Raw genomic sequence first — 244,599 nt, 5'->3', positions numbered from 1 at the left:
TGGTGTAGGGCCATAGAATATACAGTTTCTACAGTATAAAAACCATTATGCGTATGGGATGTCCCCACTTTTCACTAAAACAAACGTGTGTGTGTGTGTGTGAGTGTGTGTACATCCGCACGTGCATACAAGTGCTCTGTATAGCCATTGACTCACGCAGGTCTGTGTGTATGTGATAAGCCACAGTGGCCCTGGGTTTAAGGTTTGGGGCCCCTGTAGCAGAGCAGTGTGGCTCTGGGTTCTTCTCCTAGGCTGACTCAGAGCTCTAATAGAGTGGCTCTGTCTCCTTACCATCTCTGCTTGTAATCTCATTAGACCAGCCCAGCAGCACATAAATTAATAAGACACACTTCCTACCTCTCTCCCGCCTCGACAATCTTCAGACTGTTCGGCTTTTTTATCAGAAATAGATTTCAAAATGGGTTATAGTTATTTTTGTCCAATGTGAGGTAATAGAACTTTTGTAATGAAACGTATTTGATTATTTTTAGCATTTAGTTGATGACTAAAAACAAACAAAGAAAAAAAAAGTGTTTATCGTCTAGTGTGCAACAGGTTATGGAAAGTTTGAAGATGAAATTATTGGAGCTATATGTATATATTTCATAATAATAAAAATCCCCCTGTAAGTTTCTCTCTCAGCCTGTCTTTTTGTCTCCCTCTCTCTGTCCCTGAGGAGACTGTATGAGGTGATCGGTTCTGACAGGCTCACAGTCTGAAGTGGGGGAGGAGAGCAGAGTGGGGGTCCGATGGTGATTTACCGATCCAAGTGACACGTTCCCCCTAAGGGAAATGCTCCCTTCACTTGGCACACACACACACACGGAGTCATTTCTATCTCTCTTTCCAATAATGACTGTCTCCAACATGCAGTCAGCCCACCCAGCTTCATTGTATAACCTCCTGAGACCTTCAAGAAAGAACATATGCAGTGATGATGAGTGAATGAAAATATCACACTGCGTTGTGTTTACGCATTTGTAATTGTGTTTAAACAAACACCTGATTTAGAGATAGGCGTTCCGTTTTACTTTTCCATTTGTTTATTTTTCCTTTTAGTCCAGGCTGCTTTGCATTCATAATTGTGGAAAAATGGTCCCAAAGAGAAGAATGGAATAAGATGGGCTGGTCATCCTACCCTGACTTAAATTTTTTACTAAACTTTTTTGTCTCATAAAATGATTTTTAAATGTATTTATTTATTTTGCAATTTTATTGCACAAGTTATTATTGCAAAAATTAATTGAAACTGTATTTTTCGTTTTATTTGATATATTTATAATTAATTGAGTTCTAGCTAACTTGTGTAATCAAGTTCCAGTGAACTAAAGAAAGAAAATGTTTTAATATATGAAACATCTTTGGTCAGGTGTCCGTAAGAATTGCAATAATACAACCAAATTTATAGCTATTATCAGCTCTTTTCATTAGATATCATGTTTTAAACCTAACCCTAACCCTAACAAGGAGTACAAAAGTTATGTGGTCGCATTGTGGTAATAAAGTTTTAGATTCAAGAGAACATTAGTGCTTTAAAGAGCAAAAATACTTTTGCTTTTCTTTTAAAAAGATCATACACAAATCTACAGCACCTGTTATGGACATCAAAAGGATCTCAAGATCATCAAGAAGAGCTCAAAAACTGTTCAGAAAAATCGGTTCTTGGTAGGAAGTTCTACTGAGGAACTACTGAGGAATCCTTGTTTTTTTTTTTAAATGTGAGTTTACCTTTGGCACGCTCACATACAACACAAACCTTACTCAAGGTTAACAGCCCTGAGTCAACAGAATTAGTCAGATATTAAAAGATGAGTAAAACTCATTTAAATATTCAGCACTTCATCTGGATTAATCCAACATAGCCATATGCCCTTGCCAGCACTCTCATTATAACACTGCTGGGAGCCAGAGAATTTGCACTTTTGTGTATATGTGTGTGTTTTTGTTTAAATGTGTGTGCATGTTGTTTTGATTATTGTATGTGTGTTTGAAATATGTTTATTTAAATAAGGTTTATTTGTGTTTCCACAACTGTGCCAGTATATGTTATAAGGTATAAGAGGTATAAGTATAAGAGTGTGCACTACTGCTCAAAGTTTTTGTGTGTGTGTGTGTGTGTGTGTGTGTGTGTGTGTGTGTGTGTGTGTGTGTGTGTGTGCGTGTGTGCATGCAGTGATGTAGCTGTAATGAGAGGAAGAGTGCAGTGCCACTGGGTCAAACAAGATGATCCGACAGACAACTTCTGGGAGTGTTTAAGGGCCAATTACACACATAAACACTCATAAACAAACATAAAGAGAAGCACGGTTTATTTTGTCAGTAGCTGTTCAACAGTCAGCAACTTGAAATGTAAAAGAATATATTTTTATATTATCCTTTGGTCATTTTAGAATTTTATTAAAGACATTATAAACTGTAACATTTAACAATTTCAATCAGTTTCATATCAATAAAAGTGGTAAGAAAAAGACTGTAGATTTTATTATATTTATTGACAGGTTTGACCGTTCAGACAGCATTTTACAGGAGCACACTGAATACTGTCTGTAGGAACTAACAAGAAGTCAAGTCAAGCTATTTTTCCATTCTTGTGATAACTTTAAATAATGTCCGAAACCATAGTAACAGTGATGGAAGTTCTATGAAAGTGATCAAAGATGGGAACATTAAAAACACCGAAAAGTAATGTCAAAATTGATACAATGTTAAAGGGGCTTCACTGGGGTTTTTCTAGGCTTGATTGTGTTTATGGGGTGCAGTCTAACATGTTAATGCTGCGCTTTTTTAAAAATCATTATTCACATAATTTACCTTTATTCTGTCCTTTCTCTGAGAAAAGCAATGATCATTTCCTGCTTTCATGAAGCCCCTCCCTCAGAAATAGGCGATGGGCTCTGATTGGTTAGCTAGCCCAGTGTGTTGTGACAGACTAAACCACCTCTAGCATGTGTCTAAATGTCCCGCCCGTCACCTCAGCGGCAGGTGCTCTGATTGTATTGTAAATAATGACGTCATTAATCTCGCTATTATTGAGGATATTATTGAAGAGGATCGAAGAATCTTGCGCCTCTAGTTTTCTCTTCCTCTTCTCTAAAGCAGAGCAACATGTCCTCGCCCCCTTTGCTGTCTTTCCTGAGGGCGGGGTTTATCTGGGTTTGTTACATCACAAACCTGGAAAGTAACTTGTTGTAGTTCTTACAAGCAGCTTTGTAAGAATTAAACTAACAGAATTTTAAAAGACGATATCTCAGTTGCACTGAACTTACAGCTTCGTAACTTTGCAGATATTAGCCGGGTTTCCATCCAAAGTTGCGAAATTTACTTATGCGCAAAATTGGAATATTGCACAAAACATTTGCAAACAAGCACCCTTTCCATCCAACGATTCAAAGAGAACAAAATCGTCACTTCCTGATAAACTGGCAATATACATCACTAAGAAAAGTAGGAGAAGCTACTGAATATAATAATTTTCATATATAATAAATTACTTGCACCTCAGAATGAGCAGACGAAACACAACGAATGCAGTTATTGCTTTCGGAGGTGGATGCTGCTGTTTGGGAACACAGTCATTTAACAGTTCTGGGAGGCAATTATACAGAAATCCTTTGATATTTGGATACTCGGGCATTTCTGAATAACCATATCACGACATTTCAACACGATCGGACAGCTGGTTAGATCAGGATTTGCCATCCCATAGTGCAAAGTCACATTACTTTTTTTAAGTGTGCTTGAATGAATTTATTCACAAAATGCATTTCCATTCCATTTCCAAAATGCAAGTCAAGAACCACCTCAAGCGAGTAGATTTTTTTTTTTTTTTACAAATTAAGGCATTTTTATTCCCCATTCAGTGTTTCCATCACTCGATTCTGATGCGATTCTACAAAATGCGTATAAAAGCATGGTGATGGAAACCCAGCTATTGTTTATGCGCAAACAGCAACATTACACACTAACCAACGTTAAAAAAGTGAAATTGCAATGAAAAGTCTTTCAATGCAAGTTTTAACCTTTGGATGTCACGCGCTTAATTTCTCTGCCTTTGTGAGTTACTAAAACCCCACATAAAACAATGCAACACACACACATACACTCACAGGAGAAACTAGTGCAACGCGATTCGATTTACACAGCATGGGTTAACTGAACTCACTCTCATTTGAACTAATTTAACTTTACAAATAAAATGCAACCAGTATAACTTCTGCAAGTGCCTGTTAGCAGCGTATAAACAGTAATCTTTCAGATTGTTCGTTAGAAGCAACACCCATATCAATTACAAAACCAGTTCCTTGGTTCTTTCATTGTTTGAGCATTTGAGGATTATACCTTCAAATTTAGCCATGCATAGAGAAACAGAGAGAGAGTCAAAGCACAACCTGATGACTGGAATGCGCTGGCTTTTGACAGCTGCACGACTGTCTACCTGCCTTGTGTTACATGTGTGCGTGTGTCCCTGCAGCAGTTCTGTGTTACAGATCGCTCCCTGATGTCTTTGTTTATCTCTGTAAAGCCTAGGGCTTTTCTCCTGCCTTCTCTCATGCCTATGCACACACACACACACACACACACTCCTGTGTTCAGTGGGCCATCAATAGTAGTTACTGCTTTGACTGACAGTATGATAAAATTCATAAGCTATTTTGTATTCAGCCTTTCTAAGCAAATATGGCTCTTAATAAACCAAAACACTCCAGAGACACTAGACCTAAAGCTCAATATCACTGCTGTACTCATATTGGAACTTATATTCAAGTTTTTAATATGCTTCATAGATCTTATCTATACTTTATATGGGATACAGTTTCAAGTCGTGTGTTTGATGTGTTTTGGTTTTATTGTATTTTTAGAAAGCCATGCAATGAGTTTTTTCTCACTATTCCTATGCATACAGTCATTCTGCACTGAAACATAAAATATGTTCTGTCTTATGTCTCTTGTGTTGGCGTGTGGTTTCCTTCCGTTAGTGTGCATTCTGATTAAAATGTGAAATATATGAACAATCTGAGACAGAATTCAGCTGGGAGGTTGACTGAACCCAGTGGGCCTACCACCTTCTGTTTGTACTAGATCGGTAAAGTGTCATGATACATTAATGCTGGCTTGACAAAGCCTTGTCAGAAAGTTTAGACTAGATTTAACTCATAACAGTTATAGTTATATAAGACAATCACATTGCTAGCTAGATACTTAGGAAGATCATCAAAAAAAACTGTCAGCTCTGTTCGAGGCACTCTTTTGATCTCATGTTGCTGTAGCTGAATTTCCATGTCTAATGATACAATACATACAATACAAAACACAGTGTTTAGGCTGACGGAAGCAAACCACTAATGCCCATATGAGGGAGAGCAGCAGGAGCTTCCATCGGCCTGAGTAATATCAATGAGAGAGTTCCTAATCTTGATGATATGAGAATGCTGTGGTCATTTTATTGTGTTGTGTAACAGGTTTTATCTGGTGTGACTCTCACTCCTCAGGCATGTTCAGACGCCTCGCTACAGCGAACTTCAGAAGGAACGGCTTTAACCTTGTACACATCAAGGCTGGGATCTTTATCATTTTGGATTTTATTTGCAGTGTGCATTCCCTCCTCATACCATACTAGGTCTGGTTGACTAGGAGAGGCAACCAGAGCTGCAGTCTCTGTCTGTGTGGGAGTCGTCTCAATTGTGAGAGCAGAGGGAATTCCTGCTGTAGTCCTTTTCAGATTCTCAGCTGAGACTTCCTGATTCTTCAGTGCTTCACGTGACGCTGATGCGGTAACCATGCCTGCTGATGCTTTCTGAAATGGGAAGCGTTCGACATTGTTTGAGGAATTTAGAATATGTAACATTCCACGTGAGGAACGGAGTGATTGAGGTGATGTATTAGGGATGTAGGAGTTCTTTTTGATAAGGAGCAGCTAATAGAGTAGTCTGAATTCCACTGGAAGATTTACCCTGCCAGGAAGAGACCTTTTTTTCTGGCCTTTCAGCACCGAATCCACAGATCCTTGCATTGCTGCTACTCTGAGTGAACTTTGCTGGCTGAGCCATAGCATATTTGTAGCTAGTTCAAAAAGTTTGTGCACATGCATACGCAAGAACTCACCAACCCCAAACCCCACCCCCCACTCCAGAAGAATCTACTTTGATCTTCAGCCTTCAACTAGTCTGTCTGTCTATCTGTCTGTCTGTCATTCTGTCTTTCATTCTATCTGTCATTATATCTGTCTGTCTGTATGTCTATCTATCTATCTCTGTCTGTCTGTTTGTTTCTCTGTCTGTTGGTCATTTGTTCTTTCTGTATGCTGTTCTATCCATCCATCCGTCTGTTGTTATACGTTATATCTGTCTGGTGTTCTATCTGTCTGTCTGTCTTTCATTCTGTCTCTCCATGACTGTCCCAGAATAGGCTAAAGAGCCTTCTTTCTTTTTATTGGTATAAAAGCAACAGGCCAAACTTTGCACTAGCAAGAGTGTATTTGTGTTCACATGAGGGAAAGAGAGAAAAATTGGCAGAAATTTATGGGGGAAGGATGCAAAGCAATGAATTTGTTGTGTATGCATTGGTTGTTTACTTCAGTTTCTTTTGTGTGTCCCGCTTGCAGGTGTGTGGCATTAGTCTGTATGTAGTGAAAGAGAAACATAGAATATGTTTATGCTGAGATGACACCTCACAGACCCATGCAACCATAATGACGGCATGTTTAGGGCATAAACTCAAGGCCAAACCACATACAAAAACATTTTCATTTAGTGCAGGTAAGGTTTCATGTGTCATAAATTTACTATATGAAGCATATATCAATCTACCGAGCAGATAAGATAGCAATTGCACATCACATTAGTGAAAAAAAGACCATCCTATCTAAATTATAAATGTATTAGCACAAAACAAATGTCGGTTTGGCATTACCATTTCTAATTTTTCTGCTAATATTCATCTAATATTTATATTTAGTTTCAGATTTATTTCAGTTAACAAAAACTAAATTCATTCATGAAATACATAAAAAGTAAAACAACAACAATACTGTTTAGCATTTATTCTAAAGGTACAGAGGTACAGAAATATTATATTCGGGTCATTTGGGCTAATGACTTAAGCTTTCACATACAAAGAATGTGAAAAGGGGAAAAACACTTTCCATTGACAGCCTCTCAGTTGTTGTACTAGTCTAAGAGTCTAAGAGCATCATCTCCATATAATGCACTGTAACCATATCCCTGTGTTGCGTGTGTGTGTCTGTGAGACATTAATAGCTCGCCTGCTGATATATCTGGCTCTCTTTCCATCACACTCTGGGTCGTCGCACCACCTGATTCCTCTTTGGGTTGGGTGGGAGGGACGGGGTGTAGTTTAAGATCCCCTACCCCACCCAGCTCTTCCAGCCAGCTGACAAATTCTTCTATGGCATCCTAGGGTGTGTGAGGGTGTGTGTATTCTTTGGCGAGAGGGATCCCTTGTGACTGTTCCTTGAGTCCAGTACTCACAGAATGTGCCAAGGGTTTGCCCTGCCTCGGGGGTATGAGGTGACCCCGTAACATCTTTCACTGACACACACACACACACACACACACACACACACACATAAAGGCAGCAGGTTTAAATTACCAAGCGCTCTCTCATCCTCGTTAAACTTACTGTTACTTACTGTTACTGTTAAACTCTTTTAAAGTCAAGGAATATTTCATTTTAAATATTAGAGAATATTTTATATTTAAAGATGTACATTTTTACAATTTGAGTTAAATGTAATACTTTTAATGTAAAAACAAAATGTATTTACTTTACTAAATTTTTTTTTTTTTAAATCAACTACTAAATTTATTGCCATTGGCCATTTTTTAATGCATTTGTACAGATAAAGAAAAATAAATACTTAATTTTAAAATGTTTTATTAATATCTGTATTGATACTGTACTGATTTCCCTTCACCCTCAAAAAGTTAAGACAAGTTCTAAAAAAAATTTTTTTCAAACAGCTATGCGATAGTACATTCTTATCTGAGAAATCCTACATTTTATTTAACTTTTATGGCTTTTGTTTTTATATAATATGTGGCATATAACATATTTGTGAAAAGAAAGGGCTCAAAGTGGTGTGTTCAGAATCACTGCACACTTGAGAGAACAAGGTAGTGTTGGGTGAAAAGTTATCTGTGAGTTTTACATTTCATAATCTTTCCTAAAATCTCTATTATAAAATGCCCTATTTTTTCTTTCTTACTAATTTGAAGGAAAAGGCTAATCATATTTACCATTGCGGCTGTATGAGAGCTGCATGTTTACATGAACGTATATTGAATTTGCATGTGTGTTTGAGTGGCGCAATATGATATAAGTGTTCCGTCATGAGGTGGCGGTTTTGTGGACGGTCCCATCCGGGCCAGAAAACACTGCAGGCCATTGCTTTGGGATGTGTTTCACATCCAAGTTCATGGTGAGTTCAGCCCCCAAGAGAGGTGTGTGAGTGTGTCCGTATGCGTCTGAGTGTGTAAGAGGGGTCTCTATTCCCCAGACGTCTGTGAAACGTATCACTAACACTGGTATAATGCTGGCCAAACTCTTTCCCGGGTTTTATTTTTAACTCCACCGCTGAGACAAAGAGTCCAGTCAGTACTACCTCTGAGAACCAGGCCACAGGAGCCCGAGCAAGTCTGGCTGCGTCACACGCTCCTGGTTTGTGTGTGTGTCCTGTGCAAACGGGCCAGAGCGGAGGAGTGGAAAGAGGCCTGGCGTGGAGTCATCGCTGTGGTGAGAGCATCAGGGGCAGTGGGCCATCGTGATGGTGTCATAAGAAGAGGAAGTGGTTTGAGTTATGTGATATGAGACGTTGCACAAATGTACAATTATTATTATTTTTTTACATGGCCACCTGTCTCAATACATAAAAGTTTATGTGATAAGTTACACCCTGTATCTTATATGTTTTCAAGAGAAACTTGCATACATCTCATTACATGTCCCAAGATCTAAAACACGCATTCATACAGACCTCTTGTTTCCCGAACCCCATAATCCCCTCTGGTAACCGTTTTCCTCTGCCAACTACGGCCTCACTCTTTCTTTCCTTTCCTTTCTTTAATTTTTTCCCTCTTTTTTCATTCTTTTTCCACCTCATAGTGACGCACTCCTCACATAATGAAACTGTTAAGCATGGGACAGGCTCTCTCTCTCTTTCAGGCCGAGTAAAACGATAGTCCAGCTCTGTATTTGTGGCTGGCTGCATTCAGAGGGAGGCTATTTTTAGGCTTGGTGGAGCTATTTGGAGGCGCTACTTGTGTCATCAGCACCATGCCACGCGCTTGCCATCATATGGGCAGTATTTTTACACTGGGAGAGAACACTTGCAAACTCTCAAACTCACGCTTGGGCTTAAAAATGAACATGCATGTGCAAACCAACAAGAACATCAGCACCTGAGCCAAGGGAGGGGAGTACGGGTGGTGGAGGGAGAGTTGGACCCGTGTCCACCCCACATATGTGGAAGTGAACTATTTTCTGTGACTATCGAGACTTTTGATTCATTAGCTGCTATAAATAAATAATAACTATAGAAGAATAACAAAGTGCAGTAAATAGAACTGTTTGCGCTACAAACCAGTCTGTTTATGATTAAATTAAAATAATATAACAAATCCCAGTTTGCAATATTAAGCAGCATAAGGGATTGTTTTTGTACAGCTAAAATAACTAGAAGTGTATGACACCAGAAGCCTTGCACATTAAATGTGTTAATGGATTGGATGATATAATATGAGCTTTTTTTTTCACAACCACACTCTAATCTATGTTTGTTATATTGCCCATTCTTTGTTGATTCTTCCACTCAATATATATTCATTCCTTTGCCTTTAACACCTGAACTTGAAGGTCAATAATTTGGAGAGGTTTTATTTTTTAATTGCTTTATTGTATTTTATATTATAAGTATATAAAAATATATAAAAAATGTAATATATGCTATCTGTTATAATCTTAATTGTTAAAATTAATTTGAATATTTTTTTGTAATTAATATCTGTAACACAGAACAAAACCAGGCAATTAAGCAGATTAGTCAAGTAAATATAAATATATAATTAATATATATATATATATATATAGAGAGAGAGAGAGAGAGAGACAGAGAGACAGAGAGAGAAAGAGATATTATATATTGTATATTTATATATGACAAATTATATGTGTGTGTCTATAAACAATATATTTAAATTATCAAGCACTATCTCATCCTCATCTTACTGTTAAACTCATACACTCTTTAAATTAAAGTGAGGGAATAAATTATAAATTGAAATTATTAAATTAAATATATAATGTGTGTGTGTGTGTGTGTGTGTGTGTGTGTGTGTGTGTGTGTGTGTGTGTGTGTGTGTGTGTGTGTGTGTGTGTATAAACACTGTATTTATTTATTATGTATGATATATATTTATGAAATACTGTTTATTTGTTATAAACAGTACATTTACATTTGTTCATTTTGTAGATACTTTTATCCAAAGAAACTAAAAGTGAGGAATACAACAAAGTAATTCATAAACAATTTTCTTTTATTAAAATCTGTAACCTTAAACAAACCTTGCCCTGAAGCAAAGTAATCATGTAGTGTATGTTATTATGGTGATAAAAAACAGGTAAAACCACTATTTGTGATACATAAGAAACTAGGGCTTGCAAACTACAATTAAATGTCTTGAGTGAGTACTGTATGTTTGGGTCTGTGTGTATCATGTAACAGGATATGTCTGTATTGCAGGGGTCACGTGTTACAGGAGACAGCCGGACATGAAAAGCACATTTGAGAGGATCTGTTAAGACAAAGAATCTCAGATTCTGATCTATTATATATGAGAACATTACCAGAGCAATATCCAAAACCACACATTATCCAAGACAATCACCGTTTCTCACCTCTTTTTTCTCTGTCTCACTCAATCTGGATATAAATGAATATTAATTGTCTTTACCTACAGTACAGAGTCATTCACAAGCTTACTTGATTGCTGAAATGTTATCAGAAAAATATTCTCAGTTCAGTATATGGTAATCTTCATTGACATATAAGGATATATCAACAATATTTTACTGCATGTTTTACTGGGGGCTCTTATCCCAATTAAAAGGGTCTAGCGATGCACTGGTCCAGATTGTCTTGGGAGACACATTTTGTCTCAAATGATGTACTATACACTATGTACTCTACCGCCTAGCGAATTTTAAAAAGTTATTGTGTCATCTGGCATCGGAGTCTGATAGTCTCTCCCCTTCGCTACATAAGGAAAGCTGTGACAGTCAAGTGCATGAAGTGTCCATCATTCCATTTGGTTAAGTTAAGTACATCATCCAGGTATCAGAAGTGCACTTTTCCATTTGGGAATTTTCAGTATGAAGTGTTATTTATACTAGAAAATAGCATGAAAATTGAGATATCATATGCAAATTGAGACATCTATTGTCAACAAGCACCAGCATGACAGAGGCCTTTTACCTTTCCTCAGAAAACTCCTCCTCACTGTAACAGACAGCAGACTGTCACAGATTTAACAGTACCAATACACACTCACACTGTTGAACCATGTACCATAATCAGGATTCAAGATTCACAATAGTTCACTGTAGTACTCTTTCATATGTGACCAGATTTAGCACTGTTTTCTGCCTTTCAGATGACAGGAGTCCAGTGACCCAATCCCTGTGTAGCATATGAAAAAAATCTTCTCTTGCACTCAAAAGTCATGCTTGATCATGTTTCAGGCTTTCTTTTTTTTTGGCTATGTTTTGAGGATACAGAAAAGTTTGTTTGAGCATGTGCTTATATGGTCTTTATTTGTGTTGTGTATGTGTAAACCTAATTTATGTATTCTACATACAAATGTGTGCTTTTAGACACTTGAATCTGTGCAAATAAAGTATATATTTATTTTTATTCTAACAAAATATGCGGAGGCAAAAAGTGTTTTTAATTACTTTTTATTATTTCTGTTATCTCTGTAAATAAAGCATATAATTGTAATTTTTTTCTATCCTAGCAAAATATGCAGGTACAAAATGGTGTATTTTATTATATTTACAAGCATAGTTTTAGGTTGAAAAGTGTAAAAACTTTGGATGTGTTGCTGGGTTTTTGCTTTTATTTCAGAATTTTCTATCCTGGCTAAATATTTAAAGACCTTTTTATTGCTTTAATTGCTTTACTTTAATACTGCAATTAATTATTCTATCCCAACTACATGTGCAGAGATAACCTTAAATAAGCATTTCTAAGTTGATTTCCCCTAGAAGTGTAAAACAGTGCCTCTGTAGCTGTAGTGATGCCGTGTCTTTTAGCATCCTGACCAGATGGTGATACTAGTGGTGCACAAATCACACACTTTAGTTTTGAAGTTTGTATTCAGGCATACAGAATCACATACATGCTTGCAATTGTGTTTCCTAAATTGTTATTTTTTTTTGTTTTCGGCAAAATAGAAGCCAATCACATGTGGATTTGAATCTTTCATGCAGGCTGAGGTCATTTGTAATGGCTGTCAAGAAAAGACCAAAAGACAAAAACTCTCGGCCAAGGAGACTTCCTGTTGTCAGATGGACAGCTGCCCAGACTGTGGTCTACAGGGCGTCACCGCAGTGGCCTAGTGAACGTGTGCTGTATGTGAGCATGTTGCTGTGATGCTGTGATGACGTTCTCCCTTTTGGTCTGAAGGAGGGTGTTGACGGGTTAAAATCACATCCGAGGAGAGAGTTGAAGGCATATGCACATCAGAAAACTTTATTATTCAGCTGCCTTCTCAGTGCAGTCTACGTGCTGCGGTAATCATGTGTGTATGTTGTGTTTACATGTCTGTTTATTTGTGAGGTACAATCAGATTTTTCCCATTTGTCTCACGGGACTTGAGACAGCTGCTGTAGGCAGAGCTTGCTGACCAGCACTACTGTGATCTCACAGCGACAGCTCACAAAGATGCAAACAGACACACACATACACAAACTACTGAGTTTCTGGCAGCGAGTGAGTGCATTCCATCTGTCCCTGATGTGCAGTGGTCAAGATTCATCTGGGTTAAGGGTCATGTGTCTATGGGGGTGTGGTCAGCCTCAAACGCTGTTCTGATGTCATTCAGGCCGGACAGTGTTGCAAGGATGACATAACGACGTGTGTAACCAGCGTGGCAGTACAAAGTAACTCTTAGGAGTTAATAAGACGATTATGTAACGCACATCATATTTCATATAGTTTGTCTCTCCCACAGCTAGAAAGACAAACAGTTATTTTCTGAACAGTTCTAGTTTTTTTCTAGAACTGTATGATGAAAAACTTTCTTTATGTCATAAACATGCATGTTCTTAGGATATATTTTATTATGAATATGCTTCCCCCTTCTATTTTTTCTACTTTTTTGATAGTCTGTAACACTTAGATGTAGATCACAAAATTAAAGAAAATATCTGTTGCTGCTCCCATTTCATCTTGACTTTATGACTTTATTAATAACTATGAACAATAGTACACTTATATATGAACATTAATCTAGATGAATAAATGCTTGTTGATTTTTAGTTTGTGATACCCAATGCAGTAACTAAAGAATTGAATCTATTTTTAAATTGAATTGAATTGAATTTTTAGCCTTTTTCTTTTAAAGCAGCAATTAAACTTAACTTTTCAATATTAGTGGGTTGAAACTTTAATATAGTAGGTTACGGAGGAATTTTTAAAAACCTTATGCATTGTCTGTTGTCGGTAGTAGCGAGTAGGAATGTATGAAGCACTTCTTACACAGAAATCACTTTCAAACCAAACAGCTTGACCAACTCGAAATTCTGCAAGGGAAATCTTTCGCCCCAACACAAAATTCCAGCTTGCGTGGATTCCTATTGATATGACTGGATTTCACCTCTAAAAGTTAACAGAAAAATAAGAAAGATAAATGTGACTGCACCTTCTTTGCCACATACATATTTGTGGAACTCTGTGGAAACCCGATGAGAACAAAGGTTTGCTTAATCCTTCATATCAAATAAACACACACACATTACACATTCATCACCAAATTAAAGTGCTGTTGTGTCTTATGTTACTGCCACTGTATGATCCCACATATTTGTTTTCTAAAATGTAATAGATACCGCAAATCAAGAGAGCCAGGATATACCTTCTCACCATCCCTTTAGATAATCTCACCACTGTGCTTGTGTGTATGTGTGGTTGCAAGGGCTCATGCTCAATGGTGCAAAGCCCAATTGTTGTCCCAGTCTGAGTGTGTGGTGTGCTGCCTCGCTCTTTCCATGTTATCCTGTATGTGATGCATATTTTATAGGCGGGGAGACCCCAGCGTGAGGTGACACGTTCCGGGCGCATGCACTGATAAACCCAGGACAACCGCCAGCTTTCCACACACCCATAAAAACCCAGAATCACACACTCTACACAGACTGACTCAGTAAGTTTGTAGTTTTTCTTTTTCCATAATAGGCTAGTCGATGAAAATATGCACTATTATCGCATATCCGTAGTAGCATGTGCGTGTTGTTTGTGAGTTCTATGCAAAGTGGAAATGTGAGAGAATGTGTAGCAGCAGTCAAACAGGTCTAGCATGTCATCTCTGTCTCTTAATGTTCCCAGCCAAGTCCCTTCAAGCCCAAAAGCTTATATATGAGCAGAAGGGGGTCTTTGTGATATTCAGGGCTGTGTACTCTTGATATAGTCCCTTTGCAGCCCTGAACATGATTCAGTTAGTTTAGAATGTATTCAGTGAATCCTTCCAAAGCAATTATAAAGATGACTTCTGTCATGGAACAAAAGTTTGGAGAGTGCATCTTGAGGTGAGTGTATCTACAGATGTCTGACATTTTGTGTTGACATGTTAAAGGGATAATTCACTCGTAAATTGAAAGTCTGTCATCATTTAGTTACCCTCATGTCATTCCAAACCTGTTTAACTGTATGGAACACAAAGGAATCTATTCTGAAGAATGTTTTAACTGCTGACGGTATACTACAAAATAAAACGACAATTTAAAACAACCTGACACATGACACTTATATAAAACAATTTATTTCAATAGAGCAGAGGAACTGGCTGCACAAGTTTATTATCGGCTGACTAAGTCATTGAAGATTTTAATGGCAGCGTGGGAACAAATGGACACAAAAAAGACAGGCAAAACATGGAATTAAAGATGAGATTTTGGGCCTATTCACACTTGTCATTTCATGCATCTTCCCAGATCAGATAGCTATACGATTCATCAATATCTGTTTTGTTAACACTTGGTCACATAAATCTGTCTCTGCAAAATTAAAAAACAAAACAGATCTTTAGTTCCTATGCGAAATACAAATTTAACCAGGTTCACGTCACCAAAATCAACAGATTACATTTATCATCAGCTGATTTCAAGATCAAAGTCCACAACAGTTGAGAGAGTGTCATCAGCACTGGTGAAAGAATTTAGCATTCACCATTTGTAATGTGTGTTGAACATGCATAGTCGCTGCAGATTGTAGATTTGATGCCTAAAGGCTGCGTTTCATTTGCATCAGTTTGCTGAAGAGAGATGCTCATCTCCAATGGGGCCAGATCTGTGATGTGTATTACAGTAGCACTGTGGTATCTGATTACTGGAAGCTGGTTGACATGCTCACACACCTATATTTTTTTCATTTACATTTGTCCAGTTGCATCTCAAGCCATATATATATATATATATATATATATACGCTGATTAGTCTGTTTAACTGAGGCCACTTTTTTGTCCACAGAGAAACAAATCATGAAGCGTCTCTAACCTAAAATATATTAATATATAATAATCTCAACTACAACCTGTTCTCTGAAAACCTCAATTATGCATGAAGGGTCAACACACACACACTGGCACACAACTCTTTAGCCAGGTAAATGCACACTGGCACATTCAAAAAACAATATTATCAGCTGCCTCTCTAAAGTGCACATTCAGAAGAAACAAAAACATACATTAGTTATTCACCCCATTCTTTGTCTGCTCAAAGCCATCAATCTTTTAAAAGAACGTTTGCATTTTTCTCCCATGCATGAATCATTCAGGAGTGCTGTGTGCAGCCATGGCTGGATGGGTGCTCTGTGTACCCCTCCCTTTCCTCACCCCAGAACCTCTACCGCTGCCTATAGCCAAGACATCAAAGTAATCAACCTCACCTGACCGGCCACACCTCTCAGCTGAACGAGACCAGCACCGTTTTATTTTAGCCCTGAAAACAAAATTCTGTGCTTGAATTATAACAGCCCTAATTTAGAGATCAAGATTAATTGAAGCAGAATTACATGTACTTTGATTAGCAAGGCTCTGCCTATTCTAGAGGTTAAAACTGAACAAAGTTAGTATTCGAAAAGTTAATATCAAAGGTTATACCATAAAACAAGAACGCTTCTAATCTAAAAATAAACGTATCAGTGGATATCACATGACTGTGATGTGACTTGCATGTGACGATGATGAATGACTATTGAATCATTTGTTCAATAAAACAAGCTTGATCTACTGATAAGATATGCTGTATGACATTTAGTGTGCCAATCAATTCAACTTTATTCTAGATAAGGTGTATATAAAGCTTTAGATATCTCATTTGCACATATTGTAACTGTTGTTGAATGCATTTGATTTAAAATGTAAAATTTAGGTCTTGCCTTAGGCTACAGAAATGATATGCTAATTCTATTTGTTTACTGAATGGGAAATTCTATTCACATTTACTTCTGTGATTTAAAGTTTAACATTTTATATAACCTAGATGTATATATTACAGTTCTACGTTAAATGAATAATTTTAATTCTGTTACATTTGTAATTAAATGTCTAAAATTATTTAATATGACATTTAATGTGGCATTGACAGGGTGTCATTTTCCACACAACACAATGTTTGACGAACTTCCCCTTAAAATTTTATGAAAACTGGGTTAAAGGAGAAAAAGTACTGTTGTGGAAACTAGTCCAATGTGAATTTCTGTAACATCATAAACTAGTCACTTTGGTAGCTTAGTTTCAACAAATGCTGTTTTTGCAGTGAGGAGGAATTTTTGGGCCTATCAGTACCTGTGACAAAAACACCTAGGTAAAATACTTAGAAGGTGTCATGTTTTCTGAATGAAACCCCCACAATGGAATATCAATCATTAAAACAGAATTAAATACATTTTATTTAAAGGAAAAAACTTCTTTATCTGTCATATCTTGTTTGATGTGACACTCCTTATTTGTTCCTCAAAGCATTTCAAATGAAAAAGTGAAGTCTGATGTTGGGATGTCCTAGACTGTTGTTTAATTTGCCTGGAAGTGGAAGCTGCATCAAATAACCTGGACACTGCCTAGAATAGGACAGTCTTCAGCTCTCTGTGTTTTTTTTTAGAAAAGCTATTAAGAGACCAACATTCACTTTGAAGGTGCAGAGTTCAGCAGCTGAGATACTAGTCAACCATGTCAAGAGCTCTGGAGTGGCTTGTACAGGAGTGTTGAATGAAAGAACCAAATACTCCACAAGAACCATTGAAAGCTTGTCTGGAGTTTGTCAGAAGCTGTAAAAGGGACCCCAGTTGTAATGGGTGAGACGAGATTCTTGTGGTGAGACGCGACCAATTGCATTCTAGACAAAATGCATAGCAATGTTTGTGGTGCAAATCTTTGCAAATTGCAGGAAATATGGCAAGACTCTGAAAAACCTGAGGCTTGGGAGAAAGCCTTTAAACACTTGAAAGCCCTGCGATGCCAGTCAAAGCTCTGATCTCAATCCAACATTGTGGATCACAAGCACAGTTTAACTAGTCTGAACAACCTGGAGAAGGTCTGCCCACAATAGTGGGCCAGAAGAAAAGCTGGTTTAAACTCATTCATGCCAAACTATTTCTACAAAACATTAAAATGTGTAGATTGAATAATTACATGTGAGGGAGGGGTGGATAGATGTCCCAGCACCTCACACACATCCTTGTCCTTCCATTATGAAAGACTGAGGCTTGTATCCAGGTTGTTCAGTCAGATCCCGACTACTGACATCTTTGGAGTAGCGGTTAACTCTACTGACAAAGGGTTTTAAGAATAGTGATTTTCGGTTCATGTTGAAGACAGTTTCACGTTTGTACTACAGCACAAATTAGTTAGTAAATGTTAGATATTTATCTATATAAAAAAATTAAAAAAATACGGTAGCTTCTAATTTCTTCTTTAATGTATGATTCAGTGTCTCGTGATTTAAAAACAAAGTGTGAAAGTCTGTTCAAATTTTGAAAAAAAAAATAAATAGACTTCAAGCCTCAGAAAAAAACTGCAAGATATACAGTAAGGTAAATGTGCCGTTATTTTTATAAATGTTCAAAACAGTTGTGCTGCTTTATATTATATGTATTATATAAACAAAATAAGATGATTCAAAAGAACAGTATTAAATATAAATATTTTTTGATATTATAAATGTCTTTACCGCCAATTTTGATTAATTGTATGCATCCTTGCTGATTTAAAATATTAAAAACCTACTTAGTCAAGTCAGATCTTTTTGGACTAATTAAATTAAAAGAAGGCAAAAAATCCCCCAAAATGTCTAAAATCACCAAATAAGCTTTGATTCTGCTGACTGTAGATTAATCAGAATGATTTTCCATAACACATAAAATCAAGAGTGTCCTTTACTGATCTTGTAGTGACTGAAGACCCCCCCCCACCCCACCCCATATGTGGTAAGCCTTCCATGTACAAAGAAAACAGAGGAGGGATAAATGAGAAGAGATGTACTGTACTGCAGTGGACAAGGGGAGAGGAAGGACAGAGTGTGTGAGACGTGACAGTGACACCCTGGTCCTGCGCCCATTCCCTGTCCCGTGGCATCACAGGCTGATGCTGGCTGGGACAGCAAGAAAACACATATGCACACTCATGCTTTCATAACCCTGCTATCTCGCTACTGTCCCTAAAGCATTACAACAGTCACGTCTGTTTAGACGTGAAAATTTAGAGAGAAAGAGAGAGAGAGAGAACAATTTGGTCTGTTAGGAACTTGGGAGTCATATTTAATACAGTTCACTTAAATTTTAAGCAATAGTTAACCCCGAAAATGTAAAGTCATGCAAAAACAGTCCATATGTTATGAGTTATTAAAAGAAAATATGAGTGTTATGTTATTATATTATATGGTAATATTTTGAATGAGCCATTAATTTTACATGTTCATTTTTCATTTTGATTCGAATAATTTTGTTATGTGCTTTCATCGTTAATTTAGTTTTTTATATTTCTATATAGCTTTATTATTATTTCAGTTGTATGTTTAATTTTAGTAATTGTAGTACTTAGACGTGGCAACATTTCTCATTTTCATTTGTTAAAACTTTCAGGTTAGTTAAAAATATATTTGTAGTTTTTTTCACTTTTTCAAGTAGATTTTGTTTTGATTAAGAATTACTAAACTGCAGATAAACAGCGGGGAAAAAACTTTACATTCATAAAACATGTAATTCAATAATAACAAAGACTAAAATAATAAAATTGTGCTATCAGTTAATGTGTGACACGTGGCTGTGACAGATATAAAACGATGCATGCAAACACAAACACACACACACACACAAATTTATTTATTTATTGACTTTTTACTTTGATTACTTTTTTTAAGCATTTTGAAGCATGACAGCCTACCCTCAATGAACAGAAAAGTAACAGGAACATTCTGCAAAATATCTCAATTTGTGTCCCACTAAAGACAGTTTCTATCAGTTTGAATGTGCATGAGGGTGAGTAGATGACAAAGCACTCCTTTGAACGTGTGTTGTCTTGTAAGGGGCTAATCCAGAACCTACAAAATCATGTGTTACAATTGCTGAGGTCTTTAGTGATCTATAGCATGTGTATTTGTGTAAACGTGCTGAGTGTTTGTTACATAGTCCTGTCTTTGTCTCTCTCTCTCATTAGGCAAGCCCCCTCACGTCTCACCACCTGACTGGCCTCCTTAAGAGTACTGATGCAGTAGTGGAAAAAGCAGGCCCTAAAAATAACACTCACACACTCATCCACCTCAAGGATGGGACAGAACATTTGTGCGGGTTAGAGGGGGGTTAATATTAGAAAGCACATACAGTAATATGAAGAGGCGAGACCGACCTCTTAGCATGCACCATTTTAATCTGTGACTTGGGATCTCCTCGTGCCCCCCAACGTCACACAAACGTAGCGCATTCCTCGGCAGGTCACACGTTCATACATACAAGCATTCACACACTCACACCGCATTCAGGCGGCAGTCACACGCACTGTATTATCACTGCTGGCTCTACTGCCTCCTCAGCACTCTGTTCCCTGCTATTCCTGTCTGTCTGGACCTAAAAAAAAAGACAGTGGTGGAGAAATCAAGAAAAAAGAGAGAAAGAAAGTTGGGGGATATTCGCTCCTTGCTGCCAACAGGATCACATTAGGCCAACTTACTGTCTGTCAGGCCTCCAGAGTTACAACAGTTCCAGATGATCGGCTGGGTTTGGTTTAAACCAGCACCGTGCCAGCTGACGTCTGGCCATGTGCCACTGTTCAAAATGAAGACGTGATGACACCGTTATCACTTTACATCAGATGATTAGATTGAGCTCATTGGCTCTTCTATCAGTTCGTCTGCTCTCTTGCTCACAAGGTTCTTCCTCATTAATGATATTGACTGATCAAAACTGACATTCATTAAACTGCTCTTTTTATTTTATTTAATTTTTTAATAGGATATGGAGCAGGCCTCTGCAACGCATGTACTTTATATGTTGTCACCTTCTCTGATTGATGTTGCAGTGAATGCAGTGAATTCATGTGTAGGCTGTTAGTTGTGCTTTAGTTAGTTTGCGTTGCATATTTAAGATAATATTTTTACATAATGCAGTGTTTCCTGCACTGATTTATAATAGTGGTGTTCTCTAGCTGTTGAATCTTCGGTGTAGTATTAAATGTAATGCAATGAAAATACAGTGTTGTGTGAAACATCTTTATAATATCCTTGTGGGCTGCAAAATTATTATCATACAACTCATGAGACAAAAAAAAAACTAGCGTGACCAGTGTCAAACAAATGAAAAATGTCAAAAATGAAAAAAGATTTCTGTCATTATATATAAGCAATGTCAGCAGTGATACATACTCAGTGTTCTTCGTGTGTGTGTGTGTGTGTGTGTGTGTGTGTGTGTGTGTGTGTGTGTGTGTGTGTGTGTGTGTGTGTGTGTGTGTGTGTGTGTGTGTGTGTGCGTTTCAAAGGACCTCAAGAGCATTGGACTTCGTGTAGGATCGATAGCGGCTGTCTCTCCATTGCACGCTTTATCAACCATATGATCCATTAAAACCAGGCAAACTCCTAGCATGCTTCCCTACACACACACACACACCCATGCACACTCCCATCATGAAGTTGCTGCTCTTCTCCCACCATTCCACACCAGTTGTCCGCTTTGGCTCCCTGAGGAGAGCAGGCAATTCCAATACGGCTCAAACTCATTGAGCCATACACCCTAGCTACACTGCCAGACAAACACACACCGTGCACATGAGGCACGAATGGACAGAGACTGAGACCGAAACAGCAATACACCCAAACATCAGAGACTCACAGATCAAAGTGAGAGATTAATGAAGGAGAAGAGTAATCAGCTTTCTTTCTGACTTTAAACACTTCATTCTTAACCATAAATAGGTGAAGGTGTCATAACCACAAAGGGTGTGAGCTATGGGAGATTTTTCAATTAGAGACATTTTTTATTTTGGATTTGTCCCTGACCCAGACTTCTTAACTTTCCCTCTGCAGTACATTTATATAAAAAATAACTTTTCCCAAAGAACATAAACATTATATGTTTATGCAGTGATTTTGTCTACATTTTTTGTAATTAATAAATTAATACATAAAGAAATACACTGTGCCCAATTTTGACGTCATTATGCCAAACATTCTACAGAGCAATTTTACAGAAAACCTTTTTATATTTAGTCATATTACAGTTGTTTAGTTAATAATAGAAGTGAGATATTGTGACAGTTTGAAGATCAGAAATGACATCTTGCAGAAATATTTTAGAAATATTTGTAGCCCTTTATCAGGTTCTTATTTAAAATGGTTTGAAGGAGTCAAGAAAAAAAATCACCCATATCTATATGAATCTATGATAAAGAATTCACATAGATGTCTAATGTGAGCAGACGCATGAACATTTAGGGTAACAATTCTGTGCTTCTTATCTATTTCCTAAGAACAGTGTATCTCCTTGGCACAATACAGTTTGTTATGTAAGTCCAAAAATGTAAGAATGCAGGAGGCTGACTTCCCACAGACAAGGAGTGGCTTTTTACCACTGTGTCTCTTGCTCTACTTATGAGAATGTCACCATATCATCACCTCCTGGATTACAAACTCGTCCTCACACTATATTTCCCTTTCAAGAAGGCAAACTGCACTTGTGTTTTTATTTCACTTTTTGTATTGTAGTTAGACAGTCGCATGTCAAAGATTCTGCTGTAATGTGTGACACACCTGGGTTACTGTGCATGTAAATGCATTTCTACAGTGTTTCAAATAACAGTTGAAATAATCAATGGTATGAAGCATGTTTTGTTTTGACAGAATGGTTTAAAGTGGGCAGATCAAAGCTGAGCATGACCAGGCCTGTTTGCACCTGATATCATCATCCATCTCTGGTGTTCCATTACGGGAAAATGTTTTTATATTGGCCATGTGTTACCGAATGTTTAATAGCACAATGGATGTCTGACACTTTCATAGTCACAGTTTTAATAAACAGCATATTAGTATTTACAATAAGAATGTAGTGTTGTAACATGCATTTCTGTCTACCTTCAACTGTGGTTTGAATCATCAGATCACAAAGCATTTGGACCCCATTAAGACCTGAATTTAGACCTGACCACTCCCCTCTCTTTCCTGTTCCAATATTACACAGAATTTCCCCAAGTGGAAGGGTCCACCTTACCGACTTTTTGGGGGCGGAGACAAACTGTGCTCTTTCCTGAACCACATCCTCTCAATATGAACTAAACCTGCATTTCCACCTTGACTTGCCACTGCCTACCTGGGATTTCCAAACAGATCCGCTCCACTTATGGTTTCCTCCACATCACTCCCTTTCACTTGAAATAATTGTAATTCTAATTTAAATTCTAACTGAAGGTATATAACTGAATTGATACAGAGAACGTGTTAAAAGTGATATCACTAAAGGACAGTGGTGAACGCTTGACCGCGTGTGTCCTCCGAGGAAACAAGGAAGGAAGTCTGTATATATGTGTGTATGTGAGTGAGACAGAAAGAGAAAGAAAGGTGTCTGCATTGAAGATGAGCCATATGGCCTTTTGAAACTGTGTGGAGACTTCTGCATGCAGCTCTTGTGTGCGATATCTGTGAGTGTGTTTCTCTGGGGCTGTCCCTCTAAACAGGCAGTGGTTAGAGCTCAGGAAATGGTTACAAGAAGAAAAAAAAAGAAAGAAAAATATATGAACAGAAAAAAAACTGAATCTTGAGCTGTGAACATGCTCATCTAAACACATCAGCTTTTCAGTGTGACATAGTCCGTTAATATGCTATTGGGCACACATTTGTGTGGAACAAATATACTAATGGTGCAATATATATATATATATATATATATATAAAATAAAAAGGTAAGAAAACATTTTACAAATATTATTTTTTTAAAAATCTCAAGTTACAGGACACTGTTCTTTAAATGTGCTGTTGACTGTACTGTATATTTGTGTGTTGTATACTGTATGCAATTTTATGTTAATGCATTAATCATAAACACTGAGCCCAGTAGACAATTAAAACACACTCCATGAAATCTCTCATACACATTCAAATGCACCAGTTCCTGCCCACATGGATCCCTTTTTAAGATGATACTGAATAATTCTGACTGCGTTGTTAGCTGTTGGGATTAGAGTGAACCAGAGGGAAACCTTACTCTGTGTTATGAATAATGAAGAACACAGACTCGCGCAGACACGGAGAGGCTGCTTCACTTATAAGAGCGGGTCACAGCGCCTCCTACAGGCTAATCGTGATTGATTTTCGGTTCTATAAATAACAATTAAACAACAGCGTCTTCAAATGTATTTGTAGATATATCAGCAAAAACCATTTCACATAAACCAGAATAGTAATTCTGAAGAATTACATTTTTTTATTTGAGGTAAACTGTCTGCCCTTTAGCTAATTTTTTTTATGACATACACTGAGGTAAATGACAAACCGTAGAACTGCACAAAGCGAGTCCCTCAGTAACTCATATAGCGTTTATATTTCAATTCTGTCAGTCACTACAAATATTTAAATAGCCACTTGCCTGTTCTTTAAACAGTTCTAGTATCAACCACAACTCCTTATTTACGTTGAATGATTTTTGTGCTTATATCAAACTCAATCCCCTCCATTACAGTACCGACCAGTTAAACAGCTCCAATTTCAGCTCAGAACTGAAACTCTATGCCTGGCCTGCAGATACAGATGTTCTAGTTTCTGGAATGCCGAGAAACTTTTAAAAACTGGAAAGAAACCGATCAACCTAGTGCAGATCAGGAATATACAAATATGACATTTACAGGCCTTTTAAAGCAAAACCACCTACTTTGCCATTTTAAAATATTAATATCTCTGATTTAAAGAAATTCTCAGATTTTAAGATTACCATTGTAAAGTCGTGGCCAAAAGTTTTGAGAATTACATAAAATATTGGAAATTGGAAAAGTTGCTGCTTAAGTTTTTATAATAGCAATTTGCATATACTCCAGAATGTTATGAAGAGTGATCAGATGAATTGCATATTCCTTCTTTGCCATGAAAATTAACTTAATCCCAAAAAAACCTTTCCACTGCATTTCATTGCTGTCATTAAAGGACCTGCTGAGATCATTTCAGTAATCGTCTTGTTAACTCAGGTGAGAATGTTGACGAGCACAAGGCTGGAGATCATTATGTCAGGCTGATTGGGTTAGAATGGCAGACTTGACATGTTAAAAGGAGGGTGATGCTTGAAATCATTGTTCTTCCATTGTTAACCATGGTGACCTGCAAAGAAACGCGTGCAGCCATCATTGCGTTGCATAAAAATGGCTTCACAGGCAAGGATATTGTGGCTACTAAGATTGCACCTAAATCAACAATTTATAGGATCATCAAGAACTTCAAGGAAAGAGGTTAAATTCTTGTAAAGAAGGCTTCAGGGTGTCCAAGAAAGTCCAGCAAGCGCCAGGATCGTCTCCTAAAGAGGATTCAGCTGCGGGATCGGAGTGCCACCAGTGCAGAGCTTGCTCAGGAATGGCAGCAGGCAGGTGTGAGCGCATCTGCACGCACAGTGAGGAGAAGACTTTTGGAAGATGGCCTGGTGTCAAGAAGGGCAGCAAAGAAGCCACTTCTCTCCAAAAAAAACATCAGGGACAGATTGATCTTCTGCAGAAAGTATAGTGAATGGACTGCTGAGGACTGGGGCAAAGTCATATTCTCAGATGAAGCCCCTTTCCAATTGTTTGGGGCATATGGAAAAAGGCTTGTCCGGAGAAGAAAAGGTGAGCGCTACCATCAGTCCTGTGTCATGCCAACAGTAAAGCATCCTGACACCATTCATGTGTGGGGTTGCTTCTCATCCAATGGAGTGGGCTCACTCACAATTCTGCCCAAAAACACAGCCATGAATAAAGAATGGTACCAAAACACCCTCCAACAGCAACTTCTTCCAACAATCCAACAACAGTTTGGTGAAGAACAATGCATTTTCCGGCACGATGGAGCACCGTGCCATAAGGCAAAAGTGAGAACTAAGCGGCTTGGGGACCAGAATGTTGAAATTTTGGCCTGGAAACTCCCCAGATCTTAATCCCATTGAGAACTTGTGGTCAATCCTCAAGAGGCGGGTGGACAAACAAAAACCCACTAATTCTGACAAACTCCAAGAAGTGATTATGAAAGCATGAGTTGCTATCAGTCAGGATTTGGCCCAGAAGTTGATTGAGAGCATGCCCAGTCGAATTGTAGAGGTCCTGAAAAAGAAGGGCCAACACTGCAAATACTGACTCTTTGCATAAATGTCATGTAATTGTCGATAAAAGCCTTTGAAACGTATGAAGTGCTTGTAATTATATTTCAGTACATCACAGAAACAACTAAAACAACGATCTAAAAGCAGTTTAGCAGCAAACTTTTTGAATACTAATATTTATGTAATTCTCAAAACTTATGGCCATGACCGTATATATTTGTGTTGCAGAGAAAATCTGGGTTGATGGGAAATAGTTGCAGGTTCAAAGGAATTGGGGAAATAGCAAATATTGCATCACGCTCAGAGACGGGTGTAGCTGGTGTGGTTTGTGCACCAACTCTGCATGTCTGGAATGCACATTTGCATACAACTCTTTATGTCACAAACTGAAGATATGCAAATTACACCCTGTGATGCAAATCACACCCTTTCTTTTTTTCCCCCACTGTAGATGAAAGAACAACAACAGTGTTTTTTATGGCATTTTATTGTACAATTTTACATATTAGTTTGCACAAATGTTTAACAAAAAAAAAAGTCCTGATTTGTTGTGCAAAAAAAAAAAAAAAAAAAAAAACTGATGCTTTTTAAATTACCAAATGGTTGTAGTTGCAGGGTAAACTTCTGTGGGGGTGAAAACCCCTTGAAATGGAGGTTTTATAAAAGAAAAAGGGATTGGGGTGTTGATAGTCAGAGTTTGGTCCAAGTCCAATGGCTTAAGATTCAGTGACAGGTTTCAGGGTCGGAGTCCAGAGGTGCAGGTTTAGGAGCGGGTGTATTTTCCCCAGATGTGCAGCATGAATACAGATGCTATAAAGAGCAGACTCATCACTAAAACTGGTACTGGACCACTGCAACAAAGGAGAAAGAGAAATAGATTGAATTACTGCCTCATTAGGGTCATTAAATAATAATAATAAAAAAAATAGGATCGACCAAACTCAGTAAATATTTCTCAAAATTCAGTTACAATAATAGGGGGATTTAAATAAAGTTCAGCGCAAATTTCCTCCCAGTGGACCAATCAGGGCTGCTCATCTTGATCACGTGATAGAAGACGGGGTAATTAGGATTCTAAATGCTGGCAAGTTGGATACAGCTAACAAGCTAGTCGGAAAATGTGGGGCTTTATTAAAGGAGGAACTGACCATCCCTTGAGTCGCTAGGCAGCCACGTAACTATGCTGACTGAAGGCCCACCCCTCAGGCTTTAATTGATGTGACCTTTTCTGACGGAACTTTAATTAAGCTCAAAACACACAGACACACGAATCCTAAAGAGTGAAAAATACTTCACACATCACTCCACACAGACTCTCCTACTCTAAGAGACTCTTGACTGTAAACACTGCCACTGTAAATCCATTCTGACATGCTCAGCTAATGCGGACATATGGAATGAACAGATGTAACCTTTCCCATGTAAAACAGTGCTTTAAAAAAAAAAAAAAAAAAAAAGGGCAAAAATTGCTCCATAAGAAAACACTATTATAGAAGTTAGCTGCAGAGAGAGAATGGCTCTAAATACAGCACACACACACACACAGCTGTAGAAGGGGGAAATGGCAGGGGAGACATCAAATAAAGACGGAGGTTGAGCCCACGAGGCCAATTTCCTGTCGTTAAAATGTAATGCTTATCCTTATAAATGCTAAACCTCCCAGAACCCTCTGCCCCTCCCTTTCATGTCACTTTCTGTTGAGTTGAGGGAATGAATTAAAAATGAGCACCGGTGTTAGTTCTTTACACATTATTTCTCAAATCGTAACCTTAGTTTGTCCTTAAATTAAGAAATAAAAAAAAATAACATGATTTCATAGCTAGTAGACCCCCCACCCCCCCACCACAGAGCCTTTTGTTAAAAAAACAAATCATAACGACCAGCATTAAAAAAAAAGGAAAAATACAGACTGTATACAATAAAATTACATAGCAAAATGTTTTTATTACAAAAAAAGAGCACTGAATAAAAATATGAAAAAGAAAACTGCTCAGCATCTAAACATGTCTTTGTAATTCAACAATATTTAATCTAAATTGTCTGACTGTACATGAAATTTTTAATTCCTTTATTTTTACAGTTTATTTTAAAATACATGCCAGTTAAATATCAAAATAATTGTTTTCCAAAACTGTACTCACGTCACTGTTTGTAAGAATTTTATTATGAAAACCTCTGCTAAAAATATAAATTACATTTTCAAAAATAATCTTACTTAAGTTTGAGCATGTTTAGGCTCTCAACAATGCGATTCACTTTGGAGAATATAGCTACAAGCAGCGATGACGGGCCCAAGCCACCGGTGCATCAAGAACACCCCAGTGGCATCAGACAAATGTGCACAGCAGGCACATGCATTTACAGTAATCCTCTAGCAGTGTGGTTTTAAGGGTTACAGGAATGAAAGGGTTACACTATAACATCAAGTGTGAAACACACACACAATAATATATAAAAGTGCAGTGCCCTGCGTTTTTTTATGTTGCTAGGCAACCAACGAATCAGCTTGGTTGGGCCACTCTTAGCAGCAACAACTGCAATCGAGTATTTGTGATAACTTGCAATGAGTCTGTTACAGCGCTGGGGAGGAATTTTAGTTCAATCATGTATGCAGAAATTGTTGTAATTGAGCCACATTAGAGGGTGAGCATGAACCGCCTTTAAGGTCATGCCACAGCATCTCAGTAGGATTCAGGTCAGGACTTTGACTAGGCCACTCCAAAGTCTTCATTTTTTATTTCTTCAGCTATTCAGAGGTGGACTTGCTGGTGTGTTTTGAATCATTGTCCTGCAGCAGAACCCAAGTTCACTTCAGCTTGAGGTCGCAAACAGATGGCCAGACATTGTCATTCAGGATTTTTTGGTAAACAGCAGAATTCATGGTTCCATTTATCACAGCAAGTCTTCCAGTTCCTGAAGCAGCAGCCCCAGACCATCACACTACCACCAACACCATATTTTACTGTTTGTATGATGTTCTTTTTCTGAAATGTGGTGTTACTTTTACAGCAGACGTAATGGGACACACACCTTCCAAAAAGTTCAACTTATGCCTTATCAGTCCACAGAGTCTTTTACCTAAAGTCTTGGGGATCATCAAGATGTTTTCTGGCAAAACGGAGATGAGCCTTTATGTTCTTTTTGCTCAGCAGGAGTTTTCATCTTGGAACTGTGCCATGCACACTACTTTAGCCCAGACTCTTACTTATGGTGGAGTCATGAAAACTGACCTTAATGGAGGCAAGTGAGGCCTGCAGTTCTTTGGATGTTGTTGTGGGGTCTTTTGTGACCTCTTGGATGAGTCGCCGCTGTGCTATTGGTGTAATTTTGGTCAGCCAGCCATTCCTGGGAAGGTACTCCACTGTTCCATGTTTTTGCCATTTGTGAATAATGGCTCTCACTGTGGTTCACTGGAGTCCCAAGGCTTTATAACCTTTTCCAGACCGATAGATCTCAATTACGTTCTATCTCATTTGTTTCGGAATTTCTTTGGATCACGGCATGATGTCTAGCTTTTAAGGGATCTTTTGGTCTACTTCACTTTGTCAGGCAGGTTCTATTTAAGAGATTTCTTTATTGTGAACAGGTGTGGCAGTAATCAGGCCTGGGTGTGGCTACAGAAATTGAACTCCGGTGTTAAACCACAGTCTTAACAGGGGGGCGAACATTTCTTCACACAGGGCCATGTAGTTTTGGATTTTGTTTTCCCTTAATAATACAAACCTTCATTTAAAAACTGCATGTTGTGTTTACTTGTGTTATCTCTGACTAATATTTAAATTTGTTTGATGATCTGAAATATTAAAGTGTTACAAAAAAAAAAAAATCAGGAAGGGAGCCAACACTGTAAACTACCTGTTTCTCGCCATAATTTAATTTCCGTGCCACAGCCAAACTGTTCAAGATATGAAGAATCTCTTGGCTATATTGCATCTCCAATGTCTTGAAGACATGTTGACCAATTTTGGTGGCGATCGAATGAAAATCCTAGGAGGAGTATCACAAATTCCACAAGTGTAATATTTTTATTTAATATTCTAATTGTTTTTACTGTGACTTTTTAGAAATGTAATGCATCCTTGCTAAATAAAAGTATTTATTTTTCTAAAAAAAATAAATAAAAAAATTGACACCAAACTTTAAAACGTTGGTCTAACTTGTTTTTTTTTATCTCTGAGTAAAAGTATTAAACATTCTGTATTCTGTGTGAGTACTCACACTTTAAGTCCTGGTGAGTCCTCAGTGTAAAAGCGCCACATCCCTCCAGTGCCAGCTGATGCTGTGGATCTGCCTCCGCTGCGAGCACCACTGCTAGGGGCTTTCCTGAGAAAAAACAACAACAAAAATCTATCTGCTTAAAAATTCATAAATAAAAGTGTCAGATAATATCAAACACTCAAACTGAATAAATATGTCAACCGATTAATTAAAACACCGATGATGTCAAATTCACAGGACAAAACACTGATTAAGACCTCAACAGTCCACTGGGACTTATAGAGTTCTAATTAAACATGATCATTATGGGTCTGCTGATCAAATCGCAGACATACAAAGAAAGCTCTTTGATTCAGCTTGATGGTGTATTAAGACCCAAACAAATCTGATTTTGTGAGGTCCTCACCTCTGTCTGACTGAGGTGCCAGCGGTGCGGGGGGCCACGCTCTTACTGGGGGAACGGCTGGAGGCACCAACATTTGTAGCACTGACTGCGGGTCCAGGCTGAAAAAAAACGATACATTACTACACGTTCAAACCTACATAATAGTGAGATAATGCAACATATAGATGATAGTAAAGTTAATTTTCACGCTAAGAGAATGTGTCAGGTTTAGACTGAAGAGTTGGTGTGGCGTTCGAAAGAGCCACGTCTCCCAAACAAATGCGGAGCGAACGAACCCTACAAACTTTGAATATTTATCCAAAACCCCAATTCCAGTGATTAAAAATCAAATCTAAGTGTCTGCTTAGTAAATAAATAACAGAACTAAGTTAATTATTCCAATAACGGTAACTGTACGTTACTACGGAGCATGACTGGCTACCAGATAGCAATCCAGATACAATGGTAAACACGCGCAAAACACTTATTATAAAGCTATACAACTACCAAAGGCTGTATTAAGAAACTTACCATTTTGTTTAATAGTATATGTTTAGGACACTGTGGGTAAAAAGAATGAATCTAGCTGACTGCCTCCTGTGACTGAACTCCTGCCGACCAAAACCACTAACGTTACAACAAGAAGGGAGCCTATTGATGACGTTTCACTGAGAAGGCCACGACAGCCGTAGAAAGGACCCTCAAAGGAACCCTTAGCGTGCCTGATCGGAACTATGACCCAGCGCATTCCATTTGAACACATTTAGGCTGGTTTCTGAGCATCGATTTGCAATGAAACGTCAAAACAGATCATACTACAAACAAAGAATTTCAGCAATTTTTTTTTTTTTAATACATTTTTTTCAACTTCAAACCATACAACACAAGAAGACATACCACATAACAAACGACTATCGCACATTACACCTTCTTACAAAAAATCTGCGAAGGAAAAATCCTCCCTAACTAAAATGTAGTAAACACCAGTTATTTAAACAAAATAATTTGACCTTATCAGCTATAATGTATGTTAATTAATAAGTACATAAAACAATAACAACTCAACCAAGGAAATATAACTAAAAATAAATAAACTTAAGAACAATTCAAATTCCCTAACATAGGGGTTTATATCAACTGATATTCTGATATAAGTGAGAAGTTAGACAAGTGAAGTCAATTAGAAGCACGCACTTGATTGTACAGCACTCACTATTTATAATATTCCAGTTAAATCCGAGATTACATATTTAGGCATTATGATAACTAAAAACCAAGATAAAAGATGTACACTGAATTTTGATCCGGTTATAATAAAAGCCCAAAGAAGATTCAATGCATGGTTGCAGAGAGACTTGAGCTTGAGAGGCAGAATAGCCTACTGCTTGCTAAGGCGGAGGGCATCTCCAGGCTTACATACTCCGCACTCTCTCTATATGTGGACAACAAAATTTGTAAATCAGTTGATAAAATCCTGTTTAATTTTGTTTGGAAAAATAAAATCCATTATATTAAGAAGTCTGTATTAATGAACACGTATGAGCATGGTGGGTTGAATTTCCTTGATTTCTCTTCTTTGAACAACACTTTCAAAATTAATTGGATTAGACAGTTTTTGTGTAACCCAAACTCAATCTGGAATTTTATCCCCAATTACTTTTTTTCCAAATTAGGTGGTCTCCCTTTCCTATTGATCTGTAATTATAATATTGCTAGAATCCCTTACAATTTATATAAATTTCACAAACAGGCATTACTTGCATGGTCATTAATCTTTAAGCACAATTTCTCCCCTCACCGGTACTTCATTTGGAACAATCAAGACATTTTATATAAGAGAAAATCTTTGTTTTTTAGTAGTTGGTTTGAGAAAAACGTTCTGACTGTTTCCCAGTTATTTAACTCAGAAGGTCTTCTTTTAAGTTATGAAGAATTTTTATGTAAATTTAATTTTCCAGTAACTCCCAAAGAATTTTCCATTGTCATGGATGCTATTCCTAAAGGTGCTGTTATGCTTTTAAGGGACTCTGTTAGATCATCCAGCACTTTATCTATTTCTTTAGACCCATTTGAAATCCCAGTAGGAAAACTATGCTTTCTGTCACCTTCTTCATCACGTAACTTTAAGATTAGATCACTTTTTCAAAAGGAGCTTGTAACAACTCCTTACGTTGTGTTTTATTGGAGGAATGTGGTTGATCATATTGATTGGAAAAAAGTATGGACTCTGTCTTCGAAATACATAATAACAAACAAGGTTAGAGAGATCTCATTCAAATTATTACACATTTTACCCAACTAAAGTGTTTTTGAAAAGATTTAAATCAGACATCGATACAAGCTGTTGTTTTTGTGGTGACCCTAATGAAACAGATGTACATATATTTTGGGATTGTCCTCACACTAAGCAATTTTGGATTGAATTCTGTAGTGTTGTCAATCGCAGTGTGCTCCATGGTTTCTCTCTGCTTTTTAAGGATGTACTGTTTGGCTTCTTTAATATACCAAAAGATAAAATTAAGGAATATTTTATTATTAACCTATTATTACTTCTTGCAAAATTTCACATTCACCGTAGTAAATTCAATCGTCAAAATCCTTTATATATTGTTTTTGAAAAAGAGGCTCAACAGTATATTCAAACTATTTCATCTTCAAAGAATCTCAAAGCTTGTAAAATGATTCATTTATTTAATATTTTTAATTTATTTTGTTAAAGTTTTTGTTTTGTATTATTTATTTACTGTTGCATATGTCTGTTAATGATGCTTTGCACGTAGTGTCACCTCTTTGCACGTGATGTTGATATTATCTGTATTTGTATCTTTGGTACCTTGGCATTAAAAAAAAAAAGAAGCACGCACTACCTGGGGGTCGGGCATACTTTTTTTATTAATTTTTTTTGTATGTATACTGTATATTGTTTTTTTTTTTTTTTATTGCAGAACAACATACATATACAGAGGAACACAATGTATTATAACATTCAAAACAGCATCAAACAATGAAAAAAAAAATAATAATTACACAGGGGAAAATAAAAAAAATTACAAAGAAAAGGATTCAAAAATTCTATACATCCGTTTAGCTTTTTTATTTCTTGCTTCTTTTAGGGCTTCAATATAATGTTTAAGCCCAATTTCAAATAATATGATGTTAGGTTTATTATTTGACCATTTCTGCTTGTGTATATAGTATTTTCCATACATAATTATTAAGTTAACAACAAAATTTTGCTCCACACTCTTATTTTTGTATAACAAAAAATATCTTTATCAGATAGATGAATCTTTACTTTTGTAAATTTACTCAAACTGAGCTTGATGACGTAGATGTCATGTGAGCAACCTGTCTGACAATTGTAAGTCCTCTAATCGCTGTGCCAAGAGAAATCTGAATCACCCACCGAATCTTGCAGAGAAGGCGAACGTGAACGGGAGCAGATTTTTGTAAGAATTTTGATAACTTATCTCCCTTGACTTTATACCTCCACGCCCCCCCCCCCCCCCCCCCGATAGCCTCATAGACAGTAAAAGATTGTCTGCGAGCTTCTCCTCCTGTCCATAAGGTAATTTCTCTACTGTGCGACAGAGAGTCGCAGGTTATGACGCAATCGTTAGCCTGTCTTCTACGGGGACATAACGTAAGATACAAGTAATGGAGCCTTTTATACAATTTCGTGGTTCTTTAGAAATAATTAATGGACAATTGGATTCTTTAAACGCCTTAGATGTAAAGTTATTCGCTGTCAAAGTGACGCAAAAATGAATGGGAGTCAATGGAATGCTAACAGCAGGTGGGGTCCGCTAGCCAATGGCGGCGCCCAGGGCTGCTTCAATAAAATATGAAACCCTGCCCCCTGTGTGCGATGGAGGATGTGACCAGACCAGAGTTGGGCAGACATTTTGGCTCAGTCAGGAAGCCAGTTTCACAAAATCGCGAGCTTTGAGCCATATTTGATCATTCATACAGTTAGTTTCAGTATATGTAAGTTTAGGTGAGTGCTTTCTCGAAACAATATTTTGAAACATTTTGTCTGGTTAACTGACACTGTAAGCACAATTTGATTTTGTGTAAACAAAATTAATACATATGTTGTTACAGTGTTACTGCTTAGTATGTAGCAGGGTAAATAATACTGAGTCTAAACTTATGTTTAACTAAATATATGACATTGAGAAAGAATACTTATGTTTTTCCAGCTCTGAATTCACATGTCCAGCGTGTTCATAGATATCTGCAGACATTAAATATTGCAGGACTGTATAGAATATATAAGAGATTAATATGACAGACTGTGACCAAAGCCCCTTTCACACTGCCATTCCGGCAAATACACGGGTAAAGTGTTCCGGCAATTGTTCCCGGGTCGCTAGATTTTGCACTTTCACACTACCAGTGATTACCCGGGATATGTGCGTGCCTTCACACACAATCCATAAAGATCCCATAACGACACGTGACATCAGGGCGTGACATGTAATGTACGAGTTGAAAACGTTAGGCACATTATACTTTCACTGAAGCAAGCGAACGATATCGGCGTCAGCGCGGAAAGTGAGGAACAAACTGATCTCTGCCTCATTACAGTTTGCATGATTTTTAACGTTGATCTTCCTTCAAAACAGTCGGTAAAAGAGTCGGCGATAACGCGCATCATCACTTCGACACGGCATTAGATCTGGCTTTTGTTCACACAGCGCTCGTCCCGGGTTGAACCCGGCAATGTTACTAGGTCCCCGACCCGGGTTCAATGCCGGAATCAATCCTGGGACGTGGTTGCTTTCACACAGAAGGTGACCCGGCAATGTTCCGGCAATATGCCGGGTTGGACGTGCAGTGTGAAAGGGGCTCAAGTGACATGAACGTGCGCGCATACTGGCCTGTTGTAACACACAGTGACATGAGATACCTGATGTGATCAAGATTAATCTTCTGATAAAAACATTGTTAACTTTATATGCAACGCTTGTGTGTGTGTGTATTCTTAACCATGTTTTCTGTTAGAGATTTGCACCCTCAGTTGATTTTTTTTTTAATCTTGCGTGAAAACACTTGTTTTCTATGGCTTTTAATTGTTGATTTTTGGCAGATGTAAATTGTTTTAATTGTTTTTTATGTTATTGTTGTTTTTGTTTTAATTATTCTCATCTTGTTGTTTTGCTGTACAGTCCTTTGGTCTATTTTGTAGTGGAAAAAGAGCTCTATAAATAAAGTAGACTTGAGACTAGACTTAGGAACTTATGATTGGTAGAATATAAAAACAACAGAAGTCTAAGAAACGTCTTCATTTAGATAGCTAAGTAAACGCAAGTATGTGTGTGATAGACAGCATTGAGCAGTAACTAGTTACATGTAACAGAATTATGTAATTTAATTACAAAATAAATGTAATTGTAATTGGTTCACTGGGAAAAATGTGTAGCCTAATTAAATTACAGTTACTTATGAAAATGTTAATGACTACAAAGGAGTTTACATCTGAATTATTTCACACTCACACACCCACAAACAGATTTAATTGATTTCTATCATAAATTGTGGTGAATGCTCTAAAATATGAAACACCATTGTTTCAGGAGTTTAATACAGAGAATATGACACATACTTATTCGATAATGGTTTTATTTCATATTTGGGTTTATATATATGCATTATAATATAATATAAGTTGGGACATTTTATGAAATGCCATAAAATCAAGAATATAATAGGCCTATTTGTTCATTCAATTTAAACATTGTTTAATTGACTAAAGTACAAAGAAAAAAATCCAATGTTTTCACTGGCATACTTAATTTTATTTTGTAAATATGTACAAAGCGTACATATATGGCTGCAGAACAAAAAAGTTGGCATATTTACCACTGTCACATCAACTTTCCGTTTAATTACAATGATTAATTGTTTGGGAATTGAAGATAGTAATTGTTAAAGTTTTGCAATCCAAATTTTTGTCCAGTCTTGTCGTTATCATCATTGTCTGATTCTCCTTTTCATGACTGGTCATAGATTTTCAATAGGAGACAGATCTGGATTTCAGACAGGTCTATCCCACTCACTCTGTTGTCTACAAAACCATGCTGTTCAGTGATGCGCGGATTGATCCGAAATGAGCAGGTGCCTGCGGTCACCTGCGTTTACGAGTCATCCAAAAATATTTTTAATGATATTCGGGTCGCGGTCAGTCGGGTCGTTTGAAATAAAGATGCCAATTAAACCTTTGTAATTTATATAGAACTAGACACAATTTTGAAATACATTGGCCTACACTTTATTGGCTGAATAACTGGCCCGATTATAGAATGACCATCTGTCCCTCTTTACATTGTACTGTACAGCAATTTTACCCTTAGTCCCACCTCACGCAAATTCAGCATCAGTCCCTCTTTTTCATTCGACCCTGCCTAATAAATACATGGCTACGTCCATAGGCGTACTGTTAACTTATGTCCAATAGTTCAGAGGAGAGCAATAAAAGCGTTAGTCGATATGCTGAGTCGTACGTCAACCAAACTTATGACTGGTGCACGAATGCCTCCTCAACATTCTCAACAATCTCAAATTGAAGAGCACGCGTGCTGTTCGGTCAAGTTAAGCAGAAAAAGAGAAGATGCACTTCCGAGCCAGATAACGAACAAAAGACTGACTCGTTCACGAGTCAAGAACCGGTTGCATCAGTTTTCGGATCACCAGTAGTTCTTTCGGACAGTTCGATTCACCGGTTCTTTTGCGCTCGACGTAATGGCGTCATCTGCGATGATTGCCCTTGATTCAAGCCTTCAGTTTACACCCGGTCACAACACTAGCACAGAATCAGTTCAGAATCAATCACCGAAAGAATCAGTTCGGTTCATGTGCTCTGTGTGTCAGTCTGCTTCACACTGAATCACACATGCGCAGTATCATCAGCTCCTCGATTCTTCTTATCTGGCTCGGCTCGGTGTTCATCTTCAGTTCTCTCTTCACAGCAGTTCAGTCAGTGTACTGTTTGAGTGCATGCATTACTCCGGGATATTGGTTTGTTTGAACTCAGAGGGAGTGTCAGCCACGTTAAAAAAGTTAACAGCTTAAGTCATTTGTGGATTAATGCGTATTAGAGATGCGAACCGTTTAAAACGATTCAGTTCGATTTGGTGAACTGAATGATTCGTTCGCGAACCGGATATCCAGCTGCTTTGTTTTGAACTCTCTCACACAACAGACACGGAAGAGAAGAAAATGCTGAATAAAGTCGTAGTTTTTGCTATTTTTGAACCAAAATGTATTTTCGATGTTTCAAAGAATTTTAACTGACCCTCTGATGATGTCACATGGACTACTTTGATGATGTTTTTCTTACCTTTCTGGACATGGACAGTATACCGTACACACAGCTTCAATGGAGGGACTGAGAGCTCTCGGACTAAATCTAAAATATCTTAAACTGTGTTCCAAAGATAAACGGAGGTCTTACGGGTTTGAAACAACATGAGGGTAAGTTATTAATTACATAATTTTGCTATCTGGGTGAACTAACCCTTTAATGCCTTGCTCTACACAGTTTTCTCTGGATTCCCTTAATCTTTTCCCAATATTATGTATGGTAGTTGCTGAAAGACCTAAATTCTTTGTGATTTTGCATGTGATTTTTGATGTGTTTTACACCTCACAAAATTTTTCATAAAGTGATGAGCCGTAATCCAGCCTTGTTTGCAAAGACTGAGATGTCCCTTTTATATTCAACCATGACACCCTCACCTAATACTTACTGTAAACTGTTTCAAAACAGTTTAATTTGGATATTCTAAAACCGTTTCACTTTTATTTAGTCTCTGTCCCAACTTTTTATGAGTGTGTTGCAGCCATCAAAATCAAAATGTGTTTATATTTACAAAATACATTTAAGTTGGTCATTGAAAGCTTTGCAAATCTTTATCAAATTCAATAAAAGTTAAAGAATATTAACAAATCACAGATTCTTGATTTGATTGCATTTTACAAAACTTTTCAAAACACCAACTTTTCTGGAATTGGGGTTGTGGTGTTGAGCACTACTGTGAGGTTAATCCTGCCTAGTTTACAGGTGCTGGTCATACAATTAGAATATCATCAAAAAGTTAATTTATTTCAATAATTCCAATCAAAAAGTGAAACTTGTATATTATATTCATTTATACACACAGACTGATATATTTCAAATGTTTATTTCTTTTAATTTTGATGATTATAACTGACAACTAAGGAAAATCCCAAATTCATTATCTCAGAAATTAGAATATTGTGAAAAGGTTCAATATTGAAGACACCTGCTGTCACACTCTAATCAGCTAATTAACTCAAAACACCTGCAAAGCCTTTAAATGGTCTCTGTCTAGTTCTGTAGGCTACACAATCATGTGGAAGACTGCCGACGTGACAGTTGTCCAAAAGACGACCATTGACACCTTGCACAAGGAGGGGAAGACACAAAAGGTCATTGCAAAAGAGGCTGGCTGTTCACAGAGCTCTTTGTCCAAGCACATTAATAGAGAGGCGTAGGGAAGGAAAATATGCGGTAGAAAAAAGTGTACAAGCAAAAGGGATAACCGCACCCTGGAGAGGATTGTGAAACAAAAATGTGGTGGAGATTCACAAAGAGTGGACTGCAGCTGGAGTCAGTGCTTCAAGAACCACTACGCACAGACATATGCAAGACATGGGTTTCAGCTGTCGCATTCCTTGTGTCAAGCCACTCTTGAACAACAGACAGCGTCAGAAGCGTCTCGCTTCAAAAAGGACTGGACTGCTGCATTCTCTGATGAAAGTAAATTTAGCATTTCCTTTGGAAATCAGGGCCCCAGAGTCTGGAAGAAGAGAGGAGAGACACACAATCCACGTTGCTTGAGGTCCAGTGTAAAGTTTCCACAGTCAGTGATGGTTCGCGGTGCCATGTCATCTGCTGGTATTGGTCCATTGTGTTTTCTGAGGTCCAAGGTCAACACAGCCGTATACCAGGAAGTTTAAGAGCACTTCATGCTTCCTGTTGCTGACCAACTTTATGGAGATGCACATTTCATTTTTCAACAGGACTTGGCACCTGCACAAAGTGCCAAAGCTTCCAGTACCTAGTTTAAGGACCATGGTATCCCTGTTCTTAATTGGCCAGCAAACTCGCCTGACCTTAACCCCATAGAAAATCTACGGAGTATTGTGAAGAGGAAGCTGCGATATGCCAGACCCAAGAATGCAGAAGAGCTGAAGGCCACTATCAGAGCAACCTGGGCTCTCATAACACCTGAGCAGTGCCACAGACTGATCGACTCCATGCCACGCCGCATTGCTGCAGTAATTCAGGCAAAAGGAGCCCCAACTAAGTATTGAGTGCTGTACATGCTCATATGTTTCATGTTCATACTTTTCAGTTGGCCAAGATTTCTAAAAATCCTTTCTTTGTATTGGTCTTAAGTAATATTCTAATTTTCTGAGATGCTGAATTTGGGATTTTCCTTAGTTGTCAGTTATAATCATCAAATTAAAAGAAATAAACATTTGAAATATATCAGTCTGTGTGTAATGAATGAATATAATATACAAGTTTCACTTTTTGAATGGAATTAGTGAAAAAAATCAACTTGATGATATTCTAATTATATGACCAGCACCTGTAAATGTTTGAACATGACTAATTGTTAAAAACTGAGACAAGTAATCAAATGTAATCAGTTACATAACTTTAATAAAGTAATTGTAACAGTTACACTACTTGTTACATTTTAAATAAAGTAACTTGTAATCTGTAACCTTCCTTCATTTCCAAAGTAGCCTTCCCAACATTATATATAGGTATAGGTGGAGCAGAGTGTCTGGTGGTGGATGCAGCTGTAGCTCTGCGCTCTCGTGGATGCGGCGTTCAGATCTGGACGGCACACTATGACCCCCAGCACTGCTTCTCTGAGACGCTTTCACCTGACCTGCCCATGGTGTGTGTGGGTGACTGGCTGCCCACCAGCATGTTTGGCTATTTCCATGCTCTGTGTGCATACCTGCGCATGATTTATGTAACACTCTATCTTGTGCTGTTTAGTGGGGAGGAGTTTGATGTTGTTTTCTTTGATCAGGTAACTACTAATGCTACTAACACTAACTACTAAGTATCAGTGTCATTTTAGTATTATTTTTATAATATTAAAGTATTTATTAATATTTTGTATCTTTTATTCAGTATTTACATTTTATTCAAGTTTTTTTTTACGTGCTTTTGTCTTTCTACATTTTTTATTTCAGTTTTAGTAATTTTTAGTACTTAAACTTATTTATTTTAGGTAGTTGCAACAGCAACATTTTATCCAATATTTTATTTTATTTTATTTCAGCCTGACAGCACTGCTATTTTTCAGTGGTGGACTTTAGCAAAGTATTAAGAAACATTTTCGAACATAATATCTAACTATTGCTGCGCTAACATTCCTAGTACAAAATAATAATAAATTAATTTTATCATTTTAATAATTAAATAATAATAATTTAAATAATTTTAACTTACAAATTATTTTATTATATGAGAAGGATGAGCTAAGTAATGCATTATACATTGACATACATTTACATTCATGCATTTGGCGCAGATGCTGTTATCCAAAGAAACACTGAATTGCTATTTTTATTTTTTATTTTATGCATTCCCTGGGAATCAAACCCATAACCTTGGTGTAGCTATCGCCATGCTACAGTTTGAGCAACAGAAAAGCCATCAAGACATAATATATGACCACAGTATAAAAGATGCTATAAACATTGGTCAAGTAAAAAGTTTAGTAGACCACACAATGCTGTGATTGACCTGGCAGAATTAAGACAATTGTTATCCTAACAACCACAAGGGTTCATTTTGTTTGCCCATCTACCTCTTTCAGGTTTCAGCATGTATCCCCTTTTTGCATTTGGCACGCCACAGAAAAAAAGTCCTATTCTACTGTCATTTTCCTGACCAACTACTTGCTCAGCGTCGCTCTGCTCTAAAGCGCATATATCGCGCCCCCATCGACTGGTTCGAGGAACTGACCACAGGTATGGTCGACCGCATTTTGGTCAACAGCCAGTTCACTGCAGCAGTCTTCAAACAGACATTCCCCAAACTGGCTGAGATTCAAACCGACATCCTTTATCCCTCTCTAAACTCGTCAGTTTTCGATGTTGAAGTAGAGGGCCTCAGCGAGCTACTCCCTGGGGGACGGAGCCTCATCTTTCTGTCAATCAACCGCTATGAATGCAAAAAGAACTTGCCACTGGCTCTACAAACGTTAGCAGCCCCGAAGGAGCATCTGTCCGCGGGGGAATGGGAGCATGTGCATCTTGTGATGGCAGGGGGTTACGATGAGCGTGTGGTTGAGAATGTAGAGCACTATGAAGAACTGCACTTACTAGCAACCTCTCTTGGCCTGGATGACCACATCACCTTCCTGCGGTCCTTCTCAGATAAACAAAAACTGTCTTTGCTGTACAGCAGCACTTGTGTACTGTACACTCCAAACAATGAACGTTTTGGCATTGTACCCATTGAGGCCATGTACTCCCGTTGCCCAGTTATTGCTGTAAACTCAGGTGGACCGCTAGAGTCTGTGGCCCATGACAAAACAGGCTTCCTTTGTGAACCCACCCCTGAGTGCTTCTCCGAAGCCATGCAAAAGTTTGTTACAGACCCTAAGCTCAAGCAGCATATGGGACAGGCTGGAAGAGAGCGGGTACAGCAGCACTTTTCGCTACAGGCCTTCACCGAGGAGCTTTACAGTCACATCATAAACCTTACCCAATAACCAATTATGACAAAATAAAGGCCATTTCGCTTCGGACCAGCACACAGATGCATTCTACCAGTCTGGTTGCCATGGGGGGACTAATGAAAGCATGTCCTCTATGATGAAAGAAAAGAGCAGTGGGAGTTAACATGGCTTAAAAGTTCAATACAAGCCTTGAAGAATGTGGAGCACTCGTCTGACTGAGAGGTTAATGAATTATCGTACACTAGCCACATTGATCAAGCATATCAGTGCATGGCCTGAGTCCATATATGTATGTGGGGTTTTTTTTTATGCCAAAGCCTATTAGAGAGTTTCTCAGGCAGAAATCAATAGAGAAGTTTTCTGTGCCCTGCTCTGTTCGCCAGTGTCTCTGCTTTTGTTTAGTGATAACAATGGAGGAAGCTTAGAGTCTTAAACTAAAGATGCTCATAACAAGTTTGTATGAATAGAAAAACAACAAGTTTTCCTGGAACACTGAAGGTCATATGCTGTATTGGGTTTGAGGTTGTTACTGATGATGCTTGATGCTATTGATACAAGACCCACGCCCTGATTAAATGAGATGCTGCATCTTGCCATGTTGTTTGTCTTTGTCTCTTGAAGGTTTTATTTTTGAATGTATTGGATATAGGCTGATCAGACAGAGCAGTGGCCTGTTTACTCTTTCAGAATAGGTCACCATTGTGTTAACATTTCCATTTTAATTTCAATCAACCACTTTTTTTTTGTTCTTTTTTTTGTTTTGTTCTTTGTCTTTGAATGAAGTTTCCCAAAGCAGCAGTTATAAACCAATTAAAGGGATAGTTCACTCAAAAATTACATTTTTTTACTTTTACTCACTTTCATGTTGTTTCTAATCCTGCATGACTTATTTTCATAAAAGATATATTTTGTATTTTGAAAAATATTTAAACTGTTTCTTTACATACAAGAAATACAACATGGTTCGGACTTTGATTTACTTTGTTTTTTTTTTTTTTTTAGAAAGAAAAAAAGTCATACAGGTTTAGAATGACATTATGGAATGGGACGATGATGTTGAATGGTAAATTTAACCCCTGGTTCTAAACCTGCACTCCATTGTCTATAACAAGTACTTTTTCTTTAATGCCAAAGATTTGTTTTCAAAACTTCCTGCATTTACAGATACTAGGGGTTAGATAGATTTAAATAATTAACTAAAATAATTTTACTAAAATGAAAGTTATTACATTTCAGGATTCCAGGCATTTCAGGCATCCCACTTTTTAACCAATGCATTTACACAACTCTTAAAGTCTACTGGTAATATAAAGCTTTAAAAAAAACAAAAAAACTAAATTAATACCCAATAAAATATTGTTGAGCTATGAATAACTATAAAAGTTTATTTTTTGTTATAAAATTGGCATGCCATTTTAATTATTTCCGATGCTTTTCCATGTTATAAATCACCTTTTCAGAGGAAACGATTGTTGTGGGGATATATTAAAATAAGAAATATCTTGATTTTGAGTTGTTTTAGCTTATATCAAAACTTGATTTGTCTTATTTTGAATAATTTGTAATTCATCTTGGTGTCCCCTTGGAAGTTTGCTGAGGCCCATAGTTGGGAACCATTGCTTTAAACGACCCGTCCACTCATATGAAACTCTAAATATCATGCGATAACCTCGATGCACTTGGGCTCGCATGCTAAATTAATAATGGGGTGTTTTTTAAATAGGCTTTAATTCTGTGTCGCAGACAGTCAGATGTATTGCCTCGCTAACGTCACATCCGTTTTGTTGGCAGTTTGGGAGCAGTTTTTGTTGCATTTCCTCAATAACACTCGATGCGTTAAAGATGAGGACCTTATTTTTAGCCGTGCACTGATTGGGTTTTAATCACATAAAAAGAGGGGTTATGGGGCCAGCGAACATGTAAATCAAGTGGCCACAATAACAAGGTCAGAATGCACAACCTTCAAACCTTCTCTCTGTGTTAAGAGTTAAAGATATTTGGATATGATTGTTGAATAGGAGAATAGAAAAAAAAAGGTTTTGCAGTGCAGATGTGATGGACATGACCTGTAATTAATGGTATTCATCAAGCCTGCTCTTGAGAATACAATGAGCGAGACATATTTGACTTTATATTGTTTGCTGCAGTGGCACATGAATTAAACTTTCATTTTCTCCAAACTAGCTCTGAAATGGTGCAGAAAGAGATACATTGACTGAGATATTTGCATGAGACACATGACACTAATTTCCAGTTGACTATTTGATAACCAGTGGTAAATCTTGTAGTAACAGCAGATTTTCCATATAAAAGCGGCATTAAATGTTTCAAAAAAAGGAAATAAGAATAATACCCTGATGGATACACACAGACAGGAATATCTCATGACTGTTTTTGAATGACATATTAGTTTACAACTATTTGTATTCATAGCCTGTCTTTTAGTGTTTTCTTATATGAAATGCTTGCAAATTATGATTTTAGATTTTACAGCTTCAATAAAATATTCCAGTGCATTAGCATATATCTGGTGGGGATTATTGGCATGCTATGAGGGGTGGGCTTTGATTTACATTTGTGGTATAAAACAAATAAAAATTTTGCTCCGTTTTTTTAAATATCAATCAATAACATCGCTCCGTGGCAAGTTATGAGCAAAATGATAGCCTCAATAAAAACCAGTTATTTATCACCAAAGACAAAGAAAGTTGCGTGTCAAATAGACAACAGGCCCATGCAGGAAGCTTAGAAAATGTGATTTCTTTTCAATTAAAGACTACTGGTAATTTATAACTAGTGTTATGGAGTATGGCTGTTACATCAAGGAATAATTTTTATTCAGGTAAAAGTGGCTTTGTGGCTTTGTTTTTTTACCTATATGCACTGGCAAAATATATAAAAAAAAAAAAAGAAAAACAACAAAATGTATGTAGATTCATGCTCAAAGGAGAGTTTTGCAAATTGGTTAAGAAATAAACAATAAAACAATCAGCCAGTTAAATTATTTTCAATAAAGCATTTGCAAAATATTTTTTCATTGTTTTAAGCAACAACAAAAAAAAAACTTGACAAAATAAATGTAATTATGATAACAAGTCTCCCTCTCTCTCTCTCTCTCTCTCTCTCTCTCTTTTTCTTCTTCATCTTGTTTGACCCCAGTGATGCAGGAAGCTAAGAAAATGTGATTATTGCTATTTCATATCTAGTGCTATAGAATATGATGGGATTATTTTTATACAGGTAAATATGGCTTTGTGAACCATTGAGGCTTTGGAAATCATCTGAGCTATAAATGTTGACCCAAACAAGAGCACAAGACCTTTAACAAATCCATTCCGTTTTGCTCTGATGTAGGTATGCCGTGGTGTTTATAGAGATGGTGTGTGTATGTGGTTTGAGATTGAGAACATGTGGAGATGCTCATTGCCCCTCGGTGATCCTGGCTGCTTTCCAGCCCTCAGTTGGCCCTTAATCAGGGAGCTGTCACTCAAACAGAAGCGCATATTCACCAGTCACATGGGACACCCGATTAAATGCTCAGCTACCCCCATCTGCCCTCCTCAGGCACAAAAACAACTCCCCTCAGAGTCTACTACACACGCACTTAGCAAACCAGGCACTTTTGATGCCCATCGACTTCAGCTGTCCCATTTCAATCACTCCAGAAAGCGTTAAGCTATATCACGCGTGTTTACAGTAAATGCAATTTTTAATTGTGCATTTAGATCCTGTTGTAATCAGGAGGACCGATCGCGTGACGCTGGCAGCGGTTGGCAGAATGACAGTGATGCCCAGCTGGAGATCAGCGCTCACCTGAGGAGGGGTCGCGTCAATCACCCATCCCGTCCTGCTTCGCGCGCGCACCCTGACGCAGCCTATTTACCCTCAAACAAAAGCGGCGTTCAACTTGAAAGCGTTGCGCGTGTGAGCGGGTGTGTGTCGCGATGGCAGAATAGATTGAGCTGTCAGAGCAGTTGCTCAGAGGGAAGATTAATAACCAGCACAAACAATAACGTTCCCTTCATCACCATAAATATGCTAATGACCGTTATCAATACAGCAGCTCATGGAAGCGCCGGTATTACAGAGACGGCCAAGAGAGAGAGCACGAGGGTCAGCCATTTATTCAAAGACCGCTCTGATAAACCCACAGCTTGGTCTCTCGATAAAAGCACCCACCCTTAAAAGCTATCAGCTCGCGAGTAAGACAACACTTCATTGTGCGAGTGTGTGTGTCAAGAGGTAAAGGAGTAGCCTATGCGTGCCAAGGATTTAATTAAGAGTCAAAAGGGTGAGCTGAGCTGTTGGGAGGGAAGGGGAGGGGATAATGGACCAATGGACCACTGATGTTTATTAGTAATTGGGCATCTGTTTTAGAAGCTGAATAAAACTCCAATGGAGATAACTTATACAAAAAAATATGTTCTGTATTTTTTAGGCTCTCCCATTGGGATTTGGAGAATGTATGTGTTTTTTTTTCAGTACATATGAATTATATATTAAAATAAGTTGAGAAGCATATTTAAGCTTGTTTTCTGGAAATTATATAGTCTACATTTTATTAATTTCAATAATAATAGTTTACCAACAGTAAATGATGTTCAATAAGACAAACTAAAAAAAAAAATAAAAAAAACAAGAACAAAATGCTAAATACAAATAAACTTAATTCAGAAGAAGTGAAAAATAGCTTAAAAAGTGCGTTTTGTTTTACAGATTATATTGTTATATCATATTTTTTTTTAAATCAGAAATCATTCCAAAAATCTGGTTAAGAAAAATATTTTTTGCAGTCGTCAAGCTAGGTATAAAAGCATCTTTGTTGTTTCTTTCTCTAACGTTTTGTAAAGGGTGTCTTGGTGATCCCCAGATTTTTTTTAGGACAATGCTATTAACTGAGGGTGTGTTTAGTGGATGTGTACATAGAAGCAATTCATTGGAACAGAAGCATAATTCAGGATAATAAGGTCATTGGGGACTCTTTAGGAAGTGAAGACTCACAATTTTGTTTATTTTAAACAAAATCAATACTGCAACATTTGGTAGAATCACACCCAGCACATTCTCACATCCACTTTTTTTGTGTAACCCCACGTTTTTTATTTATTTGATTATTATTATTTTTTTATCATACCTCATCAATCAAAGTGAAATTTGACCCATAATAGTATCACATTAGCCCTAGTAGAAGTCGTAACTACCATCTAGGTCCAAAAATCATTTATATCCACTGACAGTCTTTAAAAAGTAGCTGTGTATTCTTCAGAAATAAAAATGTGTATCATTTATATAAATTACAGACATTTCATTATATTACAGAAGAAATTTTACCAGTTCCTGTTTCCTGTGAAAGATTCAAACAGTGTTGTTATTGTTAACTTAAACAATAAAAAACATTATTTTTAACCGAAATAAATCTCAAATAAAATAAAATACAAATATAAGATATTTGTATAAGTATAATATATACTTATTCATTTTTTATATATTATATATAAAATATAAATATTATATAATTTGCATATATAAATATTAGTAGAAAAAACTGAAACGAAAATTTACAAATCAAAAACTGAAGCTTTAAATACTTAAACTAATCAAATACTTAATTTCTAAAACTAAAAATCTAAATAAAGTATAACTATATAGAAATACTAAAATAACAATAAAAATACAAATGACAAAAGCAGATATCAGAATTGTGAGCACAAAGTAAAATTGAAATAAGAGCTAGAAAAAAAAGCTATATTTTTAAAATATGAACAAATGCTATAATAGTGTGTAAATAATACTAAAATAGCAATGGTGTGAAATGAATATTTATATATATATATATATTTAGTAGTCTACTGTCTTTGATGTCAAAGCTTAAAACAACTTGGCTACACAACTTCTGGTGGTCCTGCGCCAGCCAAGCAGCTACCATTAAAAGAATGGAAATGCTAACAGATAGCTTTCATTCATATTTCCAACAATTTCAGTAGAGTTTTTGCAACTCAACATGAAACCAATCACGTCAAAACTGTTCCAATGCAGGAGGTAAGAAGGGGGTGTGAAAGAAAAAAGATAGGAAGAAATCTGAGGGAGGCAAAGGCAAGCAGCCAAAGGAAACAAGAGTGAGTCAGTCCCCCCAGTACATCAGAACCCGAAGCCATTTCTTAATCTTTCCTTCCCGCACTCCCCCTTGTTGCTCGAGCACCTGCTATGTGTATGCGAGTGTTGAGGGCCGATGTTGTCAGCTGTCAGTTACAATATTGACATTGATTGGACTCAGCTCAGGACACTGAGCTCATAAAACCGTTCTCGGGAGGTGTGAGCGTGAATGTGTGTGTACCTGAAGGTGTGAGGGTATCTCCTGGGTGAATTTTCACTAGCTTAACCTGCAGTAGAGCTGTAATTAACTTGGGCTAATTATTGGCAGGCAGGGGTTAGGATGCTTATAAGAGATCCCTGTGCTGCCTGTGCAGATAATCACAGCTTAGGGGCTTGTCATAGGGTAAACTCTATGTGTGTGTGGATCAGGAAATGCTAGGAAAGCAGCATTGATGCATTCAGTTAAGCAAACATCCCCAACTAGCGAGATTCTATAGTACAGACCAAAGGTTTGGACACACCTTCTCATTCAAAGAGTTTTCTTTATTTTCATGACTATGAAAATTGTAGAGTCACACTGAAGGCATCAAGGGCTATTTGACCAAGAAGGAGAGTGATGGGGTGCTGCGCCAGATGACCTGGCCTCCACAGTTACCGGACCTGAATCCAATCAAATGGTTTAGGGGTGAGCTGGACCGCAGACAGAAGGCAAAAGGGCCAACAAGTGCTAAGCATCTCTCGGGGAACTCCTTCAAGACTGTTGGAAGACCATTTCAGGTGACTACCTCTTGAAGCTCATCAAGAGAATGCCAAGAGTGTGCAAAGCAGTAATCAAAGCAAAAGGTGGCTACTTTGAAGAACCTAGAATATGGCATATTTTCAGTTGTTTCACATTTTTTTGTTATGTATATAATTCCATATATAATTCTACATGTGTTAATTCATAGTTTTGATGCCTTCAGTGTGAACCTACAATTTGAAAATAAAGAAAACTCTTTGAATGAGAAGGTGTGTCCAAACTTTTGGTCTGTACTGTACATTTGAATTAGGCTGTTCTACAAGCATCCATTTCACATCCAGGAAACTAAACAGATGTTATGGCTGCATTTTACAATGAAAGCTAAGCGCTAATGTGCTAACAAACATAAGTATCTCAGTCCTTTTTTCCCTAAATGCCTGTAATGAAATTGACAGCAAACAGCAGCTGTTGAGCTGAATTGATTTCATTTTTTAATCATCATTCCCCCATTCCCTGTCATTCGAACAGACGCATAGCATATTCAATTAGCAACTGAACCCCAGCCAGCAATCTTTATCAGATGGAGGAGAGGTGAGAAAGGAAGGTGGAGGGAGGGGAGAACACATGGGAAATCACTGAGTGCTACGACACTGCAAACATCCACAGAGGAGCTGCAGAGATACTGAGGGTCAATAGAGAGGCCTCAAACCGGACAAAGATACTTGGATGTGTCATTTCCTCCCCTAATCCCATTGTTCCATTTTTTTTTTAGACTTTCTCTTTTTAATGCTGGATTTGTTAAAGGAATAGTTTATAGACATCAGGGCAAGAATTTCTGAAGAGCTGTGGCATATTTCAGCCTTAGAGATATACAGTACTGTGCAAAAGTCTTAGGCCACTATAGTATTTTCACCAACAAAAAATGGTTTTAAGTCCGTTATTTCTATCTTTTGCTGTAGTGTCAGTACTAAATATCAGTTTACATTTCCAAACATAATTTTTGCCATTAATTGTAATAATCCAGTGAGATTTTTGTTTGCAAGGAGTCTGACAACAGCCAGTGCTCCACACAGAGATCTGATCTCATCATCATCAGTCTGTCTGGAATAATATGAAGAAACAGAACAAACTGATACAGACTCAATCCAGAAGAACTGTGGCAATGTCTCCAAGACAATTGCACAGTAATGACTTTATGAATTTCTTCACTGATAAAATAGATAACATTAGAAATACAATAGCGAATGTAGATTCTACAGCGTCTAACACTTCAGTTTCATCCATCGCACCCAAAGATAAACTGCAGTGCTTTACAAATATAGGACAGGAAGAGCTAAATAAACTTATCACTGTATCTAAACCAACAACATGTTTATTAGATCCTGTACCCACTAAATTACTAAAAGAGCTGTTACCTGTAGCCGAAGAACCGCTTCTCAATATCATTAACTCGTCGTTATCTTTAGGTCACTTCCCAAAACCATTCAAGCTGGCGGTTATCAAGCCTCTTATTAAGAAACCAAAACTAGATCCTAGTGTACTGGCAAATTATAGGCCTATTTCAAATCTTCCATTTATGTCTAAAATTTTAGAAAAAGTTGTGTCTGCTCAATTGAGCACCTCCCTGCATAAAAATGATCTGTATGAAGAATTTCAGTCAGGTTTTAGGCCCCACCATAGCACAGAAACTGCACTTGTTAAAATTACAAATGACCTGCTTCTTGCGTCAGATCAAGGCTGCATCTCATTTCTAGTCTTACTTGATCTTAGTGCTGCGTTCGACACCATAGATCATGCCATACTCATAGATCGATTACAAAACTATACAGGTATTCAAGGGCAGGCTCTAAGATGGTTTAGATCCTACCTGTCCGATCGCTACCATTTTGTTTACTTAAATGGGGTGTCTTCTCATTTATCATCAGTAAAATATGGAGTGCCACAAGGATCCGTCCTAGGTCCCCTTCTATTTTCAATATACATGTTGCCCCTTGGTAATATTATTAGAAAATACGGAATTAGCTTCCACTGTTATGCTGATGATACTCAGCTATATATCTCAACGAGACCAGATGAAACTTCCCAATTATCTAAGCTAACAGAGTGTGTTAAAAATGTAAAAGATTGGATGACAAATAATTTTCTCCAATTAAATTCGGATAAGACAGAGATATTAATTATTGGACCAAAAAACACTACACAGAATCTTGTAGATTACAATCTGCAACTAGACGGATGTACTGTTACTTCCTCTACAGTCAGAAATCTGGGTGTTATATTGGACAGCAATTTGTCTTTTGAAAATCATATTTCCAATGTTACAAAAACCGCATTCTTCCATCTTAGAAACATTGCCAAGCTACGAAACATGTTATCTGTTTCTGATGCAGAAAAGCTAGTTCATGCTTTCATGACCTCTAGACTGGACTATTGTAATGGACTTCTAGGTGGTTGTCCTGCTTCGTCAATAAACAAGCTACAGGTAGTCCAAAATGCAGCTGCTAGAGTCCTTACCAGGTCAAGAAAATATGATCATATTACCCCAATTTTACAGTCTCTGCACTGGCTACCTATTAAGTTCCGTATCAGTTACAAATTATCATTACTTACCTATAAGGCCCTAAATGGTTTAGCTCCTGCGTACCTAACTAGCCTTCTACCACGCTACAACCCATCACGCACCCTAAGGTCACAAAACGCTGGACTTTTGGTAGTTCCTAGGATAGCAAAGTCCACTAAAGGAGGTAGAGCTTTTTCACATTTGGCTCCCAAACTCTGGAATAGCCTTCCTGATAATGTTCGGGGTTCAGACACACTCTCTCTGTTTAAATCTAGATTAAAAACGCATCTCTTTCGCCAAGCATTCGAATAATGTATCTCTTAAATTGTGAATGTAGTTGCATCTGCATTTTTATTCTTTAGCTTGGGTTAAACTAATTTTACTTTGTTGGATCAGCAGCTATGCTAATGATGTCTCTATTTTGTTTCTATGTTTTGCCACGGGATTTACATCCCGTGGTAACTAGGATTTACACAAGCTCCAGTCTGGATCCAGAACACCTGAGAAGAGATGATGCTGACCCTCAGAGGACCCCAGATGATGCTAACCTTGAATCAACAAACAGAACTAACAATTATTGCTACATGTGTGACTGCATCCTATAATTACTATTAATTAATAATATTGATAGTTCATCATCTAGCTGACTACGTCTTGTATTATTATTATTATTATTTTTATTTTTCTAAAATCCTGTCAAACGTGCACAAACTACTAGCTACTACTAAATATTGTTGAAACATAATTTTCTGTAAAGTTGCTTTGTAACGATTTGTATTGTAAAAAGCGCTATACAAATAAACTTGAATTGAAAAACTTGAAGTACTGTAGTTCACCCAAAAATTTACATTTGCTAAACTTTACTCATCCTCATGCTATCCTAGATGTAAATTATTTTGTTTCTTTAACAGATTTGGAAAAAATGTCACTTGCTCACTATTGGATCCTCTGCAGTGAATGGGTGCCGTGTGATCAAGAGTTTAAACAGCTGATAAAGACATTACGATAATCCACAAGTAATTCACATGACTCCAGTCCATCAATTAATGCCCTGTGAAGTGAAAGCTGTGTGTTTTGTAAGAAACAAATCCAATATTGACAAATCCAAAAATCAGAGCTAGTCTGCAGATATTGGGCACAAAAAAAGTGTAGTGTATAATAGGCACAGACTATTGATTTTTTGTTGTAGTTGTTGTTTTTAGCTTCAGACTGTGAATCCATCACAGTTGGATATTTCAATATTTTGAGTTAATTTTAGTACACACGAGTTGCATTTGAAATATCTAGAAAATCTGGTAGTGTATGATACTCAGTCTTTGTGTTTGATGCAGGTTTTTTTTCTCTGTTACCATTTACAAAGTCAGAAATGGTTTTAAAATTCTATTAATTGTGTAGTGTGTAATGCCATTGTTATTCTAATTTCATATATATATGAACAGGATATTTGTCATTTACAACCATGACTTTTTTCTTTACTGCAATAATGAGATTTAATGTGAGATACAGCAGTATAAATCTATATAAAGAAATGTTTTGTAGTACATGATGCATATGTATCCGCAGTGGAGCTTTGTACAGTGTGCATGTATTAATTAAGAGTTATTATGTAGTGTGTTATGTATTCATCACATTTTATATGTACCAAGTACAGCAGGAACTGCAGGTTATTTTCATATCTACATCAATTACACTAACAAACACTCAGGCAGTAGATTATTTATGCGTGCATGTGCGACTGTTTGTGTGTATGACCATGGACATCATGATAATGGTAACGTCATCAGTGTCTGTGATTACAGTAATGATGTTAGTACACAAATGCACTGGTCTCTCATTAGGACAATCTGTCCACGAGGCAGAGCAGGGGGGGGTGTGAGTCTAAAAGCTAATATATCAAATCTACACAGCCGCACATGCAGTTTATGTGCATGTGCTGATTGTGTACTTGTGTAAAAAAAAAATGAGGTGGACACATGAAAGTGTGAAAACATACTTTTTTACTGTCACAGCAACTGTACAACAAAAAAGTTTTTATGGTAATGAGATGATTTGTAGTACTTACTGGTCAATATGGAAGGGTATGTATCTTTTTATAATTAATTTGTGCCCTTTTTATTTTACCTTTCTCCTTAGAATACTGAAGCCTGATTCGCGAAACGCCATTGCTCTGTACTGTCCAATGGCGTACAAGTGCGTGAAAATTAGGGGGCTTGGCCCCCCTTTATAACGCAGCACTTGGCGCCAATTTCCTCAGAATCTTTCTCCTTCAAGTGATTTATCTGGAAGCCTCTCCTTCGTTGTCGAATCATCACAAAAGTTGATATATTTTCAGTCCTCTTCAGTGTTCCGTCGAAGTTATAGTATGTCTTTCAAACCCCTTTCACGCTGCACGTTGATCCCGGAAAACTGACAGAGTGCCTTCCGTGCAAAGGCAAACACGTCCCGGGACCTAATCTTATAGCTGGGATCAGTCAGAAAACAAGCCCTATGTGAACAAAAGCCATAAAGAACCAATGCTGTAAAGGGTGTGTTGTAGTGATGACACGCGTTATCATGCGACTGTTTTACCGGGTTTTTTGAAGGCAGATCAACATTCACAATGAAAATAATTGTCCAAACTGGTATGAAGCAGAGATCAGGGAGCTCCTCACTATCCGTGCTGAAGCTGAGATTGTTTGCCAGCTTGGTGAAATGGTACGTGTCACATTACACATCACATCATGTCTTAACGGGATGTGTGTGCGTTCACAGACAGACTATATTCCAGAAGTCAACAGATTCTGGAAAATAACTGGTAGTTTGAATGAACCAATACCAAACCATGCCGGGACAAATCACGGAACACATTATCCATGTATTTTCCGGAATCTCTGTGTGAAAGGGGCTTCAGACTTTGTTTTCATGCTCGGGTCGTGATCATCAGGGAGCTCCATTTAGAAGCCCCGCTTCCCTCACTGCGATGGCATGAGTATCAGGACTCTCCGTAAGAGAATAGCCTGTGTGCTCGGTGATGCGTCTACTTTCCTTCCGCCGTCCCTCTCCTATGCTGCTCCATTGGGGTCTCAGAGAAAGCAGTGCATCATCTAAAAGGCAGTGGAAGAACAAAACCCCTCCCACCGAACCCGAACAGAACCAGCTGGATGGGGTGCTTCTTCAGCCTAGTCAACGCCATGAGACAGGCCGTCAAAGAATTACCAAATTCTTCCCCGAAGTGCATGATGAAGTACCCAAGATTTATATTGTTCAATGACATAAGCCACTGTTAAGAGGTTTCCTTTTTAAAATCAGTTTCTTGTGAGATGAGGATAGCCAAAACAAACACACTCACACAGAGAGCTAAAGTTGCTAATTTCTTACTGCTGTTTACATCTGAATTATAGTAACAAAATAATCTATTCTGAAGAACACTTGAACTTTTCTATATGTATGTTCAACATACATCTTTCTGCATTTAAAAAAAACTATTTTCTTCTCTAGACGGGTCTGGAAGGAGGCCTGTGGTTGCACCAGCAAGGAAACATAAGGAATCATGTCATATGTATTTGACATATGATGCATCTTGACACATGGCATGAATGGAGATGTGATTGATCAGTGTGTACAGACTAATCACCCAGACTAAGCATTTTGACACATCGATAAGCTGCAGTCAGCAAACATACCCTGGATATAAAAACATCTCAAGTGTTCTGCAAAAATGTACTATTAGATATGTTAGAGGAGACCATTGAGACTCCTTTATTTTCCCCTTTTTTGGTTATTGGATTATCCCCCAGTAACCAAAACTGTAAGTACAACACCCCCTCCCTATAGATTTATATTATAACTGTGGTATGTGGTGTGCTATTATTTCTAAATGTTAAGTTAGAACAATCTGTCAAACTATAAGTGCCTAAATATAACAAATTATATAGGCCTATCCTACGTAAACAAGTAGGGTTTGTTAATTGTTAACTATGCTATGACTTTATTGCAGTTATGTTATCAACCAACTTTTTATGTGTGGATGATGTAACGAATGCACACATGAAACGATTGATCCAATTGCAGTGTTTTAATAGGGTAATCCAAAAATCAAAATCCAAAAACAGGCTAGAGGTCAATAACAAGAAAAGCAGTTCATAAACCATAAACATGAGGGAACACGAGAAAGATGGGTGACGGAAAACAAGGACTCCATTAAACCGATAGAAACAGACCGGTTTATAAAGACAGGTGAAAACGATGAAAGTGGACACCCAGGGAAACACAGACCAGACATTGTGACATTACCCCCCCCCCCCCCCCCTCTAAGGAGCAGCTAGCAGATGCTACACCGAACAAACCAAGGAACACAGAGACCAGGAGGGAGGTGGACTGGTGGAGGATAAGGGCGAGGGACGAGGGCCAGGTCCATAGAGGGAAACAGAGACAGGAAGTGAAAAAAAGAATTATAAACCACACAACAACAAAACAAAGAGGCCAGGAGGGAACGGAAAGTTCAGGGGCCCAGGGCAGAGCCGACAGGGCAGGAATCCAGGGTGGAGCAGGTGGAACTGTGCAGCGCAGAAGACCACCACAGTGGGATCGATGGCACAGGAGAGCAAGTTTGGTTAGGTAAGCCTGAAATAGAGAACATGAACAGGTTAAGGGTGGCCTCCGTGGCCCTGATGAGATGGTAAATGGTCTCCATGGCCATTACAGGATAGGACAAGCGCTCAGGAAGTTCCGCAGAGACAGGACGAGCACTCAGGAAGTTCCGCAGAGACATGAAGAGGCTCTGGTAGATCCGCGATGATTTGACTGGGGTCAGGAAGATCATTGGGGAACTGACTTGACTCTGGAGGGACCACGGGGACCTGATTCGACTCTGGAGGGACCACGGGGACCTGGTCAGTGGGGACCTGACTCGACTCTGGACGGTCACCTGTGGCTGCCATCTGGTGCAGTGGCGCTGGGCCAGCGGCCATCTTGTGCTGTGGCGCTGGACCGGGGGCCATCTTGTCTGTAGAGATGGGTGTGGTCTGTGTATCCCATTGACTATGATGTTGAAGGTAACCCCCAAAAGTCCAGGACCTCCAGCCCATTCATCTCCCACCCAGGCAAAGGGTCATCCAGGCAGTTGTTGAATAGGTCCCTCAGGGCCTCATCATTATACCCCAGTCCCACTGCCATTGTCCAAAAGACTTGAGCCAAACCAGCCACCTCACTCCCCTTCTGACGGAGGGTGGTTGGGTTCAACAGTCTCCCCATCCGCTCCTCTATGGTGGTTGGGGAACGGATACGAAATCCCACACCGCTGGATCTGGGCATGCTGGAGTCCTTCTGTAACGAATGCACACATGAAACGAGAGATCCAATTGCAGTGATTTAATAGGGTAATCCAAAAATCTAAATCCAAAAACAGGCTAGAGGTCAATAACAAGAAAAGCAGACCAAAAATAAGAAACATGAAGAACATTAGAAAGCCGGGTGACGGAAAACAAGGACTCCATGAAACAGATAGAAACAGACCGGTTTATAAAGACAGGTGAAAATGATGAAAGTGGAGACAGCTGAGTGCAATTAACAGGTGTGCAATTAACAGTGATGAATGGGACAAAGGCTAGTGGGAAATGTAGTGCCTGCAGTGGGGTGACTATGGGGAAGTGAGACCACTAGTGGACACCCAGGGAAACACAGACCAGACACTGTGAAAGATGATAGGACAAAAGACCATTAAAAAAAAATAAACATTTAAGCAAACAAACAAATAAACCTTATGAGGGAGCTAAAACAGTTCACACTTCAACCCCCGCAATATTCCCACCAAAACTATACGCCCTTGCTTGCCATCCATCCTGAGGGCAGCCGGAGTGACTGACAGCTCCTGCTGCGATCCACAAAGATCCACGCGTCAGTGAGCAATAAGGCCTCCCCGGGTAAACGACCGAGATTGGCGCTAAACTGGGTAGTTTATTGAGTTAGCGCTAATTCACATTTAATGACGCTATTGATTGGAACACGCGGGTGTTTGTGTTCTAACAGCCTCTGTCAAACCATTCAGATGAGCTGGGTACACCTTTATAACCGCGGAAACAAATGGCGCAAAGCAAACAGATTGACGGGACGAGCTCGCGAGAGAAAAGCTGCGATCACTCCGGGTCAAATAGCAATCAAGCGGCACTCAGACAAAGCGGAGATATCTGTGACCAGACTCCAAATGAGCGCGACACAGAGAAACTGAAAGCTCACAAGTGCTTGCTCTTGATCTCTATTTGCTCAAACTAAGAATTGGAGATCTTTGCTGTGTGCGCGCACACACATAGAGCTCAATCTATCACCCCAACACAATCCCGTGGGAAAGGGAACATAACACATCCGCCTATCATCAGATTAATGGGTTAACACCCGGCACGTGCCCATAATGTGCTCCCGGGGACACGGACAGACAGTCCCGTCTTCAGTGGGCGACACAGACGTCTATCGATCTTCGGTATGTGTTTGTGTCTGTTCGGTGTACTAGACTCAAAGCGAGGGGAAGAGTGATGAGAATGTCAACAGTGCTTGCTCTGCTGACAGTATGTAAGGACTGTTGACAAGTTAAAATGAAGCCTCACACACGATCTCTCAGGAATAATAGGGCCCTTTTTCTTTCTGTCAATAACCGTGAAGTGTTTCTGGGTGTGTGCTTGCACTCAAATAGTATCTGTAAAATATGCATAATATGGAAATAAAAGCAAGCCCTCAAGTTGAAACTGTGGCCTGGTTTAATATGGTTGACCAGGCCAGGCGTTCACACATGGTGGGATGTGAAGCTGGTTATTGTCCATGTTTCGCTGAGTACACAAACACTGTTAGGAGTTGAAGACACACTCAATGATAATTTGTTGACGTTTTTGTTTGTTTGTTTGCTACTCTGAAGAATGTGCAAATTTGAGGGTCATATAATGCAAGTCGATGTAGCTTTTCAAATGCAATATGATTTTTAAGTTGAACCAACAAGCACAGCAAATGATCTGGGTTGATGGACTGTTTTTATTATTTTATTTTTATTTTACTGTACACAGAAACCTATAGCCTATCTCTTCGATCAATGCACTGCAGCACATGTAATTATGGTTACTTTGTTTTACTCTTCTAGGTTTTTTTAATCTTTATTTTTAACATTTAAAATGTACTTCTGTCTGGTCATATATGCTGTCCAGAGTGCTCATGTTATTTATGGCATTTTTACTTTATTAAAGCATGCATTCAGATTTGTCTCCATCCAGTTAGCAACTGATGAACAGAACCAAGTCTAAACCAAACATGTCAAGTTTTGTCCTTTGTGATAATCTGGTTCAACTGGATGTACATCACAGAACAGAATAAAAAAGATACTATTGTTGCATCTTGACTTTAAGACAGCAATAATTTTTTAATGTATATTTTTAATGTACACATAATATAAAATGTAAAACTGTTTAAATAAAGGTAACATGCAGCATAGAATTATTTTTTATTCCAACTTAAATATTTAATCTTCAATTATGGTTTCAAAATTTAAGTTCACTGCTTGACATTTTAGTTCAATGAAGACATTTACATTGAATAATTACATAAATTAATTCAAATTAAAACCTTACAAAAAAATGTTTTTACGGTTAATATTGTTAATCTGCCTTTTAGTATGTTAATTAACAAGTGAAAATCAAAGACTTCATTTGATATCAGCACTGCATGTTAAAATTTTGTTTGTGTATGTTCAAATGCAAAACATGCCTTAAAAATAAACTTTCTTGAAAATTTCAGGCAGGTTCCATTGTAACATTAGAATACTTGTCTCTCTCTAACCTTGGATTTTCTCTCTTCTTTTCCCTCCATCAGTTCGTCTCCCCTCTGCGTTTATGAATGGGACCTGCAGCCATTGTCTCTGTGTCAATCACACACTCACACACATACCCAGGAGACACACAATTGACATTTGGCAGATTGCTCTGTGTGTGTGAGTGTGAGAGTGTATGTGTGTGTTTTAGGTTATTAAGATAAGGCAGGTATGCCGTAGGTTCTTCATTAACATGTTAGGGGATCTCATCATCCTTTCTCCTCTAGCACTGTGGCCGTAATTGAGTAAGGCTATTAGACACAGAGTGATCATGCCTGTGTGATGGCAGGAGGGGGATGGTGGTGTGCCCAATGGTGGAGGACGGAGTCTTATAACTGCATGACACAGTGTGGGTGTGCATGAGAGCATGTCTATATATATGTGTGTGTGCTGATGGGATAGGGCTAAAGATGATGTCGTTTTAGGCAGACTTTAATAGTCCTGCTAAGCAGCGGGTAATTGGCCATATCCTGAGAAGAGAGGAGAGATTGATTCAGGGTTGCCTGCATTTAAGTGGACCCCTTGGAGGGGTGAATTTTAAGCTGTACATTGTGGCTATAGTGCCACTTGGCATCTGTAACTACACAATATGAATGTGAGAAATGGATATACCAAAAGAACCTTTTCCCACCATAAAGAACCTTTTGTGGAATGGAAAGGTTCCATGGATTTTAGAGTTTCCTCATGGAACCCTAGATACCACTAAAGAACCTAAAAGTGCAGTGATTTGATCTAAGGTCTTTTGGATAGTGAGATCTCTCTCTCTCTCTCTCTCTCTCTCTTTCCAGAATATTTATTTTCAGCCTTTCAAGGATATGCTGATGGTCTCTTCTTCTTGAATCACATTCCAGCATAGTAGATATTGGCTAAAGAAAGTCGTCCCTTAAAACTGTGAATGACGCTGACAGTAGGGCTTGTTAAAACAGGAGGAGGAATGAGTGGTGCCAATGATATGGGAAATACAAGCAAAGGTGTTTCAATGTGACCAAAATTTACTCTTAATCTCAGAATGATAGTGCACTGTAACAAAAATATAAAAATAATATATAATAGTATAACATTTGAAAGCATAATTGAAATGTACACCATAGTGAATGTCAATACTGTATAAACATCATAATTTCCCAAAATGCTACAAACTTAAAAAGCTGTAGATTCATGATACAATATTGCCACATGATATTTCTTCGCAACGTCTTCTTTTTGTTTAGAAATTAAACACTGCCATCTTGTGGTTGATGAGAGGTTTACATTCTCCCTATTGCCATTGTGCAGGGGTGTCCAATTTCGGTCTTTGAGGGCCACTGTCCTGCAGAGTTGAGCTCCAGCCCCAGTTAAACACTCCCGAATCATATAATTAAGGTCTTACTAAGCGTAATAGAAGCTTTCGGGCATGTGTGTCGAGGCAAGCTGGAGCTAAACTCTGCAGGACAGTGGCCCTCCAGGACCAAGTTTGGACACCCTCCCTTGTCATTGTGAAATACGCAAAAGTTTTTGGTTGAAAAAGGAGAACTTCAAAAATCTGCTTTTGCATGTCTAATTAAGAACTTACATTGTACAGAATAAGTTACCAGAATTTTACTGATAAATTAAGTCACAATGAATGTTCCAAGAAGATTAAAGGACTGTATATTTAATATTTATTTTAGCCTACTTTTAGGCCTTTTTGTCATTACATTTTATAGAACCTCTGACCTATTACAATGTTTGTTGCTGTAAAATGTATAATAATACATCTGATGGTACAATGAAAGGCCACATAATGACGTTTAATTCATTTAAATGGGCTCTGCAGTAATTGAGCAATAAAACAAAAACAACCAAAATTGTTAACCACACACACACAGACAAACACACACACACACACACACACACACACACACAACTACAAATCCTATACAAAGTAACTAAACAACATAGCCTACGCTGCAACATAGCCTAACTGAAATCTAAAATGTGATTTTTACTACCGTTTATAACTTTTTGTATTTAACCAATTAGCATGTTTTGCTGCAGCAGTTTTACATTCTTTGCCCTTTAAACATCTACAGTATCTGACTGCGCTTCATTTCCACACGAAGTGCGACGCTGTTGAAACGCAAAACTGGCAATTTCTATCGACTGACGTGCAAGGAGAGAAAACACGGCCGGAGAGGGGAGACATAACGTGTTAAATTACTATACGACGGTCCGATAAATTCTGAAATGTACATTAACACGGTAAACATTTTTTAATGCTATAGCTGAATACTGTATACGGTTGATATTATGACTAAGCGCCGTGTCGTTATCAAACAACATCACTATCGGTTACAAATCTCACCATAAGCGGATTGGTTTAGCCCTATTTATTAACGGCAGCCGAGCCTGGCGCCTCTCAGCACCCCCTCCTCCGCGGACCAACAGAAACGCTTTATCATCAAAGCGATTTAATTAGCTATATTTTATTATTTGTTATCAGTCTAAGGATAAGTACTGGAATGCGAAATGTAAACCAGACCCGAGTCTCTTCGCGTACACGATAAGCAGAGTCTTTAGGTCCAGCATCCAGTCATGTTTCTTGTGCATCAGCTGCTGCAGATCTCTGTGCTGCTGGATGCGACGTGGTGGCTGGTGGTTTCTGCCAGCCCTACCGATGATAATGTACTGCGGACCGGCCATGGAGAGCACGGAGAACCGGGCCATGAAGAACCCCATAAAGATTCTTACAGCACATTCGCCTCCGAGTTTCTCGAATCCAGATACCTTTCAGACGAAGGTATGATGGACCGTAACGCTTCATCTGAAGCCTTGAATGCATGTTTTTGTGTTGTTTCTCAGTAGGCTATGTGAGTGCAATTCATAAAAGCACTATGTAGTGAATGGTCACCCTCTGATGCCATTCCTCGACCACAGGCCTATTACATAGGTTAATAATATTGTCTTTTTTTGATAATTATTAGCAGTATATACAAGGGCGTAACTTTGGGTCTACCATTGGGGGGGTTAAACTCGCGGCATATTTATTTATTTATTAATTTATTGTATTCTTTTCTTGTGTAAAAGGTAACATGCTAATTTGCATAATTTAATTATGCAATCCCCCCCAAAACGGGTGACTGTATTGGAGCAAACAGCAGTTACAATTCAGTGACATTGGTTCTACACAGTCCCTGGCACCCTCTGGCTTTACCTCATAGGACACTGGCAAACGAACATCTAGCTAGCCAACTCCAGTCAACAAAACAAATCATCAGCTAACTCAGTGTTTCTCAAACTTTTCTGCCATTCCCCACTTCAGAGGTAGGAAAGGGTTTCGAGCCCCACCTGTCCCCAATCACCCCAACAAAATGTTAATAAACTAGGCTTTAAGTTTAACTGTTAAAATGTATTTTATTAACATCACATTTTAAAAACTTTTAAAGATTTAAAAGATTTAAGATTTTAAAGACGCTAGGTGGCCTTTGTGGGTCATAAAGTGATCTAATAATTTATTAGTTTTTTTCTCAAACCTTTGTGTGTGTGTGTGTGTGTGTGTGTGTGTATGTGTGTGATAAAAGAATGTTACACAACACGCTACATTACGCAAACTTTACCCAAAGCTAAGGTTAAGAAACTGACATTTAACCACACCATAACCAGCAAGTCATTGTGACTCCCACATTGCAATGTATTAGCATACAAATATATGATACATTAAATGCTAATTTTTGTAGTAGGACTTGCTGAAACCAGTTCATTAATGTTTTGTGTCTAATGTCTCATAAAGGTTACCCCTTCCCAACTGCACCCCCTGTAGACCCGTTTGCCCGCATCAAAGTTAGTGACTGTGGAATAACCAAAGGATGCATCAGGTGAGCAGATGGAATAAAGGTTCAAATTAGTCTATAAACAATAGTGCCAGTGTCAAGCTGTATTGCAATCAAACTGCAGTCTGCTGTGCTATCCAGTACACTCAAGTGTGATTGATTTCAATCTGAGTAGTCAAGCTGCTACTCATTGTTGTTCAGTGAAATGTTCTGGAGTTTGAAATATACATTTGCACATCATGTAGTAGGATATTTGAATGTATGTTTTGATGGTTATTCTTAAAGGGATAGTTCACCCAAAAAATCAAATGTCATAATTTACTCATCCCACTGACTGACTATAATTTTATGTAGAAATAAATATACAATGAAAATAGATTTTTTCAAAATGTTTGTAGAGGAAGTCAGGTTTGGATTGACATGAATGTGAATAAATGAATGAATAAACTGTCCAGATTTTAAGTGTGACTCACTTTGTCTTTCTCTCAACCTTTCTGTTGCTGCAGATATGGCAAACCAGGCTGTGATGCAGAGACCTGTGACTACTTCCTGAGTTTCAGGCGCATTGGCACAGATGTGGAATTTGAGATGAGTGCAGACACCGATGGATGGGTTGCTGTCGGTTTCTCCTCTGACAAAAAAATGGTAGAGAGAGAGAGGGATTGCATATATATGGTGTGAATGCTTTCAGACCTTTTAAGAAATACACAATAATATTGTTGTCGTAGGGAGGTGATGATGTCATGGGCTGCGTTCATGATGATAATGGACGTGTACGGATCCATCATTTCTACAACGTGGGCCAGTGGGCCAAAGAGATCAAGCGCAACCCGGCGCGGGACGAGGAGGGCATCTTTGAAAACAACCGCGTCACATGTCGCTTCAAACGGCCTCTTCACGTGTCGCGGGAGGAGACGCTGGTGGACCTGCACCTGAGCTGGTACTATCTGTTTGCTTGGGGACCTGCCATACAAGGTAAAGAAATTCAACCTCATTTTAAAAGAATAGTTCCAGTGGATCCAGTGATAGGTGTCATCAGGATGAGAATCTAAACAGTTGATAAAATATGCACAGATCAAGCACAGTTTACAGGCAAAATATAAATAAATTATGAAAAACAGTCCAAAACTGTTTATGTTGGTAGGTTTTTGTTGTAAGAGGACAACAGAGGATAGACTTTTTCTAACTAGAGGAAGTGTTATTACTGATTATAGACTGGTATTTTGGACAGAAGTGATGGTTTAAAGTTAAAATGCCTTGATGGATTTGTTACTTACAAACACGCAGCTTTCACTTCACAAGACGTTAATTGATGGACTGGAGTCGTGTGGATTATTGGGATGTTTTTGTCAGCTTTTTGAACTGATGGCACCCATTCACTGCAGAGGATCCACTGGTGAGTAAGTTAATGTAATGCTGTAAGAAATTATGTAATAAAACATTTCTCCAAATCTACATCCAAGGCCATAGCCATGTCTTGAACATTTGGGGGGACCAGGAGCACAGAAATGTGTCAATGCTGCCCCGCGACTTTTCTTAATTAAATAGATTTAATACTGAATCTCTGAATAGCTGTCGGTTATTTAACATTTCTATAGTAAAAAAAAGTTGACTAATATTAATTATTTTCACCTTACGTAATAGTGCAGCAGAGCAGTGCAACAATTTCAAATATTGGGGGGATAGTCTGGCCATTTCTAATTACTGGGGTGTTGGTGGTTATGGCCTTTTCTACATCTCCATCTTGGATGGGCTGAGGTTGAGTGAATATTCAGCAAATTTTCATTTTCAAGTATTACTTTCGGGCTTCATATTCAGCTGAGTTTAATATTGCCCTATTTATAGGGATTTTGTTCTTTTTTTCTTCTCAGGTTCCATCACAAGGCATGACATTGACTCCCCACCGGTGTCAGATCGCATGATAAGCATCTATAAATATGAGGACATTTTCATGCCTGCCACAGCCTATCAGACATTCTCTTCTCCCTTTTGCCTCCTCCTCATCGTTGCTCTTACCTTCTACCTACTGATGGGCACACCATAACCAGCAAAGCCATGTCACTGGAGCCACTATTAGCACGATTGTGTGCCAACTTTACAGTATTAGAAACGGCCATCAATAAATTGCAATTCTATAATATCCTCAGTCTACATACACTAAGGAGGTATTTGAACTGTGAATTAATATTCAGTTATATACCATGATTCTCATTCAGATGAGATAGTCAACCACACACTTACACACTACAATATATTTAATTGTGATAAGAGTTGAGTCCCCCGAATTATATATTACAGTAGGTATAGCCTACAATAGTTGAAACAAACTGAGCCAAATTAATATTAATATTTAGTATACTTAAAGTGTGGTCAAATTAGTAAAAATTTAAGCTAAATTTAGTATGCAAAAAATTCCATTGTGCATCACTGTCAAACCAAGCAGCTTTCTATTAGTCATAGCTGTAAATCCATGAAAAACTTGAACCCGTTGTGAAATATTTCGCCTTTGGATTTCACCCACAAACATTTATTACCATTTATTAAGGCTGTGGATTTCAGAGTGACACAATGAATGCCTGTGATTGACTACGCAGCTTACAGCAGTACATATAGCCCCTACAGCACAAACACACATAGATAGTATTCATAAAACATTACTTATTTACATTACATTTACAAACATTATTTGATGATGCATGCCAGCAAGCTAGCCACATCTGAGCCATTTAGATCAGTTTCCACTGGAAAAGAACCAGTCCAAGAAAGAATCATCTGGTTTTCATTCCAGTGAATTAAAAACTTTCTATACCAAGGACTTCATGCCATCACAAAACTTACAAAGAGTCCAATAACTGATTTGGATCACACCAGTTAGTGTGGCACTTTTTAAAAAAATGTCCTGTAATAACACTTGTATAGCAGACTGAAGAGTAACATGTAAAGGTGTTTAGAAAGGTATTTAGTTTAAAAAATGTTGTTATATTCACCTTAAGGTATATGTGGAAATGTACTTGGAGAAGTGATGCAATTGTTTTTTAATGTGTGCAGGCCAGAAGTAATAATGGTATGTAGCATGAATGAAGATATGCTTGTTATATTTTAATATATAATTGTGAAATTTTGACATTGACAGTATTAGAGATTATGCAATAATGAGTGTGCATAGTGAAGGACTGTGAGCCATTGGGATTTTAAACATGTGACATTCAAGCTCCTACATCATTAGCAACTTACATACCTTCTGACAGGTTTACTGTGAATTCTCTTTGTAATTGGGAAAAAAATATGCCTGTTGGTCCTAAACACAACACATACTGCACTTTTAAAGAAAGATATGAAGCTGAAAATGTGTATTGTTGTCATTATTTGTCTGGATAAAATTAGAACTTTTATCCAGTGTCTGAACTCGAAGTAGGCTACTTGACACAATGTGGCGCCTTGAAGAATAGGATTTGGATCAACCTAAAATATTTGTTCACTATTTCATTCAGTCATCCTTTCTGTAGGTTAGATTGTTATGCCAGTAGATGCCGACAAGTGACTGTCTTTGTTATGCCACCAGTGAGCCAAAAATCGATTCATTCACTCACTCAAACCATTCATTAAAACACTGGATATTATGATATGAGTCTTCAGAACACACACACACACACACATATATAGATAGATAGATCTATATATATATATATTTATATTTATATTTATATTTATATTTATTTATTTATTTATTTATTTTAAAATTTTTTTAGGAGCATTATTAACTAAATAGCTTTGGTTACCAAAGACTTCCACTATATGAACCAAAAATAAGAAATTTCTTGAAATAACTGTTTTATGTTCCATGGAAGAAAGTAAGAAATTTGGAACGGCTTGATGGTGATGACGACTAGACGGATTTTATTTTGGTGTGAATTATGCCTTTAAACCACCCGCCCACATCAAATACGTCATCTTGTGATTCCCCATCCCCATACCGGGGAAACCCGTAAATTTCTTGTATCTTAATAATATAATGTTGTCCTTCGTTTCACTAATACACATTTTCTTATTTTTGTAAAGTATGTCTAGGCTAAAATGGCATAATCTAATATATTTAATATGTCTAATATACGGAGCTGATTTCGTCATCATAACAGCCTGTAAAACGCTTGTATTGATAAGGCTAATTGTAATAAATAAATAAACACTTTAACCCTTTAAACCTTAGCTTATTATTTTATGTAATGCGATAAATTCACATTTATTACGTTCTATTTTGACATACCCAAGGCAAATAAATTTTTATTAATAAAATGTTAAAATTAAATGTAGACTATCTAATATAAAGGGTATTGTATAGTTATCATTTAATTTTCTAAATATTTGTTCCACTCACATGAAGTGTTAACATCTGAATGACAGAAAAGAATTATCGAAAGTAAAACTTTTTAGCAAGGATGCTTTACGTTGATCAGAAAATGATGAAAAGACATAATTTTACAAAAGATTTCTATTTCAGATAAATGTTGTTCTTCTGAACATTCTATATTCATCAAAGAAACCTGAAAAAAAAATCTACTTAGCTGTTTTCAACACACTACTACTACTACTACTACTACTAATAATAATAAATATTATTGAGCAGCAAATCAGAATATTAGAATTATAATTATATTTCATCAACATTTTAAGTCTTGGTAAACGCCAAAGGTTTTTTTTTTTACTTACCAAAACAGCAAAAAAACTTATTTTTTAAAAGCTGGTAAACGATACAAATCTTCTTATTGATGCTTCTTCCTTTTTTATTTGTTTTATTATTATTATTTGTTATTATGATTAGAACTACAACAGTTAACTATACAGTTAAATCAAGACATCCAAAAAAAATACAAATAAATAAAGTTATAAAAATAAACGTGGTTTAGAGTCTACATTACAGATATAAATATACAAATATACATTTTGACAAGAATACAAAGAAAAACTGAAACTAAATGTCAATAATCCAAAAACTGCATTTATGATATTATTGACGCTTCTTCCTGTTTCAAAATGAATGAGAATGTGACGTATTTGGACATGGGCGTGGTTTGTGACGCCACAATTGGATGTGGGCCGGGTTGGACGTCCACGCAGTCCGCAGACATACGCTCATGCAGGCAAACGCTCCTCACGCCAGTGACCATGGCAGACGCAGAGGACCCGGGTCCAGGCGCGGCCACTGACCCGGACACCCCGCGCACAACACGGCCACACTGCGTCTCGTTCAGCGAGACCGTTCAGCCAGCAGTCGGGATGGTGAGCCAACTACTGAGCCAGCAGTCGTCCTTAAAGTTCGACAAAAACATCAAACAGGCCTTCTACAACACGGGAGCGATGATCTTCGTGGCGATCTGTTGCGGAGCAGCCGTGTTGGTCTACTTCATCCTGGAGGCTTTTCTACGGCCGCTGCTTTGGGCAGTGCTGTGCGGCACTTTCCTGCACCCCTTCAAATATTCGCTCGCCCGCCTCGGCCGCTCCTGGCTCAGCAGCCTGCAGGACAGCGGCACGCCGATAGTGGTTGGGACTCTGTTGGTACCGGTGTGGTGCGTGAACTACGGGGTGGAGACTCTGGGCGGACTGGTCGTAGATCGGCTCAATGTACTTCTGGCAGTTGGGGCCGGTGTACCCCTGCTTTATTTCTTATATCTGTTCTGGAGCGTCGTTGGCATGCAGGTGATCCTCAGTCACGTCTGTACTGTCATCTGTCTCATCCTGGATTGTTTCAGTGCGGCGTGGGTGAGTGCTGTCTGTGTACAATGACACGTGAGCGGGACAGAGACACGCCTCCTGTCAGACAATGCTCAGGTGGTATAGGTCTAGTGGTTGTGGGACAGGGACTTAGAACTTCACTCCTACATAGAGAACAGAACAGTTCGAGAATTTATGTGTATTTATTCATATTTAGTAATGAAAGTTTTGTAACATTCAGAACTGTTCAAACTTATATTGTGTAAATGTTTGCTAGTGTAATGTGCTGTATATGTCTTATAGTGTTCAAATTTGTCAAATGTCACTCTCCCCAGTACGACTAAATCATTTTCTGTCAGTGTCGAGCCCTGTCACGGTGTGTCACATTTTGTCTGCGCCTCTCTTGCTTTCATCCATCAGAGAATCGTGTATTTACATTGCAAATCTGTCAACCTCTGTATGACCACGTCTGGCTTTGGAAAAACTTACCACGTGCAAATATGTTTTTATACAAAAGTATTCATGAACACAACTGGCCATGTGATGTGTCAACATATCTAGAACCCATGCTTAATACATGAATGGAGCATGACATCCCAAGATGCTTAAAATGTCTCTTAGGCTACACACACAGGCCAGATGATAAATCATAAGACATATTCTTAAAATTTACAAGAACTCTAAAGGACGAAATTTCACCCTGACATTAAATTTTATTACCTTTTTTTTTTTTTTTTTTTTTTTTACATCCCTTTAGTGGTTTATTTAATTCTTACAGGTCATGTGATGTCTGTTCTTAGTCTAAATTGTCTTCAGCCACAAAAGCCCCATCCAGCAGAATCTTGCGATCATCTCTCAACAAGAAAACACTAAAGTGTCGATTTATTCAAGAAGCTGGCAGTGGAACTGACTGTATTTTAAAGGAATATAATAATTATTATATCTTTTATGACAGAATTTCTTATTTGGCAGAACAATTCCTTTGACCCACTTAATTGAAGTGTCTGTTGATACATGCTCACAGTGCCTATGAGAGCTCTGAACATACTGAGGGTTTTTGTGATTATAAATAGATTGGTGGCAAATGTTTGGTGCAGGCACAGTGGTTACCAGAGATGCACATGTGTTCTCTGTCATTTTCTTTTTCAGGTTGGCACTTTAGTTGTGGGCTATGTGTTGGCTGTGGTGTTTAAGTGGACACCTGGCATGGAAGGTTACTTGCGTGCAATGTCTGTGCCTGTATGGACAGCACTTATTTTCTACCTGGGTAAGACCTCTTTTATATTTAGCTTTGACCTACAATCATATCAATGAAGGAATGCTAAAAATCCTCTCTTTTTCCCAGTTTCTCTGACAGGGTCTTGGCGTGTGCCTGTGTTTGTGGTGGTGGTGTTACTGCTAATAGTGGGATCTCAGGAGAAGCCTGCTGTAGCAGGGAAAGGTGAAGAGGCTGAGGCTCCAGCTCACATGTTTTACCTGTGTTCCTGATGTCCTCTGACCTTTACTCCTCTCTTCTCTCTGTATAGGTGAGCTCTCTGGTCAGGTGCTGTCCTTTGCTGCTAATACAATCTTCATGGCAATCTCCTGCAGTAACTTTAGCCATGCAGAAAAGATACAGGAAGAGAAGAGCACCAAAGAACAATGCAAAGGTGACACAAAAAAGATAAGACCGGTTTTGTCATGTAGCTGTTTGCGGAGCCATTTAACCTTTTTGAGGGAAAATCTGTGGGATTCTGCAGAAATTATTTAAATGTGCAAAATTGTCTGTGGGTCAGGTTATGACTGACTTTTAGCAGTGTGTATATTTTAATTTAATAAGTATATATAGGTTGTTTTGCTGCATGTTTCAGAGTGAAGCGTGGCACTATTTTCTTTTCCACGTGAGAAGCTCATGATCTGGTGTTTTTAGTGTCTCAGAGCTGTTTGGTTCATAGTGAATGCAACAATCTCTGCATTTGCTGTGAGTTAAATATGCATTTTTGTACCGTGGTATTCTCTAGTTAGATTTTATTTTCATAATCATATAATTTCAGACATTTTGTGAACATGTGAATACAGGATTTAACTAGACTTTTACTGTGAAGACTGTAAACCTTTTGTCATAGAAACTTAGACATTGAAAAGTCTTTCTTACAGTTTTCCGCCAGCTCTTTATTGTAATTTTACTACTGCAGTGTAATTAATTATACTTATGATAATATATTTTATAGTGGTTATTAGGGCTGCAGGATTAATCACATGCAATTGTCATGCATGTCTCGTCAGTAAAGCTGGTTCTATGATTAGCAGTAAATGGCCATCTCCTCCTTTCAAATGGAGCGGCACTTACTACACAGAGCCATAGTTCACTGACAAGCTACTCAATATCGCCTTCATAACTGAATGTGATAAGCAGGTGATGGACATTTACTGCTAATCATAGAACCAGCTTTTTACTGACGAGACACGCATGACAATTGCATGTGATTAATCCTGCAGCCCTAGTGGTTATATTATAATAGTAATATATTTCGGTCTCATTATTATTATTTCTATAGAATTCCACTCAGAGTTATCATACCTGAGGAATTTCAGACAGTTTCAGTTGCTAAAAATACTTTATGGTATAAATACTGTAATTGCCGATATTTTGAAAGGTATTGTACTGAGGTTAGAAATTCCAGTATGGTAGCAACAATTCTTCTATCATCATTAGTAAAGAAGATTTCTCCTTTCCCTCACAGACTCGGTGGACTACCCAAAGGGACTCTTTAGTATCCCCTCATCCCGGCGGCGTAGCAGACTAGAGTTCAGGGGTATCCAGCCCAAAGAGAAGGCCAGTGATATTTACTTTGTGCTGCTCGCGTGGGCTATAGTGCTGGTGCAGATCTGGCTCAACCTCTGGATCTTACAGTTACTCCCCATCCCTGTTGGCGGTAAATTTTGTGTTCATGGCCCTAAGGTCAACAAGTTTAGGATAGTATGCATGTTTTCATGAATGGGAGTTATTTTCCAGTTTGGGTCCTGAAGAAGGTGGTTGTCCATTTTGGAATGATGAACTTCATTGGGCGGACTCTAGTGAAATGGTGGACCGCTTCCAAGAAGTTTGTGAAAGACAGACAGGATGCTCTGATGCCTGGACCGATCAAAGGCCTAGCTCAGTTCTTGCTTCGGGTCGACACTAAGGTATTACCTTATATAGATACACACACAAAAGCACTCGCTTTTCTGCTTGGTGGCAGTTGTCGCCACATGTGCAGAGATCTGTGATTACAAAGAGGAACTGAATGTGGTTGTGGCTTGCTAATTCTCTTTTTTTTCTCACTCAACTAAGACAAGAAGTTTTCATAGCTCACAGAATAAAAGCTATGAAGGTCAGATGTGGATGTTTCTGTTTATTTCATTACTTGTAGAGGCATTTGGGAAAAAAATTAAATATTCAACAGAATCTGTTTTCAATGAGAGCGAGTAATTCTACAAGAAAATGTTATTAACCTAATAGTTGGAACATACTTCCTGTCACTCAAATCAGCTCAAGTACTCAGATCAAATCAAGAGTCACTATTTTTAGTCTGTGCTCAGTGATGTTGCATTTTTAGTTTGGTAGTTTTTTTTATTTTTTTATTTTTTATTTATTGTTTGAGGATTATGACATGATGAAGTCAACGTAAGCCCAAAAATGTGCCCACAGTTTCATAATGTCACTTTCATTTGAATGGGTTTGATCTAAAGAGAATGGAAACGCACTGTTGCAGTCAGTCTGGATGAAATCCTACACCTCTAAGAAAGCATGTGCACACTCCTCCCTGATCCCCCCTTATTAATCCAGTAGAGTAACCCAGAGTCTGCCTTTAGTTTTGCCTTCTCTCATTCTTTCACACGTTGAGTCACACATTCCCTTGTGAGCAAATGTGCTGAAAACATGCAGGGTCCAAAATGATCACTCACCAAAAAGCAAATGAGAGTAAAAATAGCTTGAGAACATAATACTGTTTTGCTAGCTGGTACTGAAAAATCTTTACTGAAAAAAAAAGAAACAATCTTTTGTATTTGTTTTTGTGGCAGGTGCACAGCAAAAATCCTTAAATATTACATAAACTAAAACAACATAACAACATTTGTTCTAAGAACTAGTGATGTTCTTTTCTTGTATAAAAAAAACAACAACACATTTCACATTGAAGCACAGTATCGGAGCTTGATTCATTTTGAGAAAAGCATGTGATCTATGATGACCAAAGCTTCATTTGCCTGAATTCAATATATGCCTCAAACGAAGCGAACCTTAACACTGTCTTCTTTACATTTTAATGTGTTAGCATTTAAATTTTTTTTTATATAGTAATTTATATATTGAGCTCAAAAATTTACATTGGCCATGAAATATCAGTCTAAGGACTAAGGCAGAGTAAAAATAAACAAATCATAGATTGAATTTATTAATTTATGTTTTATTTATTTCACTTACTTAAGTGCCAGTACACTGACACAATGAATGACTTTGCCAATAAACATTATTTATATAAAATAAAATTTGTATAATAAAACAAAGAATCTTTTGACCACTAGATGGCCACATCATGAAAAGTTTTAAAAAGCTAAGTAATAAACCTTTTCCCGATACAATTGTGACAAAAGCTTAGTGGTTCAGAACGCTTCACTTCACCTTCACTCTCTAACAACAACTACACACACAGTGGGTATTGAAAATAATCACCCCACTTTAAAATGAGCCCTTTTTTATTTTTTATTTTATTTTTTACTTTGCAGCATGAAATGAAGATGGTCAGACACAGTTTTTGTTTTATCCAGCTGTATTTCGTCAGTGCAACTTTTAACATCTAGGTGAAATATAACACCAACATGTCAGAAAAATAATAACAAATCATACCCTCCTAAATGACTCAATCAGATGTAGCTAATCACCTTCTATATGGCACACAAAGCTATTTGACTTTCAGCTGTGATCATTTTGATTAGCTCAACATGAAAAGAGCTTTCCTGGAGCATTTCAGTCCTTGATAGTGCAGCTGAAGCGAACGATCGACTATGGGTGGCAAGACACTGTCAAAAGATCTCTGGGAGAAAGTTCAGGACTTGCACAAGTCAGAAGATGGATACAAAACAGTAATGGCTTTATCAATGAAGCACAGTGAAGTCTATTATTAATAGTGGAGTGTATTTGGTACAAGACAGACCCTCTCTGGATCAGGACCAAGAGTACAGCAACTCCGAAGCATTTGCAGGAATTTATGACAAGGAGTGGTCAATGTGTGCATGTGACAACAGTATCACAAATTCCCCACAAATGTTGTTTGTATGGGAGCCACTCCTCAAGAAAGGCCATACGCAGTTACTACTAAAATTGAATTATTTGACCTCAACACTAGTTGATCTGTGTAGTGGAAATGCAGCACAGCTCACCATCCAAATAACAGCATTCCTACAGTAACGTATGGAGGTGGTGATCTCCTGTTATGGGGGGCTTCTCTGCAGCAGGGACTGGATGGGGCAAAATACAGCTGCAAAATCTGCTGCACTCAGCCAGAAAGTTGTCAATGGGAATAATGTTTACTTTCCAACATGACAATGACCAAAAGCACACAGCAAAACTGATCACACATGGTTGAAGGAGAACAAGGTGAATGTCCTTGCACGGCCTGATCAGAGCCCAGACTTAAACCCCACTGAAAATGAGTGCAGTCCACACAAATGTTATATGTGATGGTGAGTGTTCACCATCACATTTAACTGAACTTGAGCAGTTCTGCAGAGAAGAGTGGGCAAATATTGCAGAGTTAGTAGAGACACATCCCAACAGACTAAAGACTGTAATTTAAGCAAAAGGTGTTTGAACAAAATACTGACATAAGGGGGTGATCCTTTTTCCTCAATGAATCTGTTTTTTTTTTTTTTTTTTTTTCTGATATGTTGGTGTTATATCTTTCACTTGGATGTTAATGTAAATCCAGCTGGGTAAAAGAAAAATGTGTCCATCTTCATTTCAGTCTGCAAAGCAACAAAACGTGATTATTTTAAAGGGGTCATGAACTGCATTTTTTTTATTTTTTAATGTTCTCCGATGTTCACTTATAATGTTAGTGTGATTTCATACAGTATTAAAAAAAAAAGAAAAGTAATGGCTATTTTCTATCCTGTTTTTGAGCCTCTGCAGAACGGTCTGTTTTTATAGGTGGGCTTTCAAGACTCGAGAGTAACTGCCCACTGCTATGATTGGCTACCAGTCTCGCTTATTAAAATAAAAGCAGATGGGTGCTGCTGTGATGTACTCTGAGAACAACATGGATCATATGTGTCAAAAACATATAAATACTCTGTATACATCAAACGGTCTGGAACAGACAATGCAATAGTGGTAAAAGCACGTTTACTCACACTGTAATGACATTACTGTTGAATCCACTCTTGTCAGACTCAGCACTGCATCATCGTTTACTTTCAGTCTCTCTGAAAAGCCTGCATTATCCTAAAAAATATTTAAAAATGAATCCGAAGCAAAGAAAACAGTGAAGCGATCTGGAGCTATATATATATATATATATAATTGTATTTTTTTTTTTTACAATACCTTTACATCACCATCATATCCATGACTGACTGTTCACAGGAATGAAAGGAAAAAAAGATGACACAAGGACAATCATAGCATCATAGTAGATCCTTTTTTCCTGATAAAGCCCACCACATCACACCGTGTCATGCTCAATATGAATCTCTTCTTGTAACTTTAGTGTCTGGCCTGTTTTTGCCTTCAAACCACGTTGATGTTTGCTGCTTTCCTGCATACAGACTGGTTTTCTAATAACCGTTTGTCTCTCTGTCTCCCTCCTCAAAGCTCTGGCATTGGCTTAACAAGCAGGTAAATCGTTTGTGCTGGCAGCTGTACAAGAGAAAGAAAGAGAAAAGGGGAAGAGAATGAAAGAATGACAGTGTGCGCTCCCATTAAAAGCTTTAGAGTGATGCTTCACCCCTCCATCTTTGAGCTCTGCTTCGCTCACTGGTTTATGGCTGTTCCTGCTGTGTGGTGCTTTGTGCTGTGGAAAGGAGCGTGTGACTCTGGGTGTGATTGAAATACTGACATGCTAACTTTCAGAAGAAATGGAGAACAAAACTCTGAGAGAGTCCACGGTCTCTTCCACGGCCCTAGATGTGTGCTAGGCTGGTTGTCTTCAGAGTGTGTGAGACGCATGCAGGGCGAGAACAGACAGTGTGAATGGAGGTTTGGGTGAAGGGAGGCTTTGGTCTGTTGACACCAAGGCTGGTGGTGCTGGTGGTGTTTTTCAGGTGTGGGTGGGTTTGGTAAAGGGGTTTTCTTCAGTTTGGTTCTGAGTAAGCACACAAGCTTCGCTCAAAGAACTAATGAGCTGCCCACTGTCCTCTAAGGTAGAAGTGATACTCTTAGGAATGATTGATTTGCAGTGCTCTACATAGGAAACTCTCATAATTAAAATGATTAAAATTGACATCGACAGTGCTATTAACTAACTATAATGTTCTTTTGAACTATCTATTCACTGAACTATCCTTAAAATGGTGTCAATAAAAATATTAACTGTTTTTAACAATGATAATAATAAGAATTATTTCTTGAGTACCAAATCAGCATATTAGACTGGTTTCTGAAGGATCAAGTTTGCCATCACAGGAATAAATTACAAAAAAAGCTAGTTATTTTGAACTGTTATTATATTGGACAAAACTGCTACATTTTTGATCCATTAAATGCAGCCTTGATGAGCCAACCACAAACTTTCTCTAGCATCGTCTGCCATCTTTAGTTTATATCGCTGCAATTCTTTTCTGTATCATATGGAACTAATGGCTTAATAGCAGAGTGTTCCCCACAATGTTCAAATTTGAGCCTTTTAAACGCAGATTCCATGTCCTGTTGTGCTTTATTATTTGTATGTTGTTTCAGTTTCAAATGTCTTTGTAATCTTCTGAAACAACTTCCCTTGTATTCACTATTATGTCCCTCAGGAATCTTTAGGAAATTGCAAAATAGGCTGTAAAGGTTTGGAGAAGGAGTGATTCTGTTTTTTTAGTCTTCAGGCTTTTTTCATTTTTATTAACAGCTTAAGCTTTGTACTTATCCATCATCAACATTACCAGGTTTGTGTGTGTTAACATTTAGCACTAACGGAACCAGGGAACAGGATTATACATTCAAAGAAAGAAGCTGGGTGAGCAGAGAAACCGAGTCCACCTGCCAAAAACAAAAATATGCCCACCTCCACCTGTTTACAGCCCCTCGCTGTTTCCTGACAAGATGATCATCAGTGGTGTATTAACTCATTCACCCAGTGGAGAGTCTTGCTTAGACATCCAAGTGTCAGGGTGGTTTAAAAAGGAAAGATTTTCAACAGAATGTTTACTATTAATATTTTCACAGGGTTCTGTCTAAAAATGTAAATAAGGCTGTAGAACTGAACTTCTCTGAAGCTCAGGACTGATCCATGGATCAACTTTTTAAAGGAACACTTCACCCTAAACATTTATTTTAATCTTAATTTCTGTCTCTACCTCACATAAAGCAATCACATGGCTTGAGAAGACTTGAAAAGAATGTGAGAGATTTTTCATTGCTGGGTGAACTTTTTACTTTTCGGTTTCAGAACCAAAGAACACAACTTTGTTCCTCAGGTTTGGCAGAGGGAAGCAGGTTTCTGTGTTGTCACACACTTGCATGAATGATCAAGATTTGTTTTGTTGAAACTGATCTCTCTTTCTCTCTCTCTCTCTTTCATTTCTTTGCAGATGATAGTGTGGCTGGAGCGCTCTTTGGATAAGCTGATCAGTATTTTCATAATCTTCCTGCTGGTAACTGGCACGCTGCTCATGGCCTTGCTGCTCACAGCTATGGTACCGTGTTTCCAAACCGCTGCCCTTGGGCTGATTATTCCACTGTGTGACAGACGTGATCCGTGACTGATCCCACGCACCAATGATATTTCTGTTCACAGATGCACCAAGAGAGTGTTCATATCATTGAGGTCACCAGTAACCTGATCAACGAGACCGTGTCCAACCACCCAGAATGGGCCAAGTAAGTTAAAACACACCCTTATCATACACTGGATTTTAGATCAACTGTTTGTGTGTGTGTGTGTTCTCTAGTTGGCTCCCAGAGGCCCAAGTTATCCAGAAGGCTGTAAACTCTGCTGCCACAAATGTTTACCAACATGGGAGAGAATGGATCACACATAAGGTCAGAATGAACAGTTTACAGTGCTGTTAAAGACTACATGAAACAACATTCATAACAAATGTAAAGAGATGGTTAAATGAATGGCGTAATGACAAAAAAATAAAAGAAAACACCAATTCAAGTACCATAGCAATAACCCGTATGAAATCTTCTAAGACTTATGAATTATTATGATTGCTTTGTGTGAGAAACTGATTGAAAGTTATTAACTGAAAATGTTCCCTTGTGTCACTGCCCACAAATTTGTGTTATTTGAATACGCCATTATGGAAAAGAAGTGCACTTAAGCATACTTTTAAAGGGGGTACTAATTACAGAAATAATATACTTAGAAAAATATACATTCACTAAGTGTGTGCTGAATTGAATGTTTTTGGACACTAAATTGCATATTAATGCAATTAAATAAATATGTATTATAGTTTGGATATATATTAAATGCAATTAATTTTTTGATCCCTTTATCATCTTTATATATAATTTCATAATTACTTAATTTGTCAATTAAATATTGTTAAAATGTACTGCTGAATGTACTGACGAGACATTTTAATTTGATTTTATGTTCATACATTTAACCTTTTATGCTTTATGTCTGTGTAAAGCTGAATACGCATTTATTATGTGGGTGTTATTGTGTATGTGTGCATTGTAGCTTCATAAGATGTTGGGTGATAAAGTGAACAACACGGCTGAGATCGAGAAACAGGTTTTGGAACTGTGGGACCGTCTCTATCAGTCCTGGATTGTCAAGGTAATAACAAAATCTTGCTTTTTACTTATTGTTTTTGTTGTTGTATTCCAGTCCATGTTTTTGTGTTGTAGAACGTGACTCACACTGGACGACACCGTGGACAAAAGTTACATCTGCACAGGCAGAACAGCTGGCTCGGGGACATACTGGACTGGCAGGACATCGCCTCATTTGTGCAGGAGAATATCGAGACGCTGCTTTCGGTAAGGCTCCAGTCTGTGTGTATGTGTGGTGGGGAGTGTTTTTATTTGACAGATTGATAAATATGTTGTCATCTGCGCTAGATATTGGAGTCTCTGTGGGTTGTGATGAGTCGAAATGTGGGCTTGCTGATATCCACAACAACCACGCTGCTCACCGTACTGTTCCACAGTGGCACCGCACTGCTCAACTTTGCCCTGTCTCTGGTAATACACACATACACAATCAGATTGATGGAATTGGATTTTAGAGGTGGTTTTAAATATTTGTTGTTTCTCTGAATGCATAGGTGATTTTCCTAACCACACTGTTTTACCTGCTGAGCTCCAGTGGTGAATATTATAAACCTGTGAAATGGGTTATCAGCCTCACACCCCTCTCCCAACCCGGACCCTCTTCAAACATTATCGGACAGTCTGTGGAAGAGGCCATCAGGTACACATGTCTATGTGGAGGTTTGGTTTGTCTCAAAGACCCCCCAATATCCAAAGGCCCACAATATAATATACAAACCTGATTTCGAAAAAGTTGGGACACTGTACAAATTGTCAAATTTCAATATTTTATTCAGAATACAACATAGATGACATATCAAATGTTTAAACTGAGAAAATGTATCATTTTAAGGGAAAAATAAGTTGAGTTTAAATTTCATGGCATCAACGCATCTCAAAAAAGGCCATGTTTACCACTGTGTGGCATCCCCTCTTCTTTTTATAACAGTCTGCAAACGTCTGGGGAGACAAGTTGCTCAAGTTTAGGAATAGGAATGTTGTCCCATTCTTGTCTAATACAGGCTTCTAGTTGCTCAACTGTCTTAGGTCTTCTTTGTCGCATCTTCCTCTTTATGATGCGCAAATGTTTTCTATGAGGGAAAGATCTGGACTGCAGCCTGGCCACTTCAGTACCCGGATCTTTCTTCTACGCAGCCATGATGTTGTAACTGATGCAGTATGTGGTCTGGCATTGTCATGTTGGAAAATGCAAGGTCTTCCCTGAAAGAGACGACGTCTGGATGGGAGCATATGTTGTTCTAGAACTTGGATATACCTTTCAGCATTGATGGTGGCTTTCCAGATGTGTAAGCTGCCAATGCCACACGCACTCATGTAACACCATACCATCAGAGATGCAGGCTTCTGAACTGAGTGCTGATAACAACTTGGGTTGTCCTTGTCCTCTTTAGTCCGGATGACATGGCGCCACAGTTTTCCAAAAAGAACTTTAAATTTTGATTCGTCTGACCACAGAACAGTTTTCCACTTTGCCACAGTTCATTTTAAATGAGCCTTGGCCCAGAGAAAACGGCTGCGCTTCTGGATCATGTTTAGATATGGCTTCTTTTTTGACTTATAGAGTTTTAGCCAGCAACGGCGAATGGTACGGTGGATTGTGTTCACCGACAATGTTTTCTGGAAGTATTATTGAGCCCATGTTGTGATTTCCATTACAGTAATATTCCTGTATGTGATGCAGTGCCGTCTAAGGGCCCGAAGATCACGGGCATCCAGTATGGTTTTCCAGCCTTGCCCCTTACGCACAGAGATTTTTCCAGATTCTCTGAATCTTTGGATGATATTATGCACTGTAGAGGATGATAACTTCAATCTCTTTGCAATTTTTCTCTGAGAAACTCCTTTCTGATATTGCTCCACTATTTTTTGCCGCAGCATTGGGGGAATTGGTGATCTTCTGCCCAACTTGACTTCTGAGAGCTCTCATGGAATCCAAAATGAGCCAGTATTTGGCATGACATTTCAAAATGTCTCACTTTCAACATTTGATATGTTATTTGTATTCTATTGTGAAAAAAATTTAAGTTTATGAGATTTGTAAATTATTCCATTCTTTTTTACTCACAATTTGTACAGTGTCCCAACTTTTTTGGAATCGGGTTTCTAATATTAACAGAGCTGTAGCTATAAAAATATATGATTTATATATATACACATGGGCAGAATTGTTGGTACAGTACCTTTGGTAAATATGATCAGAGAAGGCTTTGAAAATAAATATGCATTAATCTTTTTGATCTTTTATTTATTTTTTTAATCACAAAAATCTAACCATTTTTAGGAGAATATGAATTTAAAATTTGGGAAAATATCATTATGAAATAAATGTTTTTTTTTCTCAAATACACGTTGGACACAATTACTGGTACCCCTAGAAATTCTTATGAGTAATATATATCTGAAATATATTTCCATTTATATTCACAATTTTGAGCACACCAGGGTGATTATGAACATGAAATTATTCAGCCATGGCTTCCTGTTTCACAGAAATATAAAAAGGCTTCAAGAAAAAAAAATCGAGAAAAGAAAATACTTTAACCAAAAAACTATCTCCAAACAATCTCTGTTCAGTGTACAATAATCCAAAAACAAACCTAAAAAACAACACAAAAAAGGGTGACTGGGCACAAAACCAAACTTCTGCTATAGCCATTCCAGTCCTCTGACCTGAACCCTACGGAACATGAGAGGAGTGAACTGAAGAAACACCAACATGGAGCTGGGAATCTAAAGGGTCTGGAGTGATTCTGGATGAAGGAATGGTCTTGTGTCAGGTGTTCTCTAACCTCATCAGGCATTATAGGAGACACTATTTTGGCAAATGGAGGTTTCAAAAAGTATTGGGGAAAAAAGGGTACTGTTAATTGTGTTGAATGTGTATTAGAGAAAAACATTTATTTCATAATGATATTCCTCCCCATTTTAAATTCTTATCCTCCAGTGAGAGGTTAGTTTTTTGGTGATTTTATTTTTATTATTATTATTATTATTTTTTATTTTTTTTTTTCAGTAATGCACTTACAATGGAAGTCTATATGAAGATTATACAGGAGGGAAGCATAAACGTCATAGTTCACCTAAAAACAAATCTGAAAGAAAGAAAATCCTGTCATCATTTATTCACCATCGTGTCAATCCAGAACTATATAGCTTGCTTTCTTCTGTGGAAAACAAAATAAGATATTTTCACTCTTTTTTTGTTGTTGTTGTCTATCGAGTGCAGGTAAATGAGGTCAATTGTTGTTGTTTATTTGTGTGTGTGTGTTCTGTGGAAAAAAGAAATCTGAACAGGTTTGGAATGACACCAGGGTGAGTAAATGATTTTTGGGTGAACTGTCCCGCTAACACCAGTAAAAGACACTGTACTTTGTACTCACCACAAGAGGGCAAGACTGTGCTGCTTTTTGACCTTTTGCCATTTGAACAGTTCATTTAACTGAAATCATGATTAGAAATGAAATGGGGTGTAATTGACTGGAAATAATCTGCAGGTAAAAAATTTGGAGGCTCATCTGCAGGTTAGGGTGACCCAGAAAATGGAGAATGAATGGGTTCACAAATCTGCTGTAGCACTGTGGTGTTCTTGAGCTTGATGCTTAACTCCAGGTTTCTCCAGTAAAAATTAGCGTAATGTAATTTGCTTGGATAAAAACATGTTATACTCACAGTCACACTTTTCCCTTCATAGACAATGCCAGAAGCTCTGAAAGTGAAATGAGGAATTCACTGTTTCCTTTACCTGAGCTCAGTGTCTGTGTGCTGATGCTGCCGTTACCCAGAATGCAAGATATTCCATTAGACCCGTGTTCATGAGCGCTATCACAGAGAGACTGATTCACTCTGACTCCAGTCAGTATTAGACTAACTGAGGGGAGAAAAGCCCTCTGTTTCTGCTGTCTCATACAGTTTTCTGTACACAGGGGTGTGTTTGATGCTTCTCTGAAGATGGCTGGATTCTATGGCCTTTATACTTGGCTAACACACACAATATTTGGCATCAACATTGTCTTCATCCCCTCAGGTAAGACTAAAGTATATATATATATATATATATACATGTATATATATATATATATATATATATATATATATATATATATGAATACTTATGCAAGGGTGCATTTAATTGATCAACATTTAAAGACATTGTAACAAAAGATTTCTGTTTCAAATAAATGCTGTTATTTTGAACTTTCTATTCATCAAGGTATCCTGAAAAAAAAGCTTTTGTTTATAATAAGTAATGTTTCTTGAATTTATCAGAATGATTGTGATAAGATTCGTATGGCAGAGAAGGAAGGAGACCAGGGTCGGCGTACTGAGGCTCGTGGGAACTTTATTACGCTAAATCAAAATGAACGAAACACACAGTCGCGCCACATGCGCATGAATCACAACATTGATCCTTTCAGGCTCTCGCTTTCCGTCGGTCGTTTCTCCCACGAGTCCTCAGGTCTCTCGCTTTCCTCTGGTTCCCAGCCGGCTTAAATACTGCTTCCCCACGCCAATCACTGCAATGAGAAGCAGGTGTCACTTGTTTCTCACTTAACTCACTTACCACCGCTGATCTCCTCACTCTCTCTCCCGTCGCAGACCTCGCTGAACCACACCTCCCCTGCCACATACCCCCACCGCCCGACTCAGGCCGGGGAGCCATCCGGCCTGCAGCCCCCCCCCCCCCCAATTCCTGGAGAGGAAGTCGGCCACAGCCATCTGCGCCCCCGGCCTGTGAATCACCTTGAACTTAAATGGCTGTAAAGCTAGATACCAACGGGTGATTCGCGCGTTGGTATCCTTCATGCGGTGGAGCCACTGGAGGGGCGCGTGGTCCGAGCAGAGGGTGAACTCCCGGCCCAGGAGGTAGTAACGAAGGGTGAGGACCGCCCACCTGATGGCCAAACACTCCTTTTCTATGGTGCTGTACTTAGCCTCTCTCTTAGAGAGCTTCCGGCTAATGTACAGCACCGGGCGATCCTCCCCCCCCACCTCCTGGGACAGGACCGCGCCTAGCCCCCTGTCCGACGCGTCAGTCTGCAACAAAAAGGGGAGAGAAAAGTTAGGAGAGTGCAGGAGCGGTCCACCACACAGGGCAGCCTTGACTCGGGTAAAGGCCTGTTGGCACCGCTCCGTCCATTGGACCGTATCTGGTACCTCCTTTTTAGTGAGGTCAGTCAGGGGGCTAGTGAGGTCCGAATAACCAGGAATAAATCTCCTATAATATCCCGCCAGCCCCAGGAACTGCCTCACCTCCTTTTTGGTCTTGGGTCTGGGGCAAGTCGCAATTGCTGCCGTCTTGTCAATTTGGGGACGCACTTGCCCGTGACCCAAGTGGAAGCCCAGATACCTTACCTCCACCCGCCCAACCGCGCACTTCTTCGGATTGGCCGTTAGCCCCGCCCGTCTCAGCGCCTCGAGGACAGCCCTCACATGCTCCATATGCCGCCGCCAGTCGCCACTATAAATGATAATATCATCCAGGTAGGCGGCGGCATATGCAGCATGCGGGCGCAGCACCCGATCCATGAGACGCTGGAACGTAGCGGGGGCCCCGAACAAGCCGAACGGAAGCGTCACAAATTGGTGTAAACCAAACGGCGTGGTGAAGGCTGTTTTTTCTCTAGACATGGGAGATAAGGGGATCTGCCAATATCCTTTTGTCAAGTCCAATGTCGAATAAAAGCGAGCCGTACCTAACCGATCGAGCAACTCGTCAATCCGTGGCATTGGATAAGCATCAAATTTTGACACTGCGTTCACCCTGCAATAGTCCACACAAAATCGCACCGAGCCGTCCGTTTTGGGGACCAAAACAATCGGGCTCGCCCAATCACTGTGGGACTCCTCGATTACTCCTAACCCCAGCATCGCCTCTAATTCTGTCTGAACCACCTTTTTCTTGTGTTCAGGTAATCTATATGGCCGGCTGCGAACCACCACGCCCGGCTCCGTCTCAATATGGTGCTGAATCAGATTAGTACGACCAGGTAGAGGCGAAAACACGTCTGCAAATTCGGACTGTAATTGTCCAATGTCAGTGAGCTGCGAGGGCGAGAGGTGATCCCCTCCCGGGGCCAGGGCGAGGGATTTTTCTTTAATGATCGCCTCTGGCCCGAGATCCTCCTCTCCGCTCACTGCCGTCGCTAGCAACACTGACTCCTCTTCGCTCCATTTTTTAAGGAGGTTGAGGTGATAAATTTGCCTGCAGTCGCCTCTATCTGTTCGTACTACTTCATAATTGAGATCGCCTATTCGCTGTGTGACCTCAAAGGGCCCTTGCCACTTTGATAATAATTTGGAGCTGGAGGTTGGCAGTAATACGAGCACTCTATCTCCCGGTGCAAATTCTCGGAGCTTAGCTCCCCTGTTATACAGCTGGCTTTGTCTGCCCTGGGCCTGAAGCAAATTCTCCATTGAGAGCCGCCCCAGTGTATGGAGTTTTGCTCTCAGGTCCATGACATACTGAATTTCATTTTTGCTATCCGAATGTCCGTCCTCCCAAGTTTCTTTTAGGACGTCCAGCACCCCGCGGGGCTGGCGTCCGTAAAGAAGCTCAAAGGGGGAAAACCCCGTGGAGGCTTGGGGGACCTCGCGCACAGCGAATAAGAGGGGCTCTAGCCATCTATCCCAATTTTTCGCGTCTTCTTGTACGAATTTACGAATCATTGTTTTCAAAGTGCGATTAAATCGTTCGACCAGTCCGTCTGTTTGTGGGTGATAGACGCTGGTCCGTACCGCTTTAATGCCCAATAATTCGTATAATTCGCGTAACGTGCGTGACATAAACGCGGTGCCTTGGTCCGTGAGAATCTCTTTTGGGATTCCCACGCGGGAGATTAAACGAAACAGGGCGTCCGCCACACTCTTCGCCGAGATATTGCGGAGCGCCACTGCTTCGGGATATCGTGTTGCATAATCCACTATGACTAACGCAAAACGATGTCCCCGTGCGGATCGTTCTAATGGCCCGATGAGGTCCATACCAATTCGTTCGAAGGGGACCTGCACTAGAGGTAGAGGGCGCAACGGCGCTTTTGGGGTGGCCGGTGGGTTCACCAACTGACATTCCCGACACGACGCGCACCATCTGCGGACGTTCTCGTGAATGCCCGGCCAAAAAAATCGGGTCATTAGACGATTTAGCGTGGCTGTCATACCCAAATGCCCCGCCATTGGATTGCAATGTGCCGCCTGGAAAAGCATTTCCCGACGGCTCTTAGGTACTAATAATTGGGCCGTATCTTCCTTTGTCTGAGCGTCATGGGTCACTCGATACAACCGGTCCTTAATAACGGCAAAATACGGATAAGAGAGCGCGCGGTCAGGAAGGAGGACCTGCCCATCGATGGAACGGACCTGCTCGAACGCATGTTTAAGGGTTTCATCCTGGGACTGCTCCAGGGGAAAGTCATCGCGGCTGGAAAGGTTTAGCCTCACCAACTCGCTCGGTTCCCCTGAAGCTTCCCCACTGGGTCCGGGTACAGACTCTCCCACCTGGGCGCACGCCCCGCTAACCGGGCCTCTCTTTTTCCCAGAGGCATCCACTGTTAAACACCCCAATAATTGTTCAAAAGCTGGCCAATTGGTACCCAAGATTAGTGGATGCCGGAGGCGCGGACTAACGGCCACCTCCACATAATGCTTTTGTCCCCTAAATTTGATGCCTATGGTTTTTATGGGGTATTCCACTATATCCCCGTGCACACACCTCACCTTAACCACGCGGCCCGTATCCAATGCCCCGGATTGTATCAGGCTTTGATGGATGGAGGTCTGGTTACAACCCGAATCCACCAAAGCCTGATAGGTACCCCCCTTAATACTCACGGGTATTTGGTACAACCCGGCTTGATCGGGGGCAGCCTGCGGGTCGTCCGGGATCCGGACCCACGTCCCCACTTCCATAACCGGGCACCGGTCCACAAAATGGCCCGGATCCCCGCAACGCCAGCAGGCCGGCCCAGGCCCCCCCGCCACCCTAGTGGTTGGAAGTGGGTCAGGTGATTGACGTGGGGAAGCAGCTGGTCGCTCAGCCAGACCCTCCCCGTGCGGCGGCCCCATTCCCCTGGCCGGACCCCGTGACATGGCGGCCGGCTCCGTCCCTGCTCTCCAACGGGGGGCGGCCCTCGGTGGCCCCGTGTACCGAGACCTGGGTAAAGGGACAGGCTTTGGAGGAAGAGGAGAGAGAGAGGGGGGGGAAGAGAGAGAGAGAGAGACAGATGGAAGGGGTTCGCCGACCCCGGAACACGCCGCCAGCTGATCCTCCGCCAGTTGGATGGCCAGATCCAGCGACGCCGGCCGGTGGCACTGGACCCACTGAGCAGTCCTCTTCGGGAGTCGTGAGATGAACTGCTCCAGCACCACGGTGTTGATAATGGTCTCGGCGTCGCTTCCTCCGGCCAACAGCCATTTGCGGCAGGAGTCCCGGAGCTGCTGGGCTAAGACAAAGGGCCGGCCCACTTCGGTCAGTTCTAGTGACCGGAAGCGTTGACGGTGCTGCTCGGGGCTGAGGCCGACCCTTTGGAGCACTGCTCTTTTTAAGTCTGCGTATACCAGGAGGTTCTGGACGGGCAGTTGTTGAGCAGCCTTCTGGGCCTCCCCTGACAGCAGCGGAATTATCCGGACCGGCCAGCTGTCCTCCGGCCACCCACACGCCTCGGCCGTCCTCTCAAACAGATCGAGGAACGCTTCCGGATCATCTGTTGGCCCCATCTTCGTAAGAGGCATGTGGGCAGCAGGGCTGGAACTGGGGGAGGCCGACCTCGTCCGAACCTCCCGGTCCAGCATGCTCCGGAACAGCTCGCGGTCCTCCCGCTGGACCTGCATCATTGCCTGAAACCGATGTTCGTGGTCGGCTCGCAGCTCCAGCAGGGCTTGATGTTGTTCCTGATGCAGGCCCGCGAGCGATGTAATGAGCTCCGCAAACGGCGTTCCCGATGTTCCTGACGGGGTTTGCATGGCGGCGTCGTTCTCCTTCCTTCCCGGGTTTCGGCACCAGTGTGATAAGATTCGTATGGCAGAGAAGGAAGGAGACCAGGGTCGGCGTACTGAGGCTCGTGGGAACTTTATTACGCTAAATCAAAATGAACGAAACACACAGTCGCGCCACATGCGCATGAATCACAACATTGATCCTTTCAGGCTCTCGCTTTCCGTCGGTCGTTTCTCCCACGAGTCCTCAGGTCTCTCGCTTTCCTCTGGTTCCCAGCCGGCTTAAATACTGCTTCCCCACGCCAATCACTGCAATGAGAAGCAGGTGTCACTTGTTTCTCACTTAACTCACTTACCACCGCTGATCTCCTCACTCTCTCTCCCGTCGCAGACCTCGCTGAACCACACCTCCCCTGCCACAATGATTTATGAAGGATCATGTGTCACTGAAGACTGGAGGAAAGGCTACAGAAAATTCAGCTTTGCCATCACAGAAATAGAATACATTTTAAAGTATATTAAAATTATAAATAGTTGTTTTAAATTGAAATAAGATTTCACAATATTATTGAGTTTTTGATTTGAGCATAAGAGACTTTAAACTTTCAAAAGTTCAAAACAAATGAAGTAATACTGATCCCAAATGTATATATTCTCATTATTGTCTTGCCTCTCTTATCTTTCTCTCTCTGCAGCAATGGCAGCTATCTTAGGTGCAGTGCCCTTTTTGGGGACGTATTGGGCGGCACTGCCAGCAGTGCTGGATTTGTGGTTGGCACAGGGGGAGGGAGTCAAAGCTCTGCTGCTGCTCTTCTGCCATCTGCTGCCAACATACTTCGTTGACACGGCAATTTACTCTGATATATCAGGGTGTGTTTTTATAAATTACGTTTCTTTTATGTTTCTTCTGTAGTGTCCAAATTTGGTTGACTGTCAGCCAAACATTATTACAGCTTAAAACTTGTTTGTATTTGTATACCACACCCTCCTATAATTTGCATTAATATAATTATTTATATATGCAGAGGTGGACACCCATATTTAACCGGCCTCGCGGTAGCAGGTGGCGCATACTATTTAGGTTTGGAGGGTGCCATAATTGGACCGATCCTGCTGTGCATCCTGGTGGTGGCGTCCAACATCTACAGCGCCATGCTAATGAGCCCTAGCAGTTGTCAGCCAACGCCAGTGCAGAGCCACTTCCCTGTACATCATGACAGGTGATAGTCTATCATCTGGCTCTATTGACTACTTTTTCATTGTAATCACCATTCAAACTCTTTTCTCTTCAATTCTCAGGTCATTAGCAGAAATGCAGCAGAAGAAAAGCGATGAATGAACGAGATGTTTGAGCCGCCTGTTACACTTGTTAATAGCACCTCCTTCTCTGGTGTATCCCACGGACTATAAAAGAGGGCAGTCTTTCAGTATCTTCACCCTAAGAGATCTCACAGCAACAGAATCACTGCATTCTCTGCAAATGTGGCTCTCATAGCACACAGAATAATGATGCCCCTTGATGTCGACCTCTGTGCTAGCAGTTTATTTAGCACTTGTGGATAATGCTGTAATAACAGGTTCAAAAAAGCAATGATGCTTGCACACTCCAGTGCAAAGTTTAGTAGTTAGCATGCCTGTGCACTGTCTAGCACTGTACTGGTGAGTTATGCTAATGCCGCGATGTCCACATTGTGCTTTACTGTAACATTTCACCAGGGTCCCACTAAACAGACCATGTTTTAAGCCTATAGATCACTGATGTTTTTTTTTTTTTGCTTTATCTGGTAGTACTGATTATTTATCCCATATTGTGGATGTGTTTGGCACTGTTGTCATGTAAATGGTTAAGTTTGTGTAATTGAATTTACTCTTCAAACACCTGTTTAAAAGTGTTATATCTTTCTGTTTTCATACATATACATTCTGTGTTTCTGGAGATTTACCTTCCTGCGGAGGTTAGTCCCAACAGGATGATCTGCAGGAGTAGGACTGAGCAACGCTGAGCTAAACAAATGATCTTATTCAGGCAGAGGAGTGTTTATGAACAAATTCTATCTTGACTATAACAATGTGAAACTAACTTAAACTAGTCTAAGCGTCTGCATCACACAGTTATATATTTGTTCATATTCATATTACCTCAAGCTTCTTAATGAAGTACATTGAAACAAAGCACATTGCAATATTTCTGTACTACTGTTTCTTACATTCTCATTTCTTTACCTGTTTGGATTTTATTTCACTTCTATCGCAGAGCTGCCTGCTTAGGAAGGATGTTAAAATACCAGTTTTTTTTTTATTAATGTAAATGGTTATTTCTTTTTGTGCATACCGTACTATTGTTCAGTGCTCAAACATGATAAATAATCATCATTTAACCAGTTAGAAGAGATAAACAGTACTTAAGGTAGAGCTAAAGTACCAGAGAATGCTGCTGGCAGAAATGATATCAGCCTTATGTTTATAGAAGAGCCTTATGTCAAGCTTGAAAACATTACACTGAATTGATAAAGTACTCGCTCTGCTGTTCTTACAATTTTTTCCCTTTTCCCCCTCTTTATTTTGGCTTGGTTATTCACATTGTTCACATGTTCTGTTAAAAACATCACTGAAGAGTGAAAGTGGATGCACTTTTTTCGGTTCATGCCAAATAGGAGAAATATTATTAATAGTTAATTGCTGCAATGGCTATTGTATGTGAAGTGGGATGGGGTGGGGTGGGGGGGTTTATGGTTTTATATTTTCATTTATTTAAATGTGAAATTAAAAAAAAGACTGTTTTGTTCATACACAGCACTATTAAATTGTTTTAATAAAACTGATTGATTTTTATTTTAATTTGTTGGGTACATCTGTATCTGTTGTCTTTCTGGATGTGTAAAATTTAATTGAGGCTCATTTAGGGAATTGGATGTTGATATATTTAAAGCATTAGTGAATGCTTATATTTAACCTCTCAGAGGATTCACGTTCGAACAAATTTCGATCAATAAGTAACTTTACTTCAGGTTTTAGGTATCTGGACTGACTGCTGTAAAATACAACTATTTTACATAAAGAATACCATGGGCTTTTGAGGTTTTTGAGTGTCTACAGAACAGAAGCAGCGTACGTGAAATCAATTTCTGGTCGGTGACGGTCTTTTCACTTCCGGTCTGAGACTGCTGATTTAAAACAGCGGTCACTAATGGCACTGCAGGTCTGTAGCTGGACTTATCTCAATACAAGCAGAGTGATATAAATATAAAAAGTCCAAGAGCTGTTGAATAATGACCGTGAGCTCGAGATTTTCTTTTACCTTTGACCTCAGATGCCCTCTGTTGAGTTCACACGTCCTCTGTCATCCTTCACGCCATCATATCACAAAGCTTTAAATTGCGCCACCTCAGAAAGGATTGAGGTGGGATTGAAATCGATTGCCATTCACTCGCTCAATTACGCTGAACTGGCCTATTGACGATCTCTCTATCTCGGGTGCAGTGTGAGGGAAAGGGAGAAGGCGGCCGAGTCCGACTGTACTGTCTGTCATCTGTTACATGAACAGTAGGAACACGAGGATGTGCAGCTTTGATTTGAGGCTTTGTTTTAAGATTCCAGTGTTCCATTTAAAAATATATATTTTTACCACATCACAAAAAAATGAAATAACTATTTAAATCTGAAACAGCCAAATGCTTTTCTAATTTCTTAACAGATCTAGTCAAGTTAATTTTTTATACTCAATTTTTTTATGAATAACAGAAATTATTACAACATATACTGCGTATGAAACCTTACATATTGTCGAAATACGGTACTATATATTGACCAATTTTAAAGGCACATCACAAGCGCCAGTTTACCAGAAAAAAAACCCTTACACCACTCACTAGTCACTGTCAACCAATCAGATCAATCAAACCAACGTCCAGTGCTTTCTTGAAATATATATATATATATATGTGTGTGTGTGTGTGTGTGTGTGTGTGTCCTAGTAGAAAAAAAATAACTCTAAAAATATTTTATGTTAAGTAAACAAAATATGTAAATAGAATATATTTTAATGAGTTTATCCTATTTAATTTCTCCACGGAAACACTGGCTAATTAGATCATTAAAGTAACTGCAAGTGTTCTTGTGAGTGAAGGGCTGTGAAATCTTAGTTTGAGTATTTAAGAAGGTTTATGCCACCAAGTGATAAACCAAAGCAAGGCAAAACTCTATCCATGAAACTTGAACCTTGCACTTTTGAAGTTTGAATTTTGATAATGTTTAAGCTTGAGGGTATACAATACTGCACAATACCTTAACAACCCCGCATGGTGCCCCACTGTGCAACAACAACCTATAAACCACTGCCCTCGAACTAAACTGTGTGCACTTGAACAAACATCATAAAGGACACAGAGAAGTTGGACTGTAAACTTTCTGTGGTTTATTTCTCCAGCCTGTGGATCATCATCTCAAAACGGGGCTCTCTAAACCCACCAATCAGCAGGCCAGACCCTCATCAATAAAAAAAAGACAAAAACAAGACATCCCTTTGACACATATAAACACACGCACACTTGTTCGCACTCACACATCTCTACAGATGATCTTGAGGCCCTGTCCAAATACTTGCAAGATCTTTACCCATCCTTTGCATTTGCCCTTTTATTAGCAATCTGGAATCGCTTCAGAATCTTTTTTAGAATCTAGAATGTGCATTTACAGTCCCACAATTTAGAATCTCACAATTACCAACCTTTATTTTGAATCTTTTGTTTTATCTAGAATCTTACAATTTAGACTTTTGTTTTTTTGTTTCTTTGTTTTTGGACACATATATCTATCAATACTTTTGGAAAATCCAGTTAAAAACCAGACTAATGTCTAGGACCCAAAGAGTACAGATCATTTATGTATTTGGACAGGGTCATGAAAAAAAAAAGATTCCTGATTCCACAACAAATCTCAAAACCATTCAACCATCTTCAACCATCACAGCTCAAATGAAATCTCAGATCATTTGAAAATAAAATCAGAAGAATGAAATGCATGAATCTGAAATGCAGGACAATCTCTTTAGGCTATCAAACAGTTTAAACACATCTACTGAAATGTGGCGAGCAGCCTACTTTTACTTCAGATGCCAAATGCGCTGATGATTTAAAGAAATTCTACACAAAGTAATTTTGAAGTGAACGTAAACAAAGAAAGATATCAGACGGAATTGTTCTTTCTCGTGCATGTACACAGTGAGACCGAGCCCTTGCACTGCTGGATGATATGACAGAAGATGATCCAACTCTTCCCGATCAACCTATGTGCTTATGTGTAAACCATGTCCGCTTGAAGAGCTGGAACCCAAAGGAAGGCAACAATTCGGGGTTCATCAGTTCAGGACCATCCTGAAATTGCATGTTAAATCACCATCATATCTTTAAGAGAATGACTTTACATAAAATAACAACACCAAACAAGTGAAAAGTGCTTGTACGTGGCACTCAAAATTACAGGAACCAAAAAAAAAGAAAAACAAAATAATCAACCACTGGTTTAAAAAAAGTTACATGAGCACTGATGATATGAAAAACGTCCTAGGCGATCAGTCATCCTTTTCATTGATTACAGATCTATACGGGATTGATTGTTGGTAATCCACTGGCTGAGATGAAGGTTGATGGACAGGTCAGTGTGTGTCTGTGGCCAGCAGGGGGAGCCCCTGCTTTAAACAGATAGCAAACCACTGTAACGTCCACAGACAGGAGATCCAACAGACATGCACACAGACACACATCAGCCTCTCCTTCATGTGCTAGATACCTTTCATTTCTACAAGCCTTGAAAAATACTTAAATTAAGAAAAAGGGTGAAACTCCTGTGGAAAACACTGTGACTCACACATTGGTGTCACACACTGATATTCTAAAAGGGAGGCGTTCTCGTAAACATAACCAAAATGCCCGCAGCTCCTCGAATGAGAAGGATAATGGCATATATCTCAAGTTTCTTTCTCCACGAGTCTTTCTCTCCATCGTTCCTTCTTTTCCTCTGCCAGGTGGAGTGATGGGAAGATTCATATACATATGCGGTTCTGTTCTTTGAGATAATTTGAAGGCAGACCACCAGGATCGAGAGGAAAGCAGTCCTTTCTCTCACATTCTCTGCATCGGTGATGGTGTGAGAGTCTGTTCATCTGTCCGTCCGGGTACGAGCTCAGAATATCTCGGGCAGTGTGACGTTGCGGAGCAGCCACTGCTGCGAGCGGCTCCCGGTGCAGTCCCTGACGCTGGGCACCTGACTGTCATCTTCAGATGCTTTATCCAAACACTGATTACTGTTCACATGCACCAGGCTCAGCTTCTGCAGGAAGAGCGAGATAGACATGCACTATGTGTGAGACGTCAGTGTAAAATCACTTGTTGATTAGAATGGAATTGTTGCTATACAGTATTTTGCCATATAACACATTGATCTCACTATGCTGCATGTTTAATTCCACAAATGGCAGAGCAACAATTTACTGCGTGATGGAGCCTAGAGAATATCCCTAAAATTCAAGATATGGGGCAAAATGCTTTCTCATATGTCTCATATTTACATCGTTAATAAATATCATACGAGCTGTAGGTTAAGTGCAATATCAAATGAGTGCAAATGTGATAAATTACTCATCTTATACAACAGTTCATTAAGAAATTAATATTGTTTTATTTTAGACACAATGTTGTCTGTTTTGCAAACAAAATATAAAGACAAATCAGAACTGTTCATCCCCGAGCAACACACAGCGGCATTTCATTTCTTAATCCACGTTTTGAACTGTTTGGGTGAACCATTTGGCGTGTTGAACATCACATGACATCAAAGTACCACGAGAGCGATTCAAAAGCACAAGTAGCCATGCTCTCTAAAGCTCTTGCGGTTCTTTGATGTCACACAAATCTGTCTGATAGTGATGATCCGTTTCAAGTCGAACAAGCCTAATGATTCAATGAACCATTCATAAAGAACCCTTTACTTCACTCCTGAATAAAGCAGCCATTTGAACGAATCAAACGAATGAATAAATGACTCGACGACTTAATCATTAAGACATTACCACCACCTACTGGCAGTTTTAGTTTGTTATTTAGAGTATCATTTCATTAAATAAATAATTTAAGATCATAGTAATAATTATAAAATTAAGAAAATAAATTATTAAAGTTATAGTTCACCCAAGCAAAAATGACAATTCTGTCATCATATACTCACATTGTCCAAAAGAGTATATGTAATAAATTTTATCAAACAAAATATTTCTTGCTGAACCTACTTCTTGTAATCTCTGTTTGATGCTTTGCACAACAATGACTTTAAATTATCTTTTCAGAGGAAATTTTCAAATCAGATGTGCGATTAATTAGATTAATCATCACGTCATGTAATTAATTAGATAACAATTTTTAATTGCTTACCAGTCCTAATATATATATATATGTATTTATATATATATATATATATATATATATATATATATATATATATATATATATATATATATATATACATACATACAGTATATATATACACACACATATATAATATATATATAATATATATGTCATTTCTCAATTTAATTTTACAAATATAACATTTTATGAAATATGAAAAAAACAAAAATTCTGCCAGAAAGAAGACAAAAAAATTACAAATGTTAAAAATATTTTTGTTTTTGGGCCCAGTGAAAATGTTAGAGCAGGTAAAAATGTGAAACACAAAAAGCAATGAGCCCTGTAAAAGCTTTTACATTTTTAAACCAATTTGCTTTAAATGTTTCAATGGATGGCAGTACAATCAAATACGTTAAGGATGAGTTAAAGGTCATTCCTGATATTATGCTTCATTTGTCACAATAGAAAAGCAAGTTCAAGTTGAGCATACTGCATTGTGCGATCCCATGCTGTGAGCTAGATTTATACTGCACATTCAGCCAAATACAGTAGGTCATCCAGGTATTCCTGTGCTCAGTATTCATAGTGTAATATAATATTACTCATAGTAAGCAGTATACCACTCCACGCTTATACACGCACAACTGGACAACCTGTGCACTCCAGGGCAAAGACAAGTTGTCGATGCACAGGGATTGCTTTACAGTGGAGCATGTGTGTGAGTGTGTGTAACGGGCCTTGGGTGAGCTAAGTGCTCTAGAGTTTGAGTCTAGCAGGAAGCATTAAGCTTCACAGATACAATTAGGATAGCGGTAGAACCTATAAGACACACAGTGTAAGGTGTGAGGCCACACGCACATGTCAATGACCTCGCAAAGGTAATGTATGGTAATGCATGCAGGATAGATGCCCTTGCTGGCAAGAGATTTCCTGATCACCCTTCCATCCACTCTGTCTGTCTCTCTCTCTCCCCACGAGAAAAACAGAACCTTTATCTGAGAGTGGAAAGTCTCAGTGCTTGAGTTCTCTATTCTGTGCAGCCTTCTGTCTCTCCGGGCACAAGGCCAACATGGTGGGGCTTCGAATCTGGGGCGAGAAGGGAGGTGAGGGGAGGAGGAGGAGAAGGAGGAGGAGAAGGAGGCTTTGGAGTAACAGGCATCTCTTTAAGCCAGCAGCACACAATTGCAAAAAGCAATCTTCCTCTTTCCACCCCATGGCTAATTCACTCTCCCTAGGCCTGAAGGTGTGTTTAAGATTTAAAGTAAAATGATGTATTTTCAAGATTGACAGAGAGGTGATTTAATGTAACTAAACTAGCATCCCTTCAACAGTGTTTATAAAGGGAAGCCACGGGGGGTATGTTCATGCACATACATTACAAGAAATGTATGAGTGGGCACCCTGCAGATACACCGCTTTAAAGGGTTAGCTTTGATGTTACATGACATATATGAGGCCATCAAACCCTAGAGGTGAAAATCAAAAGTCAAAAGCACCTCTGCGTACATGCATGCATAAGCGAACAGTCAAGGTACAATTCATGAGCAAAATTATGGTTTGGCACATTGTTTTACACGTTGCAGCACCTTTGTCATCACCAAGAAGTCATTAAGTCATAATTTTCATTCATAATTGTAAGGCTTCACCCTGATACCCCTTTGACTTTGGATCTTCTTGAGGACCACCTTCCTGCTGGGTTTAGCTCTTACTCCAGGGGTGTCCAATCCTGCTCCTAAAGAGCCACGTTCCAAGAGTTTAGCTCTATCCCGAATTAAACACACTTGAACCAGGCAATCAAGGTCTTCAGGATCACTGGAAACTTTCAGGCAGGTGTGTTGGGGCTAAACTCTACAGGGAAGTGACCCTCCCTCCGGGGGCAGGATTGGACACCCCTGGGCTACTCTAATTATAGACAACTTAGTCTTAAACAGCTAATCAAGGTCTTCAGGATTACTGGAAACATCTAAGCAGGTGTGCTGGAGCAGGCTGGAGCTAAACTCTGCAGGAAGGTGACCCTCCAGGAGCAGGATTGGACAGAATTGGATTGGGGGCTTGTCCGGGATAAAACAACATTCAAAACAAATTAAGCTCTATCAATGAAATCTGGGGCATTTTCTTAAGTACCATAAGCAACGATTTTCAATGAACAGCTTGTAAAAACAAACATTTACAATATTTGACTTTCAGTGGAAGTCTAGGGGGAAGGTTTACAGATTAAAATCATAAATGAGTTTTTTCATTAAAGCATAATCATTCTTCTGTACAATCAATACAAAAATGTGTATCTCAACAGTAAAGTTGTCAAAATCAGGTCTTTTTAACAACCCTTTAGGTATTTTTAATGCTCATCAAGCGAGGTTTTCTACCAGGGGTAGCCAAACGCTGCTTCTGGAGGACCACTATCCTGCAGAAATGATCTCAAATCCTGAACCTGCGAATTAAGGTCTTCAGGATTACTTGGCAGAAAGCCCTCCAGGAGCATGTAACTTTACACAGACAATGGTAGTAAGCAATTCTAGTCTCATGTTTAAGGGTATAACGTTTCCTGGCTATTCTTCAAAAATGTGTATTTTAACATTTATCCTGGTGTAAGGCCTTGCCCCATAGAATGGTAAGAACATGAGATTTTATGATCTGTTTCACATTTATACACTTACCACAGGGTCATATTCCCAGAGCTGGTTGCCTTTCAAGTGATGGCACTTGAGCATCATAACTGGACCGCTGAGTTTAGACACATCCAAACAGAGGTCATCAGTTCGGATCTCTTTATTGGCTGTGTACGAGAAAACCTGAACAGGCAGAAAAGGTAACAATACATCAGCGTTATGCATGTCAAGCATCAACACATTACTCTGCTAAGTTTGTGTTTTAAAAGTGAGAAAGATGTGAGGAGCCGACCTGGTTGCCGCCCATGCCGTGGCAGTTGAAAATGCCCACTTTTTCATTTTCTTTCCTGGCCATGTTATCCAGACACTGGTTAGTCTCTACGTTACGGATCTGCAATCGGACAGATCACACGAACAGATTAAACGCACTCAAGCAGCTCTCCTGCATGAATAAACACAGTCATGTCTCTGTCTGAGTGTCAAACATGGTTAATTACGCAAAGCTTATCGCACACCGGGGGTGGGGGGCGAACTGAGAGACAACTGTGCCAATCAAACACACAAACACATACATACACATGGAAATGCATAATTGATGAAAGATAACAGATGAAGGAAAAGACAGCTCACTGCTTTCATCCAAAACACTGAGTTTGACAATCGTCAGATCAGCATGACAAACACATTTAACAGATTCACTGCTTTTACATTTAACCAGTGTTTCATACAAACACTGATTTAATACTTGTCTGTTTTGTTTTACAAAGAAAAACCATTTTCCATTGTAATCACTGTAATGCACGGCCCCTCATAGGGTTTGGTATTTCCACAGATTTTCCAATTATTTCGATTAAAAATGACTGCAATTCAGATTCATTCAACAGCTCTCAACTGGTTTAGATTCAGATTTGATTATGATTCAGTAGGTTATTTTCACTTATAATGTCAATTTGGCTGATAATTCTCTCTCTGCTAATGTTGTTCACACAATTAACACTTTTGGCAAAAATATTTAATAAAAAAAAATAAACAAGAGGGTTCAAGCGATGAATCTGAGTGAGTTAGTGAATTCGATGACAGGAAGCACCGCTCGAATACATTTTCAGTCGGATACAAAAATAGGTATTTAGTGAAAGATCGATCTTGGGATTTTTACCCAGCCTGCTCACTGCTTACTGCTTTATCTTATTGTCCTAGCTCTTCAACCTTTTCATGCACTACTGTTCAAAAGCTTGGGGTCAGTAAGAGTTTTTGTTTAAAGAAATGAATACTTTTATTTAGCAAGGATGCATTACATTGATCAAAAGAGATAGTATTCTTATACACTGTTACAAAAAAAAAAAAATCTATTTTAAATGAATCCTGTTCTTTTGAGCATTCCATTGATCAAAGAACCCTGAAAAGAGTATCACGGTTTCCACAAAAATATTACACAGCACACCAGTTTTCAACATTGATGATAAATAGAAATGTTTCTTGAACACCAAATCAGCATATTAAAATGATTTCTAAAGGATCGTGTGACACTGAAGACTGGAATAATGGAGTAATTTTAAAATACATTACAATAGAATGTATTTAAAAAAAATAATAATATTTTAGAACATTCGTGTTGTACTGTATTACTTACTTTTTGTTATACATGGAACATTATTGTGACATCATATCCTCCATGTATTATTCTGTCTGTACCTTATACCTTACAGTGTCACCATCAGTGGCAAGAACAGACAAAGATGAGCTAAAGTGAATGAACCTTAGACAGCACAAGGAAGATAGATCCTTAAGCAGTCAGGAGAACAGACAGACTCCGTTCTGAGCGAGTTTCAGACATCAGAGACGACATGCATGTTTTATTCATTCATCAGGCAGCGATGGACAGATGGAACGAAAGGGTGAAAGACGGAACAGGAAACAAGGCGATGACAGAGAGAGCAGACTAGGAGAGAATAAATGTCTCTCATTTCCTGAACACAGTGACTGGAACGAAAAAAAAACCCCCAATGAATTCCTGTGACACAGTCAACCCCGAGAAAAACAGCGTCCCTCGCTAATTCACACCTGTGCTTCTTTAACAAACACACACAGAAATGTGTTTATCACACTATGCAGTGATTTCCCTTTTCTTGCTATAAGCATGTGTGTGTGTGTGTGTGTGTGTGTGTGTGTGTGAGAGGGATACAGACCTCTCCCAGCGAGTAGTAGTGGCGTGGTATCTGGGAGTCTGGGTAGACATTTTCTAGGTACCAGGAGAACGGCTTACACTGCAGTCTCTGTCTCAGGGATGATCTGGCTGAGATGTCTCCATAATCCACTTTCGTCACACCTGAAACAAACAAACACACACAAGAACACAAAATGGTTAATAAAAGTTAACATTTAGATTTTCTAGGGTGCTGTGGGTGGTTAAGATGCTAAGGTGGTCTGTGCTATGCAGTGCTCCTGGCTGCTAAGGCTTTGCTAAGTGAGTCGATGGGTGGTTGATAACTGCCACTATTAATATTGTCAACAAAATTAAAGCCAATTATGTATTTTAATGAAGAATTGTTTTATTTTGTCAATGATAATAAATACAATGTGGAAAAAGTATTGTTATGAACTAAAGCAAACTATTAAAATCACTTGTTAAATGAAATATAGATGAAATAAACTAAGAACTTGGAGCAAAGAACTCAAATGAAAATTTTAAATGTTGCCATGGCAGCTAACTATTAAATAAGTTTAATTTGAAATACTAACATTACTAAAATAAAGCTAAATAGAAGTATTAAAAAAAAACAAAAAATGACTAAAGTACATTTCGAAATTGCTAAAACTTTAACATTAATATGGAAACTAAAAGTATATCAAAGCAAAAACTGAATTCAAAATATAAATCAGATGTATAAATACTGTAACAGTATATAAATAACACAATAAAACAGGATGAAAGATGTGTATCATAATATTTATAGACTTATGATTTGGTTTCATTTTGAACTTCATCAGTGTTATTTTTCAATCTCTTAAATACATAGTAAAATTGTGAGATTAAAATGTTCATTATTTTTTAAAGGTTATTTTCTTCAAAAGAGGAAACAACTGTGTACTGTGCTGGATGTGGTTTAGAGCTGTACTTCAGTGTAACTGTTTTGTTGTTCCCCAGACAAAACACTAAGTCTGATCGCTTAGAAATGTAATAAAAATTTTCTCCTCCACAAGCGTCATGAGACATCATTCATGTTTGTAGCACAAATGCTAAAGGACAAGATACAGGCTGAAGTTTGATACTGAAGGTTAGGGTTTTGTTCAAACACTTGCTTTCCAGCCCTAACAATGAGGAGAGAGTGCACAAAGGCATTTGTGTAGAGGAGGGAAAGAATGGCACAATACGCACACAGTCACACAGATAGCTCTGAGCTGCACTGGACACTATTGACAGTGACATTAATATCTATTATCCAACATCTCCTTCTGAGTCAATACGGCTCGAGTTCCCACGAGCACTAAGGATACACACACACCACATTAAAGAGACAGACACAGAGATAGAAAGACACCAAGACAGAGAAAGGCAAAGAGATGTGACTGAGAAAAGATAAGGAAACGAAATGTTATTTCAAAAACTGATAATATTGTGTCCTACTTTATTCTTGAGCTATGTGTTGCATTAAGTATGATTACTCGGGGAAGTAACTCGGAAGTAAAACAGAATAAAATCAAATGTAACAATTTATTATCAGTCAGGTAAATATGTATTCTGCCAATTATATATCCAATTCAAACATATCAAATCATATCAATACAAAACATCAAATTCTCAAAGACGCATCTAAAAGTAAAATATGCATACCTGACCTTAGAAAATACATAGTATGAAGTAAAGAGACACTCAACACACTACGGGCTTTCTGGCTACAGAATCGCCCTGATCCTTTTGCTGCAAACCAAGATAAAACATCCCCCAAATGGAGGCATGAACAAACAGTTGTAATTTGCATTAACCCAGGTCCCAGACCAGGGTAGTTTACACCTCAAAGGGAACAGAATGTAATTTATATGAAGGACCCTGGAAAAGGGCACTCCCATTACAATAAGTATAATATATCTTATCTCTTAGGATCTGTATTATCTTTTAGTCTACATTTTTAAGATTGGGACCATTGTACCAGTCGCCCTGAGACAATTCAAATGATACCAGACATAACTGTTAGTTCACTTGCATTGACATTTTCATGTAATCATTTTGAGCAGATTGAGTAGAAGGAAGCATTTAAAATGAAGGGATTTAAAATGAAACAAATGGCCAGAATGGAAGGAGGTCTCCAGCAGCTCCACTCTGTGGGGTGTCATGAAGAAGCCCGTGTATGTTTGTATTGTCTGTTTCTCAGGAGATCAAAGTATCTCAGGTTCTTTCATCCTTACAGTGTGTACCGTGTGTACTGTGTATCTGTTTATGGTACAGATATGTAGTATGTATATGTGACTGACCAGGTGAAATGATGTAGAAGAAGTTCTTGAACTCATCCATCCAGACCTCTGCCAGCCGTCTGTTGTTTTTGTTGATGATCTGCCCAGTTCCACCGGGGAACGTGTACGGCGTCGCCTTACGGAACACGTGACCGACATGAGAGCATGTGACAATCTCAAGCGTCCCCCCGCATTGCCAAATCTGATAAACAAGGATAAATATTAGTTCTCAGAGCATTAACAAATCATGAGTAACTTTATATGCACTAAATATGCACAAGTGGAACTGTATAGGACTGCAGTTGTGGTTGAATATTATAATATCGGCATTGAGACCTACCCTGAAGGAGATCTCCAGGTTCTCTCCCCCCCAGATGTCCATGCCTGCATCATACGTTCCAATCTCCTGGAAATAATCTCTGTCTATGGAGAAGAGACCACCTGCCATAGTGGGGGTCCTGATGGATGATGAAAAAAACAAAAAACACTGTAAACCGGGCCCTTCAGGGGAACAATCATATCTTATAAAAGCAGCTCTTCCTCTCCTGTTTACTCTGTTACAAACAAGCAAGTTGCGTGTCACTCAGGGTAACGGGATCTTAAATAGAAATCAACAACATATCCTTCTTTAAATATCTTTCACTCGTCCATTTTCCTCAGCAGGCGCTCTCTGTTCTTTCCTGTTTTCCTTCCATCCATCCCCTGCAGCACTTCTCATTCACAGTCATGTTTTCCTCAAGTAAGAGCCTGTTGTTGTTATGCCCTCAAGTTGTTTTCATGCAGAGTACTAGGCTCTGAAGTAAAAAGGAGATGAATAAACGAGGGGTCGTGAGGGGAAAAAATACAAAAATAAAGAGTGGAGTGGCATCAGAGCATTCTGATAAAACAATGTGCTGCTCTAAAAAACACAGGATCTGTGAAGAAACCAAGCACTAGAAGGCTAACAGAGTGTGGATTAAAACTCCCCTTATCTTTGTGTTAACTGCAGTGTTTAGCTGCAGGGTTGGAGAAACACTTTTATATTCCATAGCTTTAAGTTGCTTGTAAAATTGCACTTACATCACAGTACATCAATACATTTATAACAGTAGAAGTACACTGCTGTCACGTCCTGAAAAAAGACATAACATGTAAAAGGGATATTACAGAAGTATCTGACTCGTATCTGATGATCCGGGCATAAACAGGCCAGAGTGGCATTTGGTCACCTGTTCTGTTCTTCAGACCCAATGCAGCGTCTCTCTGGGAGATGAAACACTGCATTCACCTCTCAATCACCTCGTCGTTGGATCTGTGGCACAAACAGTTTCTCCCATGCAAATACACAGCTAAGTGTAGTGAAAGTACTCCTGGGTGCTTTTAACTGTGATCTTTGAGAGCAAGTTTCCTCTTAAAAGAACAATTTCTCTAAAAGAGCTTCACGGATAGATTTGTTTTGTACTTCCCTTCTACTTTCGGGTATGAGGCCACAATGATGTGAACTGAAGGAGACCTAGGAGATGTTGCAGGTGCGGTTCACCCAGATGATTTCTCGTGGACCTTATATTCCTCCAACCGCACATGCTCTCCAGTAGATTTTCTGAGAGAGTCTGAGAGCCAGCCACAGTGCGGGTTCGATCTCTTATTCAGGGCTCGTGAAGAGGATGAGTTGTCTATCACAGCATTGTAGGGCGAGTCTGACTGATCTGAACTGGCACTTCTGGGTGCTGTGCATTGGTCTGAGCCTGGTGCTGAGATGGCAGCCTCACCTCTGATGAGTGCTTATACTGCTTCTGGACAAGCTGTGTCCGCTCTGTATACCATGGCTGTCCTGCAGGTGTTCAGCCCAGTGTCTGCACAAGAATGGTCCCAACCCAGAACATACAGGAACTGTGTTCGGCGACTGACTATGCCCTCTGGTCTATGAAGGTCACGCGGAGGCTGATGTCCACATTAGTGGTCTAGGAGCGCCACCCATGGCTCAACTTGGCAGAGATGCAGTAAGTGCACTTTCTCGACACCCCCATTTTTCAGGTGCAGCAATTCTCCACGGTTATAAAATGGAGGCCTGCCTCAGTGTGGGTCAGGTTCTACCCCAGAACCCCCGAAGAAGCAGTTTTCGTTTGTTTGCCATGGGGGAAGGCCCCCTGCAAGGACTGCTGAGACGGGCGAGCCAGGAATGAGGGACCAGCTGACCAGCCTAGCTCCACTTCTGCGGGAGATGGATCCTGTGGGCTCAGGGCAGTCACCAGATGGTCAATAAAAGAGCTACTTCCTCCTTCCCTGGTCACACTCCCGGTGTTTCTGGCCCTCCAATGTGTGACTGCCAGATTGCGCATCAGAGCCTGTTCAGATGCAGATTCTCTGCCTCATGTTTTGATGCAACAGGTGAGTTATTGAGACAGTATGATGAGGAAACCCTGCCCCAGGCACATCGAATGTAGTTCTACTGAGACTGTTGGCAAGGTGTCTGCATACTTGATTAAGCTCCACAACACTTCCTGATGGCTCCTCAGGACCATTCGGCTCAGATATGTGATTCAGTTAGCCAGGCATCTGTCAAAGTTCAGTGGCATTCTGTCACCTCATCGCGAGGCAAGAGTGCTATTGTTCTTCAAACAGAAGTTTTGAAGTCTTTTCTGGGGAAGAGTGCGATAAAGCCTGTCGCCCAGCTAAAATGAAGAAGGGGTTTTACAGCCCCTACTTCATTGTACCCAAAAGGGTGGGGGGCTCAGACCAATCTTAGATCTAAGGGTGCTGAGCCAGGTACTAAGATTGTTTCGCGGACATAGACCTGCTTTCATGTCTTAATCCTTCCAAGACTCAGGCCATTTCTTCGGTCTGCCTTTGAAGGACAACTGGCTTATTCTAGCCAACTCATGAGAGTTGGTTTGCACATACAGGGACATGATCTTCGACCACCTACCCTGAACTGGAAGATCAGGACCTTTGGGTCAGCCGAGAGAAGAGCAACTATCCCTGTGCAGAGTATCTCTTTTTTGGGTGTGAACTGGTTCTGATTACTATGACAGAATGCCTCTCAGAGGATCATGGTCGTTCTGTACTAAACTGCTTGAGAATGCTCAAGTACAAGATAGTGGTCCCTTTCGAATACTTTCAGAGGCTCCTGGTGCATATGGCATCCTCAGCCGTGTTTACGACGTTGCGACTGATGCATATTATACTGCTTCAGCATGGGCTTCATATTGGGTCCTGAAAAGGGCATGGCACTGGGGTTAATTCCGTCAGGCGCAGATATGCTCCATATGTTATGGCTCCATATGTTATGGCTCCCTTTGGTGGCTCCATATCTGTTTTGGTCTAGCGGTTTGTTCAGAATAGGATTCTGTTTCCACTAGACAGTCGGTCTGTCACTTGTTTTTGTGCTTAGTAGTTCTCCCCTTATGCAGAGTCCACCAGAAAAATCTTCCCTATGTAGTACTCCCTATTATTGAGTCCATAGGATGTATCTCCACATGTTACCTCCCCTTCGGGTAGGATGTGGTCTCCGTAGTGTTCTTGCCAAACTTGGGGAAATAAGTGCGTCCCCAAAGTTACAACTAGAAGTTATCAACCGTAATTTTTCTTGTTTTTCTCAGGATGAGAAAAGGTTCCAGCTGGAGGTGACCTCTGCCTTATATAGCTGCTCTCCCGGATGTCATAAGTCTTGGGCATTAAGGTTACAAGGAGGAGAGGTGCATTTGGCATGCTGGGCTTGTCAACATCTGTGCCCCCATGGACTCGAAATGCAGTTCAACAGCTGTGGCATTTAGTATAGGGACCCCTAGCGTCAGAACACTGACACAACATTGAAGTGACTGACAAAATGGAACATCACAGTTACATATGGCAACCCTCGTTCTCTAATGGAGGGAACAGAAAAGTTGTGTCCCTTATATCACAATTCTGAACTGCTTCTGAGTGGGATGACACTTCTCGACTACTCAGAACAAAATGAGTGAACAAATGCCACGCTGGCCTATTTATAATTGGATGTCCAGGTATATATATGTTTTATCATCATAAACAGATTTTTTCAGGCTTCTGTGATGAACAAAAAGTTCTAATAAACAGCATTTTAATAGTAACAGTTATTTTTTAGTGTAACATTATAAATGTCTTTGCTGTGACTTATGCATCATGACATAACGCATATTTAATGAAAAAAAAAATCCAATTATAAAAAATCATATTCATCCCAAATTTCTGAATGGTAGTATTTATGGCTTTATAAGACTTGGGACATAGCACACACGTTTAATAGACTACAAATACAGTGCTTTTTTGAGTGTTTGTCTTTTTTTTCTTTCTTTTTTTTATAGAAAACATAAAAGCACAAATGTTTGGAATGAAACCAGGGTGAGCAAACAGAATTTTCATTTTTAGGTGAACTAGGCCTATCCCTTTAAGACTAGTATGGTAGTTAATTCCATGGACATTTGATTTAGGATTGGACATGGTAAGGTTTATTATTGCTATTTAATCCTGATTCTCTTGTCTGACTGCATGATAAGCATTTTAGTTTGTTACCTGACAGGCAGTGTTCTGTCTCCTTTCCTGCGATCCATCTCTCTCTGTGGTACCGGATACCAGCGGAAGTTCAGCTTCCAGTTGAATCCACCATATGTCATATCAGAGCCTGCCATGTACTCAAACGTGTCATCGCTGATTACATCAATGATGGGACACACTACAGTCTTCCTGTGTAAACACATACACACCAATGATATTAGCAGTATGCTTTCACTGCTTTCACCTTATCCACCTGAATTAATAAGTTTTGTTTGCTACAGAACATCTCTTTTTTATTTTGAATTCAGCTGGCACCTGCTCAGACACGCCGCTCTTTACTCAAACAGATGCAGACACAAATCAGAGGGGACATCTTGCTAAACTTGTATCATCAATCAGCACCAAGCAGCCCACTGTGATGCTAACCCAGGCGATGAGGATGGATTGCATGCGCACACACTCAGGCACTGCAAGCACACTTTTCTTTCCTAAATTCAGCAGACTGAAGCTTCATCTGCTAATGATGCCCCAACAGGCTACGCTAGGCAAGACAACACAGAGAATCAGAATGTGTATATGGGTATGTGCACATTTAGAAGAGGGGAGAAATACTCTGCACATAAATCTTCAAAGAATCAAAATAAGATGAAAGTGAGTTCATGTTTCTATACCTTACAAGCTCTCCATTACACACACAAATGCAGCCTGTGGTGAAACCAAACTACAAAAATGTAATAAAGGACTGGGAAAAAACAAAACTCTAAAAGCTATTGATTGCTCCGCTCTCTGCAAACCAACATGTCAAAAGGGCAGAAAATAAAGTGTGTGCAAAAAAGACTGGTTTGTTACCACAAATTGCAAAATTGAAATGAAAGGCATGTTCTGGGTGTGACATTTCTTGTGACCGCATATATGTGTGAGCTATCAATCCACTATTGGAATGCCATTTCCAAACTACTAACGCTAAGCCCGAAAAACAAAAAAACAAAAACAAAAAACAATCTCGCAACATCACAAATAAATACCTCACACTCTTCACATTTATAAAGTGAGTGACGTGAGTCAGTGTCTATTGCATCTTCAAACATGCACGTAGGGTTTTGAGGAGACGCCAGACTGATGAACATCACATCTGGTTAGTGTTCCATTGGTGCAGACCAAAACACACACGCGCGCGCGCACACACACACACACACACACACACAGAGATATGATGTTATTTGTTGGGAATGAGTTTGAAGATTTATCCTACTTAAAATGCGAATGCACTGTTTGTGAGCATTTTTCTTTTTATTTATCATTCAATTCATCAATTTTCTTATCCTATTTTTTCTATCTTAATATGTAATTACAGTACTGTATATCGTGTACATTATGTAATTGTTTTTATATAAAGGTAATAATATTTAATATAGACAAGTATTTAGTCTTTAGTAGTAGACTAGTAGTTAGCCCTAACCCTAAACCTCAGATCTAAAAGAAAATATATTCATTATTTATTTATGAGGACATTCCTTGATTAGGCAAATTATATCCAAGCAAATCTACACATTTAAATTATCACTAAAATCAAATTTTCATATTTTTTTTTAAACAAAAATAGATCCCACATACTACTGCATCTCACATCAAGTGTATCCAGCAGCACAATTATAGGAGAGTAAAGTTAGCTTAGGACTTCAGGGTTACAATGCTGAAAATTTCAAGTAAATATCTTAAAGTTTTGCATATTTAAAGTAGTAGCACTTACTTGTCAAGTTTGATGCGAGCAAGCAGAGGCTCTAGCCAGCCAGTGGTGCATTCACAATGGGCATCCAGGAAGGTAATCACCTGACCTGTGGATATGGAGGCCCCCTTCAACCGAGCGCGAATCAGGCCCGAACGCTGCTCCATCCGTATCACCCTGACAGGAACCTCCAACTTCTGCACGTATTGCTCCAACTGCATCTTCAGGAAGTCTACATGCACATAAAGGTAACAAACAATTATACACTTGCTTCACATAAACAAGAATTATATATAGATTATATAGATACAAAACATAATTTCATTCAATATCCATCAGTGGATGTGTAGCGAAGGAAAAACCCTCTATATGCAAACCACAGACACTGAATACATGTATTAGCCATGAACTTAACTAAGGCACCATCTGCAGATTATAAACCTAATCAGCCTGGCTCATGATTATTAATTAGGTGAGAATATGAATTAGGTAACTGTTTTGTTAATTACCTCTCTTCAACTGTGTGATAATTTGTTCAACAGTCTGCCAATGGCTCCTGTCAGCTGATGGTTTATTTTGCCCTTAAAGTTGTATTTTTAATGTGGCTGCCTACAACAAATTTTTTTCCTTCGGACTGTGGCTAAACAAAGTGAAAATTATTGCTTGAAAAAGTGTGACGAAGCATGTTCTTTGTCGTGCCAATGTACAGGAAACCTTTCTTTAATAATTTCTTCCCATCTCAATCATAAAACAAGTATTGCTCTACATCAGCATCTGCTGTGGATGGTTCGGTTCACCCTGCCAATGACAGCGCTTTAACACAGCTCTCAGCTCATGTGGAACAACATCCTCAGCTGCAGCAGCCATCTTTAAACACAGATCTAAAGTTACTGCTGTGCTGTCTGTTTTGATCAAATGAGATAGTTCAAAACCACTGAATGGCCTGACAAAATTGTTCAAACTTAAAGGTCAGACTAAAAAAATAAAGAAGAAGCCTGTGAAACGTCAGAATTAATCTACTGTTCCATTTATGGTTAAGATGGTATATATATTTTGTAAGTTATTGGTTTTTTGACTTAAAGGCCTCCTGTTGTCCAACACAATATTTTTAACAACATGAGGACAAGAAGATAATGGAATTTTCATTTTAGTGTTAAAGATTCCTTTAATGGAAGCAGCAAAAAAATCTCTAAGCTGGTCCAAATCAGCCCAAAAAATCTATATATAGGGCAAACGCACCCACAGATCTATTCTTAAGAGATCTGACGGGAGGACATGTCTGTGCATTACAGTCTCACAGCGGATTTATCTGCTCTCACATGCTTTATTTGAGGTGTGATATGTGGAACAGAACAGAACGCTCAGAGCTACAAAGACAGCCGTAGGAGCAGGGGTTTTTTATGCCCCCCCACCACACTTATTTTCTGTTTTCATTTCATTTTCTTGTGATCTGTCTCTTTAACTTCTTCACACATACAGACAACCTGACAACATGTAGGTTCCATTCTGAAATATTTTCTACTTTAAGGCACAAATATGTCACATTATGTAAATTAAATGCATTGCAAACTCCATTACATTTTTAAAACAAGTCAAATGGATGCTCCACTCTCTGCATACATGTAAGTAAATCTATGCATTAGGGGTAGAACGGTACACAGCACATACCTCGGTTTGGGGGTTATGGTTTGATACAATCTCGTTACCCGTTAACAGGAACAGGAAAAAACACAAATCTACTATGCTCAATTTCTTTTAATTTATTTTGTATAGACAGTAGTACAAATTAATGTCCAGCTATATGTGAAAATACTAAATATTAATAAATTTTGTTAAACACATATAATCTTTAGTACATAGGCCAATATTCATACAAGGAATAAATTATTGAAATATATTTGCTTTAGTTTATAGATAAACACGGGGGGAAAAAACAGTGCAACACGTAATTTAGCCTATATATGCTGAGTTTCAGTCTTAATTTGTTCACAGAAAGGAAAGTGACATCCAATTTATTTTCTTTATTTTACAAAAGCACAATGTTTTGTTTCACTGTGAATGTACACAAATAAAAGCAGACCTTTATACAGTGATGCATCATTAATAAGACAATAAGTGTTCAAAGTAGGGCTGAAACGATTCCTCGAGTAACTCGAGTAACTCGATTACAAAAAAAAGATCGAGGCAAATTCCTCTGCCTCGAAGCCTCTTTTAATTTATTTTAAATCTCACGTCAGGTTCTTTCGCAAGCAGAAGGAGACACAAGCGCTGGTTCCGAAATCGCATACTGCAAGGAGTCAGCAGTGTTTTGATTTGAGGGTGCGGGCAAACGTAAAGAGAACGTCGTGGCGTGTGTCCATTGCAAGATAGATCTGGCATACCACAACTAGGGCCCTATGATTTCCGCGATGCAGAAAATGGGCAGGGAATCCACGGAATCCAGTCATAAAAACGGAATTTACAGTTAAACGTGGAATGGCACGGAATTTGCCAAATTTTGAATGAATTAATCAAAAATAGGTCATTGCACTTACATCAAATCACGATATGGACTAATATCTGTAAATATTAAGCCGGAATAGACTATTTAAATATGAATCCTGCATGTTCTGTGTGTCTGTGTTAATGAATGGAGCAGAAGCGCGTCTTCCTTTATTAACACACATACTGAAGCGCGCGTGACGCTCGTGGTGATTTCAGCATCTGCTGTCTCACTAAATTCGGACGTGGAACACATGAACAACATCTCCAGAACTGCTCTGACAGTCACTTCATGAGCATTTGACCGTTTGATTTGAGTAAAACTAGCTGTATCACATACACAGAACTGTAAAGGTACATCAACCCGTCAAAAAATAAAAGTCCGGTTAAAGACTGTTGTTCAGCAGAATGTACATAGCCTACCACTAAAAACCACATTATTAATTCGTTCACATTAAACAGGAAATAACAGCAACAACTCGGCCACGTTGCCCCTGAAACCCCCACGCTCAATTAATACATGGTAGATTCCCACCCTAAGCGGAACCAATAATTCCTGCCATTGTTTCTTACCAGGACTCTAAAAATCACGGGACAAGCGCTACACGGGAACAATACTATGTGTTACATGTTTACATGTATTTAATTCACTCTCTGATCAATAATTACAATAAACTCTTGTATCACCAAACAGTCTCGGAGTGTGTTTGTGCGTATGTGTGCGTATTAACGTCCGTGTTGAACGTGCGGTCCCTCCGTGACCGTCACAAGACCCAGGAGTCTTATTTTCTCTTGCATAATTAATATTGCACTTTTATTAAGCAAAAACACATTTTATCCGATTACTCGATTAATCGATGGAATTTTTGGTAGAATACTCGATTACTAAAATATTTGATAGCTACAGCCCTAGTTCCAAGTTGATTCTGCTGGTATAAGGAAATAGCTGAAGTGATCGCACCAGCGCACAGGCACACACACACACACTCACATACACACAAAGACAAAACACATCAGTTCCAGCATTGCTAACTTGACAGCACAGCTGGTATTTTATCAAAATGAAAGTGAACCAAACATCAGCGCACCCGCCTCTGTGTCACTTTTGGAACCGAAGTACAAAGCCTATAATTTACATAATAAATAACAGTTAAACATGCAGATACATCACAAATATGGAAATATTATGGAATATTTGGATTTTTGCTGAATGAAAGAGGTAGGATACACGAGCACAAAGCTCCATTTCGCAAACAGTTGAGTACACAAGCCTTTAAAGTGTACTTCTTTGTCAGTCTGTGAGAGACGCATTCAGAGTCAGCACATGGTCACTGTCCAGTGGGCTATGTTTTCAAGTACACAACTCATGCATTCGATGTACTCATGCATTCGATGTACTTCTGCTAGCAGCTCGATATCAAACAGCGTAGCATTGCTGTGGGCGCCAGTGATGCGCGGGTCAATGTATTAATAACCCGCACCCGACCAACGTTTTCAACTAACCCACCCGCAACTCGGACCGCAAAAAAATAAAAATAAAATATTGTACCCGACCCGCTTCCTGACCCGCATTTTTGAAAAGCAGTAGCGTCAATGGGCCATTAGCCTGGGTGCCAGCCCGAACCCCGCCCACAACATTTTTTGGATGGGAAGTTCGTTCTGGACTCGATCCATTGAGGAGTAATTATGCTCGGCTCCCAGAAGGCCGAGCCAATCAAATTGCCAGGGCGGGCTTTAATCGATGATGGACAGGCTATCTGCGGTTACGTAACCACCCACGTCATCAAAGAGCGCTTGGGTTGAATTGGTTTTCACCAACGATGACTGCAGCTGGAGAAGTAAGATGTTTAGATTCCACTATCACGTCTTTGATAAAAGAAATCGACAGCGCATTAATTTTTAAAGACGAACAAAGAACCGCAATCAAGGCATTTGTCGATGGGAAAGATGTGTTTGCCGTCCTTCCAACGGGATTCGGCAAAAGTTTAATTTATCAGCTGGCTCCGATGGTCGCTAAGAAGATAGGACGCAATGAAAACCCTGTGGTCATTGTGGTTTCTCCTTTGGTCGCACTCATGGAGGACCAAGTAAAAGAAGCAACCGAAATGGGCATCACGGCGATGCAACTCGGCGTGCACAGCGAGGTGGACATAACCAGCGGTCGTTGTCAGCTCCTTTTCGGAGGCCCCGAATCCTGGCTGCTGAACAAGAAGTGAAGGGACATGCTAGGCTCCGATGTTTTTCAAGCCAACGTAATGGGTATCTTCGTGGATGAAGTCCATCTCATTTAAAAATGGTAAGATTTAATCTGTCTGAATATGAAAATAACTCATAACATAATGACATGAAGCAAATGTTGTAAAAATATATTGTACCTAACTTAGTCCCGATGTAAGTTACGTCTGTAAAGTCAGTTTTGTGCAATCATAACGAGAGTCTCAGTGTAGTGAAAGAACAAAAAGTTCAAACATTCTAATTTACTATATTATTTATAACAGGGTCAAGCTGCAAAAGGGTTGACGCCATTTCGTGAGAGCTTCGCCAAGTTGGGAGAACTTAGATCCCTAGTTAAAGCCGGTATGTATGTACAAAACTGTACCCTTCCTGTATGTGCATTGTTCGATGTTTTCTACGCTAAGTCTAACTCACCTGTTTATGTTAAACCAGTTGCATACAGCAGGTGTGAATTTCTACATGTATTTTTAATAGTGTGACCAGAAGGTCAAAGCCATCGCTGAGTTAGCTTCAAACAAGGGTGACGCTTTGTTATACTCACACACCATACCCATACTGGAAGTCACTGTACCCCTTATAATTGATGTATTTTTTTTAGTAAATGTCTGTACAGCACCTTTTGTGTTTCTCTCAAAAATGTTATTCGTGCTTGTAAGTACTCCGCGATTTCTTAAATTCTTTTTACAACAGCGGCAAAGATCGTTTACACTCATTACTTTCCTATTTCTTCCAGTTCCAGCGTGCGTGCAGTTGAACTCTGTTGACAACTATGCGTCGCTCAACATACGTCACTTATTGCGTTGCTCTGATTGGATGTAGCTCTATCCAATTGAGTGCAGAGTTTTTTATTTTTTACTGGTTCGGTTAAGACACGCCCCATAATTCAAGTGCAATGGAGCAGTATCAGACTCACATTCTGCCTAGAATATGAGTATGATGAAGTCAGGCTATTGGGCCATAGGAACATAGGCAAAACTAACTAGGCAAAAAAAAAAAAATCTGAATATCCCCATCCGCTCGCTCATTCCGTGGGGTCTCGCTCAACCCAGAATGGCCTGCTGGTTCGAAAATATGCAAGGAGACATTTAATTGTTTAGTAATAAACTGGTGTTTCTGTGTTGCTGCAAAGATGAAGTTGACGATGCAGACTCGCCATGAACGAGAGAAATGCACATTTCATATGGATTACATCATCAGAGAGTAGCCCATTTATTTTGGTTTGAATATTTTAAATTTAAAGAAGACATTTCAAGCTTTCTGTAATATATAGCCTATATTTCTCAAATCTGTGAGGCACACGCTGAGTTTAGTTCACATGCAATGCAAGTGATCGTGCCGGCGCCTTATTACATTGTCTGCTAGGCTATATATTTGCTTCTTATTTATTAAATACAGGCAACTGATTGATAAAACATTGATCAAAATTAAGATACAATTTATACAAAACGAAAATCTTTTAAAAAGAGTTTTCTATAAAACAAAACTTAATGAAGTCGTCAAAATCATGTTTTACCAAAAACAGCGACGGTGCTCCCCATGCAATCTTCTTTGCCGCCTCCATCTCAACCTGCAGACTGAGCTCGTGCGTCATCTTCACCAGTTATTCAGCCAATAAAGTGTACGCCTATGTATTTCAAAAATGTAAATTACAAAGGTTTAATTGGCATTTTTATTTCAAACGACCCGACCGACCGCAACCCAAATATCATTAACAATATTTTTGGATGGTTCGTAACCGCGGGTAACCGCAGGCACCCGCTCATTTTGGATCAACCCGCGCATCACTGGTGGGTGCTCCCTTCTGGATTGGGGGTGAATTTCGTTGTAAGGCCTCATGCACCAAACCGAGATGTCCGTACTGTGATGTATTGTTCCATCCCTACTATGCATACATATATCAATATCCTGCCTTACTCCTATAGTTGTTTAAGTGGAAATAAAGGGGAGGAAGAGAGTGGGTGGAAAGAGAGAGAAGCAGAAGTAGAGAGGAAGAGGACATCATTAGAGGACAAAATTGAGAGGCAGGAAGATGAGAGGAAGAAATTGGGTCTTTATATCACCAGAGGAGAGGCAGATTAGCACAGATGAGTGAAGAGGAGGGCTGGGAGCTATTCTTATGCAGGACGTGACCTGCGCAGTCAATCTATTACTGAATGAACTGGTGCATGTGTATGTGTACGTGACAGAGTGAGAGAAGTAGACATCGTCAAAATGTTGCAATAGTTAGACAGGAGTGTGTGTTTTTGTTTAAGTGTGTGTGTGTGTGTGTGTGTGTGTGTGTGTGTACCACACGAGCTTCAATGAAGCTTCAAGGCACTCTTCCATGAACACTCTGTCAATGTCTCTGCAGTCTCTCACCTACAAACTAAATTCTGATGTGACTACAGTTACTTCAACTGTGCTTTTTCTGTCATGGCGAACAGTTTAATTGACTTATATAGTTTTTATACTGAAGTAATGGTTTCGAGTAAATAATAACAGAATTTTTTGTTTGTTTATTAAGCTGTTTTCCTTGTAAGGACATCTGGATTGTCCCCACAGTTTGGGTGATTTCAGGTTTTAAATTTAAATTTAAATTTCAGGTTTCTCCACTTCAATATTCTATTCTCAGAACATTGTAATTCATCAAGTGTTTATTTACACGTTTTGTCAGTTTTGTCGCATTTCTCTATTAACAGTGAAGCTGTGTTTCCTTTAGAAACAATGATATTACCAGCTCCTTGTTGAGAAAGATAATGTAGCTCTTGAGCGATTAAGCTATTTATAGTTTATAAAAATATGCGGGGCAGTGCTAAAAAGTATGTTCCTGAATGTCTGATTGCACTCAAAGCTTGATCTGTGTGAGTGACTGAGCGTGTGTGTGTGTGTGTGTAAGATACAGAAGACAGCGGATTAGTTTAGAAGAACTCTTCTTTTTATAAAATAGGGAGAGCGCTTAAATTTGTGCAATGATAACCTACCATCAATGTTAAGATGATTTTTTTATATATATTAATATGAATACATTACAATATAAATTTATTAGAATGAGTAAATTATTATTTATGGGCTTAAAAACAAAATGCAAACAATCAGAACGTTGTACCTGGTGGGGAGTGTCCAATGTAAACATTAAACATATGTCATTACCTTTATTGTACTGTGGTACAGTAATGGAGGCCCTTCATATTGCAGAGGTAAACTGCTTATAGTTAGCACTGGCCCTAAAGTATGCAGTGTTTCATAAACAGCTGTTTTACTAAATTATACTGAGGTAAAATTCAGTGCAGTCCTGTATCGTGATACATGCCGTATCATGACTTTGCTGGTGATACACAGCCCTAAGTAGTAGTGTACTAAACTTCCAGTAGTCATCAACACACAGATGCAATATGAACTAACTTGCATACAAAAATAGTACAAGAAATAGTAAAAGACAGACACACACCTATAAAACACTAATGATGAAAACATAGATCATAGCAGATACATTTACTATTTACCTTCCATTAAAAACCATATATCTGATAACAGAAAGAGAGCATAAGAAATAAACCTTGAGAGAAAACCTTGAGAGAAAGAGAGAATCAATACAGTGAAAAAAATACCAAGCATGTCCTTCAGATAAATAGTGTTCTTCTAAAACTGTAAGGTCAGTGTTTCCAATGAATGAAGCTTTGAAGTGAGCAGATATTTACTGACATAAAACAGCTTTATGTCTCTAACTATTGAACATGTTGAATAAGCTATTCATGTTGTAATAGCCTAGAGCAGGGATTCCCAAAGATTTGTGTCAGTTAAACCACTTAGACCTAAATATTTACTTGAAGTCCCCCAGAGATTTTACATTTTATTTCAATAATTTAATAAACTTGCATATTAATGGGTCTTTGATCTCAGTTAAGGATCACAAGACATGCAGGTAAACAACATATCTTTTTTTCTAATAATTATTTTATTTTGATTTTAAAATTATTATTTATTTTAATTCAATAATTCATTAGCTTTTCATCAACTCACAAACTCCTTTTAGCCCCTCACTAAAAACTGCCTTTCAGCATTCCCAATCTCGTTTCATCCTCCTCTATTCATCCCATTCAAAAAGTATTAGCAAGTTTCCTAACAGAATTCAATGTATGTGTTCATATACGTTTTGGTAAGTGTGTTTGTGTCACACATCACAGTGCTCTCAGAGGTTTCACTGAGCAGAGGTTTCACAGAGGTCAGAGCACTACGGAGCAGCTGCCAACAAGACTAATGCCAGCGAGAGGCCTGCCAGACACATTTCTACAGTCAGCTGAAACGCTTCTGACCTCTTGGGTCACTCAGAGTCAGTGGCAAGTACAAAAACACTTGGGAGAATGAACCTATTTTTGGTGTACTTTAGGCTTTTCACAAAATTTATTTTGCCTCTCCAGTAATTTTACAGTTTGTTTACTCCTAAAGACTGTGCTTTCCTAAATACAATAAATCTTAGGATAAACAAATTAACTGTACCATAATCATGTAGACAGATTCATTTATAATTTATTGTCAGTTTCTTTTTTATCTTATCTTATCTCCAAGCTTTTTGTTTGAGGTTAAAAATCAACGGGAAACTACATGATCCTTCACTGTAGCTTCATGTTATTCTACCACAAAATATATGACAAAACGCTGGACATCAGCATTATCACTTACTCTCTTTGTTTCATTATATTATCATAAATGTTCAGTGTTTTTGGTCGTGTCACTGCCTCAACGCTTGGCACTCACATCAATGCAGGGGAAAGGCAGCGGCTGTGCAGTGATGGAGAAAATGATTCAGGGCTATGAAAAAACAAATGTCAGTAGAATCAAGCGCAGGTCTGTCTACACCTAGATTGAATAATTACGCTAATAAGTGCAACACCAGCTAAATCAGATTTCCCAGGATTCACTGCAGAGCAGGAGAAATGCATATGATAATTTGATTTATCGTTTGAAATAAGTCATTTTGACATTTTAATGAGTTTTAGAGTAAGGTGTTAGGCTCAATAGACTAATGTATATATCATTTAGAAGTTAATAAGATTGAAACCACTGCAGATGAGATGCACAGTATGAGAGAGCTAGAAATATGAAGAAGCTCAAAGCCATTGGACGTTTTCTTTATCATCACAATTATTTAATAGCTCACGAGTGGTTCTAATAACTCTAATAATCATTTGCATATTCAAAGATAGAGATGCACTGGCAATAAAATTCTGGTCAATACCAACAAGGTGCTAATTATTTTCATGTTATGGCCAATAACTGATAAATGGCAGATATTAAATTCTATTTTGCATTTTATAAAAAGTAATATATATATATATATATATATTAGGGCTGTCAACGAATATTCTAAATTCGAATATATATTCGAAAAGTTTTTAAAATACGAATTTCGAAGGTGAAAATTAATATTAGAATAAAAAAAATGTGGAAAAAACGCCCGCGGTAGTAGAGGCGTGGCTGTCTGCTTTGCGAGTGGGTGCGCTAGCTCGCCTGAGGGTTCAGGGAAAGGTCACAGGAGTCGCACTGTCTGGCACAGCATCACTGCTGAAAGTTGACGCGTCTTCATGGAAGATGCCAGCAAGTGCAGAGCCCAACTCGACCGCAGCAGAGAAAGCGAGGTAAAATTGTTGACCCGCGAGATAAAGTTGTATGCAAGCTATTCAAGATACAGTAAGCATACCATTCGACCATGAGGTCACATCTCAAAAATGTGCACCCAAATGAGCATGGTATAATGTGTGGAACTCCAGCTAAACAGTCACGTCTTGACACTTAACGTTACTTTGCATCGCCCGCCACAAGCCCTTTGACTGCAACACGACAAGAGGCCATAATGGATAAATTAATTTCGTTCATTTGTAAGGACATGAGACCGATCAGTATCGCGGATGGGGCACGCTTCGGGGAGTTCTGTCAAGCAATGGATCCGAGGTTTAATTATTTATCGTTTCATGTCAAGGAAAAGTTCCATGTTTACCACAGCACAGCTCGCTTGGAGCATTCAATGCCAGTTCTAAATGCTGTAAAACTTCAATGAATATTAATAATATTTGTTTCAATCACTGAATGAAGCCTGCTATATTTGGGACAAAATTCGCGACCTTAAATTGCTTGCACAAAACTCTTGATCAGCACTGAAAAATTTGTTTGTTCATTTAAACCGTTATGCGCAGAGAGCGTGAGGTCTGCAGTCTTGGCCATTAGTTTATTTCCTTGTTTTTGTGTAGGTAATACGTTGTCAAATATGTTTAAACTTAAATAGACTACCTATACAAGTAGTTATGTCTCTTTGTATTATTTTGTCCTGTTATTGACATAATGCGCGTCATTGACAACATGCGCCACCAGATGTTCGAATAGTTCGAATATTCGTGTTTTTTTAGAGGGAATATTCAAACGTCATTTTGAGCAATTTTGACAGCCCTAATATATATATATATATATATATATATATATATATATACAGTACAGACCAAACGTTTGGACACACCTTCTCATTCAAAGAGTTTTCTTTATTTTCATGACTATGAAAATTGTAGAGTCACACTGAGGGCATCAAGGGCTATTTGACCAAGAAGGAGAGTGATGGGGTGCTGTGCCAGATGACCTGGCCTCCACAGTCACCGGACCTGAACCCAATCGAGATGGTTTAGGGGTGAGCTGGACCGCAGACAGAAGGCAAAAGGGCCAACAAGTGCTAAGCATCTCTCGGGGAACTCCTTCAAGACTGTTGGAAGACCATTTCAGGTGACTACCTCTTGAAGCTCATCAAGAGAATGCCAAGAGTGTGCAAAGCAGTAATAAAAGCAAAAGGTGGCTAATTAGAAATAAAACAAAAAAATCTAAATCAACTGTTTTAAATGCTATATTATAAAATACATTGATATTCATCATTTAGAGATTTGTAAAAGATTTAATTAGTTGGACCCCAACTTTTTAACAATAGTGTGTATGTAAGTGTATGTGTGGGCTGATAACAATGTCATTTCAGGTATCTATTTATTACACCTACTAATCCACCAATCCCATAATCTAGCCAATTTACAGGTTAGTGCAGCAGATATGATAAAGAGACTGAAGCCGCAAACCCACACAGCAGCAGACACACAATAGACCTAGTTAGAGACATCAGGGTTAACACACACACACACACACACACTCTCTCTGTGTATAAATCTGTCTTAACAAACACGCTTGCTTTCCAGTGTGTAAATCACATTTCATTATTGACGTTAATATGCAACAAGGGTCACCAGCCATCTTTTTCCTCCAGATGTGTTCTGTTCCCTTTCACCGCACACAAACACACACATACACACAGTGAAAGCAGAGCTGACATAAGATGGGCTTTTTCATAAAGTGGAAACAAAACCATGTCATTATCTCCGGAGCGCTGCAGTACAATGTCCTCATCTTAACTTTTTAGGGATCTGTGTCAGAGCATTTATTTGTGTATGTGAGTGATTTCTGTGCTATCACTCTCTCCTCTCAGCATTTAACAACACACACATCTGTCAGAATGACAGGTATGTTATTGATCTAACGGTGAAAAAGTCATTCAAGATTCATAATCAAAATGTCATAACTTCATCTTCCGGTACTCTGCTTCAACCACAATTTTGCATTCAGATCTGCCTCCATCCAGTCAACAACTGATTAAACAGAACCAAGTCGGTGCCCTTCTTTTTTTCTGTTTCAATCAAATATATGTCACAAAGTAAAAGATCTATTACATTGCAACTTTATTCACGCTAAATAGAAAACTGTCATTATTTCCTCACTCTCAAGGCTTTCACCTCTTTGACTTATCCTGGGATTGCCAATAGAAACATTTATTGCCAATGCCTAAGTTGCTCCTTTCCATACAGTGAAAGTGAATGGTCAATGGCTGTCAAGATTTTCAAGAGAAGCTTTTGCTCAAAAATTGCTTATTTTTTCTGTTCTTACATTAAAAAGCTATAATATGGATAAAATATACTTGGAATATAGCATAAATATCCTATAGTCTACTATCATGGTGCATTTTTTGTCATTTAGAGACTTTTCCGCTATTATTGTATAGAAAAGAGCAGCATGAACGTTCTTCAAAATTTCTAATTTTCTGTTCCAAAAAAAACAAAAACAAAGTCAGTCATACAGGTATTTAACAACACATAGAATGAATAAATGATGATAGAATGTTTGGGTGAATTGTCACTTGAACAAACAAGAAAAAGCTTTAGCAAACACACACACATTTGTTTTCCTGACATGGTGGGATAGGGACCAAATGTTTATGTTTCCAAAGCTGTTGAACTTGTGACCCTCCACTATTATCCTTGTGGAAACATTTGGTCTCCAAAACTAGTGCACACACTCACCTCTCTCACTGGCGTCATCTACCAGCACGATTTCCTCTAGCAGGTGTCTCGGTGACCTGCCGATGACGCTTTGGACCGTTCGGAGCAGAGTGGTCCATGCTTCATTATGGAAAACAATCACCACACTGGTGCGTGGGAGATCGTCTGGGTACACCTTTGTTTTACACCTGCAAAACATAAAACTAGGCGATGAGAATGAACCAAACTTTCAGACAATCACGATAAAGATATTATGAAAAAAGCTATTCTTCTAAACTCTCTTCCCTCCTGAGCACACAAATAAACAGACCACATGGGTTCTGAAGAGCTACAGAGAGCTCTGTCTGAGATAAGAGGAGATTAGCACTTATCAGAAACACACAGGCCGTTGCGAAGAAACGGTGAGTGGAGAGCTGCTGGAGAGACTAAGAATGCATCTCATCTTGCATGAGGAGCTTTAAAAACAGATGACACTGGAATAAATGATGACAGAGAGAGTCTGAATGACTGTTTGTGACTCTGGCAGATTTGCTCACACCTTCCTGTATGGTGTAATATTCAGTGTGAATGAGTTAAGCATTAGTATTCACAAACACAAACAAGAAAGAGATTTAATATAACTGTTATTAGCACTTTTATCTAGTCTTTATTTTTAGCTCATTCTTCTTAAAGGAACAGTTCAAATAAAAATATGTCTAAACACAACAGAACACAACAGAAGCTTAAAAGAATGTTGATGCTTTCATACAATGTAAGTACACTAAATGGGCCATTTGATGTCAATAATGACAATGTAATGTGGTTCTTCTGTCTTATAAACTTTCATGACACACCAAATTTGAATATGAGCATGTTTAAGTAGCACAAATAAAAAAGAAAACTCTGGCAATTTGATAATACCTATAATACCAAGATTAACTGCGGGCGGCAGATCCTTTTCCTATTTAGTGCCCAAACTTTGAAATAACCTACCTAACATTGTTCGGGAGGCAGAAACACTAGAGGTCGACCGATATGTTTTTTGACAGCCGATGCTGATGCCGATATCTTGGAAAGCAGGGGGGCTGATAGCCGATATAAAGCCGATATAATTTTTTTAAATTATTATGATTAATATTTAAGAAATTTTAAATAATTTGACAATGGATTAAAAATAAATGTGTAAAAGAAATATACTTATGCTTTAGATGACAGTATTTTTCACAAATAAATAAATATTTAATAAAACTATAATAAAAAAAATTAATAAAAAAATAAAAAGAGTAAACACTTTAACCAACAGGGCACTGAGTATTCTTGAAGTTTGTGTGCATTGGGAATAATTTTCAAATAAACCAAGGGTAACGCTCATTTTACATACAGCACATAGTGAAAATGACATTGGGCAAATGCATAAAGTGAGCTGTGTGCGCTCAGGCGCTGCCACTCTCAGCGCCATCAAAATAAAAGTCCCACCTCAAACACATCGGCCAAGCAGAAAAACTTATCTGCTGATGCAAATATTTGAAAACTGCCAAATGTTGGTGGCCGATATATCAGTCAACCCCAAAATCACACTCCGTGAGTTTAAATCTATATTAAAGACCCATCTCTTTAACATGTCTTACACATAACACACTAACACATTTCTAATATTCAAATGCGTTAAAGGACTTTTAGGCTGCAATAAATTAGGAAACCCAGAACCGGGAAGACTTCCCATAACACACGATGTACTTGCTACATTGTAAGAAGAATGGCATCTACACCAGATCCAGTCTGTATCCAGGTCAGATGGTCACTGCAGTCACACGGATCCAGTCTGTATCCAGCCCAGACAGTAGAGTGGACCTTTACACCCCTGAATGTCGGCGGAGACCAGGAAAAATAGATGAGCCCCAGAGACAGATCCACAGTCTCCTATACGTCCACCGGGACAAGACCACAGAAACCAGATGATTGTTCTGCACAATCTGACTTTGCTGCAGTCTGGAATTGAACTGCTGGTTTCGTCTGGCCAGAGGAGGACTGGCCCCCCAACTGAGCCTGGTTTCTCCCAAGGTTTTTTCTCTATTCTGTCACAGATGGAGTTTTGGTTCCTTGCCGCTGTCGCCTCTGGCTTGCTTAGTTGGGGACACATCATTTCCAGCGATATCGTCGACTTGATTGCACAGATACTTTTTTAATTGAACTGAGCTGGATGATGACATCACTGAATTTAACGATGAACTGCCCTTTTGCATTATTGACACACTATTTTCCTATTTAATGCTGTTCAGTTGCTTTGTCACAATCTGTATTGTTTAAAGCGCTATATAAATAAAGGTGAGGTGACTTGACAGTCAGTCAGCCAGAGCATGAGCTCTGATTGGTCATTTGAGGGGCTGTGGGCAGGTTCGGAGAATGTGTTGATTGTTTGTCGATTATGTAAGCACAGGTCACTGTGCCAGTCTATGCTGTGGTAGGAACAGGAACAAGCCAGTGTTTGTTATATCTGGAGAGCTAAAGTGGGACACACGCTTCCACTTCCTGCCTCATTTCCTGTTTGCCCAAGCACAGCTGGGGGATTTTGGCCTGCGTTCACCCAAAAATCCAAAACATCAAGTACAAAACCACATTCAGAGCCAAAATATAACTACAATGCTCGAAATTAATAATAATAACTTAAACAAAAAAACAATAACACTAAAAAATTAAAAGAGAGACAAAAGAGGCAAGACACCTTTCAACCTATTTGCCATCTCACACACACGATTAATTAAATAAAGGTGAGGGATTGTAGCCCATCATGTCCCTTCACTACAGTAACACAGACTCTCCCGGCCCCATCTTTCTTAAACTCATCATCCGGAAACACACAGACTGCTCTTTTTAAATTCATTAACCTGATGTCAAATCTCAGGACCCCAGACAATGGTTTAATTTGCAGCCGAGGCGTCTCATTGGCCAGCCCTGCTACCTGCTTGATTAAAAGGAAGCACAGATTTTGCTCTCATTCCTTGGTGTTCGTTCTCCTAGATTTTCTCTCTATAAAAATCAATTTTGTAAAGCAGGGAGATCATGCATCCCTTCCCTCCAACCAGCACAATCACCATCGAAGTGTGAGTGAGCCGAGTGGGTGAGGAAGCATATGTCTGCCCATGCATTTATGTGTGTGTGTGTGTGTGTGTGTGTGTGCGTGCATGTGTCTAAGAGCAAAGGGTAAATCAACCTAAAATAGCTGTGACAATGTGGAAACAAATGGCTGATCAAAAGAAAAAAGGAATCAAAGATGAAACACACACATCCTCGCACAAACATACACACATTATTATACTGGATTTTTTATTTTTTTATCAGACTCCTCAGGCCAATTCTTGCTTAACTTCAGCACGCAGAGAGAGAGAAAGAGAGATGCAGTGTCGGAAGAAAAATGTGAGCTGTAGTAATTCAGTCATTTACAGGACATCCTACTAGATTGAGTTAGTCCAATGAAGCAGCTCACTGCGATTTTATACACATTTTCGGCTGTGTGTGCGTATGTGTTCCGGAGGAATAATTGAGGACAGCCTATCTCTTTTACTTTTCCTCTTCCTCTAAAGCGGAGATAACAGTCAGAGGACACACAGGGTCGGTTAGTCATCAGTTCTCAAAGTCATCGTAATCTGACATACGCTAAATCCAAATTTCTCTGACCAGCGCCTTCATCATATCAAAGAACAGAATCAAAACAGCAAATGAAAATACAAAAACAATCAGCTGCTGTCACAGCTGGCTTCATAATCCAAAACAGACTACAAATGGCAATTGGGGACACATTTTTATGTTTTTATTAAGGCTGGGCAAGTTAATGCATTATTATTGCGTTAACGTATTAATTAATTAACACCGACAATTATTGTATCACGCATTAATGCAGTTTATCATTAATATTATTATTATGAAAGCCTGTTGCTATGGGTTACAGGAGGAGTGGGATGTTGATCAGTACTGGCTTGGGACTGCGTCATCAAGCGTTTCACTCAATGAGAGAATTTGGCGAGGCCCAAAGACTGCAGCAGCATTCACATGAATGCTCCCGATAAAATTATTTAATCTAAGCATCAAACCTGTCTGGCACCCCAGCATAAAAGAAAACAACCCAAACCAAAGAGTGTACGAAAACGTTACAACCTGCACCTCATTTCAGCTTATACACACACACAAACACACACACACATATAAGCAGCACACTCACTCCACCAGTTTGCGAAGTCTTGTTTAGCCTGTGTAACATTTCCAAGCGTTCTCCCTGTGTTTGTCATTCCTGTGTTTGATCTTTGGACTGTGTACTCCGACTCTGATTCTCTGTTGCCTGCCCCGATCTCTGCTTGTTTCTGGTTTCGACTCTGGTTATCCCTGACACACCTGACGCATTCCTGATTTCTGCCTGTTTGACCATTCTTAAATAAAGCTCTGTATTTGGATGCGAACGACTCTGACTCTCCTCCGTAACACTCTGTACTTATCATAACTGGTGTTTAAAACCACGCAGGTGCGCGAGATTGAGCCTATGTAATCACCAATAATAGAAAAAAATTAAATAAAAATACTTTCAAACATAATGATAAGCTAACATGTTAAATATAAAAATATTGTATTTAAAACAGCTAGTTAATATATATTCGGACACTGTCATACCACGCGTCCTGTGACAAATTTCCCTTTTTATTTTCCCAAACTGTGAAAATCAATAGTAGATTTCATTAAAAGACCAACAGTTTAACTCTAAATATTAGACATAAACGAACACGTTAAAAATTAAGTATTTAAAACAGTTAAGTTCATATATTTGGAGTAAAAATCCCTCCCGTACCCGCACTACCATCAAGTGTGGTCCCACGCCGCACTCTGCTGCATTGGGTCCCGCGATAGTGCAGGTCTCTACTCAGAAGATGCCTGTTATAATGTTATCAAGGCTCTGGGACTCTAAGTATAAATTGTTTTTTTATAACAAACTATAAAATATTTTCTATAAAAACACCAATGCCCTGGCAGTGGCAAAAAGCATTTGTTTTATATTTAATTTGATTACATTAATGTTATAAGTTGAGCTTTACAAGAAATATTTTAACTGCTACTATGTGAAAGGAATACTGATGTAAAAATTCATAAACATATAGTGGTTGCAAACCAAATGTTATAGCACTTTTGTTCATATAGAAGTACTTACATAAAAAAGCACAATACATTACTTTTAAAATTATTATTGAACTTTGTGCATATCAATATAATCTGAGCATCAAATCAGCATATTACAGTATCATGATTTCTGAAGGATCATGTGACAGGAATAAATTACGTTTGAAAATATATTAAAATAGAAAACAGGTATTTAAATTGTAGTATTATTTGACAATACTACAGTTTACTGTATTATTGATCAAATAAATACAGCCTTAGTGATCAAAGTCTGTATTTTTAAATAAATACATATAATTCTATATTTAATACATTTTATACATATACATATAAATACACACACACATACATATATATATATATATATACATACACAGTATATAAAAAGGGAAAATTATTTATTCATTATTCTATTTCATATTTCATTGTATTTATTTATTGCTCACTCTGTGCAGTCAATAATTTTCTCATCCAATGTTTATAGAAGGCATGTAGCTCTTGACTTATCAGAAAGTAAAAAAGGCATATAAACTGAAAGACTTTCAAACTGTAAAGGAAATATTATGTTACCGTAACACAGTACAGCTCTCAGCATCACACACACACACACACACGTTTGTTTTTGTGAAATGTAGGGACATCCCATAGGCGTAATGGTTTTTATACTGTACAAACTGTATATTCTATGGCCCTACGCCAACCCTACACCTAACCCCAACCCTCACAGGAAACTTTGTGCATTTTTACTTTCTAATAAAAACTCATTCTGTATGATTTATAAGCGTTTTGAAAAATGGGGACATGGGTTATGTCTTCATAAGTCACCCTCTCCTTGTAATACCTGCGTCATACACATGTCATTATACAAAGTTGTGTCCTAAAACATGCACACACACACACACACAGACACACACACACAGTCACACAGACAAAGAGTTCCATCCCAGACTGCAGGAATGCAGTAAAGGAGAAAAGGTCAGTATTGTTCCCAGCTGTGAGCTGTTCCCTCTATGTGACACACAACTATAAAAGCAGTGTGTGTTGGCGTGGTTGTGTAAATCTATGCTGACTGTGAGTTTACAGTCTTGACCATATGCTTTTAATTGTTTGCACAACTTGCTAATTACAGAAATACAAGCCAAAAACATTTTGCTTGCCACACTGGAAAGGCAAAAAAAAAACTTGCAAACAGAGACAAAAGAAACAAAAAAGGCAAAACGAAAAATCAAGCAGTGCACAATTTAGCTGATGAATCTTACAGTGATTATGTTAATCACATTGTTAAACAGTACACCGAACAGCCAATCAGGCAATCAAGCACACTTTTGAACAGCTAATCACATTATGAAGCTCAATATACAACAACAAATCTGGTTAAGGGGATCATATTCTACAGCAGGGATGTCAAATTAATGATCCAAAGGGTCAAGCCTTTGCATTTCCTTCCCAGTGGAGGTCTTCATACAGAGGACAATAGTTTTTTGAAACAGTTATTCATTTCCTTGTGGACAACAGTAGTACTTTGTAAAAGTAAGTGTAAAAGTACTTGTCAAAACAACCATCAAAGTTACTAGGGTCAAAACTGGTGTCAGAAAATATTCCCATTAAAAAAAAGAATTTATCAGTCGAGCTGATGAATTAGATGATTAGCTGATTACTTAGACTAGTAGTCTATTGTTATTGAAACCCCTTCAGCACTATAAGAGGAGACGGCAGCCAAAGATCATTACCACAAACAACACTGAACAGTTGTGATGTGTACTGCTCTGTTGTTTTGACAAACTGCTAAATGTAACTGTTAAGTTGTCTCTCGCACTATTAAGCCGCAAAAGTTGATTTAAATATGAATCCTGCATGTTCTGCACTGTAAAAAGTTTAACTATTATTTACTCAATTTTATTGGTGAAACATTTTTACACTCAAAAAAATTGAGTAAACTTTAAAGCTGTGAAATCAATGAAATATACTGTATGAATTGAGTAAATGCACGTAAATCTGAGTAACTGCATCTGGTACATTAACAAATAAAATTGAGTAGAAATAATTGAACATTTAAACATTTAAAAACAATATTTATGAGTAATATTAACTGTTTTTATTAATGAGTAATATTAACTTTTTATTTTCTCTAAACCTTTGTAAAATAGTACTCCACACAACCACCAGTATACATGACATTGGCCTTTATTGTCAATGAGTACAGCAATACAGCACATTTTACACTGTATACAATATTGCCTACATTTAAACTCATTTAACAAACATTTTATAAGTAAAAATTAAATATAAAAAAATTCAGGTAGCCTAATTCAAGTGTAATCAAATCAACCCAATATCCACCGGATCAGCGCTGGTCCTCGTGCCGGAGACGGACTCACCTCTGCGGGTGAACTTTGAACTTCATACCGCCGTCCTGCGTTTCACTCACAGCCGATAGATACTGCGAGTGACTGACATAACCTGCCAATAAACAAACAGTGACAGTTCTGAGGACATTTCATCATCCAATAATTATATAATTATTATCATTAGGAATGAAGTCATGTGTTTATGCAAAGCGTTTCAATCATGCAAAAAGACAGGCGCGACTCTAGTTTAGGTGTCGAATTACGCCTCTGTATGTTGTTTTGCATTAAATATGATTTAAAGCACAGTAAAGATTTTATAAATAAAATAAAACATACACAAACCTGAATTTCACAGAGGAAATGCACCAAATCTGCGACGCTGAGAAGAGAGCTGTTGTCTGGAGACTGGAGAGTTCAAACTGCCCGCGCTCACTGACACTGAAACCAACCGTCGAGTTGTCGTCACGTCAGAGGGTGGGGGAGGGGTGCATTGTTTTAATTGAGTAAACTTACTCAAATTTTAAGAATGTGTTAAATATATTAATAATATTGATTTGAATTAAGTAATATTTTTGTTTCTTGAAACAGATCAGTTTAATTCAACATTCTCAAATATTTTGATAGAAATTTCACAAATATATTAAGTATATTATAAAGAAATAATTGGTTAGTCAAATACTAAATAATTTTATTGAAAACAACTTAAATATATCTGTAAATTTTAGATAAAATGAACTGTTGGATTTTTACTCAATTATTTTGATATGTTTAACTCAAACAATCAAGTACAGGATATTCAGAGATTTTATTAAGTTAATAAAGTTAAACATTTCTGTAATATTTACTAAGCCACAGAATTATTTTTTACAGTGTGCATGTCTCTGTTAATGTCCTTTATTAACACACACAGAAGCGTGCGTGGCGCTCTCGGTGATTTCAGCGTCTGCTGTCTCACTAAATAAGGATGTGAACACATGAACAACATCTCCAGAACTGCTCTGACAGTCACTTCATGAACATTTTACCATTTGATTTGAGTAAAACTAGCGTCACATCACATACACAGAACTGTAAATGTATTGACAGCAACCCGTCAAAATAAAAGTCTGGTTTGATTTGAAGTCTTTTTCAGTAGAATGTACATAGCCTACTACTTCTACTACTAAAATGAAACAAACATGAATTTTTTAATGATTAATCACACAACATTTCTTCTTCAGGTTTTAATTTGAACAGTAAATCCCCTTTGTTTGCAAAAAACATTTGTTTGCTTAATTTTCAAAAATTAAAAGATAAATGAAATTGTTTTAAGCTTTCAATTAATAACCAGAAAAATTTCAAATACACAACACAGAATTTCTGAGGGGCTACTTTAAGAAAAAATCGAATAAATTAGGTTGTTTTGTGCATTCAAATACTTATTATTAGCATTCCGTTTACTTATTATTAGTTTTAGTTGTACTTATTAGTACATCAAGGTTAACTAAATGAAAATGAGGAATGTTGACTTGGCAGCTAACTGAAATAAAATAAGGGTTAAGGGGAAGTCGTGGCCTAATGGTTAGAGAGTCGGACTTGCAATTGAAGGGTTGTGAGTTCGAGTCTTGGGCCGGCAGAAATTGTAGGTGGGGGGAGTGCATGTACAGTGCTCTCTCCACCTTCAATATCACGACTTAGGTGCCCTTGAGCAAGGCACTGAACCCCAACTGCTCCGTGTGTGTGTGTGTGTGTTCACTGCTGTGTGTGTGCACTTTGGATGGGTTAAAAGCAGAGCATGAATTCTGAGTATGGGTCACCATACTTGGCTGTATGTCACATCACTTTCATAAAAAAATGTATAATAATAAAAAAAAATCATTTAACATATATTAAGTAATGAATATCTTTTAAGCTTAGTTTTAGTTAATTATAATAAACCTGCTACATTGTTGATTGTTCATTGAACTGTTAATCCAAGGTTTTAATAACATCTACACAGCACATCAGATGTTTTCCAGGTCCGATTAATGAATGCCACAGTTTCACTGACAAAATGTGAAAACACAAATGCAAAACTCATTTATTGGACTCATAAATCAACCAGATTTCAGTGTCCTGTTTTGCCAAGTTTTCAAGGATCATGTCTCACACTGAGACTCATCTAGAAAACACAATATTGGGACAATTTATGTAGCGGAGTGTTTGGGAAGAAACAGCCACAACCAGGCACAAATACATGAAGATGTTTTCTCTCTCACTCTCAAACACACACACACACACTTTCCCCATTGGCAGTTGCATTTTCAGTAGCTTTTATCTCCACTTTCCTTTTTTTTCTCGCCTAGTTATTCCACTTCCTTCCTTCCATAGAGATTGAGATTTCTTACTTCTTTGATATCAGATCTCTCTCTCTCCTGCTCTCGCTCATCTTCCTTTGATATGCAATTTAGAGAAACAGAATAATGTATTCCATTTTACCCCATTCAGAGCAGCAAAACAGTAATTTAGTACACATCACACTCAGCACTTAAGCACTATGTGTGTGTATGTGTGTGTACAACAAAAGAGAGAGCAGAAGGTCAGGGAAAACACAGAGGTAACCGGGAAAAGGTTTATCTGCTGATGCACAGTAAAGCATAATTACATGTTTGAAGAGCGTTGCTAAGATACTGTCAAATCAATCCAATCAGAATCTGATAATCCAATCAGACGAAAAAAGATCCTTAATGCCGGAGTGTTTCAGTTTTCCTTCCTCAGTTTATAAATGCAGAGACAACAAGAAGTAAATGGACTATTGCTTGTGAATTATTTTATCAGTATGCACAGCTAGTAGACTACATGGATGACAAGCTGATCTTTAGTGCATGTGATTTTCTATACACACTCAGTGGACCCCAAAAGCCCAGATCTGGAAAGACATGAATTTAACAAGATGCTGGACACCTTCTTGGTGCATGTCGCATGTTGCGCAGGGGAATGAATGAGGGAGAGAGGGAGTTGAGAAGATCCTTCTTCCTCTTTTACATGTTTTTTGAGCTGTAGAGTCAACAAGACATGTCAGACCACGTGCTCTCGTGCAAACATGAGTTCATATTTGCAGAGAAAATCTGAGGCAAACAAACATGATGACACATCAACATAGATGTGCAAACTTTAAAACAGTTATATGACTCATTTTCAGGGTTAAAAACAAACTGGAATCAAATGCATCAGCTCAAATGATGTTATGATAAAATAAATTTACTTTCACAGCGTAGGACACAACTTAGGACATAGGCGGGCATTATGCAAATGTATTTCCCCTTGACATGTAGCTGCCACAGAACTGGGATTCGAATTACCAATGACTCGCTGATTCATTCGTGTATGTTTGGAGTTACAACTTTGCAGATCGTTTGCGTTCACATACAGCTACATTACATAGTTCCAGAAAGGCAGTATTCGATATGGCACAATAGGGGTACTTTAAAGGTAGAGGTAGAGAAACTGACACCCTCAAACACACACAGAGAGAGTCTCAGTTTGACAATGCATCTGTTAATATCAGATCATTTAAAACAAAAAGAAAGAGGTAGAGGTTTGGCCCTACATAATTAGAAAAAATCATTAAACACCAATTGACCTGGCATTTTTATCAGACCTGCAGTTCCTTCCAGTGACCCAGTGATTTATCACTCTGCGAGGCACTGCCCGGATGCATATGCAAATGATTTAGTACACACTTGACGTAATGCTTGACGTGCAGCTGTATGCGAGTGTGTGAATATTACGTCTGCTCCGAGACCCCGGGTGAGATTACTGTCATGGTGGAATACTTTCCATGGTCACGCCTTGAAAGAGAGAACATCCAGGGACTTATTAAAACCGTAAATACTTAAGGCAAGGCCTTTTGAAAGAATGTGTATCCACTGCAGAGGGACAAACTCCACATTATTTAGTGCAGTGGGAACAGAGGGGGAACTGTTCGGAGCGATATCACACAGAACAAAAGAAGCGTCACAAATCCACACACACACAAACGTCCTTTTCTTCGCTTTCTCAAGGACGAATGTGACATCTTCTCTACACATCTCTCCTTTTCTCTGTCTCACCTAAGTGAACTTAATATTGCAAAGCGTAAAAGAAATAGAAGCTTTATTATGTAGCGTGAAAAATCCACACACTCACTATTCACACAAAATAATTAGCAATTAATATTTGAAGTGGCAAACGTTTAGAGGACAATAGGTGTTTAAAAACACTTAGGGTGGATGACTGCGACACATCAAACAATTCACCTCATAATACACAGTTCTTTAAATCTTGTAGACTTTTTGATCTAAAAGCTTTTTATTGAAAATAGATTTTAGATTAATATACTGATGTTTGAATTTCTCTACAAAACGACAATATTACACTGTGTAGTGTAGGAAAAGCAAGTAAAAAATAAATAATTTGTACATTGTGCCCAAATGCTGCTTAATTTTCACATTTACAAAACCAAAGATGGAAAAGAGCTGAAAAGAGAGCAGACCACATCCTGCTTTAAGAAAAAGAGTTCAGCACTTTCATTCTCACTCAGATTTCAACCAGTTTCCTCTTGACCCTTTGGTGTACTAAGTTTGTGCATTTACAAGTAACATATGTACTCAATCAGAGTCAGATCATTCTTGTGAAGGTGAAAGTTGTGGCAGCGATGCTGTGTGTGTGTGTGTGTGTGTGTGTGTGTGTGTGTGTGTGTGTGTGTGTGTGTGTGTGTGTGTGTGTGTGTGTGTGTGTGTGTGTGTGTGTGTGCGTGTGTGTGTGCGTGTGTGTGTGCGTGTGTGAAGTTAGGTCATGACTGTGACTATGTAATTGACACACTCTTATCTTTTAATTGAAAATGTTTATTCTATTGCTTTGCTTCAGGCAGAAAATAAGCACATTTCACGGATCAATGTTTACATTTCACTCCATGCCACATACATATTTCACTCAGCAAAAAGCACACACACTCCACGATACGTCTATCAGTTTCTCTAAAGTCAAATAGCCAAACACCAGCCCTTACAGCTCAAAACCTAACCCCCCAAACCTAACAAAGCCATTTCAAAATGTTTATTTGGTCAGTTACAATCATAAAATGTATATATTAAACAAAAACAAACTCACTTTAAAGGAAGCAATGATAAATAAGCAGACACTCACCCCTCGAGACGCACGTCCGGTAAAGATCGGTTGAGTGCAATCATCTCACTGGCCATCAGGTTAAACTGGTTTATCTTAAACATTTCCTTCATCCTCTCTTGTTGGTCTTTAGCGATGACCACTGGCTTTCCCATCTCCCCCGGGCCATCATGAGGCCTTTGAACCACAACTGGAACACAAACACACATGGACTCAAGATTGTTCCCTTGGCTTTCGAATCAGTAAGTATGGGCGTTTCTCCAGCTACGGCCAATTTTGGGCCCGGTGGACTTTCAGAAAATAATTCTCACTAGTTTATTTAATCTGTTTAAATGTGGATACACACACATCACAGGAGAATTTTATTATTTTTGGCATTTATTTTATGAAAACCCAGAACACTACAGTAGCATTTCCACCACATCTCAAATGATGTTTTCTGTGATGGGAATGACAGTGCTGCAAATGACATTTTGAACATTTTTATAATAATATATATTATAAAGTCATTTGTCTTTCTACGGATATTTTGCACAGCTCACATTTGATGTAATACACATAATTAAATATTACTGTCACACTTTTTGCAAAATTGGAAATGGCACAATAAAAATATCCTGTTCAAAAGGAAACATATCACGTTTCATATTTCATCCCAGTCATGCTCAGTGACACTTTACTCTCCTTACACAACCTAAAAAACAATCAATGATCATAATATTTGTGCTAAAATTATATACATCCTGCCCACCGAAAATAATTTATGGCCTTGATTGCTGTGCACTAGGGCTGCACGATATTGGGGAAAAAATGACATTGCGATATTTTATTTTTCTGCGATATATATTGCGATATTTTTTCTTACAAACAAAAATGGGGTGAGCACACTTACATTCTCATTTTAAATGATTTAAACATCGACACCATCGCGTCAATTGATTAATATGCGGGAGGGAGAGAGAGCAAGACAGCGCTCCTGTTGTTTGAAGACGGCTCGCTCTCTCTCTGTCTCTCTCGCGCACGCTCTCTGTCTCTCTCGCGCGCTCTCTCTCTGTCTCTCTCGCGCACTCTCTCTCTGTCTCTCTCGCGCGCTCTCTCTCTGTCTCTCTCGCGCGCTCTCTCTTTGTCTCTCTCGCGCGCTCTCTCTGTCTCTCTCGCGCGCGCTCTCTGTCTCTCTCTCTCTCGCGCGCACGCGCTCTCTCTGTCTCTCTCGCACGCGCGCTCTCTCTCCCTCTCTGTCTCTCTCGCGCGCTCTCTCTGTCTCTCTCGCGCGCGCTCTCTGTCTCTCTCTCTCTCGCGCGCGCGCTCTCTCTCCCTCTCTGTCTCTCTCGCGCGCTCTCTCTCTGTCTCTCTCGCGCGCTCTCTCTGTCTCTTTCGCGCGCGCTCTCTGTCTCTCTCTCTCTCGCGCGCACGCGCTCTCTCTGTCTCTCTCGCGCGCGCGCTCTCTCCCTCTCTGTCTCTCTCGCGCGCTCTTTCTCTCTCTGCCCTGTTAAACTTGCATGTGTTTTTCAGTCCTGTCAATGAAAAAACTTTCACTCTATTTTTTTTTTTTTATCAAATTTTTATTTATTTTTTCCTTTAGGGAAAAACATACAGACATGCTTCACAGAAATAGAATATAAATGTATAAATACATCCATTTACATACATGTCTATACATAAGCATATATAATGAAGCATAATTAACATAATAAAAAAAAAAAAAAAAAAAAAGAAAAAAAAAAAAAAAAAAAGAAAAAAAAAATAATAATGATAATAATAATAAAAAGAAACAAAATAAAATAAAAATAAGTAAAATCCCATGTGGAACCCACCCGCCCCTTGGATCCCGATCCCCATATCTCACTCGCAGATTAAATCTAAAGCCCACGGAGAGTGGTCAGCAAAGAGTGCCAAGCCTCTATTGCTGACTCTTTGGCACCGTGGACTCTAGCTATTGACAACTCCAAGTAAACAATATCCAAATACATTAAAAGCCAAGCTCGAAAGCAGAGTGAGTGTGGAGGTTTCCAGCGTGTGGCAAGTAGTTTTTTAGCAGCTGTAAGTCCAGCCAACAATGCTCTTTTCTTGTCCAGTGTCAATCCCAACTTTGACAAATCATTCAAAATAAGTGTAGCAGGCGTACAAGGCAGTCTAATCTTAAACAACTTAGAGAGGTTAAAGGCAATCATCTTCCAAAATTCAGCCACTGGGGAACATTCCCAGAACATGTGAAAGTAACTGCCAGTCACTTTAGCCGAACAGAAAGTACAAGTAGGATCGTCAATAACCTTCATTAAATGAAGCTTCCTAGGGGTGAAATAAACCCTATGTACAAAATTATAATGAATTTGCTGGTGATCAGGGTTTCTGGATGATAAACCTATATTGATCCACACTTTATCCCAATCAAATGCGGGTGACAAATCTGGAACATCTCTCCTCCACACTGTGTCCAACGCCAGAGGTCTATAAGCATATCGCAGCAAGAGCCAATAGAGTCTTGATACAAAACCCCTAGTGCTCCCGACAGAGTAAAACAATTTTCGAATTGGATGTGATGTGAGCGGAGCTTGTAAGGGGGCACCGTTGCTTTTTAGAGTCGATCTCAACTGCAAATAAAAGAAAAAGGAGGTACGTGGTATACCATGCTTGATGCAAATATTTTGAAAAGTAAGTAACCCCGCCTCCCCATAAATATCCCCAAGTGTACAAATGTTTTTTTTTTCCCAATCAGGAAATCGAATATGACAACCGCCAATCAGCAATCTCTCATTGTTAAATATTGGAAAGTGTGGGTCCCAGATAGAAAAACAACCAGCCAATTTCTCCACCCTCCTCCATACCAAAAGTAAATATGAAATCATGGGACCAAATTTCAAACGGCATTGATGGGGTGAGATTTTTGCATACAAAATATTAGTAAAAGAATATGGAGCTATCATCCGTTCCTCTAAAGTTCGCCAAGAGACTTGAGCATCAGGGTGAAACCAGGATAGAAGAGGTCTAAGTGTGAAGGCCCACTCATAGAACTTAAAATTTGGGAGAGACAGGCCACCAGCCTGCCTTTCTCGCTGCATGGTGGTGAGCTTAATACGAGGTCGTTTGCCATGCCACAGAAATTTACTTATTGCTGAGTGCAATTTGCCCCAATATTTAGGGGGTGGGGGAAGGGGGAGCATTGAGCTGACAAAATTGATTCTGGGCAGAACATTCATTTTAATTATGGCTACCCTGCCACGGAGCGAATTTGGAAGGTTAGACCACCTGTCCAGATCCGCCACCACTTTGTTAAGTGTTTTAGAAAAATTGTTTTTAATAATTGTCTGTATGGAGGAATAGATGTCTATCCCCAGATAAGTGAAGTTATTAGTAACTGGAATAGATGCAGGGATGGGAGTATTGCACATTGCCTGATTTAAGGGTAGTAAAGCTGATTTCTGCCAGTTAATTTTGAAGCCAGAGAGCTTGCCATAAAGATCGAAGGTAGACAAAATATGTGGGATACATTGCACTGGGTTATTTATATACAATAAAATATCATCAGCATAAAGTGAAACATGGTGGTGTGTACCTCTAATGGAAATTGGAGAGATTGTGGGAGAACCACGGATAGCTTGTGCCAGTGGCTCAAGAGAAAGGGCGAATAACAGAGGGCTAAGAGGACATCCTTGTCTTGATCCTCTCAAGACAGCAAATGGGGAGGAGCTAATTTTGCCCGTAAGTACTACAGCTGTTGGGTTTTTATACAGGACCTTAATCATATTAATAAACGGCAAACCAACCCCCATAACCTTTAGCACTGCCCACAGAAATGGCCACTCCAGGCGGTCAAAGGCCTTCATTGCATCTAGTGAAAGGACAGCAGCAGGGGAATTTAAATCTTGAGCATCATGTATAATGTGTAATAGTCTTCTAACATTATCTGTAGCAAGTCTAGACTTTATAAACCCAGTTTGATCACTATGTACCAGTTCTGTCATATGGCCTTGAAGCCGACGGGCCAGTAATTTTGCGTAAATCTTTAAATCTGCATTTAAAAGCGAAAGAGGCCTGTAGCTGGCGCAATCAGCTGGATCCTTTCCTTTTTTAAGAAGCAGTGAAATTAATGCAGAATTAACATCCCTAGAAAATGATCCCTCTCTAACAGAATATAAAATCATCTCCAGTAAAAGCGGGCCAATCTGGGGCCAAAAAGTAAGATAAAATTCGGGTGGTATTCCGTCTGGACCTGGTGATCTACCTTTACGCATGTCCCTAGCAGCTGTCTCGCACTCCTGTAATGTGATTGGTTGATCTAATTTTATGGCGTCATCATTACTGAGATGAGATAGTTTAACATCTTTCAGGAAATTATTGCAGACATCTTTATCAAAATTATTTTCCGAATTATATAACTCCTGATAGAAGGAGGCAAAAACAGCATTTACTTTCTTTGGGTCACATTGTATAGTGTTATTTTTGTCTTTAATGCAAAAGATATCAGCAAAGTGCTCATCCGTCCGAAGTTTCATTGCCAGTAAGCGACTGGGTTTTGAGGAGTTAAAATAATAAGTTTGTCTGGTTTTGTGCATGAGGAATTCTGAACGACGCCTCAGAAGAGAGTTAATCTCTTTTTTGATCAATTCCTTTTGTAGGGCTGTGTAATCATTAAAATTATGTTGCAGGGAAGCATCAAGGGACGTATATTTTAATTCTAAAGCTTCCAATTTAGCTGCATGAGCTTTGTTTTGTGTTGAGGCATATAAAGTGGTATTACTCCTTATAAAGCCTTTTATGGCCTCCCAAAGAATCCTTGGATCGAGAACAGAGCCAACATTAAAGTCCAAAAATTCACTAAAACTTGTTTCAAACTGAGCTTTGAAAGACTCATCTCGCAGTAAAGAAGTATTAAGACGCCATCTGGGGGCTTTAGTGGAAAATGGGCGAACCTTGACTGAACAACATATGGGTTTGTGATCAGACCAGGTCACCGGAATGTAATGCGCATTTTGAATATTTTGAAATAAATCTTTTGAGGCAAAGATAAAATCTAGTCTCGAAAAGGATTTATGTCTCCCTGAGTAAAAAGAATAGTCTTTTAAAGAAGGGTTTAACAAACGCCAGATATCGACCATGCCCGTTTCGGATGCCCAGTGGCGCAACGCCTCAGATGCAAGATGTTGGTCTTTAGTCTCGCTGCCGCCTGTTCTGTCCATGCTGCTGTCCCACACCGCATTGAAATCAGCCCCAAGAACTAAGTGAAATCCTGTAAGATCAAGCAAGGATTTAGTTAATAGATGGAAAAAGGTACGATCAAATACATTAGGGGCATAAGCAGAAATAAGTGCAATGTTTTTCCCATCCATACAGATCCTTGCTATAGCTATCCGCCCTGCATCATCTGCCCAAGAGTCAATCATATCAAATTTTAGTTTACGTTTACACAATACCATTACCCCTTTAGATTTTGTTGCTGCAGATGAAGTTGCAATAGAATGATAAAACTTATTGGCTAATCGACCCACATCTTTGCCCAATAAATGTGATTCCTGAATCATAGCAAAGTCTATATTTTTCTTACGAAAAAATTCTAGTACAGTGGTTCTTTTGTGCGGAACGTTCAGACCCCTGGCGTTGACTGAAATAAGGTTAAGAGCTGTCATATGCTAGAAGGCTTTGTGAAAAACAAAGAAAGAGGAAAAAAAAAAAAAAAGAAAGAGTTGTCCCAACAACAGCACGAGAGAGAACCGGATCCATAAAAGAGAAACACCCAAAAAAAAGAAAAAAAAAAAAAAAAAAAAAAAAAAAAAAAAAAAAAAAAAAAAAAAAAACCGAAGAGGAAGGTGAGGAAGCTGAAACTGTCGAACCTTCCTGAAAATCCACAACTGGATAACTAACTCAGAGAACTTTCTGACCACTCAAGTGCGGCAGCAGCGCCACCCATCAGCAAACAACTGAACAGCAGTAGTGTGAACACATTAAAGACATCCGCCATCTAACAGCGGTGCTATATCGTTAACAGACACGAAATCTACAGACCCCCTACCCAACATAACCTGCACACATGACTTATAACTCGGGCAGACAAAGAAGGAGAGAGAGGGGAAAAAAAAAAAAAAAAAAAAAAAAAAAAAAAAAAAAAAAAAAAAAAAAAAAAAAAAAAAAATACTGTTACCAATATGCCCAGTCTACAAATTGTGATAAAAAATACCACTGCAAAAATAATATTAAAGGCAATAAATGAATAAAGTGGGAGACATGCAGTGAAGTATATTATAGATAGTGATGCGAGACAAACATCAAAAATAGTTAATATTGATAATAAAAAATAATAAAATAAAATAAAAACTCCAGCTTTATAAAATTCGGAATGCTAGTTTAAATGGACATCAGAGGAAAAACAGGAAAAACGGACATATATTGTATATAATCTTGCCCGAATCAGTCTTAAAGTTTCAAAAAAAAAAAAAAAAAAAAAAAAAAAAAAAAAAAAAAAAAAAAAAAAAAAAAAAAAAAATATATGTAGGCCTATATGTAACAAATAAAAATAAAATAAAAAATAAAGAACGGGGAGGAATATCACCGCTAACGTTAATGGCCGGGGATAAGAATGATTGTTCTGCTTAACATTTTAGAGGTTTTTGATGCATATCAAGGCCTTCTTATGATCTTCAAAACGATGCTTAACTCCACCCGGCGTTGTAAATGAAAGCACTGCAGGATAGCCGATGCCAAACGGGATTTTGGCTGAGTGAAGCAGGCGTTTACACTCCAGGAAGGAATGTCTTCGCTCCTGCGTGGCCTTCGAGAAATCTTGATAGAAGCTTATCTTGTTGTTCTGCCAACGGACATCCCCGATTTCTCTAGCGAGTTGTCTCACCCGTTCCTTCTGTTGAAACCTCAAGAACCGCACGATAAATGGCCTTGGAGGGGCACCGGGCTTGGCAGGTAGAAACGACCGGTGAGCACGCTCCAGATCTAAGCCCCCTTGAAATTCAGCATGAAGGACTTCGGGGAGAGTGGCCTTCAAAAACGATACAGCATCTTTATCCTCCACACGTTCCGGAAACCCATAAATGCGTAAATTAACTCGCCTGTCCCGATCCTCGTATTCAGTTAGTTTGGCGTTCAATTTTTCAACCTCCAAAGCAGAAGCCGGGGGGGCGACGCTGCGCTGCTTCTCCGCCTCCTCTAACATATCGAGACGCACCTCCGCGCTATTTATCCTGGTTAGCATGTCGGCCAGCTTACCCTCCATCGCCTCAACTGCTCTTCTCGTTTCTGTGACGTCCTTGCGAATATCTGCAAAGTGTTTAGCTTGCTCATCTGATAGTTTTTGAAGAAGCTCGTGAATTTTAGCAGTCGAGATGGACTCATCCGCATCTTCACGTGCTGGGGATACAGGAGAGGCGTAGGCAGCTTTTGAGCTAGCGGTAGCCCTAGCACTTTGCTGATGTTGAGACGCATTTTCGTTTTTCCGGGGATTTGGCATATCGAAAGTGGTTGACGCTTATTAAGGCAACTTGCGGGGGAAAAAAACAATGCAATAAACTGCGGATGCCTATATATTCACACAAAATGTTATCTCGTGGCGCTGCAGCCCTCAACCTAATCAGCCATCTTGCTCGGCGTCATCACGTGACCCTTAAAACTTTCACTCTATGATGGTTAAACTGTGCAATTAATCTGCGAATCACATTCTTCAAGGGCCGGGGAGCAGCTGGCCCGTACAGTTAATGAATAACAGATCAACTACGACAGCCTACATCGCACATCCTGCGATGTGACTATCGTGGATTCGTACATCGCGATATCGATGCTTAAACGACACATCGTGCAGCCCTACTGTGCACAATTGTTTATTACGCTGTGTGTGAGTAAAGTGTATGTAGATAAGCACTGAACTTTGATCATTAGCTCAAAAAACATGCTTTGGTGAGATTAAGGTCAGATTTTCAACAGTGTGAGATTACATCTGCTCTAACAGGCAAACTGCCTGTTTTTAAGCCTTGTGTCACGTGTTTGCGTACACTGTATGTGTATGTACGAGTGAGCCGCATGTGTGTTGAGTGGGCTGGATTTAGCTGTTCGGACTGAGCGCATTACAAGGCAACTTTGTCCTGTTTCCCTGCTCAGCAAAATCCAATGACTTTCCTGAGGGATTCTGAAGAGTAAAACTGTATAATCATCACTAAGGACACAAGCAGAAACAGTAGAAAATGTGCTTTATTAATGTGGTGAGCAGATTATTTTATGGCTATTGTTCTATGAGATGATGGCCAAAGTAAACCAGTCTAGGAGAGACAAGCAGAGAACAAACCGTGACCTGACCAGGGACGGTCATAGTGACAAAATAAAGCTTTATGAGATGATATGCTTTCACACTGCATCGCCATCCACATTTTTCTCTGAGACTGTTCCTTTTGAATTCTAGATCTTCCTTCAGCTTCCTTCAGTCTCTAAAGCAGTGGTTCCCAACTGGTTTTGCTTTCAGATTCATATTTGACCTTTATATTGAGATTAATCACCGTAATATAATTGTTTAACTCATAAAAAGTCAAGTTAACTCATAAACTAAAACGTCCTTAAAATCAATTATGTTCATTTATCATAATTACAATGGAATAATACAGTCCATAGCGTTTGACTGTCATTGACATAAACTACATAAAAAATAGGAAGCTTTTTTCTTCTCCATTTATATGCTAAGATGAATTGGTTTGTTTGCATTTAGCGTTGTTTTTCACCTACTGCTCAATGGGGTGGTGTTGGCTCAGTGGATAAGACACATGCCTTTGGTGTGAGAGACCCGGGTTCGAATCCACTGTGAGACACCAATGTGTCCCTGAGCAAGACACTTAACCCCTAGTTGCTCCAGAGGTGTGCGACCTCTGACATACATATAGGAATTGTAAGTCGCTTTGGATAAAAGTGTTGGCTAAATGAATTAATGTAATGTAAATTCAAATAATCGTTTTTTTTTTTTAAGCCTGGCATCCCCCGCAAAATAGTCTTCATTCGCGCTTGAATATTTACTATCCGAACGGTTTTAAGGACTGGAAGTACAGTAACTTTATTTACGGATACTGTATTTCCACGTGAGCCTGGTATGGAGCGGCATAAATGGTAAATTGAAGTGTTAGTGCGTATTTATTATTAAACAGAAAACTATGTGATAACTTTACGATACACAGCACAATTGTGTGTAGGCATGTACTCACTCTCTCTCCCCGGCAATCCTCTCTCTTTTTTCTCGTCACATTTGTTGCATTCGCTGAAGTAGAGGAGGATGAACATGTCTAGCATCACCCAGACCAGAGAGGTGGCCAGTACCACCTTACAGTACGCAAACTTCCTCATCTTCATACCTGAAACACACAAAACACACACAGGGTGTTACGCACAAACACAGGTAAAAGCAAACACTTGAGAAGCTGCCAGCGATATTTCACACTTACAACCAGACACCGTGGGTTAAACCATACAGAAGTCAGTTACACCTTACTGTACACCAGTTGGTTTTCAACACCACACTCAAGAAATTCATATATCACATCCGTACAAGCCTCAAAATTGTGAGTAAGAGTTTACTGTAGACATGCCCACTATCTAAAAATGTTGCATACACAGACACTTTATAATCTTCACACCAAAATAAAGCAATATAGGTTTTTCCAATGAGACCTTAGAGTGGACATATTCTCACAACCTTTCCCCTGAAGTCCAAGGATAAAGTATTGGTTTCTTGCACCAAAAAATCCTCTCTGCCCCTTGGAAATAAATCTCGTAGAACATCGCAAAAAAAAAAAGTCTGTTTTGCTACCATATATTTATGACATCTTTTGCGATTTCAATTTCTCCTTTCTCTTTGGAGTGTTACAAGCTCTTGGTGCATGAAGAAGATCTGTAAAGTTGCAAAGACTAGCAAAGACAAGTCCTAAATCCAAAGAGATATTCTTTATTAAAGTTAAGAGTCAACCACGCCCGCCAAAAAATGGCTGGTTCAAACAGACCCCCACATGTCTACGTCACGATGTGTGAAGATTTGCATAACACCACCCAAATGTTCACACAAAGAAAGAAGGCGTAACCTTGATTCTCGCTGTTGCCGCCGGCGCCGTGTTGTGGAGACACTGTGTTTCATTGTGAAAGCGAAGCTACTTAGTTTGGCCTTCCAAAAGAGACAACTAGAATCACTAGAAATCATATGACCCCTTTAAATGACCTCTGTTATGACTGGCTGAACTGGCATCACTGCTAAATTACTAAACACTAAATAGCCTTTAAAATGTGGGCACATATAACAAATGACACAGTCATGGCCTAATGGTTAGAGAGTCGGACACAAACACAAAGGCCGCGGGTCTCAGTACATCAGCATTTATAGATGAGGAAGTAAATGAACAGCGCTCTCTTCAATAGCCACAACTGAGGTGCCCTTGAGCAAGCCAGCAAACCCCCAATTGATCCCTGTGCGCTGCGCAGTAATGGCTGCACACTGCTTGGGGTGTGTGTGTGTGTGTTCACAATTACCTGCAGTGCATGTGTGTGGACTTGGATGGGTTAAAGAACACAAATTCCAAGTATGGGACACCACTTTCATGTCACTTTCATTTAAACATATGCTAATGTATTCATGACAACATAATCATGAATTACCTATCTTTACAGCTTTCCAAAAAGGGTCTTGGTGGACTGAATGGGAAGCTTTGCATTGTGGACATGAGTATTTCTCCATAATAAATCAAGATATTTTTATAGCAAAAGAGAAAGAAAATAATTTTTTCCATGATTTCCCATGAACTCTGAGCAAACATCTCAAGAGACATCACAAGACACTTGACTATGGCAGTCACACTATACCACATTAGCAGATGATTTAGTGATTTTCTTTCTCTAAAAACTATTCAAAAAGAATGCCAGATTTGACCTTTGACCTAACAGAGCTTCCAATCTTTAACAGGGTTTTCTTTAATCCAGCCATCTGCCTTCATTAATGAAATGGAAATTAACATTTTATTAGCCAACTAGAAATGCAATGAGAAAATAGGAAAGATGAGGAAGACATGAAAGGGAAGGAAGGATGATGTTCCTATGGGAGGTGAGCAGCATGTGATATGCTTTGATAAAGGAGAGGTCACTGTAACATAATTACACGGCAATACGGATCCCACCCTGAGGCTCCAGTGAATCGTTATGAAATCAGACAAGCACTGAAAATTCAAAACCAATTTGTAGAAAATAATCCTTCACTACAAATACTTCATTCACCCCGAACCCAGAGAGTAAATGTGTTTGTAAAAGTAGGGGATATATATACTACAGATCCAAAAGGAAGCAGTTTTACCCAAAGTTCACCCAAAAAATGAATGTAATTCCAAATCTGTATGACATTCTTCTGTGGAAGACAAGATAAGATACTTTGAAGAAGGTTTCAGATGTTTTTGTCATTGGGGTCTTAAACAACATTGAACATTGGATGGACAGAATAAACCACTGGCCTTTTCAAAATATTGTCTTTTGTCATCTACAGAAGAAAGAACGTCATACAGGTTTGGAACAACATTTATATATTCCAGTCCATTACAGCGTCTTTGAGCAGGAGGCTACCCAGCATGCAGCAGTTGACAAAAAACAAACCTGAAAGCCACTCCTCTGTGACTCCATCTCTCTCTCCAGAGTGCAGTACCAAACTTCTGTCCCTGTCCCCATCCAACTGTACCTACAGAGTTCTTTGAAGTGTGTTTGTGTGTGTGTGCTCTGCATAAGGGAAGAGACAGCCGTTTTAAAGGGAACAGCAAGCCATCAAAAGACAAAAAGCAACATTGGCCACTGTCACTCTTTGTATTTTCTGACCCACACAGGCCTCAGGTATAACACACTTTCATATGACTCACACTATCATGAAAACACTCTTAGGAAACAGTGCCATTTGTGTAGAATGTGTCCCCATGAATTGCTAATGATATAATTAACAGTACAGTGAACTTTTTATAGTGAATGATCTAAGGAAAAATTAACGTAAATACTGTACATTAAAATGTTTTTCTCTTTTTCACTCTAATATCATCATACATCTCCCCTTTAAACCATTACATGGTCATAAACGTAAAAAAAAAAATAATTATACCAACATTTTCTTAATAAGTTACTATTAGCGCTTTGCAAGGCTTTAAAAAACACTGTATATGTGTCTCTTATGTTCACCAGGTCTGCATTTATATGATCAAATATACAGTAAAAACAATAATATCGTGAAATATAAATACAATTTAAAATAAAAGTTTTCTCTTTTAACGTATTTTAAAGTGCAGTTTATTGTTGTGATGGGAAAGATGAATTTTCAATTTTGAAGCTTTACTCCAGGCTTTACTGTCACATGATCCTTCAGAAATCATTTTAATATACTGATCTGGCACTCAAGAAACATCTTTCATTATTGTCAATGAAAACAGTTATGTCGCTGAATATTTTTGTGGAACTGTGACACATTTTTCCCCCCTGCTAATCTATGCAGGTGCGATCATTAAAAAATATTTAAATTACTTAAATTTGAATGTCAAACAGAACGGAGCAGCATGGTGTTAGAGCAGTCAAAAGCTTGCCAAAAACCTCTGGCATCTGATGTCTCTGAGGGGGTCTCACCAGCAGTCAGAGTGTGTGTGTGTGTGTGTGTGTGTGTGTGTGTGTGTGTGTGTGTGTGTGTGGTGTGTGTGTGTGTGTGTGAGCTCAAGGTTATGACTGGCACAGCAGTTACACCACTGTTCTGGTGGCCTTTGTCCATCACAGTGGCAACGCCAAAGGCTCTGGCCCCTGCCAGCAGGGCCAGACATTCATCACTGTGACAACACACACACACCCGAGTGAGCACAGGCCTGAGAGATGAAAACAGACACATATCCCTAGTGCATCGGTTTAAAATGGCAAAGTCTGACATCACAAATACAAACATAGCCTGAATGAGACATTATATATAGCCCTATGAAGTTACAGCATTATTTAAAGAAAATTAAATTGTGTCCTACTCCAGTGTTCTGGGTCCTTTCAAGAATGAAGTACACTGTAAAAGTCGTAAAAGATTAATACATTTGACAAGAAAACTTATTTCAGTCTTTCTGTTTGAAAATGTCATGTTGAATTGTGTTACTTACAGTTCCTTTTTTGTAAATTTGTGAAATTTACTAGCAAATAGTAATTAAACTAGCCAAAATAATGAAAATAATAAAATGAACTGTTCTACTGGGGTTTCTCCACTTTAGAAACATTAACCAGAGTAAAGGGAGCTAATAATAAATATTACAAATGAAGAACAGGGGAGAAAATGCCATTTCCGTCCACAAAAACAAACTGGGGGAAGGACAAACATTGAGAAATTGCTCATTAAACTGTGTGACAAGATCAAAGTACAGCAGTGACTAATGTTTTTCACATTGTGAGAGAAAACTAAAATCCATGAGTCTGTGATACTGTGCTTAGGAAAATTAAGATTTGTTTAGCCTAAATATCACATAAAAAATACCAAGCAGTACATGTCACTGTATGCATAAAAATTACAAACAACATTTGACTACCTAAACAATGTTAAAAACAATTTGAATAAAATCTCTCATCACCATCCTTTTGTCTTATGCACATTCCTGTTGTCCAATTCACCAATATGGGCAAAACACACGTCCTTGGACAAATACCATTGCAATACTTACAAGCACTGGACAGTAATTGTTTCTAAGGATGACTTATGTAAAAGAACATTTGCATGATACCATGATAAAGCTTGTGTGTCAGGACAGCAATTAGGTCATCTGAGGTCATAGTGACACAATTTTATTCATTCAATGCAAATGCACAGCATGCAAATACAGACAATTCGGACACAATTTAAAGTACCACATGACACTGGTCTTTTTATAAACAAAAACAAAGCTAAACTCAGCCAAATAATTTCACACATACATTACCAATTCAGACCGCAATAAAATCTCTAGTAGCACCTGTTAACGCTGACATGACAGTTATGTCCCCATGTAAAACAATTATTTGATTGGGACTGTAGAGTATAACATTAATTGCTCAATGCACGTATTGCACCTGCAAGGTACACACACACCACAATCAGCAAATATCAGAGCGGGACTGTGATTGTTCTTTTATGCTTCTGAGTTTCACTTCCTGTGTTACTTCCTGCAAGGGATTCTTAACATGTTTTCATCTCATGCAATATTCATGCTGTTATCTGATCCTATATGGAATTACATTTGTTTCAATAATAATGAACAAAACTTTTTAAAACTGAACGTAACTTTTTCAGAAACTATCAAAAATATGCCATTTCAAAAGAAGAAAAACACTATGAAAATGAAAAAAAATGAACTCAGTCGCACAAATTTAACAGGCTCTTCAAATTTGCTTCATTCTTTGTTAATGTTTTTCAAAGATTCGTTTTCGCTAATCGTGGATTCTAAATTCATTGCCACAGATTTCGCTTACGTTTCACAGTTTTTCGTTTGGTGTTTTGACACAAACCTCTCATGGGGGCGGGGTTAACAGTGATCTACTCTGATTGGATAGTGAGCTTTTGATGGACAGGTGCTCTCTGACTGGGAAGTACAGACGCCACCCAGTGGCGCAAATATTGGAACGCTCTCGCAATGATTAAATCTGGTCTCTACCGCAAAAAATTCTTTTTCACAGACAAAGTGAAAGACATTTATTTTAAGCTCATACACAGGTTCTACCCTATAAAGAAGTGTATACAAAGATTTAAATCTGACATTGATCTTTCTTACATGCTCTTTTTGTTCGAGTTCTGAACTGTACACTTATTTTGGTCATGTCACTACACTCAGAAACCTTGGGATGATATTGGTGTGTTTGTCAACTGTAAGATTTTGCCAGGCTTCTCAGTTCATATGAAAAACATTATATTTGGGTATTATGACTCTGACCCCACAAACGAAAATATATTTTTTTTGTTATTAATTTAAAAAAATTCCTAAACAAATTTCACATTCACAAATGCAAATTCTCCAACTGTAAACCTGTCTTCTCTGTTTTCATAAAAGAAATGGAAAACTATTTGAATGTAATCTCAGTGTCCATTAAGAAAGCTATAAGGACTGTTAGATTTGCTCTGCCTTTGATCTCCTTGTTTAATTTTGTTTAGATTTTGGCCCTCTTTTTATTCTTTATGTTTTTTGGGTTTTTTTGGTGGATATTATGTGATGTATGTTTATACCTTTGTATGTTTTTGTTCTCTGCATTAATAAAAATAGAAAAAGAAAAAGAAAGCTCTTGCGGTGATTTGTATGCAATACGTCGTGCCTTGTGTTACTAAATATATAAATAATATCTGACCTTCGATCGTCTCAGTAAAGATGAGCTTTCAGGAGACGGAGCGGAGTCATCTTCCTCCTCCGCTTTTCCTTCAAGGCAGCTTGAAGTAAGCTTGTGTTACTGAAGTAACCAATAACATCAATTCAAGTTTTTCATGTTACAGTGTGCTACAGTTTGTTGCGGGTTATTATTGTTATTCAGTAACACAAGCTTACTTCAGGCTGCCTTGAAGGACAAGAGCTCATCTTTACAGACTGAGACGATCGAAGGTCAAATATTATTTACATATTTACTAATACAAATCACAATCACGAGAGCTTTCCTATATGTGCGCCACTGAGTGGCGTCTGTACTTCCCAGTCAGAGAGCACCTGTCCATCAAAAGCTCACTATCCAATCAGAGTAGATCACTGTTAAGCCCGCCCCCACGAGAGGTTTGTGTCAAAACACCAAACGAAAAACTGTGAAACGTAAGCGAAATCTGTGGCAATGAATTCAGAATCCACGATTAGCGAAAACTAATCTTTGAAAAACATTAACAAAGAATGAAGCATATTTGAAGAGCCTGTTAAATTTGTGCGACTGAGTTAATTTTTTTCGTTTTCATTATTTTGTTCTTCTTTTGTAATGGCATATTTTTAATAGTTTCTGAAAAAGTTACATTCAGTTTTATAGAGTTTCGTTCATTATTATTGAAACAAATGTAATTCCATAATCCTGAGACATATGGACAAGCACACAACCTATGTGTCACATACAGAGAAGTGGGGTGGATTCCTGTTCAACACGCCACACACTTAGAGAAATATGAGATAGCCACAAACAAATCCACAACATGAAACATGAGAGAAGCAGACAGACATAGGGGAAAGAAAGGGACACAGGAAGAGAACAAGTGAAAGAGAAAGAGCAGTTGCAAGCTAAAGCAGAGAGCCTCTTTAACAGCCCTGGCTGGCAGGAAAACAGATGGGTGCAGAAACCTGCTCGCACCTCTGGTCGCATCAAGCACACACTTTGAGATGCGAGAAGGGAGGGTAATTAACTTTCTTTGGCTGTTGCCATCTGTTAGAGAAAAGCAAATTAAACCCCTACAGCATCTCCTTCTTCCTATTCACAGTCCCTCCATCTTTCTCTCTACGCCTCCACTTCCGTTATCTCCCATTCAAAGTGTGAAAGTAAAGTTCTTCAATTTCAGACACAAACTAGAAAATGTCAGTCGATATTATGATATCTGTGAAATCTCGTCTCATGGACTTTTTATACCAAATATACATTAAAAAAACTGATATATAATAACAGAAAAACTCAACAGACAGAACAACAGGCAGACGGGGAGAAATAACTATAGATATACTGACAGAAAGACAGAACAAAAGAAAGAAAAAAATGAATAAGAGAATGAAGAATGATAGCTCGAATGACAGACAGACGGAAAGAATTTGACATTGTAAATACGCACATCTTACCCACACAGCAACATTTTTCTTCAATTCATGAAAAATTTAAGATAACATCTATACTTACTACAGTCAAGAGTCCATTTGCACATTTGTAAAGGTTTTGACTTCAGTACGACATTGAATTATGCATATTAGATTAGTCCGTCCCAAACAGCAGCCAGATAAATGAATTACAAGGTTGATTCCATTACAGTATGAATGGGTCCTAAAAATCAAACGAGCTATGCTCCATCAGATTTTAACTCAACATGCATGCTAACCGCAAGAGCGCAAATCCACGCCGCACTGAAGAACAGCGTGCATGCAGCGGCCAAACGCTCTGAGCAGGGAGTACTAAAGAAATCACAAACAGCTCTATTTTTGTCTGACTGAAGTGTGCATATGATCCGTGTATGATGTGATTCATGTCTTTTTCAATTGGTTTGCTTGTCAGTTCAGGTTAAATATGCATCATGCGCACTGAGGGAACATATCACAAGATCTAGTAAGAAGGGCCATAACTAGTGTAGGGATGGAGGATTTTATTATCTTCAAATTTTTAGCTATAATATTTTTTAGTGGCAGTGAATTCAGAGATGCAGAGAGTTAAATTCCATAGCAGTTAAAGTGACTCAGAATTGCCTGCTGTGATCAGTGATTCTGCAATTTTACATAATCTGCAGGTCTATGATAACTGTGCCATAAAAATTATTCATATTTAGCCTGTCTACTGAAGAGCTGTGTATTCTTGGATTTAGTCTTGGCTATTTTATAAATGTTCGTCAATGTGTACACACAGATGTGATGCATTGTTTCATGAGCATTGTGTTTTTGAAATTGTGTATCAAGATTGGTTCAAATGTTAAATGTTCTTCTAACTGGAAAGACACTCATTCAACTTTCTTATTATCTTTTTTATTCATACAGAGCCTTGGCAAGAAACTCCCTCAGTGTCAATACTGTACTAAATACTTCGCCATTTAACACACTATATACAATTAACACTACCACTCAAAAGGGCTTTTCCTGCTGCAAAGTGTGCACTTCACATATCATAGTTTCCATTGTGTGATTTTTCAAATTTAGGGTTTAAAGACTCACAGTTAACACTTCACTGATTGTGGGTGTGCATGTAGCACAGTTGTGCAGTCAGTGTAGGGTACATGACACACACAACTGCTACATTTCACTAACTTCCGTTTCAATATCTTCCAGAGGAACAAAAGGCAGTCATGTAATGGGGAAGGTCAGGGACATCAGAACCTGCTGAGTGTGTCATACGTTTATCTATCTTCAACAGAATTTGAAATAAAAAGAAAAGCTTCTTGTTACTGGTGTGAAAAAGCAATCAATAGAGTTCCCTGCCAGAATCAAATTTCAGCGTTTCTCCAGAAACATCAATCTTGAAAAATGAGGAATTACAATGAATTTGGCATTGTGTCGCAAGAAAGACACTACAGATGAAAATCACATCTTACTTGGTACCAGTAACATTGTCAAGATTATCTAACCAGAATTTCATTAATCAATTATTTTTTATGCAATAGCAATGGTTAAAAATAAATCTATGTGCATAATGATAATGTCAAAATATCTCACATTTGCTAAAACATATCCTTCTCATACATGCTCTTCCTACTAAAGCACTACATAGCAACAAAAACCACTACATCCCAAACACCTGTAGCGCTTCAAACAATCGTTTTGCATAAGTGTGGATGAAAAGATTTATTGGGATAGATGTGTGAAGTGGGCTGACTGCTGACTGCTTCAGTAAAGCCTGTACTAAAATCGTAATAATAAATTGTAACTAATATATTATCTATGCATATATTGCTAATATATCTAACTAATATATTATCTATGTATGAAGCAGACAGAGTATCAACAGTAACAGTAAAGACATTTACAGTGTCACAAAAATTTCAAATAAATGCTTTTTTTTAAAAGGATTTAAAAATATTGGAATTAAAAATGTTTTTAAAAATATAACATTATAACATTACTGTTTTACTGTATATTTTTTAACCAAATAAATGCTGCTTTGGTGAGCATAAGAGTCTTCTTCAACAAACGTCTGAATTGTGGAGTAGTTCATGTAACTCAGCAAAAACACTTCATGAAAGGTGCTGTTTTCTTCCGGCTAGCACAAACCCCAATTATCAACAATTCACAGAGCTGTTTCGAAAAAGATAGAACAATAAGCACAAAGAGGCCTGTAACAGACATTTAAATACACAACTGAATAAAGCTCACAGAAACATCAGAAACACAATCTAAATACTATGACTGATATGGACAGATTCCACGTCTGAGAGAGAAAGACAGATAAAGAGAGATAGAGAGAGAGAGAGATAGGAGAGTGTCACGGAGCAAACCCGTGATCATGAGAGAAATGTTTGTTTCCTGTAATAATAATTCATCACGTATTTAGAAGAGGTGTTAAAAAATGTTCAAGATGTGGAGGTTTATGACTATGTATGGGTGTGTGTAATGATAAAACATCAAAGGAAAAATCCAACTCAGAGCGAGACGGAGCTGCCAGACTTAGTTTGATAATTAACACACAAGCGAGATAAGCTCCTGCATAATGAACACTCGGTGAATGACAGCAAAAGAATCGCGGCTGTTTAACAAACCCAAACCAGTTATTACGGCAAGCTTCAGTCTCCTAATGACTCCTGCAGAGCACGTCCAGCTCCTGCTCTATAGAGACATTCAAGCAGTGTGTGGAAGTCATTTCTGTCTGGGCTATTCATATTTGCTTTTTGTGGTTCAAATATTACATACCATAACAAGGCATAAGTGTGTGACAGTAGCTCGGCTGCTTTAAAAATAGCATCGCTTTTACAATAGGAAGTGACTTTTGCCAACGAGCAGCATTGTAGCACCACAAAACACTACAATGCTGGTTGTATTTTATTGTATTGTCTATAGTGACAGTGAGCTGAGGCAATAAGCAAACACTCTTTATGTGTAAAGAACTGGTGCATTTGGACACTTATAAGTGTACTTACCTGACTACTTGACTTTTTAAAAGAAATCTCTTATGCTCACCAAGGCTTCACTGTAATAAAATTTCCTCCTACTTCAAACTTAAGTTCAGTTGCTGCTTTAAATTTGAAGTATAATCAAATTGGCTGTGAAAGTTAATTCTAGTTGAAAATTAATTTGATGAGTTAATGTAGTGGAAAAACATATGCTGACATGAATTACTGATATATATATATTCATTGTACATTTATTTGATTCAAAATACAGTATAAATGTTTTAAACTGTAACTTTTGTTTCTTATGATGGCAAAGCAAAATTTTTAGCACCATTACTCCAGTCTCCAGTGTCACATGATCCTTCAGAAATCATTATTAAATGCTGATTTGCTGCTCAAGAAACATTCATTTTTATTATAGGTGTTAAAAACAGTTCTGATACATTTTTTACAGTATTCTTTGATGAACAGAAATCTTGCTGAATACAAGTATTCATTACTTTTAATTGAATTTGATTATTTTAATAAATGGTTACTGATTTATTGTGAATCATTAACTATATTAACTACATTGTCACAACGATTTAAGTATCACAAACCTGGTTTTATTTCGAAATGAACATGATGATCATAATTTGCAATTACGTAAGAATAAGAGTTTGTCATACTGATTCAAATCGGCAACTCATGAGATGGTGAGACTTTCTGAATGACTCATTAACTATCTCATAAGAGTCCTTTGTTTGGGGAATACTGGTTGCTATGTATGTTTTGTTTATTTGCGTGCAACTCAATAGAAAAATGTGTTTCCTTGTCGTTATTTTAGTAGGACAGTTTCTTTACACATTCATTTCAGACTGCAAGCTTACAGCTCAGATAACCATTGGTGTGTGTGTGTGTGTTTGTGTGTGTGTGTACCTACTTAAGCATATTTGGGGACAAATTTGTACCCAAAAGTGAACTAAACCTGACAAAATTTACAAAACAACTCCCCTTGGGTGTCTTTATTATTAAAATGGGTAAAAAGTAAAAAAAATACCTTTTTATTGTTAGGATTACGTTAATATAATATATAACTATCTGCATATAAAAAGAACAGTCTATGGTCTATGTAATGTAATGTCCCCATTTAGACAGCTAAGTAAACGCACGCATGCGCGCATGTGTGTGTGGACCCATATATATATTAGTGCTGCAACGACACGTCGACGTCATCGATTACATCGACTACAAAAATACGTCGACATGCGTGAAATGCGTCAACGCGTCACACTATTTACATCTCGCTTAATGGAATACTGGGAATGGAGAAAGTTGCATTCTATCACAAAAACAGAGACCACTGTTATCAAAAGTATGGGAATACTTTAAACAGAGGCCAAATAAAATGGCCCTTTGTACCCTTTTTACAACCGATATGGTGTACAACGGCAGCACAACTGCGATGCACGAGCACCTCAGAGGAAAACATCTTGACGCTCTCCAGTGTTACGGTTGAACTGGTTACCGTGTGATCTGGCGACCAACTTCCTGGTTCAGGTCTCTGCTGCAGATGTGATGGAACAAACTGATGTGATATTATTAAGTGTCTAATAAACGCAGACTTGCTCATTGCATGATTCTGATATTCTTGTAAAGATTACAAGTTATTGGTATGATCACCCGTAGCGGCTGAAGTAGGTATAAAATAAAAAATAAAGTCTGTGTTGGCACGGGTCTCGAACACGCGTTAGGGGCCGTTCACATATCGCGTCTAAAAACGCGTGGAAAACGCTAGTCGCACCACTTTCTCCCTCTTTCCAAAGCGCTTGGGCAGTTGCGCCCCTGGGGCATCTGCCATTGCTAAGCAACCATGACGTGCTCTCTCCATGAAGACGCAGAAATTTCAGCAAAGGATAAATGGATTTGCAGCACTAAAATTCGCTTGCAGTAGCTCTGCTACTAAATTTATTTTTAAAATGGCAATCCATATACAGCTATGATCAGCAGTTCCTTCATCTTAGCTGAGCTTTCAACGTTGTTACGGGATAGGATGAAGCTGAATGGTTAGTTCTTGTCACATGACCCGCGGTGCGCTTGCGGCTCTCTGAAAAGTTTAGATGTTTTTACTCTAACACAATGCGGTGCGGACGCGCCTGTTTTCGCATGTGCTTCGCGACCGCGTCGCTTCCATTATGAGCATGCATACCGCGCGCCTACATTGGAAATAACGAACTTGAGCGCGCAAAAGACGCGATATGTGAACGACCCCTTAAAAGACAGCGCGCCGCGAGACAACAGTCACAAACCACCGAGCTACCCCGAATCAGCTCCAGATCTCTGGAAACCATGCTAAACCATAGCAGAACCCTGACTACATTTTATGGTGCTAAAGAACATTTCACAAGTTTTTTTGTGGCTCTTTTTTTTTTAAGTATCGGTTCAGGCACCGTTTAGGCACCGGTACCGTTTTAAAAGTTTTACAATTTTTAAATTTGCTTATTGTGGTTCCAATATTACATATCATAACAAGGCATAAGTGTGTGACAGTAGCTCGGCTGCTTTAAAAATAGCATCGCTTTTACAATAGGAAGTGACTTTTGCCAACGAGCAGCATTGTAGCACCACAAAACACTATAATGCTGGTTGTATTTTATTGTATTGTCTATAGTGACAGTGAGCTAAGGCTTAGGCACCGGTACTGTTTTAAAAGTATTGATTTGGCACCAGTATTATAAAAAACCCAATCGATACCCAACCCTAGGTACAACTGCACTTCCCCCAGGCCTATGTTTGAAACTTTCTCTTCCTCTCACAGATGATTACATGCCTTGAGCACAGGCTCTTTCAAACCAGCACAGCTACACTCACACTAGGGCTGCACGATATTGGGAAAAAATGACATTGCGATATTTTATTTTTCTGCGATATATATTGCGATATGAAATCTAATTTAATTTTTTCTTACAAACAAAAAAAAGCACACTTACATTCTCATTTTAAATGATTTAAACATCGGAGTATTATTCAAATTGGAGTTAATTATTTGTTAGTAACTTTAGGATATGGTTTGAATTGTTAGCATATTAACTAACATGAACTTAACACGAGCAATACTTTTGTTACTATATTTATTAATCTTTGTTTATCTTAGTTTATAAAAAACACAGCTGTTCATTGTTTGGTAACGTTACTTCACAGTGCATTAACTATGTTAACAAATACTGTACAACTTTTGATTTCAACAACGAAGGCTATAGCCTAAATGTTGAAATTAACAATGTTGTAGAAGTGCAGTTTAGTAATAGTAAATGTTAAATAATGTAGTTAATTAGTTTAATAAATAGAACATTATTGTAAAGTGTTACAGATTTTTTTAATACACCAATTCAGACGTGTCGTGAGTTCAGTGTTGGACAGGTCGGTTGTTTGAACCATTTATTAAATTGAATCGTTTCAAAGGAATCATTAGTTCGCGAATCGGACATCTATGGCACACATTGTGTAATTATCTCTGCAGTTTAGGATATCGCACAAGATTTGACAACACAGAAAACATTTCATCACTGGATAGGTTTTTTTTTGTTTTTGTTTTTTCGACACCATTGTGTCAATTGATTGTGATTAAAATGCCCGAGGCGAGGGAGAGAGAGCAAGACAGCGCTCGTGTTGTTTGAAGACGGTGAAGGTGAGCGTGTACGCGCAGCCGGAGCTCTCTCTCGCTCTCTCTCTCTCTCTATCTCTCTCTCTCTCTCTCTCTCTCTCTCTCTTTCTCTGCTCGTTCTTATATGCACCCTATTAAACTGACAGGACTTAAAAACACATGCAAATGATAAACTTTCACTCTATGATGGTTAAGCTGTGCAATTAATCTGCGAATCACATTCGTCAAGGGCCGGGGAGCAGCTGGCCCATACGTACAGTTAATGAATAACGGATCAACTACGACAGCCTACATCGCACATCCTGCGATGTGACTATCGTGGATTCGTACATCGCGATATCGATGCTTAAACGACACATAGTGCAGCCCTAACTCACACACACACACAAAGACACATAAGAGCGGGAAACAGGGTGACAGAGATGGAGGGAGCTGTGATGCAAAAACTGCACCCAATGCAAAAAACAAACACAAATTGATTATCAATGCAAAGCCTGACAGCAACAGCAAGTACAATTAAATACTTCAATTTGCAATCATTCAGCCATTTTATAGTGTAACCCAGATTAACAAGCATTACTGTCTATTTAAAGTTTACAGAGCTATAGAGACACCCACATTACAACAAACTGCCGAAAATATAACAACAGTTTCCAATCTGGTGTCTCTTCAACTCAGGGAACCTTTTGATTTCATTTTGTTATGCAAAGATCACATTATAAAAAAAGGTTTTCCCCTACCTATTATATTTCGCTACTTTGAATGCTTTATATGAATATATATATATATATATATATATATATATATATATATATATATATATATATTTTTTTTTTTATCTTGACCCACTTTATATCTTAAAACATTATGACTTAAATTATTAAGCTTACTAAATTGCTACTGCTAAAATCACAGTAAAGTAAAATAGTAAAATAAACAATCTATTTCAATAATCATTGTTTGAAAATTATGTTTGAAAATGTCCATTTTTAAATTATGATTGACCCACATCATCATTATTAGCGTGCTGCTCAATATTTTATTAGGACAGTTTCTTTATAAATTCATTTCAGACTGCAAGTTTACAGCTCAGATAACCACTGGTGTGTGTGTGTGTGTGTGTGTATGTGTGTGTGTGTGTGTGTGTGTGTGTGTGTGTGTGTGTGTGTGTGTGTGTGTGTGTGTGTGTGTACCTACTTAACCATATTTTGGGGACAAATATGTAAATGATGATCGATCCACATCATTTCCACAGCACAGAATAAGATGGCCCATCATTTCCAATTAAGCTGTAATTTTGTTAAATTATGAAAAGAAAAAAGAAAAAATGAAACTAAAAATATTATTTAATTGAGTGACATTAAATAAACCTTAACATTAACCCTAGCAAGACAGGAGTCTGAGTTTTTTTTTTTACATAATTCCCCACAGAAAGCTATTAACTTACTATCACTTGCTGTCTAAAAGTCCACAGAGCTACCAAGTGGCCATAGTTCAACACCCATTTTACGTAAATTAAAAAAAATGCTATCACATTACATGCGGAAGGACTGTTATAGAGTTCTTCGCTTTCAGACACTGAAAGTTTATGCAAACTGCTTCGTTGTCACGCTACATAAATCATGCATTGTGAGGAAAACAGAGCTGACATTAATTCACACTATGAATCATAAAGAGACTAACCATAATCACATAATTACATAATTTACTGCTGTATATTCAGTGCATACCTGTTGAATTGAGGTCAGAGTGTATGAAGGAAGACGGCCTCGTATCATACAGCACAGGGGCTCCAGATGAGGGGAGGAGCTGTGGTCCCGCCACAGAAACCTGTTACTCATGCATGCTCCCTGTAACATACAAAACAAGCGTTAGAGAGATTAGACCGTGCAACAGTAACTCTACAATAACAGCATTTAACAGTGTCAGGCCACTAGGCTGTTTAATCACATTAGCTGATAATCTTTGTGAATGATCATAAATCTACATTTTGTCAGCGAATAATGCTAACTTGTAAGTGTTGAGTAAATATGATTAAAATGAGAATTCATCTAAATGAATTCATTATTACTACAAGTACAGTGGGGTTCAAAAGTCTTGTGTGCAATCTTAAACCGACTTGTGCAAATGCATTTTTCGTCATTTAATGCAATTTTTAGTTAAAATATAATAATATAAATTTCAATTAAAATTAAGTTTAAATTACATTTTAAAGACATACATTTCTTGTTTTAAATTCTTCAAAATACTAAAAACTACATAATTTCAGGTTTAAATTCAAGTTCAGTCCCAGTTTCCACCCATAATTTTTATGTGGACTATAAGTATAAGAAAACAAACATATACAACCTATATATCTACATATAGAGAGAGAAAATGAAAGAGAAAATAAAACATTCATTGCCTGTTGTTTATCAAAATGTCTCATAACGTAATTCCCTTTTGCTAGTTTAACGACAGGAAAATGGTTGGCATGCCCGGGCGAATGGTCTAAAAGGGTTGTCCCTATTCTCTCAATGAGTAATGGGTGTTTTATGGGCATAATGGGCACAATGGCCATAACGTGCAATAAACCAATCAGAGTCTCATCTCCTTTAAAAGCCAGTTGCGCTTGCGCCATGGCGGGTTTGCTATATACAAGGCGGAATGTAATGTTTCTTTTTTAATAATGTTCCTGTGTGTGTAATAAGCAAACTGTACGCGCATTGTTCGCCCACCTATAGGAGCATTTTATTATATTATATTTATTATATTATAGGAGCTCTTGAAATAACAAAGAGAAAATATTGCGCCAGACTTTAGACCAGATTTGAGTTGGTCTATGGCACAGTCTATTTTCAGTTCCTCAAAATAGCAACGCGCCAACAATGCGCCTGAACACACCTCTTTTTTAGACCAGCATGCCCATTGGCGCACAAATGGGCGGAAATACATTGGCCAAAAACATTTGCGCCGCGCCTTAGGGCCCTAAGACTTTCTTTAGTAAATGCAAAAACTTATGGTTAGGCTAAATATGTAATCTAAAAAATTATCTCTAAAAATTGTTTAGCAGATTTCCCACATTTTCCTTTTAGAAAGGATTCAAGAGAACTAAAGAAGAATGACCACAGTGCCTGGTGATTAAATTTCAGACTCGTGATAAATTAGAAATCACTATGAAAATGGAGCAGCCGCATGCAAATCTATCAAATGAAGAGCAAAGTCATGGTCGGAAACGACTACAAAATTATTTCAGACACTCTCTCCTCTCTTTCCAGCCTAATATATTCTCTTCCTTTCCCTCATTACCTCAACTGAAGTGTTCGCGCATTGTGCGTGTGTTTGTAGAGATGATGGAGTCAGAAATGGTTATTCCGGGTTATTCTCCTACGTGCTGTTCTGGCGTACCGCATTCTGAGCCAAGATGAAAAAATGATCAGCATGCAGCCCAACATCTCTATCAGACGGAAAGTGACACTCGCACACACAGTAGCAGTGCGGTCTTGAGCAAGGTGCTGGTCACTGAGCCACTCCGCTTCATCAAAAGTTCTTTTCCAATTCCTCACACACTGTACAGACCTTTCTACACACACACACACACACTGCATCTGAACCCAGAGACTGTGGTTGTTAGACAAACTCCCCAATATTCACAAACTTAAATATGCTGATGTGTTTCTAAGGTGTTCGACTCTAGCACTAGAGCCAGGAACCATGGCAACAGCTGCTAGGTGAACAAAAGCCCAATTAAAGTCTCTCATCTACTGTGGGAAGGTCACTAAGACAACAATCTGCCTTTATATCCTTCACGAGATACTGAAACACATGGAATACAGACACATATACTCTAGGGGTGTGCACAAATCTATAAATAATATACACAAAAATAAAAAAACTACTACGTGATGCTTTGCTGGCTGTAAATGCAGGGAATCTGTGACAAATCCTAATCACAAAAACTAAAAGTCTGTAATAGCGAAATGTACTGTATTTGATCACAGAATGACGTTGTCATCAGACTTGCGAAGTTTGGAATTAGTTTGATCAAACTGGCCTTACAAACTGGAATTACTTTTGATTTAGGGATGCACTGAATATTCGCAACCGTCATTATTTGGCTGAAAATAGCAAAAAAAAAAAATCTTTCAGTGTTCGGCCGAATAAGCGAAAAAGGCAGAATATGTAATGAACAATGACTAAAGCAATCAAATAGAGGCACACACTAATGCAGCAAACATGTCGGCAGTGTGAAAGTATTTAAAACTATCAGAGAAAGACACAGAAATCATTACAAGCACAAAGCTCAGTAACATTTTTGTGAATTTTTTAAAGGCATGTGACAATGTGAGGCCTACAAAGCGACAAACATCTTCCCAAATTCGTAATGAGAATCATTTCGAAATCTGCATGCTGTTGTCAACAAAAAGAAGCACTGAGATTTTCCTGTGGGTTTCTGCCGAAATAAAAGCCGAGAAAAAGCAACAGCTCAATCAACATTCATAAATGAGTGTTGTAATTTTACTGTAGTTCTGTAAAATAAAATAAAAAACTAAGACAATAATAATGATAATAATAATTACCCTACAACAGCTCCATTAATACATTCATTATAACATTCACACACAGTGTTCAAATTGGGATCTGAAGTTCTGTTCAGCAAGGCTGCCTTTATTTGTACAGTAAAAGTCTCAAAAATGGTCCAAAAATATTATTTTACCAACTTATTATTAATTTTAAGTTAAATTGTGCTTTGTTGGTAAAATGTCTGCTAGACTGTAAAAAAAAAAAATTGTTGTTTTGAAATTGATTTTATTATTTGAAAAGCAGGACAAAACAGTAAAATTCACATTTTGGCAATTTAATTAATGCAATGATGAAAAAAAAGGAACATTAGGCCTACATAGGGGGGGGGAAATGTGAAAAACCATGTTCAGTATTCTGTATTTGGCCTTCGGCCCAGTGTTTCATTTTGTTCGGCTTTGGCTTAAGCCAAGAATTTTAATTTTGGTGCATCCCTCTTTTGATCAAATTAATCAGTGAAACTGAGTTATCTTAATATATCCACCACAATGAGAAATGGCATGAAATTCAAACACCAGTTGACTGAGGAAAGACAGCTGTCCATCACTGTATTCACGACTGCAGGTCAGCCCGACTGAGCTGAGAAGAGAGCTTATCTGACAGTGGAACGATCTTGAGACATGCGTTTCCTTTAAGTTTCCTCGGTGAGAGTGCTTTAAGAATGGAAAACACACAGTGCTGTAAGAAACTTTGCTTAGTGCACCGTTATCTTTGTGTCTCTGGAACATCTATGTCGGCTTGCATTCTTATTTTTCTCAGACTGAGGAGTCAGCTTTCACCCAAGCATGAGGATATTATTGTTTTTCCTCAACACTAACATATGAAACAATATAAACACAATTAAGGCCGACTCGAGTGTTTGTACATTCTTTACTGTATTGGCATGGTCTGCTTTATTTTTTTCCGTTTGCTCTGCTTGGGCTTGAATGCTTTTGTTCTTTATGTTTTTTATGTTCTTTTTTTTTTGGTTTGTTTACACACGTTTTCAACCAAAAGAAAACATTGAGACATAATGCTGTTGTAGGACACTGTTGTGTATAATGCCTAATCATAAGCTTGTTCAGAAATGGTGGCAAAAACATATTACAACCCGAATTCCGGAAAAGTTGGGACGTTTTTAAAATTTTAATAAAATGAAAACTAAAGGAATTTCAAATCACATGAGCCAATATTTTATTCACAATAGAACATAGATAATGTAGCAAATGTTTAAACTGAGAGATTTTACACTTTTATCCACTTAATTAGCTCATTTAAAATTTTATGCCTGCTACAGGTCTCAAAAAAGTTGGCACGGGGGCAACAAATGGCTAAAAAAGCAAGCAGTTTTGAAAAGATTCAGCTGGGAGAACATCTAGTGATTAATTAAGTTAAATGATATCAAAAGCTTTGTCTTAGAGAAGCAGAGTCTCTCAGAAGTAAAGATGGGCAGAGGCTCTCCAATCTGTGAAAGACTGCGTAAAAAAATTGTGGAAAACTTTAAAAACAATGTTCCTCAACGTCAAATTGCAAAGGCTTTGCAAATCTCATCATCTACAGTGCATAACATCATCAAAAGATTCAGAGAAACTGGAGAAATCTCTGTGCGTAAGGGACAAGGCCGGAGACCTTTATTGGATGCCCGTGGTCTTCGGGCTCTCAGACGACACTGCATCACTCATCGGCATGATTGTGTCAATGACATTACTAAATGGGCCCAGGAATACTTTCAGAAACCACTGTCGGTAAACACAATCCGCCGTGCCATCAGCAGATGCCAACTAAAGCTCTATCTTGCAAAAAGGAAGCCATATGTGAACATGGTCCAGAAGCGCCGTCGTGTCCTGTGGGCCAAGGCTCATTTAAAATGGACTATTTCAAAGTGGAATAGTGTTTTATGGTCAGACGAGTCCAAATTTGACATTCTTGTTGGAAAGAGAAACATATGCTTCCCTCCAAACAACGTCTTTTTCAGGGAAGGCCTTGTTTATTTCAGCAGGACAATGCAAAACCACATACTGCAGCTATAACAACAGCATGGCTTCGTCGTAGAAGAGTCCGGGTGCTAACCTGGCCTGCCTGCAGTCCAGATCTTTCACCTATAGAGAACATTTGGCGCATCATTAAACGAAAAATACGTCAAAGACGACCACGAACTCTTCAGCAGCTGGAAATCTATATAAGGCAAGAATGGGACCAAATTCCAACAGCAAAACTCCAGCAACTCATAGCCTCAATGCCCAGATGTCTTCAAACTGTTTTGAAAAGAAAAGGAGATGCTACACCATGGTAAACATGCCCCGTCCCAACTATTTTGAGACCTGTAGCAGAAATCAAAATTGAAATGAGCTCATTTTGTGCATAAAATTGTAAACTTTCTCAGTTTAAACATTTGCTATGTTATCTATGTTCTATTGTGAATAAAATATTGGCTCATGTGATTTGAAAGTCTTTTAGTTTTCATTTTATTAAAATTTAAAAAACGTCCCAACTTTTCCGGAATTCGGGTTGTATTATAAAAAAAAATAAACGTCATTTAAACAAACAAATACTGGAAAAAATTTTATGAGTCCAAATATTTAAATACATTACTTTTGAAAAAGGCCCATTCCTAATATACACATATTTCATACATTCTTTTGGAATTTTATTATAGTCCACTTGTTAGTCAAATTTTGTTTCATTGTACTTTAGTTTTACATAACCATTTTCTACAATACTGTGTAAACACAAGCTGTCATACTAAGTAATTATTAATTAGCATTACTCAGAACTTAATGTACTGAGCGGGTAAAATGCCCTCGATACAAAGTAAAACAACCCACCACGAACTTAAGTACCCACCACGATTTAAGTACACTTGTTAGTCAAGGTTTATTTTTAACTGTAATTTAGTTTTACAAAATTATTTTCTACCATGCTTATGGACAATTTCAAAATGGTTGTTTATGCTACTGTAACTGAACTGAATCATTTACATGGGCAATTCATCCAGAAATGAAACACTGTTGTGTTGTTCAGAGACGCAAAACAGCTGTGGTTGTGTTTGGAATTATTTTTGTTGAAGAAATAGAGCAAAACCAGGAACTACAGTATCTAAAACATAAGTCTCTTAATATTAACTCCTTGTTTACTGAACTGTTGTATAAAATCAGTATCACATTTGTAATCATGCTGACTTTTGGAGAAAAAAACGGCACTCTTCGTGTGATATTAGCTATATGAAATGATATAAATATATACATTTTCTGTCCCATATCTTGAAGTATATGATAATTCAAATGCATTTTAATAGACTGATTCATGCAGTGGAAGAACACACTAATAATGCGCACGCACGTGCACTAGTCTAACCTGCTAGACTTCACTACTTAACGTATGCACACACTCTGTAGGCATTTTGTTCACTTTTCGTGATATACTGGATAATATAAAATTGCACATACAGTAGTTAAAACAACAATTGCGATATTATTGCAGGATTTGTAGACCACATCGCAAACCCCTATACTTTTTCGATTTTTATAATGCATTGTCTTTTTATTGATCCACCAGTTCACATTTAAAGCTCTGCTTGTTTGCAGGGTAAAAACATGGGTCGACTTTCACATTTGTCTGAACTCTGAACAAAACTAAAGTTTTTTTGAAAATGCTCATTCATTCTGCCAGCAGGTGAAGCGTTTGGTAGAATATAACTGTTTCCCCGGTAACAGCAGAAAACAAAGCAGCACAGAACCGGACTGTGAACGTGCAGTGTTCATGTTTATTTAATGAAATCATAACGTTAGCCTTCTGAAGTTTAATTTTCACATTCAGCTATATCGCAATTCTGTTTTATCTGTCCCCAAATTTAAGACCTCTGGAAATCATAATTAAGACTTTCCTGTACAGTTTAAGACTTTTTAAGGCCTTAAATTTGATGCAACTAAATTTAAGGGTTTTTAAGACTTTTTTAAGACCCGCCGAAATGTCTCGGTTACGTATGGTAACCCTCGTTCCCTGAAGGAGGGAACGGAGATGCCACATCGGTGACCGACGAATATGGGATATCGCTTCGATAGACCAATCTACTTCGAGTGTAAACTAAACGAGCCAATGCACATTGGCATGCAATTATTGCATACAGCTGCCGCTGATCACTGCGTGAGTATAAGAAGGCAGCAGGTGCAATGCATTCCAATTTTTTCGCTGAGGAGCCGAGCCGGGGACCCGGCAACTCAGCGGCGGTACAGCAACCATGGCGACGGGACGTGGCGTCTCCGTTCCCTCCTTCAGGGAATGAGGGTTACCATACGTAACCGAGACGTTCCCTTTCAGTCGGTCACTCTTGACGCCACGTCGGTGACCGACGAATATGGGATCCCTATCAAAGCGCCATGGGTGCTGCCCCTTCCAGTGCCCTGTGAGAGCCGCCTGCGCCCCTATTAGGTGTAGGCCGGGGCTCAGAACAAGTAGCTGTATGCAATAATTGCATGCCAATGTGCATTGGCTCGTTTAGTTTACACTCAAAGTAGATTGGTCTATCGAAGCGATATCCCATATTCGTCGGTCACCGACTATCGAGAGTGACCGACTGAAAGGGAACCCTGATGTCTACATAGTGGAACACACCATTTTATATAAAAAAACAAAACAAGGAAATGCTGCTTTAAACAAATACATTTTCATACACTAAAAATAATTGGTATGGATCATAAGTAAAAAGGCTAACTTCAAAACTAACAAGAACCCACACAAAGGCACTTACATTAACCCTCTTGTAAACACACACACAAAAAAAGAAGATCAATTCATTTTCAGCAGCAAAAAGCTCCTGGACTAAATTGATCACAAAAGCAGTTGTTCTTCCCTCTTAAATGCTTTATGGCCCTCAGAGAGCTGCACCCCTCAGGTCAGCTGACTTGCTACCCTATTAAGACACATATCACATACAGAAAGCAACACCCGTGATAGACACAGTCACCCAGACGTCTGTAGCACTGTTCTTCCCAATTAGACAGCAATAAAAAAGTAAAAGTTGGTGACATTAGAATGCACAATTAAATATCCAATATCAACCAATATAATATGCATACCTTATACTGGTTATCTAAAAAAATAATACACATTTTACAATTATATATATGCACACGCGCACGTGCACATGCACACATGCACACACACACACACACATATATATACATACACACACTTATCTACAAAAGCTTGTTTGAAAATTGACACTGGCCATTCACATTGACATGAGTCATGAGACATGAGTCAATGGTATGTTTGCAATAGTATTTTCACATTGTTTTTCTAGAGCTGATGTCAGTGGAGCAATTCAGTGATTAATCTACTCAATAGCTTTGAAATTAGGAGACGTGGTGTTTTCAAATTAGTCACTGCTTGGATGAACATAAATTACTCTGCTCTGTCAATACACCTTTCATGCATGCCAAAGAAAAAGAAACACAATATTTCTTGCCAACATTTTTTCCATTATCTCACTCTCTGTCGCTCTGACACATCGTCATATGTTCAGATGCATCAAGGCAGCATGACAGGATACAGCCTCTGTTCCTCTCCACAGCAGGACACTGACTTCCCGCTAGTATATCCGATCATCGATGCAATCATCATAAACCCAAACCATAAGGAAATGGAACACTATTCAGTCATTTTTTCTCTCTCTTTCACATGGACACCAGAAAATATGTGCTTTCTCACTCACAGTGACTCTTTCTTCATGAGATCAACAACCACAACACTGCCAAAGTTTCAGAAAGGAAATGAACCCAGACAGATAAACACACAGTACAAGCATCATTCACAATGTAATATGTAATAACTAGGTACTAACCCTGAACTTACCCCTAAACCTAACCCTAACCCATGTAGTTACCTTGTATTACCAGAACTTTCTTAGATAAATACACTGTAAGTACACTATAAGTACATGTAAGTACACGTACTGTAAAATAAAGTGCAACCCAGAAAACTAATCTCTGTTATATAGCTCAACACTGTGTACTCTTATTGTTTGAATCTCGTTTTCTTGATTTACAGCGAGTACCAAGTTTCTACTAGGGGTGCACGATATATATATACATTGATGCAAAGCTACCATGAAAGACTCATAAAAGTGGTCCATCCATATGAGAAGCAGCCATATTTGAATCTTGAAACAAATATTTAAACTAGGGTTGTGCCAATAGACGATAGTATCGTGTATCGAGTCTATCGACGATAGTCAGAGATATCGACATAAACAGATTTCTCTGTCGATAATCAAGATGATATTAGGCTCATTTTCCTATTAACGTATTAGATTATTATAATAATAACTATAATTTTTATTAGGCAGCTTATTATAATTTGGCTATCAAACCACCCACCTATTTCATTTCAGCACCGCATTTCACACACACACACTCACACACACACCGCACGCGCGAGCGCAGGAGCATTAGAGCCTGTATAGTCGCTGAAGTTGTCCACTTTCACTCGGATAACTCGTTAAATCCATGAAATGAAAAAGATAGAAAATGAGGAGTTGGTGTCCCACACATTAAAAGGCTGGTACACGGCAACACACTCTTCTCATACATGAGAAATTAACTCTTTCTTGGCGTTACAAATAAAGTAAAGACAATAACAAGGTGGCACAGCGAACTTATCATCTATAGTGGTTCTCGCGTATTGCTTTTCTTAAAGACTGATCACTTATAACACTCACTATGTGGTGATGACGTAGAAGGACTACGTGAGAACCACTATGGATTATAAATTCGCTCTGCTGCCTTGTTATTATTTTCATGCACTCCACACTATAATGTGATGCATGCAAAATACATAGTTTCGGCCATTACAAAGTCTCCATCCAAAAAAAGACGTACATCGTCTGCAGATATAAGGTATTTCATTGCACTTTAACAAGTAATCTGAACGGCCTATATATGTGCAATATTTTAAACGAGCCCTCACTAACTTTTAATTGTTTAATGCCACAGTTGTGTTAGAATGCATCTCTTTCTTGTTTCTGTGGCGGTGCGTCGGTCTCATCATGAGGTGCGCGGTCCGGAGTGCTGTATGACTGATGCATCAGTTCAATTCAACTTTACTCCAAATATATGAACTCACCTGTTTTTTATTACTTTATATTTAACATGTTCGTTTATGCCCAATATTAGTGTTGAACTGCTGGACTTTAAATGAAATCTAGATTGATTTTCACCGTTGACTGATTTTGCAGAACATTTAGACTGATAACTTCCCTACGCGCGATATGACAGTTGCGCCGACTATATATGAACTAGCTGTTTTAAATACAGTATTTTTTATATTTTACATTAGTTTATCAGTATGTTTGAAAGTATATATTTTTTTATTATTGGTGACTCCATAGGCTCTCTCTTGCGCACATGCGCGGTTTAAAACACCAAATAGTTTTGCTATGACAAGAACAAAGAGTCTCTCTCTTGCTCCACACATGCATGATAATATCGTGTATCGTCGATCTCACGGGCTGACGATATGACGATTTGACAAATGACCATATCACCCAACACTAATTTAGACCTCTTTTGTTAACAGTTTAACCTAGAAAACATCCAGCTCAAAAGTATGAGTTACTCATGAATAGGTTATCAATACTACTCTAATGGACTGAATGATTTTCAATTATCAACTTAAACTTCAGTCTGTTTCTCCCACAAAACTATAATATGGCTTTAGTTGAGCTGTATGAAATTGTTTGATACTTTAATGGTGCTTTTGTGACCTTTTTTAAGCTTGAAAGGTCCCATGCCCATGCACTGTAATTACATGGAAAAGAGCAACCAGCACAATCTTCCAAATGTCTCATTACCTGTAGTGTTGTTCCATGGAAGAAAGTAAGTCATACTGGTTTAGTACGACATAAATGAAAGTAAATGATGGCAACATCCTTTAATCTTCAAACTAGCACATTTCATCTGACTGAACCATCAGAAAGGCCAAGATGACAGGATTTATAAGGAAATCATTGCCCACCTATCAATGTGGCATATGGTGCTAATGCGATCGAGATTGAGGAATTTATGAGTGTTTTATGGAACGTATGGAAGCACATGCCATGTAATACCGATGCTGTGTCATGTGATGGCACTCAGCCGAATGTTATACGAAGCCTGCTTGGTTTGCTTACATAATATACAGAGGTGTTACAGAGACAATAGCGTGCAGTGTTTCACAGCTGAGCATGTGAAACAACACACATACCGGGGCCTTTACTACTATGAAGAGTATGTGTATATAAGAGCACTGGAACATTAGATACACATAATTAAGGCAATGAGGGAGAAAGACTGACTCTGTCCATCTGGCTCAACACCACTCCTAAGAGAGCATAAGAACCGTCTGAGAGCTCGGCCTCAAACGACACATGTGGCACTCAACCCAAGACAGACTGTTAAAACATTTTAAGCATCGATGTCCATGGGTGGAGAAACTCTGTGTATGTGTTTGTGTGTAAAAAACCCAGAGAAAACCAACAAAATGTCCCTCTTCATTAAAATGCAATGCACACAAGTCGCAACCTCAACCGATGTAATAAAACTCGCATATAAAATCCATCATAAACCGAACAACAATGCCATAAAATTGCAGAATTTCAGAAGCATCACAAAACAGCAACAGATAAAACATGTCTTATCATCCATTCATTATTGAATATATTCATAGAGGCTTTATATTCATACTCTATATTAGGGATGCACGATATTGGATATTTGCCGATATCCGATATACCAATATTTTCCAACTCATTTAGTCTGATACCGATATATTTCCTTTAGTTTGGAAACAACACCAAGTCTTTCCTGTGCAGAAATCATACGCAAATTGTTTTAATTTTGGTTAGTTTTTAACAAGAACATATTTGTTAGAATTAAACAATAATGAAGGTTTTTTGACAGTACATTGAAGCTTTGAAATTAACTATAAATAAATTATATATCAATCACTGCATTTTTCCCCAGAAAGATGCAGTGTCAATCCTTACATTTTATTTTAAGATTTAACATTTGTAGATGGTCTAAAGCAAGAGTTGTAAAAATTTTCTGAAAATCTTTAAGAGCTAATGATTTCTTTAAAAAAAAAACATAGCTATTACACATTAAAGAATAAATAAGTATATATAAAATTATTTAATTTACAAGTGTCATGTTTATGATTTTTTTTTTTTCATGTAAGCTATAGCTTCTGAACTTTTAATCAAAACATACTAGTTTTATGCGTTATTTAATCAGAAACACAAGTTAAATGCAGCGATCCAAAAGAGTGAATCATTCAGACAAAACTTTGCTTCAAGAATGTGCCACATTGCTGACGTGATCTAATCACTAGCACACCCTGAGCACTTGCGAGTTAATGTATTCCCCTTTTTGGTAAGACATATCAACATATTTTTTCATATTGGGCCGATGCAGATATTTACATTTAAAGCCATTATCGGCCGATTCCAATATCAGTCAGTTAATATCGTGCATCCCTACTCTATATTCTATATTTTTTTCCAATCAAAACTATACGGGTGACGCGTCTCGGGTACTCTATAGTCTTTGCCCTGAGCAAGTTGAAAATTAATTAAAATATGTGACTATTCAAGTCAGTTGAGATGTTAAACGAATCGCAATACAATTTGGGGTGGGGGGGTTATATGAATATCTATGAGGAGAACTGACTGCAGAAATGTTTAGATGGTGTTTTCTTTACACTTTGTCTCTGTATCAAGCATATTAACGCAGTGTTCATAAGAGCAGCTCTAATTTGTTTACAGTGGTAAGCAAGGAAAAGCGTTATTGCTGCTGTTCCATAAGCGCCACCTGCTGTCAGAGAGTGAATCTGCATTCTCATTCAGCCCGACTGCTGAAGACGTTTTAAAAGTATTGTTTTACAAAGTTATATACCATTCTATTTTTGCTTCATTTTTCAAAATTATTCAATCTAATCTAAATCAAAAACTACTGACCCTGCATGTATAAAAACACAGTGGTTGCCTCTAATTTTAAATTAAAAGGACACAGGTAAATCTTTAGTTTATTTGAATTAAGATATTTATTTTATTTGTATTATATTATTGTATTATCAATTCAAAATATCAATTCAAATTTGACATTTCAATTTTACAAAGAAATATGCTGAATTTTGCCTGAGAAATAATAAAAGGACGCATTTTCATTCACAATTGGTTTTAAATCTCATTTTGTTAAAAGAAATGGTGAGAAAATCGTATCATGAGCTCAGTATCATGAGTTGTATCACACTGTTAAGCGAATCGTTACACCCCTACTGCTTTATATAATTATTACATTAAATATTCATTCTTAAAATGTTCTTTAAAAAAATTCTATCACTATTTTGTTCTTTAAAAAGTTGCCAACTATTCTCTCAACCTCTATACTGGCATATGCAATCAAAGATCTGCTCCTATAAGCATGAAAGAGGTTCATTGGGATTGAGAATATGATTGGGATTATGAGTGACCTGTAGAAGGTCTGGAGGCAGATAATCTTTCAGACTCATCTAGCATATGAATCCCCTTGCAGCTGAATCAATTCAATGTAATTCGATGACTCCAACAAGTCAAGTACAAAATTTTAGTGGTTTTAGTTCTATCACACAGTCCCGACTCTGCTACATGAAGGCTTTCAAAATGCCTGCTGAAGTAATGTTCAGTGGAAAGAGACCACCATGTCCTCACATATGGGTCAAGTTGGACTATTGTGTGACTGCTACACTCTAAAAAAGTTATTTTTTAACCAAAATGTTGGGTTCAGTCTGTTGGGTCATTTTAAAAAAATTTACCCAGGTGCTGGTTAGTTTTTCTGCACTCTAAAAAATGCTGGGTTCAGCTTCTTGGATCATTTTATTGGGGGATTCAATAGACTGACTGACCCAGTGAATGGGTTAATGTATAAAACACAACAAGCTGGGTCAAAATAACCCAGCATGTGTTCTGGGACTGTCCAATATTTACCCAGCACTGGGTTGCCAAATGGACCCAGACCCATTTTTTAGAGCGTATATACCAGGGTCAAAGAAAAGATGTGCAAAGAAAAGATATGCATGAGCTTTGTCTATTTACTAGTGTCACTGAGCTGGTAAAGTCAGTATAGCAAGTGGATTTAAAAAAAATTGCTAATAGAAAATGTTAACTAGCAAAAAAGGCCAAATATCCTAATTAACTGGGTTGAATGCACTCACTGCAGGTTTCTTTGGATAAAACCATCAGTTAAATGTAAAAGTTTAAGGCCCCTTTTTAAAATCTTTAGGAGGTTCTTTGCCCATTTTATCACCCAGAAGGTATACACAGAAAAGCAATAGCATTAAAAGTAGCACGATCTGAGTTACATGCGGTGCAGCATAAGTCACACACTGATGTACTCAGGGCTCTATTCACTAAAATAAAATTTACCTCTAATTGCTGCCTTAAATTTTGAAGTTACAAGCTGCTGTTATAGTCTTTGCACTTTTACAACCACTTTGAATTTAATTACTGAAGAAGAAAATGTAATCTAGAAAATTACTGCTGTCATATTGTTAAGTAAAATAAATGGAAACAAAGATATTATGACATAATATTAAAAAATACTACTTATAGTAATAACTGGTATTTATTTTAAAGACTATATGGCAGAAATACACCACATACAGTCTCCATTCGTGATCCATCACAGTCAACACCCCACCCAAACCCCAATGCACACATACACTCGCACTCTCATCTTCAGCCTTTTTGCTCTCACTCACTCATCCACTTTCTTTCTCTTTTTGGTAGAACATTCCACCCTAAGATTGACAGAATGAAAATTTTGCAAAGAAAAAAATGGGTCAGTGTAAGAGAAAGACTTACATAAATCTGTATAACATGCACAGCTTCTTCGCTTTCAACTTTTTTTCACTCTCTGTCCCCGTTCTCTGTGCTTTTTCCTTGGCAGAACTCCCCTCCTCCATCTTAACACTACTCCAGACATAAATTTAAAGAGAAAGAGGAAAAAGAAAGCTTCCAGACATGTCCAGAGTGGGCGGACAAGCTCATACAAGAGCCACAGGGCATCAGGCAGACACGACAGCCTAAGAGTCCGACAGAATGGCCAGCTCTACGCTGATGAGAACACACTATATGAGGGAAAAGAAGAGTATCATTTCGGTTCATAGAAGGGATTGATTGCTTTCATAACTACAGATCTGTCTTCTTTATGGTCTATCTCTCTGTTTCCTTTTTTAAGGATTTTGCAGCAGAACAAGGAAGACATTTTTCACTTCTAACTCACAGACATAAACCATCAGGAATGTTCTCTGAGAGAACATGTGGTTTAAGAAGGACTGAGAGAGAGAAAAAAAAAGAAAAACGTTTGATCCACAAATTTTCATTATAAGACATTTTAATTAATTATTGAAACATATATATTAATTGTAGGAATTATTAAATTGTGTATTGATCAAGAATTTCATAAATATTATTTTACATTTTATTTCAAATAAAAGTTGTCATTTTGAACTCTTCATCAAAGAACCTTGGGAAAAAATGGGTTTAGCTGAACAATTGTCTTAACATTGATAATAATAAGAGAATATTCTCAAGCACCTTTTTTTTATAAAAATATTAAAAGGATTATATGACACTGGCATAATGACTGCTGAAATTTCAGCTTTTCCATCTCTGGAATAATCAAAAGTTTCTCCAACAACTTAAAGAAAAAAACAAGCAACCAACCAGCCAACCCACATTTATATGTCAATGAATACATATCAAAAAATGACTCTCAAAATCGAATCAATTTTGAACCAAATCCCACATCTTAAGCAAGTAATGAGGCCAAAGGGACATTTGCTCTTGACTGAGAACAAAACTGACCTGATCGTGCTAAGGTGAGCAAGAAATTACTAAAACCAAAACATGTGGAAATAATCTCACTCTCAAACTCACATCAAAACCCAAATGACTGTCATCTATGCACGCTATTTCCTGCCCATATCTGCCTCAGATCCAGAATCACTCACGCACTGCTGAAACACAGCACACTTGTTTAGAAAGTCAGACAAATAAATTAATATGTCAGCGTCCTGCCATCAGAGATTCATGGTCAGGTGACATTTCCGTCTTTTTCCATCTGTCTCACACACATGCATTCACTCACAGGTATGCATTCCCTCCGATAAGTACATGCACCGCTATGCCTGTTTAAACACACACAATTTTCTGTGCATGAATGTGGAAGTATTATCGAGTGATAATCAAATCCAATTCTGTCACTTTGAAAGTTTTTCTTCATTTTAAACCTCACACTATAAACAGAAACATATGCTGGCACAGTCAGTTCCTCTTAGTCCACAGCACCGGGAAAGAAGGGTTGAACGAGCATTCATTTCTCGTCTTCAAATCAAATTGTGGACTCATTTCCTTCAAAAGAAATAACAAGAGAGTTCAGCATTTAGCAGAAAGAGATTTTTCACCCAGTCAAAAAAAAAGACTTTTTTGTGGAGGTTATGTGATGATTATACAAAATTGGTTCCCTTAGAACCTTAGTGGTTCCAGAACACATCCAGCACATAACCCGTCTCATTTGCATACATTTTGAAACATTAATTCTTCTTTACAGTGGGACAAAAAAGTACTGACAATGCTTCTATGTTGCATTCCTTTCTCATTTAATAAAATTTTTAAATAACAAATTGAATTATTATCATGACAATTTTACTATTTATAATTTTTTTTTAATATTATTTTCTTTTTCTTTCTCTTCGGTATTTTGGCATTATGTGCTAAATGCATGCCATGTCGATACAGCATTTTGAGTGGGACTATTTGAAACAGAAGAGAGAGACCATTTTGACCTCAAATAAACTCTTTCACTTGTCTGAAATGCTCCTAAAAAACGTCAAGCACAGAGGCCGAGCCAGAGTACTGATGAACAATGTTCTCCAAAAGCTCTCAGTGCAATGGAAAAAAACTGAAGTAGTATAAAGCCGCTCTAAAACACCAGACTTTCTGCTGCCTTGTAATCCAAAACTGATAAGACCATTAAAATTTAAACTGTAGGGCTGTCAGACAAACATGTTCATTTAAATTTAGTGCACTCAATAATTGAACCAACATTTAATTCATTCAATTCTTTAAAAACCATGTTTCTGTGAGTCCACAGTAAGCAGCACGCACTAGAGTGCAGTCTTGACGATGGGGCGGGGCGACACGTGTCACTCCGCCCACCCCCAATTTCATTGGTTTACAATACAGCACAGCTTATTGGCGTAGACGCTTGAGGAATAAGCATGCACATTCTTTAATGTTTGTTTTTATGAATGATTTACTCTGGCTGCACTACAGAAATATGAAATGCTAACCGCAGCAATTTCAGTTAGAATCAATTGGCTAATGTTTGCTTATAACTTGAGACAAATTTGTTAGATATGAAGTTACTGTTCACATATTAAGTGAAGTTTTTATGTTAACTAGTTTAATCGTCCTGATTTCTTCTGCAGGGTGTATTTGGAGTTTCCATGCGAGAGCGACCTCTGGCCTTCGGATGAAGATTTTCTGCTGATCAGAGAATCATACTTCACTAAAAGATACACATGACAATCGCCGTTTCTGCCTAATCGTGATCTAGCGTCTTTGCGATTTAATTTCGATTAATCGTGCATTCCTAACCGTATGTGTGTCTGGTTTTATTTGAAAGCACAACTGCTGTGACAAATAAAACAATAACACCTAGCGGTGGGAATCTCTAGACACCTCACGATTCTATTTGATTATGATTCAGATGGCTACGATGTGATGATAAAACGTTTATCGGTGCATCTTTTGTTCTATACAGATTTTTTTTTTCTCACTGTGTGACTACTAAAGCAAAGGATTTGTAATGATCAATAATGAATGTACTTCCAAAATCTTTTATTAATAAAAGAAATGGAAGTGATTTGGCATGTCATCTGGAAGGTTACATTTGACAGCATATGTCCCAGCATTGCAAAGAACCAACAGAAAAATAAATGTGTGCATGTAGCAGCATACTTGTAGTAAATTACTATAGACTTCAGCATGTTCTGAATCACAAACAAAAAATAACAGACACAATTTGCATATAGTCTGGCTCTTGTCCGGGTCCTTTTATCCTTCAACTAGTGATTTTGCAAGCCCTGGTTAACCCAGCCCAGCTACCACAAGTATCGTGCCTCAGCATTGGACACAATTTTGTGTTCAAAGACTGGTGGATGGAACTAAATATAATAAAACAGAACAAAGTGGTCAAAGTGGCAGGTTGTCATTGCACAAGACAAAATGCAATTGCCACATCTACTGTAGATCAACCAATTACAAAACACTGGAAGGAATGCTCAAACACATCCTGTGTGAAAAACCTTGAAACCAATCTCAGATAAGCAATCAAATTTGATTGCAAAATTGATTGCTGTGCACTGTGGGCCACTGATGGTATGCTCAATGGCATGGAAAGAAAACAAACAACATACTGACCTGAGTGGTTTTTTTATGTTCATTTGCCTTTTTTTTACCAGTCTACCAGAATGTTTGTCTTCAAATTTGTAAGCTTTCTCAGCAGTACTATAGTACTTCTTATTAATAAAATCATGTGATCCATGATTGCAACCAACAAAGGTTACATTCACTTTAATCTATTAACAGTCATACTACATTTTAATTTAATTCAAACCTAGTTAATAATGCAAGCTAATCAGAGCCATTTTATGCAGTTCAGCAAGTCTTTGTTGGCATTCTGTCATTACAATCCAAACAGCTAATTTCCTCTAAGAGTTTCTCCATCTGTAGTACACAGCCCGGATCCCTATGGTGAGGAATAAGGAGACATGCACACCCTGCTTTATTCATAGCGAGTCACTGCCAACATCAACTTCAGTTATAATTATCATCAGAGTTTATGCGGCGCAATTGTAGCACTTCTACAGACCCCCCCCCACACACACACACACACACTTAAAGGAATTACTCTTGGCCTCTTTCTACTCTTAATGAGAATTACAGGAATGAGGGCCATGTCTCAATTCCACTGCCATTTCACCACATGACTCTGTGGCTTCAAATACCAACAGTCACTCTGCCCAATCAGACTTGTACACATCCATCAAAAATAATTATATATGGGGGTCAACCAAAGGCTGTAATGTCAGATAAAACACTTTAGAGACTTATGGACCACACTGATGCCTCAAAAGCTTTTTGTCTACATCTAGATCTCTCTTGCTCTCTTTAAAGCATAAAGGACATGTGAATGACCTCATCTAGTGCATTCAGTTGCTTCCATCACCTAATGTTTTCAATTTAAGAAGTCCTTTCACTAATAAACAAAACATGCACAGAAAAAAACAGTCCTATAGTACTCTAAGAAGAACTATTAAAAACAGGACTAGAGTAATGTGGGAGTTCAGACCACCTGCATTCAGCCAACAACAACTTTTTCTCATTAATTACCATAATAATGTAAAAAGAAAACAATAAACAAAAAGAGTGAGGCAAAAGAGAGGGACACAACAGAGCCATTCCAGCCCTTTTCACTCAGCCCGGCTCTCAGGGGTCAGACTGAGGAATGCAGTAAAGCCACTGAGACGAGAAGAACAACCAATCGAGCTCAGACAGAGAGAGAGACTGAATGATCAGAATTAACACAAATTACTCTGATTTGTTTCAGTCTCTCACTCTACGCCAACATTAGTTAAGAAAAAAAAAACGTTTTTTTTGTTAAACACAAAGAGAGATGAGTCAGTGACATGGCACTCATTTTTTGTCTAAATCTATTAATTTATTCAAAATACATTAAAAAATACAATGAATACATACAAAGAATTCACCTTGAATACACTAACTTGTATACCCCTCTGCTATCAAGTGCATCTTTTAAATCTCAGAAATGAAAAGTAAAAAAATTTTAAGTCATACTTATCATGGTATTACAACAATCCTGAAATGATAATAAAGGAAAAGCCTCATTAAAAGAAAGAAATTCTTGAAAAGAAAACAAAGTAGTTTGGCACAGTTGTTTAGTAAAATATAAAACATCAGCCAAATCAGATGCAGCCATTGTATGCAGGGAATTGTCATTGAGGGGAGTGAATGACTAGTGCTCTCTACCACATTCAATACCATGGCTGAGGTGAGACCCTTGAGCAAGGCACTGAACCCCCAGCTGCTCCCCAGTCACCACAGCAATATGGCTGCCCACTGCTCCGGGAGTGTGTTCACTAGTGCATAGCAATATGGCTGCCCACTGCTCCGGGAGTGTGTTCACTAGTGCATAGCAATATGGCTGCCCACTGCTCCGGGAGTGTGTTCACTAGTGCATAGCAATATGGCTGCCCACTGCTCCGGGAGTGTGTTCACTAGTGCATAGCAATATGGCTGCCCACTGCTCCGGGAGTGTGTTCACTAGTGCATAGCAATATGGCTGCCCACTGCTCCGGGAGTGTGTTCACTAGTGCATAGCAATATGGCTGCCCACTGCTCCGGGAGTGTGTTCACTAGTGCATAGCAATATGGCTGCCCACTGCTCCGGGAGTGTGTTCACTAGTGCATAGCAATATGGCTGCCCACTGCTCCGGGAGTGTGTTCACTAGTGCATAGCAATATGGCTGCCCACTGCTCGGGGTGTGTATTCACTAGTGCTATGTTCAATACATCGATACGACGATGTATCGTCACCAAGATTTGAGGACAACTGGCCCTGTATAGAGATTGTGGCACGTGTGCAGCAGTGGACTGCTCTTAATTTGAATACAAGAACAACGTTTAAAACAGAGTAGAAAAAAAAACAATGAATAGAGCATAATATATAGGCGACAGCAATGTTTAATCTGGCCACAGAGGAACCCAACCAGGGTTGCCTGATATAAAGAGATGTAATCCCTGAAACAGAGCTTCCCACTTGTGAAATAACGGTGTGTGATGCTGTTTCGTTGAGAAAACAAAATAACTTTCTGTTTGGCCTTCCAAAAGAGGACACGACTAGAAATCATGTATATATCAGATTTATAATGGGTTTTAATGTTTACGTCTCATCGCTCCGGCTGGACAGGGATCACAATATGTTAAGGGGCGTAACATTTCCATCACACGCTTGAGGTATTCGGCCAATCACAATGCACTGGATAGCTGGCCAATCACAGCGCACCTCGCTTTTCAGACCGATGAGCTTTGTAAAAATTGACACGTTCCAAATGCAATGACTCTAACATAGTCATCGCATCTCATGCACCACTGATAAGTGCCTCCTTAACGGACACCTAAAATATGAATGCTGCGTTTTTGCATTCGAAATTAGAATTTTTTTTTTGACAGCCCTAGTACAATTATGGAGGCCCTTCATAATGCAGAGGTCAACAATAATTAGAAATGGCCCTATTGTATGCAGTGTTTCATAAACAGCTGTTTTATTAAATTCTTAGGTGCAGGTGAAATTCAGTGCAGTATCGTATTGTGGCCTCTGTATCATGATACGTATCGTACCATGAATTAGCCCAAAAAATTATGGGTTAAAATGGCATTTTTGGATTTCTGGCTGAAAGAGAAAAATGAGTGAATATATGAGCCAAACATATATGAAGCACAGCTCTGTCCAGCAGTGCTCAACACGCAGGTTTCACTCTCCTTCCAGCCGTTGTCACTGCGTGGTGCGACGCTCCGCTCAGTATTCCACTCTATGAATGTGCGTTCCACTGAATTGCTCACTGCCCATGTGAACACTCCACTGATGTACCGCTCATGCTCACTGAGAAAGCAAATTCTCCTAAAATATAAATAATGTAAATACACGTTCCTGTTTGCAATAGCACTACTGTGCTGTAACATGGTGTAGTACAGCTGTACTGGGCAATGCTGGTAAAATGATGCTACCCGCTCTTGACGCTATGCACTGCTCACATGCTCTGATAATAACTGCCTTGTAGGATGATATATAATTTGGATAATTAAATAAAAATCATATTCTGTTACAGAGAACTGAATAAAAATTATATATTGATATTTTATATTAATTTCTGTCCAATTTTAATTTTTTTATTGTGGTTATTTTATTGGCTTTAAAATAAAAAATAAAATTATTGAGTTAAATTAAAAGTCTTACAAAGTTATTTTATATGATTTAATAAAATAATAAATAATTATTAAAGCATTTTCAGTTTCGATTTTTGGCCCAGGATTTTCACTTGATGGTTATTTTACATCATTTTACAGTTATTAAATGGAATCTTTTTTTGAAAAGCGTTTTCTTTAAAACGTTTTTTAAAAACACATGAAACCAACATCAAAACATGTCTAAGATCTTGGTTAATGTGCTTTAAATTAGATTTTGTAAAAGATTTCTCCTTTTCTTTATTGTGGACACAATTATGTCATTAATTCTCATGCTTGTGGAAAGACAATTATCGCTGAATTATTTATTTTAATATCCGTGATTCACAAAAACATGTTAAAACCCAGCAGCTACACACACTCTCCAAGTTCAGCTGCACAAATCAGATGACCTTAATCGGGAAAGTGGAACAGTCAGGCCGCAAGAATTAAACTAATTATGCTATTGGCTTCAGATTGAATCAGCCAGTTAGCAATCATTCCAGCTCACTCATTATAAAGGACCCTCAATTATGATTTAGAGCTTCATCAATATTCTATTTATTGTGTGGTAATTGATGTGCACACAGTGTCCAGTGGCTGACCTTGTTCTCAGCTTCTGGCAGAATAAGTCTGTGCACGAGCTCAGGCCACTCAAACCCAAGCCAGAGAGCGATTTCTACTGGCTTAATATTGGCACAAGCACACAAAAACATAAATATTTCCCATCTCCTTAAAGCATGAATGACTGCAGCAATAAAACAAGCTGATACAGTGGGATGCTAAATTAAAGGGATAGTTCACTCTCATATTAAATTTTGGTATGTTTTAGCTTACCTCAAGGACATCCAAGATGTAGGTTTCTCTGTTTCCTCAGTATTTCCCATTTTGATATTTTTAGGTCCAACCGTTCTTGTCTGTGACTCACATAATGGTTGTCTATGGTCACCACCTCAAAGAGCATTGCACATTGTGTTTAGTGTGCCACGTATAAACTGGAGGCGACGTCCACTGCCAGAGGGACCCAATGGCACGCTGTCAATAGAGTGAGTAATGTGTTATATTTTTATTATAAACGCAACGATTATAGGGTGCATTATAAACATTAATTTATTACAATTACTGCATTATATTTCAGACAGTGCAGATTGAAAGCATAGCGTGTGGTAAACAATGAGTGATGTACACGCGCGAGACATCACATCCGGGGCTTTCGGCGCTTGCGCAGACTAAGCCTGAGCGCGCGCACGTCACATCGGGAAGCACTCGCGAACTCAGATCAGTTGGACGTGGTTGTGTACAAAAGGTAAAAAAAGATATAAATACTGTTCGTTTTCTTACACAAACCGCTCGTTTCTTGTATTAGGTCATCAATGTGTACTTATGATGGGGAATTGTTTAACTTTGACTCCTCTGTGCATGCTCTTTGAGGTGGTGACCATAGACATCCATTATGTGAGTCACAGACAAGAACGGTTGGACCTAAAAATATCAAAATGGGAAATACTGAGGAAACAGAGAAACCTACATCTTGGATGTCCTTGAGGTAAGCTAAAACATACCAAAATTTAATATGAGAGTGAACTATCCCTTTAAAGAGAATCCATGTCATTAATACAGTACGTTAACTCAATGGGAGCATAGAAGCACATAAACAAGACCTTCATCTGCTCAATGTCTCTCTCAAACACAATGGTAACACTATATGCAGTGTGTGTATTCGGCTGTGAGGAGCTGATACAGGCTATCAAGAGGCTGAAGATAAAGTCATTGAGAGAAAAGACAGACTTTGCACGCACACACAGAATGCTGTTGCATTTCTGACACTGCAGTTATCTCACTAAGCTGCGATTATGTCTGCAGACTGCTGAGGTGAGATCCCCCAACTGTGCATTTGAAGAGCTTTTTTGGAGAGCTTCCTTACTGTCCCAGCACTTCCAGTCTGATATGGAAATCCCCATATGGTCTATTGTCATGCACGCACACACCAAAGCATCCTCCTTTCCAAAAAACCCACGATGAGTTGTTGACAAAATGATGAAATGTCACTGCAGACTAAGACATTTAACACATTTTTGGTTTTATCTTATTCCACTCACTAAATGGTATTATTCACATGCACAAAATGGACGTTTAACTCCTTATGTGTCTTCCTAACTCTCAACAGACGGATACTACTGCTATCAGGAAAGGAGCAGGTGCTCAGGATGTGATGTCATCGTGACCAGTAGTAAACAACTGTCCAGTGTCTTCCTCCAGCATGCTTTTTTTCTGTCCTATGAGTGGAAGTGAGCAAGATAAGCAAGGTTTTTTTTTTATTTATTTTTTTTAAATTAATGGTTAACTAAAATTAACATTCAATAATTAAACTTAAAAAAAATGGCATTAAAGCATTAAAGATTAATTGAAAAATCACAAAATATATATAAAAAAAAAATTATTCAGTTGAACAAAAATAATCAACATTTCTAACAAAATATTTTTAGTCAATAATTAACGGCAAAAATATTGATTTTTTTTTTTAAATTCTGTAACATTTTGTCTAAATATTTTTTTTTTAAATGTATAGAAAATAAAAATGTCTAAATAAAAAAAATGAAAATTGAAGCATCAAGCATGCAGTAAATTTAAGCATTCTAACATTATAATGTACAATATAAAAAATAAAATAAATTGTTTTGAGATTTGCTAAGATTACATTTATTGGATATTAAATTATAAGTGTTTTTGAATATTTAGCGAATATTTAGTGAGTGTTATACAATGGGCAGAGGTGATCTAAATCTAAAAAGAAAAGAAAAAAGAAGAGGAAATGAGCATACATTAATAAATATACAATATCAGGCAATACTGATAACATTTCAAAAATAATAATAATCAGGCGATCACAGATATGTTAATTTCAAGCATCCTTAAATATTTCTGTTATTACAGGCTACTTACTATTTTCTAAAATCTTTAAATCCTTAATTTAATAATTTGATGAAAAAGGAAACTTGTCGTTAGGAGATAAACAGTGCCAGATATGGTGTTAAATGAATGACTAACTGACCCCCGAGCAGATCCACGCTAATATCATTAGCTTTAGAGCTTAAACAGTACAATTAATGGGTGCAGGCCAGCAGAGCCACTACGACAGTACAGAACTGAACAGAGCAGCGCACACAGAGATGAGATATGGCAATGAATCTCTCGCTGTCTACAGTGCACCTGGCCGGTCGGATTGGGAATGGTCTCCTCATACAGTGTGTTCTTAAATCCAACGTAATCCTCTGGGCCTGTGCACAGGATGAGTGAGCCGACGGAGGGAGGATGAAGAGAGAGATGAGCGCGGGATGAGTGGAGTTTGTGTGGAGATGTTCCGGGTCGATCCGCTGGATCCTTAAATCCTTGCTGGATATTCTGTGGCTTTTGTGACCAGGCTGTGACCAATCAGTCAAGCGTGTATCTCGCACACATACACAAACGCATACAATATCTTACAGTGTCTTTTACTAATCGTCTTTGAATGTAACATCACTGCAAGTTCATCTCAACTCATACTCCGGATAAGAGGCTCCTCAAACTTCACAATCTCATGTAGAATGTGTGCACGTGTGAATGTGCATGGCTCATCCAGAAAGAAAGAAATTGCAGATTTGCTCTAGAAAATGAGCGCAGCGGCTTCTTACTGATTATTTATTAGCAGACATGTTCATTTATCTTCAGACCAGAAAATTCCCACACAATACAATCCATTTTTAAAGCATGCTGTTGAGTTTTCATAATGAATGCTCACTGAGATTTGTTTAATATTAATAAACTCAATCAATCTTATTCTGAACAAAAACTCCACACCAGTGCTCCAGACAAAAAAAAAGTAGGGAGCCATTTGGCTGCTACAATAAAACATTCAGAAGCCAAATTACTTTTTTATTTGTCAAATTAAAGATGGTTCAGTAAAGGTTGTTAGAAGTGCTTCAGTTTACTGAGCTCTTGTGTTCACAGCTTCTTACTTTAACTTTTAAGTGGATAGTTCACCTGAAAATAAAAATAGTATCATCAATTACCCAGCCTTCATGTTGTTCCAAACCCATTAGACTTTCATTCATCATCGAAACACAGATTAAGAATTTTTGTTTTTAAACATGAGGTTTATTTCACTCGATTCAAAGTGCATTCCCCCAAAATTTACATTTTGTTCATAAAAGACAATGTAAATGTAATCCATAGTAATTGAGCCATTTAATCCAAGTTGCTTTATATAATGAACAGAGAGTAATTTTTAGGCACAAATCAACACACATACTTAGTTCATGAAATCAGGTAAATCAAAGCTTGCTCAACGCAGAAGTACTAATAGGTTTGTTTTCACTTCTCACGCAAGCACATACAGTCGTGGCCAAAAGTTTTGAGAATTACATAAATATTAGTTTTCAAAAAGTTTGCTGCTAAACTGCTTTTAGATCTTTGTTTCAGTTGTTTCTGTGATGTACTGAAATAGAATTACAAGCACTTAATACGTTTCAAAGGCTTTTATCGACAATTACATGACATTTATGGAAAGAGTCAGTATTTGCAGTGTTGGCCCTTCTTTTTCAGGACCTCTGCAATTCGACTGGGCATGCTCTCAATCAACTTCTGGGCCAAATCCTGACTGATAGCAACCCATTCTTTCATAATCACTTCTTGGAGTTTGTCAGAATTAGTGGGTTTTTGTTTGTCCACCCGCCTCTTGAGGATTGACCACAAGTTCTCAATGGGATTAAGATCTGGGGAGTTTCCTGGCCATGGACCCAAAATTTCAACATTCTGGTCCCCGAGCCACTTAGTTATCACTTTTGCCTTATGGCACGGTGCTCCATCTTGCTGGAAAATGCATTGTTCTTCACCAAACTGTTGTTGGATTGTTGGAAGAAGTTGCTGTTGGAGGGTGTTTTGGTACCATTCTTTATTCATGGCTGTGTTTTTGGGCAGAATTGTGAGTGAGCCCACTCCCTTGGATGAGAAGCAACCCCACACATGAATGGTGTCAGGATGCTTTACTGTTGGCATGACACAGGACTGATGGTAGCGCTCACCTTTTCTTCTCCGGACAAGCCTTTTTCCAGATGCCCCAAATAATCGGAAAGAGGCTTCATCGGAGAATATGACTTTGCCCCAGTCCTCAGCAGTCCATTCACTATACTTTCTGCAGAAGATCAACCTGTCCCTGATGTTTTTTTTTGGAGAGAAGTGGCTTCTTTGCTGCCCTTCTTGACACCAGGCCATCTTCCAAAAGTCTTCTCCTCACTGTGCGTGCAGATGCGCTCACACCTGCCTGCTGCCATTCCTGAGCAAGCTCTGCACTGGTGGCACTCCGATCCCGCAGCTGAATCCTCTTTAGGAGACGATCCTGGTGCTTGCTGGACTTTCTTGGACGCTCTGAAGCCTTCTTTACAAGAATTGAACCTCTTTCCTTGAAGTTCTTGATGATCCTATAAATTGTTGATTTAGGTGCAATCTTAGTAGCCACAATATCCTTGCCTGTGAAGCCATTTTTATGCAACGCAATGATGGCTGCACGCGTTTCTTTGCAGGTCACCATGGTTAACAATGGAAGAACAATGATTTCAAGCATCACCCTCCTTTTAACATGTCAAGTCTGCCATTCTAACCCAATCAGCCTGACATAATGATCTCCAGCCTTGTGCTCGTCAACATTCTCACCTGAGTTAACAAGACGATTACTGAAATGATCTCAGCAGGTCCTTTAATGACAGCAATGAAATGCAGTGGAAAGGTTTTTTTGGGATTAAGTTAATTTTCATGGCAAAGAAGGACTATGCAATTCATCTGATCACTCTTCATAACATTCTGGAGTATATGCAAATTGCTATTATAAAAACTTAAGCAGCAACTTTTCCAATTTCCAATATTTATGTAATTCTCAAAACTTTTGGCCACGACTGTACAAGCTTCCACAAGAACCAATGAAGTTTGTTCCAACATGTTAGGGAAGTATGGTCAAGAGTGACAACTGAACAGTTCACTGACTGATTCAAGCCTCAAGCTTTTATGAGGCTGTTCCGTGAATCTTTCTGACTGAATTATTAAAAAGATCCTGTTCATAAGAGGCACGTTTTCATTAATCAGAAATCATGACTGTGATCGTTGTTGCGTGCAGGAAACACTGGTAGTATGCATATTAAAAAGATCATATCTGACAAAACAACATTTTGATGGACAGTTTAAGGATTGGCTGGATTAGTCTTTGACAGTTTCACTTAGGGAGAAAGGGAGTCTAAAAAAAGACGCTCTTAAAACTAGAAGTCGGGTGCTTCAAACTGTTGACTAACCACAGGCTTATCACCAAGGAGTCAGACAATCAGACAAGTGTACTTGGAGAAGAGGCTGACTCGCTGTCTGTGCAACAGAGAGACTCTCGGGCCCTCCAGGCCAGTGTTTCTGCACTGAGACATGCACAAAATGTTAACAGGAAAACAAAAACAAATCTCGCCTGACATTTGGAATAATTCTCCCGACTCTGTAAGATGAGACTCAGGGGAGAGACATGAACAAGCGTGTGCATAAGGGCATGAGTTGACCTCATCAGGAGGGGAGTTACTATGGAGACAAAGTAGGAAGGAAATTACCTCTGCACAGATCCAAAGGTCAGACCTATCCCTGACATGCACTGCAAAGTGTTTCGCTAAACCCTGACACCATGTGACTCGATGTTACAGAAGTGGGCCCAGGATTGGAGCATAGCATCCATCATTGGGATGAGTCAAAGGAACAAACAGCAACAGCGCTGCCTGCTCAAAGATTGCCTTCGAGCATTATGACTTTATACCTGCGCTTTTTGCTGCAGAGAGACTGACGTGGGCTGTTAATAGGAATCTGTGCAATCATATTGCCATTGCAAAAACGTTTCTTTGAAAATATGATGATAAAGTCGACATGAAATGGCATTCACGGCCTAATTTACTTCCATAATTTGACATTTCTAAAAAAAGAGAATATTTAACTCAAAAAGGGATTTGATTTTGTTTTGCATAAAGGAAATGATTAGATTGTGGAAAGTGGCTTTCATACAAAATAATCAGAAAAGTACAGATGCACAATAGAAATGTATTATCGTTGTAGAAAAGTTATTGTTCATGCTCATTTCTTCTGTTTTACTTGTCTATTACCCTTGTCTTTATTTAACATTTGCTTAAAGTTAATCTTTAACAACACTTATAATTTAATCACATTTAATTTTTAGTTTTTATGTTTAATTTATTTAGTAATACTAAATAATACAATTTTAATATTGGATTATCAGCATCTGAAAATAAATATTAGTGTATTGCTGTTACGAATGGAATGTAAGAGGGATTTGGGACATCAGCCAAATTCATTCCAGAAGAGGAGTTATTACATTTAGGTGAAAATATTTTATTGAATAACATGCACTGATTAATTCTGCACAAGAAATGTACTTTCCTTAAAGTAAATAGTTTTTTTTTCATGTTGAAAAAAAAAAGCCAATCTTTTCTCAGAAAAGAATCTTAAAATATTAAAGATGCTGCATGTCATTTATAGAAACAGAACACAATCTCATCAGATAAATGCATCGTATTGTAAGGATGACCTATATTCACTTTGGTGGGGGGGGGGGTCATTTCAGTTTTCATTCACTGCTCAAGTTCAGCTCTTGAAATTGCCTGCTTGAGAAGATTTCATGTGAACCTGCTCCCTTGTAACCACAAAAGGCTAAAGTGAGAGATGAGAGTGCACTCTGCACTGTGGAGGAGTGTGAAGTTTACTTTAAGAGCATAGTGCAAACATGCAGCACAGTCTGAAACATGATGATAACCTGCAGGAGAGGAGAAGCTGTGCTAATAGACTGAGCAGGGGAGAGTGGGTAAGCTGTGCCATTTCTATAAACGTTGTCCTCTGGGCAAGAAGAAATGAGATAGTAGTAAAACTAATAAGCTTAAATATATTTCAGGAGTGTCTGCTTTCCACTGCAATAAGAAAAAAAGTCTACAAATAAATCTTTGGAGAATATCTGAGTGATTTACATTGCAAAAAAAATAATAATACAAATGAGAAAAAAAATATAAATTTAGCAATGCATAATCTCATTCACATTTGCATAAACTCTCCAGGAATTTTTTTAATAAACAAAATATTTTAATGTAATGCTATAATTAATCCTGGGACGTCTTTGTGTTCACACAGAAGGCACTGTGGCAATGTTATGCCACTTTTCCAGAATCAACGCTCTTTGTGAAAGGGGTTAGAAATTCAAGTTTAACCACCATGCAGAAAAGTAAGCATTGCAATGTTAAAGAACCAAACTTAGTTTGGAGCGCTAGATTTAGAAGGGGACACATCTGTCCATATTCTCCGCTACTTAGACAGTTTGCTCAAACAGACTAGTGCACTAATGTAACAAAAGACACAAAGCAAAGACAACACAGTTTAATGTCTGTAAGGGTTTTAATGTGCTTGATTGAACTGAACTACATTACAGTGCCATAATTAGAGAAAACTTGGCAGCAGAAAATAAGGGAACATAAAAACGATTTATTCAAAGCCATTTCGAGAAAGCCCCCTGCAAAAAAACAGATGATATCACGTGTTTTCTGTCTTTTTGAGACACAGAGGGCGACACTGCATGAGGACAGAGAGAGAGAAAAATCAATCAAGAGCACAGTGTGAGTAAACACTTCAGGGTGGCACAGCCACAGATGCAAGCGCTATGGACAAGTCACGTCTGCCGACCCCAAAACCAGCGAGACACACACACGCAACGAAATGTTGCGAAACGAGAGAATACATTAAGATAGGCACAAGCTGTCTTCGCTACAGCTCCAAGCTAAAAAAGTGCACTAGAGACAGTGTGGGGGAATTTACGAGACACTGCTGTACTAGGACTCCATAATGTGACTATTCTCTTGACATTTTTTAAAACAGGCACTTTTGCATGTCGTTTTGAATCTCTTCTGCCATCATCTTGTCTGTCTCATCTCACTCTTCTTGTCAGCTTCTCCTCATGCGATTGTCAGCAAGCTGCATTGAGCAGCCACATTCAGATTGCATTGTAGTGTCTGTTCTCTAACTGAACTAAATTATTTTTATTACTATAAAAAAAAAATTATTATGGTGGGGGCGGTGACATAACATCGGTAAAACCGTCAACTTCGTCTATCGCAGCAATCCTACACTGATTACATGTTTCTCTGCCACTGACAAGTTATTCCGGCAATCCGTGTTTTCACTGTTGTTGAGTAGGGGGCGCTGTTACAGATCTTCTGGAATGTTACACCATCTCCAGATCCAAAAACAATCAAAGAAGATCTGCGTAACCCAGAATGTGTTGATCATATGATCACTAAACATTCAGTAGCATGTAAATAAAAACATACTAACATTACCAAGAAAAAATTTGACACCCAAAAAGAAGTACACTACTAAGTTTGGAGGTGTTAATGGATTCCCATAATTCATGTTTTGATCATCATTCTGAATCAGGCCGAAGTCTTGGGAAAATTTTTTTAGCTTTTTCTCTGCTTTTTATTGGTTTGTTTGTTTTTTAACTGGCAACTTAAAAAATAATACTCTGGTGGGGAAATATTTGCATAAAGACCTGTCCTGACGGTCCGTGTTTAGTTGAAATCTTACTGAAAGAGCGCCGGCACGGCAGGCACACGCACGTTAAACAGACGAAACACAGAGAGGCAAGGGAGACGATATTCAGCGCAAAACATTCATTGTACTGAAATACCTGTTGTTTAAAATTCATATTTCGGTTTAAAAGTCAACATGCAGTACGAGTAATTTATGAGAGTACTAGGAACTGTGAAGGGACAGCAGCCTGTAATTGTCTGAATATAAATGTCAGAGCATTTACATGATAAAGAAATGACAGTAAGAGGAGACTGACTGTGATCAAAGTGCATGCGACGCGTGTTCCTGCAGAGTATTACTGTGATTTTATTCATCTTTATTATCTTTATTGTTTTTGATCTAGAGATTTTAACTAATTTCAACCAATTTTGTAAGGTTTGTGGTACCACTGCTGCTCTTAACTAACAGTATTGGGAATTACCAAAATAATTATTTAGCTTTCCGTATTGGTTAGACCTCCAATATGCATGGGCTTTTTAGTAAAAGTTGTAAGCTTCTTTTATTGCTATAATATAATTATTGCTGTTATCCGCCAAAGAAAGGCAGAAAAAAATTGTCAAGTGCTTTATAGTGTTTTTTTTAATTCAAATACCCAATTAGTCATCAAGTACATTAACAATGCCAGCAAGCATGTGAGTTGTTATCAAAGGCAAAGGAGGCCATTTTTGTTATTATGTGAATAAATATTATTTGGTTGTTTCAGTTTGTTACTGAAAATTACAATAACATTTTTAGAATTTATAATTTTTTTGTCTTATGACAAGGTGGTCTAATAAATTGTTAAGCACTGTATGTTTTCATAGCATTCAGTTGGCACATTTGTTTTAAGGACATTGGGCAGAGTGTGAAATAGTGTATTTTTGTCAGTAAAATTAAAATAAAGAAAATTGGGGTTTTAATTCGATTTATCGACAAAATAATCGGTATTACGATATTCGATATACGATATTCGATATACATCTTGATATGTTTGCATTTTCATTTAAATAATAAAAAAACCTTCTTTCAACTTTTTTAGTGCATGCAATTCACAATTTACACTGCAACTGGGGGAATAATTAAACTGGGATAAGTATTTTTTCAAGTTTTTAGCTAAGAACACAAGTCTGTTTGTCTACTATCTCTGGTAGCGCTGTGATTTCCGCGAAGCAGAAAACGCGGACGGAATCTCAAAATCCAGTCATGAAAATGAAACTTACATTTTAATATGGACAGTCACGGAATTTGTCAAAGTTAGCATAAATTAATCAAATCAAATCTCCATATGGACCAGTATCTGTAAATGTTAAGCCACAAAAGTTGGTTGAAATATGAATCCTGCATGTTCTGCACGTCTCTGTGTGAATGGATGAATGGCAGAGACGTGCGGGTTTGTTTACTACACAGACTGAAGCGCGTGAAGCTTGCAGTAATTTCAGCATCTGCCATCTCAATGAGGACATTAATACATAAACAACATCACCAGAACTGTTCGGAGTCACTTCACAAGCATTTTACTATTTAATTTGAGTAAAACCAGTGTCAATTTAAAGGTATTCACGGTAACCCATCAAAATAATAGTTCATTTTTACATAAAGGCATTGTGCTAGAAATATTACTATTATTTAGTAGAATGTATGTGATACTGCTACTACTGTTAAAAAAATTAATAAAACTTTTTTTTAAAGAAATAAATCACACAATATTTCTTCCATGTTTTAATTTGAATAGCAAATAACAAAACATAAAATGTGTTTAAATTTCATTAATTAAAAGACTAATTAAATTTGGGTGAAACTTGTTTACTGTTTTTCATAATTATATTACTTGTAGAAAAACTTTAAACACAATTGTAAATAAGTATAAAGAATGCCATTGGTTTTATTTTTAGTGATAAAAAGCTGTTGTTTTTTTTTATAAGCATATTTTTGTGTTTTGCTTTGGTACCAAAATTCGTACAGAGAACCATGGATTTTCACTGGTATCGGTAACGAATACTGAAATTTTGGTACCGTGACAGCCCTAATCTAGATGTAAAACTGTACTAAATAAATTTACAATGAAATATCCAATATACAAAACACCGGCCACAAAATGATATGGTACTGATATATTGTGAATTGGTAACCAAAAATCTTACTGTTTCTGCCCCACACCTTTGATATAGTTTGTCACTTCATAATAGAAGCTGTCTTTAATCAGACTTTTTAATTCACAGGAATCATTTACTTTCTTTTGCCTATGTGTATTGTTGCTGTTACTTTGTTTTTATGTAATTTCTGAATGAATGAATGAATGAAAAGTCTTTGTCATAATGGCAAAATGCTGTAATGGACACTTCACTGTCAATTCAATTTTAACTCGTCAGAAATTAACTGGGCAGCCCTAAGCAGAATTTACACAACAAAATCTTCATATTGCATCATTATTTTCTATCTAAAGTCTTCAGGGATCTTTGTATACCTACATTCTTGTCAAATCGCTGCATTGCTCTGTTAAGCATCATGCTATGTATTTGTAATTTAGGTGCAAACTGTCTGTTTCTTAAGCTCTGGAGACCAGCTACATAAACATGAACACTGTTTGAATTGGTTTTCCCATCGACTGAGAAGCGATACAAGCTCAATATGCTGAAAATGAGGACTTAGCATTGCAGAACGAGGTCTGTGGAGACTGATAGAACAACAGCGGCTGAGCATGAGCAAGCAAGCTGTTCTATCCCCTAAAGCAAACCTAACAACATTTATCAGATAATCTGACTATGGTAGCAGTGTATAAAACTATATGTCTATATAGTTTTATAAATTTTTATTTCAGTTTTATTATTTTAGTACACCAAGCTATAGCTAAATGAAAACAAGAAGTGCTGCCTTGGAAACTAGCTCAAATCAAATAGGTTTAAGGTTTTTTATATTTCCATGTTATTTCAGTTAATGTTTATTTTAAGTAATTAAAATGTTGTTATGGTTTTAGATTTCATAACGATTTAATAACAATAATAACCCTGTTGTGACTGCCCACCTATTATGGCTAATCATGACAGGAAATATGCAACACTAACACTTACAGGAGAGATTCAATTAGCCCTGAAATACTTTTCCCAAATACTAAAGTGGAACATACAAGAGCTGGCCCGTCTGTTAATGGTATTGTTTTGAATTCAGAAGTCTGTCTCTGATCCCTTTTGGCTAAGGATGACCCATTTCCATAAACACTACTCAGAGAAGGCCAGAAGCACTGTCAAACACACGCTAACAGCGGGGCATCCAGCACATGCATACACACTTGAAGTTTTTCCTTCAATGCGAATGTCAGACGGCATTTCATTGATGTCATATATATATTGAGTCTCATGCTTCACTCATGTTATGAGTGTTGCATAGTGTGCCCACCAGAGGGAGCTCTGCAGCTCCAGAGTTAACAACAGCGCCAGAAGTCCACTACAGAAGAAAGCGATCAGCCAAGCCACGGAGATGTAACTTACTGTTTTGACGGTGAGTCTGTCGTTCGTCATGTGAAATGATTGTAGATTTAGTTCATACCCTGTATATAAAAACTGTGTGGTAGTTCTAGCTAACGGTCCTATCATTATCACTTCTAAATATTCTGTAACATCACTTACAGCCGCTAATGCATTGCTATATTAGATTAGCCACAAAGCTAATACCATGTTTATCAGTGGAAGAGCGCGAACGTTAATAGGAGGTCAAACTATAACGTTAGCGTTTAACTTATTCTTATTCTATTGCGGTGTGTTTCCCACATAATGACCGCGTAATTGGTCCTTTCACACAGTACGCGGTATGCACGGCGCTTGCCGCTGGGTTCAGCATTGCCCTTCAGATACAACGCGATTTGCGCTGCGCTATGGCGTAGGCGGTGTTTTAAAAACGTTTAGCGGGAGCTCTTTTATAGTCTGTTCCTCCTCCTTTCGGTCAGCAGCAAACATGTATCTGTCCCGTTGTAAGAAGCGAGCGATAGCGCTAGTCCTGCTGATGAGAATTAAGAGAGAAGCAAGGAAGAAGAGGCTACCCTCAGGTCCAGAGAACAATTTGGTGAATTCAGGCTGGTTACGTTACTCTAACGCTAATAGCTTCCTTTTTAGCAGGCCCCTTAAATGCTTGCTATTAACTTGTTTGAAGGTGGTTCTTCTCAAAATTGACAGCGGTGTGTTCATGACACTAACGTTAACCATTCAACTTCGAATTGATTCCGTAATCTTCCGGTAATAGTAGGCAAGACGATGTTCTGTGAGAGCAAATATAGTGTAGTTACAGTAACTACAGTAGGTGCGTCAGAAATGATTAAACCAGAGGGGAAATGTAAATAAATGTGAGCTGAACAAGCGCTTTTCTTTTTTTTTTTACATATTGTTTCAAAGCAGCTTTACAGACATAACAGGAAAATGTTGAAATAATATTGTTAAATATAAGTAGGTAATACCTATTGCTTGACAAATAAAAAATATATATATATTTCTCATTTTTGCCTATGTAGGAGATCCCAGTTTATTATTATTATAATTCTAATGATGACATGAGTAATGATACATGGTGATATTATTAATACACATGCTTATTCTTTCTCTGTCTCTCTTTCTGCCTACAGATGGCTGAAAAAGGTGAATGCTGTAGCAGCAAAGTGTGGGATTACTTCTGCAAATACTTTAACTTTAGTATTATAATTTATTTACAGTAAACACACAGACTGTTAAAACCAGCTTCAACTGGAAGAAAGTAAAAGTGTTAAATGTTAAAAAACCAGACTGTTTTTTGATCATTAAAAAATATATACTTTTGATGTGCAATTGTTTAGTCATTGAGACTGTAATCTAAGGCTTTTTTTTAACATAGTCCATTCTGGAAAATGGTTTATACAGCCCACATACATAGAACAGGCAGATATTTTGCTATTGAATGTTGTGTAAGTGCAGTTTATAGGAAATGGGTCTAATATCCAGATTATTTTTAAAATCAAAATATCGGCTTATAAATCGGCTCTTTTCGAGTTAATATCGGCATCGGCCCCAAAAATCCATATCGGTCGGGCTCTAGTCATAAAGCACAGAATGAGGTCACCAGTCATCTCACTGTCAAACCCTTCATTGCTACAGTAAGTGCTCAATTAGAAATCCTTAGAAATCAGTGAAATGTTAAAGTTGCGTTAAAGTAAAACAATCCTTTCTTAAAGTGGCCAGGTCATACGCCAAATATGTAAGTGAAATCATGAAATCAAAATTGACACTATTTACTTTGTTAGCGCACATTGCTAGTCTTGAGGTGAACAATTAATCCAAGCAAGTTAATCCACTGAAGGAAAAAAAAACGTTTGTCTTGGTAATCTTTAATCAAAATCTAAACATTTACTTCCACTCTGGAATGGCATTGCTTCTCTGATGATGTCAGTTTGACGGCTTGGGCAGAATATCCTTATCCACCTTAAGAAGTGGAGCAAGAGGTGGAGAGGTGGTGTGCTAAAATAAAACCCCACCCTCTATTTAATATTCCATATCAGTTGGAAATACATCACAATACTGAAGTCGGCCTCATCTTCCAGTTCAGACTATTGAACAACAGTAAAGTATATTCAGTATGGTATGATATCAATATATGAAAAAATAATAATACCAGTATTACACGAAAAGCAATATGGTGCTGATACATTGTACATCTCAAAACTTTTTACTGCATTTTTAGATAAATCTATTTTTTAAATGTCCATTAAGCTAGGTTCGAACTCGCAACCTCTCACACTTTTTCACATCAGCTCAAGCGAGAAGCTGAGCCCCTGTAAGACTGAAATCCTAGAATCACCCATCTCAATGTCACATCCCCTCTACCTCGACTAACATTCACACACAACGCAGCTCTCTCTTCAGCGGTGTAACCCAACCTCCATTCCAGTATCTGTTCTGTTCGCTACACGCGTCTGTAACTCGACCAACAGCCCAGTTTCTATAGTTCTGTTCAACGCATGTCTCTTTATCACAATGTAATCTGCCTGTTTCCTTTGTGCCTCTGTTATCCGATCTAAATCCAGTCATTTTACATCCTGAGCCTTTATACCGTCCGCCACTTAGTATAGCTTAATGTCTCTGACTTCATTAGGAGAAGGAAACAAGTGGACAACTAACTCATTACTCCAATCTAATTCCGAAGTTCTGCCAGATGCTCTATTGAACCATTTCCAGATATGTATTTTGCTTATATTGCAGGAGATTAAAATGAGTTTTACTACCACAGTACTTGCCCATATTGTTTTAGTCATCACAAAACATCAATTTAGATCACTGTCTCGCAACTGACACCGATCAAAAAATTAGGATATTGCATTAAGGTCCTTATGCACGAAGGCAAAATGATTCATTGCTAAATATGACTGAGACCAGAGAAAGAATATTTAAAATGATAGACTAAACGCAACAGAAGGAGGAGAGATAGAGAAAGAGAGAGAGAATGATAGCAAGGGAGATGTGAAGAGCGAAGATGAAAGGAAATCAAAGTAGGATCCCAATGCGTGGAGAAGGGGATCTCCTGTGATTAATCATCCTCCAGCCCACTAGGAGAAGAAATAATCTTGTTAATGTCAACAATGCCAAATATGCTCCAAATGCAGTCTGAAGATGTGGGGATTCAAAATGGCAGCTTGGCGATGATGTCACGCTATCTGTTAGACAGCCTAGTGATAAAAAGCATGTGATGTCGACCAACGGGCCACTGATCAAATCAGTCCTAATGAGCTTTAATTTCATTTGAGATAAGCGTTGAACAGTGCAACATCGGCTCAAAAAACCCCATCAACATTTCCTACAGATATTGCCCCAAATCGAATGAAAAAACTCAGAGATCATCATTATGGTGAATTTGTTAGCCAGTGGACCATAAACTGGAGATCTGCATCTCCACAGCAATAGAGTCAGGAGGAAATCTAATTACAGCCCAGCTGCCTCTGTTAGACAAACACATGGCTGGAACTTTAAGGAATAGTGCAAGCAAAAATACTAATTCTGTTATCATTTATTCACCCTTATGTCGTTCCAAACATGGATGACTTTCTTTCTTTGCCAGAACATTAAACATGATATTTTAAAGAATGTTGGTAACTAAACCATTCGATGACTATTGGTTTCCATTATAGTGAAAAAAAACACAACAAAATATCTTCTTTATGTTCCACAGATCCGTTTCTATCCCTTACATATAAGACACATACAGAACATCCTTCTTACTAATAATAACCAAAGCTTACCAATATTCAAGTGCGATTTCCATATTTTCACTTTTCTTTTTAAAAACGTAACTTTGGTGTTGGAGGAATTTTATACAGGACAGTTCCCTCTCTCTGTCTTGCCAGCTTTTGTTTTTAAATCCCCTGATGTTTCAGTTCCCCACCTCGCTATTTCAAGTGAAACCGTTTTAGTTACTAAATGTGCATTTGCAGGGTTATTACAGTTAACTAAAACTAAGCATAAAGAAATACGTTCATTACGTTAGTTCAAGTTGGCAATTTACTTTCTTCTCAAGCCATTTATAGATAGACTTTAGGGTTGTGCCGATAGACGATAGTATCGTGTATTGACGATCGTCGGGGGTAATCGACATAAGCAGAATTCTCTGTCGATAATCAAGACGATATTAGGCTCATTTTCCTATTAATGTATTAGATTATAATAATAATAACTATTATTTTTATTTTTATTAGGCTGCTTATTATAATTCGGCTTTTAAACTGCTCAGCTATTTCACTTAATTTCACTGCCCGCATTTCACACACACACCTCGCACGCGCAGGATTAGAGCATGTAGTCAGTGTAGTTGTAACGCTTTGACTCGGATAATTCATTAAATCCATGAAATGAAAGAGATAGAAAACGATGAGTTGGTGTCCCACACATTTAATGGCTGGTATACGGCAACGCGCTCTTCTCATACATGAGAGATTAACTAAAGTAAAGACAAAATAATTAACAAGGCGGCAGAGCGAATTTATCATCCATAGTGCATGGTTCTCACGTAGTCCTTTTCTTAAAGACTGATCACTTAACTTATAAAACACACTATGTGGTGATGACTACGTGAGAACCACTATGGATAATAAGTTCAATCTGCCGCCTTGATATTATTTTCATGCACACCGCACTATAATGTGATGCATGCAAAATACATAGTTTTGGCCGTTACAAAGTCTCCATCCACAAACAGACGTACATCGTCTGCAGATATAAGGTATTTCATTGCACTTTAACAAGTAATCTGAACGGCCTATATACTGTATGTGCAATATATTAAACGAGCCCTCACTAACTGAGTTTAATGCCACAGTTATGTTAGAATGCATCTCATTCTTGTTTCTTTGATGGTGCGTCAGACTCGTCATGAGGCGCGCGGTCCGGAGTGCTGTATGACTGATGCATCAGTTCAATTCAACTTTACTACAAATATATCAACTTACCTGTTTTAAATACTTTATATTTAAATGTTTGTTTATGCCCAATATTAGTGTTTAATTGTTGGACTTTAAATGAAATCTGCTATTGATTTTCACCGTTGACTGATTTTGCAGAACATTTAGACTGATAACTACCCTGCGCAGATGCGGACGTGCGATATGACAGTTGCGTCCGACTATGTATGAACTAGCTGTTTTAAATACAGTATTTTTATATTTAACGTTAGTTAAATCAGTCAGTATGTTTGAAAGTAATTTTTTTTTTGATTATTGGTGACTCCATAGGCTCTCTCTCGCGCACCTGCGCGGTTTAAAACACCAAATAGTTTTGCTATGACAAGAACAAAGAGTCTCTCTCTTGCTCCACCCTTGCTCGATAATATTGTGTATCGTCGATCTCACGGGCTGACGATATGACGATTTGAAAAATGACCATATCGCCCAACACTAATAGACTTCCTCAAAAATTGTAAATACTGTGGTTGTGTGGTGCTAAATATTGCTGCAAACAAGGTTTGCTTATTCCGACCAGTTCAACATACCAACACTGCCACAACCAATGGTGTGAGTTCGGGGGCGGGGCTATCTTAAATCCTAAAACTGATCTTGAAATTTTTTTTTTACTAAATCTTCCAAAAAAAATACAAAAGTTCACTATTCTCTATTTATTGTTTTAAAAAAATTCCACTTATTCAAACCTTAGGACACGTTTAAACCATCTACAACACTAAGACTATTTCTATTAACTTAGACCTGCAATCTTGAAGAGATAAGGCTGGGCAAACTTAAAACAGACAGACTGAGGTTAGTTACGAAGCTTGAAAAAAAAAACTTTCTGACTGCAAGAACCTAGCAGGAAAGGTTATAAAACATTATTTGTTTGCGGTCATTTCTATTTAAAGCCTATGTATTCAAATATGTCCTTAAAGGTCCTGCCTCGTCTATCAGCCATAATCAACTGGCCCTCTGCAGATCCCCATTAACCCGAATGTTAGTATCAGAGTGCTTCGCAAGTGCTAACGGGGGGTGTTAATCTAATCCATTACCGATGACCCTGGACAACAGTCTCAAGCTTTCCTTCATAAGGTATCACTCTCCTAAGCTCTCATGTCAGACGTTGCCAATAACATTTAACAGCACTTCAACTGTTATGCATTGCGTCATGTGACTTATAATTCAGTTCCACCCTCGCTTCGACATTGCCTGTCCAGGAAAGCGAGTCAGCCGCTGGGTTACCAAGGAACAATGGCATTCCTGTGCTCTGTGATGCCAGGTGCCGGCAGGAACACGATCCCTTCCATCTGTCTGTCTGTTCTGGCAAGCGCTCGGCCAGGCCCGGGCAGCAGCTATGGGGAGTCACAGAATGAGACTATTGTTCCAAAGCCACACTAAACAACACCCCCCCCCCCCCTTCCACAACACAAACCTCAACGAACACACACCAGCACATAAAGAACCAAGCTAAAGGCAAACGCACAATAGTATGTCAAAAGCAGAGCTGTCACTGTCAGTCCAACAACATGCGCCTCACTCGCACAACCAAGCATGCGCATGCCCACAACTGTACGCTTTAAATTAAATTAAATTAAATTAAATTAATGCATTTAGCAGACGCTTTTATCCAAAGCGACTTACAGTGCATTCAAGCTAACAGCTTTTACCTATCATGTGTTCCCGAGGAATCGAACCCCCAACCTTGCGCTTGATAACGCAATGCTCTACCAATTGAGCTACAGGAACACTATTGTGCTTTAAGGATGCACATCTGCAGTTCTGCTGAAGTCTTGCCAAGAGGGTAAACAGCGTGCAGTGCCGCACAGCCTAGTGCCGTGGAATATGATTCATTTCCTATAAATGTAGGACCCAGCAGCGTATCCTCTCCGAGATTTCTCAGCAGCACTAAGTTACTTCCACATCTGCCTGACTTTATCTTAAACTACTGCCAAGAACATTACGTTATTAATGACTTTTTGGATTTTCACGATGAAACGGAAGCAGCAGCAGATATTTTATTCCATACTGTGATGTAACTCTGAGTGTAACAGATTATCCCAAAAAGTGTGGGGTGGGAATTTGGTTCTATTCAAAGGTTGTTGATTGGATTTTGAGATGTGGGTGATTGCAAAGGTGCGGAGTTTAAGCAGACCAATTGATTGGAGAAGTCTGGTATACATCACTAGAGAGATGTATACCAGATCTATACCATTTTTTTTTTTACATTTTTTTTAAGTTATGGCATTATGATTATGAGGTCAACTTAAACAAAAACAAAAAATGAAATGCCTACATGGATGAATCATTAAAAATATAATCTTTAACATGCATTTATTAAATAATATTCTTTAATTATTTTGCATTCTTTTTCCCACTATATTTAACCATAGTTAATAACATTACTCCAATATTACATCCATTTTAAATGTACATCTTATGTCTTTTTTCTTTAACATTTTTATTCTACTACTTTATTCTACCATTTTTGTGTAATAATATAATATTGTTTTGTAATGTCAGTTGAGTTTTTAAAAAACTAATTCAAAAAAATTATTAACATAAATATCTGTTATACACACAAAATCTTGTGTTGATTCAATGGATTATTCACACAAAAAAAGTATCAAAACAATCCTGCACAGACTAGAAATAAATCACAGTCTTAAAGCGATGCATTGCCTCTCTACCCTTCATGGTTTAACATATTCTCCAAGCACAGCTACCATTTGATGCCCTCAGGCTAAGCTTTACCCCCTCACACACCAGGACTATCAACCCCCCCCCCCCCCCCCCCCCCAACTAAAGAACACATGTAGCCAGGGGTCTGTCCAAAATCCACATAGTCAGTGCGCAGTTTAGAGCAGAGAAGAAGGCCAGTGAAAGTAGCAAATAAATAATGGATAGCTTGTTCTCTCCTCTGTGAAAAAACTTGACAGATTCGTTCCTGCATCCTCTGATTGTACAGCTTCATTTTTGACTCTAGGGGCCCACTGCCCGCCGTCTCCATGCCCTCATCTTCTAATGGTCCTTCAAGTGATTACTGAGACATAAGTGCACCATCTGTCTTGATGATCAATCATCCACTGGATCTATAAAGACGGCCCCAACACAGAGCTCCAAATGTAATCAAATTTAAAGGAGTGGATGCTGCCTGGTCTGCAAGCAGTTTGAGGAGCATCATTGACTGTAAGCATGACTGACAATTAGGGATGGGACGGTATGAAAATTTAATATCACGATTATAGTGACTAAAATTATCACGATTATCAGTATTATCACGGTTTCGTGAAACGAGATGAAAGTGTTCAAAAATAGTTGATGCTCACACTGAAAACATTTCAGCAAGTTTTATATTTAATAATCAACAAACAACTAATAAAACAAGCAACTCTATGCAATTAATTTAAAGAAAGATTAAATTCTGTGGCATTTCCTTCCTTACAATGAAAAGTGTAGAAGCATAGAAAAGCATAGAAAAGTCACTGACTTTCGCCATTCCTTCTCGAAAAAAACATTGTGCGCTGCGCTTGCGTCAGACTGTTGCTGGCTGGACATGATTTAATAGTGAGTTATTAAAACCGCGATAATCAAACACGGTTTTAATGATAAAATTTAATTTTAAACGATATTACAAACCTTCAGCACATTTTATCACGGTTATCAATAAAACCGGTTATCGTCCCATCCCTACTGACAATTTATTTCATAATGCTTCAGCAACAAGCAACACGATACGTGATGATGACAACTTGGGGTGTTTGACAAAAGCATGCTCAATTTTGCCTGTCATGTCATCAATGGGCTCCTGAGGGCCACTGAACCATAAAACAGCTCTTATACCAGACAAGTGCTATTCAGTAATAAGCATAGCAAAATTACATAATTCGAACACACAAACAAGTCTTCTGTGGGTCAAATATTCCCATCACTGAATTCGACAGCAGAAGAATAGAAGCAACTCACTCCAGATCAGCTCCATGATTCTTTTTTTTTTACTACTAATTAGTTAACAGTACTTATTCCTTTGTTACTAGTCACTTTCCCAAAATGACTAATAACTATTCCAATGTTTTCTGTAATATATTCAAACAAAATGTCACCACTGAATTGTATAAGAACTTGTTATTCAGATGTAAGCCATTTAATTCTGACTAGAATCAATTCTAAATTTGAATTTCACTAATGTTAGTACTAATCTCTTAGAATTAGTGACTATTTTATGGGTTACTAATATCTATTCATATCTATTAGTATATATATTAATATCAAGTTTTCCTAATGACATCTGAATATCAGTAGCTCTTTATTAGACAGTAATAAATATTCCAACTGCTGTAACATTTTAATACCTATAAAGCAGCCATTTTGACTAATAATTACATACACAGTTTAAAAAAAAACTATTGCAACTAGTGATATAAGGAAAGTTACTAGTAGAACCTGAGATACTAGTGTCTCATAAACCTGTACTAGGATGCAACAACTACTAACTACTAGAATGAAAACAAGAACCTGAATAAGTACGTTCAGGTAGCCTAATAATAAAAATATACAGGTAAACAAGTGTTTCATTTGTTGACAATAGCTGACTCCATTAGTTAACATGAACTAACAATGAAAACCACTTCTTAAATCTTAAGTCATTTCAACATATACTAATACATGAATACAAAAGTTGAATCTGTCAATATTACTCAATGGATTTGAAAGAACAATAAATTGTTGTATTTTATTAACGTTAACAGAGATTAATAAAAAAACTATAGCAAATGTATTGGTCATTGTTAGTTATTATTTGATAACTTACTGATAAATTACTCAATAAGTAGCCTAGTAATATAATCCAACATAGCGTTAAAGGGGAATTTGTTATGATGGCCTTCACTGCGCACGGGTTCGCTTTCTTACAATAAATTTTATTGAGAATCAATAAAAAAAGGTCGAATTGTCGTATTGAAACAGCGTTGTTCCTCTTTAACCTCCTGTCTTTCTGCTGAACACTGACACACGAACAGACCAGAAAACCAGCCGGCTTTAGAAGAGCCCGAGAAACCCACTCGGTAGCCGAGAATTATTCGGGTTAGATGTTAGATGTAGAAATTAAGTGATTTTACCTTTTCTCGTTTCAACAGCGCACGAAACGATAAGAGAGACCGCCTTTAGTCCTTCGCTTCGTCCCAGTGCAGTTCTGAGGCTCCACGCACTGGAAAAAAAAAGTGATCTTCAGATCGGAGAGCCTCAAGAATTAATCCCAAACATGATCGAGCGGAGAGTTGGCCTCAAATACAGCGCTTTTCTCTAACTCCGCCGTCTCGTTCCGAGAGGAATGTTAACCCGTTAGTTAAGTGGGCGCGGGCGGCCTGTTCGCTGGTAATTATGGTGTTAAACTGGCCGAAGATCGAGGACACTCCGTCCGCGGGACAAGCGCTGCGATCCGGCGCAAAGCACTGAGCGCCGCTACTCGGTCTAACGGAGCATCTGAAGAAACCCGCCCACTCTGTCAACCCGGAAGAGAACTGTCAATGTGATGGCATTAATGGCTTCTGTTGCACAAATGTGGGTGAGGAATAGATGGACAGTGGAAATACTGACATCAACCATATAACTGTCTGACTAAATATATAATACAAGTCATTGTGAAAAAAAAAAAGCTGCAGTGTTTCTCTTCTGGAAGTGAGAGAGTTCTGTATAGCTTTATTCCTTCACTAACCCAACCAGTACACACCTCCCAGGATGCTGTTCTTACAGTTTTTTTTTTTTCAGTTTTAATAGTAAATACATGATGGTTATCTTGCTTTATTCATGATATAATTCTTATTCATGAACTTCCCTGGCCCAACAAATGCAAAATGACACATTTTTGTATTGCATAAATAATGTTGACAACACCAGAAGTGTGACAGAAAACCATTCGAACACTGGTACAAATACTGTATTAGGCATATTATCAAGTGACTATATAATCATGTTTTTTATGACTATTGCTATTTTTATGTTATTGTTATAAATGTAGCATACTTCATAATGGAGCACAACTTCTTATCGAGGACCTTGTCATTTCTAGGCTGGACAACTGGACTTGTATCATGCAAACAAACCTCTTCAAATGAATCAGAAAGCAGCAGCATGACTGATCTTCAACAAGTCCAGAAGGGCCCATGTCACACCTCTATTTATCTCCCTGCACTGGCAACTGGTTGATGTCTTCATCACATTCAAGACCTTGATACTTGGATAAAGAACAGCCACAGGCTCAGCACCCTTCTACTACTACTCACTCTTATGAATCTACATCCCTTCCAGAAAGCCTGTGATCTACAAGTGAGCAACACTTCATGGTATCATTACAGAGAGTACTACACCCTTTTGGGCACCATTTAAGGTCACTGGTAATTATTACAGCTGAGGGCAGTTTCATGTTGTGATGTGGGTCCACTATTGGGAAAGTTTTAAAATAACAGCACTTTGGTTTATGATTTTGATAAAGTGCTACTTACTTTTTTTGCTTATATAATTTTACATAATGTCACCCATCATCCTACCTCTACTACCTTGTTTTGCACTGCTTTGATACAAACTGGTGCATAATGTTGACATCCTGTGGTGAGATTATTTCTGCACTTTGGAAAAAAAAAACACTTACTACCTGTGTCATATATATATATATATATATATATGGATAGATAGATAGATGCTCTCTGTACATTTGTTCCTTAGACTAACATTAGCTTGCACACACGCACACACACACACACACACACACACACACACACACAGCAGACATCTCTCAGTATTCAGTTGTGTATTTGAGGTTTGTTGGAACTGAGTTACTTTCTCAACAATGACCCAGGAAAAAGCCCACTCTTTTATTTATTGCAGTTTAAGTTTGAATCTTAAATATTCATGATTGTTTGCAATTGAACCTCAACACAGAATCCCCATCTATAATTTATTTATGTATTTCATGCACTAGCCACTTGTAGCAGCATTGTCTTGATTAAATATAAATGAGATGTCAAATGTGTTCAGTGCGTTCTTTGCCCCATTCTTCTCCCAAAATTGTATAAAAACAGTAACTCAGCCATAGTACCGTCGAAACACTACAGCAGGACTAACTTGAGGTGAACCAAACAGATCTATTCAGGTCAACTTCCAAGAGAGGATGCAGACCCAACACTACAAGAGGAAAGAGGAGCTCCGTCCCTTCTTATCAGCGGCTGCCTGCAATATCTCAGTGGTTTTCTCCAAGGAAGAGGGATGTGTGTGTGTGTATGTGTGTGTGTGCTCTTGTTTTTGTGACATATTAGGACACAACTCTGTATAATGACATGGGTATGACACAGGTATTACAAGGAGAGGGTGACTTATGAGGACATAACCCATGTCCCCATTTTTTTGAGAAAGTAAAAATGCACAAAGTTTCCTGTGAGGGTTAGGGTTAGGGGTAGGGTTGGTGTAGGGCCATAGAATATACAGTTTCTACAGTATAAAAACCATTATGCCTATGGGATGTCCCCACTTTTCACAAAAACAAACGTGTGTGTGTGTGTGTGTGTGTGTGTGTGTGTGTGTGTGTGTGTGTGTGTGTGTGTGTGTGTGTGTGTGTGTGTGTGTGTGTGTGTGTGTGTGTGTGTGTGTGTGTGCATGATAACAGTGATAATTATCAAGCAATGTCAACAGGATACCAGGATAATCTGTTGGAAAATTTTATTCACTATAAGACTTTACAAGTGCCAAAGGAAATATCTTAGTTTTACATGAAGGCATCTCTGAATACTGGTTGAAAAAAGTTAAAAAGTTAAAGAAAGAGTTAATGTGTGTATCATTTGTATTTAAATACTATGTTAGTTTTATGCAAATGTTTCATGATTCACAAAGAATTTCAAATATCACAAGAATTATTAGCCTTTTGACCGACCTGAAAAGTCATGAAATGCTACAACTTCAATGTTTGGAGAAGTAGGATCACTTTTTGTCATTACATTTTTCAGAAATCCAGGTGCAATAAAGAAATGATATAGCCTGCTTTTTGAATAGATGTTTGAATGATAAAAGTACTGGCAGCAATGAATAAACTTGAAGACTACATGTGATTACTCACATTTTTTCTCTTTATGTCTCCAACAATATTTCACTTCAAAACATTCAGAGGGGTCCATATGAAAGAGAACGTAGTGAACTCTGAAGTTGACATTTGAGACGGCAAAAAAGGTGAAATGACAAGCAATGGCATTCAAAGAAAGGACAAGAACAGAGAGAATGAAATGAAGAAAGGTGACACTCACCTCTTTGAAGTTTCCTCTCCATGGATGTGATGTAAAATAGGCAAAACATTATATAACTCTATATACCTGATTGCTATAAAAATAAACTCAAGTTAGACATCCTTAAGGAGAAGAAATATAAATGTTTTCATATTAAGGCTGTTGTGTTTTGATCTGTACATCAGTTAAAATCACAAATTTACAACTACACTCTGAATGGTTCAAATGGAAATAACTGTTTTTGATGCTGTGTCCATTTTCATTACTTTTCTCTCTCGCTCAGTGATAGAAAGACGAGAAGGGAAATGTTGAAGGACAATGCCACTGTGGTGGATGTAGTATCAAACTCTTCTGAGAGATGAAAAATAATTACCTGAGATCTGTTTTTAACAAAGTTATTTAGTCATTTATTTCCCCCAACATGTGATTGAAATATGAATGGCGTTACCTTCTTGTAATCTGAAATGAGTCTGTCATAGCGCATAATCAAACTTAACTTCAGCTAACTGTTGTGAAAGGGGATAGGCAATGTGTTGGCCCTATTTCAAATTAAACTGTAAATATATTACAGAGATGTTAGGATCAATGTATGCAAGAACATCCATTTTATTGTTTTCAATTCAGATTTGAACAAGTGTTGGCCATCTAACTAAACCTCAGAACCATGGGCGTAGGTTTAGGGGGGGACGCTAGGTACTAGTCCCTATCAATATTTTGAGATTACAAATTTGTCCCCACCAGTATTTAGCAAGCTCATTTGTACTGCTATTTGGATCTTTGCACTGCTATTTGAATCGATTCTAACTGCCAGGACGACGACAGTACAAGAAACGCCGTAATTTGATTCGCGGCGGGGTATCTGACAGGCTACACGCGCGGGCCGGGACTACTTTTGTGCTTGCACTAGCAGCGAGCGGGTGGTGGTGTGTGTGTGTGTGCGTGCGGACGTGTTGACGACGCCGACGGTAAATTACCAGTGCTGTCTCTCTGCTACATACAAAGGCCAGATTAAAAACATTTTAATAGTCCGGTTTTTTGCCCCTTTTTGTAATTTGGAGATGCCACCCAAGAAGAAAAAAGGGGACATAAGAAGCTTTTTCATAAAGCAGAGTCAGAGTGTAAGTAGGCAAAATAACTAGCTGGCCACATAAATAAACTAGCAGTATTGACTGACTAGGCTTTCAAATGAAGATTCTACTGTGGAAAATAGTATTAACTGGTGATAGTATGTGTTACCCAGGATGATAGAATGCTACGTTAGCAAGTAACTGAATGTCAATAAGCCTGTAACGTTACCTTAACTTAGAATCTTGCAGTCAACATAAACGTGAGTGTTCTGGAGGGTAAATAGTGTTTATAACAGAAAAAGGTTATTATATTTATTTAGATTTGTTTCCTTGTTGCAGAGTATTTTTTGTTAGTGTAAATACTAATGTACATAATTATTTTTGTTAATAAAACGTTTGGTTGTTCAGCATTACAGTCTCAGGTGTTTTTCTTTTTTATTTCTTTTGAGAGTGCATTTTTGGTATGGGGGTGTCCCCACCAAAGCTGAGACCAAACCTACGCCCATACTCAGAACACATATAAAACAAGCTGAAAGATGATAATTTCTGTATAAATAACAATGATCTTTGATTTTGTGTTATATTTGTTCTGCAATAATTTATCTTGCGAAATCGAGTGTAGCAACGTAATACGTAATACTGGCACGTTTTCATTACTTCCGGGTGAACGGGATGTTGTGAAACTGCAGGCTAATGTGTGTATTAAATTCCAGGTTATGTTTGTAAAAAGTCAGTGAAGGCAAATGTCTGCCCCTTCCGATCCGGGAGTATCAAAGGCAAAGGATTTAAATCCAGCGACGCTCTCGACGGGTAAATCTGTGATAGCGGCGGCGTTAGTCGCTCAGGCCCGGGGTAAGAAACGAGCCGTCAGTCCCGCGACTCCCGCAACCGCGCAGCCACATAACAACAGCGGTAAAAAGAAAAAAACACAACCTGCATCCTCAGCTACTCAAGCTCAGGTAAAGAATCAATTCTATCCTCTCTACATCACAGGTCTACGTTTTACATTCCTTGGTTTATTACATAACGAAATGTTTCTCATGGATGGTGCTGCATTTGTCACAGGTTGCCCCAGTGGAGTCGACTTCTGAGGGAAAACCTGTGGGAGCTGTTGATCTGGAAACTTCTGCCAAATGTCTTCCTTTTAAGAACCCCAACTTTGTGGTAAGATTGTTCCAGATTGAAGACAGAAAAAAAAATCTCTGTTGCAGTTAAACAGATTCAGAAGATCTTGCTGCTTCACTAGCACTCAGGTATCGGTGGAGCAGCAGCAGGGAAGAAGAATCGGACGTGGAAGAATCTGAAGCAGATTTTAGCAGCGGAGAAAGCACTGCCCTGGAAAATCTCTGATCCTAACTGTGAGTCTGACTTACAAAAGTCATAAAACATGTATTAATCAGACTAATATTGTCAAAGAAGTGATATAAGGCATATAATTATTCCCCAACCTTTCAATTACATGGATGTGTTTATATCTTAAAAGTCATGTCAGAGTGTCATTGTTGATTTATGTTGACAATATTTAAATCCCCAATTGTCATTTTCTCTGTCAGACTGCAGCATAGATGCACTTCCCTCTATGAAACCTGCTAAAAAGTACTCCGACATCTCAGGTCTTCCGGTGAGTCTGTTGTAAAAAGATTTCATTAATAATGTACAAGAAAATTCTGTAACTCTTCATTTCTGGAACCTCACCTGAATATGTTTGTATGTGTGTCCTAGGCAAACTACACTGACCCTCAGACTAAACTGCACTTTGCATCGACGGAAGAGTTTTCTTACATCCGTCAATTGCCAACAGACGTGGTGACCGGATACCTGACTCTCCGTAAAGCCACCTGCATTGTGCCCTAATGGAGTACTCTTCCCCCAAACACACATGTACTTGCTGACTGAACACAGAATGCTATAGGATGTAAAGGACTAACATACTTGCATCAGAACAATTTGTTACATTTCTTGTGGATGTTTATGGTTGCTTTCATTGTGAATTGACAGTTTATACCAATGTAAGACAGAGTGACAATTTTTCCCAATAGGTTTTCAGTAGATTGTTTTCAGTGAACTACTTGTATCGTTATGATGTATATTTGGTAAAATTAAACTTGATATCACCTCTATTTGTGATCTATGTGTATTTGTGCATGTAAACCAAAAACAAAGCAAAGCTCAGTATTGCTTTTTATTTTGCTCTCATCTACCAGCATCAGGAGGTATTTTACAGTGATGCATTTAAGGAAGAACCAACAAACCCAAAATTTCTTACACATTCTTTTAAGATAGCCTCAACTTTTTCAATTTTATTTTTTAAGTTTCTCACTGAAGTTACATTAAGACAGCACTGTAAACTAAACACCTGTAAAAAAAAATTATATGGTAACTCGATAAATAGAACAAAACTGTCTTATATGGAGCCCAGTTGGCTTCATTTGTTCATAAGTATATTATGCCTTACATGATGTCCAAGCCCAAACATAAACATTACAGTCAAACAACAGAGAAGTTTGCCTTATAATATGATTTCACAAGGCCTGTTCTTATTAAAATAAGAATATAATTTAAATGGCTTCAGTACTTCAGCAATGCCTGAGAGTCATCTCGACACTGGCGTGATCAAATCCTAAACAACTGTTAGAATGGTAAGAGAGAGACTGAAATGAGACTGAAAAACCATCACAGGCAAAAGTGACAAAAGGTATGTAGGCAAGGCAAGGCAAGTTTATTTATATAGCACTTTTCATACACAATGGTAATTCAAAGTGCTTAACATAAAAGAAAGTAAAAGAAAAATAATACAAAAATAAAACACAGCAATTTTAAAACTTTGGAAATTATTTAAAAATTGACTTATTTAAAATGATTTAAAACAGTTAAAAATAGAAAATGATTTTACATAAAATACAGTGCAATCGGTTCGGACATCGCACAGTGCTCATTCAATAAATGCACCGCTAAACAGATGGGTAAATGTGACAAGTGTTTTAGCACATCTGATCTTTTCTGGAAACTGATTCCAACTGCGGGCGGCATAGTGTCTAAAGGCGGACTCCCCTTGTTTTGTGTGAACCCTTGGTATTTCTAACTGACTTGATCCTTATGATCTGGGTGGTCTGTTAGGTTTATATTCAGTGAACATATCTGCAATATATTTTGGTCCTAGGTCATTGAGTGATGCATAGACGAGTAAAATTAAATCAAAATCAATCCTAAATGTAACTGGGAGCCAGTTTAAGGACCTGAGGCCTGGTGTGATATGCTCAGATTTTCTGGTTCTAGTCAGAATTCTGGCAGCAGCGTTCTGGATGAGCTGCAGCTGTCTAATGGTCTTCTTGGGAAGGCCATTACAATAGTCCACCCTGCTGGTGATAAAGGCATGAACAAGTTTCTCCAAGACTTGGCTGGAAACAAAACATATAATTTTTGCAATGTTTTTTTAGATGATAGTATGCTGATTTAGTTACTGCTTTGACATGACTACTGAAACTAAGGTCTGTCTCCAGAATCACACCAAGATTCCTGACTTGATTTTTAGTTGTTTTTTAGTTGTTTTTAAATGTCATCTTTGTTTCCAAATGCAATAACTTCAGTTTATTCCTTGTTTATCTGAAGAAAGTTCTGGCACATCCAACTATTAATTTCATCAATGCATTGGCAGAGGAAGTCAATGGGGCTGTAGTCATTTGGGGATAAGGCTAGGTAAATCTGGGTATCATCAGCATAGCTGTGATAGGCAATTAGGCTCTTTCTCATTATTTGACTTAGTGGTAGCATATACAGGCTAAACAAGAGCGGTGCAAGAATTGACCCTTTGGGGAACTCCGCATGTCATGGACATCCACTTAAACTTCTGTTCTCCTATACTCAGATAATAACCTCTTCCAAGTATGACCTGAACCATTTGACTACTATCCCAGAAAGCCAGACCCAGTTTTCCAGTCTCTGTAGAAGTATGTTATAATCGACAGTGTCAAACGCATCACTGAGATCTAGTAATACCAGCACTGATATTTTACCAGAATCAGAATTTAAGCGAGTATCATTCTTAATGAAAGCTGTCTCTGTGCTGTGATGCGGTGAAAACCAGATTGTCCAGGTGAGTTTAAGTAGTTGTTCAGCTGATTAAAAACTAGCTTTTCTATAATTTTGCCTATAAAAGGAATATTTGATATTTCAGTTTTCAGTGAGTTTGGAAAAGTCCCAGAAAGAAGTGAGGCATTCACCACTTCTAAGAGATCTGCTTTTAAACAATTAAGCACACTTTTGAAAAAAAGATGTGGGAAGTGTGTCAAGATTTTAGGTGATGCATTATTTCTTCCAAAACTTTGCTATCAATTGCTTCAAAAGTAGACATAGTATCTTTTTGATATTGTGACCAAATCTGTCTGACCTCTACATTGCTTGAGGATGTGCTAATCGCCTTCCTGATATTGATGATCTTCTCATAAAAGAAGGAAGCAAATTCATTGCATTTGCTGTCTGATAGCATTTCACTGGGAATCTGACTTGGGGGGTTTGTCAGTCTCTCAACAGTGGCAAAAAAAGAGTACGAGTGTTGTTTAAGTTACTGTTTATAAGGTCTGAGAAGAAATTCTGTCTAGCTGTGGCTAGTTTCACATTAAAAGCATGAAGGCTGTCTTTATAGATGCTATAGTGAAGTTTCGTCTTCCACCACATTTTCTGAATTTTCTTTTCATAGTCTGAACTGCTGTTGATCTTCTCCAAACTGATTTCTGTCTGTTTGTTTTCTTACTGACTGGAGCAATATCATCAATAACATTCTTAACTTTTGAGTTAAAGGAATCAAGGAGAATATCAAAAGAGTCTGCAGAAATGCTTGGTGTTAAAGATATAGCCTCCATAAATAGTACACTTGTGTTTTCATTTATGCATCTCCTTCTGACAGAGACAGCTCTAGATTCAGTGGTAGCAGAGATCAATATATCAAAGAAAATATAGAAGTGATCAGATAGTGCTACGTCCTTAATAACAATGGATGAAATGTTTAGATGATTCAATCTAGAGTGTGTCCACCTTTGTATGTTGGTCCATGCACATGCTGAATCAGGTCAAAGGTATTTAGAACCGTTATCATTTATTTTGTAGTTTTATTTTTTGCATTATCTATGTTAGTATTAAAATCCCCTGCAATAGCAAAACAGTCAAACTCTGAGGCAATCATTGATAACATTTCTGTGACCTCTTCAACAAAGGCTGGAGAGTATTTTGGAGGCCTGTAAATAATGATAAACAGAATGCGTGGAACACCTTTTAGCACAATCCCTAGACATTCAAAAGACAAGTACTGACCGAATGACACTGGCTTGCATTAGTGTCCTGATGATGAGGTCAGAGCTGAAGAAAGACTTGTTAAAAGGAAAGCTCTGGAGATGTTATTAACATACAATAATCAGTATTATAACTGAGTGAAAGATTACATATAGCTAAAGAATTCCTTGGAGTATGAGTTCATTCAGTTAAAGGCCGAATGATATTGGGCTCAAAAACGATTATATTGATCTTTAATATCAAGGCAGATGTAATGTTACTAGTGTGTCATACAAAACTGTTTTTCTGTTGTTACAACTACTGTAGCTGGTAATATCTTCAGAGGGACAGATCCATCAAAAGAATAAAACAATGGAAAGACTCTCTCTTTGAAGGAGGTTGTTATTGTGCGTAGAAGTGTGTTATTTACAAGATCACAGAATGAGAGTTTTCCTCTGTCCCAGTCCAGCTCCACTCTCACCCCCTGAAGCTTTTCTTTAACTGGAATTGGTCTGTTTGGTTTCTGTGGGGATTGTGAGAAATATTTACCATCTTCATACCACATGCACCAGACATTGGTTTTGAAGAAAACGTCTCCTTTCCTTTGGTTTGATTCTGTGGTTACTCCAATAACCCACTCTGAATTTTCTCCAACCTCCACATCCCAGAAGTGTGTTCCTGAGTCAAAGCCCTCTGAACCCAGAACACAGGAATATTCATTGAATCTCTCTGGATTATCCGGAACTTGTTGCCACATTTCACTGCTTGTCAGACTGGTCAGATCATCAGACAGGATCAGATAAGTATTAGCAGTGTTTGGGTCCAGAGTCACAGGAGCTGATGAGAGATACAAACAACAGGTGCTTTTATTCTGATTCTAATTTAAATAGTATGAGTGAATACACTACCATTAATAAACACTTGTCTTATTTCTAACATAGTTTCTTGTACTTTGCACTGTGTTATGGAAAGACCCCTTGCTTTATTCATCTTTGACTTTAAATATCAGGGTCAAGTTAGGCGGTGAATGTTTTTCCTTCATGTTTAATCTGCAATATCTTAGACTCACAGTTTTGAACAAGTTGCTGCATCTTCTTCCAGACTCTGAAGGCCAGGTTTCTCAGATGATCTGCCACATTAATCAAAGCTCCAGAAAGCATCTGTGGATCTTGCTGTGAACTTTGGGCTCTGGAATAACATTCACTAGTCAGAACTGAAGTGAGTTTGAGTTCACAATCAACGACACAAGTGACACGACGGCTCACTTACCTTTCCATTGTGGCATTAAAGCTCTAAAAAATATACAGTACAAAACAATTTAGTATCTCATTGATTTATTAATATACAATTTTAATATATATAAATAAATATATAAATTATATATAATTTATATATAAATATTCATGAATCATGTCAAAATAGTAAGGTGTAAAGTAATACAGGTTTAAAGTAAGTTTTGAAGTTTTGTGCACAAGAAGAAATAGAAATCAGTTCTCACTTGTAGAAATGAGACGTCACTACGATTCATCTTCTCCTCTATGTCTTTTATTGTGTCTGATAGAGCTGAGATCTGTCTGTTCATCTCCTCAAGCTTCTCCTTCATCGTCTGACTCTTCTGCTCTTCCTCCTTCCTCAGTGCAGTGATTGAAGCTTCTTCTTCATCTTGCAGAAACTGATGAAGCCTTTTAAACTCCACTCTAATCTGCCGTTCTGTGAGCTCAGCCTGAGTCTGAAATAATATGCATTCCCATATAACAAATTACAAATACATGATATGTTCGGTGTTGAAAATATTGATGATTTGATTCTGCATCCTCACCTTGATGTGCCGGACTGTTGTATCACACTCGCCTTTTTTTTTCTCTGCGTGTTCAAGCTTCACTTGTAAGGACTTTAGCGCTGTATTAAGCTGCTCCTTGAATTTAACAAAGTGAAAATCTGTGAAAGTGCAGTTTCTGGGAGAACCAATTGTATAACTAATTGTAACCAATTATGTTTTTATTATTTCTAGGAAACGAGAAATATGTCCTACTTTGTAAGCTGGAACAGCCTCATTGATTGGGCTGAATTTGTGATTGTTGTGTTTTTCAGAATCTCTGCACACAATACACACAAGCTGTTTATGATCCAAGCAGAAGAGTTTGAGTTTCTCATTGTGGAGACTGCAGACCTCCTCAGACCCTGAAGCACTTTCTGCTGTGAATGACTCACATAAGTTCTTTAACACCAGATTACATGGAGGCTCGTCTCTTGAGGATCTTCTCCTGCAGATGGGACAGTCCTGAATATCCCTGTCTTTCCAGAACTGTTGAAGACACTCTTTACAGATACTGTGACTACATGACAGAAGAACAGGAGCCTTAAAGATGTCAAAGCACACTGGACAATTAAGATCTTCTACAGATACTATCTTTACAGAAGCCATTCTCAGCTTTTGAATAAACCCAATGATCTTGATCTTTGTTTCACTTTCTCTTCGGTTTAAAAACCCCCAAAAACATCAGAATCTGTGCCCTTGCTGTCTGTCCTTAGAAATTCGCGCCTCAAAAATCCTTTTTTATTTGTCTAAGAAATGTTCAGTCTGTGGCACCGCTGAGAAAAATAAAATGGATCGCATCTTGGCCGTTTTTAAGTGTGGAACAGACCATGCGCTAGTATGCATAGACATATAAATACTAACTAGACGCCTCATTGGCCGCTTTGAGCCGTTGCCGCGATACGTCAACGCGTCCGCCATGTTAGTGAGGGCAAGACTGCCTTAAAAACAAATGAAAGTAAACGGAGTAGCTGCGGTTTTTTATGAATAAAAACACCATAACGTTCACATTTATCAACCGATTTCAGAGGTTTGTGATCTACGTGCAGTTAAAAAAAAACTTTGCCTCCAGTTATTTAGTTAGGTTTGGAAAATTATTAATTTTCGTAAGGAAAAGTGAAAGCTCACATTTGTCTCACTTGTTGATTTCGTCGATTTTTTCGGTTTACAATTCTAATGTTAATTTAGTATAACTGTGACATATGCATGTAATGTAATTTGAATGTACATTAAATGAAATGTAGTTGTTTTATTGCTTTCTCTTTGTTCAATCCCCAACATTTTTCTTTCTTTTTTCTCCCTCTTTCTTGTGTCTCAGGTCAGAACACAGCTCATTCCCTTTGAAATACTGGGATAAAATCTAAATAATACATCTTTAATTGAATAAAACAAGTAAATAAAAATCAAAAAGTGACACACATTTTGACAGCACTTTAGCCTACAGATGAACTCAACAAATAATAACACATTTAACTGATGAGGCTTTATGGATCCAGTGAAAATGAAAATATGCACTGTTACAGTGCACAGTAGAAATATAGTAAAAGTGATATGTTATATTAAAAAGTATATGTAGTACAACGTCTATCCTGATGTGAGAGTTATGAGAGTTGCCCGCTCCAATATGGCGGCGACGTTGACGTGTGGTCGAGCGGCCAATGAGGCGTCTAGGTATTTATATGTCTATGCTAGTATGCACCTTTTTCTTCAACGCGGAAGTAAGTCTACAGGTGACACTTCCTGTTCTTTAGCCGCTATAGGTAAATAACGAGGAGAATAATAACGTGCAGTAAACGATAAAACTGTTTGCATTTCAAACCAGTATGCTCATAATTTAGATAATACATTTAAATAATATGATAAGATATGATTTCCCCCTTCTCATTCTGTGTATCTCTCTTTTTTATGTTTTGTAAATATGAGCTACAACAAAAACTGTAGCCACCAAATAATTACTCATAATCCCCTGCAGATATATGTGTATTCTTACATGTGAGAAAATCAAATCGCACTAAATAAACCTTTTTAGTCTAACAAGATCAGACTAAAGGACAGATTGGTCAAATTCTAGAGGCCCAATTGACTTCATTTGTAAGTGACTCCTTTCTCCAGAACAAACTTTTAGATGATCTTTCTGTACTGTCAAATATGTGATATATGAGATGTATCTTTAATGTCCAAACACAAATTTGATTGTAATAGGAAATATGCCCTATAACGTGAAATGTAAAAGTCTTGATATAACTGAAATGGGAGCATCAATTACATGTTTGTTTTATAATAGAGACAATGATAGATCCACAAGCCAAAAATAAAATAAGAAAAGATAGTGTTTGGTTAGAAATCCACTTTATAGGACCACACAGGTTGAGCTGTACTAAACAGTTCAGCATCTCACATCATGTTCCTTCTCTGATGTCCTTTCATACATTTTATCTTTGTAAGCTTTATCTGCTTGTGGATGCATAGTATGACTGCTTCCATTGTGAATTTGAAATTCGTTGCCTCAAAATAAAGTGAAATGACCCCCTTTACACTTGTAGACTTTCGATAAACTGTTTCAAAAGAACAATCTCCATTCTTAAGCTGTATGTCTGACGTAATATTATTTATAATTAGTCATTTGTATACATATGTACACTTTTGCCCCGATAGCTCATACATACGTTTTATTTTGCTGCCATCTACCGGTATCTCGAGGTATTACAGTGGTACATTGAGAAAACAAGCCTGCATTGTACAGTACGGGTAAATGATAGAAAATAGAACATAGAAATAAGTCTCACAGCCTCTAGATAAAGGGTTGATGATTACATATAAAGGGTCCAACCTTGGTATCCAACCCTGCTACTGTCCTGCAGACTTCAGTTCCAACACACCTATCAGTAATTATCAAGTAGCCCTGAACACCTTCTTTAGCTGGATCAGATGTGTTTGAATCTGTAGGACGGTAGCAGGGTTGGAGACCACTGGTCTACCTGCTAGTTAGTCTCCTCAAGGATGACTGTGTTTCCCAGTCTGATATCTGCAATTCCCAGCTTTCCTCCTTCTTGAAGGTTTATGTTCATCCATATGAGCACAGTATGTTGCATCTTCATCTTAACTTCAGGGTCATTTTCAGAACAGGTCACCTTTTAAAATTTTGACCATTTAGGCCCCAGCGAGGATCGAACTCACGACCCCTGGTTTACAAGACCAGTGCTCTAACCACTGAGCTATGGAGCCTCACCTGGTATCTGTCACTCATGTAGGAGAGATAAAGAGCTCATCCTGAGTTAGCATAACAAAGACACACCTAAAGGAGTTGGCAGGCAGCCTGAGTTCACAATCAACGACACAAGTGACACGATGGCTCACTTACCTTTCCATGATGACTTTAAGTCCTGGAAAATAAACAAAACAATTTAAGTATTTCTTCAAACAATTAATATTTGCATAAAAATAGTATTAAAGGAGATTCCTTAAACTGGGGAAAGTTTGACTGTGCTGGTAGCAGTGTTGGGAAGGTTACTTTGGAAATGTAATAGGTTACAGATTACAAGTTACCCTGTTTAAAATGTAATAGTAGTGTAACTTTTTCAATTACTTTATTAAAGTAATGTAACTAATTACTTTTGAGTACTTTTTGATTACTTTTCTAAATTTGTGAAAATTAAAGAATAATAAATGAAAGCATATACATCAACTTAAATACAGTTATCTAATAAGCATGTGACGTATTCTGTGTAATAAACTCCTGAAACATTGGTGTTTTTTTTAAACTGCTGTCTCTGTATATGATGATAGTTTTCTCAAAATAAGTAAAATGCACATTAAGTGACACAAAGCAGTTCTAGAAATTGTGTTTATGTGCTCGTGTACTCCTATATTGAGGCGGCAGAGGTTGAAAACACTGCGAGCTTCAGTAGGCCTATGTGTAGTAAATGAAACCATGTCTTTGCCATTAATTTACAGGAGGGGCGGACTGGGAAAAAAATTCAGAATGGAAAATTCAAACTCATACAAACAAATTCATGGACAAAACTATTTTTTGTGTGGACCTGACATAAAAAAGGTTTAAATCTTTAATTTGGGGACATGCAAAATAATTAAAAGTTATCTCCTGAACTGCACCTTCACTTCCATTTTTCTCTTCAGTCTCTTTATTTTGCCGTTGTCCATCTCTCTCATGACTTTAATACTCAAGATTGAACAAAACTATACTTTACAATACAATACTCTACAATGCTACAATATATTTATAGAAAAAATCCTAATACTGTACAGGAGTCATGTTTTTCCCTTACAAAAAATTACCATGCTTTTATTAGCCTATTTAAAAGTAAAATAACCTTGTTTTATTTTTTGTTTTTTTTTGCAAATGGATAAATAAATACATTTGTAAAATAATTTTACATTTTTGGTTATCACATTTAAACAATAGTAACCATTTTCTCTGGATTTATAGTTAAAAATTAAAATGTTAAATTTCGTAAGGGTTGTGTTGTTGTCTGTCGTAGCTCCCCCTAAACCTATAAAAAAATCTGTTTTTTTTTTAGCTAAATTACTACTGTAACATTACAACAGATAATAATGATGTACTTTATATAGTATTTTGAGTGATGACTGATGAGCAACGTGCTGCTGCTTGATTAAATAAATAAAAAAACAAAGACAAAAAGGCATCTTTACAGATGAAACTGACCTGAAACCCTGAACAGTAGTTCAGCTTCTCTGCTCCAGCAATCCCCTCTCTCTCTCTCTCTCTCTCTCTCTCTCTCTCTCTCTCTCTCTCTCTCTCTCTCTCTCTCTCTCTCTCTCTCTCTCTCTCTCTCTCGCTCTCTCTCTCTCTCTCTCTCTCATTGATTACTCTGAGTCTGATCCAAACCGTTTGGCGGAGGCGCGGAGAGCGCGCGCGTCATGACTAACAATTCATGATTTATTAGAGATTTAATTATCAAATGGCGGATTCGCAAATGATCGCTTTAGTACATTCGGCAGGCAATTATACAATAATGATATTAAATAGTGGGGCAAAATCGGCTGTCAGGCCACCGGGAATTGTCCTGGTTCTCCCGGTGTCCAGTCCGCGCCTGATTTCCACAGACACGCAGAACGTGCAGGAGTCATATATTGCATTTTTGGGGCTTTATATTAACAGACACTAGTCGATGTCATGTTTTGATTCAAGTGTACTGACCTACTTTTGACTTAGTCATCCAAAATGTGGGATATTCCGTCCGCGTTAGGCATTCCATTTTTATGACTGGATTCTATGAACCAGACTGTATTTCCGCATCCCGGAAATTATTAGCGCGGTATGTTTCAGAATAGTCAGTGCAATTTGGGAAAGAAATCAGTTAAATCTGTATGTGGATGTGTGTAAATATTCAAATGTAATCCCCTTTGTAATCGTAAAAAATTTCATAAGTAACTGTAATTTAATTACTAATTTTTTCTTAGTAACTGTAACTAATTACAGTTACAATAATTTTGTAATTAAATTACGTAACGCCGTTACATGTAACTAGTTACTCCCCAACACTGGCTGGTAGGTAAGTTGTTTTGAATACAAGAAAACAGTTCTCACATTTAATGACATGGTACTAGTCTTCATCTTCTCCTCTATGTCTTTTATTGTGTCTGATAGAGCTGAGATCTGTCTGTTCATCTCCTCAAGCTTCTCCTTCATTGTCTGACACTTCTTCTCTTCCTCCTTCCTCAGTACAGTGATTGAAGCTTCTTCTTCATCTTGCAGAAACTGATGAAGCTTCATAAACTACTCTTTAATCTGCCGTTCTGTGAGCTCAGCCTGAGTTTAAACATAAAAATAAATAATAACTGAACTAAATCACCTCAGCATTTACACATTTCTGATGAAGATATTTGACGTTTCCTCTCTTTAAATGACTCTCATTTAACACCAAGTTAGGAAAATAAACCTGCATTGTACAGTACAGGTAAATGATAGAAATTAGAACATAGAAATAAGTCTCACGTCCTCTAGTTAAAGGAATAATTTCTTTAAATTTTTTTTTCTATCGAAAGCCCCTGGTTGGAGCAGCTCACAGTGTTGCTGGTAAAGTCTCTGATTTTATTTTACTGATGTTGGTCTTATCAAGGTTTTTCTCAACATGAGCCTCATATCAACAATTCCAAACTTTCCTTTTTCTTGAAGGTTTATGTTTATCCATATGAGCACAGTATGTTGCATCTTCATCTTAACTTCAGAGTCATTTTCAGAACAGGTCACCTTTTAAAAATTGTATCATTTAGGACCCAGCGAGGATTGAACTCGCGACCCCTGGTTTACAAGACCAGTGCTCTAACCACTGAGCTATGGAGCCTCACCTCACATCTGTCACTCAGGCAGGCAGTCTTAGATGTCTTGACATGCTTCAATGGATTGAGGAAAAAGTCAGATCTTAGGCTGTGAAGCTCTTGGGGAAGTGGCTCTAGTAATTGGTGGAGCCTTTACTTGTTGTTATACAGAATCACTGCACATGCATATTATATTTACATGAGAAATGTACACAGAATGAGAGTTTTCCTCTGTCCCAGTTCAGCTCCATTCTCACCCTCTGAAGCTTTTCTTTAACTGGAAAGGTGCTTTTTGGTTTCTCTGGGCCTTGTGAGAAATATTTACCATCTTCATAGCACATACACAAGAAACAAGTGTAAAAGAAAGCTGTTCCCTTCCTTTGGATTGATTCTGTGGTTACTCCGATAATCCAATATGAAGAGTGTCTAACAAAGACACACCTAAAGGAGTTGGCAGGCAGCCTCATTTCACAATCAACGACACGAGTGACACGACGGCTCACTTAACTTTATATTTGTATTTTTTTTTTTTAAATAGTGTTAAAGGAGATTCCTTAAACTGGGGAAAGTTTGACTGTGCTGGTAGGTAAATTGTTTTGAATACAAGAAGAAAACAGTTCTCACATTTAATGACATGCTACTGTTCATCTTCTCCTCTATGTCTTTTATTGTGTCTGATAGAGCTGAGATCTGTCTGTTCATCTCCTCAAGCTTCTCCTTCATCGTCTGACTCTTCTGCTCTTCCTCCTTCCTCAGTACAGTGATTGAAGCTTCTTCTTCATCTGGCAGAAACTGATGAAGCTTCATAAACTACTCTTTAATCTGCCGTTCTGTGAGCTCAGCCTGAGTTTAAACATAAAAATAAATAATAACTGAACTAAATCACCTCAGCATTTACACATTTCTGTCCATGATCAGTCGTGTTGAAATTCTAAATACTCACCTTGATGTGCTGAGCTGTTTTATAGCACTCTTTTTAAACTTCTTTTGTGTGTTAAAGTTTCTCTTGTATGGTCTCTAGTGCTGAATTGAGTTCCTCCTAGAAAGTTTAAATGTTAAAATCAGTGAAACTCCCGTTTCTATTTTTCAAATAATATAGCAATTAAGGATGAAGGGGGCAATAAATGGGAGTAATGTTTCTTACCTTTTTATGAAGAAACTGCTTCATTATTGAGGCAGAATCTGTGATTGGAGTGTTTTTCTTAATCTCTGCACACAATACAAACAAGCTGTTTATGATCCAAGCAGAAGAGTTTGAGTTTCTCATTGTGGAGACTGCAGACCTCCTCAGACCCTGATGAAGATATTTGAAGCTTCCTCTCTGTAAATGACTCTCATAAGGTTTTTAACTTCCTATAGGAAGAGGTTCACATTTTGAGGATCTTCTCTTGCAGATGGGACACTCCTGAGTATTCATGGTCTCATAAAACTTTTCAAGACATTCTTTACAGACATTATGACTGAATGACAGAATAACAGGAAAAGTGAAGATTTTCCTTTTTTTGAGATGTTGTCCCCAGTTCTGCCTTGTCCAATCTGAAACCTTTTCGATTTTGTCTGTCAATTCCCGGTGGGATTTGTAGGGGTGTGGAGTTCTAGAATATCCATGGAGATTAGGTTTACCTGTACTGTGTTTCAGTGATTGTAAAAGAAGTGTATCATTTGTAAATATATATATTTGGGATTGGACACTTCACATGAATAAATTTTTTAAAATGTATATTTTGTATGTTTATAAATACATTAATAAAAATACAAAGAAATGTTAAAGAAATAAAATAAGTATTTCTACTTATTTATGTATAAATGTATTTTTATAATTATTTTCCCATTTATTTATTTATACATTTGTTTATTTTAATTTTGTTTTACATTTCCAATTGTAAAGGTAATTAAAACATTAATAATAAAGAGAACAGACAATAAATTATAAATAACAATATAGTAATATAGGTTGTTTTGGTGCTCAGAGCGCTTTAGCGCCAGCCAAAGTTAATAAATAAATAAATAAATGTGAAAATAATAATTTTGTAAATTTATTGATATATTTATTTACGTATTTTTTTATTTGTTGTTTCTTTGGCATTCCATATAATTATACCCGGAAAGGGAAAGGTTAAGCGTAGCCACACCTCTGATGACGTAGCAGCTCTGTGAGTAGACCAATCATCTTGTCCAGTGGGAGTGGAGGTGAACCAGGCTCGCAGGACTGCATATGAACCAATGTAGCCTGACCAAACACCGACCACAAACTCGGTCAGCCTCTAATATCCCCAGGTAAGAATATATATCTTTTGTTAGGCTGTATTGAGTTGCGCTTGCAGTTCGTGCGACGATATTGTGGAATAAATTCCATACATCATATTTAAGATGCATTAGCATTTGATATTTGTCCACTGTGTTACAGTCACGCAGTCATCCAGTGCAAACGCGTGTGCTATCTAAACTTTTTTTCGCTTTAAATATAGAGACATTTATTCGATAATTGAGACTTTTCCCTTTTTTGCAAATGTCGTTTTATTGTGAAGTTGTTACTTAAAATTGTTCTAACTTTTGATACATCGGTTGTATGGCATGGTCAAAGAAACGCGCCTGCTTTTGTGTTGGCTCCTTGAGTTGAACTGCACGGAATGACAGAGAGCGTGCAACCGCGAGCTGTTTTTAGAGTACTCACTTTTTAACCCTCTATTTGCAAAAGGGTGTTAATTTTTTGTGACCCCCTCATTGAGGACAACCCCCCTAGCAACGGTTCGATACTCGACAAGTTTCCATTGGATAAAACATACGTTAAACATACATATATAACTTCTTTTTTATTAATAATGTAAATTATTTACTTTATCACAAGAAAATAAGAGTAACTTTTGTGTTGTGTTTAGACGTCAATAAGATGAGGACAGATAACAGCACTAGAGGCACCAAAAGACAATTTGGGTTGGGCAAAGAAAATCACTGACAGACATTACTTAAAAAAAAAAAAAAAAAAAAAAGAAGGGACAGACTTGAAGGACAGGGAATAATTGCAATGTACATTGGGTTGCAAAAGGTTTGATTTATGTAATGGGTAAATGTTAAAGGGCCAGTGGCACAGTCAGTGCGTCCAATGCCAAAAATGTGGCAGCACCATAAATAGCCTTGGGACACTATCCTATACTGAAATGGAAAGCTTTTCCATGCCTTGGTCTTAGTCTTGACTTAGTCAATGAGAGTAATCTTCTGATGACTTCAAATGACTGTAGTTTATACATTTTATGTTACTTTTACATAAAGACTCAATAATTTGATAAGCAATCATGGTGTCAAACGTATTTTAATTGTAACCCTGACTACTGATTTACTTTGATAGTTCTGTGTGAAATATAGGTTTTGTTTAATTTTTCTAATTGAGCTATGGTTTTCCTGCAGGAGGGTAAGGTCAAATAATCATGGCTGCTACCTCCCAGGTGTTCAGGGTCATCCATGGTAGGAGGTTTGGTCGGATCCTGGTGCCAGCCATGACATTCCAAAACTGCAGCCAGTCTCCTCATCCATGCATCAATGCAACTCAGCCACACAGCTTTGAACAAAGATGGCGGCACCAGGTGCGTGGGTACAGGACCTCACCTGCATGGCACACCTACTACTTGACCCCACCTCAGGTTAACAGCATTCTAAAAGCTAATGAGTACAGCTTCAAAGTTCCTGAGTTTGATGGCAAGAACCTCAGTTCGGTCATGGGCTTTGACAGCAACCAGTTACCAGCAAATGTACCCATTGAAGATCGCCGAAGTGCAGCAACGTGCTTGCAGACCCGTGGCATGCTTTATGGCGTATTTGATGGCCACGCAGGCTGCGCTTGTGCTCAGGCACTCAGCGAGCGGCTCTTCTATTACATTGCCGTTACATTATTGCCACACGAGAAGTTGATGGATCTGGAGAACGCGGTGGAGAGCGGACGACCTATTCACCCGATTTTGCAGTGGCACAAGCATCCCAACGACTACTTCAGCAAGGAAGCTTCACGCCTCTACTTCTCCAGCTTGCGCACATACTGGCAGGAACTTCTGGACCTTAGCGTTCCTGGGGAGCAGCTGGGTGTTGCTGAGGCTCTTGTAAGTGCCTTTAAAAGGTTGGACAGTGACATATCCCTTGAAGCGCAGGTTGGTGACCCAAATGCATTCTTGCACTACTGGGTGCTTCGTGTTGCATTCTCAGGTGCTACTGCATGCGTTGCACACATTGATGGTAATGAGCTGCATGTTGCCAACACAGGAGATGGCCGTGCAGTCCTGGGTGTACAAGAACATGATGGCTCTTTTTCTGCCCTCACACTCACCAATGACCACAATGCACAGAATGAATCTGAGTTGAAGCGTCTGCGTTCAGAGCACCCCCTCTCTGAGTCCAAGACTGTGGTGAAGCAGGATCGCCTGTTGGGGTTACTCATGCCGTTTCGTGCCTTTGGAGACGTTAAATTTAAGTGGAGCATCGAGCTGCAGCGGTGTGTCCTTGAGTCTGGACCAGACCAGATCCATGAGAATGAGCACGCCAAGTTCATCCCACCCAACTACCACACACCACCCTACCTTACAGCAGAGCCAGAGGTGACGCGACACCGTCTTCGTCCACAGGATCGTTTCCTGGTGCTGGCCTCGGATGGACTGTGGGAAACACTACACAGGGAGGAGGTGGTGAGGATTGTGGGTGAACATCTCACTGGAGTGCCCCAGCAGCAGCCAGTCAGTGTTGGCGGCTATAAGGTGACCTTGGGTCAGATGCAGGGATTGTTGCAGGCGAGGAAGGCTCGCATCTCCTCCACCGAGGATCAGAATGCGGCTACGCATCTGATTCGGCACGCAGTGGGGAATAATGAGTTTGGAATGGTGGACCATGAGAGGTTGTCGAAGACGTTAAGCTTGTCAGAGGAATTAGCCCGCATGTATAGGGATGATATCACAATCATTATAGTGCAGTTTAACCCACACGTCATTGGTGGACAGTAGAAGTGGACAGACGACTCCTTCCACAAGCTCTGTTACATACATCATCAATTCTAATCTTACAGACAAGCTCATCACTGCATTATAAGTAATATTAGCACAGCAAAATGTTACCTACACCAGTGGAATGTGTTACTATAAGTGTATTTTTATGTTAAATTTTATTTAGACATATTCATGGCAGCTGCCTTTTGAAAGGAATATTAATATTCAGTAGGTGAGCAGTGTTGATTCCCAGTGTAATATGCGGAATGAAGCCAAACGGGAAAAAAATTATGCTGAGCTCACCGCTGACCTACTATCACAATTAAACCCTCAAAATGCAACACACAACCATAAATAAAGATGGGAAATTTACTAATGTAGGATCAGCAGATTTTACACTGAGGAGAGACTTTATATAGTGCTTGTATTGAGCCAAAATTTGCTTTTATGTTGTATGCTTTTAATTTTTAGAATGAATGAAAAAGGAAACTGAAAGAGGTCATTTAAAATGGTGAGTGAGGAAGAATGAGAATAGGAAGCAAAATCGCTTCAGATATGTACTTTTAAGTTGCTCTGTAACTGAGATATGTTGAATGAGAAGTTACCTTAAAGGAACAATTTTAAAAATTGAAATTCAGTCATTTACTCACCCTCATGTAATTCCAAACCTGTATGCCTTACTGAGTTCAAAAGCAAGATATTTTTAGATATGACTCAGTGACTGAAAGTCACTGGGGTCCAGTCTTATTTTGGACCTCACTGGCTTTCATTATATGGACAAAAACAGTTGCTCGTAATGACTTTTTGTTGTCCTACAGGTTTAGAATGACATAAGGGTAAGTAAATGATAACAGACTTTTCACTTTTTAATTCTGCCTTTAATTATTTATTTAGATTCTAATGAACCAAATTAGGTTCTAATGCCATTAGCCAGCACCATGAAAGCAGCAGTGAAGTGTGTTGTTGCAAAATATTTTATTTTAATACCATTTGTATTATCTTTATTTGACTGATAAGTTGTTCTTTTTGTACAGCATGCCTTTGGTTTGCTCAACCAAATGATCATCTTATTACTGTAAAAGTCCTGATAAATTGGTCTGCTTTATGTTTTGCCTGTACATGAAGTCAAAAGTTGGGCATTTGAAGGTTTAAAAAAAAAAAAAAACTTATTTGATTGTTACTTTCATATCATTCTTTCTTCAGTCCCTTCTGACAGTGATCCTATATTTATAATGCTGCTGGCCATTGTTGAAATCCCTGTTTAATTACCTAATGTGTGGATTTGTGCTGCATTTCTCTAAAAGGTGAGGGAGAAGTATTTAAGGAAATCGAGGTTAATGACACAACAAACCAGATATGCTAACACTTCTTATAAGATGCAAACACACCTGTATGATTACACTACAGAGGAGAATTGTGGAGCTGAAGCATTTGCTTTGTAAATTCTGTTTCCAAAGTAATTCATTTGGTTTCCAAGTATTTTTTCAAGTGATTACCGTCCACAGGGTGGAGATTACTTGAGTTCAATGTCTTTTTTTTTTTGGCCTGAGGGTTATTGGACAAGGTTAAAACCATAACTCTATGATTTTACTTTGTTGCTTGTTTTCAGTATGTTCTCAGCTCTTGCACAACAACACAGCTGATTACCACATGAAATGTTTTGAATGATAATCAATCAGCAAACAGTGTTAAAAGTAATACTTTAATAAAGTTATTATAGGCTTGAACAAAGCAACTTCAGCGTCCAATGGCAGGCCTTCCCACTCGAGTTCTCTCTAGTGATGGATATTTACGTGGGTCCTACTTCTTGCCTTCTGTTGTACTTCAGATGGTTGTCTCTTGGTATTTTTTTTTTTTCATTTTTTTTTTTTCATCCGCCATCTCTATCTTTCGTTGTCGCTCTGCTCAGCTAATGTCTGTTCTGTGCACTGAGCGCTTTCTCCTTTGCATCATGGGTAGACACGCCCATTACTGCTGATTGGCTACAAGTTTGTTTTGATACTTGGCCCTACTCCGTTTTCTAAAGCATTTTTGAAAAAATACATACCCCACCTTTAATACTTGAAGTAAATGTATGCTGCAGGATGTTAAATTTGAAATGAGTATATTTAACAATGTCACAAATGTATTTAACAATAAAAATGTTAATGTTGTTTTAATAAAAATGTAACCAAGTAAATATTGTCCAATTCTTGTACTTTGCTTAAATGAATGCATTAAGAGTAAAGTTTTCAGTTTCTAAACTGAGCAATCCAGTCTAGCGGACCTAAACAGATCAAGGTGACTTTTGCTGCCAGAAGCTACATTTCATTAGGAATGCACATTTACTTAGTAAGAATCACTGAACTTCATGTGTATTTGGAATTCTGCCAAAACAGCAGCTGGCTCAGGGACGGGTCAAACCATCATGGTGTCAGATCAGATTCTGATTTGGCAAACAGGTCAGTCAGTATCAGGAGGTCAGTCTTTCATAAGGCTCTGTCATGGCATGACATGGCATTTCTGAAACTTTAAATGTCAAGAGTTCAGCTGGTCCAGGACATTTCTTGGTAAAGGTTGTGTTTTTGAAGTTATGTACCCTATGGGACTGACTTACAAGTGTAATGTTCCTGCCATATGCCCACTGCCTGATCGTTCATTCTCCTGAGAATACATTTGAAAAGTTTGTGGTCTGGATGAATGTTTTATATATATATATAAAATTATATATAAAGTTATTTAAAGAAGTCGTTTATGCTCACCAAGGAGACTAAACGTTTAGCAGCCATAACTCCAGTCTTCAGTGTCACATGATCCTTCAGAAATTATTGTAATTTGCTGCAAAATAAACATTTGTTATTAACAATGTTGAAAACAGTTGTGTCGCTTAATATTTTTGTGAAAAGCACGACAAATTTCATAATTCTGTGATGAATGGTAACTTAAAAAGAATAGCATTTATTTGTTCTCATATGGCATTATATATACGTTCTTTTAGATAAGACTTAATATGAAATACTCACTGTTTTACAATATCTTGCAGGGAGTCCCTGCTCCTCCTCTTCATCCACCTAGAGGTCTTCAGGTGTGTTTGCATATGGAAAACTAATAAAGATATGCAAAAGGTTTGCAGACACAGCCTTTATTCTCGTAACATTAGATATCGAGGGAATTAATTCCGTACAAAAGTTAAAAAAAAAACGAGGTTTTAATCGAGCTATCTGCATATTATCCAGTTCTCCGCATGGAGGCGCCAATCGGCAACAAACGCAATTGGCTGGTAACGTCTATGAAGTATCAAAACCACTAAATTTACTAATGAAAAACATTATAGCTTCAAACAAAATCCATAAATAAACTTTCTATCTGTAATGGACGTGGCTTAAGGTGTGTGTTAATTGTCTGTAGATGTGTGGCGACTCAGATGATGATTGACATATGGAGCAGACTGATTTACGTGGACAGTTGACCGATTGACGTTAAATAAAGAGTCTTGCTTATTTTACTGTATAAATATTGGTCTTAACTGCAGCAAAACAAACTAACCCATAGACTGAATAAAGGACTTTGAACAAGCTCCAATATGCCATCCAATCCAGCTCTGGGTGCACGCACGTCCTCGTCTAGAATGTAAGGTTGGTCAAATGTCTGATACAGTAGACTCTTTTTTTTTCGTGTGCTCTTTAATTGTGTTGTGTTTTCGCAGTAAATAGAGCTGTAACCGCAGATTCAGCATCCTTTAATATGTAATAATTTCCAGGACAGGCCAGATTGACTGGAGATTGACAGTAAGCATGATGATTCATTTTCCACACAAACTCCTCCACTCAACCGACAGAGAAACTGACTTATTCTGTCAAACCCATATACTTGTGATTCCCTCTAGAATTCTCTAATTAATTTAAAATATGTGGTTAAACTGATACAGATGTTGGCTCATGGACATATTTTTTTATATTATGAATCAAGTTCGAGGATTAGGTGAGTCAAAAATGACCTTTGGTAGATGTGGTAAGTCTGAGGAGGTAGCTTGCTGTGTTTTGTTTTGTTGCTTCATCATTATAAGAGTTAAAACAGAAACTGTTTATTAAATAAATGAAAATGTAGCTCATATAAATTTAGCTACACATTGGCAACAATCTGCTTGCCTTTTCTCCTGTTTCTCATGCAAAATAAATAAATAAAGTCTTATGATTAAAATATTCTCATTCTCAGTGTCACAATACTCTTTTTTTTTATTAGGGACATATTAAATATGAAATATTTCTTCTTTATTCTGCATCTGTTTTTAGCTGTCTGGGAGCAGACAAAAACATCTCTTTGACATCTCTTGTTAGTATTAATGCAATAAAAACCTTTTATGTAATGAATCTTAAATATTAAAATTTCCATAATATTTGCACTTTGTTTTAGATTTTTCAAAATCCGTAAACTCTGTGCTTATTTCCAGGTTTAAATAATATTTCGGACCCCACAGGAGATGAGTTTTGGCAGTACTATTGTCATTCACACTATTCACTTTCAGAAATTTGTTTAAAAAAGCAGTGCACTTGCTTTCATGTTTTAGACTTACCAGACTCACCTATTCTCTCGCAGAGGCAAATATTTCATTAAAATATTCTGGGGCCTATAATTAATTTAATACCTCCATTAATTGTAGAGTGCTCATAGATGGCTCTAAGCAGATGAAAGAAGTGTGTGCATGTGCTCTCGCTGCACATTGAGCGCTCAGTAAGCCTCTGGATGAACATGTGCAGATGGGGGGGGGGGGCTGTATTACTGGTGTGTTAGTGCAGGGCTACAGATGGACGACACTGTTATGATTTTATTATTCTTAGTTTGGCTCTGCAACTCATAACAGTTTGTTTGGTTCATGTTTTGGCAGAGGTCTAAACTGTCTAAAAGATGCACGCATGTGGTATAAGTACAGCGATCAGCTGTATCTATCTATCTATCTATCTATCTATCTATCTATCTATCTATCTATCTATCTATCTATCTATCTATCTATCTATCTATCTATCTATCTATCTATCTATCTATCTATCTATCTATCTATCTATCTATCTATCACTCACTCACTCACTCACTCACTCACTCACTCACTCACTCACTCACTCACTCACTCACTCACTCACTCACTCACTCACTCACTCACTCACTCACTCATCCATCCATCCATCCATTTTTTTAGTCATGAGCAAAAGGGCCGATGCTCATCTGTCAATCCATCTGATCATCTTTTTCTATAGCTTGTGAAAAAGCAAGTGAAGGAATGAAGATCTTCTGTGTCTATTGACAAAAGCAAACCAAGTGGTGTAACATATAAAGGAAGAAGCAAAGTTATTAGTCCTAAATTGCATTGTATTGTTATTGTAAATTGAATTAATTGAATTTCACTGTCACTCACCATTATTTGTTAACCCTTTATTTATGGTACAGAGTTGCCATATGTAAAGAATTAATTTCTACTAATTTCCTTGTTATTCTGAAATAAATACGACATGTTGCACTATGGGAATTAAAAGGGCAGGCCTTAAGGTTGACAATGATGTGCTGTTTTTAAGTCACATGATATTTGATTGTCCATCCAAAACTCTTTTTCCCACTGTCACCCTCACACGGAAGACACCTGTTGAAGTGCTCAGTATGATTGCAGTTATTTATTTATTTAAAGTGTTTAATGTAGTAGTTGCATTTATGTATATATGTATTTATGTACTGCATTTAACATTCTTTTCAGAAAATGAATACAGCATTGTTTTACGGAAAGGGTCAATAGGAAGAGTGTTTATGGATGAAGCTCAAAATTTTAGATGTTTTGGCTTGCTGAAGATTGAAAAATACACATTGTATTGAGTCCTTAAATCTTAAAAAACAGTGTATTTTTAAATTTGATCTCACTGAGTTTTCTTATTTCCCCAAGTTATAATAATGTAAACACACAATTCTACACTCTCAACTAATTGTCACCCATAACATCAGGATGCAAGAAGAATAGTAGCACGGTGTGTGTGTCTGAGTCCAAAAATGGACACAGAACCCCCATCAGACAAGATCTGTCTAATATCAAACAAAAGGCATAACCATGTTTTTTTTTAATATTACCCCATGATATATTTAACAGAACCCCCACACACAAACTTTTTTTAGTCAGTGAGGGCACTCTCCTCTTGTTTTTGTGTGTTTGTTATTGAACGTTGCTTAGAGACTGATGAATGTGGAAGTAATATAAACATGAAGAGATACAGACTGATCATTTATCAGCATGAGTTTAAGGCATCTCTAGTTTGTCTGTGTCTTTTTAATAGTAACATTGTCTCTTTCAAGATCTATGATGAAACTTTATAGAAACACAAGAAAGACAATTATATAAGAATTATATAAGAATCCAATAAACAAGTCTTTACTCATTACTATTATTTACTCTTGAATAAATATCCTTAATGCTTAAAAGCTATTTCCTGTGTTATCTTGTTAGCTAGTCTATTTATGGTTTTATATATTATTGTTACTATTAATATAGTTTAAATACTAGCATGTGTAAATGTGGATTTGTTCCAAAAATTGTAATAATAAAAAACAATATCTGGGTCAAAGTAGAAGTTTATTTACAGAATGAACAATTTCAGTTTTCTCCAAGTCAAATAGCCAAGAATGCTGTCATTCTGTGATTTTTATGCCTTCTTCAGTGAAGGATTCACACTGCAGAATTGAAGGGCATTTCATAGAACCTGACCTTTGACCTGCACAAGACATTTAAAAACAAAAAATATCTTTTTTCTACACATTTTATTTGATTCTTTGACAATAGGGAATAAATATAAGATTTCATTTTTTTTCATAGGTTTCATCCATATGAAATATGACAACATATTGTATACTCATGTCTCAAAGTACTGTGTACTTTGTACTAAAAATATTCCACAAAGAGGTTTACAGTTCCAAGAAAACACCCTTTGTGTTCCCTTTAAACACTAGGGAGCCAACAGCTATATTTTTTTAAACTGAAAGAAAAAAAAGTCTAAATTTAGGTCATATATTTATAGCATTTAAATATAAAAATATTGATTATATTTGCCAGGGCACATAGTGAATAAGTTACTGTTAAAACTGTGAGAAGATGCAATTCTTGAACATGAGTATTAAATGATGATAAAAAGTGTGTTTTAAAAATGCAGAACTGATTTACAAAATAAAGGGCTTTGTGTGTTAAGGGTCATGGATGTCAGTTTGCCTGGCTTGTGTTCCAAATAATGTTTGCAGTTGGCATGTTATGCGGACTCTAGAGTATTGCTTTACTCTCTTCAGGAGCTTCTGGACTCTGCTGATCGTTCTTCTTGATTCGGTAGAAAACAATGATCAGGAACAGAACTGAAAGGGGAAAAAAACAACAAAATTTTCTCAGTTTGCTTCTTTTTACTCTTAAATATGAATAGAGCAAAATAAAACGTATCAGTCTTACTGAGGAAGCCGAATATTCCTGCCAGGATGCCGATGGTGCCGCTCATGCCCAGTTTCCAGCTGTGAGCTCCTGGCTCGATGTAACAGTAGCCCAATTTAGTGCAGTTACATATACGCACTAAGAAATAGAAAGAGATAAATCCGATTAGATGTCCTACCACGTTAAAATGCAAGTCTGTGAGCGTGTTGAATGTTATAAAAGAAATAAAGAGGAAGAAAAATAGTTTACCATCAAACCTTTGAGTGATACCCATCCCAGCATTGTCTTTGATGTTGATGGGAACAGTGGCGTTTAGATCACTTGAGGGCTTCTTCTTCAAAATCAGCTGCACTGAGGTTCCTGCCGATTCACAAACAGATTTATAAAATAAAATACAACAGTCACACTGTATGTAGGCCAGTTTTTAAAGACTACTGTGATCTGCTCACCATCCAGAGGTTTGATCTCAAAGTTTGGTGACTTGCGGTTAATGGAGAAGGTGAAAGGCTCTCCATAGGGGTCGGCATCCTTATCTACAGCAGTGAGTGTCAAGGGGGTCATATCCTGGACGCAGATGAAGCCCTGTGTCTTCTGGAGTTTAGGGTAGTTGTCATTCACATCCAGCAGATGAATATCCACCTTCATCTCATCCTCCTGCTTGTCTCCCTCTGAAAGGAACAGAAATAGATTGACCAGATGACACTCACCTGGAATGAGTCAATGCATTGATGCTCTGTTGATTTATGACTCACCTGTCTCATAAGCAATAATTGTCAAAGAGATCTGCTCAACAGTCTCTCTGTCCAGAGCAGTTTTAGTCTTCAGCTCTCCAGAGTCAGCATCCAGCTCCAACCAATTATGTTCATCTCCTTCCATCTTAAACCTGACAAACAGAATACTAAAATTTGGAATTTGCATTGAATGTCAAAGCACTTCTAAACCTGAAAAAAATTATTTGTAGTGCTTCTTTAACACAAAAAAATACAATTCATTTTAGTCCAGCTAATGCTTAATCAAAAAAAAATAGACTGTGACATTCCTTCAGGAAAATCCTTGCTGAACCATCACAATGCAATATGTGTTCTATTACTTTTATAAGTTACAACAATTGCTGGAACAAAGCTCTCTCTCTTCAGTAAAGTCAAGAAGTAACAATCTCAACTCATGTATTATCTGATTATATAGGAGACACAATGTAAAGCATTACTTGATAGTCTTTCCCTCTGGATCCTTGGCTTCAGCTGTCATTATAACGGTTCCAACTGTGATGTTTTCTGGAACATTGACATTAAGAGTGTCCACTTCAAACTCTGGAGGCTCGTCCACGTCCACCAGCTGAATGACAACAAATGTGGTGGCATTGTCATTATACTTCACCCCTTCAATCAGGGGCTCGGGATTACGGGCATCGATCTGAAGGTTGAAGACATTCTGGAGCTCGTAATCCAGTGGCTAAAGATAAAAAAAAAAAAAAAAAAATTTTTTTTTTTACAGAAATGAAGACAGTTTTTGCATTTCAGCGTGTTCCTCATGAGTAAAGTCTTGTTACCCGAGCGATGTAGACTCTGCCCTCTCCAGTGGCTTCATTAACCTCAATGGCGATGAGGTTATGTGGGTCTCCAGCAGTGATGTGATACTCCACTTTAGAGCTTCCTGTTCCTGGGTCATCTGCATCGGTGGCTTTGATGGTGAGCAAAGTGCTTCCCACTTCAGCCAGTTCAGGAACACTGTGGGTCCCATACTGCAACAAGGTGATTGTGAATCAGAGCAGAGATTTAGTATTCCATAATCCACAGGGAAAGAGTGTAATTTATGTAAGAAGTAAAATAAATATATACATCTTTTTTCTCGAAGACAGGGATCTCGTTATTGATGTCGATGACCTTGATGATTGCTTTACATTCCGTGGTGTAATCTACAAACAAGTGCAAAAGTTAAGATCCACAATCTACATAAATTGGCATTTTCAATTAATATGAGTTCGTTTTTTTATTTATTTTTTTACCTTTGTCAGACACATTAAATGTGAGCTCATACTGAGGCACTTCTTTCCTTTGGAAGTTTTTATTTGCCACTTTGATTTCGCCATTGTTTTGGTTGATGGTGAACATGTTTCCAAATGGCTTGGGAGGCGTCTGGCTCAGGAGTCTGTAGTCTAGAAGTGAGTTCAGTGTGCCTTCCTCATCACTATCATGAGCAGGCAGAACACCAATTGGATTACCTAAACAAGCATATAATTAAAAATCTCAAGATTAAAAATGATGGAAAATGGCAAAACAGAAGAAGGTTTACTGTGAGGGTTAGGTTTAGGAGTAGATTTAGGATATAGAATATACCGTTTATACAGTATAAACATTATTATGTCTTTGGAAAGTCACTTTAAAATATGAAAACACAACTGTGTGTGTTTATAAAGAGTCTCACATTATTACCTATAGGCTCATTCTCTTGCACCTCAAACACAGCTTTTTCACACACAGGAGGGTTATCATTCTCATCCTCAACTTGCACATGAATCTGCATGGGTTTTTCCAGCTCAACACCCTGAGCATCTTCTGCCATGACCACCAATGTGTACTAAAACACACACACACACACACACACACACACACACACACACACACACACACACACACACACACACACACACACACACACACACACACACACACACACACACACACACGTGTCAGGATTAATATGCAACACTCAGTTTTATACAATAAGTAATAAGGAGTGAAATATGTTATAGCCCCTAATATAGTCTAGAGAATGGTATTGGTCATTTTTCTCTTTCAGTTCAGTTTCTCATGCACTCCTGTTTACCATATCTTTCTGTTCTCTATCCAGAGGAGTGGTAACATGGATTTTTCCATCTTGATTGATAGTGAAGGGGAAGGAAAATCTTTCTTTCTGTACCAGCCTGTACAGTGCGGTGGGATCATTGGCACGCACCTATGACAATATAAATAAATAAAATTATGTAATTCATTATTTAAAATTATAAGAATATAATGAAAACAGACACTGCTTACCATAACATAAAATTATTGTTTTTAAATCTAGACTTACTGTGGCAAGATACATAGGGTATTCCCCTTCCAAATTTTCTTTGATGGTGATTGGTCCAGGGGTGACCCAGAGATTTTGAATGATAGCTATGTTGACCCGTGTTGTGCTGCTCAAAGCGTTCGGAGCTCCACCTCCTAAATCCTCTGCACGAACAATCAGCACATAGTCTGGATCTTGAAGAAGATTCACTTCTCGTCTTTCTGTGCATACCAAAACAAACACTCATTAATTATTACTGATTCTGAAATAATGAAGTAATGATTAATGACACACAGATTCATGTTGCTCATAGATTGATGTTTCTGTTCTAGAGTCATTTGGGAAAAAAATATTCCTTGCTGAAGGAAATATAGACCAAGTAACTCAATTTAAGGTAATAATTGCAAAGTTGTTAATATTAAACTATTGTTTATTGAATAGTTGACCACCCTTGCAGTTGTGCTCTAACTCTGAATCAGTCGAACCTATTGCTTTCCAAATAATTCAGAGCTCTTGAAAAACCACAGGCCATCATCATCTACAGTTTGAAACAGTGTAAATGGACTGAAAACTCAGTCCAAACGTGTATAATTACATAGCATACATACATATGGAATTGTAATCTAATAAATGAACTCCTGCTCTAAAATAAAAGATTTATAAATGTTTCAAAGCTTTATTAAGGAGTGTTTTGGAAGCATCCTTTATTATTGATCTGAGTATTAGTACAGCTGTGATTCTCCCATAATAAAACAATGTCAGTTCAGGAGTATTTGATGTAGTTCACTGGTGGTGGTGGTCATCTTCTGGTGAGGTTCAGTCAATAAAATAGTATTTGACAGCTTGATATAAACTAATATACAAACTAATGAAGTGACAGGCCTGCAGATTTCTGTAGGTCACATGATGTTGATTCATTTGGGCTGGTAATGTGGATGCTGAATGGTTAAGTAATCTGGGTTAAATCCAGCCTGATTTCTGAGACTACAGTAATCCGCACTGATGAGGGCTGAACTGCTTGAGCACAGTTAATGACTGTGGCACGTTCCACACACCAGAGTGAATGTCATCAGAGAAGTGGTCATTCATAGACATTCTGAGTGTGTCTGTAAGAGCACTGTAATCAGCGCTGTTCATTTCAGTCTTATTCTGAATAACATGTTCTGTCCTCCCTCATGCTCTCGTTTGCTCAAAGAAGATCACAGATGGAGGAGAGAGACCCAGACACCCAGGAAAAAAGTTGCATTACATTTTTTTTTTACCCATGGCTGAAACAAGCTTTCAACATTGTTCAAGCAACTGTATTGATAATTATTATTATTTATTTACCTTTAAATATCAATTTCAAAATTATTCTGATGGCTCCCTGACCTACTCTTCCCCCCAAATGTCTATTCTGTGTTTGTGTAAGTTTGGTTAACGGGTACGAAAATCTGCGAAAAGTGTATATTGCTTTATGGCTGCAACAAAAACATATGTACAGCTATCCTCTGTAATTATGACAGTGATATATTTACAAATTCCACTCACTTAACTGTAGGGAGCTCCAATGTCGCAAAATAAACACAACTAAATACAGCTGCTTTAAATAACATGATCACCGTGTGCATTTCTGTATGTTCTCACCAGCACGTTCAATGCATGTGTAAAAGGGGTTGTTCTCCAGAGGTATGTTGTTCCTTGGGATACAGTAGTCCTCAAACTTCTTCTTCAGGACTTGAGGACTGCCATGGACCTCCCCGTGGCTGTACCTTATAGTAGGCCTGGCCCTTAGAAATTCTGCTCCTGCAAAGCAACAGAAAGACAAATTTTCATCTTCTTTATAAAACAAATACTGATTTGGCACTCAACAAAACACATTAACAAAACTAACTTGTACAATAATAACATATGGACGCTTGGGTCTTTCTGTGTATTTTTGTTCTAAGTGTGTTGACGTACCTTCCTCTGTTATAAAGATTTCTGCATTATCCGGGTTAATGCCAAAGTAAAAAACTTTTCCAGGATTTGGGATTTGGTTCACAATACTGTATCTCAGTTGGGCATTTATTGTGTTGGGATCATCTGCATCAGTGGCAAACACCTGCATGAATGGAACTCCTGCACGCACACAAAATGAAAAGTACAAATAATAGCGTGTTAATTTATTTATTTATTTTTTGACCAAGTTTTAGCATCCATTGATAATGTGTGTGTTTCTCACCTGCAGGTGAATGCTCTCTAACACGGCCATTGTACTGGTTCTCAACAAAGACAGGGGGATTGTTGTTGACATCAACAACTTGCAACACAACTGAATAAGGCCCATCAAGGGTTTCACCATCTGCTGAACGTGCTTCAATCTGAAGAAAAAAATCACATTTAGAATAGTCAATAGAATGCCATCATACTGTTTGCAACTTTATATGTCTTGCCGTGTGACAATATACTCCATATTTTTTAATTAATATGATATATTTTTCATTTATATGATTTATATAATACAGTGATTAAAATGGTGAAACGTGAGCAGGACTTTGTGATTTTCGCATACAAGAACAGAACAATGTAGCGATTTTTATTATTTCATAATGCAATAATGGATTACATCTAGATGGTGGTTTTTCCCAGGGCTCCATTCCAGAAAATGCTCCAGGAATAGCCAGCCGTCTGAAGAGACACTGATCTTTCCTTCAGTCTCTCCACTTATATGGTATGATGAAACACCTTCCACTGTAGATGTAAACTGAACAAAGAAAACATTTCTAGAATATTTTCAGTTGATACATTCAAAAATATCACTGACACTACACACTGGAGATGTTCTAACAATAAACATTATGTCTGTCTTCATAACTAACCCGTCTGTCAAAACTAACCCTTAAAGCACAAAAACGGAGCCTATGGTACCTGGTAAATGGCATAGGGCACAGGAGTAGCCTCTGGCACATCTAAAACTAGATGTCCTAATGGCCCCATTTTGTTCTCCAGACCAATCCCATGAGCCTGAGAGAGAGAGAAAAATCTTTTCACGTTATTTTATCACGGTATTATCGGTATACAGCATTATCACGGTATTGAAATTTATTCATAATACAGTATAACAGGTTTAATATTTTTTTTCTTATAACAAAAATAACTATGCAATAAAGCAATAAAGAAAAATATATAAAGTTAAAAGTTTTACACAGAATAAAGGGCAAAAGAACTATAAAGACCAATCGGTATTATATTTGCAACAGAAGTTATTCATCTTTATTAAAAAAAATTATAAAAATACACTTCTTAGTTCATGTTAGCTAATTAAATAACACAGTTGCAACTTTTGATTTTAACAATGTGTTATATATTGAATATCTAAGATTAATGAATGTTCAGAAGAATTTTTCATTGGCAGTTTATGTTAACTAATGAATTAAATAATGTTAACTAATGAAGCCCTAATGTAAAGTGTGAACGAACAATAAAGAATCAAAACACTTTCAAACAATATCTAGGTACGACTACGACTTTACGACTAATCCAGACTATGACTGTGTCAGGTCTTTTACTGACTGAATTTGAATTTATTGAAAGGATAGCCCCTTGATATGTGGCAACTCATTTTCAAGGGGTGTCCAGAAACAAAAAGAAACAAAATGGGCAGAGAAATGGGCTTCAGCACAGTTCCTCATTTATGGACTGAATAAAAGATCCTAAGGACACTACAAGGTCACAGACTTAAAATCCTATACTCTCACACACACTTACAATGCTGATGAGAAGAGTCAAGGGTAGCAAACGTGCACCTCTCATGGTCCCGGGCAACAAAACCTGATGGAAATGGAATGACAACATGTGAAACACTGCCTTTTATTAAAATTGCCTTTATTATACTTACTGCAAAAGCAATTGTAATTTACAGCAGTGATTTTTATTTGCCAAATAACTTAATTAGATGATTATTCCCTGACATGATGGCCACTGTTGTGCAAACTGAGCATAAAGTGGAGCCACATGGTGTGACAAAAGCCTAATTAAAAACTGCCTAGTCAGGAAATAGAGCCATCTGCTTCTTTAATGTTAAACTTCAGTCAATGATTATTAGCAAAACGTACTATTCAATCAGCTGTGACTAATATTTTAAAACATTACAAATATTTCAACAATAGTTAAGATGCTTTCCTATCTGTATGTACAGAAATTTCCTGTTTGATTTCTCCCTCTATTCTCTCTAATTAGTGTGTATTTTGTCAGTCCTTCTGTGCATCTCATATGCATAAAAATAGAGCATGAGCTACATTTGATTGTGACATCATGACTCTCGTCATGCAGCACAGTGCACGTGCATTTTTTCTTCTTTTTTTTTTTCATGAATCGCAGCCCATAAAAAGGTTATTTGAAGGTCACTTGGCATTCAAGCGTGGGCTGCGCCTCTTTTGCCAGACAGTGCTGACTTTCTGCGCATGTGTGTTTATCATATTTTATCAGACAGTTTATCAGATTTTACAATGTCTGCACTCACAGTCATATAACAAAACCAAGACTTTTTAAAGAAATTAAATAATTATGTACATGTGGATCCACACATCTCAGAAGAGGGAGGGACAAAAATATGTATAAAATGTTATATACATAAAAGTGTATATAAAATATAATGCAAAATAAATAATAGTGACCGTTTTGTGCCTTTTTTCTCTGAGAGTGTAGCAACTGTTATACATTCAGCGAAACAGTATAGCACTTTTTCAGGATAATTTCAGGATTTAGATGAACAATGCAATATCAATTAATCCTCAAATTAAACATTAGCTTTGTTAAGTTAAGCTTTTGTCAGTTAAGCCAACATGGGGCGATTATTAAACACTTGGTAAATGAAAGTAAGTTGAAGATCACAGATCAATAAAGGAAGTTGTATCCAGGCGTAGCTCCATTTATCTAGATTTATCAACAGATTTATCTAGATAACCAATAAACAGATTGTTTATCTGATCACACACATCTGTGTGAAAAGATAAAGATCTCTAGATAAATCTGCTTGTGCTGGTGGCAGTCTGAGTCCAAGAGTAGATTAAGCTGTGTCGGCAGTTTTGCTGAAATATTATTTTGGAATAAGATGTAAGGTTTAGTGCTTTACTGATACTGGACTTTTATTTCAGTTATATCTGTGGGATCTATTGTGAAAGACAGACACGCCTTGAGACAGATGTGACACAAGGTGACATTGAAGTTAATGTGACCTCTGATACTTTAGTTCTTCTCTTTAAAACTCTTGATCGACCCAATATACAGATAAACTGGCTGATATTATATACATCCGTGTCAATATATTTAACAAATCAGGACGTTCTGGTGCACAAGCTGAAATCAATACTCATGTTCTATGTTATAAATATCAGCTCAACCAGTTATAAGAATGAGACTAAAGTAAATGTGACCATTTTCATTCATAATTTTGGGACTTTTCCAACTAAAAGTGATTTAAATCAAAACTTTGATATTCAAACAAGATATAAAAATGCAATGACAGGCTTTAAAAGTTTCTAATAGAACAAAAGGCCTAGGCTTGTGACCTCTGGTGACATTCTGACAGAACAAGATCAAAAAAATATCAGATGCATTTGTTTCTCAAGCAAATATGCTCATAATTAAGTTTACGATGCTACAGCAAGTTTCGATACCTTTAAATGCCCTTCCGTATAAGCTGGTCAACACCCTTCTGAAAGCTCTGAGCAAAGTCAAACAAGATCATAACCTATCGTATGCCTCGAAAGCTACGTTGTAATGCAAATTACATTGTTAACTAGCAACATATACTTTCAAAATCATCTCAAACTCAAAGAAGACAACTAAGAAGAAGTAAAAGAAAGGATAACAGACACAGACCTGTCAGCAGAGCTCCTCTACTCAAAAGACTAAGCGTTTCAGTCTTGAAGTGCTTCCTGTTTAAGTCAAAGTTTAACTCCGCTTTATTGAGTCTAATCATTATCTACTGATTCACTGCTCAGGGGAGTGGACTGTAAATTTAAAGTATCTTATGATACTGTTTGGAGAAATAGTATATAAGATGTGTTCAAGTGTAAAAGGCAAACAACAAACATGCATCAAAAATCCTCCTTTGTAATCAGAGGCCGTACGTCAAAAATTTCTATGCAAGATGATACGGAACAAAGGGACAAAGCAGAATTCTGAAGAGAAGCTTGGACAAAAAGAGAAAAATATATCAGAAAACAAGCTGTGTGACAGATGAAAATCACTGTACATTCATAGAGAGTCTAAAGATCACCTTCACAGAGCTGTGTGCTCACGATCTTGAGTAATACAAGCCTACGATCTTTGATCCTTGATCTTTTGACAGACTCTGGCTTGGTTGTGCTCCATGTTTCTCAGTTTTGTCTCATACTGGAAATTAATACATCTGCAAGAACTTCTGAGGCATTCAACAGTGTCACCTAAAAATAAATGTTATTTACTTTTCCTCATTTTGTTCTGTTCCAAACCTGCAGGGCTTTTTTTCTCAAGGTTAAAGGCACCTTGAGTGGTAGTTACCCAAGAAGTTCCCATGGTTTTCCCTTGACTAATTATTATGCAGCCATGTCAGCATAATGGAGAGAAGTATAGAGGGTAAAGGTTAAGATTAGGAATGGTGCTACTTAGTGCAGGCATTAGTATTGAAACAGAGAAACCTGTTGCTGCAGATATGAATTATTATACTACAGTTGACCACATTTTCAGTACCACTTCAACTCTGTTAGTGTAACTGGAAGTTTCAATGACTCGTCCAGCTGCCTCATGCATAGTGGAGCTGACAAGAAATGGCCTCAAAATGAGCAATACCTGACAATCTGACACACTCCATGTGTGCAGCAAGTATTCATAAACAAACAGGCAACACAGCTGACTAAATAGCTTCAGTCTTACACAGTTTTAACACATACACATTCATAATCATTCGTTATGATTCACACAGCAGTGATCACATATCTGATGAAGGTGTCATTCATTTGTCCTTCTCACCTCTGAAAGGAAAGTAAGAGGAGTGTTTCTGAATAACAGGAAGTATTACACACATATATTCACCAGTAGGACTGAG

The 244,599-nt window shown here is 38.1% G+C and overlaps 9 protein-coding genes, 2 long non-coding RNA genes and 2 other non-coding genes across 14 annotated transcripts; 7 read left to right on the top strand and 6 right to left on the bottom strand.

Moving 5' to 3' along the window:
* Positions 1–26,603: 26,603 nt before the first annotated feature.
* LOC132103648 (protein transport protein Sec61 subunit beta-like) lies at positions 26,604–31,344 on the bottom strand. The gene is made up of 4 exons (XM_059508740.1): positions 31,177–31,344; positions 30,667–30,764; positions 30,261–30,365; positions 26,604–26,893 (listed from the first exon to the last, which is right to left on the bottom strand). Exons 1-4 carry the CDS (start codon positions 31,177–31,179, stop codon positions 26,806–26,808), a joined length of 294 nt encoding a protein of 97 aa, XP_059364723.1. The 5' UTR covers positions 31,180–31,344; the 3' UTR covers positions 26,604–26,805.
* On the top strand, positions 28,634–29,202 carry LOC132103647 (uncharacterized). Its single transcript, XR_009423425.1, has 3 exons — positions 28,634–28,827; positions 28,858–28,951; positions 29,084–29,202. It is a non-coding gene; the product is annotated as an uncharacterized LOC132103647 (long non-coding RNA).
* A 9,105-nt stretch (positions 31,345–40,449) lies between the features above and the next one.
* On the top strand, positions 40,450–42,979 carry LOC132103088 (alpha-1,3/1,6-mannosyltransferase ALG2-like). The gene is made up of 2 exons (XM_059507903.1): positions 40,450–40,586; positions 41,520–42,979. The coding sequence occupies exons 1-2, from the start codon at positions 40,584–40,586 to the stop codon at positions 42,417–42,419; spliced, it is 903 nt and encodes a 300-aa protein (XP_059363886.1). The 5' UTR covers positions 40,450–40,583; the 3' UTR covers positions 42,420–42,979.
* Positions 42,980–61,745: 18,766 nt separating this feature from the next.
* Positions 61,746–65,804, top strand: LOC132103646 (DOMON domain-containing protein FRRS1L). Its single transcript, XM_059508739.1, has 5 exons — positions 61,746–62,361; positions 63,352–63,436; positions 63,898–64,036; positions 64,120–64,366; positions 65,263–65,804. Exons 1-5 carry the CDS (start codon positions 62,157–62,159, stop codon positions 65,433–65,435), a joined length of 849 nt encoding a protein of 282 aa, XP_059364722.1. The 5' UTR covers positions 61,746–62,156; the 3' UTR covers positions 65,436–65,804.
* Positions 65,805–68,407: 2,603 nt separating this feature from the next.
* On the top strand, positions 68,408–90,261 carry LOC132103087 (transmembrane protein 245-like). The gene is made up of 17 exons (XM_059507902.1): positions 68,408–69,148; positions 70,250–70,367; positions 70,446–70,541; positions 70,627–70,749; positions 71,824–72,015; positions 72,096–72,265; positions 77,858–77,962; positions 78,064–78,146; positions 78,218–78,308; positions 78,964–79,062; positions 79,134–79,265; positions 79,347–79,469; positions 79,553–79,698; positions 82,982–83,082; positions 88,685–88,859; positions 89,015–89,209; positions 89,289–90,261. The coding sequence occupies exons 1-17, from the start codon at positions 68,423–68,425 to the stop codon at positions 89,326–89,328; spliced, it is 2,715 nt and encodes a 904-aa protein (XP_059363885.1). The 5' UTR covers positions 68,408–68,422; the 3' UTR covers positions 89,329–90,261.
* Positions 90,262–93,804: 3,543 nt separating this feature from the next.
* On the bottom strand, positions 93,805–204,840 carry LOC132103085 (polypeptide N-acetylgalactosaminyltransferase 1-like). Of its 2 annotated transcripts, none has more exons than XM_059507900.1 (13): positions 204,513–204,840; positions 159,424–159,543; positions 143,510–143,656; positions 134,349–134,517; positions 121,738–121,904; positions 108,689–108,896; positions 106,957–107,127; positions 102,788–102,905; positions 102,469–102,649; positions 100,185–100,324; positions 98,291–98,389; positions 98,047–98,181; positions 93,805–94,316 (listed from the first exon to the last, which is right to left on the bottom strand). In XM_059507900.1, the coding sequence occupies exons 3-13, from the start codon at positions 143,652–143,654 to the stop codon at positions 94,170–94,172; spliced, it is 1,680 nt and encodes a 559-aa protein (XP_059363883.1). In that variant the 5' UTR covers positions 143,655–143,656; positions 159,424–159,543; positions 204,513–204,840; the 3' UTR covers positions 93,805–94,169. The 2 variants fall into 2 exon arrangements, with proteins under 2 accessions (XP_059363883.1, XP_059363884.1); XM_059507901.1 differs by lacking the exon at positions 204,513–204,840 and adding an exon at positions 174,108–174,208.
* On the top strand, positions 139,204–140,855 carry LOC132103086 (uncharacterized). Its single transcript, XR_009423334.1, has 2 exons — positions 139,204–140,458; positions 140,734–140,855. It is a non-coding gene; the product is annotated as an uncharacterized LOC132103086 (long non-coding RNA).
* A 4,546-nt stretch (positions 204,841–209,386) lies between the features above and the next one.
* Positions 209,387–210,849, top strand: LOC132103645 (INO80 complex subunit C-like). The gene is made up of 5 exons (XM_059508738.1): positions 209,387–209,688; positions 209,795–209,893; positions 209,976–210,087; positions 210,283–210,350; positions 210,452–210,849. The coding sequence occupies exons 1-5, from the start codon at positions 209,473–209,475 to the stop codon at positions 210,581–210,583; spliced, it is 627 nt and encodes a 208-aa protein (XP_059364721.1). The 5' UTR covers positions 209,387–209,472; the 3' UTR covers positions 210,584–210,849.
* Positions 210,850–213,839: 2,990 nt separating this feature from the next.
* On the bottom strand, positions 213,840–216,631 carry trim35-29 (tripartite motif containing 35-29). The gene is made up of 6 exons (XM_059507899.1): positions 216,027–216,631; positions 215,814–215,909; positions 215,493–215,723; positions 215,264–215,286; positions 215,064–215,182; positions 213,840–214,831 (listed from the first exon to the last, which is right to left on the bottom strand). The coding sequence occupies exons 1-6, from the start codon at positions 216,417–216,419 to the stop codon at positions 214,275–214,277; spliced, it is 1,419 nt and encodes a 472-aa protein (XP_059363882.1). The 5' UTR covers positions 216,420–216,631; the 3' UTR covers positions 213,840–214,274.
* A 2,331-nt stretch (positions 216,632–218,962) lies between these two features.
* trnat-ugu (transfer RNA threonine (anticodon UGU)) lies at positions 218,963–219,035 on the bottom strand. The gene has a single exon. It is a non-coding gene; the product is annotated as a tRNA-Thr (tRNA).
* Positions 219,036–222,063: 3,028 nt separating this feature from the next.
* Positions 222,064–222,136, bottom strand: trnat-ugu (transfer RNA threonine (anticodon UGU)). Its single transcript has one exon. It is a non-coding gene; the product is annotated as a tRNA-Thr (tRNA).
* A 2,103-nt stretch (positions 222,137–224,239) lies between these two features.
* LOC132103083 (pyruvate dehydrogenase [acetyl-transferring]-phosphatase 1, mitochondrial-like) lies at positions 224,240–227,249 on the top strand. The gene is made up of 2 exons (XM_059507897.1): positions 224,240–224,387; positions 225,516–227,249. Exon 2 carries the CDS (start codon positions 225,536–225,538, stop codon positions 227,090–227,092), a length of 1,557 nt encoding a protein of 518 aa, XP_059363880.1. The 5' UTR covers positions 224,240–224,387; positions 225,516–225,535; the 3' UTR covers positions 227,093–227,249.
* Positions 227,250–234,106: 6,857 nt separating this feature from the next.
* Positions 234,107–243,414, bottom strand: LOC132103082 (cadherin-17-like). The gene is made up of 19 exons (XM_059507896.1): positions 243,393–243,414; positions 241,278–241,340; positions 240,438–240,533; positions 240,136–240,273; positions 239,752–239,890; positions 239,490–239,648; positions 239,175–239,333; positions 237,570–237,769; positions 237,324–237,452; positions 236,930–237,074; positions 236,503–236,718; positions 236,336–236,412; positions 236,047–236,238; positions 235,705–235,949; positions 235,250–235,380; positions 234,947–235,165; positions 234,747–234,857; positions 234,519–234,635; positions 234,107–234,427 (listed from the first exon to the last, which is right to left on the bottom strand). The coding sequence occupies exons 2-19, from the start codon at positions 241,320–241,322 to the stop codon at positions 234,339–234,341; spliced, it is 2,607 nt and encodes an 868-aa protein (XP_059363879.1). The 5' UTR covers positions 241,323–241,340; positions 243,393–243,414; the 3' UTR covers positions 234,107–234,338.
* Between the last annotated feature and the right edge of the window lie 1,185 nt (positions 243,415–244,599).

Source organism: Carassius carassius, chromosome 24 (genome assembly GCF_963082965.1).
Source record: "Carassius carassius chromosome 24, fCarCar2.1, whole genome shotgun sequence".
NCBI lineage: Eukaryota > Metazoa > Chordata > Actinopteri > Cypriniformes > Cyprinidae > Carassius > Carassius carassius.
Note: the sequence above shows the minus strand (reverse complement) of the source record. Positions and strands in the feature narration are given on the sequence as shown.

Bases quoted from the DNA above. Each gene is read 5' to 3' on its own strand.
- LOC132103085 (XM_059507900.1), bottom strand. From the start codon at position 143,654: ATGAAGATGAGGAAGTTTGCGTACTGTAAGGTGGTACTGGCCACCTCT. The intron at 107,128-108,688 runs GTAAGTGCTACT...GTGTTTACACAG, and splicing joins GCTCGCATCAAACTTGACAA to GAAGACTGTAGTGTGTCCCA. The intron at 94,317-98,046 runs GTAAGTGTATAA...CTCTTCCTGCAG, and splicing joins TCTGGGAATATGACCCTGTG to AAGCTGAGCCTGGTGCATGT.
- LOC132103646 (XM_059508739.1), top strand. From the start codon at position 62,157: ATGTTTCTTGTGCATCAGCTGCTGCAGATCTCTGTGCTGCTGGATGCG. The intron at 64,037-64,119 runs GTAGAGAGAGAG...TTGTTGTCGTAG, and splicing joins TCTCCTCTGACAAAAAAATG to GGAGGTGATGATGTCATGGG. The intron at 64,367-65,262 runs GTAAAGAAATTC...TTTTCTTCTCAG, and splicing joins TTGGGGACCTGCCATACAAG to GTTCCATCACAAGGCATGAC.
- LOC132103083 (XM_059507897.1), top strand. From the start codon at position 225,536: ATGGCTGCTACCTCCCAGGTGTTCAGGGTCATCCATGGTAGGAGGTTT.
- LOC132103645 (XM_059508738.1), top strand. From the start codon at position 209,473: ATGTCTGCCCCTTCCGATCCGGGAGTATCAAAGGCAAAGGATTTAAAT. The intron at 209,894-209,975 runs GTAAGATTGTTC...CTGCTTCACTAG, and splicing joins TTAAGAACCCCAACTTTGTG to CACTCAGGTATCGGTGGAGC. The intron at 210,088-210,282 runs GTGAGTCTGACT...TTTCTCTGTCAG, and splicing joins GAAAATCTCTGATCCTAACT to ACTGCAGCATAGATGCACTT.
- LOC132103087 (XM_059507902.1), top strand. From the start codon at position 68,423: ATGAATGAGAATGTGACGTATTTGGACATGGGCGTGGTTTGTGACGCC. The intron at 72,016-72,095 runs GTAAATTTTGTG...GTTATTTTCCAG, and splicing joins ACTCCCCATCCCTGTTGGCG to TTTGGGTCCTGAAGAAGGTG. The intron at 79,699-82,981 runs GTACACATGTCT...TTCTGTACACAG, and splicing joins TCTGTGGAAGAGGCCATCAG to GGGTGTGTTTGATGCTTCTC.
- LOC132103648 (XM_059508740.1), bottom strand. The intron at 30,366-30,666 runs GTGAGGACCTCA...GTTTTTTCTCAG, and splicing joins GGCACCTCAGTCAGACAGAG to GAAAGCCCCTAGCAGTGGTG. The intron at 26,894-30,260 runs GTGAGTACTCAC...CCTTTGTTGCAG, and splicing joins GACTCACCAGGACTTAAAGT to TGGTCCAGTACCAGTTTTAG.
- trim35-29 (XM_059507899.1), bottom strand. From the start codon at position 216,419: ATGGCTTCTGTAAAGATAGTATCTGTAGAAGATCTTAATTGTCCAGTG. The intron at 215,183-215,263 runs GTAAGTGAGCCG...ATGTTATTCCAG, and splicing joins TTTAATGCCACAATGGAAAG to AGCCCAAAGTTCACAGCAAG. The intron at 214,832-215,063 runs GTGAGTCTAAGA...ATCTCTCATCAG, and splicing joins GCAGCAACTTGTTCAAAACT to CTCCTGTGACTCTGGACCCA.
- LOC132103082 (XM_059507896.1), bottom strand. From the start codon at position 241,322: ATGAGAGGTGCACGTTTGCTACCCTTGACTCTTCTCATCAGCATT. The intron at 239,891-240,135 runs GTAATCCATTAT...TTTTTTCTTCAG, and splicing joins GGAAAAACCACCATCTAGAT to ATTGAAGCACGTTCAGCAGA. The intron at 237,770-239,174 runs GTGAGAACATAC...TGGTATGCACAG, and splicing joins CACATGCATTGAACGTGCTG to AAAGACGAGAAGTGAATCTT.